Genomic DNA, 288,358 nt, shown 5'->3' on the forward strand with positions numbered 1-288,358 from the left:
AGAATAAGGGTCCCAAGAGCAGACAAAAAAGTCAGAGATACCCCCATTTCCAATGTGAGAAGTCCACAAAAATACCAAGGTAAGAACCATAGCTATATACAGAGGACCTATCAGAGGCTCATTCAGGCTCCGTGCTTCAAGCTCCATGAGCCCCTGTGAGCCATGCTTAGTTGAATCTATGGACTGTGTTCTCCCCTAGATACTACAGTTCTTCCTCTCCCTCTTCCACAAGGTTCCCTGAGCCCCAATGGAAGGGACACAATGAAGATTTTCCATCTGGGCTCTTTGTCACCTAATGTTTGGTTGTGGGTATGTACATTTGCTCCTATTAGCTGCCAGAGGAAGCCTCACTAATGATGATTGGGGTAGGCACCAATCTACAAGTGTAGCATAATATCATTTGGTCTCTTTGTTGTTATTGTTCTTGTTTATCTGTCCTAGGTCTCTGAGCGACCCATCCTCTGGTACCTGGCCATCCAGGAAGTGCTGGACATGTGCTTCCTCTGGTGGCATCGGCCTAAAATTAGACCAGTAATTGATTGTTCCCTCCCACATGTTCTGCACCTACTCTGTTGGCAACATAATACCTTGAAGGAAGAATAGATTGTAGGTGGAAGATATTGTGGTTGGGTTCCTTCACTAGTCCCACCACTGGAAAATGCCTGGTTATAGAAGATGGCCACTTCAGGCTCCATAGCCTCTATTACTATCAGCCCTTGCTAAGGTTACCCTGGGAATTTCTCCTGCACTAGGTTTCCACGTCGTCCTAATACCCTCCAATCCAGTCATCTCTCCCTGTGCTTTCTCCTTCCATTCTGCCACCTGATTGCTCCTGTTCCCATTTCCATCCACACCAGTCCACCCCCAAAATCATATTATCTGTGAATAGTGATATTTTGACTTCTTTCTTTCCAGCTTGTCTCCCTTTGATCTTTTTTAGTTGTTTTATCCATCTAATTAGAACTTCGAGTACTGTATTGAGGAGATACTGAGGAAGTGAATAGCTTTGTCTTGCTACCAGTTTTATGGAAACTTCCTTGAATTTCTATTTAAATTGAGGTTGGTTATAGACTTGCTGATATTGTCTTTATTATATTGAAGTATGTTCTTTGTATCCCTACTCTCTCTAAGATTTTTATCATGAAGGGGTTTTGATTTTGGCAAAAGGCTTTTATGCTTCTCATGAGATGATTTTGTGAGTTCTTTTTCTTTTGGTTTTTTTTTAATATGGTGGATTAAATTGATTGATTTGCCTACATTGAACCATCTCTGCAGCTCTAGGATGATGGGCGAAGATCTTTTTTATGTGTTCTTGGATTTGGTTTGCAAGCATTTTATTGAGATTTTTCATGTATATTCATAAGGAAAATTGGTCTGCAATTCTCTTTCTATCTAGAATTTTTGTGTGGTTTGGGAACCCGAGTGACTATAACCTTGCAAAAAAAAACAGGCAATGTTTCTTCAGTTTCTATTTTGTAGAATAATTTGAGTAGTACTATCACTATCTCTTCTTTAAAAGTCTGGAAGAATTCTGTCCTAAAATTGCTGGCCCTGTACTATTTTTGGTTGGAAGATTTTTTAATGACTACTTTTATTTCCTTGAGAGTTATTTTTTCATTGTTTATTGGATCTTAATTTAACTTTGGTAGTAGTTTACATCAGGAAAAGGGAAAATCTTCCTTTTTTATTTTTTTAAGATTTTTCCAATTCTGTGTACAGGTTTTTTAAAGTATGAACTAGTGATTCTTTGGAATTCTTCAATGGCTGCTGTTATGTACCCTCTTTTATGTTCAGGTGTTTTCTCTTTCTCTTTCACATTTGGATAAGTGTTTATCTATTCTGAGTTTTTTACCAAAGAACTAATTGTTTCATTGTTTCTTTTATTGTTCTCTTTCTATTTTATTGATTTGGCCCTCAGTTTGATTATTTCCTGAGGTTTACCCCTTTTAGGTATGTTTCCATCTTTTTCTTCTAAAGCTTTAAGGTATGTTGTTAAGTTCCTAGATCTCTCCCACCTCACACCCTTTTCAAATGTAAGCAATTAGTGTTATTACCTTCCCTTTTAGCACCACTGTCATTGTGTCTCATAGATTTTGTTAAGTTGTATGTTCATATTCAAGTTCTAGGAAGTCCTGCATTTCATTTCTGACTTGACCCAGTTTTCAATCAGTGGACAGTTGTTCAGTTTCCATGACTTTGTAGGCTTTCTGATGTTTCTGCTGTTAGGATCCAGCATTAATCCAGGATGGTCTGATGGGATAAAGAGGGTTATTTCAACTGACTTGTAGCTATTGAGACTTACTATGTGACAGAGTATGCGGTCAGTTTTCAAGCAAGTTCCATAAGGTGCTAAGAATAGAGTATACTTGTCTGTCTCAGTGTGTGTGTGTGTGTGTGTGTGTGTGTGTGTGTGTGTGTGTGTGTGTGTGAAATGTTCTGTAGATATCTGTTAAGTCAATTGATTCCTAACATCTGCTAGCTCCACTAGATCTTTGCTTAGTTTCAGTTTTTGTTTGGATGACCTGTATTGAAGTCTCCAGCTATCAATGAGTAAAAGCCAGTGCCTGATGTAAACAATAGTAATGCTTGTTTCACAAATGTGTGTGCTTGTGCATTAGGGACATAGATGTTAAGAGTGGAAACATCATCTTGGTGTGTTTTTTTTTTCCTTTGATGAGTAAGTATGAAGTGTTATTTCCTGTTTCTTTTGATTCATTTTGATTTGAAGACTACTTCATTCAATATTAACGTGGTTTGCTTCTTAGGTCTATTTGCTTCAAAAATCTTTTTTTATCCCTTTATGCTGAAGTAATGTCTGTCTTTGATGTTAAGGTGTGTTTCTTGTATGCAGCAGAAGAATGAATCTTTTTTGCATAGCCATCCTGTTATTCTGCCTGTTTTATTAAGGAAATAAGCCCATTGACATTGCAAGATATCAATAACCAATTATTGTAAATTCCTATTATTTTGTTGTTGATAATGATGATGGTTGTGTGTGTGTGTGTGTGTGTGTGTGTGTGTGTGTTTCTCTTGTTTTTGTTTTGCTGGTGTGAGAATATTTCCTGTGTTTTTGTGGGTGTAGTTTACCTCCTTGGGTTGAAGCTTTTCTTCTAGTATCTTCTATAGGGCTAGATTTGTAGATAGATGTGGTTTACATTTGTCTTCATCATGGAATATCTTGTTTGCTACATCTGTGGTAATAGAAAACTTTGCTGGGTATAGTAATATAAGGGGTATCTGTGTTCTCTGAGAATCTGCAGGACATATCTCAGGGGACTTCCTTCTTTTAGAGTCTCCACAGAGAAGTCAGTTATAATTGTAATTCATTTGCTTTTTTATGTTATTTAAACCTTTCCCTTATAGCTTTTAAAATTCTTTCTTCGTTCTATATATTTAATGTCCTGATTATTATGTGGCAAGTGGTCTTTCTTTTCTGGTCTCATGTATTTGGTGTTCTGTAAACCATATGTATATGGACATTTTTCTTTTATGATTTTGTTGAAGATATTTTCTGTTTCTTCTAAGTTTGGTCTTTCCATTGTGCTCCAGATGTCATGAATACTTTGTGTCAGGATTTTTTTTTTCTAGATTTAACTTTTTTTTCAATGAATTCCTTTCTATTGTATCTTTTGTGTCTGAGCTGTATTTTGTTGGTGATGATTAAATCTGTAGTTTTCATTCACTTTTATTGGTTTTTCATTTCCAGAATTTTCTTAGTCTGTGTTTTCTTTATTGCTTCTATTGTCATTTCACTGGGGGTTCAGTCTTAGCAGGACCCAGGGCTTCCCCTTCCACTGGTGCTCTTACTAGGATATTCATTGCTACCTATGGGGTCAGAGTCCAGGGTCAGTCCATGTATAGTCTTTAGGTAGTGGCTTAGTCCCTGGAAGCTCTGGTTGCTTGACATTGTTGTACATATGGGGTCTCGAGCCCCTTCAAGCTCTTCCAGTTCTTTCTCTGATTCCTTCAACGGGGGACCTATTCTCAGTTCAGTGGTTTGCTGCTGGCATTCGCCTCTGTATTTGCTGTATTCTGGCTGTGTCTCTCAGGAGCGATCTACATCCGGCTCCTGTCGGTCTGCACTTCTTTGCTTCATCCATCTTGTCTAATTGGGTGGCTGTATATGTATGGGCCACATGTGGGGCAGGCTCTGAATGGGTGTTCCTTCAGTCTCTGTTTTAATCTTTGCCTCTCCCTTCCCTGCCAAGGGTATTCTTTTTCCTCATTTAAAGAAGGAGTGAAGCATTCACATTTTGATCATCCGTCTTGAGTTTCGTTTGTTCTAGGGATCTAGGGTAATTCAAGCATTTGGGCTAATAGCCACTTATCAATGAGTGCATACCATGTATGTCTTTCTGTGATTGGGTTAGCTCACTCAGGATGATATTTTCCAGTTCCAACCATTTGCCTACGAATTTCATAAACTCGTTGTTTTTGATAGCTGAGTAATATTCCATTGTGTAGATGTACCACATTTTCTGTATCCATTCCTCTGTTGAAGGGCATCTGGGTTCTTTCCAGTTTCTGGCTATTATAAATAAGGCTGCAATGAACATAGTGGAGCACGTGTCTCTTTTATATGTTGAGGCATCTTTTGGGTATATGCCCAAGAGAGGTATAGCTGGATCCTCAGGCAGTTCAATGTCCAATTTTCTGAGGAACCTCCAGACTGATTTCCAGAATGGTTGTACCAGTCTGCAATCCCACCAACAATGGAGGAGTGTTCCTCTTTCTCCACATCCTCGCCAGCATCTGCTGTCACCTGAGTTTTTGATCTTAGCCATTCTCACTGGTGTGAAGTGAAATCTCAGGGTTGTTTTGATTTGCATTTCCCTTATGACTAAAGATGTTGAACATTTCTTTAGGTGTTTCTCAGCCATTCGGCATTCCTCAGCTGTGAATTCTTTGTTTAGCTCTGAACCCCATTTTTAATAGGGTTATTTGTTTCCCTGCGGTCTAACTTCTTGAGTTCTTTGTATATTTTGGATATAAGGCCTCTATCTGTTGTAGGATTGGTAAAGATCTTTTCCCAATCAGTTGGTTGCCGTTTTGTCCTAACCACAGTGTCCTTTGCCTTACAGAAGCTTTGCAGTTTTATGAGATCCCATTTGTCGATTCTTGATCTTAGAGCGTAAGCCATTGGTGTTTTGTTCAGGAAATTTTTTCCAGTGCCCATGTGTTCCAGATGCTTCCCTAGTTTTTCTTCTATTAGTTTGAGTGTGTCTGGTTTGATGTGGAGGTCCTTGATCCACTTGGACTTAAGCTTTGTACAGGGTGATAAGCATGGATCGATCTGCATTCTTCTACATGTTGCCCTCCAGTTGAACCAGCACCATTTGCTGAAAATGCTATCTTTTTTCCATTGGATGGTTTTGGCTCCTTTGTCAAAAATCAAGTGACCATAGGTGTGTGCGTTCATTTCTGGGTCTTCAATTCTATTCCATTGGTCTGTCTGTCTCTGTACCAATACCATGCAGTTTTTATCACTATTGCTCTGTAGTACTGCTTGAGTTCAGGGATAGTGATTCCCCCTGACGTCCTTTTATTGTTGAGGATAGCTTTAGCTATCCTGGGTATTTTGTTATTCCAGATGAATTTGCAAATTGTTCTGTCTAACTCTTTGAAGAATTGGATTGGTATTTTGATGGGGATTGCATTGAATCTGTAGATTGCTTTTGGTAAAATGGCCATTTTTACTATATTAATCCTGCCAATCCATGAGCATGGGAGATCTTTCCATCTTCTGAGGTCTTCTTCAATTTCTTTCCTCAGTGTCTTGAAGTTCTTATTGTACAGATCTTTTACTTGCTTGGTTAAAGTCACACCGAGGTACTTTATATTATTTGGGTCTATTATGAAGGGTGTCGTTTCCCTAATTTCTTTCTCGGCTTGTTTCTGGTTCTTTTGCCTCTGGGTTTGAGGTGATTATATAGCTAGGTATTTATTTCTGAACTTGTTCTGGTTGAAAGTATGTTTTATTCCTTTATTTTCTATTTCTTCTCAGGTCTTCTGACCAATAAGGCCTTCTCTTTTTCCTTAAATATTAATTTCAGTGTTGGAAAATAGAAGAAAATTTTGAAGTAAAGAAACTATTATTTATTTTATCTCTTTTCAAATATATACATATAATCTGTTTAAAAATATTCAAATAGATTCAAATACATGATAATTTTAATACAATTCTAGAGTATATATGAACAAAGAAAAGTCATAATAAGAACACTTGGAAAAGAATGTTTTATAACACAGTTGTGGAAATATTTAAAAAGGAGATATTGATGTGTTTTTATTCATTTCTAACTGAATTTTTTTTTCTAATTTGACTTTTCAGGAAATATGTTATGTTCCCATGGAGAAAGAATATGATTCAGCAGCAGCTTAGTTAGTTTTATTCAGGCTTTTGGATTTTTCAATTAAAACACCTTAAAATTAATTCCACGCAAAGCAGGCTTTATTATTTCTCCATTCCTTATTCCTAATACTTAATAGTAAAAGCAAGCTTGCAAGATATATTATGCTAAATGCAAAATAATTCATCAAATTAAAAAATTAAAATTGATCCTTAAAGCTAGTTATGAGGGTTCTTTCCTCAATGCAGCCTTGAGAAGGTGGAAACAGAAGGATCAGAAGTTCAAGACCTGCCTGGTCTACAAAACATCTTATCTTAAAAATTATCACATGGTTAAAAATCAAGGGTAGATTATTATATATTAATACTTGAACATTTCCCATACTTGAACATTTACCATGTGGATAAGGTGATGACATATACCTGGAAAATACCAAGATATAAACCTGACTTATAATGTCATAAAAGAATAGCAAGCATACAAATCATTTACTTTTAAAAACTCTCTTTACTCCTTAAGAAATTTTGACAATGTGTATGAGTTTTCTGAATGTCTATCTTCTATTTTAAGCATGCCATGAGTTTGACATTAATAGTTCTCTTCATATACATCAAACATGAACATAACTATTATTCTCAAAGCTAAATAATTTTGATTTCTATTTGTGTTCCACAAAATTTTGGAAAAAGCTTCATATTTTAGTGATATTCATTCATCAAGCAGTAACTATATGCAGTATTTACAAGGTGAGGAAATGTATGCAAGTTACCAAAATGACTTAAACAGGTAGTTTTTAATCTGTAGGTCATGACCTCTTTGAGAATCCCATATGGGATATTTACATAACTATTTATGACAATAGCATAAATATGGTTATGAAATAGTAACAGAATAATTTTATGGTTTGAGGTCATCACAGCATTTGCTGTGTATTAAATGTGTATTAAATGGTGGCAGCATTAGAAAGGTTATGAACCACTCACTACCTTAAACTGTCTACCAGCACAGAGAAATCTTATCTTGAGGGGAAAAACTGTTTCCACAAGTCAGAGGTATAAAAATTGGTATTCCTTTAGTATAGCTTACTAAATCTTGTCGAATTCCACGATTGGTGCCTCATGAGCTCTAGTTTGTGCACTAATGAGACTGTCAATAGCTTAGAGGTTTTTAACAGACACAAAATTAAAATTTATTTTAATCAATTAATAATTAAAACAGTATATTTTTCATTTATAATTTTTAAAACTATGAATATTCTGTCCTCTAGAAGCTTTCCTCAATGCCTCTATATATCTGATATCTTTGATCTGATTACACGTTGGATAAGATTTGCATCATGGTAACTTTCTAGCACTTTCCTCTTAAGTATTTGCACAGATAATTTTTTTTTCTCCATGGAAGAATGTTCACGTTTGTTAGACCCCCAACCTCATTTTCTTCCCACCATTATTAAGGATCCTTTGATCGTAGCTGTCTGTTGTCTAGAGATCTCTGCCTTTTACACATTCCTCATGGAAAGTATTGTCATCCTTAATCCTATGCCCTGGGCTACCATTTTGCATATCTCAGAGGAATGCTTTAGAAACATAGTCCTGAAGTAAGAGCTGAAAATGACTGGACAAGGGATCAAAGGCTAGTGTGGAAGGAACACCTTGACAGGTTCAGGCTGGGATGGCTGCTTTGCTTTTGTTGGGGCTTTAATTTGTGTGTTGCAGAGGGGCGTGTTTGGGGGACTATTTGCATTTGTTTAACTTCCAGTTGATATTCTAAAACATAAAAGCACCAGAACATCTTTCCATTTTAACAACGTTTCAATTTTTGTTCAAATTATCACAAGTGAGACTTACTACTTTTTGTTAGTAAATGCAAATTCCCTCGATGAGGCTGCTCTGTGTCACAGATGGTTGCATGTGCTATTGTTCAATGGTTATGGATACTAGTATGTGTTAATGACATAAATGCGGAGGAAGCAGAGCCTAAGGTAGTCCCCTGGATCCCTGTATGCACACATATTCAATCAGACACTACTTAGATACCCGTGTGAAGAATTTGAAAAGAAAATGAAAAGGCAAAGTCAGAACGTCACAGAGGAATAATCTAAACACTCATGTCACTTGATCTAGAGTGGGAGATGGGAACACAGAGATTAAACAAGGGAGGAGTTTGACAGTACAGTGCTGGGCCAGGGTGTCTCGAAGATGGAAGGAACAGGCTGGTGAGGTGTGTAATGTGAGCACTGCTTCCATCAAAACAAGATAGAAAGTGAGGCTTCAACTATAAAGCCACAGAGACCTAAGCTGTATCCATACCTTCTACCATATTGAGCACTATCGTACAGAAAGAAATACTAATGAACGCTGGGACCAGGATTTCAGCAGTTAAAGAGCTGACCATAGAACCTGCCCTGTGACACAGGTGTGAGGGTCTTAATCTACTGAAAAACTGTTTTTTTTTCAAAGTTTGTGATAACTTGACAACTGTAGAAATGAATAGTATAATGAGACTATATACTTATCTCATAAGTAGATATAAAATGAAATATCAGGAAACCATAGGAATTGTTTAAAATCAAATCACCATTCTAATGTGATTGATTTAACAAAGTTAATAAACAATTTGTACTAAGTTTGGCATGTTGGATATTAAGGAAGGGGAAGTCTTGACTGCTTTGCACTGGGTCCAAACAGTTTTCATGAGCCAATAAGGAAATTTAACTATATGCTGAGATAGAAATTTCTTTTTCCCTTGAGATTCAGTTGTGTCATGTGATGATTTCCTGGAAATGGTCTAATCAGAGGATGTGTTACTGAAACAGACAAGCCAGGGGATGTTTGGCTGAGAATAGACACACTGTGTCTTTCCGGAAGCTGTCTTGTGAAAGCATATGATGTTTTGCTGGAACAGACACTTGAGAGGCCATGCGACGTTTAGAAAGAACATAAGTATAATCCCACAGACAATGAGGAGATGTTCTTGCATTGGTGAGCCTTGCAACAGTTTGCAGGTCTTTATTGACACCACTCTCGCATCGGTATGCCTCATAATGCTTCACTGATCTTCACTTGTTGAAACATTGTAGAGAGAAAAGCACCAAAGACCTTCTCATAGTATCCCAAACGCATCTTGTCTTTCTTCTGTATTAAGCCACTGCTACTGGTTTGTTTGGTGTTTGATGATTGGACTTGATTGCCGCTACTGATTCATGTTTGGAATTGCCCCAAAGAATGTCTGCTAAACAGGTCCACATTCTCCTTGTCCAATTAAACATCTTTCTCCCACTACCTTTTGCCAATGGGCTGGAAGGGAGAAATTGTTTAAGGACCTTTGTTAAAATAGGTTTGAAAAATCTAAGCCTGCAGTGTGTACCATACAAATGTTGAGCATCAAATCAAAACAATTAACATCAAGTTTTGAAACATATCCTCATAAAACCAGAAGTCTGTCTGTAATTGGAAGATTAATTGGTTACAGAGTTGCAATGGAATGACTGTGGACACCAGATTGTTTCAAACATATAGAACATGTTGAATCCTGCTGGAGTCATTTTCTTTTCGTTGGTGAGCCTGTGCAATTTTGAAGTACGTCAGTGAGTCATGAATGTAAAAGTAAGTGTATGGCATTAGCATTACTGAATACATGTTTCTCTCAATGGTACTTTTACTCTCTGGGTCTCTTTGATAACCTTTCCTTGGATACTCATTGCAATGCAAAATTGTGTTTGCTTTCCAGAGTGTTTGGAAACTATTCAGATAACTTATGAAAAAGTCAATATGTCTTCATTCTGATAATTACACAGGTGTTTGGCTGGTTATTTTCAAAAATTCATTTTTTTCAATTATGACCTATTGGTCTTCAGAATGAATCTAACAGGATATTTCTTAAATTGCATCTATGACAACCCTGAAACTTAGTCCTGGAAGTACTTCATGTCTTTCATGATTTTCTTTAGATATTATCTCCTGAGAAAAGCTTTCCAAGACTTTGTGGAAACAAATCACTTGTGTATCTCACGTGTATTAATTAGTACCTAGTTCTTGAAGTCACGTAATGGCAGACTTCCAAGCTTGCCTCCTGCAGGCTGGGGCACATCTTCATTTAGAGCAGATACTGTGTGTGTTTGTTAAAAACAGAAGCTTTGGCAATTCAGATTGCCTGGAACATGAAGCAACTGATATAGTCACTCAAGCTTGACTTGTTAAAATATTGAAACAGTGGCTCTAAGTTTGTGAATCACAGTTTTTATAAAGGTGTTCAAATCATAAAATTATATACAAATCATTACATAGCCTTAATGTATGTGTGTCACACACACACAGTGGGGCGGGGGGGGGACGACAGTGGCTCTGACTTTCTGTGACTACCACCAAGGTCTATTGCATGACTCTCTATATGTAAGTGTCTAACACTGCTCTCTAGAGACTATATTCCTTGATCTGATACCCACTTTGTGGCACACGTTCCTCCACTGTGCACATTGTGTGCAGCACACACGTTATTTTGTTTATTTGCTTGTGTTTTAATATAGATATAACAAACTTTTTCCTCATTGGACATCTGAAGGCAAAGGGGGTCGTCAGCATCTTTTTCTGGAATCATATCAAAGATGTGTCTACTCCAACCTCCATGGTCTAATCTGAAAGTAAGGTCTGAATTTGTGCTATCAGTGTTTCTGTCAGTACACAGAGGTCATGGGCTTCATTAAGTTAGCCAAGACCATATAAATCAATGAAATTGATCATGCTAGTCTTTCATATAAAATCATTTTTAAAAATCCTTAAGACCTTCAGAAATAAAAAGAAAGAAAGAAAAGAGATAACAAACACCATCATTCAACTGGCATAACATATATGTATATGTATTATAAAAACATAGATGTACATATGCTAAATTTGTATATATTATTTGGAGTGTTCTATAAAGGAATATATACGACTGTTTCAATGTTTGAAGTGGCTGGGGTAAATGTCTGTTACTTAGAATTAAAATCAGACCTGCGTATGCAAGAGAAAGGTGCGCTACCTGAGTTTAAACCCTATCCTATGAAAAGAATTTTGAAGTATTACCAAACTTATAGTGACCCTCTCCCTATATATTATCTGCTCCATTCTATAAATAATAAAAAATATGCAGTTCACAGGATTCTGCTATAATATAATATAGAGAATTTTAAAATCTCAAATTTAAATTTGTGAGATACAATTAGATATAGATACAGATATAAATTAATATATCTATAGATGAGTCTGGGTGTATATCCAAATAGAGTAGTAATTATACACAAATTATTGAAATAAACAATAAATTTTAGTCTTCACAGTTTGTCTTTGAACTTCCAAGCTTTTATAATAATCACGTTCTATAGCTTCCAACCATAATATAACTGGATAGATATTTACATGTAGATAAATAGGTTGATACACATATTTATATGTGTATACCACTTATGTACACATTTATGCATTTGCACATACATTCTTTAATAAATAGGTTTCTACAGGGCACCATACATTATTTTGACAGAAAAAAAAAACCTGCAGAAGTCACTGAGTTAGTTGAGTGTAGAATGATGAATTACTTTCTTTGGCATATGCCATAAATTAGAGGTTTGATAATTCTATGAATTTTCAGTCACCATAGGACAGACGTGGTGTCTTAGAAGCTTTTTAAAAGCCATGTAACTGCTGGTAATTGGCTTTAGGGAAGAAAAGGATGCATTAAGCTTCAATTTCTTCATGTTTTACAACAAAATAGTCCATTGTAAAGCTCTTCAGTATGTTAGAATGGCTGTCCAAAGGCTGTCTGGAGTGTCCAGATGGCTGACTATATTTACCATCTACTGTTAGAATTGGTCCTCAAATGTCAAAAATAGTTGATACAATTGAGAACGACATCTGCCTCCAATAAACATGGATCTACTCCCCCACTTAGAAATACTACAGCTTTCCAGAATGTGTTACCGTGACTCTCCTACTCCAACTGCAAATTTCACTACAGCTCCAAATAAACCAACAAAAGGAAATTCTTGAAGCTAATATATCATATATCATACGATGAGAGCTTCCAACACTAGTGGCATTGCAGACACTGATAGCAAATGCGCACACACAGACACACACAGACACACACAGACACACAGACACACACACACACACACACACACACACACACACACACACACACTAAGGGCACCTCTGTGTCCTGGAGCTTTGATTATGAAAGTAGCTCAGCGTTTCACTGTGGCTCTGGCTTGCTGTGGCTGCCACCAAGGGCTATTGCACAATCCTCTCAGTGTAAGTATGATATTTCCTACCTCTTCCCTTTGGGTCCTATTTTTCTTGACCTGATCCCCAGTATTCAGTACATACTCCAGTGTTGTACAGATTATGTGCTATGCACACCTATCAGGGTTTTGTTGTTGTTTCACTATAGAAATAATAAACCTATCTTCATCCAGCTAGCAGAAGGAGAACATTTCACTTACTATCTAAAAATCTGCTCAGTTATTTGAAATGCTTTTATGGAAAAAAAAGTGTTTCTTACCAAAGAAGTGGGAGAGAGAAATTTGATTTTTTTAAAGTATAATCCATTTCCTAAAACAATTCTAGGACTTAGAGTTTATATATGCATTTGATTAAAATTGAACAAAATTTCCAGAATAAAAATGTATTACCTTCTTAAATCATTTTATATTTACATAAAAATGAAGGTCAATCAGAAAATTTAAATCAAGGGCTTTTATGCATATCAAGTTAAAAACTAAAAACTATTTTAATGTGTAATATTTATATTATATATTTAATAAGACTAAAAGGTATATCATTTGCATTTTTAATTTAATAGTTCTATTACACAAATATAATTCTTGATACCCTACAATGATGAGGATACATGATGGGCCAGGAACCTTTGGATGAATAAATAATATGTCTATATATTACATATATATGATGTATATGTAAATATATATATGCCTTTAGCCATACTCTTATTCTTATTTGAACAGTTCTCAAATAAAGATTTATCTTTTATTTAATTCATATGTAAGAAAATATTTTACTATTTTCTTCCTTCCATATTTGACTCCATGTTTTTCTCTTCTTGATGCAGGAATTTAAAAAAAATATTGTTACTACCCATGATAGGGACGTTCCAAGTTATGACATGGACAAAAGAAAGTATTGAGAGAGCCCTACACAGCATGAGATTGCCCAGCTGGGGTGTGGCTCGGTGATACGGTGGTGCGACATCCAGCGTCTCAGAAAGAAAACAATACAGGTTTGAGATGAGGTCCCTGATTACCATACTCTAAATGCATGAGCACTGTTGTCCATTGAAACCTAAAATATATGACAGGAGTGTAGGGAATGGCATCATTGCTGAGCTTTAAGGATGCTGTAGCTGCTAGCTTCCTTTCATTGAAACCTAATTTCTCCCGCGTCTTCTCTCAGCTGACTGCTGTTACACCCTAGAAATGACAGTGCAGGACGCTGCGGCCCGATGCTACTGAGCACTTGCAGTGAGGCTAGTGTGACTGAATGCTGAAGTTTTTATTGGGTTTAATTTTAAGTGATTTAAATTTACACTTAAAGATAGAAATAACATGATTTTGTGTATTTCTCCCTATTGCTACATGTTAAATTATTGTTAAATATCATTTGCTCTATAATAATTCTATATTATTAGCTTAAATAAAATATTTTATTGATATTCATGCCACCTGTATTTAAGATTCATTTTTACATCTCCCTCTTTCTCTTCCTGGTTATCCTGTTGCCATGGCTCCTCATAGTTTCCTTAAAAAAGAGATGGGTTTCTACTACTATATCTTCTTTGTTGGCTTGAATCATACAGTTGCTGTTGAACCAATCAGAGCCTTGGCAAAGGCAAAGGATTTAATTTATTTGCAGACAGTGATCACATGTTTACTGCAATGCTAACGAGTCCCAGAAGCACCATACCTCGGCAGATACCGGAAGAGCTTGCTTCTCCGAGAACTGTCTCAGAGATTCTCTGCAAGGAACAAGCAGTAATGGGCATGAAGGGTGCTGACACACACAGCTAACGCATTGGGAGTTCTTTGTCTCCATCTTCTTATGTTTCCTCGGGGTGTACAATGAAGCTAGATACTGTGCGCTAAGCACCGATGCAATCCTGAGTTCTGCGTTCATGCTTTGCTTTATTTCTGTCGTTGTTCAGAGGATGTTCTCAGCCCTTCCTACTGCACCGTACATAACTTACTCTTGCTTATATCTGCAGCACTTGTTTGCCAATGCTTTTACCAACCTGCGAGTTGATACCTAGATAGCATGCTTCACACCACATAGTGAACATTGCACCCTTTCTCTGACTGCAGCATCCTTTTCATCTTGATCCTCCTCGCCAGACACCCACATACTCTTTACTGGCTCTTTGGGTCTCAGTTAAGTGATTGCTTTCTATTAATTAGCACACACTCCCTAACCGTGCACCATTGTATTTCCCCCCAGACTGGATACTTTTTAATGTGTTAAGTTACATTGCCTTTTGATTGCATTCCAAGGTGACTATACATCCTGAATGAGGGCTCCTTGAAATAGTGCACTTAAAAGTAACAAGTTGGGGTACTCAGAGAAGGAGCTTAGAGTTATTGGGATGGTGAATAATCTACAAGATTGACAGAGCACCTGGAAGGTTGCCTAGCTAGATGGTCAATCCCATCTCAACCATGATCATCAAGGAAGGTCTATGCTATGGGAATCTAGACAGAGCCACAGTAAGGAATAGAAACAAACTAGAGACTGGTGGAGAAATCTAGTCATTTTTGAATATATGCCCTAGCAGTAATATAAAGATACAGGCACTCAAAATTCCTCTACAACCAATGCTTGTGTTTCCACTGGCCAAAGTCAGCCAGAAGGAAGAGGATAAGGCATCCTGCCTGGTAAGGTATGGAAAGTCAGCATCTGGCCAAAGAGAAGGATAATAAAGGGCACAATGACTATTCATGGATTCTGTACCCATTCCTTTGCGTTTTATAACTCCCTACAAAATTGCATATAAAAATATGAAGTAGATGAATGACTCTAAAAAATCTTTAGTATTACTTCAAACAGATTTAATTTTTTAATATTTATAATGTTTTAAAAAACAAATTGACAAGGCAGAATACAATTTGTCCAATTCTATGGCTGAAGTTAGGTTTGGACATTACTAGCAGCATACATATCAGGTTTCACCTCCTCTTGGCTCTGTATCCCTAGTCATCAAAGCATCCCAGTGCACTAGAGTTCTCATTTATAGTTTATGAATAAAGAAAAAATTGAGATCAGAGACAGTTGAGAATATCAGGCCAAGCCTTCCTTTTCAATTCTTTCACTTAATAAAAACAAAGCCAGAAAATATGTGAATGTTAAAATGTTAAAGCATTTTTTAGCAAGTTCAAAAAGAAATCTGTGAACCAGACTAGGATTCCAGGCAGATCCCACACCAGCTGCACTTTCGTGTGGGTTCGGATGATACAAACTGCTGTCCTCACACACATGGGACAAGTGCATTGTCCACTGGCTTCCCACTCCAAACCCTTCATGCTTTTAGGTGATATGAATAGACCTGTCCTGAAATATGGAGATTTTGCTTGTACATGAGATATGTGGGATTGGGGCCGAGGTCTAAACTCACTGTTCATTTACCTCTCACAGATCTCTTCTACACACATCCCTTATACCCATATCCTTTATAAGGACAACATCAAACAAATATTTTGACTGTGCTCTATTATATGAAGTCGGGAGTAGAATTTTTCACTCATAACACTATCTTAGTCCTCAGATAAGCGTCTCGTTCTTTAGCATTCCAGAATTTAGGTTCTCATAAAGAGATTCTTGATTTGCAGGAGAGAAGAGAGGAGAATGGAAAGAGAAAAGAAGTAGCAGAGGGAGAGAAATTTGCAATAGTAAATGAGGATTGAAACAATGGAGAACAAAGAATCTGTGTTCCTCTTCCAGACTACATAGAATTTCTTAGAGTATTTCGAACATCCTAAACATGAATGAGGATAATTGTTATTTTATTGCCTTGCTTTATCAAAATGTCATTTAAATGGAAATATCTCCCAATGTCAGTCGAAAATAAGGTATTTTCCTACATTGAGTTTATTATCATCAATTATTTTAATGCACCTTAAGATGCATAAAATTCATGAATATTATAAAGATTTGTATGTGTGCATGTGTGTGTGTGTGTGTGTGTGTGTGTGTGTGTGTGTGCCTGCGTGCGATTATGTATGCACAGACAGGTTTTTCCAAGAATGTTTTACCTGGAATATAGATGAAATTAAAAGATTTTATATATTTATTTTGATTATTTAAATTATGAATATGTATGCGTGCATGCACGTATGCACACGCTTGTGGGTACGTACACATGAGTATAGATGTTTGCAGACTGTAGAGGTGCCAGATCCAGGTTATCCAACACAGGTGCTGGGAATTAAACATGGGTCTTCTGTAAGAGCAGTACAGGCTCTTTAAAATAAGTCCCCTCTCTAATCACCTAGTTAAATTTTTATTGATTTATTTATTCCAAATTTAATTAAAATGCTATCAATAGCTCAGCAGTAATATGTTACACAGGGGTTTAATTGTAGTTCTCTGAAGAAGCCACGGTTCTTTAGAGAAGTAATTGACTTTAGGTCTGGGGAACAAAATATACAAAATTGGTTCAAGTATCTTGCCCCCGAGGGCAGGAATATTATCAAAGGATATTAGGGTTATCTCACAAGGCTCCATTTGTGAAGAAGAAAGCTCTCAAATTATGCAGAAATGATTAGCAGCATCAGAAGGGATGAGTACAACACGCTAATATCGAATGTCCTATTAACCCAATAAGAATCAGACAAACATCCAAGACACAAATGAGTGAGATCAGCAAGTGAGCAGTCTATGAAATGACCCCTGTGTGTATGAAACATATGCAAAGGTGTCTATAATGTAAAAATATGCTCTACTTCTATTTTGATTAGTAATGTAAACTAAAAGTTTTTAAGACACTGCTTCTTGACACAGAAGAGTAGCGACTCTATAAATGTTTCATTGCTAAATAATAGAAGCAGCATGGAATATCAAAAAATTAATGGCAATTTATACTTGTAAAGCCTTTCATTGGCTAGGTGGCTTAGTTACAGTTATATACAGATGGTTTAGTAATCCTATTTCCTATACTTGGCTGGGAGAAAGAAGAGAGGCCTTCGTGGTGCTTTTCCTGTCTCTGACACTGTTTTGAATTGTAAACTTCAGTCAATGAAGGAATTCCATATCTACATTAGTTCAAAGTATATCTTGCAAGGGTTGGGGACTCAATTGATAAAGTGCTTATCCTGCAAACCGGTTAGACTCAATACCCAGAGATAAGATCCCATGCACAAGGACATGAATGATCCTGTAATCCTAGCACTGTGGACCAAAGTCCCTGAAGCTTCCAGGCCAGCTACTCTAGTTTAATCAGTTAGCTTTAGCTTCAGGGAGAGCCCCTGTATCAAAAAATAGGGCAGAAAGATATTGAGTAAATCATACATTGGTAACTGATAGTCTCCATGTATGCATAGCTATACAAATGTGTTCACATATGAACACACAGACACACACACACACACACACACACATCTTAGAAATATCTTCAAATTAGGTTTTAAAATACATGAGAAAACATGCAGTGACATTTTAAATTACTTTAAGTAACCTCACAAAACAATTTAATTTGTTACATGTTACAAGTTTATAGATATAATTTTATAGGAAACAGGTAGCAGGGATCAAATATGCACATTGGATGACATAGGGTATGTTCTGAGTAGTACGGCTAAAAACAAGATATGCATATTCAGTTGATAAAATGGGCAGCTTACATCATGGGTAGCAAAGCAGTGTTGGAGAGAATTTGACTGGGCATTTTGTGCTTATGTTACACAACAATCCTTAAGAAAGTACTTTTTGTTTTGTAATCTTCCAGTAATAGTTTTAGGTGAACATTTAATCCCCTCCCCCCCTTACAAATGAGGAAATCGCACAGAAATAACCGTGTCGTACTTGATGAATAGTGGAAGCTGATTTTTTTATTTTATTCTCTTCCACATTACATGGGAACATTTAGGACTTTTTAATGTCAAGACTCCTTCAGGAAAACATGCATTTTGAAAAAAAAACAGATTAGGAATTCTTATCTTTAGTATTTTCTAATGCAAACTTCAAGTAGAAGCACGTTGACAATACCATGTGGTGAGACAATTCACCAGACTAAATTCTGGAAACGAGCAACATCTCATGTCTACATGGCCAAAAGTGCCTATGAGAAAACAAGAGAAGTTGATCCACTGTCCAGAGAGGTCGAGGAAGAAGCCCAGAATGGAAACCCAACTTCCAGGGAGAGGAAGTGGTCAGTAGAGGGCACGTGCTGAAAAGTGGTCGCAAAAGGGGCCTTTAATGTGTTTGCAGTTTGGTGACCAAGAGCTCATTTCCTGACTAGCAAGGACACTTGTCGAGTAAGAGGAAGCAAGAATTCAAATGCAGAAGGACAGTATGACATGAGTAAACCTAATAGTATTCCAGTTCCTCCAAACATTGACTGTGGCACTATAGGATGATAGAAAGTTTTGTGTGTGCATACCCCAAAGAACTGGAAGCAGAGACCCAAGCATATCCTTGCACAGCACTGTCTAGGTCAGCATCCTCCATAACAACCCACGGGAAAAAATAACCCAACTTTCCCCCGATGGATGAAAAAATGTGGCATATGTACACAGCAGAACTCTATCTAACCTTGAGAAAGGAAGATAACTTGGACATAGGCTAGATACTTATGAACATAAATGAAATAAACCAGACACAGGAGAGCAAAGGCCATGTGAGTCCATTTATGTATGGTACCTAGAATAGTCAAGTCCTAGAAATAGAATGGTGGTTGCTAGGGAGCACAGGGAAGGAGGAAGGGAGGGCAGGTTGTTGTTCAATGTCCATAGATGAGAAAGTTCCAAAGGCTGATAGCTGACGGTTCTACAATGTGAATGTACTTGATGGCTTCAAAATGCACACATAACATGCTGAGATGCTGAAATCGATGTTACATTTGACATAACCACAGAAGAAAGACATGAGGAAACAGTGTTGGCAATCACCACAGAAATTTCAGAGGAAGAAAAGGAAAGCAATAAGTTGGATTAGTTAGCTAGAGCAAAAGTTGGGAGGCTGGCAAAACCTCGAGCATAGTCACTAAAATAAGTACTTAGCATAGAAGCATAAATACTCACCTTTTAGACAAAGGGGACAGTCACTGATGACAGGAAAGAGACATGATTGCTGTGGTCCACCCAATATCTACAGTAAGATTTAGTTCAAGGTTTCCCCACAGTAGAAGCATGAGAGCAGCTGGCACCAAACCCTGCTTATGCCAATGTTTTCTGTGTCCTTGCCATGAACATTAATGATATCACTATGAGATCTATTTTCTTCTTAAACTGCCAAGAAGGTTCACCTTTTCCTTTGAAAGAGTCCTTCATGGCTTCTCTTGGGTACATCAGAGTGGGTAGAGCATCATTATTCTAGAATGTTGGGGCTATTATCAAGTAAAATACAGTTACTTGAGTACAGGTCCTAAGACAGTGTGATAGAGGTACTAAGAAACCAAATGTATAATAGTTAGCTGTGGGATTTCATCATGTACAGAATTCTGGCAATTTAATGTTATATATGTTTTAGTTGTTTTTTTTTTCTGTAAAGAGACACCATGACCATGACAACTCTTATAAAGGAAAACATTTAGTAGGGATGGGCTTACAGTTCATTGTCATGGTGGGAAGCATGGCGGCATGCACGTAGATGTGGTGCTGGAGAAGAAGCTGAGAGTTCTCTATCTTGATCCACAGGCAGCAGGAAGAGACCATGTGCCACACTGAGTGCAGCTTGAGCACAGAAAACGTCAAAGTCCACCCCGACAGTGACACACTTCCTGCAACAAGGCCACACTTCCTCCAACAAGGCCACACCTACTCATTGTACTATTCCCTATGGCCAAGCATTCAAGCACACAAGTTCATAAAAGCCATGCTTATTCAAATTATCACTATATCAGTTCTATAGCTTTCCACATAATGTCTGGATTGTGCTTAGACATTTGTAACTGAAACTTTAGACAGAGAAACTGTGGACAACCGGACACTACTATATCCACAGGTGCTGAGGAGGTAAGACTGGGCATTTACGGTTGTACAATTCTGGTGTTATACTCACGAAATCATGGTAAAAAAAAATCACCCAACTAACAATGAATTTCAACAGTAGCATTTCCTCCATGGACTATTCTCTCTGTATTTCACTAATGAATTCAAGTCCAATTTTATATGATGACACTTTTTTTATTACTGCTTTTTTTATTTTTTTGTGACATTTCACAACAGGAAAATTTGTTTTAGTTATTTTACTTCTTGCCAATTCACATTAAATATATGTGTGGGTAAAATGCAAAATATTTTCATTTTCAATTATTCACCAATGCTTCTGTCCTTCGATTACACCGTTAAGCACAAAGCTTAGAGTGTAGAATTAAGGCCTCTGGGCCTTTCCCCTCTTCAGTGTTAGCATATTTATTTTTGCCCTTGTTCTATTCATGCTTGGGCAGTCATATTGATGAGACTTCATGGGTGTAGCTTCTGACATTCCCAGGAGACAGCATCTCAGCAAACTCCCTGATCTTCTGTTTTACAATCTTTCTGGCTCTCATCTACAATGGCCCTGGGTGCAGAGTTTTATCGTAGGCTTAGCCGTTGCAGCTGTACACAAAGAACTCCAGGCAACTAAGGTAGCTTGACAGCTAAAGAAATAGTCCTCCTCAGGAAAGAATGCAAGGATTTGTTATCTAATACCAAATGGTCAGCCCTGAAAATGTACAAGTGATGCCATGCAGATAATACTGAGGTATTTATAAATATATATTAAATACATATATGTGCATATAAAAATTAATGGAAAGAAAGACCATAAACTTGATAAAGAGCAAGGAAGGGGTATGGGAGGGTTTGAAGGGAACAAGCAGAAGAGGGAAATGATGTAACTATAATCTACAATGAAAGAAAATTATTTTAGATATTTTTTTAAAAGAAAGAAAATTTAGTGTATTACCCTCAGGATGATGGTTTCTGAAGTCCAGAAAGTGGTTCTTGCAGTATATGAAGCTTTGCATAATTCTTGTGTTATTCTTGCAATCCACCCCCTCTCTTCCCCAATAAGCAAGTGAAGGTGGGAGGAAGTGCTACCAGTTGGCTACCCATTGGCTTTCATTATCTGTCAGACTAAACCGAAGAGAAATATGCATCAATGTATGTATATATGAAATATGCATGATTATCTGCAGAGAGGAATTTTTATTTCATGTTGTCCATAGTTTCCAATTTCATTAGCTCTGTGTAATGTAAACATTTTTTCAGCCCTCTTTCTTTAGATATTTCCATTTATACTTCTAACTGGTAAGAAAATTAGCCAGCTACATGTTTAGCCATACAAGATCCGGGCCTGTTTCTCACTCTTGTGGCTAAAGTCGTGAGAGATGGTGGGTAAGTAAGAGTTTCACTTTTGCAGTGCTTTATCTACAAGCAACAGCTCACTGCCATGAGAAGGGAAGTTTAAGACTTACAGGTAAAGAACCACTACCCCAATTCTGAGAAAACGTGCTAGCTTATTAAGCACTCTTTCCCTCCCTCCCCTTCTTCTTTCCTCAGTAGTCATGCTCCAATAACTTTAGATTAAGTAGATTTGTAAAAGTAACTTTATGCCCCACAGGTCAGTTCTACCATCTCCCCATGGAACAGAAAACTCTTTTCTGGTTCTGTTTTTTTTTTCTCTAAGTATTATTTAGGCACAAGGAACTATTTCCTTACACAAGCGAGCACTGCTTGACAGAGTTTACACATATCAATAACTGGTCTTCTCTAAATGTATGTAAATATGTGTATGTGTTAATTGTGTGTGAAGAGGTGCACAAATTACAGCTCAGTCTCCATGATTATGAGGGCCTTGTGAACCATTTGTCTTCTTTGCAGGATTTATGAAGCATAATGACTGGTATTTTGCAGCTTCCTCTTTTCATGCACTCTCCTTTTGCAGAGCAAAGCCCACATGTATTTGCCACTTGTAAAGAGAGTCTAGCAGGAAACAGAGCTGTCTGAGGTATCGCAACCAGCAATGGAGCAGGTCAACAGGCAGCTGTAAACGGGGCCCAGAGGTAAGAACAATGTGCCTTTTGTTACTTTTCAGCTTATTATTTGTATTCCTATTTCTATGCCAATAATTCAATGATATAATGCTGGCAGATTACAAACCAGCCTGTGTAATTCTCTCATGTAGATAGTAAATTTTTTAAATGACAAAAGTTGAACCAATTTGCCAAGCTTTAACCTTACATTTAAGCTTTTAATAAGCTGCAAAAAAATTTAAGTTCTTTTTGATCTGAAAGTTATTTTACCTGAAAAATGAAGTATTGTCTTCCTTATTTGTAGGTAACCCTTCACACAGCTAACTCTTGTACAACTGTTTGTACTATTAATACAATTGAATGTTTTTTTTCTTCCACAAGTTGATTTCTGACATTCATAAATCCTCTCACGGCTCTCTTATTCTTCTTATGCTTTATTTATTGAACATTTTTCCTTTAAAAATTCTATTTTTTACACACCATAAATATAATGTTATTGAACATGTAGCATTTAGGATTATTGTTTCATTTCATTTCATTACATTATGGTACTTTAATTTTTAAAAACTGATTTTCAATGTAATGTGCATGATCTTAAAATCTAAATAAGAAAATCTAACTTTCCTAATAAGAGTAGACTGCATTTAAAAGACTTAATAGAGCAAAAAAAAAAAGAAAGAAAGAAAGAAAATAAAGATAATTCATATTAGCAATTACAAATCAAACTACTCTGGTTTCATGAGTCAAGTTCTAAAATGCCACAAGTCCTATAAAATACTCTCTTCTAATTTGTGCAAGTCTGAGAAGCTGCTTGTGCACATTAACAATATTTAACTGTGTATTCAAGTATAGAAACTTAACAGTCTTTCTTGTAGCATCCTTTGGTTTCTTTAAGTTTTCTAAAATTACATTGAAGATAACAAATAGAATTTTAGAACAAACAATGGCGCTGAAAAGCACCGTTCAGTTACACATGTGGGTTTTGCATAGTTTGCCAGTGAAAAATCAGAAAACTTAACTTACGAAGATGACATACATCACATATTCACTGTTTGAGATTTGCTAAAGGAAACATCCAGACTCGCATATCTGAGCACATTTAATTTTACTCTTAAAGGAGATAGTCATGGCCTCCAGAAAAGGGAATCGACAACCTCTCATTTCTGCAGGAGCTTTTGTTCACAGTGCTAAACGGCAGTGATATCTTGCGTGTGCTGTACAGTTCCTGAGACCTACTGACCGTTTAAACCATCACCACACACTGGTCCTTGACCATAGTCATTGTCCTCTTATAATGGTTCAGGAAAGCAAATATTTAGTGTTATAAATTCAGAAAAGTAGGGGTTGAGGATTTAGCTCAGTGGTAGAGCGCTTGCCTAGGAAGCGCAAGGCCCTGGGTTCGGTCCCCAGTTCCGAAAAAAGAAAAAGAACCAAAAAAAAAATGAAAAAAAAAAGAAAAAAAATTCAGAAAAGTAGTTGATAATGAGAGTTAGACCATCTAACTAGAGTGTAGAATATGTTGTTAGTGAGTCCGATAACATGTTACCTTTAAGTATTGCATATTAACTCAACAATACTTCTATCTGAACTTGGTTATGTTAATTCAACAATTGTATTTCTAAAGTCTATCAATAACCACATTTTTGAATATCTATACTTTTAATCATGAGACCTTTTGGTATCATTAACTACTGATTATTGGGAGTGTGCTATATATTACATAGCATCACAGTTCATATTGAATAAGAACCATGAAAAAATTATAGAGTAAGTTGATCACCCCTTTAACTCAGGGCAGTAAAAGAAGGCCAAGGTTGTAGAGAACATGCTGTCTTCTTGGCAGGGCAGATTGGTTGTTGATGTGAATTATTATGTCTGATTTAGCAGCTTGCTTCTAGATTGTGGAAAATAAGTTTAGAATTTCTTCTTTGAAAACAATCTATTTACGGACAGGAAATATGAGCTCTTGACCGGTTGTTTCCAGGAGACATGTGAACGTTGAAGGGACATTTGCTCAATATTAGCGTTGTGTTTCTTCCTTCAGAAACTCATTTAAGCAGAGCACTTAGAGTCAGCACATGAATCAGAAATGTTTGAAGTTGAGTTGCAAAGAAGGCTGCAAGTTATATATGTCCGGAAAACAAATTTTGAATTTTGATACATAAATGTTTCACAAGATTACATTTCTTGACATAATTATAAGAATGACTGTTGAAACTGCATGTCTGCTTTATTACCAAATTTTAACAAGCCCCAGACGTTAAGAACACATGGGAGATAGGTCAAGGACATGTGAGATGATTGGAAGCCTCCTAGATACTAAGCTCAGAACAAGTGGGTGTCTCTCTCTCACTCTGGCCATCCCCAAATTGTCCACTATGAAAGAGAGTGACCTGCTTGTCATGAGTGTTATCCCTCCTAACCAGTAGCCAAGTGCACTTTTAAAAAATGATTTTTCTTGGAAATACTGATACTAATTTTGTATGTATATATCTAGTTCTAAAAGAATACCGCACATTATGTCTTTCTTTCTTTCTTTCTTTCCTCCTTCCTTACTTCCTTCCTTCCTTTCTTTCTTTCTTTCTTTCTCTCTTTCTTTCTTTCTTTCTTTCTTTCTTTCTTATTTTTTTCTTTTCTTTTTTCTATTTTGTTTATCCTTCATTCAGGCATTTTCCCATGTTCAATAAGAAGAAATTTAGTTGTCTGGTAGAATATGAAATGTATCCAAACTATGAAAATCTTCTGCTTTTAGAATAGTTGGATCTTCTAGCTTTTCAAAGTCAAATGTATGTCCTATACCTTGGATATTCTCGGCTCTTATTAGTGTAACTCAAAAGTAAGTACCAATTGTAGCATATTTAAAATATATATGGTCCTGAACATTTGGGGAAATAATTATATGTATAAAAATGTAGAGTGCAAGTAAGTGCAAAGAAAGAATGTGCATGTCAATTTATGAAATTATTTGTGTAAATATAAAGATATAAGCAAGCCTATTCTGCTATGGAATGTGTCTCTTTCCAACGTTAATGACGTACAGCTTCCATTTATACATCTGAGCTGTAGGGAAACAACTAAACGCATTATTTCCTGGCTTTCACATATTTAAACTATAAATTTTGGGGGGATGACTGTTATATTTTCTTCACTAGCCTGACATTAATGCTGTTGAGTTTTTGTTTACTTGTGTTATTGGTTTGCTTGTTTGTTCGCATTTAGTATTTTGCATGAACTAAAACCTGGGCCCTTAGATTCGATGCTGTCTGTATTCCTTTCACTTTTGTTTCCATCATTGTAAGCATGACTGAAAACAGTTTTACTTTTTTATTTTATATATTTTTACTTTTAATGTTATTGCAAAAACTACCTTTTATTCTTAAATCCTATCTTAAGAAGGAATGGCATTATAGTTGAATACTTAATTTCAGAATTGCAAAAAGTGACTGAGAATGAAGTTGGCCATTGTGTGGGTACCTGGACTGGAACTGGTTTCTTTCCTTACTGATATTTCACTTACAGATTGTTCATTGGGAGCCTTTACTTGTTCTACTCTGTTCTTAGCACATCCTCAAATTCTTTGTACCCTGGAAAGAAGTGCTGTCATGTGGTCCACGAAAGCATCATTACGGCTTGTTCTGATTCCGAATAAATAGTGTAAAATTTCATCAGACATCTTTTTCATTCAATTTGCCTTTGCACAGGAAAATAATTTTAAGCAAGTTATTCATCCTCTCCTTTCATGGCAGACATATCCGAGTGAGAAAAGCAACAAAAGCACTCTCCGTGATAACGCTGCCAAGTAAAGAAAATTTATCTCTTTCTCAGACTCACACGCAACTTTAACTAATTTTCCAAGTTATAATTTGAGTGTAGTGATTCACACCTGCACCCCCAGCAAGAAGGAGGCTGAAACAAAATAATTCGATTTTGTTTTGTTTTGAGGGTGGCCAGGCTATGTCATGAGTTCAGGGCCATATTTGGATTCAGAGTGATGCCTTTCCTTGAAAACTGATAAAATAAAAAATAATTCCAAACTCCACAGTGTCATGAAATACTTTAAAAGGCATCTGTGTATCTTACTCGGTTTCATAGCCGATCCCCCATCTTTCTTTCTCTCTGTAGTCATTCATTATGCTTTGATCTTTAGAGCACAAGACTCTTCCCTTCCATGTGCAATCGTACATACACCAGCAGATAGAAACAGCGCTCCATTCCACACGTCTTTACTGACAGTCCGTTTTCATGGAATCTCCGTCCCTATTTCACTTTTGCTGTTCAATAATATCCTTTATAATGTTATCCCTCCAGTAACCAATTCAATCTAGAGTTGATAATCACATTTAGTTGGTATTTCTCTTTTTTATTTTTAATTGACAAATAAAATCGTATATATTCATTCTGCACAACATATTGTTTTGAATTGCGTGCGAACTTTAATGGGTAATTGGAGATAATTAGCATATGTATTTCTCCACATATTTACTTTATTTTACTGTTGAAACACTCAAGAACTATTTCGTTGGCAGTTTTCACAGATACTACACGTTGTAACTGACAGTCACCGTGCCGAGTGCTTTGCCTTCCCACTCTTTAGGTTGGAATATTCTCATGCCTTTATCTTTGGCAAAACGGAAGGAATTAAAGTGTATAATCTTTTCACCAACACCTTTTCTACACATTTTAAATTTTTCATAAAATAAAGTTAGCTGATGTATAAAATTTGCATATAGTATGTGTTGATACAGAATAAATTGTAAAATTTTCAAACAGGGTATATATATATATATATATGTATATATATATATATATATATATATATATATATATATATATTTCAAATACTTATTAATACCTGGGGGAAAGTATCTCTTCTGATAGCTTTTTAAGAAATGGACATAACTGTTACCTGTAACATGCTTAATTTTGCTAGCATGTTTCTGTTTGCTGTCACTTTGGCTCGCCTCCTGTTTGGGGTAGTCAGACATTTTCTGGGGCAGTCTTGCAGGGGTGTTGCTTCCTCCGGTGCTACCATGTGGAAAGGCTCTTACACTCACTTGTCTTGCACCAGCAATGTCAGTTTTATTGCCTTTTTGAGGTATTGCCTGCAATTTCCCACTATATAACGACAACTTCCCAAACAAAAACTTTATCTTGGACATAATACTGATACTCTTGTCTAATGTAATCTTTATTGGGAAGTTTAACAAGCGCTTACCTTGCATAAACAGCAACTGTGGTACTTTCTTCATGCTCGCATGTTGTTTCCAAGCTACTACAGACCAAAGATCTTTTCTTCCACACTGGTTTATTTATGTCTTGATCTATGCTCCTGGGCTCAGGGAGCAAGCAGCTTTTTTCGTGACTTGTAATTGTTTATTACCTTGATGATTTACTGTCAGATTATACCCATTTGGCCATCAGAGCTCATTTATTCTGTTTTTCTATGTCCTTATGTTATTCAAAAACCATATTACTGATCTTTATATTACATTTGGCATGAAAAAGATATACTAAGCTGTCACAACATCCATTCAGTTCAAGAATCTTTTGCCCTGTCTTTTGTTGGTGGAACTAAAAATATGATCCCTGCCACTCAGATAATTTGCTTCATGACCCCAGAATACAGTAACGTATATGCACATGCACCAACACAAACACATAGCTATATATGCTTATATCAACATACATTTGTGAAAGTATTTATATCAATGCGTATATTTCTATATTTTCTGGGTATTCTTAACTCATTCTGATTTTCTCTAGGTGAAACCATCTTCATAGGCATTTTTTTACCCTCCCCTTTCCACATTTTTTCCTCTCCCAAGATGAGGTCCCTGTAGCCTGACAACTTGACATGCTTGTACACTGGCTCAGTTCCACACAGTGCAGCTAAAATAACATCAGAATTTCTCCTGAGAAGTGAGCCCAGGGATTCTGCGCACATGCTTTTCATCCTCCCCAATATCACCAAATAATTGTTTACACATTCCTTGGCTCGTTGTGTCCTTCCTACCTTCTGTTTCCTTCCCAAGCAGCGTGACTATACTATTAATTAAGCTTGCTTCCGTTCAGTGCTAGGTTCAGGATTTTTAACAATTATATTCTCAGTTTAATTTTATTTTTGGCTTCATTAATTTATTTTAAATGTCTTCTTTGTTTTCAAACTGTACATAAAAACTTGTGCCAGCCAGTTCTACTAATGACTCAATATATCCTGACTTAAATGTTGTGGATATAATCCAGAAACACCTGTTTGAGTTATATGTTGAACTTACGTTTTAAGTTAAATACATTAATTTTTTTCTTAGCTAAAATTATTATTTTGATATTGCAAAAATGAAAACTCCAAAATGTTGTATACTGAATATTTGTAGCTATACTTTACAGATTTATCATTCCACAGCTTATGTCTAATGTGCACATGGAATCTCATTTACAGAAAAACCATTAATGTAAGGAAGAAAAGCAGGAACCATGAATCTGCAGATTCTATGCATGGCAAAAATCTATCATCTGATATGTAATACAGACCATACCGTTATTACGACTTCCCTATAGTCTACTTATGAATTTGCAACTACAAGCATATCCTTACTGTTTGTGTTAGGAAGCCAAAATACATTTTCAATTTCTATTCATTTACTTACTGACTGTAGTCTTAAGTAAGTGACTTGCTTCTTCTTTTCAAATATCTAGCCTCAGTCTTCCCAAGCTCGTTGAGTCAGGGTTTTGGGGGGTTTATTGTTTTTTTTTATTTTGTTTTGTTTTATTGCACATGCTCATTTCTCTTTCTTTAACTTTCCATTGATTTGAAATAATAGAAAAACTACTCTTCCTGAACTGCCTGGCAGTCGACTTGGGTGTCAGAATGACTATTAACTGGTGCAGTCAGATACTAACAGAAGCCAAAATTTCAACATCCTTCTAGATGGAACCTTTCCCTTCCCACATCTCTCTGCCTCGCCCACTGTAATGATCACCAACCAGCACCCTTATCGCAGTTACGCAGTCACCCTCAGCTGTTTTCCACCTATCAGCAAGTTTATGAAGTAGGTCCAAAGCAAGTCTGGAAGGCTTCTCCTTCCACACCCTGTGGACAATATACCACATAGTGCTCTTTGCTCTTGTAGCCTCCTGAAAAACTCTTTTCACTCTTGTGGGCCTGTCAGCATGGCCAAATTACAAATTAAGCCCTATTACTCTCTGCTCAGAAATTCTCCAAATGTTTTCCATTTTAATTAAGAAGAGAACCCAAATCTTAGATATGGCTGTGCCTTGATCTCTACATGCATGTCCTTTCTCACACTGACTCTTTGTATCTCCTGGACTGACTCTTCATTTTTACCACAGCATGCTGCAAGCCCACGACTGACCCAGGTTTTTTCTTTCTTTTCCCCTCATACTCATTTCTCAATCTCTCTCATGCTCTTCCCATACATGGTGACACAATAGTTTATTCATATCTCAGCTCAAACATCCCCCCCCCCCAGGCATCGCCTCTCATTATCATCCACATGCTCAATTGCAGTAGACTGCCTAGTGGCTTTCTAACATTTTTTTTCCTTTTTTTTTAATTTTTGGTTTCCTTGAGACTGGGTCACAATGTGTAGCTCAAACTGGCATACAATTCATGCTACTCCTACCTCAGCTTCCCAACTGCTGCAAATATAGTTGTAGTGTGCATTCCACTGGAGCCTTCCTTCTCTTTCCATCCCTCCTCTCCCCCTCCCCTCCTCCCTCCTCCCTCTTCCCTGCCTCCCTCTGTCTCTTCCCCCTTCTTTACTTCCTTCCTCTTTACTATTTTAATAGCACATTTTTTAAAAAAATTGTTTTTGCTTTTGTTTTTCAGACAGTCTCATTAAGTAGGACTATCAGACTGCATCTCCCTATGTAGACCAGGCTGGGCTCAAATTCACCTGGCTTAGCCTCTTGAGTGTTGAGATTAAAGAGTGGAGCACCATGGCTGATGTTGATCTGTTTTTAAAAGTCTGCTCTTCCGTGTATGTTCTTCTTAACAGACTGCAAGCTCCTTAGTTGTTTGTGCCGTGCCCCTTGTTTTTACTACACTGCATAGTACATAATTCATGCTCAATAAGTAAATGATAGCCGAGTCCAACATTCCACCAATTCTGGGCTACATAGCTACACATCAAATCCACAAAATAAAAATAGCTGGATCTCATGGCTTCCAAAGAGAGGTCTTAGTTATGGCTGTACTACATGCAGTTGTCAGGTGGAGAAACTGTCAAAGGAACTGAAACCAAACTGTGGTCCCAGGAGACAGTAAATAGACCAAAATGTTCTTATTTTCTCCCCCCTCCCCTGCCTCTGTCATCCTGTGTTGGCTTTTTTCTACTGAGCTAAAAACAGTCAAGTTCGCAGTGTTTCCACTAGCATTTCAGAATTCTGAAGTTGGAGGTAATACTTTGTCTTGCTTTTCCCACTGTCTTCAATTCATTCCCCCACCCTACCACAGGCAAATCCATGTGATACTCGTCTTTGACAGTCAGAGGTCATGGCTGTCCATAAGTCTATCTCTGTCAGAATGCTTTTCTGATTAAGCATGCTGCTTTGTAAGACTTCCTGGATCTAGTTTTGATGTTGAGGTTGATTACAGAGCTACTCTAGGGAAACTGACTTTCTTGTGTATTCAGAATATAAAATAGAAAGATATAAACACATGCCTTGGCTCTTGAGATTATCAGACCCAAAATGCTGACAAGATGATGGTGATGATAAAGTACTGAACATTTTGGGGGCCATTATTCTTCAAGTGCTTTAACTTAACAGCCTCAACAATTCTGTAAAATCAGAACTACTCACATTTTTCATAAATAAGAAAAACATACAAATTCAGAGAGTGGATAGGTGGATAAAGTCATAAAAACTTGGTCCTGGTGTGTTTATTTCCAAGCTGGATCTTTGCTGACTTATGATACCACGTGTACTACTTACTATTTAATAAGGAAAGCAGGTCAACTTATGGCTTGGATGCAGGGAAGGATGTTCGTCTTTATGGTGTAGCTCTGACTTAGAAAAACTCTAAATAGGGGAGCACTGTGCACAGACTGCAGCAATGACGTACTAAAGGCTCTCTGGAGAATGACACTGGAAATAATATAATTGTGTTATAATCACAAGGACAATTCCTGATATCATTTAATGAGATGCAGAAAAATTTGATCTAGATAAGGTAATCAGTTAAGACCAGGTCAGAAAATTTCGGAGAAAGTTCAAAGAAGAGAGAAGCAACTCCAGAATTCCAGGACTTTGATATGGAGCCATATGGAGTCATTTTCACAAGCCGTATTCCTACCCAGAGAGGTGGGATGTGACACGAACTACTTTATGTGAAGACTTTAAATCTAGTGACAAGCTTTGGTTTTCATTTTGAAGTGAAATGCACTCTCCATGCACTTTTAGCACTGGTGTACGAAAGCCTGTGGTTTGAGCATTATTCTAAAGCCAGAGAGGCAGTGATAACTTAGGCCTCGAGGTTCTCACAGTCTAAATGAGAGAAGCACTGGATAAAAGAGTAAAGCCCTTTCTGGAGGGTCCTTATGATGGTGACTATGCCCAGGCCATTCAGCAGAGTTACATAACAGAGACAAAGGATAAGGGCTTTTCTCTTGTGTGGTTTCTCAAGGTTGCTTCTTTAAAGGGATGGTAGTTAAGGCAATAACAAGGCCAAAGGAGGGTCATTGTCAGGCCCAGGGCAGGACTGAACTGTACTTGACATATCAGAATGCAGAATGGAGTTTACATTTTAGTGTGTCACAGGAAAGAAGGGTCTTGTACTGATATTCAGAAATGGTTGGGTCATATAGATTGGAGGCCAAGAGACAAAGTTGTTCACTGTGAGCAAACATTGGCAATGATAAGCACATATGTGAACTGGGGGGGCAGAAATGCTCAGAGAGATCCATTATCTCTGATTAATACAGGGCAGAGAACACTGCTGGGTGAAAAGCAGTGGCAATTACTACCCAGGTCAGAAGTTTCCTTGGAGATAAATTATTATATTAGATGAATTGCAGATAAGACAGGCTTACATTCAGAGGTTAACTACACATTTTTGCCCTTTCATTTCTGTAATAGGTCAAGTTTGATAAAAGGTGTAAAGGGTTCAAAAATTATTTAAATTTGTTAGATTAAGATTTTTGAGAAATTGTTAAGGGATAATGGAGTATTTGTCCTAGCCATTTGAACATATGTATAACGGTATCCAGTGACAGCCATCATGACCCTTAATTTCTGTATGTAAATGAGGTAGAAAAGGCTATTTTCCAGCCCCGAGAGACAACCTCTCTCAGATACTCTCATTTGTTCTTTCCAGAGTATCAGTGACTGTTGAACCCTAGAAGTACCAGCATACTTTTTTCATAAGTAGTGATTATAAATTTCTCTGATAGTTAAAATTACCCCAAGAGATGTAAACAATCTAAATGGTCACCTTTAAGTCATCATTGGTTGGACCAAACTTCTGGGGACCATAGGTTCAGTGGTGTGAACTGCTAAGGAGCTATTGAATACATTACTGAAAAGTATGTTTTTCATTGGTTTAGCAGCCCCAGTGCCAGTTAGCAAGGGATCACAGAACAAATGCTCAGGCTGGGGAGCCATAGTGGATACAGGCAGTGCTGTGCGAGCTGGATCTGAGCTGGAGCCCAGAGCCAGGTGTAGTGGCTCACACCTACCTCTGCACTGGGCTGATGGAAGCAGGAGAATTGCTAGGACCCTACTGGACAGCCACTCTAGCCGGCTTAGCAAATTGCAGGCAAGTAGTAGACCCTGTGTAAAAAGACAAAATAAAAAAAGTAGATGGTGCCTGAAGAAGGACTCTGAGGTAGATCTCTGGCTTCCATAGACATGCACATGAAACTATGTCTACACATCCACACATATATCCACATCACAGTTGTATACATAGAAACACTTACATAACACACACACACACACACACACACACACACACACACACACACACGCACTGTCTTGCTCTCATACTCTAAAAGTTAATGACATGAAATATGACTCTTTTTATTCCTGGCTTACGTAAAAACCTGGCAATAAAATTTTACTAGCCGTTCTTGGACAAAAGTCTGTGCTAGAAGATTGACCATAACTGAACTAGGGAGTCACACTCTTTGCTTTCCCTAGGGTGAAAGACAAGCACAATGTAGGATTGTAAATTCCACTTCAAACTCTTCTGCCTCCCCCCTAAATAAAAGCATAAAACAGAACAAGCTTTTGCTGTGCTGGTTCTGCAGAGACATGATGGGCTTAGTAGCTAATGGATCCATGCATTTCATCCTACTATAACTCTCTTGGTCTGATGACTCACCATATTACAATACTTATTTTTGCCTAATATTAAATGCTATGTTATCCCAAGTGCATGTGTATGGAAGAATAAACTCATAATTATGTACACTGCGTATGAGAGAACATGATGATATTTAGGCTACTTCCTGGCTAGGGCAGAATAATACAAAAGCATGAGAGTTTGAGAACATTGGGTTTTCTGCAGTCGAAGTGGGATGTACTTTCTTCAGTCACGTATCTGTTGACAAGTGCTCAGGTTGACTCCATAACAACTATTTTAATTGTTGTAAAAATGAGCTCTGTAATCAGTCTTCTGTTTCTTCCAAATACTGACTTGTTTCCTTTGCATGTATATTAAATAGTGAGGTTGTTGGATCATATATAAATTTCATTTTCAGTTTTGTACGTATGCCAATTCACATTCTTACCAGCAGTGTAAAGGATTCCTTTATCAATCTTCACATCCTTAACAAAAAATGCTTATGTTTTTGTCTTTTGGGTAATAGCTGTTCTAACCAGAGTGAGGTGGTGCTTCATTTCTAAGAGAATTGATATTAAATGTACTCATCACATATGAAGACATGCTAACCATGCGAGGCCAAACATCTGCTAACAAAGCTAGTTGTTACAATTCTAGAAAGTGTAATGTCAGAAACTGTGTTGCGTGTGGAATAAATGCATGCAAATTTATCAGTCTGAAAGTAAAGCAGTTGAATAAAAAAGAGTAGCACAGGTGTGTCGAAATGAACTAGATTCTAGGAAGAGAATGTGGAAGGAGCACATGGCTGGAGGCCTAACAAGTTAGCTCAGGAGTCTCTACAAAAGGTGCCTTCCTGGAAGCCTCATTGCCTGTCTTGTTTTGCTTTGTTCCTCTAACTCTTTCGTTACTCACCATATAGTAGAAGGATACCTTTCATAGGTAACGTCTTTTTGGTGTGAGTCTATCCTTCCTGGGGCACAAGCATTTGGTATGGTTCTCAACAACACATAACCATGACTTATCCCCAGAGTTCTGAGCATCCCTTTGACTCATGTTACTCAAAAGACACAAGAAGATGACTGAATTTTCCACCTTGGACTGTTATTGGAGCATATACAAACAAACCATGCCATACAATAAGGCCCTTCTGACCCCAAAGACAGTGGTTCTCATGCAACTGTCTATTGCAGTCTTCTTAAAATTGGTAGATATTATTAATTTAGCTTGGTTTGTTTTCTCATATTCTTTCTTGTAAAGTAGTAAGGAATGTTGGATTTTTTAAAAAAGGTGTGCATTGGAAGACTAGGAGCAATGATGTCCTATTTCGCCCAATACTGTGGTTTGAGCTTGGCACTGTTGGTGTTGTGAGACAGGACTAAAGACTGATATTTCTCAGTTATCTTTCATTTAAGAAAATTTTGGAGGGTATTTTAAAGTTATATCTTACTGATCTATTAAAAGACCTCCAGTAGCATCTTTTTATGACCAGACTCTCTTATGATCCATAGCTGCATGTTTCTTACACTTTATAGTTTGAGTTCTCACATTCTGGACAAATGTGAAGCTTAATAGGTAGTGTTTTTAAAATGCTCTATTTTCTTTTAAAATTAATGATTACTTTCCACTTAAAGTAACAATAGTGACCATAGTATACCAAAGGTCTGATCCCGGAGTCGTGTCCGGTCATAATTTCATGCAGTAGAGGTTTATAACCATCTCTGGAAACTGCAACTTGAAGGGATTATTCGCATCTCATGCCTCTTTATTGTTCAGGAACCAATACCTTTGAAGGAATAGTACTTCCTTAAGTAACAAACCACTCTTTCTTGATCGGACTCTTCCAAAATTGTTGCTTCATACACAGGCAGGTCCATGTCCACCAGATTATGCCCTGTTGCCAGTGGAAGTCAAAGACTAAGTTAGCAGGCCAGGGAGCAGCCAAGAACAAACCTCAGGCACTAAGACTCTGACCAGTGGCAAGTGGTTCAGGTCCTGTATTCAACATGTGTCCACTTTGCTACAAGCTCCAAATGAGTTTTCTGCCTGAGTCACCACTTTGTTCAGCAGTAAACACAGTGATGTCTTTGGCTGCTTCTTTCTCAGTGAGGACAATTTTGGTTGTGTCACAAGCACATGTGCTTCTGTTTCATGATACTGTAGGCTACTATGCATGTATGAGTAGGATGTCAGACTCAAGGTGCCCTTTATTTAAACATGCTCAAGATTCACCTAGCAAAACGAATCTTCCTTTGCCTTCATGAGATACTTGGCGTTTGGGGACCCTGAAATTACTTTCAGTTTCTAGCAGACAGATTCACCAGAACTTTGCAAGACTACAGAAGATCTCCCAAGAGGGAAAGGCGTCCTGACTAAAATTCTAGTTTACATTATCTTTAGAAAGCTACACTCCATGAAGAGAGATGAGCAGTGGGTCCACCCTCTTTCATATCGTTAGCTTTTCCTTTATTTAATTGTAAAGAATGAATGACAAGCAGGAAAGTGATTTTGGTGGAGCGTGGGCGCTGGAAGCTGTGGGAGGAAGTTACACTCTACACAGCAGTAAGCTTGTGGGTGGCAGTTACAGACTAGTTGAGAATAATCATGCGTAAATGTCTCTACAGTGCTGCCTTGAAAAGATTCAATATGATTCTATTATAGGCACTTGATATATTATTTGAAATAAGCACGTATTAACTTATATCCAGGAACAGATAAATGGTAACTACAACAAGGACAAATAAGTTTTTAAAATCGCTTTTATCTGTGACAAAACAAAAGATAATATAAGTGGATTTTCAGTTTTTTTCAAACGTAATTTTAAAAGCTTGCATGTTATACGCCTTGAAAATATTAAAGCAATATTTGTCTGTTAATGTCACTACTTTAAAAGGTTCATTGTAGAAAATAAATGAAAGTAACACCAAAAGCCACAGCAAGGACCAGGGTGCAGTAGTAATAATAATCAGGCATAGATTTCTGATTCCTTGCCCTGAAGGACTGCTTCCCACTAAGAAGAAACAAAGTAACTATTTCATGCAACTAATAATAGAATTCTGTCCTTAGAAAAAGAGGATTTGATCATTCACGAGTCTATACGTCTACACATTTGAATCTGATGGTAAAAGAGAATGATGGTGATGATGATGATAAATGGGGAAGGAATAGTGAATCAGTGATTGAATGTTTACTGCCTTTGCTTAAAGAACCCAAGTGTGGTTCCCAGTGTTCACACAGCAGCTCATAAATACCTGTAACTCCAGTTCAAGAAGCCCCACCCTCTCTTCTGAGAGCTACTGCACATGCATGAGTACACGCATATTTACTCAGGCACATACACACACACACACACACACACACACACACTTGAATGTATAGTCTCAAAGAGATAAGTGTCTAATCAGGTTCATTAGTTTTACACATTTCTTTCCCATATTGACACATGTTACTGGTCATAACTTATGACTTCAAAACCACTGCCATTGCTAGTCTGCAGCCTTCAAGTTGCATAGCATCTACTCTTGTTCACCCTAGGGGAAGCTGGGATTATGCCAGCCATTCCACAACTTCTTATAGCCCAGATAGGAAAATTGATAGCAATAGTGTTTAACATGAAAGCACAGTGTTGTCTGGTGTCCTGGAAGCTAAGAACTGAAAGGTTTGGAAAGGGAAAAGAATGTTCTTCCTTGTCTAAGGATGTGTGGTACTGGGAAGCTGGAGTGTTAGTCTATTGCAGCTCTGCACTACTGACGCCATTTGTAGATACATGGGTGTTCAGGCCCATCCAGTTACAGCTGGTAGTCCATCTGGATTGAGAGCTCCAACTGTATATGTAGCAGACAATAGCCTTGTTGGGCACCAGTGGAATGGGACGCCCTTGGTCCTGCCAAGGCTGGACCCCCTGTGCAGGGGAATGTCTGTGGGAGATGGATGGGGGGAAAACAACCTTTTGGAGGATAGGAAGGTTATGGACAGGAAACCAGGAAAGGGAATAATATTTGAAATGTAAATAAAGAAAGACATCCAATAAAAAGCAAATAATAATAATAATAATAATAATAATAACAACAACTTGGATTTGGAACATGTATGAAAGTAAAGGAGTTGTGACTGAAATAGATATAATGATGTATGAAACTGCAACAGCTATAATGACCTCACAGCATCATGGAAAGTTCTGCTGTAAAATATACCGTGTCGTGTCCAATATAATTACTTCCTGTGGTCCTCTCATACTATTGACAATCATGAGTTTATTCTCAAAAGATTCAAAAAGTGGGTATAAAAATAAAAATTCAGTTTCCTGATGGCAATGTAAAAAAAAAAAGACTTGAAACAGAAACATCAACTGAAAATCAAGTGAGGCACTTCTTGTTAATATATATGTATGGTTTCCATGTGGAAGCATGTTAAAGGAACCTATAAAATGCAGTAGAATATACAAAATGGGATTTGGCTACTTCGTCTTTGAGTACACACAAGGGAAGTGCCAGAACACATTTCTTTCCTCTGATTCCTTGATGTCACCCTGGCAGGTTTTCTATGATCTGTTTTTGCAGTAGAGGTAAGGCGTGGAATCCAAAGCGACACCAACCCAAACATTTACAAAGCTGTGGGATCTCAGTGGCTTTAACACATGTGGACCACTAGTGCACACCTAAGGGAGTAACCCTGCTTTGTTTGCCTGAGAAGTACCTCGGCCAAGCTGCTGTGTGACTGAACGAGTTCTTCCCTCACCAAGGCTACTCTCCACAACCATGCTAGCCCCCCAATTTCTAGAAGCATATGAACACCAGTTTGCTCAAACCTAACTATTTTCCTACAGAATCTACTGTTTCTATTCAGTCAACTAAATTTTACCCATCCCAAGTAGAAACTGAGCAGATCAATGGATTGCTTCTAATCCCAAGTGACATCATTTCTGAATCATTAGCAGTCTCACACTGGAACCATTTAGAGGGTTTTATGATACCTGTATGCTGGGCCCATTCCCAGGAATCGATTCTGTTGGTCTAGGCTTTTGTCTATTGTTCCAAAACGTTGACAACCACAGGCCTGATTTCAGTCACTTCATTTCGAACAGCACCCTGTGTACCTCTGTGAGGTTCAAAGTCATGTTAGAGTCTGAGGATTCAGTAGCTTCTATTCTTCCTTTATTTCAGGAGGGAAATAAAAAGGTCAGGGAAAGTGTTGAGGAGTTTGCAGAGGAGAGGAGGTGGTATCCTTCCCCAGGGTGCTCAGAGCTATTCCAATTAGCGGTTCATTAGGGTTAACAAGCTGTCCTTTGTAGAAGCAAATACTCTCTGTTCTTGCCTAGGTGCAAATGACTTTAATGAGATAATCTCCTCTCACCTAGTGAAGATTTGTTACTATAGGTTTAAGAAAGCTAGGAGAAAAAGTTGGAAGGCCCCTGAGACTCACTGAGGTGTACTAGGGCCCAGCTGTTTGGCAGTCCAGCATCCGGGAAACAGGCATGAGAAATAGGTTTTCATAAGACAACACGATCACTCTGCCATCCAAACTTTTCCTTCATATTGCTGGGTGATGAGTGCGAAGTGTATGCACCTCATCAAATCATTTGTCTCTCTTGGTCCTTTGTGACTTTTCTCTGAAAAATTTCACCTCTGCCACGAAGCTGTTAACAATGTTGGATAATTTTACTACTTGTCAGCAGCTTAGATGGCCGTGAAGACCAAGGACTTGCCTAGCCCTGTCCTCCTTTCCACCTGTTTACATGGTAAATATGTCTGGCCTATTAGTCTTAATGGAATTGCTGCATTTACTACAAGCTTTCCAATTGGTATTCTCACCCAATCTATTCCTATCTTCAGACTAATGGAACACCCTGAGGAAGGTGGGGGGAATCACAGAATGATAGAAATGTAGAATAGTATAAAAAAACAGAAGAAAAGAATGTCAAGCATGAGTAGAGACCCATATAATATATTCTGGAGATAAAAAAAAATCAAGCCATCTGTTTAGCATATTTATAAGTGTGTCAGCTTTAAGAATTAATAAGGTAGTGGGCGGCACATCCTTCATAGAAAATAATCAGAGACTTTTACAATGAACAGTATTAATAATATATATGCTTAGAGTATGTGAGAGAACTAAATTATATATACTTTAATGTTTTTAGTGATAAGACCAACAAGTTACTTCTTTAAAAAGAATTGCCAGGAAATTCTGTATTAAGCAACACCACATCATGTTATGGTATAATAGAAAGTGTTTCACAACGTTGCTTATAATTACACAGCATAAGCAAAAACAGATAAAATGTCTACTTTAGACTCCCTGCCTCTTGTTTCATGGTTAATTTTGTGTGTTTTATTTACTAAAAGGCCATATTATATATTTTGTTTTTTTAATTAGTCCCCCGACCATGACAGACTTTTATCTTAGACACATTACGTTAGAAATCTGTCGTGTTACTATTACTTAATGCTTTTAGGAACTCCCTATGGAATTCTATAGGACAGAAGGCTTGACCTCATATGAGCTGTGAGACTTAAGTCAGAGGATCAACTCTGCAGCCTGATATTATGTGAAAGATGATGATTACAGTGATCAACACGAGGGATATCCTTTGTTCCATACAGTTGTGTTACAAACTAAAGTTGGGGCTGTGGAGATGACCCAGTGCTTAAAGTGCTTGCCTCATGTGCTGGTTAGCTTGAACTGTCAGCTTGACATAATCTAAGATCACCTGAGAGACTTAGTGAGGAATAGTCTTGATTGGGTGGCCTATGGGCATCTCTCTCTCTCTCTCTCTCTCTCTCTCTCTCTCTCTCTCTCTCTGTGTGTGTGTGTGTGTGTGTGTGTTGTCTTGATAGTTAATTGACATGGCAAAAAACTAGCCCACTATGGACCACATTGCACTGTAGTTAAGAACCCAGCCCTTATGAGAGAGGAGAGAGCTAGCTGAGTGTTAACAAGGATCTTTTCATTATTTCTGCTCTTGGCCATGAATTCAATGCTCCAAGCTCTTCCCCCTACTCTTTGTTTCATATTTTCTTTTGTATGATTATACTAATAAGCGTCCCTACAATAATGGACTATACGAAGTATAAGCCAAATCAACCCTTTCTTCCTCTTTTTATCAGGTTATGTCACAACAAAAGAAAGAAAACCAGCACACCTTGTAAACAGCAGGCATGAGGACTAGCATTCAGAATCCAAGAGCCCATGTAAATGCACACTGGGTCTAGCAAGCTGTCTGTAATTCTGGTACTGAGAAGCCAGGGACTCAGGATGTCTGGATCAAGCTGGTTGGCTAGTCCTGTTAGTGATCTCTGGTTTCAACTGGGAGGCACTGACTCCAAAAACGAAGTTGGAAAGTGGGTAAAGAAGACTCCCTATATCCCTTGTCTCCATGCATGCCCCCACACCTGGAAATGAGTCCAAAATATGTCTCCGGTAACTCTGAATTGTATTTGTAGTGTTGGTCCCAAGCAAGAGATTGGCCACACATAAAGATACCACATATTCCAATTGTCTCAAAGCCAGGGGGGTACTATTGCGTGTATATTCCTCAATTCTAGGGAACAAAATCACAATGCTTGCAGTACTATATTGCTAAATGTGTTTGACCCAATCCCTTTCTGTCGCTGCACTACCTGGCACTTGCTTCCATTCGACTTTCTTGACATCACTGCTCATTCTCAGCAGTGGCACACTTCCTGCCTTCCATTCTGAGACTAGACCATATCCACTGACAGTGGACAACAACCTGGTCATCTCATAAAGATAACTCCTAAAGGGGCCTCTGCCCCAGCCCACCTCTAATATAGTCAGACATACATGCTCTCCACTGAGCCAAACTGTTGTGGTCCTGGCTTTGCAGTTTGAGAGTGATCCGTGTAAGATTCGTGTTTCCTCCTAATTGATTATAAATCCTTGAGGTTAAGTATCCCATTTCTGTTTCTTTGCCCTACTGTGATCTTGGGCCTGTTCTTTCTCTAGGCAATCCTTGTGTTACTCAGGACATGACTGGCTCAGTCTGGATTTACCCCATGGAACACACAATTCCTCTCTCAATCTGCCTGGCTTTATTTAAAGTATTCATCTGCAAATATGTCTGTGCTGTTCTTTTTATACATTACTTACTTGTTGGCCACTGCTCCACCCAGAGAATAAAATCCTTTGTGGAAAGTGATTGTTCTGTGTTCACTTCCAAACACAGAACCTAGAATTGGTAACTGGTTAAGCTGATGCTCTCTAAAACCCTTGGGCAATGAATGGAGGCATTGTGGGCAGGGGTAGAGGGAGTGCTTTCTTTATGGAAAGAAGAGAAAAGGGGATAAAACAAAGAATGAAAGAGAGGAAAGAAGGAAGAATAGAGAAGTAATAGCATTCTTAGAAACCTAAAGCAGCTGATGCTCACATTAAATGGAGGAAACAGGCCTCCTTCATACTGTTTCCATTGTCTTAAATGCACAGGACAATGAGAATTAAGTATGACAGCACCAATGCGGTCCTGCTTTGCTTCAATGGTTTTGTCCTCCTGTTAAGACAGCAGGTCAACAGTCCCTAGCTTTCCATCCTTACTACCATTCCCTGCTTCTAAAATCTTCATTCTGATGTATCCCAAAGAGTTAATCACAATGCTTTTAGGTAACTTATAAAGTATATGATTAAATTAATACATAAAGTGTTTTAATTTTATAAACATTGAAAATATCTTGATTTTATATGAAATTAAGTTTTTGTAATTTTACAGTCAATGGTGTATGTTTCATGTTGTGTTATATAATATATAGTGTAAGATGTGTTACCTATATTTAGATAATGACCATTAAAAGAACTTACTTTGTGTGGAAAATGCATAATTATCCTTGAAGATAGACAAATAAATAGATTCATACAACTTTTCCGAGTATAGTTATTCAAGTGGTAAAGAAGTCTGGATTCAGGCTATGGGACTTACCTTTTTTCTTGTGTGAAAAGGTACAAGCACATAAGCTTAAAAGTGACTATTCTAGAAGCTTCTTCTTCTAGATATTTTTTTACTTACATATGGTAAGAAAGCAAAGGAAATGAGGCTGGGTTCTGGCTTTGATACTATCATACAATGCATTTAATCAGTATTATCTTATATATTATAGTGTTATTGCATAATATATGACTACATTTTTACAATTATTTTATCCTGGTATAATAAAAATTAATTATAGGCAAGTATCTCAAAGGGTTTCTATATTTCTATTTTTATAATTATCTTTCTTAGGTTTAGATGATATGGAAAGAAGAGGAAGAAAAGATGTTATAGAATGAGGCAGTGAGAATTCACTAAGCTGTGGATTCTGGTACAGAGAACAAAGAACATAGTTCATAATGCAAACACTCTTACGCAAGTTTTAAAGAATATATATATATATATACATATATATATATGTATATATATATATATATATCACTCTTTCTTTTATCTATATTATGGGAAAACCAGGAGCTAACATTATCTGCAAAAAATCATGTCTCCTGATTGTATTCCTCTTGGAGTCATTGGCAAAATCAAGACTTGAAAGAATTGAAGTATCTCAGGAAGCTGCTGTGAAAACCTTTTCCTTTACCTAAAATAAATAAATAAATAAATAAATAAATAAATAAATAAATAATGTAGCTTTATTTTATCTGAAATTGTTTTCTATAATTTCCTTTTTCTCCTGAGAATGGCCTCCCTTTTGTGCTTATGGATGTGTGCATTCATGAGTCTGCAGACTGTAACATCAACTCCCAGTATAAGAGAAACCTAAGTGGTCTCCTGGCACTGAAGAACCAGTAGATTCTAAATGGGGTAGCTATTAGCTTTTTATTACTATATAATGATTTTTTTACTAGTTTCCACAATTTGAAACATGACTATTGTTCTTGAAGACAACATGCTTTCAAATTTTAACATATGATTGGATATCTCTCCCACCCCCAGTGGTTCAAAATTTTAAATAGTAACAGGTTAGGCTTACTTGATGGCAACATTGTTTCAGGTCTGAATTTATTTTGGCTCCTGTCTGAGGTTTAGATTGGCTTGCTTGCCTTGTCACAGCATTCTTTTTCTCTTTATCTCTGAAAAATAACATTTTCCTTTGATTTGCTCTTTACTAGAACATTCTATTGTTTCTAACATTCAAGGGCCTTTCTTCTGTTTCTTTTTGTTATATGTGTTGGAGCAGAAAATTTGAGTCTGTTTCAATCCTCCACTCGTTTCTAGCAGTTCCCCGTCTGGCAGCGCTGGAGTTGATAGTTTCCCCTCGTGTACTATACATGGGTTCAAAGTCCTGTTTTTCACTCGGTTCAATTGCAAAGGGCAAATTTTCTAGCACATGGGGGATAAAATCATCAAATCTCTAACTCGGAAATGGTCTGAGCACAACTTTAAATGAATACTTCAAACAGGATTAGGTCCTGGCAGTTCCCTGGACTGTCTGAGCAGGGAGACAAGGAGGCTCTAATGTAGCAGCAGGTGCAAAGGTAGCCTGTGTTGTCAGGAAGTCAGGGCTCTGTTGGTAGAAAATGGGAAGCAACTGAAAACACTGAAAGGCTAATAGCAATGCAGTAGGCTAAGCTAGGGGCCTTGGGAGTTCCCAAGGCCCCTCCCTTCCTCCATCCTTGCATGAGTCAGTTTTCCAGTGTGTCTACACCCATTTACCCTTCCTTTGCCAACATCCCAAAATACATTCCCAGTAACCCTCCAAGCATTCGCCAAAGATCTTTCTAGAATGCAAGTCCAGACTCCACCCTTTCGCCCTGGTCCTGCGAACTAGTTCATAGTTTTCTGAATAACGTTGAAACTCTGGCTGTCTCTCCTGCCTACACGTTAATCTCCTCCTTTTACAGAAAGGGATAGAGCAGATGACTATATTGATTCTACATGGCATTGAAACAGATAGGTTTCTTGCCCGTGCTCTGCACTTTTCTCCACGGTCCCAGGGCCCACTTGTACCCAACTCCCTGTGCTGATGTAAATGAGCACGTGGAAGCCAGAGGTCCTCATCAAGTGTCTTCTGAAATTTACCTCCCATCTTATTATCTGCTTTTGAATGCCTCTCATTGAATCTGGAATTCAGTGGTGGCTAATGGACTATGAATATCTGGCATTCTCTACCTGATCCCAGCACTGTCAGTACAGACCCTTGCCTAAATGTTTTGAATCTGAACTCAGGTTCTCCAGCCTGAGCTCCAGCTTCTTTACAAATGAGCCATCTCCCTAGCCAGCTAGCTTCTCTAGTCAACTCTCCTTTGATCTTACTAACTTCTGCACATTTTAAGGTAGCACTTGCATCGATTCCTTCAGGGAGCCATCCCTCCTTTTCTCAAGGGCATTTTGTTATTTTGCCCGCCATCTTAGCACCAGCTCTCTGGTGCTCTTTCCTACCATGCTGCTCCACGAAGTACAGTCCTTGTAGTCCATTCTCCCTTACTTACCTCCATCCTACCTATACTTAATTAACACTTCTGCCATAGTTCACATTCCACCCCTTTGCTGGAATGAATGTGAGAGAAAGTCCCCAGGCGATTAGTGGTTACTAATTGTCAGTTAGAAACTCCCTGTCTCCATTCTCTGAGAAAATGTTAGTTTCATTCTACTTTGTTTCCATTGTTGGGGACTTGGGTACTTTTAATAATTAACACTGAGAAGTGGTAATAGTTAATTAGTTATTTCAGGAAGGGACCAGTAAGCAGCATTAAGTCGGTGTTTCATGAACCAGCAGAGGATCAAGAGCTTAGTCTGTTACTGGTACCTTTGCAAAGTACTTGAGTTAACACCTTCTGGACCTGGACATTTTTTTTTTATTCCGCCTAGGAAAGTATGCCTCACCCACTCAACACAAACACGTAGGGAGAAATCCAGCTACAGTTTGCCTTCGCTCACCGAATCTCCACGTATGTTCAAACCATGAAACAAACGTCTTTTAGTCAAAAATCATCCCTGACGAAGTTATCAGAATTCCTGAAATTCACCGGAAATCCCGTCCACAGATGTTCAAACTTTATCTCTTCTTAGGCACTCATAATTCTTTTCATTCAAAGCCAAGTTACAGGATAGCACCTCGTGAAATAGGGGCTGGTGTTTCATTTGCTCGGGCGGGCAGTTGCCCAGGGTTTGTTTGCGTGGGAGTACCTCTGCATAGCCTAAGATGTTATTTTATTTTAAAAGAGGAAGCTCTGCTTGCTTTCTGTACACCACCTGGCAGAGTTGGAAGTAAGGGAGCCTTTAAACTGCAAGTTTTATTTGCCGATGAGGCGGGAAGGTGGCCTGTGTTTGTGTTTGGGTGACGATCAGTTTTCTCGCAGAACTCCAAAACTGAGCGTTGATTGCTGAGAAAGATACCCACCAACACCCGTGCAGCTTCTTTCCCGCCCTTCGCCTTCCAGGTTCCAGGCGGTGCGGTTCTTCTGCCGCTGCAGGCCGGGCCGCTGACTCTAACCTTCCGTCTAACCTTGCGGGCCTCGCAGACTGGGCGCGGAGCCCCAGGAGCTGGAGCAGCGGTGAGCGGCGCGGGCCCGGGCGAGCGGGCGAGCGGGCGGGCGGGGGCCGGGGCTGCGCGTGGGAGCTCGGCGCGTCCGCGCGCCTTCCTGGCGGGGCTGGCGCGGGGGAGGGGCCGCGCAGCGGCGGAAACCGGCGCGCGGCGATAAGAGGCTGCACGGCGACATGCCACAGTCTCTCAACGCAGCCCGACGAGTCGGGGCGCTAGCCATGCTCCGGTGACCCGGACCCGGCCAGTTTCCTTTCCCGTGGCGGGCATCCCGGAGTAGCGATCCCACAATGCCCCGGGCAGTCGGGGCCCCGGCGGGCAGCCTGCACGGCCACGTGAGAGGTGAGTGGCGGGGCGGCCGCGCATTGTTCTGCGCTGCGGGCGGCGCTGCGGCGGCCTCCGGTGGCGCTCGGGGGTCCTCGGCCCGTACCGTGGCCGCGCGCTGAGGCTCCCGGCCCTGCTCCGCGCCTCTCTGCGGGCCCCCGCAGGGCGCCGCGGGGCAGGACCGGTGGCCCGGGAGCTGGGGCAGGTGCGTGACCGAGTGCTGTGAACTCGGTGACCTCTGCCAGGGTCGATGGGGACGGCCACGGGTCGCGCGGGTCCCGGCAGCGCCCGCATCCCTCTGCCGGGGCTGCCATCCAGCACCGGCTTCATGTGGGCCAAGTATGTGCACGCAGAGGTTAATGCTCTGCCTGCCACCCATAAATTACGCATGACATGTTTAGTTGGGCTGCCTTATATGGAGAGTGCTGTATTTCAGTCCAGTGTGCTTTTTGCCAAGTTTACAGGGCGGAAGACGCCCTGCTTGAGAGGGCTGCCGCTTTTCCTCCCTTTCTGGTCGGTTTGTAGTGCGTCACTCAAAAAACTGTAAGAAAAGTAAGTATAGAGCTTTTCAGGGTGGAGCCACAGAAGGCTGGAGGAATTGCTTTCATGAAAAGTAATCAGTATATGGACTGGTTTTTAAATAAAATCAAGACAGATATGTAGCCTTTCCTCAACCTTAAAGAAAAAGACGACCGACTCTAATATTGTTAGTAATGTGTCATATGATACTATTTTGATTTTAGAGCATGTAACATGAGATTTAAAGAAATTATATGTATATATAATTTATATATATATTATATATAATATATATGGAGCTGAAGCCTTCCTGGCTAGCCCACAGCATGTTACAACTACAGGGGTGTTGAGACAGGCCTATTAGGCTGCTAAAATGGGTTTATGTGCAGTATACATCCCCAGGATTAAAAACAAAGTTAGAAGCTCCCTGGAAGGTTATTGCTACGGTCTTAGGTTTCTGTGTTCACCAGCCCAAACACACACCATAGCAAGTGATTAATAAAGTCTGCCACACTCTGAGCTATTTCATAAACAAATTAATGCAAGGAGAGGGAAGTCATAATTATGGCCTGTGGATATGCCGGATTTCTGCAGCCTTTGAAATAGTACACTAGTGGACACTTTAGACCCCCTTCCTGGGTTTCAACACAGTGTTTACACAAAGAACTTACTTAGTCCATAACTTTCCACAGTAGGTCAGTGTCTCTGTCCACACTCTCTTCTATGCTTTACAGTGTTGATGTTGTTAACCTGGTCCTGTTTTTGACCTAAAATTCTGGTCCCCGAGACAAGTTAAAGTGAAGATTGAAGGGCTGCAGAATGCTGAAGGACTTAGTCAGTACGCAGGATGTGTTGAGTATGTAGTTGGTAGCCTGAAGATAATGCGTTATTTCACAGCGGGAGAAAGCACGTGGCTGTCACTTCCGTCTTCTCCACCTGAAAAGTTGGTGACAGCTAAACTAGCTTTCTAGAAACCCATCCTGTTCCAACTTCCTGCATTTGTACAGGGTTACCTTCTCTTTTTATCTCTGTTATGCTTCTTTCCTTATTCAAGATCTAGACATAGTTTTTTATGTTTCTTTGTTTAATGCAGAGTTTCCTCAGCCAGAGCTACTAAGTTGACTGTTGTGTTCATAGAACAGGTTGGGTCAGCCAGCCGCAGGAAACCTGTTCGTCTCTTTTAAAATTACACCCTCACCATAGACATCATATACATCATAGACACATTTTACTATTGGGAGAGACTTAAGCAGACCTCACATACACTTCATTGGATATTTTTCTCCTGAAATTGAGAGTGAATTTGAGCATAAGATATACATCTAGTATAGTATTCTGGCACATGCCAAAGGAGAAAGCAGTCTTACATGGCTTGGGATATCATTGCCTGTGTGCACACTTCCACATCTGAGGCAGACTCCAAGTGGAATTCATTAAATTTTGGTTCTAACATTCTGTTCTTGCTCAGGGCATAGAATTCCTGCGAAATGAAACACTTGGTTCTTTTCAGAGCAAGAAGAGATTATCTCAAGGTTTCTCCTTGGGGGTGGAGGAGGCGGGTAGAAACATGCAGTGATGGCTTTCCTTGAGGAAGAGTGTGCCATTCTTATATAATAGTTCCGATTTTTAGTGCAAGTAAGAAAATATTTTTACATATTGCCCCTCCCCCCACCATCGCTGTCACCTTAGGTTAGTCTTGTATTTGATCTACTTATGGAGGCTAAAAGGTTTGTTGCAGCTTCTGGCTTTCTGCTTGTTGATAGATAGGTGTGCAGAGTAGAGAGCTTCTGAGGTCCTGCTTGGAGGAAGCCCAAATGAGTAGGCAGTTGATGTTTCTTGTTGCTGTGTTTTTTTTCCCCCTCTCTAAAGGGCGTTAGAGAGACCTGTGTATGATGGTCAGGACAGTAGAGAAAATGAGCAAAATATATTCACTAACTGATTCTGTGTAGGTCTCTAACTGGATGCATTGGAAGGTTTTCGAGTGTCTGGATTTCCAGGAAGTTTAGAATGTGCTGTGAGGTACAGAAGCCACTAGCCACGTGCGCTGCTAGCACTGAGATGTTTTATGTAAAACACATGCTAGCCTATGAAATTTTGTACAAGGACTGTAAAATACTTGGTTATATCATATTAATTGTTTTAGAGGTAATGTATTAAGTATTGGTTTTGATAGGACATGTTGTTATATTTACTTCCCATTTTTTTTACTGTTTACTCCCCCGCCCCCAAACAACTAGAAAGTTTGATATAACAAATATGGCTTGTGTTCTGTGAGGTGGCAATGTTTTGGAATAATGCAGGGAAGTGGTATTCTGAGAAAAAGCTTAAATTAGAGTTCGCCAGTCAAAATATTCCAAAAGCGATTTTTATTTTTACAAGATAAAGATGCTTATTATACACACAAACAAAATGACTTGCCTTTCTCATCCATTGTAACAAAAATTTAGCAAAAATACTACCATACGTCTATTTTTATTTCTTCAAAACTGCTATTTAGCTTAGAGAGTTAATGATGAGGTGGTGCTAACAGAGAGAGACTTATAATTAGGAGGATGAGCTTAACACCTCTCAGATGCCAGAATAGGGCATGATTGCTACTCTGAGACGCTTAGAAACACTGTACTTAGCATTGTCCTGGACTTACCAAACAGGAGCAAGCCAGTGAAATTTATTTTAAAATAGTGTTCCGTAAACAGCAATTATCTTCAGGTGCCTAATATGTATTTTCCTTTGTTATGACAGCCCTTCCTTAGACAATAAAGACAGCAAACAAAGCCAAACAACTTACAGGAAAGAAAGATTTTCACCTGTGTGGGGTGGGCATTGCTTTGTGTGTAAGCAGAGGCGAAGTTACGCTTCTGTTTTGTTGTTGTGTGTTGTGCCTGCTCTGAGGCAGGCATTCCCAGGCTTTGAGACATAGTCTTTATTCCCGAGAAAACATCTGCCTCTAAACAAAGCACACTCACATTGTCCTGGGCACATTCCTCTCAGATATTTTCATAACCGAAGTACACTTTGCCTTGCATAGTGAGTGCTATGCCAAACAATGTGATTCTTTTTCCAGCCATGTAAAGTTATGTTTGCCCATATTTCCTTCAAGGATATCAAAGGCATACACATTATTCTCCCCCCCCCCCCCCAGTCCCTCATTCCCTCTCTCTCTCTCTGATGGTGGAGCCTTATCTCAAATGGAGCCTCAGGGAGAATTCATCCCAATTTGGCAGCATGGTGACTCTGCCATCTGTGGAAACAGGCATATTTCATGTTAGTGTAAACAACTGTGCTGCACAGAAAGGACAGAGAAGATCCCTGTTGACTTGTGTTCATATCTGATGAGTCATAAAGCAAGTTAGGTAGAGAATTCATTAATCAAAAAGCAGCTGGATGGAAAGGATCAATTGAGATACATATACCATGTCTATAGACATTTTTGAGAATTGAGGTAGGGAAACTGATGTTTATATAGTGTTATCATATTTATATATTTGTATAAGCACTGCAGTGATATTCTTGGGAGAAATAAAAGGCCTGACATATCCATGGTCATGGTTTGGTACATATTATTAAATTAAAAAAAAGCATGACAGACTGCTATCTCTGTTCTCTATGACACAATGTTAGAAAGGTGCTTGTCACATGTGCCTGTGTGACCCAATAGTCTTTGAGAGACTTTTTTTTTTAAAGTGAGACTGTTAGGGCTTTTTTTTAAATATATATATTTTCCTCACTTGTCAAAGGCTCTTTCTCTCTAGGTTTCTGTGATTATTCTTAGTTAAGCAGTACAAGATACATTATTTGAAGACTAGGGGAAGCCATAATAGCATCAAATAGGTAATTATTTGTCTCTATATATAGTTTGAAAAAGGGGAAGATATAATTTAAAATGATATAGTGGAATTTCATGAGAGTAAGATGATACAGAAGGGTTTTTGTTTGCCTGGTACAGCGGATTACATCTCATTGCTAATCTACTGCTTGAGTAAGCTGTTATCCCCAGCCTGGTATAGAACTTGTCACAAGACAGAGAAAAGTCCTGATGCAGTTCTGCCTAAGGGCATCTCCAGATAAATAAGGAACTGGAAGCCCAAAGTGTTCTTTTAGTTTTCCAGCTTTACCATAATATACCTTTTAAAGCATTCATTACATTCATCCAGTAATGTTTCTCTTTGTTTATACGTAACATTTACACAGAGGATTTCGCTATATACATTGTATTTTTCCAAATGACCTAAACTAGAAAGTTGGTAGCATTGTTTATTAGCATCAGTAGACACTCAATGAAACAGGACAACTTCTGCAGTATAGGTGCAAATGTCAGGAAAACCAAAATGGCAGCTGTGGTGAATAAATCATATAGAGAATTTGTAGAAGAGAAAGCAAGATTGAGATTTAGGAGACATTTCTACCAAGGATTTGATGATAGCTTTATTATATACCACAAACATTCCAAGTTCATCATACCAAGGGGTTTTGTTAGGGAAAATGAAACTTCAGATACAGAATAAGCAGGCAAGGAGAAGCACATATGAGTAAAGAGGTTTATATATACAGTTACAATCTCTAACTTCTCAGGACTCAAATGAAAGAAATAGGAAAGTCAAAGAGTATCTGATGATTTTGGACTGACTAGGGAGTAATATTTTGTGGATTCAAAAACAGCAATATTGCTGCCATTTTAAGAAGCAGTCTGGGGAAGGTTTGGTAAAGTCTGATTTCTTTTAGGACTCTGGTACTGACATCTGTCCACAGCAAAAGATATGAGAGGTAAGGAAACACTTTAAAAGACATTTTACAAAAGTTACAGGTCGGTGCATATCCTAAGCACGAACTGTATGGAAGGATGCCAAAGCACTGTGTAAAGCAGGAATACACAGGTGTTAACATTATCATTGAGGACATTTTCTAATCTTGATTTAGTATTAGAATTCCAGACTATTTACAACTGTCCATTTTCACATTCTACCCAACAGTAAAAATGAGATGTCAGCATCTTGTCTGATCATAGAAGGAAGCTGTCTGCTTAGTAGTTCCTTTACTCATTATACTAGAGAGAAAGCAGGGAGGTGGTCAAGTGAGGCAGCTCATTGATCTACTTGCTGTTGGGAGGTTGGTGTGAAGCCCACAGTGTTGGCTATACTGAGTACACTCATCTTCCTCAAAAGGCCGATTCACTCTTATTTGGTTATATGCTTAACCAAATTTTTACTTAAAAGCTAAGTTTGAAAGGATGTAAAAACTCCTGAGAAATACCATATCTAAGTTTCTTTTGAAAGTTCTCTTTTTAATACACTAAAGGTAGAATAATAAAGACTTCCCTGGCTATGATTTCTTTTGTCTGATGCCAACACTATAATTTTATCTTATGTACTTATTGCATTTTATCAATTTCCTGACAAGAACAATAGGTTTAAGAGAACTATTTTCCATCCCATAGTCGATGACATAATTGAATAAGTAACAATTTATAAATTAGTAGAAGTTGCTACTTGTATATCGCTTTATACAATCTCCTTAAGTATTCTCTAGAGCTGTAGCATAGATCTTAGGACTTTTGTCTTAAGGGGTAATCAGAATGATTAGGAGCTTTGGTGATTTCCAGAACCAGAAGACGATTTTTTTTTTCTTCAGTAGACACATTTTAACCCTTTAATGCTTTGTCTTGTCCCCAATGTTAAAGAACTGAGATGTGAATATAAGTGCGGATAATACTAGCACTGTGGAGAATGACTTCTGAATGTACAGTGAGGATTTAAAGTAATGCACACATTCCTCAGCAGAGCTTTATGAGGTAGCACTGCTAATGTCTTGGTTTTGGAGATTGGGAAACTGGGTCAGAGATATTTCAAGTTTATTGCACAAGATTACTTAGTTACTAAGTAGCCCAGAGAGCACTTGAGCCACGGCCCTTCAGTTTTAGAATATCTGCACTCATGTAAAAGAATAAAGACAAGTGAAGTATGTGTTTTGGGGGTTGCCAGGTTATTTAAGATATCAAAGATTTGAGATACTTTTTACAAGGGTCATGCAGAGCACATGGAGAAATGTGTAGAGGAAGGGTAAATGGTGGAGGGTAAATAAAAAAGAGACGGAAGGAGGGTAGTACAGGAGAGGAACATAAGGGGTGGAAAAGGGGGTCTGGGGACATCGTGCAACACATGCAGGTGTGTGATGGTGGAGAGCACAGGAGGCTGTTTGCCTAGGGAAGTCACCTCTGGCAGGAAGTTGTACTGCAGGGCCTTCATGAGCAGAGGTACAGATTGGTTGGGAGTATGTGAAGGGCTGAGGTAGGAAATGCTTTGTGCTGGAAATACAGCTTTTGGCTCTGAAGTGCATACAAATGATTGGATATGTGCAGGAAGAAGATACATTTTTTTTTATAGTGACTATTAAGAGGAATTTTAAATTTTACTTAGAACTAAAACACTATCAATAAAATGTTCTTATTTAAAACTTTATCATTGTTCTAATCACACCGATGCATATGAGCACCGTTACAGTGGAGAGTCAGAGTCAGCCAGGCATGTTAGTGCACGCCTCCAATCCCAGTGCTCAGGAAGCTGAAGTTGGGAGATCTGGTGTCCCACTAGGTCATCTAGCAAACTCCTGCTTAAAAACTAAATGCAAAACAACAACAACAACAACAACAACAACAACAACAACAACAACAAGATTGTCTCTTAAAATACCAATTAGAGAGAAGCACAATTATTGCTTTCTTGAATAATTCAATTAAGAAGTGTCAGATTCTTAAAGCATGCCATTTTTGTCTAGTTAGCTTGAAAGCACAGGGTTTGAGGACCACTGAAAACTTTATTCTACATTTGTAATTCTACAGTAAACAAACTTGAATCTTTATGGATTTGTTGTTATTTGCTAAAAAATGTCTTAATATTAATTAGGAATTTCGGTCCCTTAATTTGGTTCACATAGAAGTTCTGTGTATCCTATCCTCAATGATAAACAAGGTGGCAGAGAGTCATGATAGAATGAGTTTGCAATGTGCTCAATGTGGCTGACATTTAGACTCCTCTGAAGTTGCTATTTAGGGACGGTATCAGTGTGACTGTGGTATTTTTTTTCTCCTGGAAATAAAAATCCTTAATGATCAGTCACTCTTAGAAACTAATAGTTGATTCTTATATAGGCCAAAAAGAAAGTGCATTTGCATTGACTTTTATTGGGGGTTAGTAGAAGACCCATGCTTGAAGTAGAAGGCCTTACATGTAAGATCCTTTATTATACATTACAAATAAACTGCCTGATATTGTTTCACATAGAATGAAATAAATAGTAGATTATATTTTATTTAATATTTGTAGAGAGATATCTTCATAAAAGCAAGAGAGTTTTCAGAAAGATTCTATTTATAGGAACTGGGGAGATGTTCCTGGGTCAAGTGTTTGCTGTACAAGTGTGAGGACCTGAGGTCAGATCCCATAACCTCTATTAAAAAGATTAAGGTGGCAGACACCTGCATCCTAGCACTGGGAGGTGGAGGGAGGAGGACCCGGCCAGCCCACTTAGGGAATTGTTAAGCTCAGGGTCAGATACTGTACTTCAAAAGATGAAGGAGAAACAGGTTTAGAGGAAGATGATCTAACCTCTGCCCCCACACACTTAGGACCATGTACATGTGCTGTGTTGTACATAGAACACTCTATCTGTAACTACTTTATGGTTACTACTTCAGTAGATTCTATTCCATAAAATGGCTATAGAATTGGCACTGTTAATACTTTCAGACTATTTATGCAGAACAAGAGAATAAGTTTGCCTTTTTTATGTCTTGTGGCTATTATGAAAAGAGCACCTTGATTATATACCCTTTTTTCTTGCTATTCAATTCTTTCTTACCTAGCTTCTGCATTGTGCTGTAGAGATACAATGACAGTGTGTGCTAAGCTTGGAAAGTGTGCCCCGTTAACTAAGACTCACTAAAAGCACACATGAGTATCCCCATGTTGCTCCCTCTGTGATTTTATCATGCAGATTTGAACTAGACAGATTTGCCCTAAATGATTTTGAGCCAACCTTTGAACTCAAGTACTATAACATTCAGGAAAAACCACCTTGTTAAGGTAGCAGCACGGACATGAGGCTTTAGTATCAGACGTTCACCATGAAGATTTCGTGAGTGTCGCTAACGAGAGCAGGGACTTTCAGAATACCCATGACCCGGGTATCGATTCTCTCTGAGGTATTGTATGACCTTCCCCAAAGCATAATTGGAAAATGCTTGAGACTACTGAAAAATGTATACCTGAAACTTTATTCAGCATGATGCTTTCAATGGGGCCATATTTGCTGAACACCGTTTAAGGGAACTTGCTACCTCAGAGGAGTATAGCTCTGAAGCCTCCTCCCTTTAAAATGCAAACATTGTATCTTCAAGCAAACATTAGGAAGAAGACTGTTACATTGTCTCAGTTATAGATCAAAGCTTAATAAATACTGTTTCCTTTAAATCTTTGCCACTTTGAGCAATAAGAACAGCAATGAGTCTTATCTGTTAAAATGCTCATAAATGAATGCATCGGGGCACCTTTTACAGAATCATCTTTGTGGACCGTGGGTGGTAGCTATAAACACAGAGCTCTCATGTTGGAACATGGGCTTTGTGTGAAAGCTACACTGTTTAAAAAAAAACCCTGGGATGGGAAAAACAGCCTAATAGTGCTGAGTAGATAAGAGCTGGAGGCAGAGCTCATCTTCCTGATATTGATAGGCTGCTGAGAATTGCCTAGATTCAAACAGCTCATCAGTAGCCAACCAAATGGAAGTCAGGTCACTTCTCATGGTACCCTCCTTATTTATGTGATGTGATGGGAATAAGTATGGCATTTATACGATAATTTTTAAATCTTTATTTTATTTTATTTTAACTTAGGGACTCATTCTGAGCAACATTCTGCAGTGTAGTTTTTCTCTCCTGACTTCCTGAGAGTTGAGAAAGAGACACAGGGCACTGTGCCTGGTCAAAAAGATAAAGATTAAGTAAAAATAAAACAAAAGAAAAACACAAAACAAGGAAACAGGACGAAACAAAAACCGTCTTGCTTCAGCATTAGACTGCAAATTCTATAGAGCTCAAAAAGTGCTCAGTCTTGTTTTGTTTTCTTTTGTAAAACCTAAAATCCTTAGATGCTCCCGCTGTCAGCCAGCATGAGAAGGGCTCACCCTGTGTGGCTTGTCTCTGCACTTGACTGTAGGCACATCAGTTTAGGCTTCTGTTAGAGAGAGCTTTGTGAAGTTCAAATGTGCTCCTCAGGATCCATGTTCACTGTTCTGGGAACTGCCCCACCCCCCACCTATGGATGGCCAAGCCCATGGGTACTCCAGGTACTCAGCAAAATTGCACATGCATGTACTCCTATATTTTAAACTAGCTCTAGATTCCTATGATAAGTAATACCATACAATATACACATTATTTTCTAAGCATCCTCAGTTCAGGCATAGTTTGGTCTACCAATGCAGAAACCATCAACATATCTACCGTATTTCTCCAGCAATAATATGCTACCACGGTATTTTCACTAAGAAGTGATACATGTAAGTATAATACATATCCTGACTTCATGGTTCATTCTCACATTGTTAGTATATGCTCGCTCATTATACCAGTGTGCCCTGTGATTGTCCCTGTGGCACAGCCGTGGCTTTAATGGATACTTTTACATTGAAGACTCACTCTGTAGGGGATCTATCACTTTGCTAACAAATGCCTCTTTCATGAGCTATTAGAACATATAGCAAGTAAACATTTTTAAGAGAAGGAGAATAGTGTTGTCTTTATCTTGATTTTGGTTTCCAAACAAGTGTTTTTCTTTAGCAAATACTGTTGAGTGCACTGACCATTTGTGGCCTGTCAGGATCATCTTTTGTAGATAGGGATGAGCAAGATGTTGTTTCTCAGTGCCGATTTTCAGTGCCACAATAGCAATACTGACAAATAACAATGGTACAAAGCAATGTGGGCACAGAAAAGGTTCTAGATAGTGTAAAATTTGCATAAATCTATTCAGAAAGACAAAACATTTTTAAGGAAACATGACTCATTTAATGAAAGACAAAGCCAATTTATAATTTGTTAAAATGATGTGACTAAGTATTTAAACTATTTCTTTTGAAGTCCTTCATAAATGAGCATGACCAATCACAGTATCATCTGGCTATGTGGAATTTAATCCAGTTGTTTCTCACTAAATTCTTTAAATTAGCTGTTAATCAACAGACTGAGCAGGCTTTATTATGTGTGGGTGTATGTGTGTGTCACACACATATACATACATATATGAATGTAATAATAGTTGATGAAAAAGGGGTCATGAATTTGAAGAACAAGGAGGGATATAGGGAGGGTTTGGAGGAAGGAAAGGGAAAGAAGAATTTGATATTATAATCTCAAAAAATATAAGAAATAACTAAAACAAAAATTCTTTGAGTATTGACCGACAAGTCTCAGAGCCTATAAGTTTTGTGTTAAGAGGAGAGGAAAAGCCTTAAGTGACAATTGAGCTGTTTTTAAGTTTATTAACCTAGGGTTCAGATATACAGAATTGGCTTTTTTTTCCTACCATTTCTTTGTGTGTAGGAAACAGCATTTTTTTTCCTCCTTTTCTATCTGCTTTGGCAGGCTTGTTTCTGAGCTCTGGGACGGTGACAGTGCAAGTGTGCACTTCTGTAAGACCCCATTCGCCTCTCAAGTGTTTGCTCTTTGTTCTGAGGATCCAATCTGCGTTCTAGGTTGGAAAACCCAGCCCTCTATTTTATTGCTTATCATTGCTCAGTTTAAGTAGTAAATATTTGTTTCAGGACCACTGCACCAGAAGTTTATTGTAGGATTTTGACTGACGTTGGAAACATGGTTTCTGATTTTGTAAAGTGTGTGGCCTATTGTAAGTGAAATAATGAAGAAAAGCCAACCTCCTGCAGTTCTGCTCTCTCTCTCTCTCTCTCTCTTTTTTTTCTTTTTTCTTTTTTTCAGAGCTGGGGACTGAACCCAGGGCCTTGTGCTTGCTAGGCAAGTGCTCTACCACTGAGCTAAATCCCCAACCCCTGCAGTTCTGCTCTTAATGTACTCCTTTCTTGCCCTTGATATGGTCTAGATTAAGATAAAACACATACACACACTCACACACACACACAAATTCAAGGCCTATTACAAGTTAATTATGGGGAGTTAATGAAGAGGTAAGTTGTGAAGAGGTTTTTAAAAAAGTTTTATGGATGTAAAACTAGCAGGAGATGGAATGGACATTTTAGTGCCTTGGCTTTGAAATGAGGGCTCTGTGAGATTGCCTACTCTGCCCTGTCATCTGCACCTTGCTTGTCCTCAGTCTAATACCTTTGCCCCAGCATTTGCCAAGACCAGCAAAATCCAATTTTAGACTCAAAACCATCACCCCGGCTTTCTTCCACTTCTATTAAATTTTAACCTATTTACTCATCATTTGTTACTGATATTAATGGACTCAAAAATATTTCCCTTTATTTATTAACAATTTCAAAGATAGCTGCATTTATATAGGTGTTTCTGACCTCACTTGTGACAGATACTCGTCCAGTAGCTGTGGTGGCTGGATTGCCTAGTGACCCATTTGAAGAAATGTCTTTAGCCCAATAAGGATGGAGCAAGTACCCTGATTGCCTGCTCAACTATATTATTGGGAATTAATTTAATTTCTCTCATCATAAAAGAGACATGTTTTTATCATTAAAATAATACAAAATCAAATACTTCTGCAATTCGTAGAGGTTTCTGAATGTTTTACTTCCTTCCCTATTTTCCTTCATGCCCATGTGTTTGAGGTGTGTACTCAGTTTTGTGTTACACCCACATGTCCATGTGTAGTCTACAAATGATGACAAAGTATCACAGGAACTAAAGATAAAATGGTACAGGATGAATGTGTCAAAGGGATTGGTTTTCCCACAAATGGGTTAGTTTATAGTCTTGTATTGAAATGTTAAGCCATTTTTTAAGTTTGTATTACTAATGAAAGTTTATGACAATATGACTATTTCTTCTCTATATAGAAGGAAATAGAAATATTCTAATATGTGCATGTATGTGTAACTACATAACTATGCTCTGATTGTGAAGGATTGACATCATAGTTGATCTCTCCTGTTACTCAGAGCCTTATTAAGATGCCTTAATGACTTAAATTCACTTGCATTTTCTTCCACTTACATTTAATTTTAACCAGTTTACTCATATTTTCATTATTGATATTAATGAACTCAAAGATTTCCCTTCATGTATCAACAATTTCAAAGATGACTGCATAGCTGTATCTACATTGGAAAAGATGCTTAGGTTTGGAAATTCCACACTGATGCAGTGTTTAGCAAGGGAATTAAACAGCGGTGTTCCTGTTTAAAGTATCAGAGGGAAGTGAAATAAATTAAGTATGCAGCTGTTGCTGTATTTACTGACATTGCCCCCCCCCATATTCTTGATATTGTCCTGGACCTTGAATGCATTTTAGTCCATGTGGATAGTAAGTATATTGTAAAATACAGACATTTTTAAAATTTGAAAGTGACCATTATAGAAATACTGACACTTAGTAGGTACATTAAATGTTTCTAATGTCCCAGCAATTTCAAAATTATAATTTACAGGTGGAAATTAAAGTTTATTTAAATTGTGTGCTGATAAAAGATTTACTATGTGTGCCTAAAAGAATATATTTCTTTTCATGTAAAGAGAAATGAGATTTGTGCTTAGAATCAGTACCCCACAATTATCCAAGAGGAACGGCTTCATAAAACTACGCAGAAAGAGAAAATCCAGCTTTGAGTGGCAGCAACATCTCATGAGTTTAAAAGGTCAGGAGGGTGCAGAAGGTGCCAGCTTTGCCACTCAGTGTCATGCAGAACTTTATGACAGCCAGGCTGATACAGCTGAAAATATCTGCAGCCTTGGAAGCCTTGGAAGTTTCAGAAGGTCATTTTGGCATCAGAGTAGCAGTGCTGATTCACAAGGAAGGTCAAACTAGACAGCTGGGTGAAAACAGGTTACTGAACCCAGGGACTGTAGCCTACAGAGCAATTGCCAATTTCAGTAACTGGGTATTGTGTACTAATTGGTTATGACTCTCATTGAAATATTTATAGAGTAATGAGATTTACTTAACTTCTAAATACTCTTATCTTTTCAAAGTTTGCTATGCATCTCCAGTTTTATAAACAGGACAAAGGTTGCTTTAGTGTTATTTATATATGATGTACTTCATCAAAACCAAAACTTACTACAGGAAAGTGTGCATCAAACACAATTGTAAACGAACAACTGGTTAGAAGGGAAGCTATGAATAGTGCCATTGAAATGAAATCGAGCATTAAGTTTATCTCCACTCTACTGCAACTAAGGCAAGATTCTTAGGAAGTTCAGACAAGAATTCCACTTATTTATAAGATTGTTTTCCCCCTACCCTGCCTTGGGTTTTGATTTTAACCCTTAGATACTCAGTGAGATAGCTCTCTCTGCCCTTGGGTTAGATGTTGGAAAGGATAACTTCTCTGCAGTCAGGAAGCGCACACTGACTTCTTCAGCTCAGACCCTTCCAGACTTGATCTCAGTCCAGAGAGCTGTAGCCAAGCCCACTGCATGTAGTGACTTCATAGAGGCCGGTCGGTGGACTCCATGGCCATGGCCGCACAGGCCCGACTTTGTTGGCTACTCTTTGTCTTGTTGTCTTTTCCTTGCCAGATGAAACAGTCCTTGTTCCTGTACTAGTGCTGCCGCCCAGTGACAGAGCACCTGACTAGCACGTGCAGGATGTGGGTTCAGCCCCTGGCACTGACTCTCAAAAGCAAAACAACAGCCCTCCCCCGCCCCCAACCAAAACCATTCTTTCACATCAACCCTAGATCCCTTGTCCATTTCAAAGCCACCTCTGACCTCTTTAACTCCTTAGCCGGCTGTGTACTTCTAACCTTTTATAATTTAGACCTTAGTTTGTGTCCTTGACTGAGCAGCAGATCCCTTCAGGGCCAGATCTGTTGTCCCTGTGCGTCTCTAGGGCAATGGAAGACAAAGCAGTGCACATGACAATTCTATTCTCAGTTTTTTGTTTATTCATTCAACATGGTCACTGGGAGTTGAATGTGCTTTTTTGTTGTTTTGGGTTTTTTTTTTGGGATTTTTTGTTTTATTTATTTTTTTAAGGGAAAAAAAAGAAACCTCTCTTCTAGTAAGAGAAAGAAGTCCGACCATGTGGCAAAGTTAGAGGAATATCTCTTGAGCTCCTGCGGGCTTTTTGCAAAGAGATATTTGGGACTTGAGAACCAGAGTTTTTAATTTTTGTGTTTGTTTTGACTTTCTGTTTTCATGTTATAGACCAATTTGCTGTTTATCATTTCTTTTTGTCAACAGGGAATTAGTGTGGTGTGGATTTAGAAAACATTAAGTATGCCTTTCAAACACTTACCGCTTCCTCCCTAGACTACTTTCCTATGGCTTTATCAGCTGTTAAAATTAATGTGAAATGGCTGATTTAAACTGTCCCATCTTCTTGACTGCTCTGTAAACTGTGTTTTGTGGCTCACTCAGATCAGCACTCCTGTATCTCCTGACTTCCCTGTGTTCCAAACAACGTTTTGCATTGTCCCTGCACACTTTCTCTGCTCACAGTGTTAAATTTCTCTGATGAGAGCAGGATGGGCGGTCAGGCTCCAGGTGTTGAGTGTTGAGTAACAATGTTATACTCAAAGAGTTCATTTCAGTGGTCCCCTGTCAGTCACCTGCTGGGTACCTAAAACTCTGTTCTGCTCAAAACGGAGTAAATGCTACAGTAGAGGAAGAATGAATGAATGTGGTGCTGTGGGAATATTCTTATTCTGTGTACCTGATGGGCATCTGGTTTCTGCTGTATGGCTAGAGAAGGTGAGCATCTCAACTGTGCAAAAGAGTTCCCTCCCTTCCTCTCTCCCTTCCTCCTTCCCTTTCTGACTCCCTCCCTCCTTGGCTCCCTCCTTCCCTCCTTCCCTGGCTCCCTCTCTCCCTCTTGCTGTAGTGGTGGGCTCTTCAAGTTACCTACTGCACTCACCACTCTCTTCTTGCTCTTTTGCCTTGCTATCACTGTCATTTCTGAGTTTAATATGAAATTGGCAGTGTGTTTTTAATAAAGTCTTGTACTGGAAAACACACGACCTGATTTCGAGTTCATGTTCTTCCATTTGGTTACCTAAGGAGAGTTCAGTGAATCAGTCACTTAGCTATGCACATGTCAGCTGCTTGTTCACAAGTAAGGAAGATAATGAATTTAGCTATCTTTTATATGCATGGAAAACAAGCGGCACATTTTGAAAATAAAAATACCAGTATCAAGTATTATTTGACATTATAGAACATGGTGTATTTTATTTTGATTAATAGAAGTAAAAAATTTATTATAAGAAGATCAAAGGATTCTTTAAAAAGAACCTAAGCATTTCTCTTATATGTATTCCTTTAATTATTTATGAGACAATCACATGGTAGGAAAATAGGACAAGTTCTGGCATTGCTATCAGACTATTGTTTTAATCTGTCCCATGTTGTCATTTAGATAGGCCTTTAAAAATCAGGTTAAGTTTTCTTCTTGCCCACTTCCTTGGAGGGGATTGTTGGAAAAGACTAAAAAGTAACTGGAGGCATAATGAACTGTATTATATAGCATCCAGTGTATTTTAGTACCCTGAAGGTTAACGTTTGGATAGTTACAGTTTAAAATGCACTAGCTTTCTGGAGCAGATGGCAGAATGTAGCCAAAGACCATGACACAGTCTTTAACACCACTACCCCACTATATGTTCTAAGTTTTGAGGAAACTACCAAGTAGCAACACAGTAACAGTGACTGTTGAAAGTAGCCTTTCAGATTTTGGATAATTACAGTTGCAGAAATTTTAAGTGAGAAAGACTAGCCCTAAGATGGTGTACCCATAGGGTTCTAGTCTTCAGCTTCAGCACACATATATGTCCCAGGAATACATACTTTTGATAGTAATGCCTTAATGTAGCCCAAGATTGTTCCGATGCAGCCATATCCCAGAAGAGTAAGTGTTGGAACTAATAAGCCATTGGCAGTTAAGTTTATCGTTAACTATGGTTGTGTTCTGATTTGCCACAGGAAGGTGGTCATTGGTTTTTAAGAGCATATGATGCTGGTAGAAATTTCATGGAGCTTTAATCACTGTCTCATTAACAGGGTGTAGTCTGCTCTTCATGTTTCTTCATGTGTTACAGCTTCTCCAGAATGCACAGAACCTTATGTGCAATTAAAATAATTAGGGGAGAGTAGTTCTCTTTAGCAAAGGGATCGGATTTCAAGCTGCCCTGCTAATTTGGTTAATATGTACTTCTTTTAGAAAGTACCGAGTTCTGATAAATTCTTTGATATTTATCTCCTGAGAACATGGCTTTATTTCTACCTTGACAGCAGCATAAAATCTTGTTATCACAACAAGAATGGAAGCAGTAGAAATGCTCATGTTCTGCCGCCTGACTGTTTCCCGCCTTAAAGGTCCCTCTTCCAATACTTCCTCATATCAATTATTTTATTAGTAACTGAATCCGTGAAGGGGCAGAGCGAGGGGAGGGTGCTTTTATTTCTACCGAGACAGATGTGCACAGGAAGCCTCTTCTGTGAACACATTCTCCCTACTGTGCTAGTGTAACTGGAAATGCAAGCAAGCTGCTTCCTGAGGAGCCTGCTGCACACTCAGAAGGGATTGGAGGAAGACCCTTATGGTACATTTGTTTAGGTTAACATTGGTTTTCCACATTCCGTTGTGCTGTTATAACAGTTTGTGTTGCTTATGGAAGTTGTTAGAAATATTACCTTTGGTCAGTCTCTGATGAAGAAGGGGGAACAAGACATTTTTTACATTTATAGATATAGTGTATAATACAAAATTTCTTTAATCATGACACGATAGTGCTGGAAAGTCTTCATATGTAATGTTCCTGTAGATACTTCCCACTGCTTATCTACTGTTAATAAGAAGCAAACGTATTGTCCATTCCCACGATTGTCAATGCAGATGTTTAGTCAAGTTTCTAGACTTGCCTTTCTCACAAATAATTATAAAATTAAAGAAACGAACATATTTATTTTACCCTTTTATCTTTTGAGCAATGCGGTACTTTATTTTGAGTTAGTGAGAGCTGGAAACTGAAGTTAAAATGCCCCATTGGTTGGCTGTAAGAAGAGCAATATTGAACAGATATTGGAGATACAAAGAACTTAGTTTCTCTTTGTGGGAGAAAGCCATTTCATGCTTCTCTACATGTCCCCACAAGAGAGCATCACAGTGGAGATTGAGGGTTAATGTCTTCTTAAATTACCAGAAACATATCCAAGACTATGCTTTATTGTTGACAAAAAGGTCTGGTCATTGCTTCCTTGGAAGCACCGGCTTGTTCAGACTTAGTCATCCAAGGATTTGTGTGAGTAAAGAGATGCAAGCCAACGTAAGAGCAGTCTTTCTATGTGCATGTGCAGTCTTGCTGCGAAGTCAAAGCCCAACATTGATTTAGGTCACCACTCACAAGGGAAGGGGTACCAAGTGAAGGAAACCCTTTCTTTTGACATAGATCCTTAAAACACATATAGTAATATTAATTCAGCTGTTTATCTATTTTGTATTGGAATAACAACATTTGTTGCCATTTAGCATCTTGGGCCTAGGTATATTGTTAATTTAGTTGAAGCCAGCCCCTATTTACAGTACATTGAAGCACCATAGTGAGAATGTGAGTTGCTGGTGTGTCTTTGTTTTCTGACATTTCTTACTGTAAGCAACTGTATGTGAGCTTATGACTTAAAAAAATAAAGCTCAATTTATGTAATATTCTAATGTATTAATATTTGAAAGAATTAATATACGAAATCCAGGTTGTTATTAAGGTCAAATCTATTTATCAGTACAAATATTTTCAAGATTGAAATGATGAATTCTGCAGCCATGTGGTTTGTTTTTATGACTTTGGAATAAGAAATGTTTTGGCGAATCAATAGGAGGAGAAGCCCTTGGTCCTTTAAGCCTCTTCCCCAGGGTGTTGAGGTGGGAGTGCGTGGGTGGGAGCGGGAACATCCTCATAGAAGCAGGGGGAGGGGAAAACCTGGAAAGGGGATAACATTTGAAATGTAAATACATAAACTATACAATAAAAATACTTCATTGATTTTATGGAAAGAAGAAAATATTTATGTATGATATTTCCTTATGAGAAGTATACTTATTCATTTGTTAGAATATTATCAAATAATATATAAAATAACATATACAGATAAATTATGCAAATAGTTATATAGTAAATACTTTTATATGTCATGGTTTCCTTGATTGCATTATGATGAAAAATTATTATGGATATTTAATTATAAACAATGTCTTCATACTTTTCCCCTAATGATTAATAATGGAGCAACATATTTAGGGTAATTTTTCAATAGACAGAGTTCAGAAACTTTTTTCTGAACTAGAAGAACTCCCTGTTGAAAAATCACAATGTTGGTACCCAGATGTAGTTGACAGTAGTAAGACCAATTGTTACAATTTCAAAAATTTCATAAAACACAGGGTAGATTAAGTCTGGTGCTTACAGAGATGAAATTATATTTTGGGTGGATTTTAAACTATATCTGCCATTTCTTCACATGCCACTTTTATGATTTATGGCACTTGAGTCTGCTAAAATGAAATATGCGTGTTTAATTGCGGAGATTGTAGGGCTAGTAGAAGGGAAGCCAGAGTAGCATAGTGAAGGGGCTCAGCTGCAGATGCCCCTGAAACACCAAGTTCCCTGCAGAACTTATTCTTTTAGTTTTCCTGTTGATCAACTTCATGCTTTGAGTTGTGTGGTGACAGTGATGCCATTGCCACTCACCTGTAGCAATGAAGATAATCATCTTTTAAGCCTTTACATAGAAGGATCACCAACTATTATATTTGCTGCTAGTTACTCCTTTGCGCATGGTTTACAGTCACAGTCTGGGACCAGAGTATTGCTGGGCCCTGACAGCACCACTGTGCACCAGGGTCTGGTTAGCTCATTTCACAAGGATAAACTCTGGGGTTTTCAGTGTACTTTTTTTTTTCCTGAAAATTCCAGGGAGGTGATTTTCCTGATTTCTTTTTGAAGATTTGATAGCGTTAACTTTATTGTTGCCTGTGTCCTTGTTTCTATTTATCACTTTGAAGTAGTAAATGACAGATGAGATATGCTGGGATAAGGTCTGTGTACTTGAGTGAAGGGTTAGAGTTTCCTCATGAAGAACAGTAAAGGAGTGTGCAGTTCTGTCTCCTATCTTCTTGGATAACAGAGAGAAATGCTGCACTGCTGGCTGAGTGTCGTAAGAAAATGCAAAGGAATTATACTTTATATTAAAACGAATCTTTTAACGTCACAATCAAGGAGGCATTTACATGTGGTTCTGTTGTAGCTTTGCTGCCTCCTTGTCTCTTGCCCGTCGGTATTGCTTTCACTTAATTAGAAAGATGAAATTGCCAGTGTTTCACGCTGTGTATCTGGAGCCCACGCAGTGTAACTTGTTGAATGTAGTTTGAGACTGGTATTTTTGTGTGCTAATCCGCCTGTATCATCCATGTCTGTCCCTATCTCTGTCTGTTGCTATCTTCTCCCTGTCCCTTAGTCACATGGATATCTAGCTACTATCTGTCTACCCCCTATGTGCAGTCTTGTCACAGTGATGATTTGTTTCCTCTGGGCCAGCGGAGTTTTGCTACTGATTATAGGGAAAAACTAGCCTGTGCTCATGGGACTTCTGTGCCCAGAAGCAGTCAATGAGATTCATGTCTATTTTCCTTCTCTGCTTCTTCTTCCTTTCCTTACCTCCACTCGATGATATATGGTGTGATATCATGGTCTTCTCTTACAGAAAGCCCAGACTGCTCTGGGGAAGGGGAGAGGTTGACCACTTTTGGTAAAGGCAGACAGTGGACTGTTTACTACCAAGCTAGTGACTAGTATGTGAGGCACAGCCACCATTAGGATAAGTACCTTCTCTGGATGTTAATACTTTAAAACTTCTTTTCTTATAGAGATAAATTCAACATCAACTTTTTTAAAACAACTTTTTTTTTTATAATTTAGTCGTTGTCCCCCTCCTGGTCTACCCTCCCACAGTGCCACACCCCCCATCCCCAGTCTCTAAGAGGGTGTCCCCCGCTACCCCCCACCAAGCCTCCCCACTCCCTGGGGCCTCAAGTCTCTTTGAGGGTTAGGTGCATCTTCCCGCACTGATGCCAGACCGACAGACCTGGCAGTCCTCTGCTGTATTTTGCTGTGTATGTGTTGGGGACCTCGGCCAGCTGGTATATGCAACGTCCACTTTTAAATCACTGCCTGCATTTAAATGCATATTATTTTGTTTAAAAATCATTTTCTAAGTTGAATACAGTTCTGTAATTCTACTCTTCAACAATGGTGTAGTAAGTAACTCCTTCACTGTATGTCCTACCACACTCTGTTTGAATGAGGATTCTAAAAGATTGTGTTGACCGACCTCAGGTTCCTAACTCGAGTTAGTAAGCATAACGTTTTCTCGACTTCAACTTCTCTGTACTGTGTTAGACCAGGAGGCCACATTGTCAGTCTCTGCCATCCAAGAGGATGTGTGATTGAAGGTTATCCTTTTCCTTAGCAGTTCTTCATAACTTCAATCATTTGCATGTCCCTGTGATTTCATTGCCAACACATTAGCTTGGACTTATTCTTCTGAATATTTTAACTAAAGATTTGTGTCTCTGTCAGTCATCATATGACATGTAACAGGCTGGACAACCCAGAGTCAGCACTCTGGGCACCTATTAAAATGCCTCAGTGTGCATCTCCTTGCCATGCTCACTGACACCCTGACAAGCCCTGAGTTCAGCAGCTCTGCTCTAAGCAGAGCAATACTTCTGAAGGCTACACCTCCCCTTTCCAACCAGCTTCCATGTCAGAAAGCACAGCTTGTGACTTTAAGCTGGGACAGTATGGCTGCAGAGCCCCCAGAAACACCTAGGATTATTTTCCCCCTGAAGTCTGTTAATATTTGGGACAAGTGCTGAGAACAATCATTGTGTGAGCTCTCAGTCTTGTTGATACTGGCAACCAGGAAAAACTGTTTTGGACAAAGGCCTCCTTTTTATCACCTCCAAACTTACACAGTGTAATAATTCATAATTTCAGGCTAAAACTATCTTGGTAAGTCAAAATTGTAATGAGACCTCACACAATTCATTTCCTCAATACAAAACATTTCTTAATATCAAAGTATTAGAAAAACATCCATCAGATTTCTTACTGACTACCCTGGGATGTAATTGGAATGACCTAAGTTTGTCTTACAGCTGAAAGGACCAGTAAATGCAGGCGCCTAAGACATTAAGGTCTTCCCTCGAGGCTGCTTAGTTCACTGAAAGAGAATTCCACCTCATACCTGGCAGGCACACGTTTACCTTGTCGTGCACACTGTGTGAGGTTAAATTGATACGCACTCTCCCTAGTGTCAGATGCCTTCAACTTACTAGAACAAAAGCAAGAACAACTGTTAGTGCTTCCTCATGTCTTGCCTTCCCTTCGGCATTTTCAACACTTTATTCTTTATTTTTTCTTTATTATTTTTCTTCTCTTTTCTCTCTTTTTTTGTAACGTTTAGTGTCTTGGTTATTTCGTGCTGTTACCTATTTCCGTTTTTATGTCTACACTACCATAGTATGTGCACATGATTGCACTTTAGGTGAAATTGGTTGTTGTGGCAGAATACATTTGGCTCTAGGGTATGCCATGTGATTCAAGGAAAGGGGTGGTTGGAAATTGATCAGCGAGTCACAGAGAATTGTCCTATAAATATCAGAAAGTTTGAATCTTGTTCCAAAACCTTTAAATTTCCCAAACGAGCATTTCGTTGTTAAGGTAACTTTATTTATTTATAGTATATTGAAATAGAGTCAGAAACATCACAGAGACAATTTAGCTATTATTAAACATCTTAGAAGTAGATTAATTTCATTTAATAATTATTTTAAAAACAAAAGTCTTAGTTCCAGAGAAAAATGTTTTAAAAAATTCTTATAGTTTGTGTATCACCCACCCATACATATAGTTTTCTTTTCTGTCTTTCTGTTCTCTTTTTCTTCTTTGTTTCTTCACCCATCCTTTTCTTCCTCCTCTCCCCTCCTCCCTTTTTGAGACAGTTTTCGTTATGTACCTCAGGCTGGCTTGGAATTCACCCTGTAGCTCAACCTGACCTCAAACTCTGGGAAGACCTCTTACCTTAGTCCCCTATGTCTTAGGGCCCATACAGTGTGAAATATTATCTCTGACCGTCTCTGTCTGTAGGGCCAAACACTGTTACTTGTCAAAGTTAGATTTTGAGAATTCAATGTTGATCCCAATCCTTTGCAATATTACTTTAAACCGAGCAGTTTCATGAAATTAAATGTATACAGATTGATGTCCATTCTCCTTATCCACTCTCTTACCGGGCTAATTATAAGCATGCTGATTATCACTTCTGCCTGTGTTCTAATATGATCAGTTTACAAGCATGTTTACAAATTTTAGTTGCAACTTTTGAATATTATCTCTTATATGGATTGAAAATAAAATAGACAAAACTATGAACTGTAGGCACAATTTTAATTAATATATACTTCATACCTAAGTGTAACTAAGCCTGTGGCATGCTAGGTAGGAAAAATAACCAAGACAAGAAATCAGCTTTATATTATTTTATATTCTTAGCCACCAAAGAATATGGATATTTATAATGGTGGCCAATCCTTCTATCTTATGTTGCTTGGATCTTGTCCTTTAAAATTAAATATTCCCTAAGGACTTGGTATATGGTTGCCTAAACATATCTGGTTTTTATTAATATGAATAACATTTATACATCTATTAAACATTTAATAATATCTGTTGTGTTTTAGGATCTGGGGTTTAGGGGAAATTGATAATATACTTTGCTGTCAGGGAGATGGTAATTTTAGACAGAAAAACCTAAAGTCATTCCAAACATATTATGGGATGGAATTACGGTGGTTTCTGTTGTTGTTGCTCATAGTTGGTCCAGCTTTATAGAGAAGATGGTATTTGAATAGCGATATAAACAAGAATGTATTTGCTGGGTTGCAGGGCTGTGGGGTGTTCAGACAGATGGAATGATAGTGTGTAGTATGTTAGTGGGGTTCCAGTAGTCTGTTTTGGGCAGAATCTGTGAGAGCTCTTCTCTGTAAAGATATAGGGTGTGGAATCAGAAGCTAAAGAGTGGTGTGTGTTAGTTCATACATGGGAAAATCCCAAGGTAGCACTGAGGTTAAAATGTTTTAGCATTTGTTTTGTACAGGTAGTTTGTCAGTTTTTGTTAAGCAGTAAAGTGACGAGTGTATTGACATGGATTCAGAAGTGAATGATACAGAAGACACAGAAAAGCAACATGTGTAGATGTACTTGGAGCCTTTGGTTGGAGAAGACCTACGGGAAGCAGGATCAAGCACAGATACACAGCCAGGCAAGAGTTTAGTCCTCCTCACAGTGGCCTCTTCAACACTTGTGAGGACTGAGAACCAACTGCTGTTTAATAGAGAATGGGTACCTTTAGGTCTAGAAAAGGAAAGGGTTCTAAAAGTGGAAACTTGAAGAAGTTTCATGCTGGGGAGAACTGCAACATAAGATACAGACAGATAAACAGGAAGTCCAGGGAGAACTCTTACCCAAGGGTGACATTTGAACAAAGAAACAGATGTGATACATGAGACTACCAACCAATGAGAGTAAGGGAAACGTGGAGGAGAAGAGAAATGAAGTGGAGAAGACTTGGGGGTTGCTGTGTAAGAGTGGGAACGGTTCAGTGCTTGCCCAGAGACTGCTAGGCAGAGGAGGGTCTGCATGACCCTGGGATTTGATATGTAGTATGTATTTGATTCCAATCACATGTGTTTACATGGATATAGGGATGTACGTGTGTATGTTACTTTTGCGTCCTCAGATAATCTGAGCCCTGCTGTAGTAAACAAAAGTTGCTTTTGGGACGCCAACTCCCTATCTCTTTTTTTTTAAATCATATTCTCAGGTTGCTGAGATGACAGATGTTGTTTCTGCCCCTGGAAACGTGGTTTAGTGACTTCAGTAAGGAGATAAACGTGCAGGACAGGGACTGCTGTGTAGAGTCAATGCAGAGATGGTGGTATTAATGTGTAAGTGAACGAGATGACTGTGTCACCTTCTCTGTCTCTCTGGGTGGTGCATGGTGACTGATGAAAGCAGTAGGGACTGAAGAGGTGGTGACCACATGTGCTCTGTGTTCACATCCTGGGGGCCCAAAACCTTGTGAGTGCCTAGTAAAAGCGGGTTAGTGGATAGAGTATAGAGCTGGACAGAACTGGACAGAACTGGTCTTACTTTGACAGAGGACATGAGGACTTTTGAAAACAACCTTATTTTGAACACTGTGGTTAGGTACTTCTGGAGTCCGTATCACAAATTGTAGTTTGCCCTATAGTGTTTTCTAAATATAAGTACTTTTGCTAAGTAGCTTATTTCTTTTCTAAACAGTATTAGTATTATATTATTATATTAGTATTATATTATTAGTATTATAAATACTAATATTAATCTTAAAGGTTGAATTCTACTAGATATTCATGCTTTTAGCATAGGTGTCTTCATATCCTGTATTCTAATTTCCAGAATTATAAAGCTACCATTTACAATCAGCTCCTTTAAAAAAGGAGACTAATCGCTATGTGTCGGTGGTGGTTTGAAATGCTCAAGTTAGAAAGCCTTACTTCACTGACAGCATTCAAAATGAAAACAAACCAAAAACATACATGCTTTTATTTTCGCAACCAGTTAGTTTTTCTGAGATTTTCTTTTTGTCTTGATTGCAAGAGAAAGTGAGCTTTTAAGTGAAACTGCCGTGTTCTACAAAGTGGTCTCCTGAGTTAAGAGACGGTAACTGCCTCAGCCCCTACTCTCCAGTATGTGGGGCTGAGCCCCTGAAGTGCATCAGACTGCCCAAATCACATTGCCCACTTAATAATTAATGTTCCTGCAATGGGATCGCTTTCTCCCTGGAGATTGGCTTTCAGATTTACCAGACATCTGACAACACTGCACTCCTTATTCTCGACACAAGACCTCAGCTTCTGCTTTAAAAACGTCTGAATAAAGGATGCTTTTGTTCATACCTCGACTGCCTGTGATGTAGTGATAAAGTGTCTGATGGCTGAATGGAATAGTTTTACAGTATGAGTGCTGCTTTCAGCAGAGGGGCAGGACTTGGGCTTTAGGAGGAAGTGAATTGGATAGGTCAGGAGAATGTACCATTTGTAAACACCCCTTTCCTTTTTTATTCACGTGTCAGGACAGCACGGCAGGCTGCTGAGTGTCCACCCCTGCACAGAACCAGAGGGAAAGCAGTTGGACTTCAGCTGTAGTTTTTAAACATTGCTTTTGATTACCCGGCCGTGATTGTCAAGTCCTTGTACTTGCATTAGAAGCTGTTTGGAAACTAACATGGTTTAGTCCACTAACTGCATGTTGGGTAAATTCAAAACCCACATGCTCGTCCTCTTGCAGTGGAATAAGTCACATCTGATGGACATTTTCTGTGCTTATAGCATAGTAATGAACATCTGACAGGCGCGACCTTTCATAAGACAACCCACACTATTGGCTTTCTGCCCAGAATATTGCTGCAACACTATCTGTGATTGGTTATCTCTCTATCATGCATTGCTTCACAAGGGGAAACGGCCCCCTTTTTAATAAATCTACGATGGCTGGCTGCAATATGCCTCACTGTAAGTATTTTGTGTGTGTGTGTGTGTGTGTGTGTGTGTGTGTGTGTGTTTGTGAGAGAGAGAGAGAGAGAGAGAGAGAGAGAGAGAGAGAGAGAGAACACGAGAGAGAGAACACGAGAGAGAATATGAGGCTGACTTTGAGTTGCTTAGTCTGGTATCACATGGCAAGGTTGTGCTGCTATAGGACATCAGTGAATGCTACTTAGTAAATCTTAACCTATCTCTTTTCTCTACAGGTTGGTACTAAGAAGTGCCTTTCCTGACGTCTCTGCTGCTTGGAACCGCTTCTAGAGCAGCCTCTGCTTTTGCCTTGCTTGCTGCCAGCTAGACTGTGACGACAGCACATCCGCCCTCCACCTCTAGCCCAGACACCCCCATTTCTACTTCTAATCAGGAGAAAAGCTCTGAGTATCTGCCATTGCCCTAGGCTGCTTTAGTTTAGAAGAAAAGTTTGCTGAAAAAGTAAGATACCTTCTGCCAGGAAATCAAGGAGGAAAAAAAAATCATTTTCTCGATTTTGCTCTAAACTGCTGCATCTGTCTATGCCAAACTAATCAATACCGATTGCACCACCAAACTCCATCGCAAATCAGCTGTGAGGAGATCCCCTGTCAGACAACTTTGCTGAGAGCAGCTTGGAAATTCGGTGTCAAAGGGTCTGCCACGTTTTCATGCTTGCATTTTGGGCTCCAAATTGGCACTGGGAAGGGGTTACGAGCACAAGGCTGATTCCAGGCCCTCCTTTAAACACCCATCTACTTACAACCGTGGTATTTCTCTAAAAACCAAAACCTCTTTGAATTAACAGTTTCATGCTGTGAATTTCTAGCGGAGGTCTTTCCCTTGATATTGAAGTCACACTTTTCCATGTGCCGTTAAAGCGGGGACTGGGGAAGCAGCCTTTCGGACATTTTCACAGTCATCTCACACTTCTGAGTTTTATCAGTTCCTATTTTGTTTAGTTTTTGTCTTTTGTTTTGGGTTGCTGATTTTTTTCTTTTCTTTTCTTTTTTCCTTTTTTTTTTTTTTTTTTTTTTGAGAGGGATTGGGTTTGTTGGTTTCATTGAACATTTAACTACCTGTAAAATATAAACATGGCTGTTAGTGTCACACCAATTCGGGACACAAAATGGCTAACACTGGAAGTATGTAGAGAGTTTCAAAGGGGGACTTGCTCACGACCAGACACGGAATGTAAATTTGCACATCCTTCGAAAAGCTGCCAAGTTGAAAATGGACGAGTAATCGCCTGCTTTGATTCACTGAAAGTGAGTAAATATTACCTCCTTTTAAGGATATGCAATAATTGATTAACGGTTACGGGTACATGGTTCTCTAAATTTGGGATTGTGGTTTGTTTTGTTAACACTTTAGTTACTCAGCACGTTCTGGTTCATGAGGCTGAGCTGGGGCACCCATGAGACTTACAGAATCAAGTCCAGGCAAACTTTGTTGTAAATAACTTTATCAGTCCTTTAACTCCTAATTCCATGACTTTTTTCCCCTTTCTTCTTTTTTTCCCCTAAGTAGAAACTGTTACATGTTGACGTAGTTGTGACTTAGTGATAGCAAGTCAGAGTCTTTGTTCAGCAATGGTGAATGTTTATGTTCAAGACTTTCATATCTAACAAGGCCAAGATTGAATGAATATATGTTGTATTCCTTTGTTGGTAAACTTTGTCAAGCTGTTATAAATGAGTGGAAAATTCTATGTCAGCTGATCATAGGTTATATTTTTACTCTTTTAAAGATTATCTTTTTTTATGAGATGATTTTAATAGCTAAAGCCAAGTACTTTTGGGAAAACATGACTAGAAGTGAGGTTTTTCTCTCTCTTTTTTTTCCTTTCCAGTTGCTCTAGTATCCTATACAAACCACAGACTATTTTGAATGTAGACTTTGTAAATAGATACAAACGCCTATGTCCTGTTGTTCATGGGGCTTTTCATCTTGAGGTAATACAGATGTTCATGTTCTGTGAGACTCTTGCCAGTTGTTACTTACACTGTTCTACATCAGAAATGTTAGAATTTAGCCTTGTGCGCTTGATAAGAAGAAATGATTTGTTTATGTTGTCATTTTTTTGACATTCAAAAAACTGTCATTGGATTTGTAAACCAGAGTACTAGTTGAGATGAATAAGAAGGTAGAAATTACTACTTTCCCTCAGCAACACATTTATAAGGGAACAAATTTGAAATGGGTTTTGCAAAGATAGCACACATGTCTTTGTTTTGATAAAAGGTCAAGACTAGAAATGTGTTCTGGGGTGCTTTAACCTATTTGATTTAATCAGATTAATTTTTGAATACTAAATGCCTTCAGTTAATTCTTTGAGTCTTCCAAGATGGGTCACCATCATATGGAAGTCTGTGAAGAAGTCTCAGAGGTCCAGCATGTCTGTTTAAAATCAAACCATACAGTAATCCAAGTGCTTTCTTACATCACATCAGGGTGAGTTAGAAGTTAACCGTTTCAGCTGTTTGTTTGTAGTTCGCTTGTGATGTTCCCTCTGATAAAGTTTTTGCCAAATGTTTAAGATTCAATCTTCACAGTAGGATATGAGGAGGTGTGTGTTAGAAACCACAGACCTGTGTTGAAATGTCAGGCTATATAGGCAGAGTACTAGTTGAGATGGATAAGAAGAAGGTAGAAATTACTACTTTCCCTCAGCAACACATTTGTAAGGGAACAGTGTTGATACATTTGTGAACATCAGTCCTGAATTAATGCCCACCAATTCAGGTGTAATGAGACAGGGGTCCATGGCATGAGGAGCAAAGGACTAATTGCTTTTGTCTGTAAACAGCTGTGACCATAAGTAACTCCTTTTGACCCAATTCCTAGTAAATCCAGTTTTTAATCCTGTAGATAATTGGTGGTAAACTCCTAGCACGATAACGAAGGACGTTAAATTTGGCCATGACATTGAATGGTTTTACAGAAAACCTGCCAGGCACAGAGTTTGGAAACATTTTGAAACATTAGTATTCAGTTGCTATTTTTCCAGCTCCAAATATTTTTTTAGTTACCGTTCACTTGTGGTCAGAGAACAGTTCCTCTTTGAGTAAAGCAGTAGTCCTGCTTACAGTCACCCTGTGTCCCTAACGGGATTCAACCCCCACAGCAAGAACTTTAAAACAAACAAACAAAGAAAACCACAACAGGAAATAAAAAAAAACAACAGCAAATAAATTATGCTAAGATTTAAAAATTATTTGTGGAATGAATTTATTATACCAGCAAATCACAGCAAACATCATTCTTTTCTTTTGTTTTTCTAAGAAAAGCTGAAATTTTTAGTTTTAAAATTTGGCAAAACACTTTTTGAGTAGAAGGAAAATTTAACACAAATTTATTTGTGATAGAGCTTCATACCCAGACAATACCTCCAGAGATGTTAGGGAAATAACTGCTAAGAATCAATCAACAGAGTTTGGATATGCAGTTAAGTATTTGTTGGAATTCCACCTTTTAGGTAGTCCTATGCTGTTCAGTTTTGTGGTTAAAATAGATCCAGCACACATCTTAAAACACTTAAAGTATCTGCATGACTCATGCCTGAAGTTCTGAAGTTTGGGAGCATTCTGAGGCTTGCCAGCTAGCAACCAACAGATCATCTCCATTGTTTCAGTAAACGGAAGGAATTTACAAAACTTAGAATATCCTGACTTCTTCAATGAAATGTGCCTTCTACATTACTTTTCATTTCTGTTCCAGCCTCTTTTGAGTTCTTGAGCCATGGGATGGAAGTAGCTTGTGTAATCTACTATTTTTAGAAAGTTAGGAAAGCAAACCAAATACTCTCAGAGAGGACCCTGTGAAATGGCTGTACCCTTCAGCCATGCTGTTTCAGGCTTTGGCTGCACTCCCAGGGGACTTAGGTTTATAGCTGACTTCTGGTTAGAAGAAGAGAATTCCTCTCTCTCTCTCTCTCTCTCTCTCTCTCTCTCTCACACACACACACACACACACACACACACAAACACACAGAGAGAGAGAGAGAGAGAGAGAGAAAGAAAACAAGTTGAGCAAAAGAAAACTTTTTATTTAAAACAAATCAGTATACATAATACAGTAATTTTAAATTTAAGATTGGATAAGACAGTCCAAGTTCATAATAAACGTGTTACAATATGGACTGTGATAAGTGGGAGTATATGTGTATGTTTGGCCTTTCCAAATGCAAATAATGAAAACACAAGACGAGTAATAGGTCAAGTGTGTAAATTAAAGAGAATTTAAGCACTTTATTAACTTAATTTTTATTTTGCTCTTGTACTTTAAATTCATAGTAGTCTAAGAGTAAATTCTAGCCATGACTTGAAGGTCTGGGGACAGTAGGCACTTCAGATACTCGGAATAATTGATCAAGTGCATTATTCTGTTCTGAAGAGGATTTTTTTTTTCTTTTATGGCTTGTGAATGGTGCTCCAAAAGAGGGGGGGTGGTGGAGATTAAAGGAGAAGACTCTAGCACTGCGAGCTGCCAGTAGAATGATGCCATGCTTCAGAAATGGTGTTTCACATAGTGCAGTGTAGTGCCATTCTCTCCTGATCTCTTCTTCACAGTTCTGAGTCTAGTGGAACAGAGTGGATGGCATGTGTTTTCACGGGATGCTGAATCTATTACAGTCTCAGAAAATAAGTGTTCACTATATCATCTGTAGCAATAAACCTGTGTTAACATCTGGATTACATGGCCTGACTGACTTGATGAGGTGCTCACAAAGTGATCACAGTTAATTTCAGAATACCTTCCATGATTACCACAGCCTATTTCCCCCAGAGAAATGGTTAGCATCTTTGTTGTTCTTGCAAAGGCACCATCATGGTCTTCTCGTCATGTGTTCAAAGCAGTTTTAATTGATGATCCTGAAAACTGAGACACATGAGATCCTCAAGTCCTGGGTACACCAAATTCACCTGCATAACTGTTGGTGAGGATCTGCTGCCTTTTCCTGATGCCGTCTCACAGACGACGCTGCTGACAGCTTTGAAGGGTTCTCACCTCCTGTGTTCCACCCAGACTCGTGCACACATGTACTGATTGTGTCCTTTAGCAACAGGTTGACACAGCAGAGTCTTCTCTACACTCGTGTCTTCAGATAAGGACTAATGTAAGACACAACTTGTAGAACAGCCTGGATGGATTGCCTGTTCCTGTTGTATGCAGTAAGCAGAAAGTTCACAACTCTGAGAACTTGTTCCTGTGCCTGTGAAGGCAAAATCACCAATCCTGACAGCAGCATTTCCTTATCAAAATGCTTAGTAATTATAGCTCCCTTAGCAGCACTGTAGTAACTTCAGACACGTGCTGTTCATGTTCTTAGATTCTTAAATGCCTGGTTTTATTAATTTTTCTTTTTTAGATTATAATATATTTTTCCTTCCTTTTTTCTCCCTCCAAACCCTCCCATATACTCCTTCTTATATTCTTTCAAGTCCATGGCCTTGTTTTTCACTACTTGTTATGTGCATATGTGGACATGTACACACACACACACACACACACACACGCACACACACACACACACACATTTTTATTTTTCCCTTAAATGCATAAGTGCCACATACTCAATCTGTATAATGTAATTTGTATGTATGTTTTAGGGGCTGACATTTTGGTATTGGATAACCAAATGGTGTGTTCTTTCTCGGAGAGACAGTTTCTCCCACTCTGAGCATTCCTGTGTTGCCTGTGGGTTTTATGGAGGGTCAAGGCTCCCTGGTATTTCCCCTTTGCTATGTCTACTTTGGCGTGGTGATTGTTGTTGTCCTTGGTTGGCTTATAGTTAAATAGTCATATTGATTACTGATATTACTAGGGGACACAGTCTCACAGCAAACTCCCTGATCTGGCACTTACCAATCTCTCTAACCCCTCTTTAGTGTTTCCTGAGCTTGGGTGCAGGGCGGTTCTGTAGATGTATCCATTTCAACCGGGTTCCACAACTCTGCTTTTTTTGTTTGTTTTTCGGTTGTGGTTTAAAAAAGACAATATTTTGACTGAATGAATGTTTTTAAAATGTCAGGCAAACATTGTTAAGGTATAGATTCTTGCTGTTTTGCATTCTTTTGTAAGATTTTAATATACTACTCCTTTTTCCTCATTTAGTCTTACTTCACTGTGCTAGCATGGTCAACCTAGAAACCTATCTAAACCCAAAACAGTGTGGAGTGTAAACAGGTTCAAAGTTTATCTGCATGTTGGCTATCTAAAACACTTAAATTCTGATTCTAGTCCATAGCCTCATATCAGTTCTGTGTATGAGGCTTTAAGTCTCTGTGATGTGTAGGGCAAACATGCTTGCTGAGCATGGCTCACACAAACTTCAAAATCCAGAATGCTCCTCAGCCCCCAAGGACACCCAGGGCCTTGGATTGGGCTGCCTATCCTATCGTTTTCTTTGCTAAGGGTAAGTGGAGAGTTTGAACTGCCAGCATTGCCAATCCATTCCGTTGTATGCTGAGCCGTGTCTCTGCTTCCCTAGAGCTAGACAAAGCCCTTTATTTTCTTATAAAGAGGTTCTAATGAGGAAATTACCCCCACCTACCCCTTTAACCTTTGCAGATACACATTCTGTGCTCTTAGATAAGGGGATAATTTTCCATGCTATTACTTAGGTCAGAATTTCTGAGAGTCAGTAGGAATGGGTAACTAAATAGATGACCTTTGACTGTACTGCTGACAGAGATTAGTGTGTAGGAACTCGGGTAAAAGTGACTGGAAAGACTGGGCTGGGAATACTTCGTTGTATTATATAGCATATTGTATATTAGTGCAGTAATTTGTCGTGAGTTCCACTGACGCAGTAACACTAAACAGTATTCACTCTGGTAAGCATGGAATTTAGCTTCATTTACAGTATGCTAACCAACTAAAGAATTTTGTACCTAGTGTATTTCTTGTAAAGTTATCACCAAATATGGTCTGGCATTGATATTTGTTGATAATTTTAAATTTTGATTTATGTTTGATTTGTTAGAAGATTGTGTTAGAAGCTCTCTTTTTCTTTTTTCTCTCTTGAGAATTTAGTGACAGTTTCCAAACTGTAGAACCCATTATATACTGCACCCTTACTGGCAGACTGGCTTTAGGGTATCTTTGGACCTGGTCCTTGTGACACATACTTCTCTCTCATCCTGGTAACTGCCAACACAGTTAGTCATTTTGCCTTCCACTTCACCTGACAACTGACCTCAGTCCTTATTTAGGGAAGAGTTAAGCAAACTGTGTGGTTCTAGAACTGTTGGATGTGATCTTTATGATTCCCAGAGATGTATCAGGCCCAAATAATTTTGTATGGCAGCAGATTCTGCTATTCCTCTAACTTTTATTTGTACTTCCTTCACAAATACATTTTTCACTTCTTTTGTTTAGAATAAAATGAACAAATAGTTACTGAATTGCTCTGTGTTGATCATTGTTTTCCTTTTATGATTAGATTGGTCTATAGAACAACTCTGATACTAGTATCAAATTTGACAGATAGGCCCAGTGAAGTACAGAGAAACCAGGTGCTGCTCAACTGGGCCAACGAGTAAGCCATGGAACTGATGCCTGGTAGCCTCATTTCAGTTTCCATATGCAGTCACATCATACCAAACACTGCTTTTTAATTTACATATCCATGCACTGAGGAATCAACCAAGAAGTCATACACCAGTGCTTGAGCATAAGTAAATGATGATTCAAGGTAAATTGGAGGCATAAGGCCAATAACAGTAAATACATATAATTATATTATGCTTTGAATTAACAGGTAGATCAAGAAGGGAAGCCAAGGTAGCAGGAAGATTGTGGCATTAGACACAAAGGTTATGAGTCTGTCCTAAAAGATAAGAAAATGAGTTTAAGTTTACTACCTCAAACAGTGACAATATATCAGCTAGATAGCTGCCTTAGTATCTAGGAGGGGCTGAAGAGATGGCTCAGTGCTTAAGAGCACTGGCTGTCCTTCCAGAGAACCCAAGTTTAGTTTCCAGGTCCCATCAGCATTTTATCTGTAACTCTAGTTCCAGAGGATTCTGTGCCTTTTTCTAAACCATGGTTACGAGCCATGCATGTGGTATTTATACATGCTTGTAGACAACATACTCATGCATCAAAAATAAGATCAATATGGGAGAAGAAAAATGGCCCAATGTCTTCATTGTTTAGAACCAACATTGTTAAAGCACTAGGCCTGCTCTGAGAAGCCAAAGCAACCAACTATAGGGTTCTTGAGTTCTGCTTTAAAACCCTGGCTGTGAATTAAACCAGGGAGACTCCCCAAACACACTGTGAACTCCATTCAGATTTTATGTATGGTTGGAGTCACAGACATTAACTATCATCGATGTTTCAAGAAGAAAGTTTGGGTCTTTGGAAATTTAGCTGGGAGTAGTGTCAGGGAATGGACTTCCTAGATTCTTGGGACACTGCAAGGTGGATTTGAGTGGTGCTTGTTTCTGCTGAGGTCTTTGACAGCAGAGTTGAGAGCAGTGAACACATCTTGTAGGCATCACCTCCAAGGTAGGATGGCTTCATTGTCAAAATGCCTTCTAAAAAGCTTCGTGTGCTGGTCTGGATGAACTTTGGAATTTCTCAGCTCTTCCCCTCTGTCTTCCTGTAGCTTCATGAGGTGCTTGCAGTGCTAATCACAGACAGTACGGGTGAGCAAGCTCAGAGTCAGATGTGAAGAACAAACATTTGGGTGCTGACAAGATATAAGGATTTAATAATTTAAAGAGGACAACAAGTATATTCGGACTTTGGTTAGGCAGATGTTAAAAATGCTGTCCTCATGGTGCTGATTGTTCGTAGGGAGACCTGTGTTAGGAGGAGGTGGGGTGAGATTAGAAGGGAAACTTTCAACAGTAATGGGAAGGTCAGTGTGAGCTCAACTTGAAGAAGGGGAGAGAAATGTCTTTAGTGGTTTAGTTTGACTTTCCTCCACAACTTCTGACTCTGAAACCACAAATGGGAACCAGCGAGTACCAAAAAGAAAGAAGTTAAAAGTCGCAGGCTTAGGCCTCAGTCTTGGATGACCTTGCTCAGAGGGAAACTCCATTTTAACCTGAGGTCTTAGGTTCAGGGCTAGAAGAATGCTACAGCTATCTGAGTTTATCTACTGATGCATGTGTTGTATTTTGGGTTATGATAAGTTAACTGTCGGCTTCCCAAACCTTGTTGCTTCAAAGGGCATACGACTCCAGTATGCTTTTAGACTTATCTCTCTGCCTCCAATACAGACTTAGAGTGGTTGATATCTAGGTCTAGGCTGTTCGCACTTGAGACAGGAAGCATCTGCAGTTAATAGTTGACAGTAAATTGCACAAAATAAAACATGGAAAATTTAAGTTAGCAAAACTGGGGAATTTTTCTATCATTTTCAATTTCTCTACAGATACAGACATAATTAGTGTTTAGGATCACTTGTGATGGATAAATTACATCTGTAATTCATTCTTGCCATGTTACTACATTCAGAGAATAATTTGCTTTCAGAAATCATTGCTCATCTAATATTCTAAAATCGTTCTTAGATTGAAAACAAGTTGAGTAGCATGTCCCTATCGAGTAAGCTCTTTTATCCATCACTTTCAGCCTAGAAAGTATTGGAGAGCAGCAACCAAATTCCCCTCTGCTAGATGACGTTGTTCCCCAAAAGACTACTCTCCTTAAGGGGAGGCAGCACAAAAGAAAGGTGAAGAAGGAAGAACCACGAAGAAATACTTGAAGAATTAATTTTTAAATGAACAATCCTGTTAAGAAAGATTTGTGTTCTGAATGTAATATGGCCGCATTATCTCCTGTTTCTTCATGGCTGTGTGATGACTAATGAGATCTATGTCTAGCCACGAGAGGCCATGAAACCAGATTATCATCATGGTCTTATTTATTGGACTTTTTTCTCTGAAGAACATTTATTACTAGACTTCGCTTCCCATGAATTTTAGCAGAGTTAAAAAACAAGAGGAAATGTCCTTGAAAGAACTCAAATATATTTGCAAGTAAAAATCAAAATAAGCAAATTTCCAAACACCACCAAATCTTAAAACTAGAACAAAATCCCCCCAACAACCCTTAGTTTAGCCTCTGATGAGCTATAAATCATTATCCATATTTAAGCAAAGTCATTTACATCGCAAATATTTTTACAGTGGGGTCTACTTAAATAACTTCTATAATACTTGAAATCTATGGTTGAAGATTAGCTTAAAAATTCACTCTTGACTACAAAGGCTTCAATAGGCAGAGCAATATATGCAGAGTGGTTTTAGTGTCTCTATTACTAGCTACTGTCTCTGCCATTCCTGCCAAGGATGAATAATAACAGAAGTGATTTTCATGAGAAATATTTATCTTGAGAACTTAAGAGGGTTCAAGATGGATTCAGTGGGTCATAGCACAAGCTGTATGTGTGAAGGCTGGAATCCAAGCTCCATATTGGGGGACAGAGAAAAGCAGACAGTAGAAGCCACCTGGCAGCCAAGCCTAGGTGAAAAGGCAGACTGGTGTTTCAGTGAGAGACACTGTGTAAGGGCCTCCAGGTGGAGCTTTGCCTACCCTCATGGTCACCAGGAGAACCCAATTATGTGCTGCTTCCACAGCCTACGTGCAACAGCAGGCGTTGTGCTTCTTGACTGTTTACTTGCTGTGCCAGATAGATATTTGTGAAATCTTGATGGCTTCTTTGGTTGTTGATAGACTAGTGGCTATTATAAGATCATAAAATAATAAAAGTTTGACTTCAATCTGATTTTTTTTTTCTGAAACACCGGAAACAGTCTGTGCAGGAGTTGCTGAATAATTGGCGTGTTTTTATTAGAATGGTCACTGCTGCCTTACTGTGGCAGGACAATTAGCTAACCTCACCATCAGAGTCTGTCATTCTGTGACACAAACTAGAGCCATGTCGAATTTTAGGCAACACGTGTAGACATTCTTAAGTTTTCTCTGCTGATCTGTTCACTATCTACCTATTATACAGAGTGAGAGAGTTCAGAGCAGTTAAGTTACTTTTCCAAGGTCACACTGAGAGGCAGCTTCCTGGGGTTTAACACAGTCTGCCTTCATAGCTTATACTTTTAGATAATCTGCTGTGGAATTTGTTTATAAACTATTAATACTGGAGAACCTTATAGCAGGATCTTGTGCATACAGCCTGCATTTAATTATGGAGTAGTTTCTCTCTGACACTGTTGGGCAAGTATTGGTTCAGTTACAGCAGTTGCCTGAGTTTAAGATGAGGGTACTTTAAAAACCTCTTTCAGTGTTTTCTTAACAGTCTCTGAACCATTGCTAGTAAGGGATTCTCATTCAAAGTTAGAAGCATGCCCCTTTGAGCCAGCAGTCTTTTAGAGTATAGACTGTGGTCTGGTTACATTTGCATAGTCTCACACCCTGCAGAGAACAAAGGAGGTAGAACATCAGAAAACAGTTCCTGCTAGAAAGTGAAGAACGGACACACCCATGTTCCTGCCTGCCAGTGCTGTGAAAGGGCAGTCGATAAGGATGCCTCTCAGTTAATTACTGTCCTTAGAGCTTTTGGGTAAAATGGAATCTCTTTTTATTCACTGATGTGTAAGTCCATACAACTGTTGCTATCATTCTGAACGAGACCATAAGTTCATCTTATTTTGTAGTTCTTCTAGGAATTATAATATTGGAAGCAAAATATGTTCTTCAGCAAAATACGTACTTCAAAATCTTTGTTAAATCTTCCATGTATATAACATGACGTTAGAATTTAGATGAAACAACTGAAATCTTTATTTCCTGAAACATCTTCCTGTCATGGGTTTTATTTATATATTTATGACTCTAATAGGATATTTCAGAAATTATCTAGGACTAAAGTTTTTATTCTATGTGTAGCTTCAATACTTAATCACTATACTATTCATGCCAAAGTAATTTTCATATAATATAAATAATTTCATTAAATATCTTAAAACAGTATATATATACATATATATATTTCTTTAAGATTTTTGTACCATGGTTAAATATAATAAAAATAACTATATATAAAAGAATTGATTCCATTTTTATACAAGATGTGGCAGAAAGAGTATGTTGTGCTAAAAGCTCTGGGTTTTAGAATATGAAATAAATTCTTATGCTTCTTAGAGATTTAATGAACACTGTAATCCTGACCTCTTATTGAAGATATATTGATCAAATATTAGTGCTGTTGTTGAACAGTATGATGACACACGAGTCTTCCCAGAGCAGTTCATTTCCGCAGTACGAGTTGGTGGGACAAGAGCCTTGCAAGCCTCAGAGGACCAGCAGCTCATCTCTGTTAGCCAGTTTCCACAAATAGCCAATTAGAGATGTTTGTGCATGCAATGGGAAGTCGCATAGAATTGAGGATTCTGATATGCCAAACTGACTTTCTCTCTAGAGCTCTACTTAGATTATAGGGAAACGTGTGCGATATTCTTTGTCCTTGGATTTCATTTTGCTGGATTGTCTGTTTCCTTTATTAATTTGCTATAGATTGAGTTTTGCTTGTGTTGTTCCCTTTGGCGTTTTCTGAGTGTCTAGATTGGACTTCTTTCTGTTTTTCTTGGAATGAATTTTTTTTCTGAAAACTCTATTATTGCCAATAAATATTGATGCCAAGAGCAATGAGAAAGTGGACACCAGTGGTCCACACTTAGACGCTCCTGATGCCTCTGGAATCCTAGTAAAATGTGGATCCTCAAAATGACTTCACAAAGCCATATGCCATATGTTAGAAACAAAACAAACAACAAAACCTGGTTTCTATGGCACAGACAAGACCTTGTAAATAGCTCAGACAGTAGATCCAGCCAGGCCTTTTATTGCAAAGAAGTTCCTGTGACTTCAGACTTTTTATTGTCTCATACTATTTTTTTTTCTCATTTAGAACATGAATTTGATGCTTCAAAGGATTGAGAAGATTCGATAAAAATCTATTATATCATATAAATCACTAGATATATGGATATACTATACATAAGAGGCATTCATATTATTCTTGTCTGAATGTTGGTAGTCAGTCTGAATTATCATTTTCCTTTGTATGAGGAACCTTGAATACATGTGACTGTTTCGAATATTGTACTGTATGTAGATTACTGTGCATTGTTTAATTATGAAATCTAAAATGTCCTCTATGAGATCAGAAGAAATGTGTACTCTTACATAGTAGCTTATTTACTTACCCTTCATGAGCAGGAAACAATCCTCAAACTGAGCGTATGTACGACTTCACATTAATGTGGCAGTATTAGTGTAATAAATTCTATCTGTTCCTAAAATCCATTTAATAAATGTAGTTATCTATGAATGGAAAACAGTTATAATCATCTGTCCTTACTTTAATCCTATTGAATATAAATGCCTCTTAGGTCTGTGCTGTTATACAATAATTAATTCATGTTTTACATTTTAAATGCAATATGTGGATTTCATCCTAAAAGACTCATGTGTTTGAAAGATTTTATTTTTAATTACATAAGTATGTATATGTATACACACATATTTTTACATACACACACATACATATACATGTGTGTGTGTGTGTGTGTGTGTGTGTGTATGTGTGATGCATTTGGTTATGGACATGTGTGAGTACAGGTATTCATAGAGACCAGAGGTATTTATTAGATCTCCAGAGTTGGAGCTTCAGATGACTGTGCATCTTGCAGTGTAGCTGCTAGAAGCACAGTTTGGGTCCTTTCAACAGTGGGATGGGCTCTTAACCACGAAGTCATCTCCCAAACCCCATAATCCATAATTGTTAATGTAAAATATATGTTTATTCAGCAAAGTTCCTGCACAAAACAGCATCAACTTCAAGTCTTCCTTTCGTATTTTATTATCTTCCTTTTTTGCCCCTTTTATTGGGTATACCTCAAACTGTAGATTCCGTCAGGATTTCATTAGATTCCAAAGGGTTTCTGATAATGTGGGGTATAAACCTTAGATCTGTCTACACTCCCTCTTTCATGGTCTAAAGGTAGTACCCCAAGCTATTCTGATTGCTCCAACCTCATTTTTTCCTTTTGTACTTGCTTGTAATTGCCAGGGAAGTGGTGCTAGGTACTAATATAACCCAAGGTATCCAAAGGTTTTAACCTAACTCATAAGTTTATGGTGTGACTTGGGTAAGAGAAGAATACATAAATTTATTTATTGTTTATTTACTTATTTTGTCAGCATTATATGTAAAAGTTACAATGGCATCCTAAGTATGAGGTGTTCACTGCGTTCTTGGTAAGAATATTACTGGTTATTGCCCATGCTGCAGTGTTTTGTATTGATTTTGTGTATAGCAATGAGTTAACTTCATTATTTAATGTGAAAGGGGGTTCAGATATATATTCAATGGATTTTCCTGTAGACTTTTAATTAAATAAGCTATTTGGGATGTTTAGTGTGTGGAGAGACTATTAGGAAAAAAGCAGAGGAGTACCTCTAAGGGCAGGAAAAATAAAATTTGTTTTCAATTCTCTGGTTGCTCAAACCTGCCAGGAGGCCTGTAATCAATTTGTTTTTAGTTAGCAGATGCATAAAATTTGAAATCTCCCTTCCATGTTTCTTATAAAAGTCAATGGTCTAAGCACCATGACATGTTCAGTTCTTTTCCTTGAGGAAATCTCACTTGTCTTTAAGAGTAGTTTCACGGTAAAACTGTGGTATAGGATCTATAGTAGGAAGGAAGTTGAGGTGCGCAAGTGTGTTAATGTTTGAGGTGTAGAAATAGAAAACTAAGCTAAGGGTTAAGTTGGGGATCAGACGAGATATTTTATTTACTTACTGGATTGTTTCCTGTTTCGTAAGTTTTTTAAAAAATGAAACAGGTAGGACTAATTTTTACTTATTTTCTTTGACCTTGGTAATCTGATTTTCCAAACTTTTTCTTTGCATGTGTTTGTCTGCTTGTGTGTGCAGGTGCATGTGTACAGTGTGCAAAGCCACAGTTATGGAGGCCAGTTTTATACTTGTGTGTCACTCTCCATTTGTTTACTGAGGAATGGTCTGTCACTGAACCTAGAACTTTCTGATTTGGTTTCCACATCTAGCAGACATGTCCCAGATTGCTCATCTATGTCTCATGAGTGCATCTCAAGTATAGACACATAGTCCCCTTGACTGAGCCATCTCCATACCTCCCAAACTTTAGGTAATTCAACTCTCTTTATATAGGAAGGCTACCTTAGAAGGTCACTATGGTCACTTGTGTCTGCTAATGAGCATCACTTTTTATTCTAACAATTCACTTGGCTCCAATTCATGGAAAAGTTTGTTCATCCCATCAGCTCCTAGGTATGAAGCAAAGCAGTGTTAAGAAAACATTTTCAGAAGCCAGGTTTCTCTAGATAAAATCAGTAGTAGATGTGCATATGGTTGTGCTTACACTCCCTCCCTTGTCTTCTCTCTGAATAAAGGCATGCTTTGTTAATCCTAAGTGACAGTATGGTCCCAGGTTTTTCTTTGATGTTTTTGAGATTAATTTGCTTTGGTTGAACTGAGGCAGAACACTTACATGTACCAGGGCATTCTGACCCACAGCCTTTTGCTGCCCCTGACTTGTTTGCTAACTGTATAAATTTTGAAAAGTGACCAAATTTTTGAAATGACTATTAAATATTGGCCTGAGTTGCCCTTCTAGGAATTTTAGCAGGAGTTTTGGGATAGCATATCTTAAAGGTAGAGAGAATAGGAGGGATGCTATGGGCCAGACAACTTCCAAATGCCTTGGAGAGTCACCTCCCAAGGATGTCATGTTTATAAGGAGTTGAGAAAGTATTTCTCTTAGTAACTGTTCCAGAGAAAAGCAGATTCGCATTGGGGTAAAAGGAAAAAATCTCCAACTACATGAACTTTGAGCTCAATTTTAGCAGTAAAATGTATTTATCTTGAAAACGTTCCCGTAAGGATCCTGTTTAATGCCTTTAAAATTGATGAATAGGTCATGAAACCCAGCAGGTAGTTCTGTAATACCATTCATTACTAGTTTTAGTTAGGTTGTCATGTTGGAACTATGGTAATTTTATTTCATGAAGTGTGTATTACATTCTAATAACATAAATAAAGCCATATCAGCATAAGTAGAAAGATAAAGTGTTTTAGCTGTATAAAGTTATTGTAAATTTCTTCCACTGTCTGGTTCAATACTGCATTTGAATTAAAATAGTGCTTGATTGATTGGATGTCATTTGCTTGTGAGTTTACAGATCTTATCCTCAGTAGGTTTAAAGATGCATTGTCCAGCAGAGGCTATTCGGCCACACTAGTGCTCTGCGTGAGCTTGATGGATTTAGACCCCAGGTTGATCATTAGTGCTTAGGTCTGGGAAAGGAAAAGCTGCTATCTCAGTTCTGAGCTGTGACCCGCTATTAAGCCAATTTGAGAAATAGCAATAAATCAATACAGATTCAGAAAATAAAAGATTACAGTGAGCTGTTAAATTATAAGAAGCTTGTTAGCTTTTTGTAATTATTGTATTTTTCAGTATCCGGTCAGGACTTCACATGTGTTACATAGCCTGCCCTACTATTTTACTAGAGAAGAGACTAGTAAGATTTTGGAGTAACCTAGAAGGAAAAGTAGATTCCACTGGCTGCATGAAGCCCTTATTAGAGTAACTAATAGAAAATTAAGTAATCAGACGTTAACATAATTAAAGTGTAAAAAATAAACCTTAGGATTGAAAACTTAGGCGATAGAAAAGAATCTAAGCTTTTTTGGTTTATGCTTAAGGTTTGCTATTCCTTGCATTTAGGTTATTCATGTGATTTTTAAGAGTTTTGCTTAGTATCTACAGATGAGTTTTTCCTTTGCCACTTTCAGCATTAAATTCAAGTGAACCGCAGACTGCTGCCATTATAATTAGAAGAGACTTAAGGAATGAGGCCATGTGACACACCCACTTTATATGTTAGCCTAGCAAGGAGTGAAAAGGGACAGGCTTAATTATGTTCATAAAGTTGTCAAGGTCACCAGGACCTCGAAACATGCATACTTGCCAAGTCAAATAAAAAACCTGATGACACTGTCTTCATTTTATGACAATAGCATCATCAACACTTAATAGCTGAAAGTCACTCTTAGGTCCAGTCTAGCTGAGAATTTTTTTAAATAGTCTCATGCCTTGTGTGAATCAAAATTCATCCCATATTTTTTCTTAACAAATTCTCCAAACAAATGTATGCATACATATAGACACATACATATCTGTCTATCCATCTATGTATCTATTATCTATACATGTGAACATTAGAAGTTTTTAATATCAGCTTGTGGTATCTAGAACGTTGAATTCTATGTGACCAGTACATTCTTAAGGAATGCCATTTTGATTTTTGTCAAACTCTTAGGACAGCAATTCACTTGAATAACCTTCAGTGTCCTCCTCCTCACAAAGCCCCCACATTGTGATAGCTACCAATTGTGACTGCTTCTTAAAGTGGATATTTCTTTCTTCCACATTCCTTAAATATTATGTGTTATAGAAGAGGCTACACTGTGTTGAATTTTATCGTCAATCTGCCTATTTTTTCTCATAAGCTCTTAAGGCCTTGAAGACTACCAAATTTCCCTTAATAACCTTTGTATATGCGGTTCCCGGGATATCCTATACACTCATTGAATTGATAGTAACATTTTTTTCTTAATCATGGCCAATAATTTTTAGCTGATCATAAATTATTTTAAATTCAGCTTTAGGGAATTTATTGTTGTGCAGCTTTCGATCTCTTCTCTAAGGAGGGTAGCCCCTGTTGTGGAGGAGTTTTCTCCTATAGCATACATATGTCATTCTCTGCAAGCTTTCACACATCTCCAACTGGTTCTAGCGGAGTGGAGGATCCTTTTTGTTCTGTGAAGGAATTGCTGGATCACAACCCCTCTTAGGTGCATGCTATTGTTTATGTGATCTTGCACTGAGGGGGTGCTCGTAGAGTTCTACCATGTCGCCTGTCTTTACACCTCAGGTCTCTGTGGAGTGATAAATTGTTTGTTGTAGTGCATGACCCACATTTGGGTAAGAATATTAGCACCTGCTCATGGATGTGTTGTTGGAGGAACTGTGGGGCTTTCATACAGAATGGTGTTTCTCCTCTGACAGCTGCACATGGGGAAATGGTAGCATTATCAGGGTTCACTTTCTTTGGTTTCTATGTTGAGAACATAGTGAACACCTTTAATAGTTTTGTTACATTATGTGAATAACATCCAGACTACAATTATATCACTGTTGCCTTTAATACAGAATAGAAGGGGAATATGATTCTTAACGGAGATTCACATATCTATGCTACACATAAAATTCTCCATATTGTAATAATAGAAAAAAAGTTTTATCTTCTATGTCCAGACATTTTATTGTTTCAAGTTATTTTTTTATTATTTTTTTTATTTAAAGTTGAAGAGGAAATCTAAAGACATAGAATGTGTTCAGGGCCTGCTAGGTGCTTACTTGCTTCTGTCCTTAACATGCTCACAGCCCTTAAGGGACATATGATAGAACCCATGCTGTGTACATCACGACCATTTCTAGAGTAGAACCACTCCAGATGAGTATTGGTGCCAGCGGTTCTGCACTTAGGCATCTGCTGCTGGAGCATCTACATTTATCCACTTTGAAAAACGATCATCAAGATGGATTAAAAATTTAGCACTTGAGGCTTATTAAGGGTTAGAGTGGAATAATTGTGTATGTAGCTGGACGTACTGCAGTCCTCACCAGAACACTGTGGTATGTTGGGCACTTCCCGCCTCTCGTGAAGGACCCTCACCGTTTTTATCTCCCTAAGAGTACATCTTCCTGTTCCTTGACTGTCCATGCTTCCTGCTTACTTACTGTGTATGTTATCTGAGGAGATAAATCTTACTGAAATCCTTCGAACATACAGCTTTATAAGCCGTCTCTCCTTGTTGTGAGGTAGTTGTCTACCTCAGAACAATGAGCCCTTGTTCCTTGTGTGCTCAAAGGGGATGAGTGTGGGCAAGGCCTTCATACTACATCGATTTCAGTTGCTGCTAATTATGGAGCCAGTCATATTTTTTCTAGTCTTGAAAGTTGAAAAATAAAAGGTAGTGGCGGATCCTGGAATGCTCCTCTTCACCGGCCTGTGAGATGCTTTGTATTGTGACTGTAGTTGTGAGGTTTGGCAAGGGAGTGTATTAACTGTAACAGAAAATTCAGTCAAATATACTTTTAAGTTCTTGAGGATTTTTGTTTTTTTCTTTTCTTTTCTTTTCTTTTTTCGGAGCTGGGGACCGAACCCAGGGCCTTGCGCTTGCTAGGCAAGCGCTCTACCACTGACCTAAATCCCCAACCCCTTGTTTTTTCTTTTAAAAATCTGGATATTTCAATTTCTTCCTAAGAGACCCTTTTAGTCCCTAGTCTGAAGTTTATTCATTCACAGTTTTGAAGATCCAGGTAGTATTGCTACACTCTAGAAATATTTGTAATATCTTAATATTATATTTTAGATATAGTCATATGACTGTCCCCTACCTCTTCCTTTCTCCAAACCTGCTCATGTACCCCCTCCCTTTGTAAACTTGTGGGCTCTTTCTTTTTATTGTTGTGCTTCTGTGTGTGTTTCTTAATTTATAAATATGATCTGTGTAGTCTGTATAATGTTTTACACACACAGACACACACACACACACACACACACACACACACACACACACACACACACACACATACACACACACAGGTCTGTTGAGAGCAGGAAAAATAATCTACCCCAGGGGAAAAGGTACCAATTGGTAATGTAATACCAAATGGTCAACCCTGAAAACAATATCAATAAGATATTTAAGTAGGTTGGAGTAGCACAATGTTAAAAATCATATATGTGCTTTCTGTTCTCAATCTGAACTGTCGGACTGGAAAATACATTGATTTAACTAATGAGATAGGCTGAATTATTTTATAGCCTAGACAGCAACATTATGGATTGATTTTTTTTCTCTTTAATCACATTTGTGAGTTTTTATCCCTAATGCAGAAAACTGAAAACATAACTTTTACCTTGCCATTTATAAGCATTAGGAGTGTAAATCAATAATTAAATTAACCCCATAAAGTTTTAGGGTAATACTATTGAGAATTAAAAACAAAAACAAAGAAATGTCGTACATAACAGACAATTAATGAAGCTCAGAGGCACCATTTCATATAAATGTAATAAGCGTATCAGTATTGATTAATCACATTTGTTCTTAGTTCCAGGCTGAACAGAGGATTCTGTTAGATCAGTTGTGGGTTTTTAAAAAACAGATTTAGTAATAAGTCAGCAACGGATTTGCCATATGCCCAAAGGGGAACATGCTAGTCTCACTTCACCTTGCTAATCTCTAGTTGGTTTCTTTTAGTATCATATTCAGTTGTGTGTGTGTGTGTGTGTGTGTGTGTGTGTGTGTGTGTGTGTTTTACACAGGTCAGCCTCTAACAAATATTTTATATTTCATTTGAATGTTGAAGCTAGAGTAACAATTCTTGCTTCCTGTTTTCCCCATGTGCCCTAATTTGCTAAAGAATTCAAGCCTCTGTCCTGTAAAATGTCTAAAATTATAAATGCAACAGTTTCTATATAGTGTTTATATTCTTTACTGTTTGCATACTAGAAATTGAATCCACAGTTGAGTTTGCTTTTAATGTCATTTGCTTTTGTGAGATAATCCTTTCTACAAGGTCCTGTATACTTGTGATTTCATCATAGCCAAAGGTATAATTTCAATTATCTCCACTGAGGATACTGAAATCCATCATTTCTTCTTGACCCTTGGGTCAAGACCAAGGGTTGGTTGGACCCAGTGTTTTTACTTCATTGTTGATCATGCTCTAGAACCATGATATGTCTTAAGGAGTACGAAGGGATGGCTTTTGATTATGCAATTCCTCCTACATTATTACTAGAAAATTTCTAAACAAGTGCTTTTCTTTACTTTTATGATAATGCACTGTGCAATGTAATTTGTATTACATTGGGGATATGCATGAATTTTATCAACTTTTAAATCAAATATAATCTTATAATAAAAGATCTACACAAATTTCACGTAAATTCAAATTACTCTAGGTTATGGTGTTTCTTAGTGGCTAATAGGCTATCCTGCTAACCTCGGGCCTGGCATCCCAGGCACTGCAGAAATAGAGCTGGGGGATCAGGCTGGAAGCTTATGCTAACTCTATGGAGTCTAGGCTCCATTAAATTGTTCTAATACATTTCAAGACTTGTCTTTTGGGAAAACATCTTTGAATTGCTTCTCCTAATCTTTTCTTTGAAAATCTATTTTGGTAGCATTACTTTCCCATGGCATCAGGAGTCCTCTGACATTTCACTTCTGTTTAGCACACATGTATTCCTTAGGATTTGACTCCATTTGGGTTTGTTTTGTGTTCAGGATGAAAATGAAAAACATTAGACAAATGCAAAAAAATTCCATATGTAAATCTGGTTTTCCTTATTCTAGTATTTGGTGACATAGATATTTAAACTTAAGACTGTTTTTAGCTGACTTCAGATTCCTTGGCCATATTGTCTAGTATCATGAGTAACTGCCACTGAACGAGAGAAACAGAAATGATTATTTAAGGCCTGTGTTACTGTAAAGGAAGTTTCATTTAAACTAATAATTTTGAAGAAGTAAAATTAGAGTCAAGAGTACTGGAAATCCCCCTCAGACTATGCAAATGGGAAGAGCCCATGAGGTCTCCATGTGGTGACATCAGAGCTTCAGTTGGCTTCTAGCTTTAGGAAATAAGGAAGAAATATTAGTGGCTTTGTTATCTCTTATAATGTGTATTTTGTACATATTAAAGAGAAGTTTGGGGTTCTTAAGATAATTGTTGGATAGTAAACATGTAGTGTGCTATGGAAATCTGGGATTACCATTTATGATTCTGTTTTATTAGAAATGTAGTTGTCTAAGAACTTACTCATTTATTATTACTGTTTTAGGTGATGCGTGTGCAGTTGGTTATACCGAGGTGTGCCTGTGTGGAATAGAGAGCTAGTTTATAGGGTTAGCTCTCTTCCCCAGTGTTCTGGAGACTAGACCCCAGCAAATGCTGGCACTAGGCTCCTTAGACACGTACTTCTACCAGCAGCTGTCTCAGCAGCCCCAGGATGTAACTGTTCTGTCGATTTTAGCATGCACTAAACAGTGATGGCATTCTTGATATCTGCTACAGTCCAGAAGTAGTTCCTACACATATGTTTAGGTACCATAATCCAGCCGTTACAATCACGGTTAAAATAGAGTGTAATTTCTTGGCATAAGTTTATTTCTCAATAGGAATGTAGACAATGTAGACACATCACATTGAATTTTTTATCGTATGTACACATGTTTTATGATATTACAGAGAAATATTGGGAAGAGATATTTTAAATCAGATGGTATTTGTACCCTTTGCTGACTTGCCTTTTCTGGACCTTTTAAAAGAGGGGGAAACACAGAAAACTGGGTGTGGTCTCTGCTAACACCAAGCATTAGCTGAATTTAACTTTAAGGGTCTACAAATGGATATCTATGTCCTTCAAATAGTAGTTTTGACTGGGAGAAATATTTTCATATGAGTAGCACACACGTTGATGACAAAGTTCACTAAGTCATAAGTCAGGACAGTTTCAGACTGTCGAAATGCAAGGCTAGTCCCAGGGAGACAGGAGTTCCAAAAAGAACTGGCAAAAGTAAATGTTATATAACACAGAAAAAATGCTAGGAGAACTGACAGAGCACAACAGGAAGATTAGTCACTTCTAGAAGGAAAAGTGGCAGGGGGCAGGGTGGAGGAAGAGTAGTTCTAGCAGGGTGTTGTCTAATGTGCAGATGCGAACTGAACCCCTTGGGAGCCACACTGGAAAAACAGGTAATGCCAGTAACACCAAAGACACAATTATAAAGTTTTCAAGAGCAGTGAGTAGATCAAAAGTAGGAAAATGTTAGGTTTGAGTTTAAAGACATTTAAAATAAAAGGCCGCTGCTGGTGGTCCTCAGCAGAGCTGACTGGCTTAGCTCAGGCTGCTGTGTTGGTTATCAGTGGGGAAAAAGCCTGTCTTCCACCACAAGCTGAGGCTCTGTCCATTCAGATGTACATTGCATGTGAATAGAAGTGCTCTGGGTGGCTTGTTTGTGAGTGCTCTTTGAAATAACTTTTGCTTATACAGAAAAAAATTAAGAAACACTGGTCCTTAAATATTTCAAGAATTATTTCTGTGAGCTCTTAAAAGTATTAGTAGTTGTTACCTGGATGTTTTATAAAACGGTACTTCAGACTATACAACTGGAAATCAGAAAGTAAACTCTGTGTGTGTGTGTGTGTGTGTGTGTACGTGCATGCATTTTATTGAAGTTCTATTAATTTTCCATTCATAGTAAAAGGAGTAGAGCTATTCCAGAATCTGAATTTGTTGAGTCCTCTAATGTGAATAATAAGGTACCTGCCTCAAAAACAGGCAACAATAATGGACTGACCTGGATGCGGGATATAAAACTCACATGACATGCTGGTTTTTTTATTAGTAAACTCCTTAGCCAAGTATGGCCCAACTGGCTTAAATGACATATGTCTCCCTTACAAGAAAGATGGATATTGGCCAGGGACACTCTTCCTTATTCCAGTTGGTGAGGTCATTGGTTGTGTTACATATATATCCATATTTAATAGACATGTGATTCATACTTGTCCATCTCTTAGTAATTCTTATAAATTATGTCAAAAACTTGTAAAATTAGATACCAGGGCACAATCTGCACTACTTGGGAAGACATACCTTTTTCAGTTAAAAGTAAAAACAAGTAGTCCATATTTGGATCAGATAGAAAAGTGAATTTAGAGATTTTCGGTTTCATTTTATTCAGTATAGCTATATGGAATATATATAATTTTGTATCATTGTACTCAGGGAACTGCAGAATGCAGTGAGCCATTCTGATCTGCTGGCTTTTTTTTTTTTAACAATTACAATACTTCCATTGTTCATGTGAACTAAATTTGCTTAGGTAAGTCCTAACCTCTAACAAAATAACCAGGTAATGCAAACACTAAAAGTACACCAAAGAGCTAAGTCTTCCTGTTCCCCTGCCCCGTGCATAATAGAAAGGGAAATGCTCATTTTCTAACCTGGAGCAGACAAATGCTCTCTCAGCCACTAAAGTCTTCCCTTGTCCTGGTGTGGACACAGGAAGCCATCCTAAGTCACTTGAGGATTGTAGCCAGTTCTATTTAAAGCATAAAATTGTGAGGACAAATGACTCAGGGGTCTATGTTACATGGTTACACATTCTCACTGTCAGGTTACCGATGCTCCCACAATTTGCTCCGTATTAAATATTGGGGGAATCTTTGTTTATCTATTGTGGAAGTGTGTTATGATAAATATTAAAAAACTGCAACCTTTTATCTCACTTCAGTACAGGCTCCCGTAGAGTCACATGGCACTGTGGGGCACCTCTATCCACACTGTCCCCAAGTACTCTCTGACCACAACAGAAGTGCATGAAAAACTCACCTGCTGTGACTCCTGTGCTCTTTACTTGTTCTAATTGTCATTAATACATTTGTTTTCATAGGAAGCCTACTTAAGGAATTGAGTAGCAGGAATGGGTCCAGTAATAGCTGATGAATCTCAGAGGTTAGCTTATTTGTCTACAGCTGCTGACTTTTCTCAATTTCCCTTTCTTCCTTCCTTCCTTCCTTTCTTTCTTTCTTTCTTTCTTTCTTTCTTTGTTTCTTTCTTTGTTTCTTTCTTTCTTTCTTTCTTTCTTTGTTTCTTTCTTTCCTTCTTTCTGTTTTGTGAAATATTACATGACTAGGCTTGAATCTTAACACCTCCACTGCCTTGCCCCTACTATCAGCAAGAAATAACTATATATTATATGACAGATTGAACAAGTTCTGGATATGCTGAAAAAATATATATATATGAGAGAGAGACAGCATAAATAACTGATGGGTTCTTCTAGTTATCACTTCACTGATGCCAAGATAATAAAATCATTTGTTCATGGATATGAATCTCAAAAGTTCAAGATCAACCTGGTCCTCATCATGAGATGTGTCTTATAGAATAAATCCTTTATCTATCTTATGCAAGAAATCTATGCAGTTAGTTTATTTCCCTCACCAACAATATGAAAGAATATACTCTCTAGCATATGTTTTTTGTTAAATTTGGTGTTCCAAGTAGAGGCTGGAACAGATTTAAATTTGTTATTAGCTGGTGAGTAAATCAAGCTCATTTTATGTGATATCAACACCATTATCCAGGGTTTCTGCAGAGAACAGTTGATGAGAGAACTCTCTACCTCCTTTATTTTGATTTCAGAAATAATTGAGAATAAGTAAACTCTACATTGTATGTCACTTGAAGGGAGTCCACATAGGCATCTAAATAAACTGTTGATAGATGCTGCCTGGGGGCTGTATTTCTTAATGCTTATGACTAAATTATAACCAAGGGAAAGTTCATCAAAAGAATACATTCCTAAAGTTTTCATAGATTCTTCTGCTTAGTTTTACCTAAACAAGCAATAACTAGCCCAAAATAGCCTTAGTTAGGCTTACAGCCATTGAAAGAAACAGGTTGACTTCTGTGTTAATTTTGTTAACATTAGGGACCTGGCCACATGGTTTGAACTGTCTGGTCTGGTAGTCATTTGTCTGCAGCAGCTCATTCAAGGAAGGTCCTTTCAGCTCCTGAATATTCAGGGAAGCCCTTGGTCAAAGTTGGTTTCAGCTCATATCTCATGAGATTGGCCCTTTAATTTCTTAAGCTCTGTCTGAATGCATTGTCTCAAATTTGCATTTAGTCAAATCCGTGGGCTGAGCTGGGAATGCATGTAAGAATGACTGCAGCAATGGTGGTTCTCCAGCAGAGCAGGCACTGCCCATAACAATGCTTTAGTCCTGCGGGGCCACAAAGATAGGATCTATTTTGAAACATGTGACCACTAGATACATTCTTGACATCCTAACATCTGACAATCATAAAACATGTGAGAGAAATATGTTCACCTGTATAGATTTATATTCATATTTGTATGTTTCTGAAAGGAAGTGGACCTTAGCAGATCCTCTTTCCGCAGTGGTTCTGACTAGATATAGTATTTATTACTCCCACTCTGAAGAGCTCTAGTACTCAGTTTTTAAGAGTCTATAGAGGATGGAAGAAGGATTCAGTGTTGCAGGTGCATCCAAAGTCTACATTTTTTTTGATTTTCCAGGATTATGACATTAGGTGACACTTCTTACATCTAGCATTCACCTTGCTGTGTTGAGAAACATGCCAAGAGCCTTGGTTCACAAATTTGCAGTTTCACCAATAAGACCAGTTTTCTATTATGCAGAGAATTCATGCATTAGTGTTCATAATTCTCTAATAAGTCTGTGACTGGCATATATTAATCTTTTTTCATTTCCTCTTGAAGTTTTTAAATTCCTAAGAAATAAATCTAGTTATCTTTTCTATGTCTAGAATTGGATTTCTAGTAAATCATCTAAATACTTTGCTAATGCTTGTACATGCCATTGTCCCATAATATTCTAGTGAAAAGAAAGGATCAATAAAGGATCAAATAAAATATAGAAATAGAGAAGCATTGCTCATTCTGTAAAAGTTACAAGAACTGATGTCTCCCCATGTAGTCAAGAGTGTTGTATAATGAAAATAGTAACCTTTGAAAACTGTTTCTATGCCAGAAGGGAGATAAGAGTAGTATTTTAAAATTGAGCAAAATCTCTGAGTAGCAATTATTTTACGAGCTAAGTTTTTTTTCAGTAACAGGTTTTACGGCAGTTAATTTGTGTACTAGGAATGAGGAGGAATAAAAAAATTATAAAAGGTCTAGTGAGGTTGCCATAATATAAACATTTGAGAGGCATTTTCTGTATAGAATTGGAAACTGAGTATCTCATAGTAACAGTGTTTGTATCACTTCCTTGGAGAGCAGATTTACGTATGATCACAGGAAGGCACCTGTCCTGACACTTGGTGTGGGATAAGTGCAAACACATGGGCAGTCTATGTGGGTGTGGAATCAACAAGAATGTTTTTGCTAGCACCCTGCTGGGTGTGGATCTGACAGTGTACTCCAGCTACTCTGCCACCCACTGCTGCAGATACTGAGGAGTGGAAGCATGGCTGACCAGCAGACCCCTAACTCTCAGTTCCATAGCTGTTACACAAGAAGTTTTGGTTAAGGGACCCATCTTGGATCCTTTACGTGCCACCTTGGCAAGGAGAAAAGGTATATTATCTATTAATGATGAAGCATGGAGTTGTCTGAGAGTGGATGCTGTGGAGTGAATGAGGCAAATTGGAAGCCAATTAACTAAGCTAATGTGAGGCAGGCCAGCTTTGCGGGATTCCTTGGGAAGAGAGCTTCTGAGGCAGTGTTCTTTGGGAGCACGTTCCACACTCTAGTGCCCTGATCTGTAGCCTGCTTATACTTCATAAATACAGCTGGCATTTACTCACACATAAGGCTGCTTCTCAAACTGATTGACAGTTCTGCAAATGGGATATAGTTCTCATAGAATGTATTAGTCTCTACTTCATCTGTCCTTTACTTAAGACAGAGTTATGCTTCCTTAGATGAAAGTAATTGTTTTCATTTTTAATGTACTCCTGCTTTATTCATCCTAGTTGAGTGTAGATTTTAAATGAAATTGTTTGATATGCATGATTTTTGCCAGAAAGGTTATTTTCAAACAGAGATAATTATGTAAGAAGATTAGTATAATATATGCTTATATGAATCAGATAGCTGTACAGGCTGTTTCTTACTGTCGTATTTATGCATTAATACTCTGAGTGAGCTAGTATTTTCTGTCTTCAAAATAGAGTTCATTTTGATATAAAGGTATATTTACCATAATTCATCTCAGATGCTAATAAGCTACCCATTACCCCTGTATTTCATTAGTTGGAAGAAATACTAATTTTAAATATTTACAAGTCTATAGACTGCAAAATTTCCTAGAATAATCATCTTACATTAATAGATGTTTAAGGCATATTCTCTAAAAACTGTATCAATTACATTTGAGAACTTAAATAGTAAAGGTTCTGGCAAGTAACATAGGAAGAAACATGCTTAAATTTTTTTTCAGTATTAGCAAGGTTGGCCCTTCAGCATTTACAAGCTGGCACCCGCACCTCACCATTAGCATTCTCTGCCTCCTTATGGTTTGTGTAGGTGGTGCTGGGATATAGGTTTTAATGCATTTGCTAGGAGTATTTAGTGCATAACATTTATTCAAACATCTCCTGTTTTAACTTATTTACTAGCACATTTTATTTATACAAAACAACTACTCTTTGTTTCTACTGAATGACAAACATGGACTAAAAAGGTTTATAAATAAATACATTAATTTTCCCATGTTAGATCACCACTTGCTTCAACAAGTTATTGTTATTGCTTTATTTAGATGGGATTGTAAAATGTATGTGCAGTAATGCAAAGTAAAATTGATTTGTTAAATTTAATGTCAGGTGACCACATTATGGTAGAGATCGCCCTCCCTCCTGTTCATGTCAGGGTTCATCCACTGTTTCTTAAGCCTACCTCAGTGGTACAATGTCTGGAAATGTTAAGACTACATTCAAGTCAGTGTACTGAAGCAGAGTTGTTATGGGGAAACATTGAGGCTTTGCACAGTATCTTTGTGTACAAAAGATATTTACTCTACAAACCTGGAGATTCATTCCCAGAACTTACAAACAAGTGGAAGGACAGATTTCACATATAAATCCTCTGCCCTCCTTGTATATACCATGGCACATGTGGATGTGGCTCCACATGCCATGGACACACCACACACATACTCATACACACACACACACACACACACACACACACACACACACACACACACACGGTAACAATTTTCTAAAAACAGTAATTGAGATTATTTATCATCCCCCTTTATAAAAGTCCCAATTTCTTCCAGACTAACATGTTAGTTGCTCAATGAGAGTTGACTATATTATAGTATTGGTTTATTTTATAACAATAGCTGGTTTTTGTTGACTTACCAGACATAGATAGACTTTCTCTCAAATAAAGGGGTTCATTTCATATATTATTAACTGTGTGTATTAGAAACGAGAAAGGGAATTAACTTCTGTTTTTAAAAGATTATTAAATCATCACTAAATTATTGGGTTTTTATATACTGACTAAATGAAACAGTATTAGATTTTAGTTGCTCTGAATTTGAAGTTGATACGGAAGTGAAGAGTTACTCACATGTAACTGCTGTTACATAGTAGGGTCCTTTCACACCTATGTCCAAATGTCCAAAACAAGTCTAAAATACTCTGCATAGTTAACTTGCCTCTAATTTTAAAAAGTCAGAATGCCTTAACTATCTCAGTCATTTTCCTTTGCTGTATATTAGATATAATTAACAGCTTCTCGTGCTTATACTTAACGTCTAAGTTTCACCTAGCTTACCATAGCAGAGTTACCCTGACATCTGTCTCCTGCCTGGTCTAGCTCTCCTGGTTCATAGTAAGCAGCTCAGTGTAAGTCCCTCAAGGCTGTGGGAATTGAAGAGCCATGCTTCCTAGGTATCAAGTTCTCTGCACCTTCATGGAAAGTGCAGTGTTGTGAGGCACTGGCCGTCTACAGAGTCTTGTACATTAGAGCTTCAGGCCACTGAACTGACACACTCGCCCTCCCCTCTGTTTCCTTTCCCCTTTCTTAGTTCCAGCTCTTGCTCTTCTCTGTCTTGAACACTCCTGAGATACCTGCCTCTTTTCTATCAAATTCTTATCTTCATCAAACTCCCCATTCACCCTCATCTGGCCCTGGTTGAAAGTGATGCACTTGATGAAATATGTGTTGAACAATTAGAACGTAATTTTTTTTCTCAAGATTTAAAAAAAAAAAAACTAATTGAGTTTAATATCTGTGTCTTCCTATTTTCTCTTCCAATTCCAGACAGCTTTACCTTTCTACCTCTTGCCTGTGGACCAGCTTCCTGGGATTCTTTTTCTTTTTCTTTTTTTTTTTTTCCTTTTTTTTTTACATTTATAAATTAATGTAATATAAAGGTTGCAATGACAGGGCATAGTAATCTCATGCGACTTTTGAAATTTTAATGTCACTACAGCAGGCATGCTATAACATGTGTCCCTCACTTTTCTTTCTAGAACTTCATCCATGTTTTGGCTTTTTGTGGGATGCGTGAATGGCTGCCCCTATGTATTTTGTTGCACTTCTCCATTGCTTCTTGTGTTCTGGTGGGAACCTTGGTGATTCTTCTCAATTGCTACCTGAGCTGTGTCTGTGCTGGTTGCTGCTCATCTCCCAGGGCCTTGTGCTGGCTGGTCATGTCTCTACCTCCTTGGCACTGCCCCTTGGCAGAACCGTGGTCCCTGGTTGGCTGCCTCTAAACCCTTGTGAGGGTGGGGAATATTCCTCCCCCTGCTGCTACAATTGAGCTCTGTGCTGGGTACCACAGAGCCCTCTACACCTGCTTTCAGTTGCTAAGGCATCCCGAGCTTTGGCTGTGGCTCCGTGGTCCTGCTGTCCAAACCCTAAAACTTTCCTAGCCTCGACACTCAGTGGTAGCAGCAGGTGTTGGGATTTCTCCAACTTCTAAGGCCTGGGAGGAAGAGAGTGGCTGTTGACATAGACCTCAAGGATTTTCAGAGTACACCAGGAAACTTCTCCAGAAGATATGTAAAGGTAAGATTCTGATTTCTCTAGGGAGCAGTTTCAGAAGCATAGAAAACAAAACCTCTAGGCATGGGTTAATGTAAATGGATTTTAGGAGATGATAACAGACAAAACTTGTCCTGCATTGGGCTACTACTTACTGCAAACACTTCCTGGAGGTGGGGGGGTTCTGGGTGAGCTTTACATTTCTATTCTATTTTACTCTTAAATTTTGGTATTGGACAGATCGTAAAGTCTTGTACTCTGTGATTTGAGCTGAAATTTTGAAGCATTTTGTTTTTCCATGTTTCAGTCGTCACTGTGTATTTAGTAAGATTGGTTGTGCGATTTAAAATAGTAAAACGTAAGGTAGCAATCTTTCATTTTACAAAGGTGCCTGTGTTGTAGTTACCTTGCTGTTAATATTCAAAACTAAAAAAAATAATAATTAAATGAGTGTTTTCTCATACTCTGACTGCACCAGCCTTTTCCTTTTTAGAGCTTTGTCTTCTCTCCCTCTCTCTCCTCCCTCCTCTCCCCTTTCTCTTCTCCCATCCCTTTTTTTTAAGGTGGTCTTGTAGTGCAGCCAAAGCTGTTCTGAAATTTATTCTTACAGTCCAGCCAGCCCCAAAACTTAGTCTCCCAGTCTGCAGTGCTGGGATTACAAGTGGGAGCCACCATGTGGGCCTGTTTACAGTGTTCTTCATGGAAAACACACCAGTGACTGGGTAAAGAATCCATATGAGGTGCTAGTCTTCTCTGTTTCTTGGTTGTGGGAAGGCAGCAGTGCAAACCGTATGTGCAGAAGCAAAAAGCCAGCACCTCACTTTCTTCTAATTGAGGCCTCACCCCGCACTTCCCAGGCACTCACCTGTGAGCTGACTTTCTGATTTCACCCTTACCATCAACTCATGGCATTTTTTTTAACCTTCTTTGATTTTTAAAAATATGAACTTAATATTTTAATCAATTCTCTGTATTTGAAATTAAGGTTCTTATTTCCAAAACCAACCTAAATTTGGTACTAAAATTAAAATATTTGCTTTCCAATAACTTTGGAAACTGAAAATATATTGAATAGTATTTATTTCTATTTTGCCCTATGTTATAGTCCTTCCAGATTGCAAAGAATAAATAATGTTTTGAAGCCTTCATTGTGAATTAAGATTCATATTTGGTTTCTTATGCAAATAACACAAGAGTGGCATTTTATTGTTCTTATTCCTAATAGTTATAATTAGCTTTCAGTTAAAAAGTGCAACTCATTTAGTTATTTAAAAAAGTGGCTTGATATGAAGTCCAAGGCTAGGAATTTGCTTTATGGTTAAATGTGCCTTGAGTACACTTCACTTATATTTCTCCAGAAATCTTATTGTCCCTTAAGATGAGAAATCAGATGAAATAAGAATGTGAACTCTTAAAAATAATGAAAAAAAAACTTACAAATGATAATTATTTCAGAAGGAATGTGGTTTTCTTGTTCATAGTAAGTCTAAAATGGTGCACGTGCCTGTTCTCAGAATAGGACTCGGAACCCAGTCAAGTTTCTGCGTAACTAAGATCAGCTTGAAACTTGTGCATCCCTGTTCCCTCTTCTTCTGTGCAGCAGAGACCTCCAAACAGAGGGGGGCAGGCAGAATATTTACAGTACATGCTGAATTAAGCAAATATAAGGTTTTTATTATTTAAGGTTTTTTTTTAATGTAATAAGGAAGTCGAAGTGTGTAACCTTCATTAGACATGCCCAGTAGAAAAATAAAAAAAAAAAAGGAACATACCTGTGTTTTATCAAAGCAACTGAATGGAGAGATGAATATGGGACTGTGACCAGCTGCTGACATTTTTGCTTCTTTATAGAGTTTTGCTGCTCAAAAGCAAAGTGTTCCTATTTATTATCCATTTTATGTAAAATTGAAAGCTTATTGGTTAGTTATACAGAATTAAAATGATCTTTTAGTTAATTTTCATATTTACTAATTGTTTACCTTAGAATCATATTCTTTTTGTCTGGAAGACTCGAGGTAGGGATGAGAGGGAGAAGAGAAGAGTGTCAGGGAGTGTGATGAGAGCTCATTTCATACCCATAAGACATTTTCAGTTTAAGTTAACCAATACAACAGAAGGCACTCAGGGTACTGTTAGTGCACTACACCATGGGGATGAGGAAATTGAGGCTTTCTGAAGTGGGCTTGCTGACACCTGAAAGCATAGATGCAGAAGCTCTTGGCTGAATCCCTCCTCTTTGACCATTCTGGGGTCCAGTGCCCCCTTCTCACCTCATCCTTTGCATAGCTCGGGGCCATCAAGGAGAATCGACACAGCCCCCACCCAGGTCAGGCCAGGCTCTTATTCCTTATCTGGCTTTGTGACCTTGGGATGTTTACATACAGTGTTCTCTAAGCTGTAGTCTCACCCTTTCTAATATACGAATAACATTATCTCCCTGTCAGAGTTTTTTATGAAGATATAATTTAATGAAACAGCTTGTGTCAGTATTTAGCACAGTGGCTAGCATACAGAAAATGGCGAAAGTGTGGATGTTACTGTGTAATTTTCCCAAGGTCACACTGCTAGAAAAGGATTGAGTCACAACTGAAACCCAAGTCTCTCTGAATAAAATACTAACTAAAGTGGGAGAAGATGCAGGCACGCGCGCACACACAGCATGCTATAGAAAGTTCAAAACAAAGATCATGCTCTTTCTGGACTCTAGTGTTCTCTTCCAACTGATCACAGACATCAGCTGATACACATGAAAATCATAGGCTCAGATAGCTATTGGCTTTTATTAACAGTTGACTGAGATATAAACACCGCTCTAAAAGTAGAGTGTCTTTATCAGATTGACAGACCTGGTTAGTCAAAACCATTTACAGATGGATAGGTCTTCCACTTTCCAGTTGTGTCATGACATAGACTGCCAATGGGAAGGGAGGGAAATGTCAAAGAATGTCGCGAATAATTGGAGAGGGGAAGAAGTTCTTTTCATCTTGCCTGATGTTTGTAACACTGGGCTATCCCAGGTAGTGAGAGTAATGCCAGTTGTACAGATGATAGAATATTCTTTTGATCTTTATTCTCTGAACCAGAACACAAACTAGCAGTGTGGGCTTATCCCGAGAGAGACTCATCATAACTGAAATGTCAGGGTTTAGCTTTGAACACAAGGTAGCCATGGTATGGATTCATGGAGTGCATTTCTTTTTTTTTTTTTTTTTTTTTTCCCAGTGAAGTTCTTGCTGCTCTTTGATGTTCCTTACTAGACTTCGAAAAGCATGTGACCAAGAATGTTTATGTATCAGTTTATAATCTCAGCATGATGTCTAGGAAAGAAAAGGACATTCAATATATATTTAATTAAGTTAAAGGAAATATATTGCAGAACTGAGTAAGAAGACTAACTTCAGAGTCTAATGGAACCAAAGAGATTAAAAAACAAGGTCCTGGTGTAGATGTGGGGACTCAAGACTATGTCCAAATAAAGGGGCAAATTAGGGCAGATGCTGCAGGGTGGGGGAGCTGTGTGTTTGTATTTTCTGATAACTGGCCAAGTATTAGCACAGAAGTAAAGTGTTCAACATTGCTCATGAGCAAAAGACATACTTGGAGAATGGAAAGGTAAAGGAACTGACTTATAATTTGCTTACATTTTTCATATCGAAAAGTATTTCTGGCATTAGAAACTAAATTTGGTGCCAGATATGGAAGGAGAAACAATTAGAAATATATCATTGGTATATATCTCCATTAAGAAACTTTCAAAATATGTTTTAAATGTGCAATATTGCAAAATTGTAGCTTGCAATGCATAAAGTAATGGAGTTATGTGGATGGCAGAGATAGAATGTAATTCTAAAAGCTGAAATACTTGTGGAGAATTATTGGAATAACATTGATGTTTGTCTCGCAATAAAGCTCCCTCTGATCTTTTGATGTTTATTCAGATATAGTGAGGGAAAGGCGTCTCTTAACCTTATGGAAACAAGAACACTTAAAAGAACAAAGAAAAAATGCTTCATTTTAAATCAAATACTTTGTGTTGATACAACTAAAACCTCAAGGCAAAAACTAATGCTCCTTTGGGCTGCTCCCCTTCCCAGGAGGCTGTAAGCACACACTTCATGATTAGTTTTTGTGGCCATACAAAGGGGTAAGAACCAGCACCATTCACTGGCTGCTACCAAAGGGATTTCAGTTGCACATAAGAGGCACTTGAATGTCTAGGCTACATGCAGTCAGTCCTTGTATCCAAATCCTAGGGAGTATATGCTGTCACCCAAAAAGAGCATGTTTAGAAAATATCAGATGAGAGTAAAAATCAAACCACTCGAGCAAATGTTCCAGGAACATTTGTATCTTAATTTGAAAAGACCATATGTTGCAGCAGTACTCCAGTAAGATTAAGATAGTGCTGAACTTTCCAGAATATCATCAGCACAAACTTAAATTGACTGCACACTTCAAAATATTTTACTATACAAACATACATGGATGTGAAGGTAAATATAGGATTGAGTGTGAATGGAGCAAACTTAGAACTAACACATGTACCTCATTTTATAAATGTGGGGGTCATCTGGACCATTATTATTGTTACAGACATGACTGTATATGGCCCTCTCCATTTTGTTTTCCTTATTTCTCTGTTTGAATTACATAGTTTCAATGTGGAGGCAAGCCTGTTTTTCTTCACTTAACCCATGGTGTGTTTTTCTCACTTTCTTGTGTCTGTTTTTAGTTTTTGTTGGCAGCTTGCTATTTGTGTTTTAATTAGGCTGTAATTTGGGTATATTACTGAAGTACTACCTATTAGCTAATAAAAATGAAACCCATCATAAAATCTTTCTCATGTGAAAGATACAAGCTTCCCCCTCTTAATTCTTTGTCATAGAATGGGTTCATGACAGTTTAATTTGCTTTATTTCTTCCCTGTTATGTTAAGATAGCAAGATCAGTGAGGTCTCTCACTAAGGAACATTTTGTCATGAGAAGGAAAAGTTTCCGAGCTAAGGGTCAAATTATTATCAAGTGAATATAACATTTACAGTATATGAGCTATAAATTACAGAAACTTTGTGCTGCTTCTAACAGTTAGAAGTGTTCTAGTTTAGCCTTGTGATTAAGAATATCCGTTCCAGAGCCGGGAAAGCCTGGAAACTCTGGATTTACCATGTAATGGTTGTACTGCCTTGGGAAATTACTTGATTGTGTCACACTGGGAAACACCAGAGTTTTAGTCTTTGTACTGAGTATGATAATACATGATAGGATTCTTTGAGGGTTAGATAGCAATTTGAATCAAGCCATGCCTGGAATACACCAAATTTTGAGTAAGCTGTTGTCTTGTTTAACTTCTTTTTAATAAGAGAGAACTGAAGGAAATGAGTCTGAAATAAAAAACTGGACATAGTAAGAACGCATCTTGTCTAGAAGTCAAAGGTGTCAGACCTGAACTGTAGCATGAGGTCACCATCAGGGAGGAGAGAGCTAAGCTAGAGACAGAAATCATGCCATGCCCTGCAGTGGTTGTCACTGTTTCAGTCAAGCCCTGCTGTGGTTGTCACTGTTTCAGTCAAGCCCTGCAGTGGTTGTCACTGTTTCAGTCAAGCCCTGCAGTGGTTGTCACTGTTTCAGTCAAGCCCTGCAGTGGTTGTCACTGTTTCAGTCAAGCCCTGCAGTGGTTGTCACTGTTTCAGTCAAGCCCTGCAGTGGTTGCTACTGTTTCAGTAGTGCCCCTTGGAAAGATTATCATCCCCAACTGAACCTACTCAAGGTCAGCCCTGCATGTTCCCATCACATACCTTGGTGATCTTATAACCCTGAATATTCAGTTACTTCGTCTATCACAATCCAGGTGCATTCATTTTGGAACAATCTTCAGTTATTTAATCTACATTTTCCTCGATTTTTCTGTGAAGGGTTCACTTACTACTTATACAGGAACACCACTATTTTTCATGCAGTAACTTGAGTGTTAGTTTCTTTCTTTTCTTTTTTTCGGAGCTGGGGACCGAACCCAGGGCCTTGCACTTGCTACGCAAGCGCTCTACTGCTGAGCTAAATCCCCAACCCCGAGTGTTAGTTTCTTATTAAACCTCTTGATGGCTATTTTCAGGTTAGGAAAGTGTGGCTCTGCAGTAATATTTTGAAGCTTGCCTAGGCTATTTGAAGCAAACATTATCATGGACTTCAAAAAGTGTAGGCAGCCCGGAAAGGAGGTCATACAATCTCCACTGAAAACACTGACATAGTGTAAGCTTCCCAAACTGCCAAAGCCCTCACGCCAACTAAGTGCAGTGGGTGGTACATCTTGAAAAAATGGGATTTTATTTTGCATTTCAAAGTTAGATGTAAGATTATGCTTGTTTCTCATTTATCAGAATAACTTTGTAGCTATTCTAACATGTTCGAAAATGCAAAAGTAAAGCACTGTTAACTTTACTCATGTATTGTTAAGATTGCATTATAGACACATGTTCCTTGAAAAGGGCATCACAACAGACATAGTTGATTTAGAACCATTCTAGAAAGAAAAAAAATAATGTGTTTACTGAGGTCAAAGTAACATTTAAAACAAAGAACAAAAATTTGAAGCTGGGCTTAGTAGCACAGTCCTGTAATTCCAACTATGTGGGAGATTGAGGCAGGGTAGAAAGTTCAATGCTTACTTGAACATTGAACTGGCTACAGAGCAGATTCTCCAGCATGATCAACTTAGCCAAAGGCTTTGTCTCAAAATTAAAAGAAAATAATTTTTTAAGTGTTGAGGTTAGACAATGATATAGCAGTTGCCTAACATATACAAGCCCTACATACAATACCTAGAACCCCTACACACAAATATAACAACAACAACAACAACAACAAAGAAAGAAAATAATAACAAACAATATTTTATAGTTCCTTAAATTGGATTGGAATTATCCTAGTAATATTTAAATTATAGTTTTCCATTTTAAAGTTAGATTGCATTTAGGTTTCATATTTTTCAATAGTTTTTTTTCTCCTACGAGTTCATATATGCTGATTAATTTGATGACAGTTAGTTTCTACTGAAGGTTTTTAATATACTTGGAGTTTTCAAAGGAATCCAAGAGCCTTACAGTGAAGGAGACTAGAAGTCAAGTATAAGGACAGGAAGCTAACCCTGGACTGGGAGTGGGTTACCTTACTTTCTAAGGGAGTTTGGGTCCTTCACAGTTCCCTAAATGGCTGTGTCATCTGGAGCCTACCCAACTTGCTTCCCCAAGGTAAATGGAGGTTTAGAAGAGGGTTCAAGCTAGGCTTTTTTTTTTAATCATTTTTTTTACCATTTCTTGGGAATATTAAAATGAAAAGATAATTATTTTTAGAATTGGTAGTGTAAATTTTTCACCTGATTAGAATAAGGAGAAGAGTTCCAACTCTGTTTTCCATTTAGCTAAATCATATATGTTTAAAAGAAAAGACAGGTGATATTTAAAATTTCGTCTTAAAGAATTTCACACATACTTTCTAAGTGAGAAAGTAATGTAATGGGAGGAAGATAGGGTGTAGAACACAGAGCCATCTGCCCTGATGAAGAAACTGTATTTTTAGCTAACACTAGAGAATGTAGGATGTAGTTTCCTGAAATGGCTGGATACACCAAATGTGTGTTAATGAATGAATGAATAGGCAAGTAAAAATGTATCTGGGTGGACAAATGAATGATTATATTTATTAGTTGTGTGTTCTTATGCTTCTTTATGATTTTTTTAGGAAGAATATTCAGCTTCAAGTGCTACAAAATTTATTGAAAAACTTTAAATGGGATTCCTCGTTTCTGTGTGGGAGTTGCTGGTTACTGCCACAGGGCCAGAGCTGTTTGATTGATATTGCTTCTGTAGGTTGAATTATCCTGCACATGTGGAGGTTTTAGAATAGGGTGAGAAAGCACAGATCCTAAGTGAGGTGGCTATTTTGAGAAAAGTAAATACTAGTTCAAGTGATCACATCCTAAAAATAACCTGTAGAAGAGGTTAATAAGATTACACTGGTTTAAAAGGTATTAATGTGTTGTGCCCCATTTCATTTGGTGTTGGTGGCAATTGTTAGTAAAGGAATACCAAGAGCAATGCCTTTTTAGCAAAGGTTGAGGTTACAGATTACACATTGTTGTTAGGAGAGTTGGGCTTGTTGAACATCTTAGGACATTGTTGAACTAAGAAGAGTCACTGCAGAAAGGAACCAAGGTTGACTGTTGAGAAAGAGATTCTGCTGAGTGTGCACCAGAAGCGTAGTGTAGGTATGGTTCTTTTCTTTTCTTTTCTTTTCTTTTCTTTTCTTTTCTTTTCTTTTCTTTTTTTTTTTTCTTTTCTTCGGAGCTGGGGACCGAACCCAGGGCCTTGCGCTCGCTAGGCAAGCGCTCTACCGCTGAGCTAAATCCCCAACCCCAGGTATGGTTCTTTTAAGTGGAGCATATAGCTAGAGCACTCTGGGAACACTTAACACACCTAAATAACACTTCTTCACTGATTACCATGCAGGTACTTCAAGCGATTGCCTTTACTTAGCTTGGTATAGAATTAGGTATTAGTCAGTGCAGTTTCTTGATTCATAGCTGAATACAATACTTTGTATTGAAACAGAATACAGGAATCACTTCAGTAACTAGAGTAATTGAAAGTTTATTTCTGATTATTCTAAATTAGTAACTTAATGTAGCATTTCACTGTAAAATGAAAAAGAAAAAGATGCTTCGGACAGGCAGCTTATTAAGGTCCTAGCTTTGTGTTTATCTGTGTTGTACTTTGTTCTGGGAAGAACTGAAGGACAGAGGCTGGCTGTCATTTCTTACACGTCCTAATAACATGCGACTATTTCATAGTCCTCAGAACGGAGTCACACAGTTCACTCATATGTGTATCAGGAAAGCAGACAGTGCTTTAAAACCTTGTAAAAGTAGGTGTAGTAAACATTCTGTATTGCTTACTATTGTTACTTCTTTTTCTCTATGGTGGTAAGAAAAATACCATGCAATAACCCCAAGGATTCAAATGTTGATAATTAGGCTTGGGGCATTGTCTTTGTTAAGATAAGAAACATTCATTAAAAAATTATTGAGAATGTAATACATGACTATAGTATTGATAGCATTTCCCTTCCAATTTTTCTCATCTCTCTCCCACTCTTCAAATTCATGATCTCTTGTTTTTTAATTATAATTGGTGGGTGGGTGGTGGTGGTGGTGGGTGATCATTTAGTGTTGCTCTATGTGTTTAGGGTCCTCATCCCTGGAGAAGACTGAGTCTCACCTCTTTAGCAACTTAATTCTCTGTAGATCTTCCGGCCTTGGAGCCTTATAAGGTTTTCTCCCTTGCATTGCCATGTGACCTTGATGGTCTCATTTCTTAGACGTTGTTCAGGAATAGAAGTGAATGCCAGCTGCAAATGCAGCACTGCGGAGAAAGCTGTTGGAGAAAGAACAGTGGGATCATGGATTCTTTTTCCCACTAAGTGAGGCCACAGGCATCAGTGGAGAACAGAGCATGAAAGTCTGCAACTAGAGCAAGTGGGTGGAGTCGGAGAGCAAGTGGGTGGAGTCGGAGCCAATAAGAGCAGGGAGTCCTGGGATTTGAATTTGAAGATAAACAAGATACTCATTTAGGGAAACCGTGAAGGAGACTCTGGGCAGTAAGACTGTTTTTCTTACAATATCAATTCAAAAGTGTCAGGGTCTGTGTCCTTGTCTGTGTGATCTACTGCCTCTGTCAAAGCTTTATTAATATATCGCCTTAAGTCTTTTTACCTCTTTGTTTCCTTTATGTAGCCTCACCTTGACATAATGTTGTGAGACAGAGGGCCTGACCTGTCCATAGACACACTGGCTGAACCTCTCCATCCATGGGTTCTTATGGATTTCAGAAGCTGGGTGGGAGTTGACTATCTGGAGATGAACCTTGCAGGCCTGTCCCACAACCACAGTGCAAGGCTTGGAGCCCACTTACCTAAGCGAACTTTCGTAGCACTTACCAAATCAAATCCTTAATTTCTAATGAATAAGACAGATTATTATATCAGACATTTTTGATCTTGCTAAGAAAATTACAGTATATCAAAACAGGACTGAGCCCAGAAGTAGATAGTACAAAAGCACATAATTCATTGTAGAAAATGGAAACACTTGACTAAAATAGAAAATAGATAAGACTAAAATTTGTAAAGCAAATAGTTGCTGAATGCTATTTCTAGCAGTCAGAAAATTCCTGAATTGTCATTGTCTTTGGTCTGCATCCAGGAAGGCACAGACCTTCAGTAGAATATTTAAATTTATAAGTTAGGTTACCATATGGCAAAAGTTAAAAACTGAAAGTCAGACTTGCCTTAATTTTTTTTCAAGAATTAAAAACTTGTTAATATTTCATTACACTGTAATTTCAAAGCTATATTTCTGTTATCTTAGGAACTCCTTTGTTAATATTTATGTATATTATAGTGATATTTAAAATTCTACTCTTATGTGTAAATGCATAGGGGGGAGTCTGATATGGCTGGCATAAAGGCACACTGGTGATATGTAAGCTTGCTGTGTTTTCACACATTATTATAGATGATAGTTTGTACCAACTGTAATTCAGGGCTATATAAAATGGTATTTGAAATGATTTTTAAGAAATTTATAGATGGTGCAGCATGCAAAGCATCCACACTGGTCTCCCATGTGGAAAAGCATCCTTACAGGTTATTACTGCTACATATTGGATCCTATTTTGAGTCTATTTTTGATACCCTCAAGCATTACTCTGAACTTCTACTTCATTTCTACTGGTGCATACTGTTTTTTGTTATGAAAAATGTTTCTAGGCATAGACTCTACTATGTTCACGTTTTTTGATTCAACATTATATTTAAAATGGAAAGTATCGATATTATAATTTCTAAATTATAGATTTTAATGTTAGACACTTGTTTTTATTTTTCATGCAAACTTTGCTCTATTTCTCTTCAGAATAGTAAAGAAGGAAAGGTAGGAAGGGAAGAGAAAACATCTAGTGTGAGTAAATAAACCTGGCTATATTCACATACTCGTCCATGTGCACATGTTGCTATAGATTATAGTGACTTAAAATACTGATTGATCGTCACTGCTGTGCCATTGATGAATATAGTTCCTTTCAGATGCTCCTGAGAGAGCATAAGAACAAAGGACCATTTCCTGCCCTGGGCAGTGAGACATTTTATAAAGTGAAACCCATCTTTGCCCCTGCTTACCTCTCTCAGTCTTTCAACCACTCTCTTGACTGTCCTCCTGCCTCCCTGGAGTGTTAAAAGGCATTTCTCTCACATTCCCGCTTCCACATTCTGTTTTATCTCTTCATAAAACCTTTTCTGAATGAGGATCACAGTCAGCTCCTCTGAGCCTCTGCTGCTCCCTTGCTCAGACACCGAGGGATGTTTCCACATCATCCCACGTTGGTCCTAGTGTAAGCACTTACCTGAGGTGCAGATAGAACTGACACTTTATGGTACTGGAATGCCTCTATTCTGGAATAGCTGCTTAGTTTTGACATTAAAATATATTTTATGCTTATGTGGGATATACATGGACGGAAATGTTTTGGGTTATGTTCTATGATAATAAGTCAGTGTAAGTCAGCTTTATGAGTACCAACTTAGGACAGTGTAGAAGTAAGCCTTGTAATAAAGCACAGACCTCACATGTGAATGTTGTGTCAGATACAGCACACTGTAATCCTCATCCTAGCATGAGTGCTTGGCTCTGAACAGTGCATGTCTTTGAGCAGTTTTGGAGCAGTCAGAGGCCTCCTAGATCTGAACTTGTCCTTCCTCTATTGAACATGAAATTTTGGGAATGGCTGAGACCTTGAGAGTTGGGAGAGGAACACTGGCTTCTGTGTATCTGCTCAGAAGCGAAGCCCCCATTTCTCTTCAGGTTGTCTGAGCTAGAATTATCCTGTGCCAACTTAATGCAGCAGAGACTGGGGGAGGATGTCTTTTGCATGCAGAGATATAGGGAAAACGCCAAGAACTGGATACAGGCACTGCATCTTGTTTTCTCCTCTTTTCCAGTTTTCTTTAGAAGGGTCCATGATTGCAAGGGGGTGTTATGAAGCAAATGCTACTTGGCCAACTCAAGTGAGAAGCATTAATTCTCTGGAAATGTATTGAATTCTTGTCATAATTTAGCCATATTAATCACAGCAGAGTCTATAGATTCTAGCTTTTTGGGATAATAGTAATTTGAAAATTGAAATGTAGCAAAATACAGGGTTCACCTCAGGAATCTCCACAACAATATGTATCAGTTAGAGCAATGGTTCTCAACCTGTGGTTTGTGACCCTCAAAGACTATAGGAAGACACAGATATTTACACTACCATCATAATAGTAGGAAGATTACAAGTATGAAGTAGCAACAAAAATAATTTCATGGTAGAGGGTCCCCATAACATGAGGAACTCCATTAAAGGATTTAGAAGGTTGAGAGGCAGTGAATTAGAGCTTGGGGCCATACTCCATCCAGTCACAAAGAACAGGAAAAGTGGAGAGGCTGTTTCTTAGAACATGTTTCCTCAGTTTGAGTGGAAGAAGGCCGGTGTACTGCTGTCTAGATAGGAACTAGTGGAGGATGAGAGATGGAGACAAGATTACTGATGCATGCATAATCAGAGGCCAGCTGTGCATGCTCTCAGTGTCTGTCCTCTGTGAGGCTGTAATAATCAAAGGGTTCGACTTCTCGTTCTTAGGGCTGTATTGCAGACATGGCTGTGATCTGTTAATACTTCACATGTTTAAGTTTGTGGATCATAGAGATTAATGACAGCACCACAAAAACGTTACCACAGCTTATTTGTACATTCGGGGTTTCCTTATTTTCGCAATTATAAGGCAAATATCTTTTATTGCAGTATAATTCTCTTGATTGAAGCAATATGGGTACAAGTGAAAGTATAAAGGGACAAAAGAGAGGTGTGTGTGTGTGTGTGTGTGTGTGTGTGTGAGAGAGAGAGAGAGAGAGAGAGAGAGAGAGAGAGAGATAGATTTGGAGCATTTTTACTTCAGTACAAGTACAAACTGGATCCCTGTTTCTGTATGGAGGTCAGAGGTCTAGGATCAAACTCAGCATTTACGCCATGAGCCTCAGCCCACCAAACTTAACACACCATTCAGTCCTTAATTACCAACCTTGCTTTGATATCCTTCTTCACTGCTAGTAGATGTGACTATAGTGAGCCCCAAGGCTCGCCCCATTAGGATCTGGAGTCATGGTAGCTATTGTCAGTGATGCTATTTGGGACCAATCTTTAGAAGTCCACGATTATAGTCAAGTCCACCCCTGCTCATTAATTATAGACTCCTTGATTAGCCACTTCACATCTTAGAGTTCATTTCCTTACCTCTAAAATAAAGGAGCATCTCCCTTAATTAGTTTCAATGACTGTTGTGACATATATAGAAAAGAAAATAATAGTGTGCAGTGTTACCAAACAGTTGTGGCTTTCTCAGTACCACATTCTCACTCCTAAGAGGTAGGGCTCTCATGAGCAAGAATTTCAGCCAGACAGTTGTGTGGGAAGGCACTGTGAACATGGTTTCCAGTGGTTGAAGTTCTAGGTGTATGGGGAGGGGAGGGTTAACAGGAAGAAAGTGTGGAAGTATAACATAAGGAAAGGTATGTAGGAAAACTATCCAAGGAATGGAAGCTCAGTGGTAGGCCATCCAGTTTTCTCACCTACTCTCCGCTTCTCCAAAACTATGTCTGGAGACCTCCATATGAGGGATCAAAGTGCTTGACTAAGCTTCAGTGAGAGGAGAAAAGAGGATTGTATCCTAGCTGCAAAGGGTTAGAAATAGGTTGGAGATCTGGTGTCACTATATAGCCTAGCAGAGAGAGGGATAAAGTCACATTGAAATGCAAACTGCATATGTAGCAGAGGATGGCATTGTCTGGCATCAGTAGGAGGAGAGGCCCTTGGTCCTGTGAAGGCTCTATATCCCAGGAGAATGCGGGGGTGGGAGGTGGGGGTGGGGGGGTGGATGGGAGGAGGAGCATCCTCATAGAAGCATGGGGAGGGGAATGGGATAGGGGTTTCTGGGGAAACCAGGGAAGGGGATAACATTTGAAATGTAAATAAATAAAGTATCCAATAAAAAAATAAATAAGTGGGAAAAAGAGAAATGCAAAACCTGGGAACTAAGGGATATGTGGAGCAGAAAAAGGAATAAGGATTCTTATAGGTCATTTTTAAGGAAAAGCTTTAGAATTCCGAATTTTATGTGTCCAGATATCTTCTGGTCAGCTATGAAAAGTCAACTATGAATAAAACAGTCATCAAACTTGTACTCAAAAGATGTAAAGAGTTGTAAGACATTTACAAGTTTCTTCACTCCTTATGTCATTATCTATGAACACAAGTCTTATTGAAGGTTGGATTTTGCTACTATTCAAACAATTGTTAATGAAGATAATGCTAGTTTGTTAAATCACTGACTTCCTATGTATTGTATAGCAGTGATTGATGAACTAAAAATAAACGAGAAATAATTAAAGAGATAAATTAGAGTGAATATTAATTTTTATATTTAAAGTTCCCATTAAGTCAAATGATAGAAAAGAGGGCAAAGTAAATTTGGAAACATTACATTTTATTCACTTTTAAATATACAGCTTGAATGTGTTTTCTTTATAACTGTGTCTATCTTTTTGAAGTGAAAATTAATTGAGATGACTGTAGGAGTATTAACGACTTTTCCTTTTATTCATAATTATTAAACAGTTTTAGATTCTTTTCTGGTTATGGATTGAATAAAAATAAGCACAACTATGTCTTTTCTATCAAAGGATCTAATAAAATTGTAGAAGTGCCATTTGCTAAAATCACACTAATGAATGTGTTTGACTAATTCCCTTGGAAAAGAAAACAACATGACTCATTGAAAAGCTAGATTCATTCTCATAAACAATGACTAAAATCACCCTGGAGATTAAAACTTCATATACCCGGCTAACACAGTTTAAGCTTCTACACCTGTTCTGTCATTTGACCGAAACTACATGTATAAGCAAGAAAGGGTTTTGGCTTTCGTCTTTGCTGACCTCACAGAAACTATATATATATTTTGACCTAGTCAGTTGGGCAGGACAAATTACATTGCAGATATCAAAGAGGCATCCAAACTGACTGCCTTGCCAAAGGCGGTTGAACTAAATTTCAATAAGTAAAAAATAAGTACAATCTAAGTTTCTCACAGTTTCCGGTCAGTTTTATTTCGTGACTGATTGTCACTTTGGTTCGTGATTGTTGTGTAGGGACAGACACAGTGGTACAATGATTAGCAGCTTCCTCTGGGGAGAGAGCAGTGCTTTGCTTAGTCAGCTGATTACTGTGGTGTGAATGGCTCACTTTGTTACTGATTTCATGCTACTTCCAAAGTGAAGTGACTGGATCTAGAGTCAAGCAGGGATGCCTAGTAAGCTGCGGAGTCCTGCGGGCTGGCCCTAGCATAGCACTGGAAGGGCAAACATCCCAAGAGGATATTGGAGCTAACGTGTGGCTGTAGATACTTCCAAAGGTATCGTTGCAGTGGTTCACAACCTTCCTAATGCTGTGACCCTTTGGTACAGTTTTTAATGTTGTGGCGACCCTCAAACATAAAATTATGTCACTGCTATTGCATAACTCTTAAGTTTGCTGCTGTTAGGTATCATCATGTAAATATCAGATGTGTATGATATCTGACATGAGACCCCTGTGAAAGTGCTGTTTGGCCATTAAAGGGGTCACAACTCACAGGTTGAGAACCACCGTATTATTGGCTGTGATCACTGTGTTCCAATGGGAAGTTTCCCAGATATGACCATGATTTAGAAAGCTTGAGGAGAGTCTAGTCATTGAGTAAATCATCCCTGGCTTATAGTTCCTAACTACCATTTCTGCAGTTAGACCAATTTTTTGGTATAAACTTCTGAGAATAATTTTTTTCCTAGGTTCAGCTTAGGATCCATCTTTTGTGTGGCTCCTCTAATTAGGTGCTTCTGTTTCCCAGACCTAATTAGGGATTCCTCTTCTGTTTCTCCAGTGGTTCCCACTATGTTCTATTAATGTGTCATTTTCTCATTTATTATTTTAACTATTGGCTATTTTTTCCTAAATGTTACTTTGGAAAATTTCAAACTTGTTCAAAAATTGCCACATTAATAGAATGAACGGCATTAGAATAGCATTCAGGTGAATTTCTAATTGTTAACATTATGCCACTTTTCTTTTTTTAATCTTTAATACGTGTGTGTGTGTGTGTGTGTGTGTGTGTGTATTATGGGTACATATATGTGTGTGGTGTATATATGTCATGCCATTTGTGTGAGATTAGAGGACAGATTGCAGGAGTCATTTCTCCTTTTGCAGTGTGTGGGTTCCAGGGATTGAACTCAGGTTGCAAGACTTGGCACCAAGCACCCTCCATTTGACACAGCTCATCAGCCATATTTTGAAAGAACAAAGTGGTTTACACCCACTCCTTTTGTTAGTTAACTTTACCCAGATGCTACTTTGTTTTACTTAGTTATACTTCACTGCTTTTGAAGGTTTCTTTTTGATTCATTTATTTGTCTGTCAATTAGAGCTATAATTAGCAGGAACTGAGGCTAAGCCGTGAAGTAAACAGCCTGACTACAAGCAGAGAGAGAGAGAGAGAGAGAGAGAGAGAGAGAGAGAGAGAGAGAGAGAGAGAATATTTATGCTTCTGTTGTAAGGATATGTTACCTTTGAATGCAGTTAGAGGAGCCCATATGTTCTTCTCTGTCATTTATCCATTCACTGATTCTTTTATTCAGTCACCAACCCTTTTCATCTAAGTGTAACAGGCTCTATATGCACTGCTTAAAGTCCTTGACTCTTAAGAGCACAATCTGTGTCCAAGAGCAGAGTGAATATTTATTTCTGGGGGATCCTGGGTACTATAGAAAGGGAGACAAGATTTGCCCCTCAGTGTTGCAGACAGCAATTTGTAGTAAGGAGGAATGAACTAAGCAGATAAGGAAAACACCATTATTCTCCAAGCCAAAGAGGCATGAAGCGTTCAGAATATTCTAAGAGCCCAGGGCAGCTTTATGCAGACTGGCATTTGCTGGGGAGCTGTCTTCAGAAAAGAAAAAGCTGCAGCTTGGCTGGGGTGGGGCAGAGATTTCCCAGGCCCAGCCTAAGTGTGCAGAGCAGCACTGAATGAGCCATGATGTGGAGTAGATCTGTATTTCCACAATCTTACCTTGCAAACATCCGAGAAAAGGGCTGATTTTTAATTCTAGGAGCTTAAGCCTGTTTAGTAGCAGCTAACTCTGATATTACCCAGTTCTGTTACGTTAACAAATTATGTCCTTTTACCCTCTCCTGAGGATCTGTTTCTAGTTGTAGCTGCTGCAGGAGGGCGAGTCATTCTTCCTTGAGCATGTGGCCTCTGCTGGCTTTCCAGTGTTTCAGCACATCACCCTACACCTTGCACATATTGGCCATCCTAATTAGATGGAACTAGTGGGTGTTTTTGTTTTTGTTGTTGTTTTAGTTTTCTGTTTTTTATAAGAGAGCACGAACTTGGGAGAGGGGGCTAAGTCGAAATTGAGAGGCTGTGGAAGAAATTGGAGGGAATACATGGAAACTGTGGGTGCATAAGGTAATGCTTACTCTCAGAGAACAAAAACGAAGTTTGCTTCACACCTACAATAAGAAGACGTGATGAACAGTTTACAGTTCCTGCCCTTGAAAAGCAAACCGTGCATTTCTCAAGCACATGAGACTGTCCTGGGTTTCTCAGCCTCTGCACTGTCAGTGTGGTATTCCTAATGAGCATTTCTGTAGGGCCAGTCCTTGCTTTAGAGGGCTTGGCAGCATCCCTGGGTGGCCTCTCCCTACTGCATGCCAATATGCCAGCAGTCCTTTCCTCAAACCTCCAGCTGTGATGCCAAACATGTAAAGATGTCCTTGATTAAAAGCTAGGCACTTAATTAAAAAACAAGAAGAAAGTAGTTTAATTACCTTCCTGTGGTCTCTCTCTCTCTCTCTCTCTCTCTCTCTTGTGTGTGTCTATGTGTGTATGGATGTGTGTGTTTATGTGTGTGTGGATGTGTGTTGTTCAGGTATATATTTTTGAGTATATGACATTGTCCAATAAGTATTGTGAAGCTTTCATAGATTTCCAGAACACAATAGTACGGAAATCAAATAAAGCATGTGATCCTCTATAACAGCTCTACACGTTCACAGAGCAGGAGCAGAAACCAGGAAGAATAAGGTCAAAAAATAGTCCTGGCCAATCAGGTATACCATACTGGGATCAGACATTTCTTTGAAAATTGCATTTTTATTGATAAACTTAGTATTTTTGTTTGTATTTTGAAAATTATTAATAGGATCAATAGGATCTGCAAATTGTATTGAGGGATATGAACTGAAGTTCTTAGGCAGACCTTGCATACTGAGAGCCCATTCTTTTCTTTTTTTTAATTTTATTTTTCTCGGATATTTTATGTATTTATATTTCAAATGTTATCCCCTTTCCCCCCTCCCATGCCTGCTCCCCACTCCCCCAGCTTCTGAGTATGCTCCCACTCCCACCCACCCATTCCCACCTCCATGCCCTGGCACTCCCCTACATTGGCCTTCACAGGACCAAGGGCTTCTCCCACTGATGCCAGACAATACCATCCTCTGCTACATATGCAGCTGGAGTCATGGGTCCCTCCATGTGTGGTTTAGTCCCTGGGAGCTCTGGTGGTGTCTGGTTGGTTGATATTGTTGTTCTTCCTATGGTGGTACAAACTCTAAAGTGTTAACTTGTTAAATTCATGGATCCAGAAGACCTTGGAAGTCAGTGATTCTTAACCTTCCTAATGCCGTGCTGCTTTAACCCAGTTCCTCAGCTGTCATGACTCTAACTCTAAAATCTTTCCATTGCTACTTCTTAACTGTAGTTTTGCTACTACATTTTACTTTAGCCCAGTGTTAAGCTGTTTTGCATCCTTTTTCCCTTCTTCCCTTCCCTCCTCTTCCCCCCTTCCTCTCTAGGCCCCACTCTCTGAACCAAGCACACCAGGCAGCCCTCTTACACTGAGTCACACCTGACCAGATACTCATTATTTGAAGATCACTCAAGGATGGCCTACCAGGCTTCTTGTGCTAAGGAAATGTCCCTTTTGTTTCCAAACCAGTTTGAACATGTGATAAATTTGTTGTACAACAAATAGTCCAGGAAATACAGCTTTTATAGAGATGATAACCATATTCTATCCAAACCCTTTTTTCTAAAATTGGTATTAGACAAGATTTTTTTTTAATCACAGGATATAGTTTTAAGATTTCTTTACTTTCCATGTATAATTCTTCAAACAGAATTCTCCCTTCTTTTCCTTCTCCATCTAAGCCAGTGCTTCTCAACCTGGGTGTCGTTTTGGTCCTGTTTATCAGATATTTACATTATAACATAACAGAAGCAAAATTACAGTTAGGTGGCAAGGAAATCATTTTATGTTTGGGAGTACCACACATGCGAAGCTTTATTTCGAGCTCTCAGCATTAGGAAGGTTGAGAACTTGTGTGAGGAGTATAGCCTGCAATGTAGTATTCCGCTTTAGCATTGCCTGCTCTGTTATTTAATATTAGTATTAGTATTAGTATTAGTATTATTTAAATTAGGGAATACAAGGGTTACACGTACAGAGTGCAGCTCTAGTGTGCCTTATGAGAACTTTGTGTCTTTATTATCTCAGAGATCCCTTGCAAGGACACAGTACAGCCTTTGTGACGACTGTTCAATCCCTGCAGTTTTACAGGTAGAGTGACGTGAGGTTTGGAAGGACACATTCATTAGATGCTGTGTAGCAGGAACTGACCCATGTCAGAACACAGGAGGAAGTTGTGACCAACCTGCCATCCCAGCTGCTGGAGTGTCCTTCCCAGCTGAGGGTGCTTAAAGGATACTTGATTTGACGATCCACACATATTTAAGGCGTTTGCTGTGGAATATTTTTCCGTGAGCTTGTTTTCTGAACTCAGTCCTTCAGCTTTTTGAACTGGCTGCATTGGGTTTTGACAAAAATCCTTTGACCTGAGAGGTCAGAGGGTGGTATCAGACAGAGTGAGTGACGGGCTGCCGAAGAATAGAGAGGAAGCCTGTGCTAGCCTGGAAAGGAGTCCAGTTTCCAGTCCTCTGTCCTTCCGCTTGTGGGCCGTAAGAACTTGGAGTTTGTGTGGTGATGCAGAGCTGGCAGTGTTGGGACTCTTGGGCTCCGCTCAGTACCCCGCCACACTGAGTGCAGGCTTTCAGAATTGGTCTTTTCTTGGGGGGACTTCTGATAATTTTTACAAAGAAAAATGGCTTCTGATAATGTTTTACTACTTGTCACCCATTTCATCCCTTAATGAGTGAGAAGCTGCTACACGATGTAACTGTTCCTCAGGTGTCAGCAGAGAGCCACATGTTTAACTCACTACTGATGGTTTGTTTGTTTTGTTTTGTTTTTGCATTCTGGACATGATGACAGACTGACAGACTGGCTTGATGCTGTCATTCTCTTTGTTCAGGGTTATTTTAGCCCTTGCATTCTCAAAGCTTGATACCTCAAATTCCAGATATAAGCCTTTAAATCAAGTTCATCTTTTCTGATTAACAGAGAAGTAACTAAACATGTATCCATGGTAACTTGGCACATTCTCAATGAAGTTTTCTGGGTTTTTTGTTCTTTTGGTTTTTTTGAAAACTATGAATTCTGAAAGTGGAAAGGAGAAACCTTTTCCTAACTTCACTTTTCATCCTGAAACCTGTTTTTGAACAACTAATATAACTAGGACATCAGTACCAATGACATTGTGATATTTTAACTGTGTGTGTCTGTTAAGCATATTTTCTTTTTTATTTTATTACAGTTCTAATTTTTTCCTTTTGTATTAAAATACTCAAAGTTATGCAAAAATATAAACTAGTAACTGCCACAATTCTCAGTGTTTAGGTTCAAGAGTTTTTGGTATCTGTTCATTGAATTTTGAGTCAGTGTGACATACATCGTATTACCTATCATTTGATTCACAAATACTTCCAAACTTGGCAGAAAAAATGCTATCATTATACATTCATGTATACATAATGTATAAATACCATTTGTGCATTAACACTTCATCTTTTGAAAGCTTAAAATGGCTTAAAATTTTCAACATGTTCATGTCCTTCTTTTAATCAGATTTTTTTAAAGATTTATTTATTTATGTATATGAATACACTATTGCTCTCTTCAGACACACTAGAAGAGGGTGTCAGATCCCACTACAGATGGTTGTGAGCCACCATGTAGTTGCTGGGAATTGAATTCAGGACCTCTGGAAGAGCATTCAGTGCTGTTAACCACTGAGCCATTTCCCCAGATCTTAATCAGATTTTTGATCAGCTCAAATGAGATTGTGTGTGTGTGTAATGTTGAATTCAGAATGGAAACTCTCAAAGACATAAACAAAACAATCTGTGTCAAGAAAGACAGGTAAAGAATTGCCAAGACTACACAAACCTTCAGTTCTTGATCAACAAACTGAAATGGTTGCCTCATGCAAACCTTTTATTAACTCTTAAGAGCCCACACACACACCACACACACACACACACACACACACACACACACACACACACACACACATACACACACGGAGGGAGGAAGGGAAGGAGGGAGGGAGGGAGGGAGGGAGAGAGAGAGAGAGAGAGAGAGAGAGAGAGAGAGAATCTTTAATGATTGCAATGAGGCTAAGAGACAGGTGGATCTGAGTTTGAGACTAGCCTGGTTTACAGAGAGAGTCCAGGACAGGCAGGGCCACACAGAGAAATCCTTTCTCGAAAAAACAAAGAAACAAACAAAAAACAAAACAAAACAAAACAAAACAAAACAAAAATGCTAAATAGGCTGGTAATCTTAACAATCAAAGCCATTTGATTCCGGAGTTACAATATTATAACCTTCAGTTTAGTTACCATCAGATGTGTCTGATTCCAAGACAGTGTGTCTCTGATTTCAATGGCTTTTAGAGCAGGTACACAGCTTTCATCATGTGGGTTTTACAAGTTGATCTTTATACCACTTAATTTTATTCCATTTTAATCCATTTTTATTTTGCTGTGTGAGTCATCTTAGTTCTTCAGATTATAATACATTAGCCTTAGCACCTAATAAGAAGGCAGATAATTTTCTATACCTGAATTAAACTAATGCCTTGCTTCATTTTAAATGCTTTGTTGGAGGATGAATAAAGCCTTTTTTATTCATTGTTAAATTTTGGAAATGAATCAGGTTGATGTTGTGGGGAGGTTGCCTACATTATAACAGATACAGACTGCAGTTTAAATACATAGGCACACCAAAGAGGCGAACAGCGCATCCAATTAGGAAGCTGAGCCTCGAATGTCATTGACATCTTTTGTTATTGTTTGTTCACTAAGAAAATGAGAGTCATCAGAGTAATTGCTTCCTGCTGTCAGTTATCTGAATGGTGAGCAAAGAGCTTCTTTACATACCATTGCATTCATTTGCCCAGCTCATTACTGAGGCTGTAATAGACCACTGTGGGGAAGGAATACTTTGCCAAATATTAGATTAATTACCTTATGTAGAAAAGAGAATAAATTGATATAGTATTCATAATGTACAGATGGAATTGAAGATGTATTATCTTTACTCAAAATGACCAAAGTATATAATTCCAAAGTAAAAGTGCATTAAACACTGTTTATATTGGTCTCATAAGTGATTTTATTAACTTAGGAAAAATGTTGATCTTCCAGTGGAAAGAAAACTTATAAATTGGTTTTCTAGTAAAAATAAAGTAATATTAAAATTAAGGCTCAGTGAATACTGCAAATGACCATGAAACAGTGTTGACAGCTTTTCCTGTCTTTGCACTCAGGGCTTTTCCATGCCTTCTTCCTTTGGTTCAGCAGGTAGGCTGTTGAAGTTCATGCAAAGTGCTGAGTCATTTATAGCGTAAGCATTGTAACTGGCTTTTGCACACAGACTTTGTTAGAATGAGCACCTCCTTTATCTTTTTCATTTATACACCTTTAATTTAAAATAATTATAAATTATAATTAAAATTTAATACCCAAAGACTATATACACGCTCGTTTCTATTTTGAATTACTGTTTGGTGTTGCAAATTGTATTTTTAAAATTTCAGTGGAAGACTTCACTTTGGGGTGATTTGGATGGCGAAGGGATTTTTTTTTCTTTTCATCTCTTTTTTCTTTTCAATAATGGACAGTGGCAGTGATCCAATGCAAACAGCATGCTCAGAGCGTCCTCAGCTGAGCCATCAGCATCCTTCCTGCAGTCAGTGTCAGCCTCCAGCATCTCCCCGCAGCTCTGCAGTCATTCACCAGTACTGCTGCAGATCACTGCTGTAGTGTCATCCCACAGCTTGTCTACATGTCCTGGCATTTTCTTTCTGTGCCAGACAACCCAAACTAGGGTATCAGGTTGGAATTGAAGGAAGTAGACTGGAAAATGGGTACACTGATTCTCAGGGAAGTGAAGTGGATGTGCAACTCATGAATAAAATAGGGAAATTCTACTGGCATGTCAATGTTTTCAGTGTGGACCTGAGCGTGCAAAAGCAGTAAGAAGAGAACTTAACATACGGTGCCCTTAACAGACCATAGGGCCATACACCTCTCTCCTGTCCACAGCTCCCAACTCAGAACAGGGATTGGGATGCCAGAGTAATTAATTGTTTTGTCCTTGGACAAAGACAATTGGCATCCATTGTGATATAAAAAGAAGAGCACTTCTAAGACAAAAACATGTGCATTACAAGGTGTTGGGTTGTTAAGCTTCCTTAAAGAACTGCTCTCTACTCTGTAGTATTATGTCCTCCTGGCATAAAGCGTTGATACTAAAAGACTCCTTGTCAACCAGCTTACAATGTTTGCACAATAGAGTGCAGAGGGCTGAAGCGAATTCCCTGAAATCATAATGTGCTGCAGTCAGTAGATCATCAGTCAGACCAGAAAAGCACCGCGATTACCCACTGAATAATGCATACACAAATATTTGCAATCTCCTGAGTAATTAACTCATAAAAATAAATAATTACCATAATGGAGATTGAGTGAATTTCCATATATTTTCCACTCCTAAAAGAGGATATTACCCAGCTGTTTGATACTGTTATATTTCTTAATGAGAAATATTTGTGATAGTGTTCGCCACATGTATTTTTTCCTGGCTTTAGAAAAACCTCAAAATTTTAAATGTAAGGTTTTTCCTGAGGAAGATTACTTTCTATTAAATTTTTCAGAATTCAGTCAAGTAGGAATTTGACTCTAATATCTGAGAAAAATACACATTTTGTAGTCAGATAAATAAGTTAAATTGTATTTTATCCCTACTGTGTTTATCTTTTGCAAAATATAGTGATATCATTTTGTATATGTAGTTAAAGTCCTGTAAATTAAAAGTTTCATTATAAGTGATAATGTTATTTTGCTGTACACCTGAAAGCTAAGTCTGCTTCAGAAGCAAAGTGAAATGTTTACACGAGATTCAACTTGCTGACTCATAGTAGCTGGAACCTTTCCAATTGCAAGATAATTATGTAGACAACTCTGTTCCCTATATTTGATCTACCGGAAAGGAGAGCCAAACCCTTTGGAATATAGAAGACTGTTTTGTTACCTATTCCTGGGTTTTCAGGAATAAAAGCTGCTACTGTGAAGGATCCGGAGGCTACAAGTCATGAGGCCACACCCACCTGCTGGCAGATGGTCCGAGGGGTGCTCTGTGCATTGTCTTAGGGAACTTTGGTTTTTGCTCCGCTTGCTCCCCATCTTTTTATATGTCCCATCTTTTCTCACTTCTTCTTTCCTCTTCCCCTTCCCTGTTTTTTCCTCTGTACTTAACAGTGTGATTCAGAGTAGGATTCGTGGTGGGTGATTCACATGCTTACTTCCTGTTCCCTTAAAACACAACTCAGGTCCCCAGTAGTAGGGGTCATGAAGCCTTACCAGTGAAGCTATCCCCAAGTAATTGAAACATCAAAGTAGTGAGAAGCAATTAATAAAGAGTGTAACAGATCTTTGAAAAGGTTTTCATTTTGTAACATGTATAAAATTGTGCTATGGTATAATATTCATTTCGCTGGATTAGCCTTGCCTTTTGTGCTTATGTACGCCTTTGAGTCAGGGCTGATTTAAACTACCTACTCCTTGTTTTCTGTGTGGGCCACAGAGACTTGAACTAGGGTTAACACAGTGTCCTGAACCCATGGAGTGGAGATAGAATCCAATTCAGCCCTGATATGTCCACATAGCCATAGAGCATTGGCAATTCAGGCTGTTTTCATTTGAAGTCTGTCTTCCTTTGGGCTTCTGTTATTTGTGGATAGAAATTATGCCTCCTGAGAACCGTGAAGTCTTCAGTGAGCTAATGTGTGTGCAGCATGTAGAGCCATGCTCAGCACGTTATGTGATTGTAAATATATGTGGTAATTATGTGTCCCAAAATAAATTGTTGGTAAATTGGAAACCTGTGTTGTGGCACATATCTTTGTATTTGGAGATCAAATGCATGACTCTAAATCCTTGGCATTTAATCCTTTAGATTTATCTAACATTGCACACCCTACATGTTTCTGTGATCAGATCTGTCACATTAATCAGCTGGGTATTGTATAAAATGTACAGTTGTCAAAGCATAGGCATGAAAACAAATCACTAAAAGTATTTCATGCATGTTTTATCTATCAAAAAGATGCTATATCATATTTACATATAGTACATATGTTATATATAGGTAGGTACTATAGTATATATAGTGTATATAGTATAACAATATACCATTCTTACAATTCTGAGTTGCCATTTTGTTTTTGATACTTAAATTTATACTTAATTACAACATACTACAAACTGGTCTGCATTGCTAGTACTGTTCTGAATGCATTTGCATGCTCAGTAGTATATATTTGACTTTTATGTGATAACGAGGCAGACACTTAAAGATACCTCAGGTGTGTGTATGTCTTTTCTTCACTTTTTTTTTTTTTTTTGCCACGGAAAAAATTTCTTTAAATCCTTCCCTGATTTTTTAAAATAACTCAAATAATATCATGAAATCCTTCTTAACATGCTGTGTTAGGGCTGGAGAGATGGCTCAGTGGTTAAGAGCACTGACTGCTCTTCCAGAGATCCTGAGTTCAAATCCCAGCAACCACGTGGTGGCTCACAAGCATCTGTAATGAGATCTGATGCCCTCTTCTGGTGTGTCTGAAGATAGTGACAGTGTGCTCATATACATAAAATAAAACAAGCAAGCAAGCAGACACATGCTGTGTTAATCCACTACTAGGAGTTATAATGATAATGTGTGTGCAATAGAGTGAACACTCTTAGCAGTTACATTTCTAATTGTAAAATGTTTATGCTATTTGTTTAACATGTAGTGAACAATTTCAAATTAGGTTGGGAACAATGGAAGTTAAGTATAAAAACTTGTGGTATAAAGTGGTACTGACATTCTGGATAGCTTTTGACTGTTTTGTGGATGGATATAGCACAGCGATGAGGGGAACTGAAGCAGCAGTTGCTATGATTAGCTCTCTGCTCTCAGGGCAACTGTCTCACAGGGTTTCAGCTAGGCAGTGAGCATTAATACTGAGCAATTGTTACTGTAACATCTGTCTTGCAATAGATGTTTCCTATGAAGACACAGTGATTTTTCTGGTAGTTCCAAACTTAAAGCCAATTTTAGCTTCTTTCAAACTGTTGTTTTGATTTTAGTTTATATTTTTGGCAAGGTGTAGTTTGTTTTCCTGGAAGCATTTCAAATTGCTCACAAATTACCATTATTAAATTTATTTGAACATGGATTTTCTAAATTACATTTACATTTAATAATTACTGCAAATAGGCGCTGAAGAATGGTGACTCTGGTTGGGAAACCCTGCAGATAATCATTGATGACCACATGTCGGCCCCTAAGGAGGGCCTAAGAGGCATTTGGTGCTTTTACCTCTTTGCTCCTCAGCCAGAGCACTAGGATAAGTGAGATTTAAGTACCTGTATGGATTACATCAAGTCTTTCTTCTGGGTATTACCACGTTTTCACATGATGTGTTTTAGTTCAAATTTCACACATTTTTCTGTGTTAAGTCTTTTCTTAGTTATTTTTATTCATGTACATGGAACATTTTGTAAGTCCCAATTTACTATTTTTCCTCTTATAATACTGATCGGCCTTAATTAATTGCTAAATAGAAATACTGGATAAACAAACTATGTGTAAATTTTCAAGTGAATTTTGTATTTGTGCTTGGCTTAGCTTCCAGTAGTTATAGAGAATATACGGTAGCCATAATTGGGGGTTTGCTTGCTACAGGTAAACTTTGCTTGCTTTGAGAAATGCTAATGGCAATGTATGCATCTTTCCCAAAAGTGGAGGCTCTTAAGCTCATCTGTATCATATAGAGGAGAGTCTGGGTTCCAGCTACATCCCAAGTTGTTGTAAAAAGCCTGGACTGAAAATACTACTTGTGCCTTTGGAGCAGTTGTTACCTGTGAAGGAGCAGGTCAGAGACCTCTCTGTTACATGGGTGTCTGTGCACTTAAGGTGAGGGCTGCAAAGACCAGGGTTTCCTTTCCCATGATGGAATCTGTGAAAAGTTTGTTATCTCTTGTCAAGAAGTTGTTGAGTCAGCTCATTACTTCAGTCTCTTCTTTTGATATTCTAAACTGGTTCTGTGCAGGGAGCAGAACATGGTGTAATTTGCTAATTGACTAGGAAACCACTTTGGTTATCTGAAGTATTTGGTGTAACGTAGCCCTGCCTTGCTACAAGGAAAGTAGATGCAGACATGTTTAGTGAGCAGAAGTGATGTTAACCAAGTCAGCAAGCCTGTGCACGGAGTCCTGCAGCTTTCACCGTACCTGACAATCAGGGAGGGCCTCCTTCCATTTTCTCTCTCTCAGCTCTTCAGGTGAATGGTGAGAGAGGAGAGGAGCTAGCTTTCCACTTGCCTCACCCCATATATAAATTAAATGTGCTCAAAAATGTATAAAGCCAAAGGAAACTTCTCTTTGCCAAAATCCTGATAAGTAAAACTATCCAAAAGCATACATTTTACATACAGTACTTGTTGCTTGTTTGATGTCAGGTCATGTAGCATCAAAGGAGACAACAGCTAGAGAAAGCACATTGTTCTGGGTAGAATAATGAAAGATAAAATAAAGCCAGGGTTTCTCTGCCTTTAGATCTTCAAATAATCTCAAGTATAGAAAAGAAAAGAAAACGTCAAAAATCTAACACAGATGAGGCTCATTTTAACTTTATAGTACTTCCCACACCACACGTTACACTCCCAGTGCTCCGGCATTGATCTCAGTGTCTGTTTGAAAGTATTTGTCTTCCATGGCCAGAAGGAGAGTGGCACCGGCCGATTCTGTTCTGATATTTCTCCTTGCTGCATCAGTGCTCGAGCAAGGGCTCTTCTTCCCCTGGTGCTTCCTTATCTCTTAAAGTCAGCTCTCCTTATCTTTTAGCATTGTATCCAGTTCCACTTTATTGCTGCTTTGTGACCTGACAAGGAAACAGGACTTCCCCTCAAGGTTCACTCCATATTTACAAGATAGTCACAACTCCTCTTGCCTTGTCCTAGAGGACAGTTTCTCAGTCCCACGGATTCTAAAAGGGTAGAATTTTGTCCCAACTGAAAGCTGGGATTCTTAGAAATGCTCCAAGCCCTTGGTGAAGAGAAAGCTATGGTTGAAAGGTGTTCAGGGTCTCCACCTTCTGTGGTATCACATTTCATTTGTCTTTTTTTTTTTCCACCGCATATCTTTTTTTCATTTACATTTCAAATATGATTCCCTTTCCCTTGTCTTAAGAGTGACACCAGATATAGAGGTTTACTTCAGAACTGTTAATAAGTCCTTTGCAGAGCCAGATAATATTCTGAAAGTAAAAGAAATCTGTAAAGTTTTCCCATGGATAATTACTGTTTCATGAGTAGGGGATACGCTGTGTTACATTAGATGAGCTCCTCTGAAGGATCTATTGTAACCAGATCAACAGAGATTTCTCATCTCTCTGGAAGAGCTGCCGCCATGGAACAAGCAGCCGAGCAACGCCGCCAGCCCTGTTTAGTCATCCTAAAGGCAGCCGTTTGGTGTGTGCTGTTGTGTAGAGAGGTGCCTGTGTTCTAGGATACAGGCACGCCATGAAGAGTTTCAGACCTTTTTCTTTTAAAGTTGGTGACAATTTCCAGTTTTTTTTTCTTTTTTGGTAGAGGATAATATAGTATGTTCTGAATTCCACATGCAGCAATTAAATCAAGCAAGTTAGTCTGAGCATCCCCTCAATTATTGCTCACTACCCAAAGACTGTACACCGTGTCTCTGTCTAGCACTTCTTGCCATGGTCTATGCTAGTAAAACAGTAATAAAAATGACAGAGCAGTTCACCATATCACATCCTGGGGCTGGTCATGGTCATCTGGTTGCAGCCTGCCCCATGTTAATCCCTTGAGTCAACAGTCAGGAACATTCAGTGATATACTCAAAATATTTTTAACATGTGGTATTTAGAATGTTTAGAATGTCAAAGAATCCTTTGTAGTGATCTTTCCCTTGGTGGGGTTCTAAAGGTCTACTATCTGGAGACTTTTATAAAGTGGTTTGGAAGAAAAAGGGCTCATTTTTAGGGGGAAATGCACTTCACTGGAATATTCCATACACTTCAGTGGTATATTAGTCAATTAACCTCCAAGAGATTCAAGGAACAGTACACCACTCATTTTTTGGTTGTTTTTCTATGAATAAGAGAATGTGTTTGATCCCCCCCCCAGGGAGCTACACCTTTCTCTGTGGTTGTATTTTTCATATTTTATGATCAAATGTAAATGATGGAAGAGATAGCGTAACCTGTTCATATTTGTCTTAGACTATATTGAATTCAGTTTCTATGGCAACAGTTTTTAATTGGTAAATCCTATTCTGTTAGTACTCTCAAGCCTATTTTTTCTTGGGTACATGGAATTGTCAGAAATGCTTCACACGTAAAAGTTAGACTTAACTGTTCTATGACTGGAAATATGTCCGTGGGCAAGGATTTATTTCATTCATTAATTATCTGAACTGTGTTTGTCTGGTTGGTTGCTGTGGCTATTCGACACACTGCCTGTGTCAAGAAGTCAGTGACGATTGGAATTTTTGTCTAGGCTTACAAGTAGGTGACAGCCTTTCTTACCCGAAGAAAGAAAAAAAAGAAAGAAAGAAAGAAAGAAAGAAAGAAAGAAAGGAAGAAAGAGAGAGAGAAAGAAAGGGAGAAAGGGAGAAAGAAAGAAAGAGAAAGAATAGAAAAGGAAACGAAAGAATGAAAAAATAAATAAAACAGTGTTAGAAAAATCCCCCAAATCCATTTAAGCAGGGTTCTGGGTGATTCTTGACTGTAGTAGAAAAGCTAGACTGACATATGAGATTCACGGTTTTCTTTGCTCATCTCCCGCACTCCGTCTCCTCAGTCAGTGTGGTGCAGAATGTTGAAGCAGGTATTTGGTGAGTTGGACTTGGCTACTGCAGTGTTATAAAAATAGATTTGAGTAAACAGACACAGCAGGCCAGTGCAGCTTGGATTCTGAGTCCTCCTGAGACTTAGTATAGCTTTAATAGGCTGTAGTTCTACAGAGAACTATGAATCTCTAGGGTGATTTCAACATTATATAATGAAGGAGGAGCTGTTTTATAGCAAAGAATCGGGTGTTATATCTTTTAAAATAATTTCAGCGAGGTTTATCTGAAAGCTTCAGTTTTTAAGCTATTCTGAGCTATTGTGGACTTCTTTATTTTTTGCCTTGGCTATTTTTAGAGCCCTGCAATAGCATAACCCTGCACCACACAGGGCAGCACGGCAGTTGGTGTTGGATGTAAAATCGCTATTAGACGAAAGCTAACAAAGCAAATCCTTGGAAAGAAGGAACCTGCCTGTATTAAAGACTTTCAACATTTAAAGTTGTGATGTAAAAATTAGAATACACACAGATCAACAACTACTTCTGTCTAAGAAGTCGTGACTGTGTTTAGTAGAGAGCCAGAGTGACTGTGGTCGCTTACTACTCCGTGCCACTGCAGACGTTCTGAAATGGTGTTCCTTTCTGAAAATTGGTCCATGGCAGTTTTGGATGGTTTTCCCTTTTCTCAGAAGTCATAGACAACGTTTATAGCTGAGTATTTCAATTTTGCTCCAATCAGGTTTCATTATATACTTCTAATCCACATGCTTTCTGAATAATTATGGCACCAGCATGTGTATGTTTGTATGTGTTTAGATATCCACATTTTATGGGTTGATCAGACTTATGCATTTATCTCCAGTAGTCTAAGAAAAAGAATGTGTTATCAACTACTTAAGTGTTGAAGCCTCTCAAAAGACCATTCTACAGAGAATTCAGTACTTAGTGGAATGAGGTGGTCGGGTAACTTCTGCAGAGTGAACTGTACTCAGAGCCACAGGCCTTGAGCATTATCCTGTGATCAGAATTCTTTTAGATTGTTGATTTTTTTATAGTTTAGCTTTTTGGTTTTAAATATTCAAAACAATACCAAAGAGTCATGACACATAATTCACTGTGTTGGTGCTTGAGAGGAAATTTAAAGGCTCTCTGAGTTGGCCTCATGTACCTACTTTTCTGTCTGCCTCAGAGTGTCTTTGTTGACTGTTAAGTAGACAGCAGGACTGCTGAAGTGGAGGTTTGTCCGTTTGGGGATGTTTAGAGGTCTGCCAGGCAAACAGTACTTGAGACGTTAGTGCAGAGTGGTTAGTAGCTGTAGTAGCCTCATTCTGCGGTCTGTAGAATTCTGATTATTGGCTTTTTAACCCTCATTAACCCCATCTGATTGTTGAGAGTAGCAATATAGCGACCTGCCTGCTGTATTCTCCAGCAGTTCCATGCCAAGAGCAGATTTCTTAGTTTGGGAAAGTGTCAGATTTCCTGTTGTTATATCTCCATCCAGGCCAGTCTGACTTTGGGCATTACTGCCTTCAAATACTGTAGGGAAAGGATGGAGAACAGTGTCCCCAAAATGGGCAGGGTTATAGCTCCAGACGCAGCAGGCTGGACAGCTGTACATCTGGACCCTTTACTGATGGTCTCATCAGGTGCATGTGAAGTACATGTGCTGACCTACAATTCTGTGACAGATAAATGAGCCGGGTTACTAATGAGTTCTCTTCATCATCCAGCATGTTCTAGATGAATGACAAGGAATGAAGATGGTCAGGCAATGAGTTTCCAAGTGTCTAGAAACAGGAGTGTGGTATAAAGTGTAATGTTACACTTTTTCTTGTTGCAGTCTAATTTACTTGCTTTCATGTTTGCCCAAATTGATATGAAACATAACGTATTTTTTCATATCTTTAGGCCTTTCGTATTTTTTCATATTTTAGGTGCTCATCTCCATACACAGCCTATCATGTCATGATATACTATGTCCCTCCTCTGTACACACAAGCCCTGGTGCACATATGCACACACACATAGGCTCACCTGTAACATTTAGGTATTTAGGGTGAAATCAAGTGTTTGGAGATGAAACGAAGTTTTATAATCAAGAAGCATAGCCAAGCATCAACAACACTGTTCTCAGATTGCAGTCCTTTATGCAGGGAGAGAGTCTTAGGGCAGGACCAAGATGCCCTTGTCTAGACCTTCAGAGTGGAATAGAAGCCTGTGCTTTGTGTAAAGTTCCAGTGGAGGCAGAGCCACCTGGAGGTTTCTAGACTAATCTGAGTGAGACTGACAGCGTCTAACAAACAGATAAACCTGCTGTACACACCAGCTTCCTGGCATTCTCTGATTGCTGTGCATGAAACCAAGGACTGACAACAGAATTCCACTTAAATGCACCCTGTCACCCTAGCACGTGGATAATATAGTTATTACCATTTTGTTGATTAGGAAATCAAGGGGCAGAAGACTAAGAAATAAGTGCAATGAAGTCACAGGTAGGAAAATGCAGGGTTAGGTTTTTAATCTCTGTACCTAGTTTTGCTTCTTTGAACACCACTATTAAACTTTATCCTCATATCAGTTTTAAGGAAACTTGCACTGGAGCATAGCACATCAAAACTAAGGAAGAGCATTCGGTGTTTGAAGACTGTTGTTTTCGTGGAAGTGCATGCCGTGTCACTGTTTCCGTTCAATCCCTGCCGTTCTCCTTCATTTCCCTTTCTTCTTCTAGCTTTCCATGCCAATAAGCGTTCCTACCTTCAGCCTTGTCATTGTGTTACAACACTGGGTCCTTTGGACTTCCGAGTATCAGCAAGGGAGCATAACTTTTCTTCTAGCTCCAGAAGACTAGAAGAGTGGACCACCTCTGAGGACTCACTGCTGTTAGCTCGTGTCTGATAGGCATGGGCCAGGCATCAGCACCGTGACAGTTTCCAGGGAACACCCTTACTGACTTCAGGCTGTTACAGAGGATATGTGAGAGCCAGAAAAGCAAATCGACCCACCAGTCATAATGGGAAGCATTGAGGAATAGCACACAGTTGCCTGAGGCAGGCTGAATGTCTGTCCCTTCCCACCCTACCTCAGAGGCTCATAGCAAATCACAGTTTGAAAATTCTGAGAAATCCATTCCAGTTCTATTTTGGTGGGCAAGGCAAATTTAGAAAATTGGTAATAAAGTGTTGCCAGTCTCTACTGTCATCTCAATGAACCGCAAACCTAAGCTTCTTTTACTGAGCATGGATTACAAATACAGGGAAAATCATCGAGTCCTGGAATTTTGTTTTTAAAAATTTATCTGCCCATAGTAGAGAGAATTGAACTTATATGTGGCAGAGTCACTTCTCTTTCGAGTATCTGGTTCTAGGAAACTCCACTCTGCCAAATTCTGGCACTCAGCCCCTCTACCAAAGGAGCCATTTCCTATCAATGCTAGAAGGGATAAATGGCCAAGTGTGGTGACTCTCAGCCAACCAAAACCAGTGCTGGCCTTCATGATCTCGAAGTGCAGTGTCACAATTATGTGTGCCTCCTCAGCTCCTCTGATTCCAGGTCCTCTCCAAACTCCTCCATCTCCTGGGCTCCCCTCTTCCCCACCCCTGCCCTCCCTTCTCCCCTCCCCTTGTAGCCTGGACTCATTCAGATGCTTCTGGCTGTGCGCTTCCTCATATCTGCAATTAAAACTTTCCCATCAACAACACTTCGGAGTGGTCATGTCCTTAGTTCACACATCTAGTGCCTAAACCCTCAGCTTATACATCTGGTGCTGAAATCTCTGTGTGGGGGCAGACGTGGATCCCTTTCAAGGGGCCTTGCCTTTCTATGTAAAACAGGCTGCTGACTTGACTCTCCTAAAAGATAAGTGTATCTTTTTTTTTTAACTCCAAATTCTAAAGTCTCCTTCTTCCCCTGCCTCTTTTCTCCCCTGCTGTACCTTTCCAGTGTTATTAAGGGCAGCACTCTGGCTCCTGGAGCCTGCTTTCCCCTCCTGGGTGCCCTTCACAAATGCAGGCTCTCTCTCCCTCCACCTCCTCCCTCCTCTTCTGTTGAGTAAGTTTAACCACCAAACTTTTGCTTTGTCTCTGTTGGCTTTCAGGAGCTTACTATTACTATAAAAGCCAGTCTTCTCAATCTACTGGGCCCCCAAAATATAGAAAACGGACACCTCTCTCTGTGACTTGAGATATTTCTCTCTGATAAGTCTTTCAGTCCATGTGGGGATGCTCCAGATTGACTTTCTTCTCACCAGAACACTTACCCTCTCTCTCAGCCTTTTCTCCTTCCCTGCATGTTCTCAGCTCCCTCCTGAGCTTCCTCTTCTCTGCTAGAAGCTGCCTGCTCTCAGTCTCTCCCTAGCTTGCTGCAGCCTGCTGCTTCTTCCTTTTACCACCCTCACCCCCACCTCTGCCCAGGCCTCCATGATACAGCAATCCTCACTGGGGTGGAGTTCCTGTTTGCAACCCTGTCCCTCCCGCCTTTCAGCTTCTTCCTTACTAGAACCTTCCTTCTGGTGGAGTTCCTGGTTTTGCCCTTTTCCCTTTTGCTCTTTGGACCCAGAGATTGTATGAAGTAAAAGGCTTGACCTTAGTTTAGCTCAATAGCCCCAAACTGATTTGCAAATTCCTACATGTTGTAAAACATTTGCCATCATACAAATAATCTCGAAAAGTCTCCTCTCTCTAAAGCTTTTGCTACTTTCCACTCTTGAAAACACTTGATCTCTATGTTTTTTTCTCTCTGATCTCAAAAATTCTCTTAAAACTATTAAGTAAACTCTGTAACAAAAGCTAGCTTAAAACTTGTAACCAAAAGCTAATAATTAAAAAAACAAAAAAAAAATACAAAAGACAAAATTACACCTAGGTAATCCTAATTTTCTACATAGCACTATGTAGACATGTTTAGAAAAACAGATGTTACAGCATAATATATATGTGTGGTGTGTGTGTGTGTGGTGTGTGTGTGTGTGTGTGTGTGTGTGTGTGTCTGTGTACAATATACAACTCTTGTTAGTACAAACTAACTAAGGCAGCACCCATAAAACATCTTAGACCTCCTGAGCCCCAAGATTGTCATAGTGTCTCTTTTTACACTAAGGAGGCAGCTGCAGGTCTCAAAGACATTTTGGATTAGGATGGCTCTTCATATGATGGTGGAGAGAGTTAAAATTTATAAATGGCAGTGTTAGCAAAATGACTTTTCTTTGCCTTACACAGTACATTAGAAACAGTAAACTCTAAGCTAAGGACTTTAAGACGAGCCTAAAGCAACAGCAATATCAACCAACCAAACCCTGCCAGAGCTCCCAGGGTCTAAACCACCAACCAATGAGTACACATTGAGGGACCCATGACTCCTGCCACATATGTGGCAGAGAATGCTGTTGTCCAGCATCAATGGGAGGAAAAGCCCTTGGTCCTGTGAAGGCTTGTTTCCCCAATGTTGGGTATTGCCTGGGGGTTGAGGTTGGAGTGGGTGGATGGGAGTGGGAGCATCCTCATAGAAGCAGGGGGAGGAGGGGTTATGGGAGTGGGGGAAAACAAGATGTGCCTAAAGCAATGCTCTGCTTTAGAGAAGAAAGGGGAAAGGGGGGTAGAGAGAAGGAGAGGTAGGTGGATATGGTTAGTTTTTACTGCTATGTGACTTATGAAATAAAATTTCATGCATCTTTCTAAGACAAAAATATAGAATATAATTGAAAATGTACAGAGTAATATTAATGGGATACAAAGTTCAATCACGTGAGCCTTTGTACATATTTACGTTTTACTTCAAGTACTGCTTGTAACAACTCTAAAGAGTGGTTGGGGATGAGTGGAATTCTTTTGAAAGTCAGCATGCTTGCCCTACCTCTGCCCGTGAATAAACAACTATCCTAGAATTTGCTCCTTTGCAACCACAAAAGGACAGAACACCCAATGTTAGTCATTAGTTTTTGAGTAATAGACGTCTGATTTAACTTTTCTTAGCCACTTTCTATTTTAGTATGCCCTGGCAAATTATGTAAGAGTCATAATTGGGCAGGGAACTCACTTGAGAAGAAGGCAGATATGTTACAAAAGCAGAGGCTCGGAACATCTCAGTGTTCTGCCAGTACTGTGATGTTCCTATGAAAAACAGCTGCTCCAGCTTGTTATAGTAATGTAAGAAAAGCTCCTAGAAAATGCAGATATATTCCCGAGGGTCCACATTTCTGTTTGTGGCTTTTTTATATCATATTTAAGACATGGGTGGCTACAGTTTTCCTTCTTCATGGGGTATTATGATTTTGAAGTTTTGATTTGTGCAGGTGCAGGCCTGTTTCATTATTCACCAAAGAATAATCCTGGTAGTTTCTTATATTAATAATTTGAGTGTTTTTCTGGTGTGTATGGTGTGGGATGGCTTTTGTGTGCTCCCTTGGCCTACTTCACTTGATCAGTTTCAGCAGCTGTTTTGCCTTAGGTCATTAGGTAGTAAATAAGCATACAAAGTAAGTCTTGGATTTATTTAATGAGTGCAGTCCTTTTACACCCTTAGGCCATCATGCCTGGTCTGTGTTCCTGACATCTAAACAGGCAGCTGCAAAGACAACGAGCAAAGGATTAATCTCTGCTTATATACATGTCCTGTCCTGACACTTGAGTTAGGCCTGCAATACTCTCCCTTCACTCTCAGACCTGGCTTCCCTGCACAAAGCCCTCTCCCTAGCCTGGTTGTTTTACCCATAAGTCAGCTGACTCTGCTGAAAGTTCTACTCTGTCTGTCTTACTGTGAAGGCCTCCTGGATCTTTGTTCTTTCGAGAAGTCAGTGTGGCTAAAGGAAAATACAGTTGCAGAATGAGATTCAGACAGATTTGAGAACTAAATGTTTTAGCCTTTTCTGATTTGGGCAAGTTATTTGCTGTCTGTCTGACTTTTTTGTTGTTTGTTTTGGTTTTGGTTTTGTAATTAAGCATTTAGTCCTGGGTGAGTTATGTTGCTAATCTTCTATTTTATGAAATAATATTGGTCTCTATCTTTGTCATCTCTACCTCACCCCCTTGTCCCAGTTTCTTCCCTTGTTCCTTCTTTTCACTTCCATTTTTTTTTCTTTCATCCTTCTATCCTTGTGTGTTCCCTTGCCTGCTACCTTTTGGAGTAGTTCATTAGATATGAGAAAAATGACTAAATTTCTCAGGAAGTTTGAGAATCATTTATTGTATTAATTCATATGTTCATTTAAGTCTGCAAAGTAACTCAAGGAAATGAAGTAGGAGAAAATGTCTGTGTGTTAAAAATGACTTTACTTAAAGATCCTGTGGAATATACATATATATGATTCACTTTTAATTTATTTATTGACTGATTTTCTTGCATGGACATGTACATTCCTAAGAAGCAAAAATCTGAACCCAGGTTTTCCACAAGAGGAAAAATTGGTCTTAACCCCTGAGCCATTCCACCCCCTCCCCGAAGAAAGATCAGGTTTTTTAAAGGTTGTGGGATGGAGCATGTTTTAAGTGTCATATTGGAAACATAACACTAGGAAAAATGGAAGTATGGTGAGCTGTCAGGCTAATTCACAGTGATAACACAAGGTGGTGTTTTGAAACCCAAAGTACAACGACATTATGTAAGTCTTATTTTAATGTTTCACTACAATTTTTGTTTGTTTTGTTTTTTTGAGACAGGGTTTCTTTGTAGAGCCTTGGCTATCCTAGAAATCTCTGTAGATCAGACTGGCCTAGCACTCAGAGAAATCAGCTTGTCTCTGCCTCTAGAATAATGGGATTAAATACATGTGCCACCATTATCTAGCCCTTAAAAAATCTTTAAGAAAAAGTAGGATAAGTAAGTTGTATTTTGCCATTTTGAGATCTCTTTCTTAATAACTGAATAGACTGTGTTTTAAAGATGAATATTAGAACTATGATGCTTTGTATACTTTTATTTAAAATTTAAGGCATTTTTGATACTTTCATACTAAAAAATTAAATGTGTGAACCTAATGGACAGGTTCAATGCTGTAATATAACCAGGCATTGAATATAGCTGGAAGAACTCTTAACAAAGACTTAAAAATGTCTGGGAGGAGATGACATTTAACCAGGTCTTTAACTCTACTGAAGAGTTAACCAAGAAGTGGCAGGGGGATGGATACAAGAGCAGTTTATGTCTGGGTATACATGGATACAGATATGTCTTGTGCAAGGGCTTAAACATAGTTTAATGTGGGCTGTAGATAGTGCATGTGCTGTGCTTCTAGTTAGATCTGCTAAATAATGTTATAGATTTAATGTATTCATAATGATTTCAAGACACACACACACACACACACACACACACACATATATATATATGTTCATTTCCTCTCAAATAGCAAAAGCAAGTTTTACCTAATCAGTAAACACAAACTAAAAATTATTTTAATCCCTCAAATAGGCTACCTGAATCCATTGGTGAGAAATATGATGGCCCCAACACGCCCAGCCCCTCTAATGTCATAATTTAAATTTTCATGGGCTTGTGGGAAATTTAACTGTTGGAACTTTATTTATTCATTTGCAGTATGAGATTAATAAGAGGTATCTCACAGAATTGTCATAAAGTTAACAGTAGGTCTTATAAGAATAAAGAGACACTGTACTATCGAATGGAATGCCTGTAGTTATTAAATGAAAGTCAAAAGGTATTCTACTCATTTGTCTTCCAAAGAATGTTACATTGATCTTAAGACTTCATTTCTGTATCCTTGAAAATTTATATGTCAATGTACTTTTATGAACAATTACTGAAACTAGGAAAAATTTTTGCTAAACTTACATATGTTGTAATTGAGCTTGAAAAATCAGTATTGGCTAGTAGTTAAAACATGAATTACCAGAGATGTGAGTGACTGCCTAAGTTATGTAGGATTTATTTATTTACTTATTTATTTATTATTTGATTTATTGCTTTCCTAAATTTCTTTTAGAATTTTTTTACTTCATCTGAGCAAAGTATTCTGAAATAATTTCTAATCGTATAGCTGTTCTTAACATTTGTCCGGGATCTTATATCTAAAGGAGCTACAGGCAACAGATCTATCTTGCAATTCGTTGTGAAGAAGTCTTTCTCCTATTTCTCCCACTCAAAGAGCTCATAAATACCTTCAAAACAAAAGTGGCAGTTACTTGAAAGATTATAATAAATCTTGAAGACCCTGACAGAAATTAGTCTGAAAAGAACTCTGCGAGATGAACTCATTGCAAGCCAACGATAGCCTTCACATGTATCTGAAGCGCAGTCAAAGCTAGATGAATCAGAATTTCTGGGAGCAGAGAATGGGTATTGGTGTACTTTTAACAGTTTTACTTAAAGGGTTGTAGGTGGGGACCATTGATTTGGGTCTTGTAGTTTTCTCTAGATCACACATTACCTGAAGTAGGCAAAATGTTTCTTAGCAACAGTTGTGAAGATGTATGTGTTAATGAGACTCTGTTAGTTCTAGCATCATCAGGAAGTTTATGCACATGCTGGTATGAATTACCTCTCATCTGAGTTAAAAGCTACTGAAGTCAATACTATCTGTGTATTCTCCCTGACCAAAAAAGTGAAGAAATGGAAAAAAAGCCACAAAAAGTGACTTGTGAAGATAGCCACTTGTCATAAATAAGTGTGTAAACAATTCATTTTATTGTCACCCAACTTTTCAAGACCGGTGCCCAGATTCTTAACATAAAAGAAGTGAACATGAATTTATTCCTCCTTTGGATGCTAGGTATGCTCCCTCCCCCCACCCCCACACACCTGGATGCAGCATCCCAGGCAGAGGGTACCATTTGCTCCAGAGTCTGAGTGCCTCAGTGAGCCATCACTGAGGAGTGTCAAATCAGCCTCACAGTGAACAGTGTTCGCCTTGGCTCTGGGGAATTTTCGTTCCACTAGAGTCTAGATTTGGCATCTGAAGTCACTAGAGACATAGTACATGCTGTCTCATTAAAAGAGACTCTAACTTTGTGAGGATCTGAACTGCTGAAGGAAGAGGAGAGAAAGATGCTTTAAATAAAACATTTCTTTAGAAAGAGGCCCAGGTGATGGAAAGCAAGGCTTGCAAGGCTCCAGTGATGGGGTGAATGTACTAGCAAACGACTAGGATCCAGTCACCTCCATTCATTGTCCAGACCACAGATGAAGTTGGTAGTCATAGGGGAGGAAGTTACACTCACACAGAACCCCTAGTAGATGTCAAAGGTGAAAGGTGAACAGAAAGCTTTCTATCACCCTGGTGCTTTCCCTCTTTCATATCTACTGTAGGAACCACGTGGCTCTAAGGTCATTGTGGGTCTGAGCTCTTTATAGCTCTAGGACAGGACTGTATCCATTGAGTGGATTCTACCTGCGGGCTATCAGGGCTATGCTTGGCCAGCAGTGGTTAGTTACAGAAGGAAAGGGAACATAGGGTTGGAAATTAGAACAGAAAGCAACTTCATTCAAATGGAAAGGTTTGTAAAAAGATGGGAGCCGGTGGAAATCCTGGAGAAGATACAGAAAAGAAAATCCGAGACTATCTTTTTCATCAAAATGTCCTTTGTGAATGGATCCACTGTGAATCGACTTTTTTGATGCTTTCTTCTCAGACTCCACAAACTGCTAAACTGTGAAAATAAATTTTTAGTATTTGAAACTCAACTTAAGATAATTGGTTGTGGTCCAAAGAGAATAAATACTGTGATATAAAATTAATGGATTTTAAAACAAGCTCCATTATTAACAAATCCTTTCTGAAAAGTCTTGGACTTGGTGACTTTGGTCAGCTGACTTAGGCTGTGGATACAAGAGCTCTGAGGCATCATTACTCCTCTCTGGAAAGCTTTTGCTTGGGGAGGAAGATGGGTAAACAGTATACAGGATGAGGAGAATGTTGCTCAAAGGAAAAGAAAAACAATCTTTCTATTAAGTCCACCTGCTTCTGTGAAAGATGAGTTGCAGGAATGGCGAACATGCTACCTGGTACACAGCAGATCAGCCTGAATATTGTTGATGACTAGAAGAAGAGCATTGTGTGACAACTGCATGTACCATTTCTTTTTCATTCACATTTTAGTGCATTGCAAAAACGGTGTTGTGTGTCTGCTCTTGTGAGGATCCACAGCTCTATCCTAATGACTTAGAACACACTCTGCAGCTTCAGGTTGCCATTTAGAGGACAGCGCCTTGAGAGAAGCATGCTTTTTTGAGATCTCATGCTCACAGGATGATTCCAGTATCAAACTCATCTATAGTGGTTTTCTATTTCTTTTTGTGGTTTGTATTAATTGATAATATCCCCACACACCCAAAATATGAAATGCGTCTACTGCTTTATTCTTGAGATAAACTCCAGGTAGAATTTGTTAGGTGTTACTTCTTTAGATATTTGAAGGGCTTCTCTGGGATGCCAGTGGGAGACTTGGGGGTGAGGAAGGTACACAGAGCAAGAGACAGAGCAAGAGACAGACTCACATAACTTTGTGTTGTGATACTGTTTTTCGCTTTAAGATCTTTCCCACCCTAATTGCTTATGCTGCTGCAGCCAGCACCCAATGGAGCTGTGTTCTGGGTTCATGAAATCATTTTCTTTCTCTTCATTGCAGTCTCCAGTCAGAGCTGATAGCTGTGCGCAATTTTAGTCGATTGCCATGGGGGTGTGGTGAGGAGTGTATTTTCCTCAGAGGAACAGAACCAGTGTTAGTAAGCACATTTCGTTCAGCTACACGGTGGGTCTGTCAGGGAGAGATGCTAGTGAAGCATCCTGAACACAGCCACCTCACCTTCCTTCCCTTCCATCTCCGTCAGTGTCACCTGCACAAAGCAGTAACATTCCATCCCGTACTTGAATGGCATTTAGGAACACAGAAAGGGTCAGGGTATTTTCAGCTAGGGAATCCCATAGGCTTGAAAAGACTGCCACTGGACTGTTAGGGAGGAGCGGAAGAATCTCATAGTTGGCAAAGTTAATGATGTATATAAAGCCTGGAGAGGAGGGCGGTGAAGTGATTTTAGTGAGTAAAAGCAGTTAAAACTATTCACATAGTGTAAGAATTGTTTAAGCACCAACTCCATACGTCAGATATGTTATCACAGCTAGTAGATTTTGAAGATTTAGAGTAAAAATATTAATATTTGGTGAAACTATAACATACTTTGAAAATTGCTATGACTAAATTATGGGTATCACTTTAATATGTGAAAATTTTACTTAAAATTTTTTAAAGCAAAGAATTACTTTATTATATTTGTAAGCTTATTAGGATCTAGCAGTAATAAATACTTTGTTGTATCAATATAAGCAGAGTTTACCATTCTCATTTCTTTTTTAGTTTCTTTTATGTCCATGAATAAAAACACAAACCCCCTAAAGCTCACCATGGTTTAATTCTCTCTAGATGCTCTACTGTATGTGTATGTACATATATGTATGTGTATAACATTTATATAAATTCTAATGTATAGAAACCAAACAGGTCCACAAAACACCTCTTACCACTCAGAGTCTCTGATTGAAACAGAGCATGGAGTATTACTTTAACTCATTTGGTGGTCCTCCGTTCTCTGCAGTTCACTGTCAGTGCTGTGGAAGGGCCAAACATAACAGATAAGCTGACATTCAGAAGCACATTTAATGTTTTTTATTATAGTTTGGAATACTATGTGGACTAACCTCCAAAATCAGTACCTTACATATTGGAATATTTTTTTTCCTTTGACACCTCACAGTAGTGGTTTAGTTTGGACCTGTTCTTGCTAGAGCCACTTGTAGTTTTATTTTGAGAGGTCAGTGATTAGGTACTCATAGGTAAAGATGACCAAACCTAATGCAGTTTGTATGAATGTGTATCCTAGTACAGTGGCTAGGAGTAGACTAGGATCTGCTGGGTTCACTGATGTACTTAGGAGCAGTCAGTATATACCTTTGATTCAGCAAAGTAAGGGAAACTAGAATAACTGATGCTGGAGCATTGAGTCATCAGCATCTGTAATGTGCTTAGCATAGTGCTTAACACAGAAGCCGCATGTAAGCTGTATTAGTCCTTTATCGTAATAAGATGCATCTTTTGGTTTTAAATCAATGCTGTATGGAGGGGAGGATACAAGATAGAGGTTTTCTGAGTAAGTGGACCAGGAGCTAGCATGTCTATACAAACAGCTACGTTAGTAATTCTAAGAGCGGGATATGAGAAACATGTGTATGTTTCACCTAAGTTTACCTCCTTCTTATTTCTGTCACATTATCATCCATGTTATAATATCACAGTGATGAGTTGTGCACTGTCTGTAAGACACTTTCCATTCTTCAGCTGAAAAACATGTCCTACAAATATACCACTGAAGGTTATTGTGTAAACACTGGGCCTTTTGATTGTTAGCTGGTTTGATTTGGAATCCCTAAAACATCACAAATGGTTTGGCCATAGTTTAGAAGTCTAATAGTCAGTGTGCTGAAAAATAATTGAAGCAATTTGGAAAAAAATACATATATACATACATATGCATACATATACGAATACATACAGACATATATACACATATACATATACATTCATATACATTCATATATATGTATATAAAACATATACATATACATATATATATATAAAACAATGATCTGGCATTTCCAGTTTTATGATGCTATAAAAAAGCAGAAAGCAGCCAGGACATGTTGGACTGTCTAATGGTACTGGCACCTACCAAATGTCACTGGACTTCACAAGGTCATAGAAACTCCACTTTGGTTCGGGGGTACAGACTGTATCCATCTCTGGAGCCCACAGTGTGTATAGAACCAGGGATGTTCATGGTGCTGGTAAAGCTTCCACAGCATTAGTGTTTATATATTGTTAGGATTCCGTGCCATAGAGGCCACATGTATAAGTAAAAAGCGAGACTGTTTCTATGTGTGCCATCCCATCAGAGGCATCTCTAAATAGATCTGGATTTCTGGTGATGACTCTGCAGATGCAACCTGCTGTCACAGCTGCATGTGTATGTGATCTCTCATAAGCAAAAGCTGCTGGAGGGAGACACGATATATTTGTCACAAGAATGTCTGTGATGTGCTGCCTTTCACTTCCTCCCCCTTCCCCCAAGCTACCTACCCAAGGCGCATGCATTCAGAACACCAAGCAGAGGTATAGAGTTTCACTTTTTGTCATTTCCAAGATGATTAATGGAGTTGTGCAATACGAGCTCCTGAGCACTTTGGGAAAGTCACAGTATCCCAGTGAGGTAGAGTGCCTTGATACTGCGTCAGCAAGGAGGGTATTTTGGGATATTGTAAATGTCACTATTGGTTTTAATATACAAGAATCTTCATCATCAAACCTTAGGAATGTTCTACAAAATCCTGCCTAGAATAGCTATTGAGTTCTGTAAATGGCTCTTTAAATAGCTAAAAACTGTTACCTAAAATCTCCCATTTGTGACCAAGTTAAATGTTGATGAAGACAAAGTTTAGTGCATATTAAATGTAACCAGTATCCCTTCAGGTAACCAGTATCCCTTCAAGTAACCAGTATCCCTTCAGGTAACCAGTATCCCTTCAAGTAACAAGTATCCCTTCAAGTAGTGATAAATTACAAAGTCAACAGGCTGTGAGTGAGTATGGAGTGTGTGTGTGTGTGTGTGTGTGTGTGTGTGTGTGTGTGTGTGTAATAAGAGCTTGTCATGGGACCAGAAAAGAGGATTCTCAGTGCATTCTATTTCAGCTAAATACTTATTTTATATCTATGATAAACTAACTGTAAGTTGAGATATGATTTATCTCTCACTATCCTCTACTAAATATTTTAACTTTTAGAATATTTACAGAAATATACAAGAAAAATAAGTAAATATTGAAACTCATACTTTCAAGGTTTTTAAAGTTTGCAGCTGTTAGTAATTGACTAAGTTAGAAGTAATAACTCGTCAGCCATATGCTCCTTTTCCTTTGAGTTTCTCAGTATACATTTAGTACTTTATGTTTGAGGAAATTTCCAGAATAAACCCTCCATTTAAAATAGTGAAATGTTTAGAGTACATTGAGCTCTCTTCAGAATGTCAGCTATTGTTAGTCATACATGTCTCTGTCCATGAAGAATCAATGGACTGAAGTCTTCATATCAGGGTAGGTGCGTAAATGAGGTTCTTAAGATTAGAACTAAGATTCACGATGGCCCAAAGACTAGAACGATAATCTAATAGATTGGCGTACTGACAAGAAGAATTACAGGTGAGCTTAGAGAGAATCTCTGCCTACCTCCCCCCATTCCCCTTTCGCCTTCACTTCTTCCCTTTCTCTCTCTTTCCTTCTGTTTCTCTGCTCACTAAGAGAGTCAATATGGAACCAAAGACAGAGGAACTCATGAGGATAGTTCTGACTGAAAACTGGAGAGAATAAGACCTTCATCTTGGGTTTTGAGCTTCTAAAACTAGAAAATTTATTTCTGTTTACATGACCCAGTCTGTAGCATTTTTCTTATGGCATCCCTAGCTGACTCATAAAGCCTTTGTTATATTTCACTGGGTAATAATCAATGTTTGTCTTTCACTGGTGATTGTTCTAATGATGGCCAAGGTTGTTCCAAGCTGGGCATGATTGTTTTAGGGGGATGTGGTACAGTCCAAACATCCTGTAGTACTACAACCCACCCAACATTTGTATGTGGTGCTAATTGTCAATAATGCTGATGTTAAGAAAGCTAGTATGTCTTTTTAGGGTGCAGCAAACTTATAAAAACCCTCCATGGGAGCAAGGAAGCTATAAAGGAATACTTACTTATGAACTTCAATGCAATCTGTTTTAGTTGCATTGATTTTTTTCCTCTACATTTGGAAAATCTCATAAAATGATTCCTAATGTTAATTGAATGCACATTCATCTTAAAAAAGAAATTGAAGGATTTATATATGGATGTTGGAAGGGTTTTGGATAAAATATATTTTTCTTACAGTAAATTATATAGACTGTTCTAAATCTCCTACCAGTAAATGGTAGAACTTAAAATTATCATACACATTATGGGCTGTAGCAGTGGCTCAGCGGTTAAAAACAAATCTGTGCTTTCTGATGGCCTAGGTTCAGTTCTCAGTAACCAAATGGTGACTCAGAGTCATCTATCATCTGTAATTCCAGTTCCAGAGGAGATGATACCCTTTGAGCCTTCATGGCCCCAAACACACAGTAACCATATGTACATGAAGTCAATTAAAAATAAAAATTAAGCTATATTAATATCACATAATATCTTATGAGTATCATGAAATGAATAACGAAACAATAAGGTAGATTCATAAGAAAACATTCCTTGGAAGTGAGAAGCTACATGTTTTGATGAGCAGTGACATTAATAATCTTATTTTGGGAAAATATATATCAGCTGGGGAAAAAGAAAGCTGTTAAGTGTCAATTGGAAGCTGCCCATTTCACAGTCAGATTTTCTGGCTAAGAAAGTGCTTCAGAAACATGCCTGTCTCTGCTGTCCCAAAGGAAATACTAGTTTTGTTTTAACCACTGAAATAAATGGTTCTAGTTTGAGGAGCCTTTCTAGAAATCCAGTGGTGCCAAAGGAAGCTGGGACAGGCCTCTAGGGTGGCACCCCTATAATTTAGAGTCCACCAAGATATGACTGGGCAGTGTCTTCCTACTCGTTGTTACCACTTAGCAATATGATAGTACGTCATTTCAGATTCTGACTATACAAGTCATAGTCATCCTTTTATTTCAGGTTAAGAAAAAACATTGAAAACTTAATATTGACCTCTTTGTACTATTAAACTTACCTGCCTTCTAACTAATGTACTGTTTTATTTTCAATCATTGGTAGGTTTTTAAAATAAATATTAAAAATATCTCAGAAACAGCATTTCCGTTTTCCTCAGCTCCTGTCCCTTGACTCACTCGGCCGTATCTCTCTGTTTTGTTGGCTGCTTGGCCCTTACCATATCCTTTATTTTCCCTCTTCATGTGCTTCTCTCATGGGCCACACCCATTCGTTTTCCCCATGTAGTCACTACGTGTGCACATTCATAGAATTGTTTTAAAATGTATTTTCCTAAATCCTAAGGTTGAACAATGAACCACAGATTTGTTTTGAAGACTAAACCCGAAGCTCAAATGTAAAATTTTACTTGTTTAAGTAAAAAAGTTTGTTGTAATATTCATAGCTAAATGAGCTTATCCTTACATTCAGAAACATAAAAACATTAATATGAAAACTAGAGTGTGTTCTCTGTCACTGCTGTTGGTTTCAGTTGTTGAACAGTTACCTTAAAATAAGTTTGCATCAGAATCAACACATGCAAAGCACAAAACTCCCATGCTAATAGAAGGATTAACGTGGAGTTTTCCTTTGGTGGGTGTTGATTAAAGAAGCAACAATGCCTTCATCATTCCTCCATGATCACTGGCATGCTTTGTCCCTGGGCGCTGTCCTGTATTATTTTCAGTACTTTTTAAAGGCACAGTGCTTAATTGAACTGTTTTGATTATTCTTATTTTAAAACTTCAAGGAAAGAGAAAATAATCAGAGTTATTGAGTGCCCACTATGCCAGTTACCATGTATAAAGCCGACCTGAGCTCTTCTAGGCTTCCGTTACCACAGTGGCAGCGTCTGCTATAGTTATTCTGTAAAGAAGATGTGGCCCCATAGAGTTCACTGATTTCCATGAAGTCACACAAGCAAGTAGCAAAGCCACTCAAAAGCAGTCTTTGTACTGTTCCAATGTATGTGCAACTACATGTGCCTGTAAAACCAAACAAAAATATATTTTGCAGGCTGGGAACTTGGCTCACAGGGACTGCAGGGCAGGCATGAGGATCTGTGTCTGAAACACCGGCTCCGCATGAGGAGCTAGGCATGGCTGTGCTTACATGTAATGGCAGGATTGGGAGGGAGGAATAGAGAATCCCTGTAGCTGCCTGGCCAGCCAGCCAGTGTCCTCCAGGTGCAGTGAGACACTGTCTCAAAAGACAAGGTAAAAAGCAAGTGATATAAAGACATTGGACACTTGCGCACACACACACCCCCTCACACACACACACACACACACACTCTCACACAAAATGTCTTTTATGTTTTCATGTTTTTAAATCCTGTATCCCAATTCAATTTGTGCTGAGGTGACATATCCAAATGATTGAAAAGAACAACTCCTACAGATTTGACTTTGGGCTTGTGTTTTAATGCCTTTTTCTACATATTATGGTGCCAAATACAAACACAATGAATGTGTACATGGATCTCCTGGCCTTCACAACCTGCCTTCTACTGTGTGTGTGTGTGTGTGTGTGTGTGTGTGTGGTGTGTGTGTGTATGCGCGTGTATGCCCACTCGTGTGCAGACATACACATGCCTGAGTGCATATGTGAGTGCACATGTATGTCCGTGCTTAAAGGCATGTGATGAAATTAAATTATTGTCTGAAAAAAGCATTATTCTTAGTCCAGCATAGTATAAAATACAGACTGGGTGTTAAGTTTAGTTTGTAATCTATGTTCCTTAGCACTAGAATGAAGGTAGAGTACAATTCACCTTTGGACGTGTTATTAGGAACCATATCCACTCTCTGTGCAGCTGCTTCCTGGGCGATGGGTCGGGCATCGGGCGGGTGCTGCTGGGGAGATGGATGGGGATGACACTGACTGTGCCTTTATCAGAATTCTCAAAGGAACTCATACTGCTGGTTGGAGGTTTTCATTCTTTTGTGTTTCTAGATTTGTGAGTACTACTCTAGAACGGGATGTTTATTCTGATTTATTTGTGATCTTTCTGTTTGTGGAGCCACAATCATTTATCAGTGCTGTCAACCTCAAACCTGTTTCAAACTCCCTAATAATGGAGTTTATGAAATGTCCCTTACATGGGTCACTGTTACTTTCCCTGTGCATATCAATGCAAATTCCTGTGACTTTGCGCAGAAAGTCTTCTGTAGTGTTTTCTACTATGCCAGAACTACCTAACTCCTTGAAAAAACTCACATCCCTGGCCCTAACTTGTGGGCACCAACACTGTAAGGTAACCCTCACTCATCCTCATGTACGAAACCCCCATAAATACATTGATTTGACAGTTTTAACTCTGGTGGAATTGTTACTTTAATCTGACATTTCTTTATGAGTAGATATTTGTTCAAGTGTCCCCAGGAAATGTCACAGAACAGTGGATGTCCTGTCCAAAACATATTTACAGCTTTATTTTGAAATCAAGGACTCATGACAATAAAACTAAGCCAGGTAAATAGAGTCAGGTGATACCTCTCCCCGCTGAGTAAATGCACAATGGCAGCCATATGTCTAAGCTTCTAAGACGGATGGGCCTGCAAAATAGCACAGCCGGTAAAGGTGCTTGCTGTCGAGTCTAACAGCCTGCACACACGTGATGCAGGGAGAGCACTGACCCCCATAAGTTGTTCTTTGACATCCATAAGAATGCTCTGGCATATAATAAATAAATGTTAAAAACAAAATCCAGAAGTTAGAAAGGATGCACTGGTGCTGAATTTATAGGCAGCACATAAAATCCCTTTCCGTTATTCTAGTCCCAGCTGTGTTCCTAGGTAGAGGGTCTGGGTGCTATGTGGTCAGGAAGTACTGAGAGGGACACTGAGGAAAACAACTGTTCGCGTCCATCCAGTCCATGCTATGCCTCTGCTGTTTGTGGAGCTAAGCTAATTATGACTAAACCATTGGGTCAACTCACCTTCTCATCTGCACCCCAATCCAGTTTTGTGAAAAATCTGAGGTGAAAGTATTGAGAACCAAAAGTTGTGTTAGAACTGTGGTTCTCAACCTCCTCACCCTTCAGTCCTTTAAGATGCTTTCTCATGTTGCAGTGACCATCCCCCCTAACCATAACTTCATAACTGTAATTTGCCTCCTGTTAAGAATCATAATGTAAACATCTGTGTTTTCCAGTGGTCTTAGGTGACCTGCAAAGGGATCATGACCTACAAACTGCGAACCACTGTGCTACAGTCCAATTCTCTTTTATATTGAAATAGGCCTTATGTCTCCGGGAGAACTCGGCCCGGGAGCTCTGTAAACAGAATGTGTGGCCCTTGGGAGCTTATTTACTTCATCCAGTCATGACTTCAGATTGATTTGTGTGTGCTTCATCATGGGGGGCCTAGTTGTTTCTGAGGTTGTTTTTCACTGAGATGCTTTTAAGCTAACAGTGTTCCTATGAGCACAACATATATCAAGCATGGTTATTTGATTGGAACGAGCCACTTTATGAAGCACGGGTCTATCAAAATCTGTACCTAGCACATAAAGTAGAAATCATATCCTGCCAGCGTTGCCTTCTCCTTCCCTTGGATATGCATTTAAGCTGTGGAGGGGACGGGTTTATTGATGTTAGTGGTTTATGCAGTTGGCACAGCTAATGGCTTATAAACTGGAGGTTAGACATGCCCACTCTGGGCTATGATTGAGGGGAAAGCTTTTATAGTAGATATAAGAGAGGGTACAGCTAGAGGCATCCGGAAGTGTCCAGAGCAAGGAGACAGAGTAGTAGTAGAATGAACATGGCCTGAAGACTGGAGTTGTCAGTGAGTTGGGTCAGGAGCCAGAGAGGAGAGCAAACAGAGTGGATAAAGAACACCAAGAGAGGAAAACAAGAGAGAGACAAAAGGCAGAGGGCAGAGAGGCCAGAATGGTAGGATCATAGGGGAAAGCAGCTGGAGCAAGGGACACTGTGGTCTGGGGAAGTTTAGGTTGGGGACTGGAGTCAGTGAAGCTTTAAAAGGACGCAGGTACTTGTGCTACTGAGAGCCCAGAGGCCAGCACTTGTGTGCTCCTAGACGCCACAGATACATGTATGCCTCTGACAGTGGTGAGGAATGGCTCCATTGGTAGAGGGAAACGGGCCAGAATCTGGGGAATGGGGTTTCCTTTGGATATGCAGATGAGGAAAGAAGCTATAGATGGCTGACAGTCCTAACCTCACAGCAGTGCTCTTATTAACACAGTCTAGAGAGCTGTCCTAAAACATCTTACAGTGTGAGAACCTAAATAGAGCCTTTGGCCTAGAATAGTTAGTTTTTATTGTAAGCATCAGTTTTCCAATTTATTCAAAGTAAAATTAAACAAAGTAAAATTTACTTTTCTATAGAAAAAAAAAGTAAAATAGGTTATGGAGAGCTTAATCCGTGGTATCCTGTGAAGGAACAAGCAGTTCCACCCTAGATTCTCTGGTGAAAATCTTTTCAATGTAGTTGTTGAGATTGCCAAACAGTATGTTAGTATGAATGAAGCAGTTCCCACGGTCTGACACATTATAGACTGTAATAAGTGCTTCTGATGAGCCATCCAGGAAGACACAAACTTATTATATGCACACAGTTATTATTCGTTAGGGACTTATCTGTTTCTACCTTTCTTGTTGTCAGTTCTTTGCATAGTATGTCATTTTCACAGTTTGGGGTCATAGGACAATATTTGAAAGGCTCAGATCTAACCAGTATTTGACTATCCTTTAAACCTCTTTGCCGTGAGAATAAGGTAGCTCTCTTTTAGCCATGGACTCTCCAATGTCTGGGACTTTGTAACAGTTCTCATTTAATTTGCTCTGGGGTCCCTTTGGAGTCGTATTTCCTGGAGGAACAATGTTCTGTGAGTCCTCTAAGCTAGTTTGTTCGAACTCAGTAGAGATAAAACACCAATGATGAGCTTTCATGATTCTTTTCATGACTTCATGATGTCAGTGAAGATGTAGCCAGCTTAAGGTTCTTTACTTGACTTTTGTGTTTTAGGCTCACTTTTAAATCAGTAAACTTTTAAACTGGAAAGAGTGACACTGAAATTATTAAACTGAAGAAACTTCATTGAGCTTTTAAACTTTTCAGATGTCTTAAATCTTCATTTTAATAATACCTGTGCAGTCGAATTCATTACTTTCTCTTAATGTGTAAAAATGCTGTGAATGATAAATTGTGGGGAAAACTCATAGATTTGAATGACTTGTTTGCATGTCATTCCTACAGTTTACTCATTTGATGTTATTTAACAATGGTTCTTGCTTCTTTTATCTTTTAGGGTCGTTGCTCCAGAGAAAACTGCAAATATCTTCATCCACCCCCTCATTTAAAAACACAATTGGAGATAAATGGGCGGAATAACTTGATTCAGCAGAAGAACATGGCCATGCTGGCCCAGCAAATGCAGTTAGCCAACGCCATGATGCCCGGTGCCCCACTGCAGCCCGTGGTGAGCTCACTTTCCACCCACCCCTGTCTGTGTGGTCAAGTGTTCCGTGTCTGTCCTGAAGCAGTGACTGTATGCAGAGGTAGTGGTGGTGGTGGCAGTTAACTTGCAGCATGAACCTGGTGTTTATTAAAGTAGCCATCAAACTTGGTTTAGTTAAAATACATTCCAAATTTCCTTTAAAGATGATAATGATATTTTTCTTAAAAACGAAAGAAAGAAAACTGATAAATGATAAATATGTCTTTAATTTTGAGACTATTCCTTCCTTGTTCCTTTCCTTGAAGAGAATCCCGGTTGTTTTCTTTCTCAAAAAGGAGACTGTGGAAAACTTAACTTGAAATTACTCCGTGGTCAAAAATGGTAGGCAGTTTTTCACAGCGACGAGTCATAAGCATGGCTTGGAAGTCTCATCAGAAGAAAACTAATCAAAATGACAGAACCCAAGGGCCTTTGAAAAGTAGCTATGACTGATCATAGGCACTTAATGTTTTCCTAGCCATGTGTGTTGGTAACTTGTTTATGAATACACATACCTATTTAAATGTTTAGATTTTTGATGTGCATGTGGTTAATGACTTTAATAATCTTATCTATGTAATAGTTAATGTTTGGTTAAAATGGTGTTTATGCTAATATTATACAGAAATCCTGTTACATATGTGATAAAAGTTATAGTGATCACAATATGTCTGGTTAATTTATCGCTAACATATTATGAACTTATAAGGTCATGAGAACACATGTTTTTCTAGTTTGTTAATTGTAGCATGTGTGCTAACTGATTTTTTTTCCTAATACATTTTAACACCTAAACTCAATGTAATTATCATTCTCTCTTAGAACTTAATGCAACAATCATTCCAAAAAAGAGGGGGGGATTGCATTTCGAGGTGGGAGGGATCCCCATATTACACCGGCAGTGATACCAATTATCAATACTGTACAGTCGAGGTGAGAGAATATTATAATTAATTCTCTATCATGTTAATCTGACTTTTATTTTATGACATTATTGGGGGCTCAGTTAAAATGTGATATCTTTATTTTTATGGCATCTCCTTATTTTATATATCTTTACGGTGATATCATAAATATTTTCATTTGGTTAAGAATGTTTTGTATAATCATTTTTTCTTACAGAAAATTCAGTTCTAAATATCTCTTTTGCATTTGGCCCTCATGTATGGTTTCAAAGATCTAGAACAGTTTCTACTTTAGTACATAAGGTTACCTCTCCTTGAAGTGAGGTCCTTTTTTCCACTTAAACCTCTAAATCATACTTACTGGCGTTCTGTGCTCTCTGTGACCCAGAGCACCTCTGAATCAGGCCAGTGTGGGTCTGGAATGGAGGAGACCAGTCTCCGATGCAGCCCTGAGAAGTTAGTTCTCCGTGAAGGCTTGGCCCATTTCCTGACCTTGTCCTTAAATCCTGCTATCATGGCTCATCCAAGGTCATATATGCTTAGCTCTGAAACAAACTGTCAAAGATCTTGATTCTCTTTGAAATGCTAATGACTTGTGTGTTTATATAGTCACTAAATCATAGATCTCTGAAGCCATCCGTATGTAGATTCCTGGTATTTCTGTTAATTTTTTTCTGCATAGACAAAGTAATTATCTGTTTTAGTTATGAGCACAGGCATTATGTTCATTTCTCCCTCACACCATTACAGTTCAATAGGAATTGCCCTCTACAAGGTACTGTGGAACCACAGAGGAAAAGTCTCTATTCAGGATGACGTTTTTGTAATAAGTATTGAAATCACTTCAATTATTCAGACCTAAAGCATTTTTTTTACTGTGATGACTATAAGGAAGGCTTTAATCTGGGGAATTTGTCCTCAAAAACCCCACCTGAGACTTTCTGATCCTCTTTAGAGTCAGCCTGGTTTTGATGGGGATGACAAAGGGATCCAGAAGTAAATGGGATGGCCATAGCCATCTGCTTTCTGGGAATTCAGTTGGAGCTGCCAGTAGGAAATACAAGTGAGCCATGAGCTGCCCTGTCACCAGCATAAGGAGGACTCTGAACACACACAGGCCTGTTGGAGGGCATGGTACAGCATGGACACAGATCAGGCAGGACTGGTGTGAGTGTGGCTTTCTGTGAGCAGATCCACAGTGTGAGAGCATATGAGGAGACAAAGATTGCAGGCGTCAACCAATTTAGCACCAGACATACATGGAGGACAGAAGATGAAGCAGAGTGAGAGCAAACTAAACTTATACATCCAGTATTATGTGCCTGTCTATAGAAGAGGTTCATAACTCACAGACAGAAAAAGAAGGAAGGAAGGAGTTGCCCAGACATCCCTAAACCAGACAGATTCATAGTGGTCTCTCTGCCTTGTGGATGGAACCAGGGCACAAGCCAGAGCTTCACTGCCTCTACAGTGGGCTACAGTAGTCGGCTGTTGTCAACAGTGTTTCCAAGGCAAGTGAGGGGATTGTTAACAGTCACTGTACCACCAGACCATGACATGGAGCAAGCTTGGTTAATGGAGAAATTCATAGGAGACCTTTGTGCTTTCATTAGGTTATCACGCAGTATGCCAATTAAGAAGGAGTACCAGTTTTGAGACAATAAAACAGTTCGCAGCATCTGTTTTACTCAGCAAGTTCTGTATACGCCATTCTCACAACTTTCCTGTGAGCTGGGAAATGTTATGTCGGGTTTAGGATTAAGGCCCAGAGGTTCAGAGTTTAACTCTGTGGCTTAGGTTACACAGCTCATTTTAATCCAGCCAGCCAGATGGAGAGCTCATATGGTAAAAACATACAGTAAACAGGCTCTCTAACTACCTCGGACCTTTGGCTGATTGTTTAAGCTCTTCAATTTTCCACATGGAAATAAAATACAAAATATATTGTCTAGAAAGTCTTTGTAATTATATAAACATCATTTCCATTTCACAAGGTTAATAAAGAAGGAATTGGCTATAGGAAATTTCTTTATATGTCTAATTCATGAAAGTTCACAAAATAAACAGATTTTTAATATTAACTTCTTGGCATTAAGATTTCTAATTAAAATATAAGTGAATTTTTTATCTTTTTATCATATATGATCTTTGAGAATAAGTGAGATTATGATTTGTTTTCAAAATTAAAGAAAACTTTCTGCATTCTTTCATGTTGCTACATCATGATAATGAGAAATTTACATACATTGTAACTCACCCTGAACTGCATCTTCTGGATGACAGCCTAGAAGTTCCTGGTGTACTTCTTTAATCCCCAGGATGCTGTTCTTTAGAAACCAAACCGTATTGCTCCAAGCTCTCTGCATTGCCCTGTGTGGTCAGGGGTTACCGAGGACTCAGCATGAGCTCAGGAGTTCCGTTAGTGTGCCGTTTCCTGGTTACTTGGGACCTGGGTTAGCAGTGACTTACAGAGTTCCTAGAGCAGCTGCTCCTCAGGTGCACACAAGCCCTGGAGACATATAACCTATGTAGAAATCCCAGGTATTTAGTGAATCTGGTGTGTGTGTGTGTGTGTCTGTGTGTGTGTGTGTGTGTGTGTGTCTGTGTGTGTGTGTGCGGCTGTTCAGAGTTCAAGAGCAGTTTAGTTCCTCTTGTCACCTTGACTTTGCCAATCTTTCATATTCTCAGGGTTTCTTGGCAGTGGATGAAGAATGCTTTGAAGTTATCGTTTGTCAGACTCCCAGACCACCTAGAATTTGCCAGAACTTTCTATGCTTATTGTCTTGTTATCCACCTCATGACAATAAGGCCAGTCCACTCTATAGTGTCTCTAGAAAAATATTTTTCATCAGCCGCATTGGCTTGTTCATCTGTTTTGCCATGTATCAGTGATTCTGAATTTCCAAGCAGTCTGTGATCAGTCCCTGAGCTGTAAGAATAGACCTGGGTCCATTTGAAGCCTTTATACTGAGAGGATCTTAAATGAGACTCACTATTTAAATGTTTGTTTCAATAAAACTGGATCATAGGATAAAGTGAAGCAGAGTAAAGAGTGTATTCATTCCTTCCTCTTCCCATTCACAAGCTGTGAGTAGAGTCCACAACACCCTTTACTCTGTTCCAGCCAAATGCTACATCATTCTTAGACAAAAACCTGAATGTGGATTTATTGACGATTCCAGTTAGCTCTGAATGCTATGTTCAAAACAATGGCTCACTAAAACTATTTCTGTGTGTTTACAAAATGGTGCTTGCAAAGAAACAGTTGCCTATATTTGGGACATCCTACTATTTTAAGAGCTTGACTTTTTATTGCTTACAAGTTTGACTGCAGCATGTATGTATATACATGTGCAAACATTCTACTAAGCATACATGTATACACATGTGCATTCTACCAAGCATACACTTGTACACATGCACAAATGTACTACTAAATATACATGTGTACATATGTACACATTTAACTAAGCATACACACATATGCATGCACATATTCCACTGATCATACACATGTATACATAGTCACATTTTACTAAGCATATATGTGAACACATGAACACACTCTAGGAAAATCTGACTTGTAAAGTTTCTGTTCCATAAATTTCAAAATGATAAATTTAGAATCATATATATGTATGTATATCTGAACTTTCTGTTTTATAAAAAACACAATTTTTACCATTTTAAAATAAACAACCTTGTGATAGTGACTGTGTTACAGAATAATAGTTAAAATACTTAAGATGTAATGTTAATATAAAAGTTAGAAAAATAAGCTTGTATATATTCATTATAAAGTAAAAACTAAATTCTAAGGTGGAAAAAAGATTATATGATTAATTCTCTTTACCATCTAGATATCTGTGCTAGAAATATGTATTTGCTAGTTTTGCTGGCAAAGGAGAATCAGCTAGCAGATCTGTAACTAGTCTGTTATGCAGTAATTACAGAGGTGGGTACGATGCCAGTTGCCAGGTAGTGGGAACAGAGGAAACATGAATGGCGTCGGAATGGCTACGATCAATGAGGGTGAGCTTTATGAGACAGAGGGTGGTGGCGTGGTTCCACTGTAAACGTCAAGCGGTAGTGTTCTGGTTCCTGAAGCTTATGTAGGAGTTAGATGGGTAGACTGAGAGCAGTCAGTGTGGACAGAAACTCATAAATATTCATAAAAAGAGAACCCACTAAGAAACTTGTCTCCTTAGAAACCTTATGTCCAGTCAGAAAGAAACTTATTTCTTTAAGTACATGGAAATGGAATAAGCCTGAAGCTTTGAAAAATACTGCCACCTATAAAGCTTCCCTGGGAATTCAGACAAGAGGAGTGGAAATCACATTTTAAAACACCTCTAGGTAATTTTAATTCCCACCTGGTGATTATGTGGGAACCAGACTTCAAACCAGATTGGAATCATACTCAAATGTGCCCAATCCCTGACCTTCCATTCATTCATTTATAATGATGAGTGAGCTTCTTATTTAGACACTTAACGTAATCATATCTTCTGACAAAGCTCATTCATTGAATGCCTGCTGTGGGCCAGGCATTGTTTTGTGTGGTAGGAACCTAGAAGGGAACTAAGAGATACCTTCTTCTCTCCTGACACCTCCCCTCCCAAAGAGGTCAAAGGAAGGAAACCCTTGTAGTAGAAAATTAAATATAACATCAGTAAAGCACTTATCACAGTGTGTCATGCCAGTGATAGGGAATTACTACTAATAATCATGTTCGTATAGTTAACTAGGATGATAACGTGAAATTGAATAATATATTCAGTTATAATGAAGCCTGATAATTCTGTAATGTAACCAGAATGCCTCATCTAAAACAAACAAGTGATAGTCAAACAGCCCCAAAATTAGTAACTGGAATACGTCCTTGGAACGGCAATTCTAAGCCAACCTTCGTTATGCTTTTTTTGGAACAAAGGTATCTATAAGTGACTGCTGCAAGGATGCACTCAGTATCAAATTTACCAGCTACTTAGACATTTTCCAGTCCCTGCTTCAGACCAACTAAGGGCTACTTCAAATGCCCGTGCATCCATTCCTATCTTATGAGCCCTCTGCAGGTCAGCTCCGGTAATGCAGGAGTGGCCACAGTCACTGGCTTTCCTAAGGGTTAGGATCCACTCTGAGTGGTAAACTTCCACCAACACAAGGTGCTCATAATTTGTGACAGCTGCATTCTATCCACATGTAGGTTTTCACTGTATTTTATTTGATGAGACTAATTGAGATCGAGTTTTATTGGCATACTGTCATTATTGTGTCAAGTCGGAGAACAATTTCTTCATCCTGAATGCCTTTATGAATGCAATAGCCTTAAGTAATTACTATAGTATACAGTGACATAAACATATCAGTAACTTCCTAAAGTAAGCACCAAATGGCCTTCTGGAAACTCATTTTAATTTACAGCAATGAATGCAAAGAGGAAGGATATAACTAACTTTCAATCGTTTAGAACTCTGCTAAATTTATAACAATTCTTCTATCTGCTCTGGGATTCCATGCCCTGTATCTGACTGTGTGCAACAGAATACAAATTTGACTAGAATATTCTTGGAGAGAAGTTGAAGTTTAATGTATGATCACCATGTAGGACTGCCCCTGTCATGGCCCTGCCCTGGCCTCTAGCGCACAAAGAGAAAGCCTGAAATCAGATGCTGTTTGGAGTTTTGCTGAGAGACAGATGCCACTGGGCCCAGTTTTACATGTGGATCCAGGTTGTTATTAGTGTGACACAGGGTGCTTTTTATTGCCTGAGGGCAGCTGCTTTGCATTGGTATAGGTTTGGAGTTTGGAGGCAAAAGACTTACTCTAGGATACTTCATTAGACAAGCGTCACAGAGCTGTCAGAGTAACTAAGCATGGCATTCACATATCAGTGTGAGCTATGCTGTTAGCAATTCTTCCCAGTGAGTCGGTGTTTGTATTAAACAGTCACACTCTTCTTACTAGAAACTTGTACACACGCAGAGCTGTCACGTAGGCTGCATGCTCAACTATGGCATAGTCCTTTAGGACCTTAAACTTTCATATTAAACAATGTCATTTACACATAGTAGATCCCTGGATTCTCTCCATCGAATGCAGTAGCACCACCCCAGTCCTGCCTGCTGACAGCCCATCCCATGTTGCCGGGCATAGTTAATTTTAATAATTCTGTGGCATTTCCTGAGACATATTCTGTCTGTCTTCACATTCCAGCCTTTTTCTGGGGAAGGTTAATTTCCATTGCTCAGCGCCTCACAAGCATGGGATGGGCTTGTAGAGCATTGAACCTTTCTTCTGAGAAACCCACATCAAGTGACGAGGCCAAATGCTGTCTCTTCTGTGCTCGAAAGACAATGTAATCATCACCTCTCACAACCCACAAGATCTGATAAATGCTCTGGCTGTAGCACTCAGTGATCCCCGGGGACTTCTGTGTCTGCTCGGATGATAGGCCCTTATAGTCTGTTAACACTTGAGAACAAACGTTTCGAGCGTACATGACACAGCAGTTACACAGTGTGTGTCTCAGACAGTTTTCTAGGATTGAGTCACAAAGGTGGAGACTGAGTGACCACAAACAATTGTCTGTACTGAGATATTTAAGACGTTAAACCGCAAGTATTCTAGATGCCAAACTTTGAAAACCCTCTGGAGGTGTTAATGCATAGTCTGCCTGCTAGATTTTGGGAAAAACAATGACCTAGCACATGTCTGTATACTAAAATCTTCTTAGACTAAATTAAAGACAGAATTAAATAGAAATAAAGGAAGAAATGAATGATAAATGAAGAATAAATGATAGTTGTGTAAGTATCAATTTGGAATTGAGGCTTGCCATTAAAATTTGCTTTTTGTTTTAATTTCCAGCCAATGTTTTCAGTTGCACCAAGCTTAGCCACCAATGCATCAGCAGCCTTTAATCCCTACCTGGGGCCTGTTTCCCCAAGCCTGGTTCCAGCAGAGATCTTGCCGACTGCACCAATGTTGGTCACGGGGAATCCTGGAGTTCCGGTGCCAGCAGCTGCTGCAGCTGCTGCACAGAAGTTAATGCGGACAGACAGACTGGAGGTAGGCTGAAGAGTTGGCCCTTCATGGTTTCCATTACAGTTCTTAAAGTGTTTATGGCCAGAATGGCTTTGAAACTGAAAGGACATGACCTGGTCCAGTATTTGTACTATTTTGTTAGGATATAGTTATGCTGTTTTGGTTAATATAACAGTTACAAAAACCAACAGCATCGTGTTTAGGTTCTTAGATGAGGACTAGGAACTGGGATCAGGGTGTCTCTTATTTCACTTTGTCTCAGTATCCTTAAAATCTTGCACATGGTGCTAATTCTCATACATCAAAGATTTAGGAAAAATATTTGGCACAGTTGTTTCTGGATGTTTATTGTAGAGATCAATACAATACAATGTTTATGGCCGTGAACAAACGGTTGAAGTGCAGAGCATCTCATAAACATGGAAGACAGTGGCTAGTGTGCAGGAGCGATTCTAAAACTCTCTGAAGATGTTGTCATAAGCTCCGAGTCCTTTCATTGAGACAGGCGCTTTTGTGAAATATGCCCTGATAAAAACACGTTTTAGTAGACCGTCACTTGATTGTCATAGTCTTGGAGTTGAGGATGAGTGCATGCTTTATGGTTGCTGACTGAAAAGGAAATTAGAGATATGGTTCTAGTTTGAAATTACTGTTCAGAATTTTAGCATGGCATGCATTAACAGGCTTGATAAACAGTTTCTGTAGGAAAATGGCCTATTAAGTAAAACCCCACACTGAATGGCCTCTCCTGTCTGTCTGCTTAGGAAGGGCCTGGGGCTGAGATGGCCTGCGTGTACTAATTATGGGGAAAGCAAAGTAGAGTGTACTTGAAGGGTGCCCAGTCTAATAACTTTCTAGGTTATCAGAAATATAATAAAATATTTATTCATTAAAGTTTATTGAAAGAATTAGAAAGGGTATCATATTGCAGCTTTTTTGTCAGGATGTGCCAGATGTAGCCATCACATCTCCTGCACTTAGAAACAACCTGACAGGAAAGATGCTGTCATTACCATTGTGTTACAGAGGAGTCATGGCAGAGAAAGGAATGGCAGGTAGCCTGTCCTTGCCATAAAGATACAATCTGCTGTTTGGCTTCTCCTTATTCAAATATAGTAATTCTCTAACAAAAGCTGTCTGCAAATGAAATAGGGTGGCGTTTGAAACAAATTTCTTCCTCTGAATCTCCCAAAGAAAAATCGGGATTCTTGTTGTTGTTGTTTTTTTTTTTTTTTTTTTTTTTTTTGTTCTTTTTTTCGGAGCTGGGGACCGAACCCAGGGCCTTGCGCTTCCTAGGCAAGGGCTCTACCACTGAGCTAAATCCCCAACCCCTAAAACTCGGGATTCTTAATGCATGACTGTTAATTGATTAATGGGACTCAAATAGTCTGAGAGTAATGTCCACATATTAATTATTAATAGGTAATAATATTAAAAACATTAAGAGAATGGACTTAAAGCTGCATGCTCAAAACTCTGTTCATTCCCTTGAATGTTTTGGTAGATTTCTAGTAGCTGTATTTTGTGATTTTGTTTTCCTTCCCATGAAGAGCTGTTTGTATGTTTTGTCATTTGCCTTTACTACTGCTAGAACAATTTCTCCTGCATTATATGCATTCCTGATTGCAGTGGGCATGCCCTTGCTTCTGTTGACAGAATCTGAGTCATTGTCACAGTCACAGTTGGGGCCTGAAATGGAAACATGCTTGTGTCTCTTTCTGCTCTGCAGTGAGATTCCAGAGCTTAAACACACACACACACACACACACACACACACACACACACACACACACACACACAGAGACATACACACACAGACAGACATACACACACAGACATACACACTCACACACACACAGACACACACATACACACACACATACATACACACATGCACACACACACAGACACACACAGATACACACACACAGACATACACACACACACACAGACATACACACACACACAGACATACACACACACACACACACACACACACACACACACACAGACATACACACACACGAGAAAACTAAAAATCCTGGTGCTCCTTAGAGCACTGGAGGGTGAAAGGAGTGCCCACAATTCTTTTCTCAAGGTTAACATTCTGGTTATTTAGATATTAAAGCCACGTTCCACCTTAAATTGAATTTTCATTTTCTTCTGAGGTAAAATTGATCTAAATCAGCTAGGATCTTGGCTTTGTTCTCTTGTTACATATTTTCCTCCATTTCTACAATTTGTCACACAATAAAGAGATTTCAAATGCTTCTGAATAAGTGTATATAATCACTTAGAAGAACTAGCACTGACAGTGCCAAAAGGAATACAAAGGTTTGAAGCTGGAAAATAGGAACCCAGGAGACACTGCTTGTGAGGCAGCTAACTACATGAGCTTGGTTCGTCAGACCAGCTTCACGCAGCCTATATGTAATATTTGAGGATTTGCCTGATTTATGTTTAATGTCATAGAGCACTTAAATCATGCACTGGTTTTTAACAGCAGTTGCAATAGGTGTCAAAACACTTACTTCTTAAATGTGTGTGTATAGAAAGTGCACGTCACAGACGCACAGCTTCTGTACCAGTATGCTCATCCACTCATTGTTGGATATTCTTAGGAAGATTGTATGTTCTGTACTATCAAGCTCAGATTGGTTTTCTCTGAAAGTGAGGCCAATCCGTTAGTCACTATTAATTTAATGCTCAAGAGCATCATAAGAAATTATTACAGTGTTTACAAATATTAGAAATTGCTGATCTTTAGGTCGTGCCTGTGCTTCATTACAAAGCATTGGTAGCAGTAGAAATCATTGACTTATTGTAAAGAATCACAGCCATTTTCTCATGGTGCAAAATAACCGCATGAACGTGTCTGTTCTGCGATCTCTAGTAGAGAAGTATACTGCACGTCCTTCAAGTTAATGGTACTGTGGATGTCCGTGAAGCCTTTTACGTGTTGTCTATTACCAAGGACAAAAAGTGTTCTCCTAAGAATAAAACTGAACTCATAACTGCTGCCCTGTAACTTTAAATGTCAACCCATCAACCTGCTAATAAATTAACTAGTCACAAAAAGGTGCATTCCTGAACTGAGATTTTAGGGTAAGATCATGACGTAAGTCATAACAATCTAGAAGAATAGTTTAAACATTTGTTAGCATTCCTCTTGGGGACATGGTGCAGGATAGTCTAGACTCGTGGGCACTGGGATCACTTGGGGTAGTAGTACAAGTGTAGGACCTCATCCATATAGACTTTGTAGGTCAGTGGTGTGGCTCTCGGGAATTATTTTCACTTATTAGACAAGTGACTATAAAGGCTTCTAGGCACTTGCTGTGTAACTCCCAACTTCTCACCACTTCTTCAAGCACAGTTATGAGTGACTGAACTGAAAACATACTTCTGTTACAGCACCTACTTTTGCACAGATTTCTAAATTGGTGAAGGAATTTAGATACTGTGACACTTATTAAAGTAGTTCATACTGCCTGGAGTAACCAAACACTCCTTAGTGACTGCATATTTCAGAGACTTACTAAGACATTAGATAGCTATTTGGTTAATTGAATGCACCATTTCATGTCATCACCCTTTGTGAGAAGAACATGCTAAATTTCAAGCAAGCTGTGCAAACTTCTTGCCTCCTCCTGTTTTCAGGTGGGGCTTCTTATGAAATAAACAACTCTTTTTCTGTGAAAGCATTGTTTTTTTTTTAAGTAATCGTAATACAAGTTTTTACTGAAACACAAGCAGCTGCTAATTCTTTACGTATAGGCAAAATTTAATCTCATTCCTATAACTTGGACAAAGAGTAGCATTTGAAAGCCAAGTAGAAGAAACGAGAATATCTAGATTTGTGTGTTAGTGAGCTTGATGAACTTAGTATTATATTAAAACAAAAGTTTCCCCAGATATTAATGGTTCTTCAGTTAAGCTTTTATTGTTCTTCCAGAGACTAGATTTTGGTTCCAGCGATGGCTGGCGATGTGCGATGGCTCACAGCTGCCTGCAAGTCCACGGCCAAGGGGCTCTGATACCCTTTTACACTCCCTGTGGGCACCACATTCATGTGCACAAACCCACACACAGACAGCTAGTTATAAATAAAAAGCTTTATATTCACTAAAGATTAAAAAAGCAGCAACTCTTTGTGTGTGTGTGTGTGTGTGTGTGTGTTCTAGAATCGAACAAATGCTTTTAACAGGAAAAGTTTATTGGTCAATTCCTTTCAATTTGTATTTCTGTAGAGGATACATTGCTCCTGCCTGTCTAATACATTACCATCACTAACACTTTAAAGAAATTTTAAAAGTGTACAATTTTTAAATCATCGATAAACTATGTAATATCTCTCCAAAGTATGCTCATGCCTCTTTTAAACATCTAATAATATTTTCCTGGCACTTACTAATTTTTATAATTAATTTGTTTGCCCAAAAGGTTTTTAACTTGTAATTTACTTTAATATCAGGTAATTACTAACTTTGGCCTGCCTGCTCATTTCCTACTCTTTTGCTAACTTTTCATTTAAATGAATATTTAAATTTCTCTTTATTTACAGTTATTTTGAAAGAGCAATGAAACATCTCTGGAGTTGTAGACTTTAACGTGTTGATGGCTTCGATGCTGTGCCTGTGTTCTTGTTCTTTTGGATTTGTGCAGCCTTTCCTGGAGTGACCTGAAATGGACTTAATACTTATTTTGCTGGTCATTCCTTCATACTCATAGTTAATTTTGAAGGCATGTAGTTAAATGACATATTTATACATGTATACAATATAATGGTGTGTACTGCACACACAGTATGATGATATTATAGGTATGTTGTGCCTTCTGGACTAAAAGATGATGATGCCCACATTATAAATTAAAAAATAAAATGCCTATGGGATTTTAACAGAAATCCTGCAAGATATTTAAATAATAGAGTTTTTGTTTGTTTTAGAAAAATGAATCAAAATTTATCCATTAGATAGTCAACTGAAACTAGCTTAAGAAGATAATTATAAACATTCCTATGATTGAACCATGTGGTTCACCAGAACTTTAAATTTGGAGAACTTAATTCATTTATTGAAAATACAAGCAGTTTCTTTTTTTTCTTATATTCTTTTTACAATAAAAATCAGAGTCATACTCAAATACTGATTATCAAGAATTACTTCAAGTGTTACTTTTTTCTGTTTTTTTTTTTTTTTTGCCGTGGTTTCACTGGAACTCAGAATGTAAACCTGGTAGGTTTTTCACTGAGAGACTCCCCTATCCCAAGGTGTAATGGTTAGAGGTGTGTGACAGCTCAGAGATTTCACCACCAGGAATGCCTTTTAAAGTTAAGGTGATCATGAGCTTAATAGAAGTGAAGTTCTTGGGACTTGGTCCCAAAACATTAAGGTCAACCAAGTCCCTGGCCACCATTATGATTATTTTCCCATTTCTGCTTTTCAGTGTTATTTTCTCAATATTGCTGAGTTTATTGCACAGATGTGACGAAAACAAACATGTGCCCTCTAAAGGGTCTCTTCTGAAAGGCTGTGCAGTCACTGTCCAGCTTTAAAGAGTTCTATCATTGGCATGACTTTCCTCAGGCCCCCCAGCTGTCACCATCTAATGAGACATGGAAATCTTACTATTGTTTTAAAATATGTTTGTTACATATTTTAGAATGAAGACTAAACTGTGTAACTGCTTATATTAGATAGATTTGAATGCTGTGTACAAGCTCTTTTCCTTACACTAATTAGTACTTATGTTTTAATTGCTGTTGATACTGTTTTCATTTTCTGAAAGTGGTTTTATTTTGAATCTATAATCAGTAAAAATAACATGAAACAATTCCAAAGTAGCAAACTCCATCCGCTTTGTGCTTTGTCACTACTATCCTGTTTATTTAACCAAAATATTTAGCATTCTGTATTCATATTTTTTTTTGGAAATTGGCAGCTTTTTTGTATTGACTATTTAATGTTTATAATTGTCCTACAAAAGTTTTATGAGAAATAGTATTTATAATGTTTTGGTGAATATTGCAGGGGAAATGCTACATTTTATATTAAAGGCAACTTTTGTCCATTTCCCATTACAGTGTATGATTAACCTATTTAATGTTAACAGGCAGCGTAAGATTCACATTGTTCTTTTTTGATTGAATCTGATTTTGCTTGTGGCTCAGTCTGATCGTCTCTATTGAGGGTTAAGAAATCAAACTACAGGAAATACTTAAAATTTTTGATCCACAAATTTTATTTCTACATATTTACATTAAAAAGTCATCCAAAATGCTTATTATTATATTTCCTTTGCAAAATTATTGGTAATATGAAAAGAATGGGAATAATCTCGGGTTCCATTTAAGAGTCACCCATGCTATGGCCAACGTTTGGTATCTGAGGTGAAATCAGAAATGATGACTGTGACCTCATATAGAAAATGTTGAAACTGCTAAGGCATTGCTTTCTACAAAAGGAAACCAAGTTGTCCTGTGATCACAGCCATGTAAAAATTTGTGTAGACAGAAAACTGCACTAAAGGAAAATAGATGGAGAATATTGCTTGGATTATTTTTTTTTTAATTTTGTCCATTTGGTGGTAAGTTTCTTAAGTTCTCATCCAGTTTTAAATTATGAGATTAAGTACATTGAAATTTTTTAAAAAATTAATTTACCAATGTAAACTACATCAAAAACGTTTGTCCTGTCTTAATGAGGTTGGTAAACCCAGACTAAAATTTCCTCAGTGTTTTCAGAAAATGAAACAGAGCATGTCTATATTTAGCAGTCAGCAAATAAACCCCATTCCACTGGTGGTGACTGTTAGGAGAAACTGTGATTTAAAGTTGGCTTCGTTCAGTCTTCAGCATTCCAGAGTCCATCTACCATCTGCCAGACTTGCCCTGCAGCCTCTCACTCGTTAAACTTCTGCAAGAAACTTTCTCCTACACTATTTTCCTAAACTCAAAAACTGCAGCAAAAATGACCAATGGACCTAAAAATCTTAGGAGAGCCTGTTTCCCCAGTGCACTCTCGGCGGATTCCTGGTTATCAACTCCAATTAACTCTTTGTACAACACACCCTGTGTGCATTCCACCAAAGAGTGACGTGTAAATTGTAGTCCAGCAGTCCTTAAACCACAGAAACCATACGTGCACAAACAGAGCTCACCAATGCACCCTCTTTAGGCCATAGGGCTTCCTGCCGGTGTGGCAAGAGCGACACATAGTGTTAAGTCTTCGGCTGTCGGCCCATCTTCCTCAGATTTAGGAAAGGGGATTACTACTGACACAATAGAGAGCACACCCGGGCCTGCCTGAGCCTCATGTTGGATAAAGCTGCAAAGACAGATTGGCTTAAGCAGGAAGGTGACCTTTCTGTTTACAGCATGTCATAGATTTAGCACAAATTGTATTCTATGGAGACGCACACTCACTGCACAGTAATGTATTATTATTCAGGGTATCTGTTTTCCTGGCCCCAGTGATTAGGTCATAGTTTTGAACAGGCTCCTGGAACCTGTGTTTGGAAGGTCGCAGAACTTCCTTTGGTACTAGCTAGGGGGAGTTATTCTGAACTACAACTTGGTCACATTTGCTTTCTGACTTTTGAGCTGTTAGTTACACATGAGTTTTATTTGTCCCATTCAGGAAAATGAATAATATATTAATAAAACAGTCATTTGTAACTTTCTTAATTATCTGTATAGTTAGTTATTCAGTATACTTTAAAATTGAATAAACTAAGTAAGGCCCTTGCTGTGCTGTGGAATGCAGGTCTTTAGGTAGGTGAAGGTTTCCTGTATTAATTTACAACATGTTTTTTAATATGTAGCCAAACACGAGTTCATATAATATGAACCACTTTCTATAATAATAGGATATTAATAATATAGTAGGGGCTAGGTTTAAATGTGGTCATTTTACTTTTAAAATCATAGCATCTTGTTCTTGCTTAACTAAGAAACAGATGTCCAGTGTTTGCATTTTCCTTGTTTGGCGGGGAGGGTATCCATAAAGTATAAAAACTGTGTCTTTGAAGTATGTGTTGTAAAAATTTGAGATTTGAAGCTTGAGTACAAAGGTATTAAGGTCATTCAGTGTTTTAGATTGCCCTCTGGTGGTCAAAAGATCTAACTCCCAAGTGGATAGACTTGGAAACTTCAATACAACACAAACAGCAAATGAATGGGGAAGAATCCATTTTACCTCTTCCCAGGGATCCCCACAGTGAAATTAACAGATATAATCAAGTACAGAGTAACATAAATGAGTGTCTTTCTCCATCTGCTTTCTACAGCTACCAAGGGAATTTATAGTGCCTAAAAGTGACTCCCGGAGATATTTTGTTTAGAAATGATTTCAAGCTAAATGGTTTTGTTTTTTACTTGGAACTATTTTGTCTTATCTAAAAGTTACAAGTATATAACTTCAGTACTACTTATAAGTCCAGACATTTAACTTCCATTTACTATAAATTAAATGATCTATGTACCTGAATCAGATTTCATTTACATTTTATTATATTTATTCTTCATTTGTCCATGTGTCCGGTCACATGCATGCATGCCCCAGAGTGTATGTTGAGATCAAAGGATGGTTTACAGGAGTAAGTTCTGTCCTCCAGCTGTGTGGTTTCAGGAATCAAGCTCAGGATGTCAGGTGACACAGTATCTCATGGACCCCTGCAGCTGATGTAAGCAGCTGTCCTACCAGCATCCCTTCTCCAGCTCCATGATCTCTAGTCCAGGACAGTGACTTAATCTCTGTGTCTGCAATGGCTGTTGCACTTTGAAAGAATGTTTGATTGTTTTATAAAATGCTTCCTATTTAGTTTGTCTGATATTTCTCAGTTTTAACAATAGGGAGTGAAACAAATACCATCGTGTGGTGAGTTCGTTTTGGATCACATCAACAGAGTAGTGTCCCTATGTCTCATTCTCTGTGTGTCTACTTGGTGAGAATGGTGACTGCTGGCTCTCCTCACTATAAAGTCCAAACTTTCCCCTCTCTGATTAATGAGTACACTGACACAATACTTTTATCAGATGCTTTCCATTTGCCCTGAACATTCCACTGGAAAGGTGCTAATATTCTAATACTAAGCACTGCTGAATGATGCCTCTGAATTACTCTAGCTTGCCCTTGCCCTCCATATACGCCCTTGGTCACCAATTTGGATATTTGGGTTACTGTTTTCAGAAAGGACCTGCCTGTTCATGTTGACTGAATCCCCTGCGTTTAATGACCCCATAGGTGTGCCGAGAGTACCAGCGTGGCAATTGCAACCGAGGAGAAAATGACTGTCGATTTGCTCATCCTGCTGACAGCACAATGATTGATACCAATGACAACACAGTCACTGTCTGCATGGATTACATCAAGGGGAGATGCTCTCGGGAAAAGTGCAAATACTTCCATCCCCCCGCACACCTGCAAGCCAAGATCAAGGCTGCTCAATACCAGGTCAACCAGGCTGCAGCAGCGCAGGCTGCAGCTACTGCAGCTGCCATGGTGAGTGGAGACAGCAGTGCCCTCCTGTCAGCAGTCAGAAAAAGACAGTAAACAATTTCTCTACTGCAAGCTATTCATCTATTAACCTCTTTCTTACGTTTTGCTGAAGATATGTTTGTTCAGGTATCCCACACAATAAATAAAGAAGCCACCATTCACAGGAGTGAGGATAACTCCTCAAATGGTTCAGCTTGCTCCTCCTCTTAGCCTAACCCCCTAAGACTTGTCTCATTCTGGATGTAGGTTCTGAAATTCCTGCTTCATAAAGCACCACTGTCTCCTTTCTGATTTAACAACACTGCCATCTCCAGTCTCTGATTTCCGTATACCATCGAGTCGGCCATTGTGCTCCTTGAGTGTGTTCTTCCCCACACCAAGACTCTCCTTTACATTTATCTTGCCTTTAATAACACAGTCTGAAACTATTTAGGGGAACAGCTTCAACAAAATTGTTTCTAAATTAGCCGCAACAATTTGAATGGTCTACTCTCTAGATAGTGTGAAGTCCGACTGTGGCATAAACATGATCTTAAAGTGCCATGGCTTGACCAAGCCATTATACAGAGAAGAGAAAAGCTGCAGCACTCAAGGAGTGTTGTTTAAAGAAAATAAGGATCATTTAGGATAGATGCTAAGTGGTTTTCTTAAGATAAACTTCAATGTGACCTAGTAGCTGAGTTTAAGGAGCCATTTTTTCTTGGCTTAGCTCTTTTAACGCTGTCCATTTTTATATAAATATATAGCTTATCCTTAAATATTCATACAAAAATCATTGTCATGGCACAGTAAAATGGTCATGAGAGAGGTCTTTTCTGTGTTTGTTTATGGATACTTGAGCAAAAATACAGAAGGCAGACTCTCTCCTTTTCTCTTTCTTTCACCACCCCCTCTTTTTTTTTCCTTTAGAGTATTGTTTGAAATTAACTACAAAGAGGAATTATCCTCCAATAACAACTCAATAGTGCCTTTATTGTGCATGCTTAGTCTTGTTATTCGTTGTATATGGCATTCCGATGATTTGTTTTTTTATTTGTTTTTTCTCACCTACCCAAAATGCACTGCTGCCCCCATGATGCACCTCTGCTTGCTGTTTATGTTAATGCGCTTGAACCCCACTGGCCCATTGCCATCATGTGCTCGCTGCCTGCTAATTAAGACTCAGTCGGCTGTCAAATCACTGAAGCGACCCCTCGAGGCAACCTTTGACCTGGTACTATGACCTTTCACCTTTTAGCTTGGCATGTAGCTTTATTGTAGATACAGGTTTTTTTGTTTTTGTTTTTATTTTGTTTTTGTTTTTTGTTTTTTGTTTTTGTTCTTTTAAACCGGTTAAATATATATAATCCTTTTCCTGTTTAAAGTGGTTAAGTACAATGAAAAATTGAGTGTGGTTTCCTGATAAATGAGCAGAAAGACCTAAAATGCGTACATAGATGGATATGGTACAGTGAACGACTGGACTCCCAGCAGCCCACATTCAGTTTAACTACATTGTAAAGCGTTCTAATGAAATTCTTGGAGGACAATAAAGTGTGGTTTTCACTCTATATTCATGTACCTGTGTGGTTAGCATGGCTTTAGTGATAGACTTCTTTTCTTTTTAACATATACAGTGCAATATTTAAGAAAAGTTTGCATGCTCTGGGACATTTGCATGTGTCAGCAGATTGGGGAGGGCAGAGCTGGCAGGACACAGCCAGTCACTGTACAGTTCACTATTAACAGTGCTTCTACTCCGCAGTCCTCTGGGGCTTGCACTGCAGCCTTCCTTCTTTCCCAAATAGATGGCTTCTCACAGGAAGCCTGAAGCATTATGGGACATAAAACACCTTACTCATTGTAACATGTGCTCTCTCGTTATTAGTGGGCTTTTGTTGTGGACAAAATAATGCTTCCTTTAAAGCTTTTATCTTGCTTAATTTCTTTAATTGGTTTTATCAACTGGATTTTTTTCCCGTGGGTAGTTGAGTGTCCTGCTGCTTGCTTGCTCGTGCTCCCTAACAGTTCTAGCCTACAACTGATTTTTCTTTTTTTCTTTTTCTCTTTTTACTGGTATTTGTTTTTATACTATTCACTGAACAGGGAATTCCTCAAGCTGTACTTCCCCCATTGCCAAAGAGGCCTGCTCTTGAAAAAACCAACGGTGCCACCGCAGTCTTTAACACGGGTATTTTCCAATACCAACAGGCTCTAGCCAACATGCAGTTACAGCAGCATACAGCGTTCCTCCCACCAGGTAAGGGCGTGGGCTTGCTCCTGGATGCATCTGTTATGATCTACACAGGTTCAGCTGTTAGCGCAGGTAGTACCTGCAGTGCAGGTTAGCTGTTAATCAGAGAGAGGGTGCATGCTAAGGTAGTCGACCGGGAAGACACATTCAGTTCTCTTATGTGGCTTTCCTTTAAAAATGAAAATTGCAGCTTACTGAGACAGACATGCTTTATATATTTTTGGTGTTTATGCTATTTGGAATTGAAATATTCTCTTTTTTTTCTCTTTCCTCAACACTGTTGTATGTTTGTCAAGCTGTGTTATGATGCTCTCCTGCTGTAAGACCCCTTTGCCTTCAAGATTTCACAATTTTATGAAATGACTCAATTTTGACATTTTCAACCTTTAGTTTGCAAAGTAGACAGTAAAAATTTATTTATTCTAGAGCTCTTAAAATGTGCTCTTCGTATTAATTATGCATAGCTAAAATTATTCTTGTTCCTGTGCTGAAGCTGAAGTAGCCCTAAGTTCCCTTGGTGTTTTAATTTGCTGCTTAGTCATCCCCTGGTATTCCTGTTTTATGCTGAGTCATGCAGCCATGATTCAGTTAATTTTCAGTTCGGTCACATACATATACTCCATACTAAAAGCTCACTTAGTTGGCTAGAAATTTACTATTTAAATATTCTTAATTTATTTCATAAGTCTTTAAACCTTTTTTTACCTTATGCTTTGAAATAAATCACCAGACACACTAATCTGTTTTTCTTTCTTATACAGTTTTATTTTGAGAACACTGGAAAAAAATATATATATATATATTTGATAAAAATAATTTGTTAATAGGTTAGTAATGAATGGCTAGTTGTGTGCATCAGGAATCTAGCATGTTGGACTCTGGTCACAGTTTTAGACAGTCTCAGTTCTGTGATATTATAGAATGAGATAGTTTATTTTAGACTTATTAGCAAATTAATACATAATGATCATATTAGATGTTACTGGAAAACAAAGCTTTTTGTATAGTTTATTTCTGAAAACTGGCCATTTACACATAGAATCAGCTATATCACATACATTAGCTAGATGAAATATTTCATTAAAATGTTCCAGGATTAAATGATAGGCATACTCTCAAAATACATTGTTCAGACTGCCTGATAGGGGTACCTAAGGCTTCATGCAGCTCGATGGCCATCCTATTGTGTTTGTAGATAGGAATGCTTGGGTCGATGCTTCCTAGGGTTGCACAGACAGACACAGCACAAACTTCTGTGTCTAGTGGTTTTTGTTCAGGTTTTGGGGACATTTGTGTACTTATTTACAAATTCTTTGGCTTGAAAAATGTTGGTAATTTTATCTTCAAATCCTTTTAGAACTAAAGGAAGTCAATCTTGCCATAGGTTCAAATATAATCACATGTGTAGTATCTTGGACAAAAATAGGCTCATTTCCCAACATCTACCATTTTATATTTATATTAATTTAATATTATATATATAATATAGGATTATAGATAAGTGAAATAGTCTATTAACTACAATGTAATTTAGAAGATACACTGCAGTTTTCACAGCTGAGATTTTTAGAGCTCTGAGGTCTGTGCTTCAACAGTAACTGTAGATCTGCGTGTTTAATTGAAAGCACAGTGAAGCACAGTTTGCTAACTCTGCACAACAGGCGGCCACAGCGAGTCAGGGGTGAGAGTGAAACTAACCATCCAGCTAAAAGAAAACAAAACAAACAAGCCCACATATTTAAGAAAAGAATTAGACGGACATAGCATCTGTTCATGTGATCTACCATTCACAACTCTATCCATCCATGTGTCTGTCCATCAGCTCCCTGACCTCTCTTTCCCTCCCTCCTTCCCTTGTCTTTGTGTCTGTCTTGCCTTTGACTTCTTGCTCAGCACACATGATTACATGCCCTGTAGGGTGCTGCTATTTACACTAGAGATGCCAGGCTCCTGACCACCTGGGGGATGTCCAGAAGCAGGTAGAGAGCACATGCTCCCTAGCCCCACAGGACTCCTTGGTTTTCCATAGTCATTCCAAAGAGCCACGTTTGGCTCAGTGCTGTGCTTGCCAAACACTTTTTAGACGTCTTCCTCTTTTTTTCTCCAACCCAAAGTTTGGCTTGAGTGTTCCCAGTGAGAAACATGGGATCTAGTGAAGTGTAACAGTTTGTCACTAAGTTACATGGCTTTTGAGATTCTTAGCAGAACTTTAAGGGAACTGGGCTTGTGTCTCAGTATCTGTGAGTCTGTTATATAACTACACTAAAAGGAACTTCAGAAAACAGCCCTTACAAACACCAAGCTCCACACCTCTTTTATACCCTTTATCTTATTTAAAATATAATAAATATAACTATTTTATTAAGTTCAGTGCCGTTTATTGCTTGTTTGATTGATCTTTCAGTTTTAGCTACACAGCTTCTTGTTTTATATTACTCTTCAGAATTAAGTTGATCATTAACACAGACCAGGTATAATCTAGGGCCTCTTTATGCCATAAAAAATGATTTCACCCTTTAGATATGCCAGAAGTAAGATTTTCAGTGACACTGATTTTATTTTATTTTATTTTTGCCTTAAATATAAATGAAGGCAAGTTCTAATTTCACTGGACCTGAAGGAAGTAAAGTACATCCCTGAGAGAATTTTGAGGCCATCCTCTGGTATCTGTCCTCCTCTGTTTCCTCCCTTGTGTAGCCCAAGTTCTGAGATGTTCTTCTTTTTACGTTCCATCCCCATGTCTTACTGTAACCATTACACGTTTGCAAGATCTTGAATACAAGTATCCTGGACTGAACTCATGAGCTCCTATGTAGCCTGTGCCTTAAGAATCTGCCCATGGCAAAGTGATGGGAAAGAATGGGCCTCGAGTCTAACAACTCCTGGCTCCACAGACTTCTGTGTCCTCCAGCTTGAGTTTTCCGTAATGTTTTTCCTTCCTTGGAAATATATCACTTCTCTCTACCTACCATATTTCTCTCAACCAATGTTGGCAGACACTTTTTGAAAGAGGTAAACCAGTTTACTTAAAGCAACCTCTCTGTTGGCTCACGTTACCGCACTACAAGAAATAAAAGAAAAGGGCAGGAAGGTGATAGATGGTGCTGTAGGTGTTTGGACCAGAGAGGCAGAGAAATCTTTAGCCTGTTGCTTTTGTTATAATCAATATAAGTATAAACATTTATAGTTTTTTATTTATATTTAAAATATTTATAGATAATAAAAATAAGGAAACTATCAGCATATTTGAATATCAGTTTTAATATTTTAATTGACTAATTTTAAGTAATAAAACCATATTTATTATTTTTAGAATACCTCAAATTATCTTTATAGTCCTTTCTATAAACTTAAATAAGCAAAAATTATCATATAGACATTCCAATTAGATCCCTGACTATAACATTTTCTATCTTCTGTTTATTTTTTCTCCTTAACGTATTAGTAATTATACTTTTAATTTGCTTATAAATTATCATCCTATTTTTTTATCTTCACACAGATAATTAAAATTTGAACTTAAAAGGTAATGTAATTACAGTGACACATATCTCAGAACCACACCATTCTGCTGTGCAAACATCTTTCTAGGAGAAATTGGCAGTTGATCAAATTCGCAAAAACTTTTGTTATACGGAAACCGAGGGAAATTTTAAATTGACCATTTGTGCATCATTAGTAAATTAACCCATTGGAAATAGAAATGAATATTATGGTCATTTCAAAAAATGGCTTTTGGTTTTGGTAAAAGGGTCCTACAGCACCGTGTCCATATTTGTGAGTTACTGCACCCCAGCCAGTACTTTCCTCGCTGCCTTGTGTTTATTTGCTATGAGTCCCTTCTGAAGCTGCGTGCATTGGTTACGATGATAACGAGGCTGATAACCCAAACTAAAATTCAATCAGGGAGAGTTAAGGTTTTAGAGGCTTTAACTGTATAAGGCCAGCTCACCTCCAGCATGCGCGGGCTCAATTGTGCATGAGGGGATGGAATACGGTAGGCAAACTGTAGCATCGTACTCAATTCAAAACCTATCACTTGGATAATTGTTCAATGGCTTCAGTGTCCCTTAAAGCAGCACACTCTACTGCTTCATTTTCCTTCGCCATTTCTTGTCCCGCCCTCCTGCCCTGGGAGGTAGTGCTCATTCAGAATCTAGACCCAGCGTTTAGTTGTGCTTGCTCTGTTGTCTCAAATTATATTCTGTCATTGGTCTCTTCTGTTGTTCTTGTTGCCCTTTCCCAGGTCTTTATACAGGAGTAGTAGCAAATTACAAATCTACTCAAGTGTCTTAACATGCTGTGTCCCCACAGAATATTAGCTTGCTTCCCTAGATGCAGTATTCAGTTTAATCTGGCCTCCCTGCCCATAGTCAGACATCAATAGCAGAGGAACTGCAGATGTAACTACAATGCCAGTTGAGCGATCTGCACTCCAGCTATGTTTCTCAATGGCAGTTGGGTGTGTAAAACCGCCTCTGACAGGATCAGTTGGCAGATACTTTTCTAACAAATGTTCATCACAGATGTGCTAGTATTTAAACAGGGTATGCCAAGATTCAGAGATTTAGATCGAAATATAAAACCATTTTATATTTTAAAACTTAGACATCTAAAATAATCTTGTAGCGCGAACATGTTCTCCGTATGTGAGTGCAGCATGTACTTGGTAAAATAGGCAGGTTTTCAGTGCTTGCGTGCCAGAGAACATGAGTGTTTGTACTTAGTTCCCACGTTCCGACCACCGGGGCTAATGCCTCACTTGCGACCTGCGCATCCTCATTATCTCCCACTCAGGGTCTTATGGAAGTCTAATTAGCAAATTCTTGCCTTTGAGTTTTTGTAAATATTGGCTAATCCAAGAAGTCTTGTTGGTCTAGCAGTGAAAAGCAGTCTCTTTTGCCAGATACCAACAGATAAACTAGTTTGAGATTCCGAAGAAAATATGCTTCCCCACAATACATTTTCTGCATTTGAGTTCTAAACTGAAGAAATGAATTTTCACTTTTTTGCATACTGTTTGTTTATTGCTTCGTAGCTCTCTAAATAAAGCTTCTGTCTAGATGGTTACAGCTTTGTGTGTGTCTGTATGCTTGCTGCTACAGTGAGCAGAGGAACAAAGCCCAGGAGTTAAAATGAGTTTCTGTTCACTCCATTGTCCAGCCAGTTTTGTGCATTGAAGTTTTTAGCATTTTAATAGTAAATGTTATTTCTAATTATTCAGTTTATTTAGTCTAGAGAAAACATTAATGTATTCTTGTGTCACATTTGGAAGTAGCATAGCAGTGAGAGAGCTAGCAGCTGGGTCAAAACCAAAGCATTACAGAATTTCTTCTAAAGAATTAAATAGGTGTAAATTTTCTTGAGAGTGCTCTATTTGTAGGCAGCAGTTAAGAGAAACAAAGTATACCAGCACACAGTGAACTGGCTTTCACTCTTCCCTCGGGACTAGTTCTAACCGACCACTGTGCTACTGTGTGATTTGATCGTGCTGACATGTACATGCCACTGTTCCCAGAATAACAATTTTTCTTCTTTGTTCAAATGAATTTTCTAATTACACGTGTGATGGGATGTTTTAATTCTTTTCCCTTTTCAAATCCACCTTCCTGTTGCAATGCATGATGGGCAGGCTCAATATTGTGCATGACACCCGCTACAAGTGTTGGTAGGTGCCAGCTTTGTTTCTTGATTATCTTAAACCTATGGTGCATCTCACAGCCCCTCAAAATCCACTGCTAAGTTTAACTTTTATCTATTGGGCAAGTCCATTTCCTTTTTACTAACACTTGTCAATTAAATGACATTTTCTATTTAATTGACATGGTCCCACATAAATGTTTTCTTTCCACACAAGTTTCCTTTAGTCACTATTAGTGGATTTTGATTGGACTATGAGTTCTGGTATATAAAAACAAGTCTATCTCATAAAAGTAATGATTGTATATTTTCATAATAGTGAATAATAAAAAATAACTTATTCAAATGGATAACTGTTCAAAGTAAATACCTATATTTTATTTTATACTCTAATGTCTATAAACACTATATAAAATTCTTGTTTTTTAACTTAGCAAATTAAGCCTGTTTGTGTCAATTTTCTTGATTTAATGGTAACAAGCTTTTTCCCCCCCTTTTTTTTTCTCTTTCATCCCTCCCTTCCCTTCTCTCCTTGGAATGTTGTCCTGCTTTGCGCTGTGATTGCATGTCACTCGCTGGTGATGATGTCCTGTCACATGGCTTCTTGCTATGATAAATACCATGCCCAATGATCTCCTCCATGTTGCCATGGTTTCCATATTGCTACACTCTTCTGTATGTTTGCTTATATGATTTTCCCTCCGAAAGTTCCCATGGTGCACGGTGCTACGCCAGCCACTGTGTCCGCAGCAACAACATCTGCCACAAGTGTTCCCTTCGCTGCAACAGCCACAGCCAACCAGGTTTGCTAATTTACAGCTTTGTTTCTTAAAAACCAACTCTTAAGAGGGCCAGTTCAACAGCTTTGACGTTAGCACATGCATCTCCCTTTATGCTCAGTGGGAGTCGTGTGTATGGGAGAGCTGTAGAGGGTGCTTTCATGAGCATGGGTTTTCAAAGATACCTCTTGTTGGCCTACACATTCTCTTTATGACTAGCAGCAGATTCCTTTTACGCCATTTGTAAATGCTCCAAAGTTTTCGCAGCTCTTTTTCTGAAGCTACTAAACTGATATTTACACAAGCAATTCTCATTTTTCTTAACTAATCTGTATTTTGGCCAACCAAAATGAAAGCAATTATGATATTATTAAAGCATCTGAAATATATATTTTTAGTTCTTTCCTAAATACTTTATAAAAAAGAAAATATATAAATGTATTTCTATGCCACAAATGACCACTCTTGTAAATAGTTATTTTTATATAATTTTAATAAGCAAATTGCTTTCTAAAATTAATTACTTTTATATATAGCATCTTTCAGCTATGATTCTTGCTGTTTTAAATGAAAAATGAAATTAAGGTCTCTCATTTCTACAATTAACCTGCATAAATGTTGGAGGTATAGAAAAGATAAAGAAATTATGTATGATAAGTAAGTTACCCTATAATCAGTTAAAGTGTGGAGGAAAAGAACATGCAGATATCACCTATATAAATTTAAGTTACATGGGAAAGAATGGACTATTTAAAGTAAAATGGTCATTTAAGGTATTTAAAATTCAAAAATGGCATTACTTCCACCAGCATTCTCTGAATTTTCTTTAAAGAAAATATTTTCTAGATCTGAACTAATTAAGCTCACATTTTAGAATAAATCTACCCTCAACTATGCAGATGTACATGTTCATAGTTCAGTAGGGTTGGTGATGTATGAAGGGCATTAAAACAGGTTACACATGGCCCAGTGACTGAGGTTACATGGAACCTGGTGAGAGTAAAGAGAGTCCTTGTCAGATGGACTTAGTGTAGCGCCCCTGGGACAAGCGCACCAACTGTGGTTACTATGAGGAACAGACAACTTTTCATTTGTTCAATATATCATATTTGATGAATTTTCAGCTATTAATATAGTCATTAATAACTTTTAAGAACATAATTCCAAATGGATTTAATTATCAGTTTCAGACAAGCCTTGAATACTTCTTTGAAAAAAGTAGTTTTTCAGACGTACCAAAATACACTTGGATTTATACAAACACCTAAGATTCATTTATAAGAACACGAGTGTGTGCATATGTGGCATGATAGTTGGCTTAGCAACAAAATATAGATGGACTCAGTATAGTCCATTTATGGTGCACATGTGTGTCATATATGACTATAGAATTGCTGGTGTAAGCACAACTATAGCAAAGCAAATTCAACATGCCCTTGGCCACTTGGGTTGTAAGGGACACTTTACTTCTTGCATTGTGCTGTGATCATTTCATGCATAATTCTTGGGTCTTCGTACTATTACTATTTTACAAGCAAAGAAAAGAAAATGGATATATATATATACACACATATATTATATCTACATATACATACATATGTATATGCCTACAGTATATTAGCAAGGCTGGAAATAGCTCATGTCACGAAATTCAGCCTGCATGCATGCAGAAGTTTCTAGCTGGCCCTTCCATCTGCATTGGGTGGTGTTGAAGGTCCTGGTATGTTCCGACAGCCCCATCCTTGATGCTTCTACACTGTTGGGTACAACATCCCGTCCTGCCGCAGCAGGAACAATGGTATGAGAGCTTCATTATGCTTGCAGCACATTTCTGTGCCATTTGCCAGTACTGTAAAACTGTAAAATGTCAGCTAAGAAACAATTAAAAGGCACCTAATGAAGTATAGTTTTTAGTAGATCGAGATAGTTGAGGATATTAAAATTAAAACAACAAAAGCCTTCAGGAATGTGAGTTCATTGTTCCCCCAACAGACTTTCTGAAGTGGTCTTAGTATCTTTGTACAGAATAAGTTTAAACACACTCACCACTTGCTTTGCTCAGGTTCACACAGCCAGAAACAAATCAGTGTTGGTAAAACCAGTGTCCTCAGTCCTCTGCTACACTCAAGCTGTGGGGTTACCTCTCCCATTTACCAGTCTTTAATTGGAGCTTGAAGGAGAATCAAATCACAAGTTCAATTTCCTGGCTCTTGTGTATTGGAAAAAGTAACCTCTGTACTGGTTTCTTTTTGTGTTTTTCTCCGGCTGTCTGACTACTTGCCTATTTCAAATGCAATGAAATGTATAGTAATGCTGAAGTCTGCTCAGGAGAAAACCCGTTCTCTTTCCAAGTTATTTTTTAATTGCTATTTTGTAATTCACACCTGGTATTTTTAATTTGAGGCAAAAGTTAAACACTGATCTGAATGAAGTGTTAGAAATTTGCTTTCACAAAATTAGGCAAGACATTTTTTATTCTTGATCTCAGTATTTTTGCTAAGAATTTGAAACTACGGGGTGTATGCGTGCGAGTGTGCGTGTGTAGGCCAACAAAAAGGGCTTCTTTTAACAACTGCTCTGCATGAAGTTTTGATAGCTGAACTTCTCTTAACTTCCTAAGTACTGGTAACATTTGTAGAATAGTGTTTAACATGAAGACTACAAGCAGTGAGTTACTTCTCTGGCATTTGCATTTACATTAACTTAATGTCATATTGACCAGATGAGGGCTGTCACTTCACAGCTGAATCTCACTGTTTTTATAAGTTTAATATTAAGATGTTTTCACCTCTTGGTGGTTGGCTTGCTTGCATGGATCATTCATTAAACAATTTTTTATTTGCTAGATACCCATAATATCTGCCGAACATCTGACTAGCCACAAGTATGTTACCCAGATGTAGAGCTGTCGTCACAAAACAGTAAGTTTATTATGCAATGTAACCACTCTATATTTGTGGTTAGAATATGTTAATATTTAAAATACAAAATATTGAAAGACAATGTATTTTGAGTTTTTATTTCATATTACAAATAAATATAATCACAAATAAAATATAGCAAAGGTAATTAGAAGACATGAGTTAAGGCTTCATGAGCTTATACCTTAAAGGTGCCTTAAAGCCACAGACCAGGATTTTGGGCTATATGGGAATTCATTTTCTGCTGCAGTCCTCCCACACTGGTGTGAAAACGGTGAATATATAAATAAGTGGATGTGACTGTACCTCAAGGAAATGCTTGTTTTCAAAATAGACAGTGGACTGGATTTGGCTCAATAGGCAGTTATTTGGAGACTTGGCATAAGCTATTATTTTATTTTAACGATTATTTCACTCATTCCTATATAAGAGTATATACCCACCTCATCTCATGTATGACTGTATACAATACAGTATACAGTAGAGAACAATACTCCATCCATGTCTTTATTTGGAGCTCGAATCAACTATTTATCATTTGAATATTTAGTGCTTCAAGACAGCTAGTCTGATGACTAGAGTTCAGAAGATACTGCTGTTCCTCTCAAGGGCATAGGGACTTCTGCTTGCTCTCCATAGCATTGTTTCCAGTACCTGCAAAGTTGCCTAATTTCCATCCATAGAGCACAGATGTATTCAACATATACAAACTGTAGTTAGATCATGCAGTTAGAAGCATGACAAGAACTTACATTTTTCCATGTACAAAGAGCCAGTTAAAACTCAGTCCTGTCGGTGGGCAGATGATGGTTCTTTGTTGCCTCCTTTTATTTGCTTGATGACATATTTGCAAGTAAGGTTTGGCACTGCTCTGTGTTAGTTTCCATGTTAGTGTTTTAATGATGTGAATGATCTCACAACAATCGGAGCACTCGGAATGAGCTTTCTTTGAGGCAGAGGTGCGAGAGCTTCTCTTCTCAGTAGTTATGAAAGAAGGCATTTGGATAGTGAAGGCTTGTGTAAGACACCCTGACGTGGGGACAGAACACAGGTCAGGTCTGCAGAAGTAGTAAAAAACAAGGGAGGAGAATCCATAGCAAGAGCCAGACACATAGATTCCAGAGGAAAGAGAAAGGAGGCCAGAGAGTGAGAGGCATTTACAGAAGAAATGAGCCACAAGTGAGGAGCCCTGCCAAAGATATATTGCAGTTGACAGTATTTAAGTAAACCCTTGTCCATTTTGAAAGCTCTCTCAGAGTAGTTCTGGTCAGGCACGATGGTACATACCTTTCATCCCAGCATGTGGTAAGCAAAAGTGAATGGATTTCTGTGAATTTAAGGACAGCCTGGTCTACATAACAAGCACCAGACTAGGCAGGATATACAGTAAGACCCTGTCTCAAAAAAAGAGGAGAGGGATAAAAAACAGTTCCTTCATAGTTGGTCAAGCACACACAAGTTGGAATAAGCACACTACTTTGTTGGTTACAAAGTTTAGAAGGAATTTTGGTCAGCATGTTGTCAGCATATGTATCACAATGTGTGTGTGTGTGTGTGTGTGTGTGCATGCATGTATGTGGTATATGTATATTACTATATATTGAAAAATGTTTTAAGTAATTATATTTTCTAACAAACTGTCTCTTTTCCTATTCTAGATCATACAAAGAGGAAAGGACAGTGTGCTTGATTAGAGTAAGGACGACGTCATTAGCCATATTGTATATACCGTCAAGCAACACACACAAAAATCCCTCAGCCACAAGACATCCACATATTGCATGTTAACCAGAAGAAAAGACAACATGGGAACCTGCTGCACACTGTTGCCTACACACTTTGTACATCCAATTGGTATTTGTGCTGAGGTGATATTCCTATCTAAAACAACAACATTGTCTTTCTTTTGTAGCACAGAGTTATGCATTAAAATATGCATACATAATTAGTTTCCTATATATTCATGCCATCTTGAAAAGACAGACTGTGGTGTAACCATGATTCTATTATGTATTGGTACGTCTGTAGACCAAGATATAATTTTTTAAAAATAAGTTTATTTCTTTCAAGGTTTACAAGTAACAAAGGTGCACCTTGTATTTAAAATCGCCATTAGAGCTGAGAGCGCGCATGCACAGTCATTTTTGTTTAAGAGTAATATTTTTACTGTAATAGATTGTAAGACATGGTGAGGGAGGGATCTGACAGAGATGAATGTGCCAAGCAAAACCACAACTGTGTATATTTTAAAGCACATCATGGCTTTAAGTACCATGTTGTTAAGGATTCTCATGAAGTGCCATAGACTGTACATCAGATTAGAGTATTATTTCTTCAGTGTTATTGTTTTCGGAGCCACATTCTGTTGCTTATTTGCTAGAACTAATCAATCAAAGGGCACCATTCTTTTCTTTTTTTTTTTTGTTTTTGAAACCAAAGCTGTCTCAGAAATGGCCAATTTAACTCTACAGTAACAATAGACAGCACAACACAAACTCAATACAGATAACCTTTCACATACTGGAGATATATATAATAGATATATGAAATTATTTTAATGCATTGTAGTGTAATATTTATGCATACTCTACTATATAACATGTTATTCAAAAGGGATATGCCATTTCTGAGACACAATAACAAAAAATGTTTGAGGAAATTATTTTGCTTCTATTTATAGCCTCTGTCAAAAGTCAAAAGACTATAAATGCTTTGCAGAAATGGGTTCACGTTTGCGTAAATGCTTCATCACAGTCACATTCAAAATAGTGACTCTAAACCAAGAGAACAGCACTGTCATCAGATGCATGATAAACCAAAATATGAAAATGGGAAATGTTTAATTAACCTAGTAATTGGGTGGGTTAAGTACATGGGTGAATTTTATATGTGATTCTTTTGTTCAGATTAACTGCTTATAGCCTTAGAAAGCCTTTTAAAAATTTTAAAATAGATGTGCATTCAGTTTTTAAGAATGGATTCATCCAAAGGAATTCCCCTTTTTGTGGTTTGGATGTTACAGCTAGTAAAGGATATTTTTGCTCTGCTCAGCAGTTCTAGAAATCGCTGAGTAGGGGCCAGGTCACTGGCAGTGCTAGTGTGGGATGGGAGAGGTGAGAGTTCTGTTATAGAACTTTCCATACTCCCAAGTTTACTGCAAGTTTTTACGCTTGAGAGAGACGCTTTCTAATATAAGACTGATGTGTTGATTTTACTGATTGTACTGTACATCTATTAAAGCCTTAGATTATTACATTACGGGTTGGAACCCATACCAATGTAATTTCAATCGTGTTAAGAGAGTAATGGTGACTTCACATGTTATTGTAGTTAGTTACATTATAGAATATTACTTATTTTTCTTGTTAAAATGTAGTTTTTCATTTCCTACATTTCTTAGATTTTCATTTTCTATTAACAGTTGAATACCATTTCAGTTTTTAGATTATTGTTTTATTAGATTTTACCAATGAATTTTTCAAAATACAAAAAAATTAAAGTAGTTTTTCTTCATAACATAATCAGTTTTAAATTACATGTAGTGTCATATGAATATCCATATTATTGTCAACTAAATGATTTATATTTTACTGATTTAATATTACAGTGTAAGAATGTCAGTCATTGTTCTTGTCTAGTTTTCATTAAAAGAACAAAGATCTTTTATATGGATATCTTATAAATATATAATCATTGCTAAGTAAGAAGTTAAGTTGTTGCTATGGCAACAATCCTGGCAGACAATTGAGTAATATTTTGATGATTTATTTTGTTTGTAATTAGTTATTATGAGAAGATCTAGATCCTAGATATTAGAATAAAATTTATTTTCTACTGTATCCATTTCAAATGTTAAAGTATTGTTTAATATTTTTGAAATCCCTGAATATCAGGCCTTGTTATAAATAAGCTGCATAATCAATAAATAGAACAAGGGACGTTTTGTTGATAATCCAAATACTCAAAGTTTACGTGAGGAGAATTTTAGCGTGTGTGCAAACTCTTGAGGGTTGATGATGCTGCAATTTAGCATGTTGGGAAGTCTAGAGAGAAGGTTGACTTTTTGCACTTCTGTATATAGTCAAAAGAGAGAAACCTGTATAATAGCAAGATCTTATTTTGAATAAAAACGTCTATAATTACCAGGAGTTTTGTTAAGGCTAATGAAATGACAGACTGAGCAAAATTGCTTGCAAAAGTGGCACAGAGTTAGCACTCCATACCCTTCAAACACGTTGCTTTGCTTTTGTGGACAGCTTGTAGTTTGCCAGGATTTTCCAGCTGGAAAGATTTGCCATCCTTCCGAGATCTCATGACTGACAAAACTCCATTGGGCCAAATCTGCCTGAAGATCATTACCAAAAAATAGCAGGTACTTCAGTCACTAAGATGAAATCGTGGATCAGATATTCCTTACATTGTTTTCAAATCTACTGCATGTTTAAAACTTCAACAAAAAGAGAGAAAGAACTATGCTAAGGACATATATTATTCAGATCGATATCTACCAATTTCAATGGTTTAATGTTCACAAAATGAAATCTTCAAAACAACTATTGACTTTCACAAAATGTAAACCATAAGCAGGCAGACCAGACAGCACACCTGTAGTCCTTCTGTGGTTGTTTTAACCGCTTTAGAGCTTGTTCTTTCCGCAGGTGAAAACAAACTCCAAATTTCACAGTTTTAATTTCCAACTCAGAGCACTCAAAAGAGCAAAATGTGACAATGGCCACTTGTTTAATGACCTGGTTGCCCAGCTGCCCCTCCAGCTGGCTACTGATGTTGCACTTACCAGCAACCCACACTTTCATCTGCTGAAAGGACAATGTGCTCGGCTTTACTATTATGTAATCACAACTTACTTTGCTTGTAGTTGCTTACAATTATGTATTCTGTCTAGGGCTGCGATTTGTTTTATGCTTACTTTATTATTACTGCAGTAGTTGACTTTGCTGTATGGAAAAATAAAGTGAAATTGCCCTAATAAAACTTCTCTTTCTTAAGTATATTTGTGTATGTGAGATTGAGTAGTAAGTTATTTCTGTACATTGCACATCATTTTGTACATCTTTATGAACATAGCCATGTATAAATTTTCTGGTTTTAAAGGATTGCAACAAAGGCAGTGAATACTTTTTGGGCAGTCATCTCTGGGTGCTGAGACACTAAACTGACTGTATCACTGATATTTGACCAGTGCTTTCTAAGAAAGCTCAGCTCTCTTCTCCACTAATGCTCTAGTACTTTAAGTGGTATGTGAGAAGTGTGTGTGTGTGTGTGTGTATGTGTGTGTGTGTGTGTGTGTGTGTGTGTGTGTGTGTGTGATCATGTGACTCATTGTATTTGAATGACCTATAATTTGAAGTCATAATAGCTGGTGATACCTGGTATCCTGTACCTGGTAGCTATGAAGAACAAAGTTTTAATGTAAAGAAATGTGTATTCCTTCATTTAGTTTTATTATGTGTTCACTCTGACCCTTAGATACTTATGGATGGGACAATTTTTTCAAACTGACTGCTCACATGAAAATTGATTCCTTTTAATTTCCAAACTTATTACAAAGAATAATGATGATGATGAATGTGTTGTCATTGATGTGAGTTATAGATGATAGTTCTACTACTTGTTTGAGTTCTCTCAGACATTTATGTTATTCTTAACATATGCAACTACTGTGCATGGCATTCATCAAAAGGAGAAAGCTTTACAGTTTTTTTGAATACCATAAAGAACTGGTTCTCCAGTTCATCTTTCTGGTATCTTTAGATTTTTGTTAAAAATTTACTTTATTCTTTTACTTTCGTACATGTTTTTCTAACTGTATAAGTATATGCCACATGTGTGTGGATGCCTGTGAGAGCCAGAAGACGATGCCAGATCTGTTGTAGCTGTAGTTGCAGGCAGTTGTGGGTACTGGGAGCTGCACTCAGGCCCTCCTAACCATTGAGCCCATCTATCCAGGCTCTATTTCAGGGGTCTTTTAATTGATGAAAATACTACCACAAAAATCCACTGTAATATTGACATTACCCCACATGAAGCAACAACAGTTGAACACACCTGAAAAATACTACATGTAATATTTTTCCTTTTAAACACATCACTCAGAAGGAATTATTACTAGAGAAGTCCTCAGCTCATGGGATGGGACCCTCTGCAAGGTACCAACTCTTTCTTACATGGGAAAAGTAAACTCATTTGCTTTGTCCATTGCTTCACCACCCACCCAAAGGGTTTAGTGTGTGCTTTGGACTGGCCCTGCTACTCAGCAGTGTATAACTGTGCATAATCTTTCTCAGACACTGAAATGGTAGCTTCCTTCATACAGCTAGGCCTCTGCACAGGAAAAGGGAGCCTGCATAACAACACAGTGTTATTTTTCTGTTTGATATAACTCCATTCACGGAAGCATCTCAGGAGCAATCACTCTAGCACTTGAGGTGGTCCACTATACGTTTGGGGACATATCTGTGTTATAGTGGTGCTTAAGAATTTAAAAATATTTGAAAGCTTATGAAATAATCATTTTAAATTCAATCTGTGTGCGTCAAGATGTCTCATTGAAATGACTTTATTATGGCCTTTATTGAGGATGGTCTTTACCATCCTCATCACCCTCTGGCACTGTTTCCACAATGGATTCTAGTGCCAGAAGCAGTGAAAGTGTTCGTTACCAGGACATGTTTGCCCAGGGCCACACTGAATCACAGCCCCGCACCTCAGTTCTCAGGAGGCGGCCAGCAGCTATCCCAGGCCTGTGTTTGGGACACCAAGAAGGCTGTGTCCACGTGTGGGCTGGTGCTCAGTATCTCTTATTCCAAAGCCTGCTGTCAAACTCCCTTGTGAATGGAGAGATGGGAATGAGCCAATGAGGCTATGCTTATCTTATCAAAGACTGATAAGAATTGAACCACAGTAGGATGGTGTCATAAGAGGTTTGCTGCTAAGTTGGGCACTGACAACTTTCTTTGGCTACAAACTAAAGCCACACTACAGTGGTTAAAATGAGGAGCTCGCAACAGGAACATCTGAGCTTACTTCATGATGCTTTAAGGTTTTGATTGAGATAAATTTATTCAACTTTCTATGACAGTTTCCACTTTATGAATTTAGGAGCAAGGGTACAAACATTGCAGGAGGGTTTAGTAGTTTCTAGATGTTTCTCAGGAATTATTTCCAGGATCTCTAAAGCACAGCTTCCCCAGACACTTGCTTTGATAGGGAAACAATTCTTAGGATAACATCTAAAATGCTCTAGTGGGTGCCTAGCATAGAGCAAGTAATGAAAATGTTAACAGGTAATTTTACTGCATCTGTTTTGCAAAGCCCTCCCCTACTTGATCTTTAACTTTCCATTCTACTTCTGGTGTCACCCATTCTAAAAAGAACATGAGCCAGGTATACACACACTGCCTCCATCTGCTGTGCAGTGTGTACTTCTGTCCTTGTGCAGTGCCGAAGCATTATGACTGTCATTAGCACCATGGCACAACAGACTTCTTGTGGTACTTCCCTTCCAGTGAGTGTTTTTAAAAACACAATTAAGGTAATTTCCTCCAGTTATCTTTGAAAGTATAAATTCCATTCTATCTCGAAATGTTTACAGACCTAACCTTGCCCTGAAAGAAACCACTCAGAAACATGGACACTTGGCTATTTTATCCTTTAGATCTTTAATATCTAAATAATAAATAAATGTATCATCATGGAAATTGTGTTGTTTATTATATATATAATATTATATATATATATATATATATGCATCTAAGTGGCACTAATACACTTTGATATATGTTTTATATGTGTGTGCTCAGATTGAATCCAGGGCCTGGTCAATGCTAGGCAAGTGTTCTTGAGTGTTCCTGATTTTAAACTCTACCCCCTACATATTTTGTTGTAAGTTTCTTATACATGCTTAAATTAGTAATTACTTAGTACAAGAAGTATGTTATCTGAGGGCATGCTTATGCACTGCAATATATTCTTACATACTAGGGCAGATGATAAAGACATGACTAATGCAAGGTAAATAGACTGTATTCTCTCTGACTACACAATGATCCTGTTTTCCCATTTCAAAAAACAGACTCAGTCTTGTTGACTTTACTACAAGGTAACTTGAATAAGATTAAGTAACAACTACCCTCCCTTCTTCAGTGGAATATCAATATCCTTAGAAACTCCTCACTCATAAAAAAATTTTCCAAATTTAATACCTACGCACAATACAATCATTATTGCACACACTTGTTATCCCAGCACTCAGGATGAGATGAGTGAATTTGAGACTACATGCCAACAGAAAGGAAAAGAAATACTACTGCAGATTTTAAATCAGTTTTTCAATTGACATATACAGACTAGTGCATATTCTATGAGGGTACTGATATTTTAATGTGTATATTTTACAGCAAAAAGAAACAAACTTAAACATGTATTCCCTCAAACATTGTTCAGTATTTTTACTTAGAAAACATGTTCACAATGCTTTCTAATATCTTGCTAGTTGTAGCATTTTTGTTAAAGAAAAGAAAGCAGGAATAGTGTTCTTTTCTGTAATTAGGAATTTTTGAGCATTTCTTATTCATGAAGCATTTTTAATTACTCATTAACATAAAAGAGCAATTTTAAGGTAAGATGATAAGACCTTAATTTTACAAGCTTTCAATTTTTGCCATTTATTTTCTTTGTAGTAATCAAGTTTTAAAATAAAACTTTTAGTATACCTTTGTTGCAGTAAAAATAAGGGTTTCTTTTATCCTGTGCTAGCGACATCATATGACTCAACATGGCGTGGGGCCTCTCTTACTTAGAAAATAAAACTTTCTCAGGATGAAAAACTTCAATTTTTAGTAGATTCTTGTCCCACTTTGGGTGCCAATTGTTGCGGTAAAAATAAAAAACCGGTTTCTTTTATTCCACGCTAGTACCGGCACAGTAGGGCCACATAGCATCTGTGGGACATTTTCATCTCGGCAAAGTGTCTCACGCGCTAAGCTGCATCCAATCTCACACTGCTGACTGCTATTCTCTGAACCCAGCAACAATCTCTCTACCCATCTTGTTACCATGGTTAGTCACTGCCACACCAGTTTCATACACATCCCAGCTCTGTGGCAGGCCCCGTGCATCCCACCACCACACTCTCTTGACCTCAATTAAGTTGCCACTCAAAAGAACACACCACATAATAACTTCTGATCTAATTGATAAGATATAATTTGCCCATTTAGACAGCAGAATACCCTTACACACCCATCCCTTAAAAGTAGTCATAAGAGCCTGTATCTATGTGCAGAGAAGAATCTTAACATCTGCCGCCATGTTCTCCCAGCTCCACTCCTCACTCTGGCTTTCTCCCTCCTCTTCTCCCTCCCTTCTAAAACCTCTCTGTTCCTGCCTCCCTCCCTTCTTGTCCAATGACAGGCCTCATTTTATCTTGTGTGCCTTCTCCTGCAATATGACATCAACCCACCTTGCTTTTTGTTGAAATCTTTTGTTATTCTTTTACTTTTTTCCTTTGAATTTATCTTTTTGCTTTCTTAGAACATCCTCCCATTTAAATAAGTCAGTTCTTTAAATTTCAATATTTTAAAATAAATAATAAAACATAGCTTTATTTAATGTTGAGAAGGGACCCAGAATGTACTAAATCAGTAAAATTTTATGTTGATTTAATGCTAGAGAGAGAAAGAGAGAGAGAGAGAGGGAGAGAGAGAGAGAGAGAGAGAGAGAGAGAGAGAGAGAGAGAGAGAGAGAAGAAAAGCCCTTCTTAACCAGTGGTCTAAATTATGATTGTGATAGGTTTCCTTGTTACTGCCATCCCTGGTTCATGAATATGAACTAGTTTAAATTTCTATTGTAATTTGGTACATTAAATTATTTATGCATATCTCTTTGTCCTTCTACCTTACCCTTCTCAAAAAGATGCCTTCAATCATCAGACTTAACCATATCTACTGACAATAATTTTAACAAAAAGTCAAGTATGCTAAACAGCTTGGGCAGATTTGCTAGCAGGTAAGTATGACATAACTGGGGGCACAAGAGCTAGTGCTCTCAGCAGTGACATTGAGCAGAGACTTGAATGAAGTGAAATGGACATAATGTGACCATGACATCATACTCTATGTGACATCTTTGTGTGGAATGCTGACTCATCTCCCTGTCAATATTAAGTGCCACAGAACCCAGGAGCATTCCCCTCACTTCTGATGAAACATGGTAGAAAAGCAGAAAATTAAGGGTCAGAGAAGAGAGGAGACAATACCTATAGGATCTCCCTGGCTGAGATTTGAGAGAGTGCAAACATCTTCTTCAAGTGAAATCAACTATAAAGACTGCCTTCATAGAGATGTTAGTGCTTTTTGTTTTTCAAACATAATGTTAAAACCTCTAGCAACTCATGCCTAGGGTCATGACCACACTCCAGTTCCATTTTTAAACCTAGGCACTACATCATAAACAACCTTGTACTTTCAGGCACCAACGGAATGTCTTTAAGATTTAAGATGAGAAATATATACAAATCAACTCATTTATTTAACTTAAACTTCGTTTAAACATTAATCCTGGTTGTAAATTATATCTTTTGAGCCATGTGAATTCAAAAGCCACAGAGTGACTTGTTAACAGAGTAACACTGTCAATCCACAGTACCATAAAAGCCAAACCAAATAAACAAAAAACCAGACAAAATGCAAATAAAGCATACTGTTTCTTGGTACATTGCAAGTCTTTGTGATCAGTTATTCTGGAATTCATCAGTAAAAATAAAAATTCTGAACTCAGGAGATAACACAGTAGATGAAATGACTGGCATACAAACATTATGGAGTTTGGATCCCTAGAATACATAAATATTCAGGAAGTGTTGAAAGACATAGAACCCCACCACTGGTCACACTCTGTGGTTAAGAAGGTCAGTAAGACAGGACCTAAACTTTAGTCACCCTCTGAGGTCAGGGAAAGCACTAAGACTAAAACACTACCACCAGCACTCACCCCATGAAGTCAAGGAGTATACCAAGAATCATGTCCAAAGTCAATGTCCACACAAGGCTATATTGTTCTTTGTCTTCTGTAGCTATTCCTTATCTACAGTCTATTCAAGATCAGTGTAGCATGGTGCCTGAGCCCTTCCTACCCTTTCTCTTCCTTGTTACCCTTTCACCTCTTTCAAATCGCACAGCTTTTCTCATGAACAGTGATCTTCTTTATCTGAATGTATGTTACTTCTTTTTCCAGTTTACAGTAACCCAAACATCACACAGTATTTTGTTGCTCTTGCATCTACCCCTCCCATTTTATGAACATCACCTCCTTGACTTCCTACAGAGTAGCATAATAGTCACTAATCCCAAGAAGCTTTCCTGTTTCCTTTATTTTCTACACTATACCAAAAATCAATAAACCAATGCTCACAGTACTATCAGTGTTTTTTCTCTCCCTAAAACAACTGATAGTTAAGGAGTAGTTAAATTTTATTAAACTACTACGCTGCTTTATGGCTAATGCAGATATGTCTCAACTCTTAGGGAGGTATGGAGTATAGCCTGGTGTTCTGAACATCAGTATATATAAAAAAAAACATTCAATAGTACTATACCTTACCTTTCTAGTATCTCAATAATTGGAAATAACTCCCCGAAAGGAGAAAGAAGACTGAAATTTAAAAAGAAAAGAAAAATAAATTAGTCAATGATGTAATTCCAGATAACCTCAGATGGGCAAATGCCTCACAGGAAACCTAAACAACACCACATATCTCCTCCAATAGTTAAAAGTTCCATAGCAACTCCCTGTGCTCCCTGTGAGAGTTTTAAATGAACCTCTAGAGACACAAATCAAAAGAACAATTATAAATGTGTTGAAAGATGTCAGAGAAGACATGAATGAAGTTAATGAATCCCAGGAGAATAGAAGCAGCTGAATGAATTAAGGATACAGAAATAGAATTTAATAAAGGGAAGTGATGAAGGAAAGCAAAAGTAAAATAAGGTGAAATAGAATGAAAATGGGAAGTCAGTCAAATCAAACACTCGGCCGAAAGCCTTCCCAAGGGCATGGACCACTGTAGAGGACAACATTGTCAGAGCTTGAAGACAAGGCTAAGGAATCAGGTCATTTGGTGACAATAAATACAAAGTATATATTTCATTATATATATTATATATATATATATATATATATATATATATATATATATATATATATATATATATAGTGGCCTGTAAGTCAGTACTCAGTAGGTGAAGGCAAGGGGATCAGACATTCTGGGTAATTCTCAGCTATATGATGAGTCTTAAGAAGAACCTAGACTATATAATAAAACTGTCTCAAAAACAACAAATGAGAAAATATTAAATGAAAGATGTATAAACAGAACATGCAAGATCTTTGGAATATCATGAAAAGAGAAATTATGGGATTATACATGGGGAAGAATTTAAGGCAAAAGCCACAAAAATTTTTTTCAATGATTTCATAGAAGAAAACTTTCATAATTTAGGAAAAGAAATTCATCTACATAAAACACACACACACAGAGAGAGAGAGAGAGAGAGAGAGAGAACCAGAAAAGCAACTTCATATGTTATTTGATAGTTATATGTTATTGTTAAATTATAAAAATAAAATGCACTTTTATCCCCCACTAGTTCTGGCACCACAGTGCCCCAAGATATCTACTTGATATCTTAGTCTTGGTCAGCAAAGCCTCTCTCCTGCTTTGCTCCATCCCATATCCCACTGCTGAAGGCCTCTCTCTGAGCCTGGCAGCAATCTCTCTACCTATCTAGTTCCCAAGGCAGGATTCAAATTTCAAAGAAAGAAGTCAAAGTATTTCTGCATGTGAATGATTGTATACACAAAGGATCTTCAAGACCTGAGAAAACTTGCAGAGTTGATAACTCATACGGTTCACAAACCACCAGTGTCCAAACTTAACATATACAAGTTAGTAACCTTCAATATACCTGTGACAAACACTGTGAGAGAAACCAGGGAGACCATCTTATTTACAATAGCCTCAGGAACCATCTTCGGATTAACCTAACCAAGGAAATGAAAGACCCCCGCGATGAACACATGGAAGAAAGAAATTGAGGAAGATACTAGAAAATGAAGACTCATCTCTCTCCTGGGTAGCCAGGATTAAGATCATAAAAATAAATATCTTATCAAACTGTTTTATTTTAGGTGAATGAAGAGATGGCTCAGCAGTTAAGAACACTTCTTTCAGAGGACCAGGATGTGGTTCTTAGAACCCACACAGTAGCTCACAACCATTTGTAACCCTACTTCTAGGAGATCCAATCCTTCTTCTGACTTTCACAGGTACTAGAAATGCCCATGGCATAAATACATGCACGCATTCTAAACACTCAAACATAAAAATAAGTTAATATTTTAAAGTGATTTATAAATTCAGTGAAATTTCTATCAAAATTCTAGCATCACCATTTTCAGAGATGTGGAAGACAATATTAAAATTCTGAGCAAAAAGAATACTGCCAGAAACATCACTATCACTGATTTAACTTATACTCTAGTGTTAACTTTTATCTACCTGTGCACATACATGCCTGCTAGACCTAGGATCTGAGGACTTGAAAGAATGGGCAAGTTGTCTAATGAATTAGACAATTTTAGTTCAGAGTCAATGTACTTTTTTATACCCATATGTAACAAAGAAAGCCATGATCCAAGGAGGGTTGTTTTGAGTTCAGAGAAACCTGGAAAGAAAATGTGATCAGAAAAAGATGTAAATGAATTTCAGCAAGCACATACTAAATATTTACAGAGCAGCCCTTTCCCAGAACTTTCTCAGGACAACTAATTTAAACACACATGCCTGGCACATACTATAGATTATATCTGGGAAAGCACAAAAACAAGGCAGAAGGTCTTATCCAGATTCAGGGTACAGTGAGAACAGCATTCAGCATCTTCTTACTGAATTAGATTCTATAGCTATGTTTTGACATTTAACAAGCATAAACATATCTTAAATTGAATGCACATATTTTTCACAGGAAGCATGAAATAAAGAACAATTCTGGGAACAAAATACACTCGAGGGAAAAGGCCTTATTTCCTGGAGCCTATCTCATGGTTCCCAAAGCATTATTCTTTTGACCATGTTTGCCCACTCTAGAAAGCTTGGTAATAAAAACAATATGGTAATAGCAGGAAAGCAGACATGTAGAACAATGAATAGAAAAAGAACCGAGATATAAATGTGAGCAGCAACGGTCACCTGAACTTTTACAAAGATGCAAAAACTAGTTCAGTGAAGAAATGGTGGCATCATCAACAAATGGGAAGAGGAAAGTTGGATACCTACATTAGACAAATGGAGATCTTTATCTCTCACCCTCTAAATGGATCAAAGACCTAGTGGGAGACCTGAAACTCTGAACCTACTAGAAGAAAATGTAGGGAGTGCTCATCAAGATACGGTCATGGATAAGTACTTTCTGAACTGACTGTGGTTGCTCAGGGCATAAGACCAACAACTGACAGATGAGAGCTTGTGAAATTAAAGTGTTCCATTAGAAAAACAAACTTAGTCAAGTGAAGGGACAGCCTATAGGACTGGAGACAGTTCTTGACAATTATACATCTAATAGAGGTTTACTATCAATAATAAAAGCAACTCGGAAAACTAAATACTAAGAAAAGAAATAACTGAAAGTTAAAAAATGGGCTATGGAACTGAGTGATCTCAAATGAAGAAGCAGAAATACATAATAAATATTTTAAAGTGCTCAATAGGTTCAGCCCTAAGGGAAATGTGAATCAAATCTGCTTTGAAATTCTATCTCACCACAATCAGAATGGCTGCTACAGGGGGGAAAATAGCAATAAATACTATGTAACCCAAGTATATAACTCCTGGTAATATACCTAAGAGATTCTTCATCCTACTATAGAGATAATTTTGCTCACATAGTATCATTTCTGCTCTACTCAAAATCACCAGATTAGATGTCTATCAGCTGATAAATTGATAATAAAATGAAAGCACACAAACACAATAAAATTTTATTCCTTCAAAATGAAAAGTTATGTGATTTACAGAAAAGCAGAAGGAATTTGAGAAAATTATACTGAAGAAAGAGATTTGGGCCAGGATAGACAAATACCACATGCTCTTTCTTGTTCATGTACGGACCTTAGTTTATAATCCTTGCAGCATTGTGTTTACACTGGAGTGCCTGCAAAGGCCAGGAAGGTAGAAAGTCACCATTAGAGGGAGGAGTTAAAATAGAGACCTTAGGAAAGGATAGTAGAATACACAGGTATGAAAATGAGGGAGGACAATACTGACTTAACTGCTGATGGCGCCATGGAATAGGAGAGAAGAAAGGAGTATTAGCTAACAACAAGGATACGTGAAAAAGTCATGTGGAAACCTACTATGTCATAAGTTTACAAAAATGATCCTTAAAAAGTAATTGGAATGGAGGCACCGTGCATGGGGTGATATTATTTCTGTAAGAAGGTTAGAACTATTAAATGAAAATGTAATGTTCTTCAGAGGGCTCACAAACACAGGCTTCTAATGTTGATGCCTTTGGATGCCCACCAACTAGATCTTGAGTACATATTGTTAAAGATGCCACACACTTGAGAGGGGGAGGGGCAGGACATTGAGAGACCAAGCTGCCTCTGAGGCAGAAATTTTCTTTTCTGCCGAACTTTTACTCTGCCGGAAGGAGACAGATAATCAGCTGAGGGAGAAACATTATCAGCAGCCCTACCCAGATATGGACCTAAGGAGCTACCCTAATGACTCGTTTTATATATATATATATTTATATATATGTGTGTGTGTGTGTGTGTGTGTGTGTGTGTGTGTGTGTATATGTATATATGTGTGTGTGTATATGTATATATGTGTGTGTGTTTGTGTGTGTGTAGATATATAGATATAGATATATAGATCGATTGATTGATTGATTGATTGAAAAATGGTATAACTATTATAGGGTGACCAATACATTTCTGAATGAATCTGAAGCCCATTACATAGGAAGAACATTATGCTTATTTCTGTGAATCTGCTGAAGAGCCATGGTTAAGAAGGCCATGGGCCCTAGGGTAGAGCCTGTTACTGTTGTTTTGCTGAATGGACATTTTGTTAAACTGCTTTCTCAATATTCATTTTTATATCTATTAATTAATGCTGCTTTCAGCCTTCAATAGAGATGCTTCTTCTTGTAGCAGGTGGTAGTTAATGTAAAGCCGACAGTTGATCAAAGTGTAGAGAATAAATGTCAACCAAATGTGTGCCCTTAAGGAAACCATCTATTTTACCACTTTCCAAGGCTCAGGGGACATTACTGAAGTATGAATAGAAAGATATAGCCATTTCACTCATAGAATCACTGTAGTTATTGTTACCTGCTCAAGAACTTCAGAAGATCAGGCCTCTTACTATTTGATTATGTATGAGGAAAGGGTCCGTGTGGCCCTGCCCATCACTGGGGAACTATGGACCATTGACTAGCACTGGTCCAGAGGGTATAATTTTTTTCAGTGGCATGGCCATTGAAAAAGTTATATATCAATAAGAAACTCTCATTCATTCTCATGCAGGCAACAGTAATTAAACTTGGCGTGTCAAAATATAAGAAAAAAATGACATGAAAGTAAGAAGAACTTCTTTGGAAGAATAAAGTGTAGTAGGAAAGGGGGTGATAAGAGTGTAATGAGGTAATAACTTGAACTCTGGTCTCATAACACACATACAATGTGCATACAAACAAGCACACATATAATATTTCTTGATTCAAATTCGTGAATAAGAATAGGTGTTTAAGAAAATGCATTCATCCTCTGAAACTTCAGATCTACTCCCTCTGCTTTACCCCCAGCTCTGTAACAATCTTCCCTTTGAGCTCCCTATATGCCCTGTGGCTCCCACAGTCACTCCCCTCTTAAATGTGCTCTTCCTGCCCATTGTTTTATCCCAGCCCCCAAGTCTAGTAGGTGCACCCCAGTAACCCAAAGGCCACTCCTGCCTGGGAAACAGGCAGGTGAATTGCAGATCTTCACATCTGTTTCTCTTCCAGTCACAAAACCCCCACTCTCATCTCCAGCCCTGTAGCAGAAAACCTGCTGCAGTCTCGATTTCTCCACTGACCCTGTCCCCAGTGGATCACAAAAATCTACTCCACCATCTTTCCTTCCCCCAACTCACTCCATTATCTGTCTTCAACACCAGCAGGAATTCTGATGGAACATACCTGCTGAGCAGTCCACAGAAACAGATCGAGTGCCAGAGTCTCAGCCCCAACACTATAAGAGACTCTGAGGGGTAACCAACTTCTCTTCACTGTCTAGCCCTATTCCAAGTAGACTACGTAAGCAGAGTCTGGTTAAACGCTCTCCTCTATCCCCTTTTGTTGCTCTCTTCACAACCATAGACTATTTCTATTCCTAAATGTCAGCTCCCAATACTCAGAAATGTATTTTACTGGGAACTGCTAGTGGCCACAGAAAATTTTCTATTAGGAATCACAGAGCATCACACTCTCCTAAAATCCAGAGAGGAAACAGAAACACTTACCCAACAAAACCAGAATATAGCACCTAGACATACAACAATCCCAAATCCCAGAGGCCAGCATAAAAATGCAATCAATAACAGCCAGGTCCACTGCTCTGTTCATAATAGCCAGAAACTGGGAACAACTTAGATAGTCCTTAACAAATGAGTAGATAAAGAAAATTTGGTACATTTACACAATGGGGTATAACACATCATGAAATTTGCAGGCAAATGGATGAAACTAGAAAAAAAATCATATTGAAGTAACCCAGAACCCAAAGGATAAATATGGTATATATGTATTTGCATATATGTGGCTATAGCCATTAACTAAAATGATAGCCATCCTAGAATCTGTTTCTAGAAAAGTCAGGTACTAAGGAAGGGACTGGACCAGGGCACGTGGATGTCCCTTGGGAATGGAATAGGATAGATCTTTGGGTGGACTATGGACAAGGGATGGGAATGAGAAAGAAAGGATCAAGTGGGGAGGATGAAGGATGATGAAATTAAGGGAAGGAATGTGGGGAGAGAAAGAAATGAGGGGCATTTGGGGAGTGGTATAGAAATTTAGTATAATGGAAATTCCCTAAAATATACGAAGGCAATGCTAATGAAATAAAGAGAGTCCCAACTGGCTGTCTCTTGCCACCAAAGCTTCTAGTACAGGGACTTGGTTGCATCTAATTGAATTATTGACCAAACTGTCCCGTGGAAATCCCCAAACCCACACTATTGCCAAAATAATAAATAGGTTGCTTTCTGCAAATGGACAGAAAGGCCCCATTACTGAAAACTCCATCCACACAACTTTTTGAACATGGAGAAGTAGAGTTGGTGCCAGCATAGAGCCTTCACTCCTATGTTCTCCTATGTTGGTATGGGGAGGTATTCTGCAGGCTACCAACAGGGAAATGTAAACACAAACCCAGTTACAAAACCTTTTATCTACACCCTGTCCTGCTGCAAAAGATACTAGAACAATGAGAGTAACCTAGCAATGACAGTTTTGACTTAAGGCTGACTGCATGAGATGAAACCCATATCTAGCGCTGCTTGGGTGACTAAGAACAAAAGACTAGATGGCACAGAGACATGGGGTAAAACTGGACTAAAAAGGGGGTGACATTAAAAGGACCCCTAATGACATTCTGCTATACTCATCATAGATCAGGGCTTTCTTCAGCCATCATCAGAGAGGCTTCCTTCTGTATCAGATGGGAACAAACACAGAGACCCACCTACAGTCTTTATTCAGAAGGAGAGAGAGAGAGAGAGAGAGAGAGAGAGAGAGAGAGAGAGAGAGAGAGAGAGAGAGAGAGAGAGAGAGCGCTTGAGCAAAGAGTTCTAATTAGGATGTCTCCAATGTCTCCATCAAATCCCTCCCCTCAAAGTTTAGGGAACCTCATGGAAGAGGAAGTGGAAGGAGTATGGTAACCAGAGGGGATAGAGGAGACCAGAAGAACAAGATCTAAATCAAGTGAGCAGAGTTCACATGAGCTCACAGAGACTGAAGCAGCAAGCACAGGCCTGCATGAGTCTGCACCAGATCCTCTGAATACATATTATGGCTTTCAGTTTAGTATTTTTATGTGATTCCTAAGTGTGTGAACAAGAGGGGTTCTGATTCCTGTGCCTTCTCATTAAGCTCTTTTCCTTATGTTGGTTTGCCTTATCCAACTTTGATGTGACATTTTTGCTTTATCTGATTATATTTTATTTTGTTGTGTTTTGCTGTTACCTGTTAGAAGTCTGTTCTTTCAAATGAGATATGAAAAAGACAGGGATCCCAGATGAGAGAGGAGATGGGGAGGAACTGGGAGGAGTAGAGGGAAGGGGAAATTAATCTGGATATATTATTTGAGAAAAGAATCTATTTTTAATAAAAGGAGAAAAGCAAGAAAAAAAGAAAAGAGGGTAAATATTGCTGCTATGCTCTCTCCCAAGATGTCAACATCAGTTGTCACTGCCTCTTTTTTTTTTTTACCCTCTATTTTGTCCCAATGTTTTGCTGCTTTCCCTTCAGTTCCAATTTTCATTTTGTCACATGGTATTACATCTTTGCTCTTTACAGCTGGGACTCTCTTCAAGACAGATACTTTCTTGCTACTATTACTTATCCCTCAGTAGCACCACATTTTACAATTACTGGTTGGTTGTTTACTTAAATTGTAATTAACTCCGTTCCCACACTTGATGAAAAATTTAGATTAGAATCATTCTGTCAAACTCTGCTTTTCAGACTGTGAAATGTGTCCATGGAGCATCTAGAAGTGCTGAAAGGGTCACCGTGCCTTCCAGTTTTGAGAAAATCATTTGTGAAAAATGAAGTGGTTACCTCCTAGCATATGATACTCTGAATTCTCGAACTATTCCCACTAAACAAAATAACCTAAAATACAGTTTTTAATTGCATTAAAACATTTCTCCTTTTGCAACAGAAACGTTTGCTTATCTAACTGGCTATTAGTGGAGAGGAGGAATCTGAATTGTAATTTTCTGAAATATGTTGGAAAGAATATGAAGATCCACTTGTTTTAAAATCTATGCAAAAGGGAGGAAAAACCACCACAGTCCTTTCATCCTTCAGAACAGTGTTGACTCTGAACTTGAAGCTTTGGTACTGTGTGCAAAAGCAGTTCTGTGCCACCTGCTAAAATATTTTCATTTTGGTATTTTTTTTTGGCCAGGCATAACAAGCCTGCATCAAGCTTATCTTAATTAGCATCAACAGCAGAGCATAGGAGGAACATAAGGCTTGGGAACAGATTATAGCTATAACAGGGTATATTGATTTTGGAGAACATATCATTTACAGCCTGGGTACTTTTGAGCATTAACTTATTTTAGTTAGTCTTTATTCCTCCATTTAATATAATCTCAGAAGTCTCTAGGCTTCGATGGGTACTTTAGGCTGTCTTGGCTCCTAGAAGAATTCTTGTTTTAAAAGAAGGACTGAATAATTCATTTGTTACTGGCTTTATGAAGCTACCCCACTCTCTTCCATTCATCTCTCCTTCATCTTCATCTTTTTATTTGTTTTTCCTTAAAGATATACAAAATTCTAATCTGTATCATGGACTGTCAGAGAAATTAAAGACGACATTCTCCTGGTGTAATTGTCTCGGAGTATCACTGCCTCCATCTTCTAAACTGGCCTAGTCCTGGAAGCTTCTAGCTTCTGTACAATCTACTCTAGGCCTAGAGTGTTTCAGCCTCTGAGACGTGAAGCTGAATAATCTCACCCTGTCTAGTTCTTTCTGAACTCTAACTGGCTGGTTATATTTATGCTCAATTTAGTTCTTCAGACTCAAACTCCTCTCCAAGAGGACTGATACGATCTGGCTTCTCTCTGCTTCTCATGAATTACTCTGTATGGCCTCAAACTAACTCTGGGAATCTGTTCTAATCTTCTGGCTCCTTCTCATTCTCTGATTCATTCTGTCTTCACCTCCGTTCTCTCTGCAACTTTTCTCTGTATACCTGCCTCCCTCTCTCTTCATTAGCCCCAAGATGCTTCCCCTTCCTCTCTCTTCTTGAGAGGGTTGAGCATATCTTGTTCTGTCAAGTCTTTCTCTGATTTATCATTTTGTCTGCCACTTAATTAGATATCACTTTGAAATATGGGATATCCTTCTACAAACTAACTTTGCCTACATTGTTTTGGATCAAAGGTGTGTTTGTATTCCAGCTTGAGGGATTAAAAATTCGTGTTAAGGTTTGAGCCACACCACAACTAGAAAGGTATTTTTTTTTCTTTTTAGTGAATGACACAATCTCAGGGCTTCATAGTGTGACCAAGTATCCAGCAACATACCATAATAGATCAAAACAAACATCTAAAATTCCATAGAAGAGAGCTCCAGATAACATGCTAAGAAGTAGTTTAATCAAAGAGTGAGAACTTTATACTAAAATTTATTGAAAAGTGTCTAAGGCAGTGATCCTCAACCTGGGTCATGACTCCTTTGACAGATCTATACCTCCAATATTATATTTATACAACAACTCATCACAGTCACAAAAAGTAGAAAAATAATAATAATGTTATGGTTGGGGATTACCACAATATGAGGAACTGTATTAAAGGGCTGGGGCATTAGGAAGGTTAAGATGAAGTAGTCTAGGAAAAGGGTTAGATTTAAGTTTTAATTCTGAACCTAGTACAACCTGGGAATCTCAAGATGAGAGAACCTCAATGAGGGATTTTCCCCATTGGGCTAGCCTATGCTCACGTCTGTAAAGAATTGTCTTAATTGTTAATTTATGTAGAAAAGACCAATCTACTGTGGGCAGCACCATAGTGAGGCTTTGTGTCTTGGGCAGTCTAGAGAGAGCTATCGACTCACGCAGGTACACTTATTTGTCTCCTGAACTGTATAAGAGTAGACAAAAGTAGCTGGATAGTAGGCAACCTTCATTTCTCTCTACTCTTAACTGTGGAAGTGATGTGACCAACTGATTGACAGCATCCCAATGAACTGTATCCTAAACTGTGAGCTAAAAGAAACCTTCCTCCTTCAAGTTGTTTCTGGTCATGGTATTTTATCACAACAATAAAAATGAAAGCAGCATGAATTACCCAAGATGCAATTCATAGACCACAGGAAGCTCAAGAAGAAGGATGACCAAAATGCAGATGCTCCCACTCCTTAAAAGGGGAAAATATCCATAGGAGGGGATATGGAGGCAAAGTTTAGAGCAATGACTGAAGGAACGGCCATTCAGAGCTTGCCCCACATGTGGCCTATATATATAGGATATATATATATCCATTGAAACACTGAAACTAGATAAGATTGATGAAGCTAAAAAGTGCATGCTGAAAGGGACCGGATATAGATATCTCCTGAGAGACACATCCAGAGCATGTCCAGTACAGAGGTCAATGCTAGCAGCAAACTACTGAACTGAGAACAGGACCCCCTTGGGGGAATTAGAGGAAGGATTGAAAGAGTTGAAGGGACTTGCAACCCTATAAGAACAAAAATGTCAACCAACCAGAGCTCTAAACCACTACCAAAAGACCAACCCAGGGCTACAACTGCATATGTAACAGAGAAGAGCCTTGTTGGGGCACCAGTGGAAGGGGAAACCCTTGGTCCAGCCAAGGCTGGACCCCCAGTACAGGAGAATGTGGGGGGGGTGGTAACGGGGTGGATGGGGGGACAACTGTATGGGGGAGGGGATGGGGGTTTATGGACAGGAAACTGGGAAAGGGAATAACATTTGATATGTAAATAAAGAAATATATCTAATAAAAAATGAAAACAGGAAAGCAATGATAGAGAGGAGCCATCGATTTCAAGAGAACTAAAGAAGAGCTTGCAGATGCGTCTATCACTGTTAGAACACTGTTTCATCAATGTCACTGTTTCTTGGTGGTCTTCACATTTCCTATAACTCCATGAACATGGTCATGTTCACAAAATCAAGGAGAACACTGCTATACTTTTTCCAAAATTGTACAGTACCTAGGCCTGAAATTTGTCAAGTCAGAATATGATTATCACCTACACTCTGACCCTACAAACTTTGATGATTTTTTTACCTTGATTTGGTTGGATTTTTTGAGGATATTATGTTAAATTCCTGCATTTGTTACTATCAAATGCATATTTACTACTACATGTGGAAATAATTATTTGTAAATGCATATAAGAATTTTGCTGATTTACCTCTTCGTATCTTTCTCAAAAATTAGAATACTAAATTATTAATTTTCCAGTCTTATTTCAAATATAAATTATTAGAATTGCTTAATATACCTACTATCTAGGAAATTCACATTTCATCTTAACCTATATACTATCATCATTCGTGTTTTCTCCAGTGTTGTTGTGAATAAAGGATGGGTTATTCTTATCTAATATTGATTTTTTCTTCTGCTTTTAGACAATCATTCCTGAAAGTAACCTGCCCTCCAAAGACTTAAACTTATTTGAGCAAGTTAATTATTTTTGAGAGTTCCTAAAGATAGCAATTAGACTTCGCAACATCAGAACCCAATTCTTCCACTACACGTCCTGGATAATCCAATTCACCTATAAAGCAAGATTCAGATCTAAATTCTCATTTCAGGAAAGTGATTGAGGACTTTAAGAAGAGCATAAATAACTCCCTTAAAGAAATACAAGAGAACACAAGTAAACAAGGAAAAGCCCTTAAAAAGGAAATACATAAATCCCTTAAAGGAATATAGGAGAACACAATCAAACAGGTGAAGGAATAAAACAAAACCATCCAGGATCTAAAAATGGAAATAGAAACAATAAAGAAAACATAAAGGGAGACAATCTCGGTGATGGAAAATCTAGGAATGAGAACAGGAGTCACAGATGCAAGCATCGCCAGCAGAATACACGAGATATTAGAGAGAATCTTAGCAGCAGAAGATACCATAGAAGGCATCCACACAACAATCAAGCTAAATACAAAAAGCAAAAATGGGACAAAATGAAAAGACCAAACCTAAGAATAATAGGTATAGAAGAGACTGAAAATTCCCAACTCAAATGACCAGCAAATATCTTCAACAAAATTATAGAAGAAAACTTCCCTAACCTAAGAAAGAAATGCCCATAAACATACAAGAAGAGAACACCAAACAGATGGGACGAGAAAAGAAAGTCCTCCCATCACATAATAATGCAAACCAATAACACCAAATGCACAGAAGAAAGAAAGAATATTGAAAGCAGTAAGGGAAAGGGTCAAGTAACATATAAAGGCAGACGTATCAGAATTACACCAGGCTTCTGAACAGAGACTGTAAAAGGCAGAAGATCCTAGGCAGATGTTATACAGACCCTAAGAGAACAAAGATGCCAGCCCAGCCTACTATACCCAGCAAAACTTGCAATTACCATAGATAGAGAAAACAACGTTTTCCAAGACAAAAACAAATTTAAACAATGTTTTTCCACAAATCTAGCCCTGCAAAGAATAATAGAAGAAAAACTCAAACACAAGGTGGGTAACTATATCCTAGAAAAAGCAAGAGTCGGTCGCAGGACCCAGGGGTTGAAGATGTCAGGAAGCTTGGCTGAAGAGGAAATAAAAACAGAACAGGAGGTGGTAGAGGGGATGGACATCTCTACTCGCTTCAAAGATCCTGGCTCTACAGAGAAAGGCCCAGAAATGGAAGGTCCCCAGCCTTTCACATCCCTCCAATGGCCATTCTCCCCAGGACTCATCCACAAGCCCCATTAAAAAGAAAAAGAAACCCGGCTTACTGAACAGTAGCAATAAGCAACAGTCAGAGCTAAAATATGGTCCGTTTTACTATATGAAGCAGCCACTCACCACAGACCCTGTTGATGTTGAACCCCAGGATAGATGGAATGACTTCTATTGCTGGGTTTGTCACCGGGAAGGACGAGCCCTTTGCTGTGACCTCTGTCCCCAGGTTTATCACGCTAAGTGTCTGAGACTAACATCAGAACCAGAGGGGGACAGGTTTTGTCCTGAATGTGAGAAGATTACGATAGCAGAATGCACCAAGATGCAGAGCAAAGCCATGACCATCCATGCTGACCATCGAACAGCTGGCCCACCTGCTCAAGTTTGTTATTCAGAAAATGAAGCAGCCTGGAACGGACACATTCCAGAAGCCCGTTCCATTGGAGAAGCACCCCGACTATTCAGAGTATATTGTCCATCTTATGGATCTTTGCATGTTGGAAAAGAATGCAAAAAAAGATGTACGGCTGTACGGAAGCCTTCCTGGCTGATGCCAAGTGGATCCTGCACAACTGCATTATTTATAATGGGGGAAACCACAAGTTGACGCAAATAGCAAAGGTTGTCATCAACATCTGTGAGCATGAGATGAATGAAATTGAAGTATGTCCAGAATGTTATATCTCAGCTTGCCAGAAATGAGACAACTGGTTCTGTGAGCCCTGTAGCAATCTATACCCTTTGGTCTGGGCAAAACTTAAAGCATTCACATTCTGGCCAGCGAAAGCTCTGAGGGACAAAGATGGACAGGTTGATGCCCGTTTCTTTGGACAACGTGACAGAGCCTGGAACAATCCACACGGGCGATCCTTGTGAACACAGATGCCTTCTCTCGGGGAGACCCCTGCTCTTGGCTGAGTTTTTTCCCATAAGCACTCATACAGATTTTTCAAAGATGTGTTTCTCAGAAGCAAGGACTCTAAAGGCAAGATGCACGACGAGGCCACCTGAGCCCGGGGTTGGAGCATGTATGTATTATTTATATGCCGGAGTTCTATGTTTTTATATAAGCATGAAACACAGGCAGTGAGAAAGAGCCAGGACCCGACATGCTGTCTGTTAATGCTAGGTCTGCTGTAGTTCCATTTTGTATGTTGTGTAAAACAAGCATCGATCAAAGCAAAAGGTGATGTGTGTATATCAGAAAACATTAACTGTATATCATTCCAGTACATTCCATTGTACATTTTAGTCTCTGTTTACTTTCTCTTCATTGTTAATAAGAGAACGCAAGCTGTGCCTTGTCCAGCTAGTTTAACCCCTACTAGAAAAGAAAGGAAGAAATGCTAGAAGAAAACAGGAGGGAGAGAAAATTTGTGAATTGCGGTCATCAAAAAACAAAACAAAACAAAACAAAACAATCAATCTAGTCTAGCTGGACTTATGTGGGAAGTGTAACTGCTTTTAGCATATGGGAGTATTTTTCACATTTTCTTTGTATAAAATTTGTATTAAACTTAAATATCTTTTTTGAAAAAAAAAGAAAAAAGAAAAAACAAGAAAGTAATTTTTTTCACAATAAACCCAAAAGAAGAGAAACACACAAACATAATTTTACCTCTAAAAACAAAAATAACAGGAAGCAACAATCATTGGCGCCTAATATCTCTCAACATCAATGGACTCAATTCCCCAATGAAAAGATATAGACTAACAGACTGGATATGTAAAGAGGGCCTAGCATATTGCTGCATACAGGAAACACACCTCAGTGACAAAGACAGACACTACCTCAAAGTAAATGGATGGGAAAATTTTTTCCAAGCAAATTGTCCCAAGAAACAAGCTGGAATAACAATTCTAATATCAAATAAAATAGACTTTTAACCAAAAGTTATCAAAAAAAGATGGGGAAGGATACTACATACTCATCAAAGAAAAAATTCATCAAGATGAACTCTAAATTTTTAATATCTACACCCCAAATGCACCCACATTTGTAAAAGCAGCATTACTAAAGCTCAAAGCACACATTGAACTTTACACAATAATGGTATATTTCAATGCCTTACTCTTACCAATGAACAGATCATGGGAACAGACACAAGAGACACTGAGAAACTAAAAGAAGTTATGAAAAACCTGGATTTAACTCATATCTATAGAACATTTCACTACACGCACGCACACACACACACACACACACACACACACACACACACACACACACACCTTCTCAGCACCTCATGGTACCTTCTCAAAAATCAACTATATACTTGGACACAAAACAAATCTCAACAGATACAAGAACATTGAATAAATCCCATGTATTCTATTGGACCACCATGGACTAAGGCTTGTCTTCAATAGCAACAAAAACAACAGAAAGCCCACATATACATGGAAGCTGAACAGCTATCTACTCAATGATCACTTGGACAGGGAAAAAGAAAAAGAAAGAAATTAAAGACCTTTTAGAATTCAATGATAATGGAGGCACAGCATATACAAACTTATGGGACACAATGAAAGCAGTGCTAAGAGGAAGACTCATAGATTTGAGGGCCTCCATAAAGAAATTGGAGAGATCATACACTAGAAGCTGAACACTTCATCTGAACACTCTAGAACAAAAAGAAGTAAATACACCCAAGAGGAATAGATGGCAGGAAACAACCAAATTCATGGTTGAAATCAACCAAGTAGAAACAAAAGGAACTGTACACAGAATCAACAAAACTAAGAGATAGTTGTTTGAGAAAATGAACAAGATAGATACACCATTAGCCAGACTAACCAGAGGGCACAGAGACAGTATACAAAATAACAAAATCAGGAATGAAAAGGGAGACATAACAACAGAAACGGAGGAAATTTAAAAAAAAAATCAGATCTTCCTACAAAAGTCTATACTCAGCAAAACTGGAAAACCTGGATAAAATGGAATGATTTCCTAGACAGATACCAGGTACAAAGTAAAATCAGAATCAGATAAACCGTCTAACCAACCCCAAAACCTCCAAGGAACTAGAAGTAGTCATTAGAAGTCTCCCAAGCCAAAAAAAAAAAAAAAAAAAAAAAAAAAAAAAAAAAACTCAAGGGCCAGATGGTTTTAGTGCAGAATTCTATCAGACCTTCAAAGAACATCTAATAACAATATTACTCAAAATATTCCATAAAATAGAAACAGAAGAAACACTGTCCTTTTCTTTCTATGAAGCCACAGTTATACTGATACCTAAACCACAAAAAGATTCAACAAAAGAAGAGAACTATAGAGCAATTTCCCTTATATCTATGCAAAAATAATAAAATTCTCATGAACCAAATCCAAGAATGCATCAAAACTATTATCCACCATGATCAAGTAAGATTCATCCCATGAAATATACAGAAATCCATCAATGTAACCCTCTATATAAACAAACTCAAAGAAAAACACCTACATGATCATCTCATTAGATGCTGAGAATGCCTTTGACAAAATGCAACACCAATTCATGCTAAAAGTGTCTGGAAATCAAGGTTCCTACCCAAATATAATAAAAGCAACATACAGCAAACCAACAGCTAAGCATCAAGCTAAATGGAGAGAAATTCAACACAATCCCATTAAAATCAGGGACAAGACAAGGTTGCCCACTCTCCCCCTATCTATTCAATACAGTACTTGAAGTTAATACTAGCAGTTAGGCAACAAAAGGAGAGTAAAGGGATACAAATTGGAAAGGAGGAAATCAAGATATCACTATTTGCAGATGATATGATTGTATGCATGAGTGACCCAAAAAAGTCCACACAAGAACTCCTACAGGTAATAAACAACTTCAGCAAAGTGTCTGGACATAAAATTAACTCAAACAAATCAGTAGCCTTCCTCTACTCAAAGTATAAATAGGCTGAGAAAGAAACCAGGGAAATGGGGTTGGGGATTTAGCTCAGTGGTAGAGCGCTTGCCTAGCAAGCACAAGGCCCTGGGTTCGGTCCCCAGCTCTGAAAAAAAAAAGAAACCAGGGAAATGATACCTTTTCATGATAGTCACAAATATTATAAAATATCTTGGCGTGAATCTAATCAAGCAAATGAAATGTCTATATGGCAACAACTTCAAATCCCTGAAGAAAGAAATCAAAGAAGACCTCAGAAAATGGAAAGATTGCCCATGCTCATGGATTGGCAGTATTAATATAGTAAAAATGGCCATTTTACCAACAGTAATCAACAGATTCAATGCAGTCACCATCAAAATTCTAACTCAAGTCCTTATAGAGTTAGAAAGAGTAAGTCTCAAAATCATTTCAAATAACAAAAACCCTAGGATAGTAAAAAACTATTCTCAACAATAAAAGAACTTCTTGGGGAATCACCATCCCTGACCTCAAGCTATACTGTAAAGAAATAGTGGTATGGGAAAGTAAACATGGCATTGGTACAGAGACAGGCAGGTAGATCAATAGAATAAAATCAAAGGCCCAGAAACTAATCCACACACCTATGGCCACTTGATCTTTGACAAAGAAGCTAAAACCATCCAGTGGAAAAAAGACAGCATTTTCAACAAATGGTGCTGGTACAACTGGCATCTGCATGTAGAAGAATGCAAATTGATCCATTCTTATCTCCTTGTACAAAGCTCAAGTCAGAGTGGATCAAAGACCTCCACATAAAACCAGATATGCTGAATCTAATAGAAGAAAAAGTGGAGAAGAGCCTGAAATACTTGGGGACAGGGGAAAACTTCTTGCACAGAACACCAATCACTTATGCTTTAAGAGCAACAATTAACAAATGGGACCTCATAAAATTGAAAAGTTTCTGTAAAGCAAAGGACACTGTCCATAAGACAAAATGGCAATTCACAAATTGGGAAGAGATCTTTATCAACTTGATATCCAATAGAGGGCTTTCCAAATATCCAAAATATACAAAGAACTCAAGAAGGTAGATTCTAGAGAACCAAGTAACCCTATTAAAAAAATGGAGTACAGAACTAAATAGAGAATTCTTAACCAAGGAATCTCAAATGTCTCAGAACTACTTAAAGAAATGACATCCTGAGTCATCAGAGAAATGCAAATCAAAACAACCCTGAGATTTTACCTCATACCAGTCAGAATTGCTAAGATCAAAAACTTAGGTCACAGCAGATGTTGGCAAGGATGTGGAGAAAGAGGAACATTCCTCCATTGCTGGTAGGACTGTAAGCTGTTACAACCACTTTGGAAATCAGTCTGGTGATTCCTGTGAAAATTGGAAATAGTTCTACCTGAGGACCCAGCTATACCACTCCTGGGCATATACCCAAAAGATGCTTCAACATATAACAAGTTTACACGCCTCATAATTTTTGTAGCAGCCTTATTTATAATAACCTGAACCTGGAACCACCCCAGATGTTCCTTAACAGAAGAATGGATACAGAAAAATGTGGTGCATATACACAATGGAGTATTAGGCAGTGATTAAAAACAATGACTTCATGAAATTTGCCGACAAATGGATGGAACTAGAAAATATCCTGAATTAGGTAACCCAATCACAGAAGAACAAACATGATATACACTCACTGATAAATGGTTATTAGCCCAAAAGCTCACAATGCCCATGATACAACCCACAGAACACAAAACAAAAGAAGACCAGGGTGTGAATCCTCAGTCCTGCATTACGGAGGGAACAGGATGATTGTGAAAAGGTGGAGGGAGAAGGGGACTGGGGAGGGATAAAGGAGTGTGATGAAATAAGGGTGGCAGTATCTTGAACTGGAGTAGATGTGAGAGAGGTACAGAAGGTCAGGAAATTGAACAAAACTATGTTGCAGGGAGAATGAGGAACTGGGAATAGCCACTGGAGGGTCCCAGACACCAGGAAAAAGTGAGGCTCCCAGGCATCAATGGGGATGACTTTAGGAGAAATGCACAGAGAAGGGAGAGTTAGAAACTGTTAAGACCACCTCCAGTAGATAGGCACAGACCCTGGTCAAGGGATGGGGCCACCCACCCATCTCAAAGTTTTTAATTCAGAAATGTTTCTGTTCAAAGGAAGAACAGGGACAAAAAATGGAACAAAGACTGAAGGAAGGGCATCTGCGGATTGCCTCACTTAGGGACCCATCATGTCTGTAGTCATCAAACCCAACTCTGCTGCCATGGTCAAGAGGAGCTTGCTGACAGGAACCTAGTGCGGTGGTTCCTGAAGAGGTTTGGCCAGCAACTGACCAATGCAGATGTGGATGTTTGGAGCCAACCATCAGACTGAGCTCAGGGAACCTGGTGGGGGAGCTGGCAGAAGGACTGGAGGAGAGGAGAGGGATTGCAACCCCATTGGAAGAACAACACAGGTTGAGCACCCAGTTCCCCCAGAGTCCAGACCACCAATCGAGGAGTATACTTGGAGGGCTCCAGATATATATGAAGCAGAGGATGGTCTTGCCTAACAGCAATGGGAGGGAAGGCCCTTGGTCCTGGGGGACATTTGATGCCGCAGTGTAGGGAGATGCTGGAGCAGTCAGGCAGGAGAGTGTGGGTGGGTTGGGGAGCACTCTATTCAGGCAAAGAGAAGGAGAGGACGGCAGACGTAGAATGGGGTACGGGTGGAGGGGTAACTGGGAAGTGGGGTATTATTTCAGATGTAAATTAACAGAATGATTAATAATGATAATGATAATAATAACAGCAATAATAGTAAACTTAATCAAACTAAAGAACTTATGAAATAAAGTAAAATTAAGTACATCTTAACTTGGAAGATTTATGTCAGGCAGTTAGGATTCACCTTTTCTACAAAATAAAAAAAAATTTATGTACGCACATGTTTTTTTCCTGAAAAAACTAAACAAAATAATTTCTTGTTTCACATAAAAGTAAATTTAGAAATATTTTGTATCTGATTTTTAAAATGTACATATAAACAAGTTAAAGAAGGTGCAGTCTTCATTTAGGCTGTTTCCCAAACATCTAATTCCCGTCACATGTAAAAGAGCAGAAAGAACACTCATGAAAAGTGGGCAATAAACTGATACAACTGACAGGTGAAAAGAGAGAACTGATTGTTTAAGGTTGGTCTTTGAAATTTACATGTTGTCTTAGTCAGGGTTCTCTAGAGTCACAGAACTTATGGGTAGTCTCTATATAGTAAGAAAATTGGTTGATGACTTACAGTCTGTAGTCCAACTCCCCAACAATGATCAACAGCAGCTGTGGATGGAAGTCCAAGGATCTAGCAGTGGCTCAGTCCCACTCTTACTCTTCCAATGTCCTTGTGTAAGTCTCCAGAAGAAGGTGTTGCCCAAATTAAAGGTGTTTACCATTATGCCTGGATCTGGAACTTGCTTTGCTCCAGGTGACCTTGAACTCAGAGATCTCCTTGCCTTAAGCTCCTGGGATTCATAGCCACTTTGCCTCAAGATCTCCATACCAAGATCCAGGTCAGAAACTTGTATCTCCCAGCCTCAAGATCAGGATCAAAGCTGAACCTTCGAATTCTAGATTGTAGTTCATTCCAGATATAGTCAAGTTGACAACCAGGAATAGCCACTACAAATGTGTACACATTCACAATAATGATGATGATGATGATGATGATGATGATGATGATGATACATTCATAAATTAAAATATATCAAATCCATTTTTGGAACCATACTTGAGGTTGCTCATAGATATTTATCAGCATAAATATGTAATTAAATATATCTACACACAATGTTTTAAAAATAGTACACTCAATAGAATAAACACCCAATATTATTCAATTGTATCATTCTTTCATCTGGGTTATAAAGGTTGTTTGTAGGTATTTTTAAAACATATTGTTTCTGTATATTCTTCTTTCTTTCTTTTTAACCATAGGAGCGATGGGCAGTAGGCATTTCCAGCAGGTGTCAGTGTTTGCATTAGATGGAATTGTCTTCTGTGTGGGGCCCTTACCTTAGGGGGAAAAAGAGTGTGTGAAACCCATAATCATTAGGGAGCATGAAAAGAATGCACTGTGAAGGATTCTGTCATTTCAGGCAACATTTCTCACAGCTATGGTTTCACCATTGTGTGTGTGTGTGTGTGTGTGTGTGTGTGTGTGTGATATAAATGTATCAAAATAAGTAAGCATCCCCAGAAGAATATTCAGAGTAACATGCTAAGAAGTAGTCCAAACACAGTGAAAACTTACACTAAAATACTATGAGGACTGTCTAGGAAAAGCTGTATATTTAAGCTTAATTATGAACCAAACACAACCTGGAATCCTCTAGGGGAAGAGAGTCTCCACTGGGTTGACTTGCAGGCATTTCTGTAAAGTAGCAAAATGCTATTACCATTAGCAGAAGAATGCAAAAGTCTTTTCTGGAGTGTTGTTAATCTTGAATGGTTCTGAATTCACAGTGGTTACTAGTGAAGGATCTTATTGGCACAGAACACAACAACTTCTATTTCCTACTGTGGCCCTTTTTTCTTTTATAAATTATGTAGTGGATTATATGAAGACGTTTAGGTTCCCTGTGGAAGGGCTAGCAGTTTCATTAAAATGGGAAATCAAAACAGAACAAAACAAAACAAAACAAAAATTTGACATTTTTCTCCAGGGAAATGTATTTGGTTCTTTGGCTGGAAGACAAGGCCAAAGGACAAAAGCCTTTTAGGTTGGGTACTTAAGTATTGGGCTGAATCCGAACTCAAGTTCTTGATTATTTCATTATATAGTTTCTAGCATCTGCAGGCATTGGAGACATTTGGTGCCCATATATACATGAAGATAAAATATTCATATACAAGAGTAGGAAAATAAGTAAATAAAAAATTAAATTGTATACAATATATTTTGATCATATTTTCTACCTCTCTTAAGCCTTTCCAGATCTCCCCTACCTCCCAACATTCCAAGTTCATGTTCTATTTCTGTCTCTCTTTCTCCTTCTCTCTCTGAATAAAAGAACACAAAAATTAAAACTAATTTAAACCAGTGAAACAAAGGTATCAACGCAAAACAAAAGAGATCAAATATCACTCAACCTCATCATAGAAACTTCTTTTTTTTTTCACAAGACAACAAAAAGATACTTATTTATTTTAAGGTTTTTGATACCTAGTTCTAAAATTAATGGCTTTTTTTCTTTACTTACTTGAGTATTTCTTATTTACATTTCGATTGTTATTCCATTTCCTGGTTTCCAGGCCACGCTAACCCCTCCCCCTCCTTTTCTATTTGGGTGTTCCCCTCCCCATCCTTCCCCCATTACCGCCCTCCCCCCAAAAATCATGTTGGGGTTCAGTCTTTAGCAGGACCAAGGGCTTCCCCTTCCACTGGTGCTCAGGGTCAGTCAATGTATAGTCTTTGGGTAGTGGCTTAGTCCCTCGAAGCTCTGGTTGGTTGGGATTGTTGTTCATATGGGGTCTCGATCCTCTTCAAGCTCTTCCAGTCCTTTCTCCGATTCCTTCAACGGGAGTCCCGTTCTCAGTTTAGTGGTTTGCTGCTGGCATTCACCTATGTATTTGCTGTATTCTGGCTGTGACTCTCAAGAGAAATCTACATCCTGTTCCTGTCGGCCTGCACTTCTTTGCTTCATCCATCTTGTCTAATTAGGTGACTGTATGTGTATGGGCCACATGTGGGGCAGGCTCTGAATGGGTGTTCCTTCTGCCTCTGTTTTAATCTTTGCCTCCCTATTCCCTGCCAAGGGTATTCTTGTTCCCCTTTTAAAGAGAGAGTGAAGCATTCGCATTTTGATCATCTGTCTTGAGTTTCATGTGTTCTGTGCATCTAGGGCAATTCAAGCATTTGGGCTAATAGCCACTTACCAATGAGTACATACCATGTGTGTTTTTCTGTGATTGGGTTACCTCACTCAGGATATTTTCCAGTTCCCTCCATTTGCCTATGAATTTCATAAAGGCATTGATTTTGATAGCTGAGTAATATTCCATTGTGTAGATGTACCCCACTTTCTGTATCCATTCCTCTGTTGAAGGGCATCTGGGTTCTTTCCAGCTTCTGGCTATTATAAATAAGGCTGCTAAGAACATAGTGGAGCACGTGTCTTTGTTATATGTTGGGACATCTTTTGGGTATTTGCCCAAGAGAGGTATAGCCTGGTCCTCAGGCAGTTCAATGTCCAATTTTCTGAGGAACCTCCAGACTGATTCCCAGAATGGTTGTACCAGTCTGCAATCCCACCAACAATGGAGGAGTATACCTCTTTCTCCACATCCTTGCCAGCATTTGCTGTCACTGGAGTTTTTGATCTTAACCATTCTGATTGGTGTGAGGTGAAATCTCAGTGTTGTTTTGATTTGCATTTCCCTTATGAATAAAGATGTTGAACAATTCTTTAGGTGTCTCTCAGCCATTCGGCATTCCTCAGCTGTGAATTCTTTGTTTAGCTCTGAACCCCATTTTTAATAGGGTTATTTGTCTCCCTGCTGTCTAACTTCTTGAGTTCTTTGTATATTTTGGATATAAGCCTTCTATCTGTTGTAGGATTGGTAACGATCTTTTCCCAATCTATTGGTTGCCGTTTTGTCCTAACAACAGTGTCCTTTGCCTTACTGAAGCTTTGCAGTTTTATGAGATTCCATTTGTCAATTCTTGATCTTAGAGCATAGGCCATTGGTGTTTTGTTCAGGAACTTTTCTCCAATGCCCACGTGTTCGAGATGCTTCCCCACTTTTTCTTCTATTAGTTTGAGTGTATCTGGTTTGATGTGGAGGTCCTTGATCCACTTGAACTTAAGTTTTGTACAGGATGATAAGCATGGATTGATCTGCATTCTTCTACATGTTGACCTCCAGTTGAACCAGCACCATTTGCTGAAAATGCTATCTTTTTTCCATTGGATGGTTTTGGCTCCTTTGTCAAAAATTAAGTGACCATAGGTGTGTAGGTTCATTTCTGGGTCTTCAATTCTATTCCATTGGTCTATCTGTCTGTCTCTTTACCAATACCATGCAGTTTTTATCACTATTGCTCTGTAATACTGCTTGAGTTCAGGGATACTGATTCGCCCAGAAGTCCTTTTATTGTTAGGGATAGTTTTAGCTATCTTGGGATTTTTGTTATTCCACACGAATTTGCAAATTGTTCTGTAACACTATTGTTCTGTAATACTGCTTGAGTTCAGGGATAGTGATTCCCCCAGAAGTCCTTTTATTGTTGGGGATAGTTTTAGCTATCCTGGGTATTTTGTTATTCCAGATGAATTTGCAAATTGTTCTGTCTAACTCTTTGAAGAATTGGATTGGTATTTTGATGGGGATTGCATTGAATCTGTAGATTGCTTTTGGTAAAATGGCCATTTTTACTATATTAATCCTGCCATTCCATGAGCATGAGAGATCTTTCCATCTTCTGAGGTCTTCTTCAATTTCTTTCTTCAGAGGCTTGAAGTTCTTATTGTACAGATCTTTTACTTGGTTGGTTAAAGTCACACTGAGGTACTTTATATTATTTGGGACTATTATGAAGGGTGTCGTTTCCCTAATTTCTTTCTCGGCTTGTTTCTCCTTTGTGTAGAGGAAGGCTACTGATTTATTTGAGTTAATTTTATACCCAGCCACTTTGCTGAAGTTGTTTATCAGCTTTAGTAATTCTCTGGTGGAACTTTGGAATCACTTAAATATACTATCATATCATCTGCAGATAGTGATATTTTGACTTCTTTTCCCATCTGTATCCCCTTTATCTCCTTTTGTTGTCTGATTGCTCTGGCTAGAACTTCAAGAACTATATTGAATAAGAAGGGAGAGAGTGGGCAGCCTTGTCTAGTCCCTGATTTTAGTGGGATTGCTTCAAGTTTCTCTCCATTTAGTTTAATGTTAGCAACTGTGATGTATATGGCTTTTACTATGTTTAGGTATGGGCCTTGAATTCCTATTCTTTCCAGGACTTTATCATGAACGGGTGTTGAATTTTGTCAAATGCTTTCTCAGCATCTAATACAATTATCATGTGGTTTTGTTCTTTCAGTTTGTTTATATAATAGATCACATTGATGGTTTTTCGTATATTAAACCATCCCTGCATGCCTGGGATGAAGCCTACTTGATCATGGTGGATGATTGTTTTTGTGTGCTCTTGGATTCCGTTTGCCAGAATTTTATTGAATATTTTTGCGTCGATATTATAGAAACTTCTTCTTACAATAGTTTGCAACTAACACAGAGGCCATGACTGGACAGTGTGCACGGAGTGAGAGACTTCGGAGCAGTCAGTCCTAAATGAGATGTCTTTATCTATCCCTTCCCCTCAAGGATCAGGGAACTATGGGCAGAGGAAACAATGATTGTCAAAAACATAAGACAAGGCAGATTCCACGGAAACAGCATCATCCAGACATAGCAAAGCTGATGCACACATGAACTCATGAGACCATGACAGTACCCCTTATACCTGTACATGTTCGAATCAGACAGAATCACTATGCTGAGAAGGGCAAGTCGACACTTCTAAAGAGGAAGACATTTGCAATTCATACGTTCTGGGAAAGGGAAACCAGTTTTCTATAGTGGAGTGTCTCTGGGTAAAACAGCCACATTCCAGGGCAGGCTGCACACTCAGGAGTAGTTAACGAAAATAAATTTACCTTAAAACAAAACAAGCAAACAACGACAACAAAAATTTACATAAGGAGCCGATTGGGGGTTTTGTAAGCTCTCTGTCCAAAGAAATGGACACAGAGGCTATTTTCCCAGAAACAGTATTATATTTAATTTTTATTTAATTTTTTGGAGGAAATGGTTTATTTCAGTTGATGGCTTACAAGCCATCACTGAGACAAGTCAGGGTTAAAACTGAAGCAGGACCTTATAGATAGGCCTACCTGCAATTCCACATAGGATTACTTCTGATCAAGGAACTCATACAACGGCCAAAGAAATATAGCATGAGTCACGGACAATTCTGCATTGTGACTGCAGAATAGACACACCTCTATTCTTCTACATACAGTTCATGACCACTGACTGTACACAGTGGGCTGGGTCATCCTATAGAAATTACCAAGCAAGACAGACGCCCCAAGCCAGACAAGTCCACAGGTCAATCTAACCTGCAAAATTCCTCAACTGAAGCTCTCTATTCAGGTTATCTTTAGGTTGTGTTAAGTTGACAGTTAAAGCTAATCAAGACTAATCATTGCTAAATATATTCTGGAGTATCAAGTACATTCATAGTGTAATACAATGATTACCATTATCTGTAACTAGATACAGCCCACTATCCCAACAGTTCTATTTTATGGTAGTTTCATTATTTTTGAAACAGGGTGTCCTATAGCTGAGGATAGCCTGGACTGTAATATGTAGCTAAGGAGAACAAATGCTGCAATCCTAGTCTTTGGAAGATGGAGGCAAGAAGAACAAGCAGAAATATTATGTGCTAACACAGACTCATCATAATAATCTCCCAAAGGCTGAATCCTAAATTCAATTGGGTTATGCCTTTTATTTATTTTTGACTTCTTTGTGTCTGGTATGTAGTGATATGTAATCAAATTGGATTTATTTTTTTAATTACTTACTGGGCATGGCTATTTTATAACTAGAATTTGAAGGGATGATTAGGAAGGTGCTTGTAACAGGTACATGTCAAAGCTGCATGCCCATGCAAGGACACTGACTTGAACTCATGATATTGATTGTTTCTTCCTCCTTTTGCCATGGGGAAGGAGGCCTCTTTATGATAACAGTCCCTGGTAATGTTGTAGCTTAGAACAAAACCAGTAATCATCAATCAGCTGCCTTGTTTTAAACTAGGAACAAGCAAACGCCTTGTTTTATTTTTTCCTGTAGGAAGAGGGAGAAAAAAAGCAGGAGACAGAGCATTAAAAGGCGTTTGATTTGGTCAGGAAAAATAATGTCACTCTATTGGGAGCATGAAAGATCTCATGCTTGGTTTGTGATTAGAAAAATCAGAAGTTAGAACAGGGCATGTTCCAGAACACTTGAGTCAATAGTCATCAGGGTGCCATTTATTCTTGTACTGTAAAGAGAAGTTAGAGATCTTCCAATGACTCACAAGGTATATGTTTTTCTCTGGGTCTTCAAGGGAAACTTAGTTGGAGATCACTGGTTTTATATTGGAGACATGAAGCTAACTTTCATCTCCTATCAGTTTGACAGGCATAATGGTTCTCAGAATGACCTGGTAAATTCCCTTCACCAAGTACCTGACTATTTTGTGGCTTCTTCCCACAACACTAAAAGAATCCAGATCCTCATGTCTGTTAATAAAAAAAATATTCATAAAACTGCTGCTTTATTAGAACTTAGAATTTGGGGCAACCCAAATCTGTGTTTCTGGGCACTCATATGCAGCTACAAAATAAACTACCCCTCAGACCCTGTTGGGTAGGAGCTGTGTGTTTGTGATGACAAAGCAAAATGTAAGGACTAAGTAGCTCACTGTCTCTATGTAAATGAATGTTTAGAGCCTGCCATCACCTGACCAAAGTGCTTCAGCAGAAAAAGATATCAGGAGCCAGAGACATATATCTCACAGGCATTCTTATTGCAGTAAGGTGGTCTTGATATTGCGAATTGACCCTGTTGTACACTGAAAATAGGGAGAGTCCTTCTATTGCCAGGTTTCTGCATCCTGATACATCAGAGAATGCCTTACAGCTTGCACATGAAGCAGGTGGGCCTTCAATTTGTTTTTCTATGTCTGACACTTTTTCATGGTGATCCCTTGGTAAATGAATATGAACCATAGTCTCAAGGGCATTGGGGATGGGGTATGTTTCTATCCTCTCCTCTTCTTCCATTGACCTCTGTCATATCTGTGTGTGTGTGTGTGTGTGTGTGTGTGTGTGTGTGTGTGTGTGTGTGTGCATGCTCTGAGTTAAAGAATTTGTGAGGACAAAACTTTTGTTTTGCTATTAATTTTTTTCTTATCGAAGTGAGAAAACAAATTAAATAATTGATCATAAAGATATATTGATGAGTCATTTTAATGGAGGAGAAACAAAGGAATCTGTTCTGGTTTGCTTTCTGCTACTGGAATAGAACATTTACATTAAAAGCAACTTAGGGGAGGAAAGAGTTCATTGGACCTACATTTCCAGATTACATTCTGTAACTGGGGGAATCAGGGAAAGAACGTAAATGGGAACTTGAAGCAAAAGCTACAGAGGGATGCTGCTTGCTGGTTTGCCCTGTGAATAATCAATGCCAGGCTCATGATAGTGAGCTTTCCAGGACAGTTGGCTCAAGCAATGCAGGCACCCACAGTGGTCTGTACCCTCCTATATAAATTAATAACTAAGACAATATCCTTCAGACACTCCACAAACCAGTCTGACTTGAATAATCCTCTCAATTGACTTTACGCAGTGTCATGTTAATGACCCTGGACACCATTAAAATGCATATGAATTCAAAGTAATATTTTGTCTTTTATATTTAATGCACAAAAAATATGTATTTGTGACTACTTTTTTCTATAATTTAATCTCCTAATACTTTGCTAACCTTGAAAGAGACAACACACCTTAATATTGAGACTATTCAAGTGTTGAGTTTCTTGCTCTATGGGGCTCCTTCATTATATTAATTTTCTCCCATAAAAGTTTGACAGACTGTTTCTAAAGCCATATGTTCTGTGCCAGGAGGGAGCCTTGACGTTAGTATTTAGTTATCCAAATTATTTATAATGTAACTAAGGCAAAGCTCAAGCAGGTGCGTTTATCAGCTTGGCTTGCTCAGTGGGAATCTTGCTGGATATCAGATCAGAGAAGAGGGCAGCAGACAGCTTCCACACTCCGTTTCTGGGAAATGCTCAGCATGTCACCATGAGGGGATTCAAGCTTGAGGTTGATGAATAAATTGTACCTGTGATGCCAAATGAAGCTATAGTTATGATAATTTACTTCTCAGTCCCAAATTACACTAAGCCAATTAAGAGATAAATAGTTGCCTTACCAAAACAAGTCTGTGAATAGCTATGTTACTGGAATGAACAGTAGTAACTCTGGGTTTTGCCCCTGAGATATATTTTTTGAAGGGAAATAAAGGGTATAGTAAAAGAAATACATTTAGCTACTGTAAGGATCTCATATTTGGGGGTTCAAAGGAGTCTGCAGGATGATTGTCTTTTTGAATAAAGGGCTCATTAGGAAAGTTATAATGCCATGGAAAGACAGGTGAAGTGAGCTCGGAGGAGCAAGGAGAACATAGTTTCACAAGGCAATGTCTCTCTTACAAATTTCAGGGGCAAGAGAGATGCCCCAATTAATGTAGTTGATGACTGGCTGATGGTACAGCTTGTAGGCAAGTTGTCTCCAAATCCTTGGTTTGAGGGAAGATGGCAAGGCTTGGCTCACTACACAATATGCTTCCATCATATGGGATGTGACCCTGCAGCCTCACTCAATGTGCTTGTGGTTGAGAGGCCCACAGACTTACAAGCACACTCTCATTTCTCTTTGGTAGTGGGGAGTATACAGGTACCTGAGGGTGGAGAGGAAGGTGGTGCTTTAGGAAGCAAGGCCTAAGAAACCACTAGGTCAAGCTAATCAATAATTTGAGGACAATTCTGTTTTGAATTTTCGGCAAAGGGTTCATTTTAACTATTACAGATTTAAGAGATCTTTGTGTGTGTGTGTGTGTGTGTGTGTGTGTGTGTTTGTTTGTTTGTTTACTTTCAGCTTCATTTTCCAGGTAAACCATGAGCTTCTTAGTCTCGCCTGAAACAAAATTGTGAAACATCTCACTTCACATAAAGCATGCAAACAAGGCCAGAATTGCTCGCATGAGCATTTGGCTGCATGTAATGTGTATGTGTTTCTTAAATTATTTATGTTTAGAATATCATGTGTGATCAAAGGGTGCCCAGAAAAAAACCTGGCTATTTGTATTCCTCTTTATGTTAGCATATCTGCCTGGTAAGAGGGATAGCAAATTCCCCCCAACAGTATCAGTAACCTTTTTAAGATCACTCTCTTCCCCTGAATTATCTACTTTTAGAATAACAGGTCAGAAACTTAAGTGGATTTTCCAAGCACAATATTTTTATTTCAGTTTTTATTTCTGTTAGGAATTTTGCATCACTCTAAATGCAAATATCCAATCTTAGGACATGGTATACAAATGAGAATCACCAGGGAACAGGAGGAGCAGGATTCATCAACTGAGGGCAACAGAGTAACCCACAGTCTAATGATGCATAGAAATCTCATGGGTACACATGGTACAGGAGGCCTCATGGGCCGATGGGTATATTCAAGTGTATGCTATATGTTTATTTAGGCATTGTACAATAAGAGTCTGGTCTCATTTGTTGATATTTGTTGATGGGTATGCCTTTCTTTCCCTTTCCTTCTTTTGTTTAACATCTGAGCAAGCTGAAGAGAAAAAAAGCCAGTTCTTCCAGCCTTTGATACCATAAGGGAATGCATTCTGTATACAGGAATGTAACCTCATTCCCATCATTAAAACTGAAATCTATATTTTCCTCCCTCTCTTTAAAATCACTTTTGCACCTGTGTAGAAGACATCTTATATTCTCCAAGATAGATGTATTGTGGGAGTAATGAAATTTTTTCATATCCTTTGGCATAGCAATATTCAAACTAAGATGTGATTATTGTTCAGTTCCTGTGGTAGAATGACTAAAATGAGTCTATAAAGACATTCCAGTATATCCATAGTACATTCACAGAGAGAGAGAGAGAGAGAGAGAGAAATACAGACTCTCTCTCTCTCTCTCTCTCTTACACACACACACACACTCACTCACACACACACAGATTTAAGTTGAACTTATAGTACAAAGGCTTACTTAAACTTCACTACCAGAAAGCAAAAGACACACTATTATTCATAATCTATAAGAGGAAAATAACTTGTAGAATGAGTATATATTAAAAGGATATTAATTAGATTGGTTTAAAAGATATATTCTGGGTAATAAAGTAATGACAGTCCTTCACATTGGAGCATCTTAGAATCTGATAGCTTCCCAATCAGTAAGGCTGGCCTCAGCGGTCCCAATTTGGTAATGAAGGCAAGGATGATTCTGGATAGCTTCAGTCTATGCTCTGATATCAGTTTTGCTATCACATTTTAGTATCAGTGAAGCAATGATGCAGTAGCAGCAATAATGATAGGGTAAATGAACTTGCCAGCACAAAGGCAAGAAGGCAAAAAGCAACTTTCTCCAAGACTCCTTTTGGTCTGGATGTCAGAAGTTGTTACACACATTTATGTAAGTCTTCACACTACAAATAATATCATCATTAAAATTCCTTACAGGTGTGTTCAGCTATATCTTAGCTGATTTAGATCCAGTGAAATTGTAAACCAAGATTGATACCTCTCTCTCTCTCTCTCTCTCTCTCTCTCTCTCTCTCTCTCTCTCTCTCTCTCTTCCCCCTCTATCTAATTTTTTGGGGAATTTCCAAGCATCTGAAAAGGCATTTTGGAAGTTATAACTATTTCTGATAAAAGTAGATAACCGCACCATACTTGAGTATGTAACATTCTTTGATTTTTATAGGAGGCCAAGACATGGATCACTACTTCCTTATACCTACAGGGCTCTCATCCCCATCATACCAAGAACACAGACAGATGTGATAAACAGTGATGAGGTCCATACATGAACTTAACTCTGCAACAGTTGAAAGCACTAGGAGCATCTGTGAGGATTGGTGTGTGCAGTTAAGGGCAGAGTACTGTAACAATACGTGTATAAGGCATTTATCACCTGATGCCCATGGGAAGAGGCATTTGGGAAGTTTGTGAGGTGGCAGAGAAGTTACATGCAGAGAATTTCATCCTTCAAGAGAGAATATTCCAGACATTTCTGTGTCAGCAACATCCCATGCAATCTTTTTAGACTTGATAAATTCTAAGGTGGCCACCATAGTAGCCTTTCTGGCTCACTGCCATTGGAGAGAAGTGTCTGAGATTTAGATCCTCAGATAAACCATCCAATTTAAGCCGTGGTCTCTCAGAGAAATAATTCTAAACCATATTAAAACACATCCAACTCCCTCAGGCATTATTAACATCTTGTCACTGTATAAATGTTAAGCAGAAGCAGAAGGAAAATTTCATCCTTGGAATCAGTGTGACAAATTATAGTTTGAGGTCTTAGTAAAGGTCATAAAGAGAATTAGAATTCCTTTATCCACATGATTTATCCATTACTGTAGGACTAGCTATACCAAACAGCTACAATACAAATGAGAATTTCCATTTTAATTACATGAGGACCAGATTGCTGAAACCCAGGCAATTTTAATTAATACCCAATAGAGATACTCCATAGTGGTTTTAAATAATAAAATCTTCATGTGATTCAAAAGTAGATAGAATTACATATTTCTGCTTAATACATCTCTTCTACTTACGTGAAATGATTTCTACCCTATCTAAGTGAATGACCAAGGCATTCTAGTTTCTAAATGTGACTTTTGGGTACTATATTGTCTTTGGAGACAACAAATATAGTAACGTTAGTTATATGAATAGAATTGGGGTAAAATCAGGCAGCCAGATAGACATGTATTCCATTGAGCATCTTTTAAAAACCACGAAATCATAAACCTACAAATAAATTACTTCCAAAGAAGGCTTGATAGAACCGCAATAGAATCAAAACTAATATTCCATTATCCCTAGTTACTTTTGAGAAAATAGCTATAGATAATGAACAGAATCAAAGTCAAGATTAACATGATTTTGTTAAAACAAAAGAAAGCACTTTCCAGAGAGATAATTGGGCTCTTGAGAGTCAAAATCCAATCTTTTAAACAGTATGAGCTCTCTGTCTTTTTCCTCAATCAATTATTTAAGCCCACTTCAGGAATTTACACAATGAATGTTGCCAAGGTACAGAGATTTTGGAGGACATTGAAATGAAGGACTGAGCACAATTTAGTCTACACTGGAAAAGGCCCCTCCCAACATGTGAGTATTTGCTATAAGGGATATAAGGGATTACTTTCTCCAAATTAAAGTTTGGGAAACAATTAAGTACTTAGTAACTCCCAGTTTGATAAAGCCCAGTTACTTTAATGAAAGCATATTCAGCTATATGACCACATTAATTTATCCTCTCTCTACTTCTCTTCATTTCTCTCTGTGATGGTTAACCTACAGAATTTTGATGAAGCATTGACTTTAATTAAGACTTTAACAGCATTGGCAGAGGAAATTGTGTGAGTTGGTAAAGTAAGTGGAGAAACTCTACTCTCAATGAGAATGGATATCATCTGACCAGCTGGGGACAAAGATAAAAAGAAATGAGCAAAGTTAAGTTGGTCTCTCTTCCTGGAACATGGACATTCTTCTATGACTCTTCACCGTCTGAACACTGTTCTTTCTGGGCTTTGAGCAAGACTAACACCAGTGGCTCCCCAGCTTCTTAATCCTTCCATCTCAGGTTGAGTTGCCTGGTATTTCCTTGGTTCTGAAACACCCAGATGTAAATTACATCATGTTATCAGCTTCTTTGTTTCTATAACCTACATGTATCATGAAACTTCTCAGCCTCCATAATAATGTGAATAATACCCTCTTACATGTTCATACCTGATTTTCTGTCATCTATTTTTTACTTGTTAATCTATTTGTCTATTTATATCTATTCTCTATCTACCTTAGTCTCTATCTCTATATTTTATTCTTTTGAAGAACAGTTATATTAACTGTTACATGATCATTATTCAGCTATATGACCACATTAATTTATCCTCTCTCTACTTCTCTGCATTCATGTCCCAGTTGCTAAGACTACTAGTGGTATCTATTTCATCCAGCTAAGAAAAAATTAAGTAGAAGTATATGAAAACTTGCTCTCTATACAAACATTGTTCCTCATAAATATCTGTAGAAAGGTGGTAGCTGTAGGTAAAGGCAGCCTTACTGAAATAAAACAAGAGCCTAAACAAGATGCTCCCTTGAGTTGAAGGTAAGAAGGCAGACTAGAAACTGACTATTTGTGACCTAGTGCAGGGAAAGAATAAGAAAAAACCCCAGACTATTTCAAAGATAGAAAGAACTGTAGAAAGTCATAAAGGAAGCAAGAATATATAAAGAAGCAGATCTGTTACAGATCCAGCCATATGAGTCCCTGCTAGGGAGAGGGGAAGCAAAGTCTTCCAAAATGTAAACCAGGCAGCATTGGTGAGATGAAAAACCAAGGCAAGCCCATAGCACTCAGAAGAAGATCTATAACTCAGAAAAACATTAAGAAATAGAGAAAATGTATACACATGTATGGGTGTATATGTGTGTGAGGGGGGTGTGTACAGGCATGTGTGTGCCTGTGAATGTGGAAGCCTGAATTTAATGTTTGATGTATTTGTTGATAGCTTTGTACATTTTCAAATTTTTGGAGCCACGGTCTCTCATTGAAACCAAAGTTTAGTCTAGCCCTAGAGAACCCTGATATTAATGTCCCCAGTCCTGGGATTACACGCAGCAGTCATACATGCTCAGCTTAAAAATAATGCAATGATTATTTGATAATTTCTTAATGTACTTAATATGTTTTGATCATATTCGCAACCAATTCTCTCTCTCTAATTGCTCTCCTAATTTTATATCTTTTAAAAAGTCAATAACATGTGGAATTTGCTTAGGGCTGCATGCATGAACATGAGATGACATTATTAAAAGAATCATGTGTCGCCTACCATTGACTGCACACTAAAAGAAAAATTGTTCCTCATCCCTCAACAGCTATTGATGGTCAATAGCTCCTCATCTAGGAATGGGACCTCATGGACCTCTCCCTCATCAGTGATGGACGATAGACTAGCTTGCTCTTATATAATTCTCACAATGTAACCACATTTCACTGTAGTTCTTCCCATGCTCCAGCTCTTGAATGTTTTTCTGTACTGTCTTCTATGCTATTTATCAAACCTTGAGAGGTTTATAGAGTTCTGTGGTTAGTACTGAACACTCAATGTTCACTCCTAGTAGCACTTTGACCAGTTATGATTCTCCATATTAAGTACTATGCAACACATGAAGCTTCTCTGGGTAAGAATTATAAGAGCCAATGAATGGTGGATAACGCTAAGGAAGCAGTGTCTTCCAGGCACAAGAAGACTGATAGACATATACAAGCACAGAAATGAATCCACAGTCTCACCCCTAAACAAGAAGCTATTTTCAATTGATACCTGTAGGTAAAAGAAAAATCAGTTTCCACCAGTGGAGTATTACTTGTTTATCAACTATACTCCAGGGCAGTCTCCATGCCAAGAAAGAGTTGACTAACCGAAAAGGAACTCCATGGTTTTTTGTAGGCTTTTTGTTTTGTTTTGGCAACTTTTTGTCCCATTATTTTGTTTGTTTTGACTTTAATTGTGTGTGTGTGTGTGTGTGTGTGTGTGTGTGTGTGTTTGCATGTGTGAATTTTGATAAGTAGAAGGTATGGAGAACCTGGAAGCTGGGGAAGAGGAAACATGACAAAAATGTGAAAAATAAATATTTAAATAATAAAGAGAAGCAATAATTTAGATACATAAACAAAATATTGAGGAGGCATTCTGGTGATGTGACCATATGTGGCTCTATTTTTGGGAGATATGAAAAAACATTAACTTACCCCAGATAGAGAAGTTATGTCAGGTCAAAGTACAAATGTCACCACAGTCCAATTTGGTGAACCAATGGCTTTTACTAAACTTATTTTCAGGGGAAAGAAATGACTTGAAAACATATATATTGCCAAAATCCACCTCAGCATGGGTGGCAGCCCACAAAGTAGAGAGACTCAAGCATGCCGTACAATGTGCAGACAGCTCTACAGACTGTAGAGTGTCCTTTCCTGGTGATTCAACCAGTCGGATGCTCTTCTGGACAGCTCAGTTGATCTTTGTTTCAGTTGATCTTTTAGGCAGTTCATCTTGTCTCTGCTTTTTCCAGGCTATTTGGTTGGTCTGAGTCTCTTCTAGGTAGCTTGGCTTGTCAGAGAGTGACTTCCATCAGTCTTGTCTGTTTACGAACTCTCAGGTAGGGAGGAACCTAGTGAATCTAGCCAGTCTTAAGGACTTCTTAGTGTTTTCTTGAGTTGTTTACCCACACGTTTAAGGAGTTTCCCTGTGAGGTAGAGTGTTTTACCTCTCCTTTAACATCTGCTGTCTCACCTCATTTTAAGTGCCCTATCCCTTAATGAATATTCCTCCAAGATGGACGCTTCCAACATTGGAGGAGACATCTACACAATACCATTTAGCAAAACATTTGTAGGGTCCCATGTAGGGTCTATAATCTCCTCACCCATGTTAAGATCATGTTTATAGAACAATTTTGGGCCTCAAATCCAACCAGAAAGCAGGTGACTACCACATATAGTACTCATGTCACTATGGACACATCCTGTCTGAAAGATTGGTATTGCACCCTACAGTGTTCACAACTGGGATAGATCATTTAGGACGTTCTTCCAGTAGAAGCTTTCATAGATATGTCTAGCACTGTGAAAGCTAGCTAGAATAGTCCATGTCAGTACCACTTTGATTTCTCAAGGTTGTGCATGAAAAATGTCTGGAGTCTTCAGGAATAGGGTCTTAAGGGTTTTGGTGAACAACCAGGAGCAATTCCAGTAGCCTATCTTGTTTTCAGGGACAATGAGTCCTCTCTGGGTGATTAACAGGGGTGTGTTTCACACATGGTACGGAGATTTCATTGAGTAACTCATGACTCCTAGGGGTAGCATTATCCACATCAGAATACTTCCGTTCAAAATCTTTTGTGTATCTTTAGTGTTGATTAACCTCCCCTACCATCTCTTGTCTTCCTATTCGCCTATTCTTACCACCAACTCCTATTCTCACTTAAACATTTTATCCTAGTCCATGCTTTATCTACCTTCCTGTCAAGTGTGTTTTACTATCATTTCTCCCTCTGTGGCTTCTTCTGGTTATTTTTTATTCTTGTTTCCTTTTCAAGCTTCCAGACTTACATGGACATTTCAAACACATTTGAAACACTCAAAATTAACATTCAAATTTAATATTTGATATGATTGAACAAATGTAGGAGTTGTATTTCTGAACTCAGGTTATCTCATTCAATGTGATACTTTTCCAATTCCATCCACTCTCCTGTGAAATTCATAACTTCATTTTTCTTTATAGGTGAGTAAATTTTATGGTATATATGTGTCATAATTTCCTTAGCCATTCATCCATTGATCAGCATCTAGGAATGTTCTCTTGCCTAGTGGTTATTAATAGAGCAGCTATAAAACATGGAGGTTCAAGTTTATCTCTGGTAGGCTAAGTATCCTGTTTGTATATGCCCAAAAGTATATAACTGGGTTACATAGTCACATTTGTAAACCTCTGTGAAACCTTTGATATGATTTCTATAGCTGCTATATCAGTTTGCCTCCCCACCAACAGTATAGAACTATTCTCCAGTTCTGACATTGGCACCAGAATTTGTTGTCATTTATTTTTGGGGAGATAGCCACTGCCACTGGAGTGACATGGAATCTCAATATGTTTTTAATTTGCATTTCTATGGTTGATAAGGATATTGAATATTCACTCAAAAGTTTAGTAACCTTTTATATTCTCCACTTTTGAGAACTTTGCTTGATTCCATAGTCCATTTTTTTCTTGATACTTAGTTTCTTTAGTTCCTTGTATCTTCTAGATATGAATCCTCTATTACATGAATAACTGATAAAGATTTTTGTTGCAATATTTTTCACCCCCAATAGGCCTTTATAAAAACACACACCCCAGTTATTATATTTATAAGATAGATTGGGCAGTTCTAACACCACACGAACTTATCCCCCGCTATGATACCTCTGCTACTTGCAATTTCTCTGAGCATGTGGTACTGCTCCATCTTCTCTTCCTCCTCTCCTCCTCCTCCTCTTCCTTCTCTCCTTCTCTTCCTCTTCCTCTCTTCTTCTCTTTTAGACCTCCTGTCCCACCTTTTTTTTCATCCCCTGCCCAATGCCAGGCTCTAGCCATTATTTGACCAGTCAAAATGGGCAAAAGACACACATGATATCACCTGTGTGTGTGAACAACAGTTCACTGGAGGACAGCCCCTCCTGAGGAAGCAAAATTAACATCAGAAAACAGCATCGGGGCAACCGACAAAAGATTTTCACCAATTCTGACTAGAAAAAAAGCTTCTTGAGTGAGGTATATCAGGTCCAGAAAGATAAATATGGTGTATATCCACTTACATGTGCACATTAGCTGCTAAATAAATGACAACCAAGCTACAATGTAGAGACTCAGAGAGCTTAGGCATAGTGGGAGTAGGGGAGAATGCACAGATTTCCCTGGAAGGGTAAAATAGAATAGATTTTGTGGGTGGACTGGGGCAGCAAGCGGGAAGTAACGGGATGATCAGGTAGGGAATAGGGAGGGAGATGGGATTTAGAAATAGAATACATGGAGAAACAACTAAAATTGAAGGACATGTGAGGGTAGTAGGGAAACCTAGTGCAGTGAAAATTTCCCAAAATATATGAAGATAATGCTAATAAAGTCTCCAAATAATGGAGGAGACAGAATCCCAACTGTCCAACTCTTGTCACCACTGAGTTACCTACAATTGAGTTGTTGGCCTAAAGGGTCCCATGGAAATCCCCAAACAACCCAGGCTATTGACAGTATACTAGATCGATTTCCATACACTGACAGCAATACCCTATTGCTAAAGACAACAGCTACACAACTTACTGAATGTAGAGGAAGAACTGGTGCCTATATAGAGCCTTCACCCCTATGCTAGTGTCTTTGGTATGGGAAGGTAGCCTGCAGGCTACCAAAAGAGAAAGAAGCCAACAACCCACTCACAAAACCTTTGATCTATAAAACTGTCCTGCCTGCAAAATAGTTTAGGGCAATGGTGACACAAAGCATGTGGGAATATCCAATCAATTTCTGATTTGACTTAAGGCCTGTTCAATGAGATGGAACCCATACAAGACATGACCAAGAACTAAAGACTAGATAGCACAGAGAACTAGAGTAAAGCTAAATACTGCTTGTCAGTTGTGTCGATCTGTAAAGATCTTGAATACTGGACTAGAATCTGAAGACCTGAAAGAATGGGGTGGGCTTCAGTCTAATGCTGTAGACAAACTTTAGTTCCAGTATACTTTTATACATGAATGTAACAAAAAAAAAAAGCGATGCTCCAAGAAAGGTTGTTTGGGTTCAGAAACACATGGTCAGAAAAATATATAAATAAATGTCAACAAGCACATACTAAATATTAGCAGAGCAGCCCTTCCACAGAACTTTCTCAGGACAGACCAATTTAAATATAACTGCCTGGAGCATACTGTAGATTATATGTTGAAAAGCATGAAAGCAAGGCAAAAGGCTCTATCTAGACTCAGGGTACACTGAACTTGTTTTTATAGATATGATCTTACATACAACACAAAATAAACATATCTTATAAATTGAATGTAAATGTTTGTCACAGGAGCCTCAGGGGCCTTTCTTTCCCTGTCCAGTTAGGCATATTCATTGGCGTCATCTTTGTTCAGCTCCTGTGTGAGCACTTGTGTTCCTGAGACTTTACGATGGAGCTTCCACCTTCACTAGGAGACATTCTCACAGGAAACTCATTGATCTTCTGACATTCCATCCCCTCTCTGCAGTGTTCCCTGAGCTTTAAGTGTGAATGTGCCCCTTTAGACTGGGCTCTACAATGTTCTGTATGTCTGGGCTCTGTATGTTGATTGGCTGTGGTTTTCTGTAATGATCTCTATCTGTTGCAAAGAGAAATTTCCTTGATTGGGTATGAATGTCTACAGAATATTCTGTGTTGAAGATTTTGGTTTATCTGGGGTCTCTTGAGATTCCATATGAATTTTAGGATTTTTTCAATGTCTACACACTGTGGCCCTGGAGTTTCTATTGGAATGGCATTTAGCCTGTGCATCATTTTTGGTAGGAGGTTCCATAATGTCAATTACTGTAATCCATGCATGAGCACAGTGCTCTTTTCATCTTTTAGTAATTCCTCAACCTTATTCTTATGTCTTTTAAATGTTTCATTATAGAAGATTTGGTTTTCTTGTCTAAATTTACCCAAAGTGTATTTTTAGGTGATCGTGAATGAATTTATACCCCTGATTTCTTTCTCAGTGTGTTTTTTCATCTGTATGTTGGAAGGCTATTGATTTCTGTATGGATTTTGTGCCTTACCACTTTGATGAAAGTGTTTTATCAGTTTAGGAGTTTTCTGATGACATCTTTAGAGACCTCTTCTATTCAGAATCAAATCACATGCTAGATTGCCATATATTGTGTTATTTCTGTCTAATGCTCTTTTTTTCCACCTTGAGGCCCCAAATGCCCTTAAAGATCTTTCATTCTAATAACCACTGTACCTGAAAGGAATAATGAAATATATGTTGACTTCTTTTCTGGGCAAAAGTTGATGTTATCTCCCATTGCCTTTAACACTATTATCTGCCCTTTGCTTAGAAAATTAAGATAATTAGCATCACTGCCATTTTGATTTTTCAGTGTCTTGTTTTGCATGCTTTGGTTTTCTTAACTATTTGCATGAAGGTTATTCTTTCCTATGAATTCATGGATAGATTTGTTTTTCTCTTTAATTTTATCCCCAGTTCTCCTACCATCTTTCCTAAAGACATCTCCTCAGACTTAATATGTTTATTTATAGATATTTTCTCCTTTAAAATTTTTTCCACTGAGTTTTAGTAGTAAGAATTCTATCTGATCTGCTATGTCACTTAGAGTTCCTCAGTGCTTTTGAGGGACAGAGTCTGTCTCTCTGTCTCTCTGTCTCTCTGTCTCTCTGTCTCTCTGTCTCTCTGTCTCTGTCTCTGTCTCTCTCTCTCTCTCTCTCTCTCTCTGTGTGTGTGTGTGTGTGTGTGTGTGTGTGTGTGATGGAGATTAAATGTACCATTAAAACTCCATGCTCAAACAAAAACATTGATTGTTTGAAAAGCTAACCAGTTAACCAGTTGAACTATCCAAAATAAGGAGAGAAAGACTTAATATAAGATGAAAATGGGAGAAATGGGAGGTTACAGTACATTTCAAAGATATTCATAGAAGCATAAAGATTGCCATAGTGCTTACAATGTTCTATTGATTGGATGAAAATCCCAAGATAATTCTAATTACATTATTCAGAGAACTAAAAGATGTCTTTCATATGTATATAATATCATACACATGAGGGACACACACACACACACACACACACACACACACACACACACGCCAATAACCAATGGAATACAAAGCACAAAGAACAATGCAAGGAACAACACCTGATCTCAAACTATACTTCCAACTCATAACGAAAGCGTCATCTTGGCACAAATGCAGACATATAAAACCACAGAATAGACTAAAGTCTCAGAATTCAAACAATTACAGCCACATGATTTTTATAAAGATGTCAAAATATACATTGGGGAAGGAAGACTTTTCAACAAATGCTGCTAAGTCTTTAAAATGAGAGAGAAGTGGTTCATGAAAATGAGCTGATATGACAATCTTTCAGAATGAGCCTCATCAGGAGAGACAGCATCATGATTATGGCCTTGGAATTTGGGGCACTCTGAAAGAATGTAGTGTGTCATATTCAAAGCAGCATGAAGGGAAAGGGGTTTCCATTCAAATTCAGAGGACAAAGGGTAGTCATATGTCTACTGAAGTCATAGACTTTCAGTGGGTAGAAGATGCCACACTGTGCCACCTAATCTGGCCTAGTTTGCTGAAGAAGAGAAGCACTGAGGACTAATTTCAAAGATGCCTCGGTCTGGGGCAGGTGGGAAGAGACTTTTTTCCCCTCCCAAGCCTGAGTGCTCTAATTTGGGCCCCCTGATTTCTTTGTGACTTCTGGGATAGTGAAAACAGCACCTAGAGAGTCTTTGGTCCAACACGAAGGAAACTGTAGAAAGATGAAACTAGATGTATATCTCTTACTCTGCACAAAGTCATCTTAAAATGGGTCAGCGTTCTGAGTAAGTGGCTGGAGAGACAGCTACTAGAGAGAAAGATAAAACAATACAGCCACAGACAAGCCTTTGTTAGTACTTCATCAGCACAGGAGGTAGAGCAAGGACACAGGCAAGTAATTAAATTAACAAATGAACACAAGAAACTAAAAGACACTTTCATAGAAGAAATACAAATGGACAGTAAATGCTTTGAAAATGGTTTATGTACCTTCAATAGTCATCATGGAAATGTGAGCTCAAATTGTTTTAGCTTCCATTTCTCTGCAGTCAGAATGATTGATTATCAATGTTGGTGAGGAGGTGGTAAAAGAGAAACCCGTATGCACTGTGGGTGAGAGTCAAACTAGTGCAGCTGGGCAAATCATTGTGAAGATCCCTCAAAAATTAAAGGTAGAACTTCTATATGATGAAGCTACACCACTCCCCAACACTCAGTTGTCATCTCTCGGAGATTAGATATGTTCACAGCCATGGCTTTTGTTGCACTGTTCACAATAGTTAAGAAATTGAATGGCTTAGCTGTCTATAAACAGATCAAAGGATAAAACATTTTCACATGCACAAAGGATTTGTATTTAACCATAAGAAAAAGCAAAGTTGTGACATTTATAGAAATATAGTCTGACTAGAGACATATATAAAGCAAAGGACATTATTATTTTGTATTTTCATTTCTAAATATGCAAGTGTTTGATATCATCACAAAAAACTGAATAAAAGAGGAGGCAGATGGTGAACAAAATAATGATTTATTCTCATTGTGATAGAAATGTAGAAAAGCCACAGCAGCCTCTTTACCATGCATGCAGTCAAATACTCTGGATAAACAGAAAACTACCACAATAAACAGCTATGGGAGACTCTGAAAAGTAAAAGTACTAAATATATAGATGAAAAAGACCAAATTTGAGAATAATACTTATCGAGTTTCAAGTTACTTTCACCTCCTCCTGTTTCATTTCATTTTTTATTTCAAGGACAGCACCAGCCTGAAGCTGTGCCGTTATTGCTAGAAGTAAATTCAGAGAGGAATTGTTTTTGGCCAGAAGAAGAGATAACGTCAGCAATGGTGGTTAAACATGCATATGCGTGCACGCGCGCACACACACACACACACACACACACACACACACACACACAGAGACGTGAGGGGGGAGGGAGGGAGGGAGGGAGGGAGGGAGGGAGGGAGGGAGGGAGGGGGGAGGGAAGAAGAGGGAGAGAGAAACACAAAGTCTTTTAAGCTAGAGGCTTAGGCAAAGAGAGCCTCATGGATTGCAGAATGTAGGGATTGATCTGTCCTAGAATAGTTCTTAGATATGCGAGATGTGCATATTTAAGAACACAGATGAGAAGGAGCAGCAGCATAGATTCACCAGCCCTTGAACAGAGGGCAAAACTGAAAGACGGGTAAAACTATGGGAAAATGGGGAAAACTTGGGACAGGAAAGATGATCTTTGTCCCAGAACCTGGTCTCTTTCTGCTAATAAAGACAGGAAATGTCAGATGTCTCTGACAAGACCCAGATTGTTCAGGAAGGCAATACATGTTTTCCAAAAGACAGCTGTCAAAAAACAATAAAGTGTGCTTAACTGGGGCCAGAATCATGCATGTTTTTCTTAATAATACCTCAATCAAGAATGTTAAAGGGAGGTTCGGAGGATCTGGGAGGAGTTGGTAGAGGAAGAGATTAAGAAAAAATATATTGTATGAAAAGAATTAAATATACAGAAAGAAAGGAGGCCATAAATTTGGTTATTTAGAGACTGACCTCATAGTGTAGTCCAGGGTGGCCAGCTTCAGCTTCACAAGCACTGTGGTTGCACCTGAAGCCCATGCAGGTCTGCACCACCACCATTTCTGCCTCTTTCTGGTTTTGATGATAATTTTTGGAAGAAGACTTTTCCCTTTGTCTTCTGACTTCTTTTTATGATGTATAAATACCAGTTAGGCCCTCTTTACATCATTTTTCTATTCCATTTGTTGTTTTAGTTTTGAGTAGTTTAATTCCTCTGATGCATACACCCTCATCTCTTCTCGAGATCCTTCTGGGAATTCCAAATGGTATAATAACTGTAGGCCCTTTCCATTGCTAGCAAAAAAATCTTGTCATTTCTTTTGTTGGTCACCATGTGAGGGAAGGTATATACATCATAAAACAACAGTGAACTCACAAACCCTCCTGGTGAAACTCTCAGAGCAGTCTCTGTTCTCTGCACGCACACCTGTAAGTGTGTGATCAGTTGGGAATTTATACAAAACTTCATATGCACATATTTTTCTCACCGTTTCTACATGTACTTTACAAGATGGAACTACTTGTCCGTGCCTCTTGAACAGAATGCTTTTTTCTGTATCCTTGGAATATTGTAGCCTGTGAGTTTTTCCTTCTTTCTATCAACCAAAGGTCTTTGGGAGAATATTCTGCTTTATCATCTTTTGGTTCAACTTTCTTCTTTTGGTGCACTGGCTTTTATTTGGACTTGAATACTTTATGTTTTTTATTTGCCCCCTTGGTGTCTTAGTCAGGGTTTGTATTCCTGCACGAAACATCATGACCAAGAAGCAAGTTGGGGAGGAAAGGGTTTACTTAACTTATATTTCTACATTGCTGTTCATCACCCAAGGAAGTCAGGACAGGGCAGGTACTTGGAGGCGGGAGCTGATGCTGAGGCCATAGAGGGGTGCTGCTTATCAGTTGCTTCCCCTGGTATGCTCAGCTTGCTTTCTTATAGAACCCAGGTCTACCAGCACAGGGATGGCACTACCCGCAATGAGCTTGCCCACTGTTGATCATTAATTGAGAAAATGCCTTACAGCTAAATCTCATGGAGGCATCAAAGCAGGCTCCTTTTTCTGTGATAACTCCAGCTATGTCAAGTTGACACCCAAAACCAGCCAGTACACTTGCTTTGTTGGTTTTTAAGATGTAGCATGTGTGTGAGTGTGTATGTGTGTGTGAGTACCTCATGTGCGTCTCTAGTATTGTCAATGGCCTGAGAAGGCATCAAATTCCTTGTAACTGTGGTTACAGGTGATTGTGAGACACCTGGCATGAATGTTTGATACCAAACCTAGATTCTCTGCCAGACGATGATATATGCTCTTAACGGCTGGGCTGTGACTCCAGCCTCTTTGCTGATTTGTTTCATTCATGTCCAAATTCTGTAATTTCCCTTCCGGAAGGTTCCGAGACCATCACTTTTTCAGTATTATCAGAATCCATGCATCACCCACCCAAACCATCTGTACTCCTGTCTTAGTCAGGGGTTTCTACTCCTGCACAAACATTATGATCAAGAAGCAAGTTGGCCAGGAAAGGGTTTATTCAGCTTACACTTCCAAGTTGCTGTTCATCACCGAAGGAAGTCAGGACTGGAACTCAAGTAGGTCAGGAAGCAGGACTGATGCAGAGGCCATGGAGGGATGTTACTGGCTTGCTTCCCCTGACTTGTTCAGCTTACTCTTTTATAGAACCCAAGACTACCAGCTCAGGGACAGCACCACCCACAGTGAGCTGGGTCCTCCTACCTTGATCACAGCCAGATCTCATGGAGGCATCAAGAGAGGCTCCTTTATCTGGGATAACTCCAGCTTGTGTCAAGTTGACACACAAAACCAGCCAGTACGACTCCCTTCCAGGTCCAGTTACTGACCACGGATACTCTGCCACTGACAACAATGAAGCTTGTCATCTAAATAACTAATTCAGAAGGATTCCTCTGTTAAGTTAACCTTGGAAAGTGCATCTCACCAATGGACTGGATTCTAGTTTAATTCAACTAACAAATTACTCGTCTTTGTATCATAGTATTCTTAACAAAAATTTAAGAAATCGCATGAGATATATGGCCATTTCTGTATTATTTACCGCCACCATCACCCCTGACCCTATTCAAGCCAGAACCAAAGTCTGCACTAATTGTAAGCACAGGAGCCTTCTCCTTCTATTTCCCTCCCCCCAGAAGAGAAGCTTCTTGCCAATAGCAATTTTGTCAGGGGCCGATTTTATCCATTTCTCTGTGGCTTTGTACATCCTGTTTTCAATTTCAAAGCCAAAGTGGTCAATAAGCACATTACTTCAAGGTGAATTTTGCAATGTTCTCAAATTTCCCAGCCAGAGGGCCTTGTTTTCTCTCTGTGATTTGCTGGCAATTGTGTCTTTCTCTTCATGTCTTTGCTATCACTCAAGTCTAATTTCCAATTCCTTCTCAGGATTTCTATATCAAGCCTCATTGTTCATAAAGAAAAGAAAAACTACCCATTGCCTGTCTTGGCCCAAATGATCTTTACTCTGAACAATTTAAAAGATGGATGCCGAGCTATATATTCTCTGCTGAATGACAAACTCAACTAAATAAGATACAAGTCAAGAGAATGATGTAAGCAAGAAATGGATGGGAAGAATTCTGCCACAAATACAGCCTCAATCTAAAAAAGCTGTATTCATGCTTGATATTTTCTCTGTCATGACATTTGTGAAATGCTACATCTTCTCAACCTTATTTTCCTTTCCTAATGGGCCTTTGCTGCCTGACCTACTCTGATACATTCTACTTAGGACTGGCTTGTTTATACCATATCTGTTCCTTGTTTCACAGAAACCGAGTTTCTTCTCTGCTGAGGTTTTTTCCTCTGTGATTTTTAACTTCTCATCCATGTTATTGACTTCCCATCCATATTAGTGACTTTTATGTCTATGTTTTGAGTGATTTTTCTCACTTTGGAGTTCAAAGCTGATTATGAGGTAAGAATCAATTTTAAGTGACCTTTTAAGGGTCTGTCAGAATTCTGAAGATGGACTTAGGGGCCGTGGGACTTCTTCAACTGGTATTTTACCACCTTGTGACCATATTAAATCTTCTTTATCTTGTTGGGGTCTGGGACGCACCACACAAACCACTCAAACACCAATCTAATCCAATAGGGATGATTTATCGGATGCCACATCCCAAGAATCATTGATCAGGGCCATGTTCAAGGCTCAGGACCTGAACTGTGACCTCGAGTTAAGATCCTACAGTATTTTAAGCCTAAAATTCACAAACATTTGTGTCAAGTTATTTCACTGATCAGGATTTAGGGATAGGGGATTTCCTGAGGAAAATCTAGCATGTCTTTGCTGTACACTTGTGGCAGGAGATTTGCGTTGTCTAGCCATCATGTCTTCATGATTGCTCAGGATAGGACTTGTCTAACATTCATGTCTTAACTTGCCAACCAGTATGTCAGTTACCCACATACATGTCTCTTTCTACCTTGTAAGATGTCAGTTCCCAGGGAGATCTTAGGAACTTAAACTTTACTTGACATCTATTCAAAATGTAAGTTTGTTCCAAATAGTTTCTTATATTGGTGCAAATGTCTCTCTTATGTTGGGGTCCATCTCAGGGGCATCTTATAAAATCAAATACCATTAAAGTTTATATACAGGTGCAGAAAGTGCTGCTGGGTGGTTGGTTCAAGTCCAAGTTTATTGTGGGTAACCCTACAAAGCAGTTCTACTGACTTCAGTTGTGATTGGCTTCCAAGAGCACAGAACATAATAGAATATGTAATCAACTGGTGTATGAGAAAGTTTCTGAGTAACAGCAGAAACAACATATGAGAAAGTTTCTTCATAATATTAGTAACAGCACAAATGGCAGTCTAGCCCGATAATAATTACCTAGGTCTTAACATTTTTTTCTAGACCTTAACATTCCATCTTGTCCTTAAAACCTTACCTAGGCTGCAACAATCTGCCTTTCAATGTTACTTCTCTGTTTCTCTTTTATTTTTTTTAATATGTGTATGCACTTGTATGAATGTTGTCTGCATATATGTGGATGTCTGTGGAGGGTACCAGGTACTCTAGAACAGGAGTTACATATCTGTGGTTTTGAGCTTCCTGAATTGCGTTATGTGAAGAAAATTCAGGTCTTCGGGCAGGACAGGAAGTGCTTTAACCACTGAGCAATTCTTCTAGTTCCTACTCTTTATCTCTTTAATTAGCATATCATAGATGGGTGACTGAACCTACCTTCTTAGGGCTCTCAGTGCTCAAGCTTTGATCTTCAAACCTCTATAAAACTGAAGATCCTTTAGTGTTTCAGACACTCAAATGCATACGTGGGATTTGAGGGCAGGAGAAATATCAAAAAGTTTAGTTCTCAGATCCCCTAAGCTATACTCTTACTCCAAGTGAGCATCCCAAGACAAAATGTATTACCAAATATAGCACATTCCACATCTAAACTGAAATTCCATGCTCTCAACCTGAAATTATTTTTTAGTATTCCTTTATTAAATTTATACAAAATAAATTTTGATCATGTTTTCCTCTCTCTAAATTCTTCCAAGATCCTCCCTACCTTCCCAATCATAAGAGTGTGAAGTTTGTGCCTCTTAAAAAAAGTAATAAAACAAGAAACCAAACCAAACCAAAAGTATTGCTCTTCTCCCTGTCTAAGTTAGGGTTTTACTTATGTGAATAGATACCATGACCAAGACAAGTCTTATAAATGACAATATTTAATTGGGGCTGGCTTACAGGTTCAGAGGTTCAGTCCATTATCATCAAGGTAAAAGCATGGCAGCATCCAGGCAGTCGTGGTGCAGGGGTTGCTGAGCGTTCTACATCTTCATCTGAAGGAGGCCAGGAACAGACTGGGCATCCTCAGGCAGCTAGGAGGAAGACCTCCAAGTCCAACCCCTCAGTGATCTTCTTCCTCCAACAAGGCTACACCTTCTAATAGTGCCATTCCCTGGGACAAGCATATGAAAAACATCACACACACCTCAAAAAATCATACACACACAAAAATAAAAATTGAAACAACCAAAAAAGGTCAATAAGAAAAAAAATGCACAAAAAGTAAAATGAAACAAAAGTTCACAAAAATACCACTGATCTCATTTTGTGTTAGTCAACTGCTCCCGAACTTGGGGTCCACCTTTGAGTACATTTGATAAAGCCAATGAGGCTCCATTGGAAAAAAAATAATTGATTTTCTCTTTGTCAACTAATATTGTTGCAGACATCTTGCTTCTTGGTTAGTGGTGGGAGCCTACGTTCCATTTACTTTTTTTGGCTCTGAGATACTCTCTGACTTGGTTGTATAAAGTTCTTGTGTTTACTGCCAGTTTCTGTGAATTTATATGTACATCAGTCCTGTAGCATCCGGCAGACAACAACTTCAAGAAAAGTTTTGAAGTTACCTATCATGTCTGGCTCTTACAATCTTTTTACCTCCTATTCTGCAAAAGAATAGATGAAAGAAAGGAAAACAGTACAAAAGGCTTAGGGAGAAATATTGTAGGTAAGAAGACAAGCCCAATTATTGTAATAGCTTTAGCTTGAGGAAATGATACATTTATTCAGGAAGATAACAACCTGCCAGCTCAGAGAGACTTCAGGCTAAAGAGATCATCTTGAAGGAATACATTTTATCAGAAACTGTAGGGAACCATGACACTCAAGGTTGCCCTCTGTGGGGCTCTAAAATAGAAGGGTCTGTCCTCCTGCAAAAAGATAAATGACTTTAAGATATGATGTTCCACCCTCCAAAGTGAGAATGGACCATCTGCTCCAATGATGGCTATTTTTAAAAATTCTGCCTAAGGCTCCCTAGTAAAAGTTCCACCTTCAGATAACCATCAAGTGCCTCAGGTAATTCTTGATTCTTACAGGTAAAAATGGTACCTTCTCCATATGAAGGTGCTAAAGACAGTAATACAGTAGCCACAGAGTTGGCAGTGGTGGGGGACGCTGACTGGCTTCACAGGCACTGAGGCATGACTTAAATGGATAAACAGGACATTTATTGAGAGGTATACTTTTATAGGTGAAATCTTCAGGCTCCTGATGAGAGGGCAGGATTGTGTGTAAAACAGAATTTCTTTGGAGAACAAATGCAAGACATACTTTAATGCATTTTTTCTTAGATGGTGCGTAATTTAATGTAATATATAGTCTAATTACAAGGTAAATAGCTCCAGGGAATTGGAGGTTGACCACAGTTCAGTCAAATACTGCAGAGATAAAGGAAAGACTACAGTTTTCCATCTTTCTTGATCTCTTCTAGGGATCTGGGCTTCAGAGGGATGTATGACAAGGTCTCCTGTATCTTTGATTTGGGTTCGTGCCTCACACAGTTCCCATGGGACCTCCCCTATGTACTTATTCTTCCCAATAGGTCATGGAAGCTCTAGGACAGAGCTCAGCTCAATCCTTCACAGTACAGTCCTATAAACAAACAGAAATTTTGTTTCTGCCTCAATCTGTACCCCAGAACGGTGTTTTAAGCATCAACAGATGTCACTTACCTTTGGAAATTTGGGTTTAATGATAACTTTAAAAGAGTCTAGCTAATATAAGCTGGATGCTTTTAGCTTGCATCAACATTCTGAAGCTACTGACCTGATGTGGATCTAAACTCTCATCCCTACAAATTAAATGTGAGACCATTTTATGTAGGAACTGGAAATATGGGCCACTGAGTAAACACAGGAGTAATAAATACACTAAGATTGTGTTGTCTTAACAGAGTAAACAAGTGTTGAGAGATTCTGTGGCTGTACCACCTGCAGATATTAACTGTTTCAGTTGCTTGTGTCTTTGAGGAAATAGATTATAAACTTGGCAATAAGAAAAAAATGTCTTAAGTTGCCTGTCCTTTGTAATAAACAGAGAGGTGGAACTAAGCCTCCATCCTCACCTTAACCTCATACAACGAACAACTACATTTTAAGAAAAGGAATAACAAACATTCCCTTTTCAAGGATGTATACATTTTCTGAGTTCTGCTGCTAGCACCTCCCCAGGATGAATAAAAGCCTTCCTTACCCCAACTAAAAGAACTCAAAATATTTCTCTCTTTTGAGTCTCCATGATATCAAGTAAATGCTGAAGACCAGGCTGTTTATTCCTCTGAATGGTCAAAAGACAAAATTATCTTTAAACAAAAAAGATGTCTATTTAAATAAAAAAATCCCTTTAAGTATAAATTTGCATTATCAGTATGTAATCCTCAACGTTTTTTCCAGTCATGGTATATAATGGGCATATTATAAAAATCTGGAGACTTTTAATATTCTGAAAACACAAAGAGAATATTTTAAAAGTGACCAAATTAGAGGTGAAATCCCCTATGAAGGAAGAAGAATGTCTGAGATGCAGTTAGAGGTTATACATAATGAAGCTGCAAATCACTAACAGAATAATCACAGAAGTAACATTTGAAAGGCCTACCCTGTGCTGAATGGGACATGCTCAGGATGGCTAACATATAAAGATGCTCAAATAGAGGGCTGTGCTCAAGTGTGTGAGTGTGCCTGTGCTTTGGAAACTGTAGACTATTTGCTTACAAAACACAGTTTATGGAACTTCACAGATTTAAAAGTCTCTCCTATTGGTTGGGAAGAGCTATTAGCAAGTTGAGAAGTATAATGGCAGGATTACATTTGTATATCATGAAAGTTCTCTTGATATAGCAAACCAAAACAGCTATCATATATTCCAGCTGGGAACACTGGCCTAGAAATTTCATGAAGTTCATTTTGCTCAAGTTATACCTGGGACTGGAATACAAAAGCTGTTTATACAAATAAAAAATGTAGCCTACTTAAGTGACTATAGAGGTAAAATATATATTTATGTATTATACAGTTATTATATATGTGATATTATGATGTTGCTTATAATAAAGCATTGAAGAAAATTAGCTGAGGCTAGAAAAAGACAACTAGTTAGGGGGTTTCAGTATCTACTGGGCTAGGATTGACTTAACAGTCTCTTCAGAAATATAAAAAAAGGATTTGCTTTCAAAGACTGTCCAATTTTTGTTGCTCATAGGTCAAGATCAGGGCATATGGATTCCCATAGGCCAAGGTCAGCATTAGTGCCTAATTCTTTCTCAGAGGAAGAAGCATCTCGTTTCATAATCTCACCAAAAGAAACTTCATGTTCCACAAAAAAGAGAGATAATGTTATATACGACAATGGCTGTTAGCCAGGTAATTATGACAGATAAATAACACTTATTGTTGCTATGGCTTTCATTTTTATTGTGAAATGCAATATAATACAGAGCAATTTCACTGGGCACAATATATCACACATCATAGAATTTCCATAAGTAATTTGGATACATGTATTCAAATTGAAAGCACGATGGCTTAAGTGTGGTTGAAATGCATTTCTCTCACATGCAAAAAAGTACCCAGGTCTTTTGACAGTCTAGTGGGCCTCCCTCTTCATATTCTCTTCAAGGTGGTTTCTAGAACAGCATCCATCAAGTCTAATATTGAGAAAGTCTAAGGAGGAAGGGAAAAGACAAAAGAACATGCTTTCCAGCAAAATTAACTTCTGCAAAACAGCCTCCTGAGAGTCCTTCACGTCACTTGAAGTTAAACCCTTCTCCAAAACTTTGTCATCTAGCTACAATGTATTCCATTGCTAGTTTGATTGGTTTTCGTCAGTTGGGGAGACAGTGGACACTTCTCTGTCCTACTCAAGAATTAACTCTAATCTTCAGGGTACGGGATAAGTTCATGTAACTGAAACAACCTGGGAGTTTTAAGTCACTCATTTCCTCTACCACTAAATCAAGCCATTATGTCTAAGTTTTCATTTTTTCTTGCCAATCATTTGTACACCCTCCCATAATTGGATGCTATTTTCAATCAAGTACATTTGCCCTAAAGTAAAGTTAGAGTTACATTCCACTGATTAGACTTATTTTCTAATGATTAATGAGACAGCTTGAGGTTCACACTGTGCTTGTTTGTAAATTGATAGCATCACTCTGTAACAAAATTTCAAGAGATACCTTTTATTTCTCATTGCCATGCTTCTAAGCAAGTGCTCGTATACATAAAGAATGCTTCAAGATAGATTTGTCTTTTGACTTGTTTACAATATTGACCTTACTGGAAAACCCTGAATATATTGGGGTAGATTGTCTCATCAGATCTGGACACAAATTGCAAGAATTGTTAAGGCAGTAAAATTTTATCACCTTTAAATTTAAAATTATATGAACTGGGTTCTGTGAGCTTTTGTGATTCCTTCTATGTGCTTCCTAATTAGATGCCATAAATCTAACCATCAGTGGGTGTGTCTCTGGCATCTTGAAGTTGACCTTTAGAAATTGAAAATATTTCTTGTCAATACTTTCCAGGTTGCCCTATTGTTGGAACACTACTGCATGGAGACAAACCACATTTACCTTCTGATCATCATAGGCAACTTTATCTTTTCTGTCATATGTGCTGGATATTTATTTTTGACAAGGTTAATTGCCATCAAATTGGACAGCCCTATGAAAATGAAATTTAGAGGTGCAGAAATTGACTCCAGATTTAGGGAACCTCTTGCTTTTCTAGATAACCAAAGTTCAGTTTCCAGCACCATGTCAAGTGGCTTATGGCCTCCTATAACTCCAGCTCCATATTTGAAACCCTCCTCTGGCTCCCACAGGCCCTAGTACTCATGTGCATAACCCCTCACCTGCGTACACATACAACCTAAAGAATAAAGTTTAATTTCAAAAAAGGATAGTAACAATCACTTAGAAAAAGTAGGTTAGAGACAGATGTTAACATTGTAGAGGGTTGGGGTTCTGACTAGACAGCTGAGGAAAATAAGGGATATATACATATTTATATCTAACTATTTACCCAGTTAGAGAAAAGAGAATGGTTTAGAGAGAGTTTAGTGTGGTGGACGAGTATTCCCAGAGAGGGAATCAAGGGAAAATTATAGATGGTTAAAGTAGAGAGGCAGTCTAAACTTCGTATGGGAATTTGAGGCTTTTGTTCAGTTTTGAGCAAAGAAAAGATGCGAAGTATCTTAGATTAAAAAGACCCATTCTGTCTAATATTCTGAGATTACAGTGCAAGGCAAGGGGAAGCAGAGAGAGGACTTGTGAAGATAGAAACTGGGCAGAACCCCAAAGCGCAGTCCTAAGACTTCCTTCTTCAAGGCCAGGAATTCCAAAAGAATACACAGGCTCTGTTTTTCTGTCTTCTGCCAAGTTAGCACCTCTGCCTAGATGCTGCTTGGAAGAGGCTGCATGAGTAAACTGAAAAGAGGCATCTGGTGGTCTAGTTGGGAAAACTGGGCTGAGCAGTTCATCCCCCTTCCCGTTTCTCACCACAATTTCTGTATGAACAACTTGATAGTAACTTATTGCCTGGGAATTGTTTTTGCTGCACAGAAAATCAGTTCTCTAGCTCTGTCTCTGTCCCCTCTCTCCTTTCTCAAACAGAATTATTACTCTACAATAAACTCTCTAGAACCGATTCTCTATGATTTATGAATTTTATTTCTACAGTTTGTTAGACACGAATTTGAAAATCCTTGGATTGAATGAAAATCCTCGGAAAAGGGATTGAGTTTCTGAGTCCCTATGTTCCTGAGAAAGGCTTCATCATTCTCAAAGATACTTGAAAATTCAGTTTGAATAATGTCCTAGTTAGGGTTTTTACTGCTGTGAACAGACACCATGAAGAAGGCAAGTCTTTTATGGACAGCATTTAATTGGGGCTGGCTTACAGGTTCAGAGATTCAGTCCACTATCATCAAGGCACGAGCATGACAGCATCAAGATAGGCCTGGTGCAGGAAGAGCTGAGAGTTCTACATCTTCATCTGAAAGGCTGCTGAGAGAAGAATGACTACCAGGCAGCTAGCATGACCACTTTGCATGACCTCTTCAATCCTGGGCCATCAACAGCAACTGAGGCTGCAACTTCATCAATGGCCTTTCTATAACCTTTCCTTGCCTCTCACAGTGCCCACACCAAGAGTGACACACCTACTCTCACCAGACCACACCTACTCCAACAAGGCCTCATTTCCTAATAGTGACCCTCCCTGGGCCAAGCATATACAAACCATCACAAACAGTATGTAAGTGTTTATGGTGATAATTTTTTTAAGTCTATCATCACCAGTGAATTTTATGTATAGAAAGAAAGAGAGAAAGAAAGAAAGAAAGAAAAAATATAGCTAATAAGATGATTTGATCTCAACAACTAGAATAATGACTATACATGCCACTCAGTGAAATGGAGGATCTTGGGAGAGTGGGGCATGTATGCAGTAAAAAAATGAAAATTTTGGTATTTATTATAAGAATTTTATATGGGAATTATGAGTTAGAGAGTTTAAATTATAATTCAGATGTACTATGGCTGGAGAGATGGCTCAGCAGTTAAGAGCATGTTCTGATCTTGCAAAGGACCTGAATTCAGTTCCCAGCACCCATGCTTGGTGTCTCCCAGCCACCAGTAATTCTAGCCTCAGAGGATCTAGCACCCTCTTCCAGCCTCTTCAGGAACTACCCTCACTGCACCTATCATAAGCACAAATGTATACATATAATTAAAACAAAATATTGTTTAAAATTACCTTAAGAATTTGGGTGAAAGTCATTAGTCCATATTATACTTAAAGCTGTTTAATTTATAGGGTATCAGTTATGGATATAAGGTATTCCTTCCTCGCGATCTTCAGAATTAATGAGGTGGGCTTGATTATAGACATTGTTTATAGGCATAAATTATGATATTAATGCAATCAAGGTCATAATAACGGGGTGTGCTGGAAGATAGATTTTGATGAAAGTTATTCTTGATACTGTGGTATACAATCATCCTAAAGTGGAAGAACTCATGTCCTTTGCCTCTAGGTGGTAGTAAGTAAGATCACAGATGTAATGTGGACCTCTGTTCTTGCCATGTAACCTGATGACGGGTCAGCATGGGAAGTGTATGGTAAGACCAAGCTCTTTGCTTCAGTTTGAGAATATACTCTTAAGAATGCATCATATGTCAGCTTCTTTCTCTGTTTAATTCCCTTCATTAACTCCTTAGAGACACTTCTAAGATCTTCTTGCTATGCACAAACACCTTTACATCACAGGATGTGTTCAGTAGAGAGATCGACTTGAGGCAAACCGGTTCTAAAAATGTCAGCATTCCTAAATGAAAGGTTGTAAGAAATATTAGTAATACAACTGTAGTTGTTATTATTACATTATTTATTGTAACCATATAAGAGTACTGATGAGAGTATTCAACTGAGCTACATCACTTTAAAGTATACTACCTTAAGTAGATATTAATTATTACAGAATGATTATTACTTACATCTGGAAATAATTATTAGGAATAATATAGTTTCTTATTCCTAGTAAAACTATTGTATGTGATGGATGTTCATGCACAAATAATCAGTGTCTTATGTAAATATGAATTTTTGCATTATATTCTACTTTTACTGTTTAATTATAGTATAAAAGAAAGACTATTTCACTTAACGAAAATTGTAGCCAATGTGTATTTTAAAAGCATAAAAAGTAAAGCAAGTGTGTGTGAGGGTTGATAATCACTGACACTTTAATGTGAATCTAGGGCTCAGAACACACATGTGAAGGATTATCAAGGGCTAGGTTAGCTTTTAGGCATATCTGAGGTGTATGTGTGTGTGGCGGGGGGTGGGGGGGAATCTTGATTGTGTTAATTGAAGTAGGAAAACCCATCCACTCTGGGTGAGTTCCCTGGCTGAGATCCCAGATTATATACAAATTGAAAGAAGGTGTTAGGTAGCAACATGCATTTGTCTCTCACTGCTTCTTGATACAAAGTGAGGCAAGCTTTAGTGCGTATTTTAATTTGTCATTAGATGCTTTCTCTGAAAATATTGTTCTTCACCATTCCAAGAAGCTGACATTTCTGCAATTCAGATTGTCTTATTTAAAAGTTCTTCACTCTAACATTCTATGTTTTTTTTGTACTTTTTCAATGTTAATAAGTGATCTTCATCTGTTCGACTTCGTGTAAATCAGCAAACTTTCCAAACCTAAAGGAATATACTATTAACTCTTAAAGCATTTTAATACATAATTTTTAATACATAGTTAATACATCCTTAATACATAATTCTTAAATGTATTGAGTGAATATTCTTAGCTTTCATTTTGTAATTTCTAATGCAGATTTAAAAGCTTCTGGAACTGTGGGAAGAAGAGCATGGCCAACAAACGGAACACACATGAGAAGACTCATTGCTTAATTCTGTTTGAAGCAGTGTCTGTCAACACAGGTACAAATGTTGGCCAGTTTCTGCAATCATTTCATCTCCAATATTCTGTTTCGTTTTTGTTGGGGTTTGAGAGTTGCCCCACGAACCACACAAATACCGATCTCAGTCACACAGGGATAATTTATTGAATTCACACGCTAAGATAGATCAATCAGTGACATAGCTCAGACTTTGGGAGCTGAAAGCTATGACCTGACTATTTTCCAGGGCCAGCTTATGAAGGCTAAAACTGCAAAACCCCCGTGAGCTCATACACAGGTAGTGGAAGTACTCTTTGGTGGTTGGCCCTGACTCAAGCTATTTTAGACATAACAGTTCATATTGACCTTTAATTTGATGGGTCCTAAGTGAAGCTTATGGTTGTGAACTTTCTTAAGATTAACAAACCTTGTTGTACTTTTGGGGTCTCGAGCCCCTTCAAGCTCTTCCAGTTCTTTCTCTGATTCCTTCAATAGGGGACCTATTCTCAGTTCAGTGGTTTGCTGCTGGCATTCGCCTCTATATTTGCTGTATTCTGGCTGTGTCTCTCAGGAGCGATCTACATCCGGCTCCTGTCGGTCTGCACTCCTTTGCTTCATCCATCTTGTCTAATTGGGTGGCTGTATATGTATGGGCCACATGTGGGGCAGGCTCTGAATGGGTGTTCCTTCAGTCTCTGTTTTAATCTTTGCCTCTCCCTTCCCTGCAACAATGCCAAGCAACCAGAGCTTCCAGGGACTAAGCCACTACCTAAAGACTATGCATGGACTGACCCTGGACTCTGACCTCATAGGTAGCAATGAATATCCTAGTAAGAGCACCAGTGGAAGGGGAAGCCCTGGGTCCTGCTAAGACTGAACCCCCAGTGAACTAGTCTATGGGGGGAGGGCGGCAATGGGGGGAGGGTTGGGAGGGGAACACCCATAAGGAAGGGGAGGGGGGAGGGGGATGTTTGCCCGGAAACCGGGAAAGGGAATAACACTCGAAATGTATATAAGAAATACTCAAGTTAATAAAAAAAAAAAAAGAAAAAAAAAGAAAAAAAAGAAAAAGATTAACAAAACTTATAGCACATAGAACATAAGAGGGATGTGGTCAGCATGACCCTACTCTGAGTCAAGTTATTGTTCTGTGTCAGTGACTGGTAGGCATGTTACAGCAACAATATGAAATAGCTGATAGGCATGGGATAAGATGGCTACAGTTATGCTAGGGGAGCAGGCCTCGACAGTTTATTTGTTTAATTTTTAAATTTTATTTTTCTTGGATATTTTATATTTACATTTCAAATGTTATCCCCTTCCTCCCCTCTCCTGTACCCCATTTTCCTCCCCCTGCTTTTTTGAGGATTAGCAACCTTAGCACCTTGGCATTTCCCTTCACTAGGGAAATGAACCTTCACAGTCCAAGGGCTTTTTCTCCTATTGATGCTAGAAAATGACATTTTCTGCTACATATGTGGCTGGAGCTCTCCATGTGTATTCATTGGTTAGTGGTTCAGTCCCTGGGAGCTCTGGTACAGTCTGGTTAGTTGATATTGTTCTTCCTATGGAGTTGCAAACCATTTTAAAAAGGAATTTTAATTCTGAATTTCTTTCTTTTGCTTGATAAAATAAAATTTTACTTTAATAAAATATGAGAAGGGCTGGAAAGATATCTCAGTGGTTAAAAGTCTGGATGCTCTTACAGAAGATCTGGGTTCAATTCCCAGCACCCACATGGCAGGTCACAACTGTCTGTACCTTCAATTCTAGGTGATTTGGCACCTTCAAACATATATGCAGGCAAAACCGCAATCTGCATAAAATAAAAATAATAAATATTGTTTTTTAAAGAACATGGGAAATGCCATCCAGATGAGTTTAAAGGGAAATAGTGTAATTTCAATTTGTGTTTCATGAAAAGAAGTTTTAAACAATTACAGTTTACAAACCTCAGTGAGAAGTAACTTATAGCTCCTTGTTATACATATCTATTAGTCATTAGCATTGTAGAGTGGGTTATAGCACTGAACAGGGCAACTGAGATCTCATTCAAAGTCTGAAATTCTCTAAGTTAAAGTGATAGCTTTCATAGTGTGTTCTGAGACCAGAGCCTCATGTAGCCCAGGGCAGCCTTGAATTCATTATCCCCCTGCCTTTACCTCCCAAGTGTAAGGATTCTATGCCTGCACCATCATTCCTGACTCAATAGCCTTTGTCAATAGTCCAATTATATTTAAAATTATAAATGCTTCAACGTTATATTGGATATATTTAATAGCGAGGCTGTACATACTGTTTGCTAATTTTATTCCTCTCAGTGCTCCAAAAGCTACTCCCAGATTTTAATATGCCATGTCCAAGCTAGGCTACTGACAGATATGAATTATCCCTGAATTTAACTTCACTGAGCTTGTCCAAATCAATAAACCTTTGCATCTCTCTGGGGATGAGACACATTAGGATTTCACAGTGATTTTTTTTTTTGGTTACCCTATGGGGCTTACCCTTCTAGTACTAGGCAAATATTCCAAACTTTGCCACATGTGGTGTGTTAAATCATTACTTCTCAGAGGTTTTCTTATCTTGGAAGCTATTCAGGACAAAAAGCCTTCTGCAGATGTGAGTTACATAATGACCTTGAGTTAAGATTATCTGATTTAGCCCTATTTAATCCTGACCCTTGCATGCTATCTAAGTGCTCTACCACTAGGCAAGGGTCCTTGAGTTCAATCACAGCATTGCAAGAAAGAAACAGGGAGATTATACATGGACTGACCCTGTGCTCCAACTGCATAGGTAGCAATGAATAGCCTAGTAAGAGCACCAGTGGAAGGGGAAGCTTTTGGTCCTGCCAAGACTGAACCTCCAGTGAAAGTGATTGTTGTGGGGAGGGCGGCAATGGGGGGAAGATGGGGAGGGGAACACCCATATAGAAGGGAAGGGAGAGGGGTTATGGGGATCTTGTCCAGGAAACCGGGAAAGGGAATAACAATTGAAATGTAAATAAGAAATACCCAAGTTAATAAAGATGGAGGAAAAAAAAGAAACAGGGAGTGGGGTACTTAGAGAACATTTTCTAATTATTGCCAATGACGGGCATGAGGTCACAAAGACAGAAGGCCAGACAGAGTGTTGTAAAGCCATCATGGTCCCATGAACTAAGGAAGGTGGGTAACTCTGGAAGCTAGAGAAGATAAGGATCGATCCCTACAGAGACTTGGCAAACAAAGGGGCTTTGTCTTGGTTTTAGCCCTTGAGACCTTTGTAAGACTTCGGGCATACAGAACTACATTTGTTTTGCTTTGCTGTAGTTATTAATTTAAAAGTCAAGAGAAGCCAAAATATCACTCTTCACAGCTATTTGCTGTCACTTCTGTTAAAAAGGTTCATGCGCAGGACTGGTAGCGACACAAACCCAAGTCCAGTATCATATATTCTTGCAGAAAATAGGAGGAGGATTCCTCACCATCCTGTTGAACGGGCTATAACTCTAAACGGCCCAACTTTGTGACCAGAAGATAGCTGCCGAATTTCTAAAGGCGGTTCTGATGAATAGCAAAACTCAAAAGTCTTCTCTAGTTTGATGTTTTAAGTTAATACACTCAACATGCTTCTTACCTAACATACACAGTACTTGAATTACTGTTATTTTTCTCAGTCAACATCTAGAAAGCATTCTAGCAATCTGTTGCTTAATGAACCACATGCTGTCCAGTGGATTGATCTGCTTCAGTCAAGAGGACCTCGGAATCATTAACATAGAGAAATAATTATACATTTATACCTTTGATGATCTGTTTCTTATTGTCAGGATCAGTCGCACTGCTCACCTCTGGGGCCTGTCACTATATATGGGAAATTTTCTATTCTTTCCTATTTACCCCATTTTTGTGATAAACAGCTAATATTTCAGAATACTTATGATAGCAGAATGGAAACCATCAAATTATAAAGCTCAGAAGGGGTGGAAGTCTAGTAGTATAGAGGGTAACTAACACTGTGTGAGCTAAGTACTCACTGGTGCAGTGTGATCTGTAATATAAGTATTCCCTAGTCCAGCCTGAGAGTAGATAAGCTGTGCACAACTTCAGTTAGGAGAACTAGTAAGTACTTACAACTTTAGAAAAGATGACTTTTTTTAACAGCCTATTTCCACTGTGCAATTCTCCAGCACAAACTGAATATCTACCAGAATTCACAACATGGCACTGAGGGTCAATTCCTTGTTGTCAACTACTGACTGAAGTACAGACTTTGCCACTGGTTAATTATGATCACTGTCATAATGTAATCTCAACTTTCTCCTTGGTGAAATAGGATAAATATCTCTTGACACTGACGTGAACTTACAGGTCAAGCAACCAGCATACTCTACAGAATAGAGGAAAGGCTTAGGGACACTGACACTTATTTGCTATTTTAGGCTCTAGGAGCTGTAGGGTAAGAAGCCAGTGGAAAATCACTCCACCTCTGACCTGTCCCTGAGTTTTGAGACTTGGAAATCCCTACCCTGTGACTCAGCATTAAAATTCAGCATGACTCAGGCCAAACAACATTTTGGAGTTAATGGCCAAGCAATACTTCTGGATGTAGTGTACTTTGCCACTAGCTCAGTGAGCATGCTCCCAAAACCAATAAAAGCCCAGTCCTCTGCCCAGTCCACTGCTGTTGCTCCTGTACAGAGGCAGCAGTCAGTTTGTGTGTTTCTTCCCAATATATCTCTTGTGTGAGATTTGTAGTGTGGTGTGACTTTGTGGTGTTGCTTGGCTCCTAATTGCCAAGACACCCTGGTGTCAGGACTAAAGGATTCAGCAGAACACTGTTTTAAGGTGCAGAAAAACAAAACTATTTACCTCTAGATGTCCACAGTTCTCTTCCATTTCCACACTCTTCATGCCTGTAGCAGATACCAGCAAAGCAATAGATCTCACTTTTAGCAGTTACCCTGTACCAACCTGGGATTTTACAAATGTATTTTATGCTCAAAAACAATAAACAAAACTCTTTCTATTTATTCATTGATATTGTGGATTGCCTTAAAATTTTTACTGTTTAATGAAGGCTCAATATATATGAGCAAATTAATCTTTGATAGGGTATTTTCTTTTCATTGTAATGCATTTAAGAAACAAATGGAAGAAGTCACTGAGCAAAGATTATCTTCAAAAATCATTTCAGAGATTGATGGGAACAGAGTGGGGAAAGGAGCCAAAGTCTTGCATTATATGCATGCATAGCTTCACCAGATTCCTTGTCTGTCCAGGACACCACTGTCACCAGAGGGATAGAGCCCGGTGAAGATGAGAAATCTTGGACTGGCCTGGACAGAATTGTGTGGTGTCATAAAACCACTATTGGCTTGTAGACTGAAAGAAAGGAAATCAAACATATATAAAGAAACAAAACCAAGTTTCACAAAAAGATAAAATAAGGCCTGAACTGTAAATCAATGGACAGACAGACAGACAGACAGATAGATATTTTTTAAAAGGTTCCATAAAAGAAAAACGGTGATGTTTTTCATAAGTTAGGTTTAGGGGAAATCTTGATCATAATAAAAGCCTGTTTTCTTAAGAGATGCTGTTGGGAAGAATAACTCAGTCATAGCCATAACTGACAAGCAGCAGGGGCTGCTCTTCTGCATCATGTACCCATTTCTCCTCCTGGGCACCAGCTTCAATAAGTTTCTGTATTTTGAGGCAGGAGGAAATAGAAATGTTGGTTCCTCATTCCTACAATATCATAAGGGATTGTGTGGCCCAGCTTACTCCGCGCTCTGTAATACTGAAGGAAACACTGAGGCTGTGTAGAGAAATTGAGAACTGACATGAAATCTTTCTAAGAAGGCCACAGAACACCACCTCTCTTCACATATAACCATACTGAATTTTCCATCATTGTGAATTAGTATTCATTGTTACACTGAATACTTGAATAGCCTGTAAAAGCCAAGTACGATCCGATTAGTTATACTGCCAATACTTCTATGAGTAAAAATTAAGTTCTTCAGCGACATGAAAGAATAAATCTATTAGAATATGTATTTTCTGCTGAGGAAAAGCCATGAACACTTGTATATTGAATGTATGTTAGGACAAATTATTCTGTAGCTATCATAAATTTTATGTAATATGCTCAGAATGAGGCTATCCACTTAAAAGTGATACAAGCTAATTAAGAAGGCATGTGTCACATAGTATATGCTCAATGAAAATTGGCAGTTATTTGTAAAATGCATTAGGTATTATTACTACGTTCTAAAACTTAATAGCTTAAAAGTTAAGTAACTTTTCTTATGCACAATGGAGTGCAGAGGTCACCTTAGACTGGCTCTATCCCACTTTCATTTTTTTCTGCATAAATCTATAGAAATTTACATCTTCAAAACCAAGTCATTGTGTCCGAATATTTTTGGTCGAAATTCAATTCCCTTTTTATTTAAAATAATATTTAGCATGTTAAACCTTTGACTTTAGGTAGGAAAACAAGCAGTTTCTGCGACTTTTCTTAATGATGGTTATGGTTATTTGAAGTTCTTCTTTCATAACTATAGTATTCTACTTAAGCAGTGTATTAAAGCCTGTTTGTACCAGCTTTCAAGAGCCAGCTTGGAAATATTTGGTAATTTTCCAAGCCAAAAATTAAATACAGATAATAGTTAGTATTAAATAAAATTAACTTCATTAAATAAATATTAGAAATAAAAGTAGTGAATAGTTAAAGCAAATTACTTTCTAAACACTTCACTTCACTTTTCTCTTCAGTGTTCATATGTATTGTATTTGTAAGTAAAAAAGACTATAGGACAGAAATGGAAACTGACTTTATTGCATTTATTTATCAATACACAAATGTCTATATATCATATATTACACATATAATATATAACAAATAATTATGTGATAGACATGTATATAATTGTGTCCCCTGCATATTTTGCATTCAATGGGATAGCTTAAAACCAATCATATAGATCGATGCCATGGAAGCTAACATTAAAATGAAGGCTCCTCCAGGCAGAATAGGCATCATATATTTATTATCGTGTTTTTGCTTTCTAATGTTTACAGATACATTTTTAATCATTTTATGCATCAGCAAAGGTCAATAAATAAATCATGGTTGGGGCAATACATACATTTTCCTAACATAATAATTGCATCCAGAATGTGAACCAATGAATACTGTCAAACACAGATTCAGTGGTTCTTCTCTATTAAGTTTTATAGCATCTATCACTGGGCTACCAGTATGCCCCAGACATTGAGTACATAGTAGGTAATTAAGTTCTGACTTGAAGAGATTTTTTTTAGTGTGTCCAATATCTTGAGGAGATCAGAGAATTCTTCAGGAGGTAGTCAAGAGAAGGAACTTCTATACGTTCTTCTTAAGGACAAATATATTTATTTACCCTCTGTTGAGCTTGAGGCACTCAGTAAAGGAAAAATTAACAAGAAAAGAAAATTCTTCTTCACTGCCACACACTTTTTGGAGAGTCAAAACAAAAGAAGCTAATTAGGGGAAAGTATGTCAAACTAAACAGAAAAGAAGCTAGACATTTCTCATATAGTGAAATCATTTTTTTTATAGATTCTGTCTGTAACCCTTTCTTTCTTTTTTCTTTTCTTTTATTGGATTTTTTATTTACATTTCAAATGTTATTCAGGTTCCTGGTTTCCCCTCCAGAAACCCTCTATCCCATCCCCCCTACCCCTGCTGTTATGAGAGTGATCTCCCACCCACCCACCTACTCCCTCCCGCCCCCCTGCTCTGGCATTCCCCTACACTGGAGTACCAAGAGCATTCACAGCACCAAGGGTTTCTCCTCCCACTGATGCCCCACGGCCTTATTTATAATAGCCAGAAGCTGGAAAGAACCCAGATGCCCTTCAACAGAGGAATGGATACAGAAAATGTGGTACATTTACACAATGAAGTACTACACAGCTATTAAAAACAATGACCTCATGAAATTCTTAGGCAGATGGATGGAACTAGAAAACATGATCCTGAGTGAGGTAACCCAGTCACAAAAGAACACACATGGTATGTACTCACTGATAAGTGGATATTAGCCCAAAAACTCAGAATACCCAAAATACAATTCACAGACCACATGAAGCTCAAGAAGAAGGACAAACAAAGCATGGATGCTTCATTCCTTCTTAGAACGGGGAACAAAATACTCACAGGAGGAAATACAAAGTGTGGAACAGAGATTGAAGGAAAGGCCATCAAGAGACTGCCCTCCTTGGGGATCCATCCCATATACAGCGTCCAAACCCAGACACTGTTGTGGATGGCAAGAAGTGCTTGCTGACAGGAGCTTGATATAGCTGTCTACTGAGAGGCTCTGCCAAAGTTTGACAAATAAAGAGGTGGATGCTTACAGTCAACCATCGGACTGAGCACAGGGACCTCAGTGGAGGAGTTAGAGAAAGGACTAAAGGAGCTGAAGGGGTTTGCAACCCCATAGGAAAAACAATAATACCAACCAACCAGACCCACCAAAGCTCCCAGGAACTAAACCACCAACCAAAGAGTGCACATGGAGTGACTCATGGCTCCAGCCACATATGTAGTGGAATCATTTTTAAAGATACAATGTAACCCTTCTTGTAATGTTTGCAGAAATCCTCACGTATTTAAGATAAATTTATTCTTTTTTTCATTTTGATTACTACCATAGTGTGCAAAACCTCTTTCTGGAACACCCATAGCTTAAAGAGGGCTGGATAGATCTGTAAGAGAAAGCAGTGTGACTTGGGAGGTCGGTAGAAATCCCACCTCCAAACTGAAGCCAGAAGGCAAGGCTAAGTGTCAACTCTTTGGGGGTACAAAATCAGTAGAGAAGTTGAACAAGGGATCTAAGTGACAAATAAAGGTAGTAACAAGCAAATAAGTCATTCAAAACAAAATACCAGCGGAGAATGGAAGGGTAGCAGCTCACATCTAACATGCATGTGCACATCCATACATGTGCATGTGTTTATTCAGTAGGTCCACATGTCTTCTATATATAGGCTCCTATATTTTTATCTTCATTTCAGGCAAGAACCACTAGCTCATATCTTGCCAGCATCAAACTTAACTTTTCAACATATTCAATTGCTTAAATATAGCCCAAGCTAACATATCTTTAGCTATTTAAATACCTTCATTTTATGCTACCTAAAAACTTATAGAACACTTATTAAATATGTGCCATAGCTTCTTTTCCTGTTTTGTAAAAAAATATCTTGACAAAAGCAACTTAGGAGAGGATGGTTTTATTTACCTCACAGTTCTAGGCTATTGTCCATTATCACAGAGAAGTTACATCATCAGGAACTCCAGAGGATAGATTACATCACATCCACAGTCAAGACTAGAAAGTAGTAAGTTACAGTATATATTTATATACTCAGCTCACTTCCTTTCTTTTAAACGCAGTTTGGGATCCAATCCCAGAAAATGGTGTTGTCTGTTCACATTTGGGCTGAACTTTCCACGTTAATGTATGTATTCAAGACAAATCCCCACAGACAACCTGCTCTAGACTCACTTCCAGGTGACTGTCTATTGTGTCAAGTGGACAACCAAAACTAACCATCATAATCACGTATCAGGTAAGCAATAGATTGCAAAATGACTCATGTCCTGCTGTTCTGTACAACTCTGGCTCAACAATTATGCCTTTGCTGGTGACCAACTTCATCTGGCCACTTAAGACCCCATCTAGGACAGGGATCATCTCCCCTCTTTCTGGTCAGTTTTGTTTGGAATGATGGCGGAGAAGGGCTTCACTTCCCATGCAACCTGTCACACAGCACTGTTCACTAGAGCACCCGGTGCTACTGCCTCTTAGTGGTCGTAATTTTTTTCCTCCATCATCCTCAAAAGCTCTCATCACAGTGAGTTCACAAATGGGTAGCTAAATTAATACAAGTGAGTATCTGACTTTAAAGTAACTGTTCGTAACCAATTCCATTTTTTGTTTAGATGCATCACAGTTATATTATCAAGGATGGTCTCCACCTCCTGGTCTCAAAAGGTCCTCCCATCTCTGTCTCTGAAGTTGGCAGAATTATATACACACATCACTCCAGGTAGCTCATGTACTCCTTAAAATAAACTGAAGGGAGAGGTTCTGCTACTGTTAATGAAAAGTTAAATGCCTTTTCCAAAGTCTGAAGGACATGATCTTAAGTCATGTCCAAACCACAGGCCTCTGACTTCAAAGCCTAATTCTTCCTTGGTGCCATTAAAGATTCTTTGTTACTATTAATTGCCTTGTTTCTCTAACCCTCCATCATTGCCTAATGAATAGTGTTTATAATTTTGTCTTTGGTCTAAAAGGGGACAAGATGGTGATGTTCTTAAAAATTAAAGCATCATATTATACTTGAAGGGTTACCGTGTTCTTGAAGAAAAGCCTAAATATATTCTAGTTATATTATATAACCATTGGATTAAAAATAAGAACTTTCACTCAATATATAATACTTTATATACTTCATAAAAATATAATATACTTTATAAAATGCAAATATTGACTCATAAGATGGAAGAAACCTCTAAGAAATGAGAAGTAAACAAAATGTCATAACACTTAGAAAACATCCTATTGACTCTGTCTTCGAGTCTTGATATTTCAAAGGCTTAGGAATTTGGTGGGACACTCAGAACAAAGATTTGGAATTGATCCATTCTCGGAGAATGATAGACAGAAAAACTGCTCACTAGCATAAAAGGCAGTAAGACGCCTTATCAGATGTTGTGGACGCCTTGTATGAAAAATAATTTTTTAAACTTCTTTTCTTGTTTTCTGGGATCCTAAAATTGACAAGCAGACCAAACTATAGGGTAGTAACAGAAAACAATAACAGAGATAGGCATGGATAAGCACTTTCTTGAGAGATGACAGTCATGAGGTCACATTACAAATTTAACCAACTGATTTAAGTTCACAATCCAAACATTGCAGCCATATGAGTAATAGGAGTGAGAATCAGAAAAAGTAAGAGGAAACCAAAATTGACTTATCCAAACTGTTGGATGTGGAGTTTTATATGTGTATGAAGATAGACACATATGAATAGAAGAACTATGATGTGAATTGAAGGTTTCCTTATTGTTTTATGCTGAGTATGACAAAAAGTTGCTATAGAAGAGATAGCAGTCAAGGTTTTTTTTTATTACACACAACACTGTTATTTAATTGAATTTTTGCATTTTATTTTATTTTTTAATATTTTATTAGATATAATTCTTTACTTACATTTCAAATATTATTCCCCTTCCCAGTTTCCTGTCTATAAGTCCCCCTCCCCTCCTCTCCCCATCGCCCATACAGGTATTCCCCTCATAAACCTCCCTTGCTGTCCCCCCACATATTCCCCTGCACTCTGGGTCCAACCTTGGCAGGACCAAGGGCTTCCCCTTCCACTGGTGCCTCCACAAGGCTATTCTCTGCTACATATGCAGTCGGAGCCCTGGGTCAGTCCATGTATAGTCTTTCAGTCGTGGTTTAGTCCCTGGAAGCTCTGGTTGGGTGGCATTATTGATCTTATGGGTCTGCAAGCTCCTTCAGCTCTTTCATTCCATCCTCTATTCCCCCCAAGGGGGTCCTGCTCTCAGTTCAGTGGTTTGCTGCTAGCATTCACCTCTGTATTTGACATGCTCTGGATGTGTCTCTCAGGAGAGATCTATGTCTGGTCCCTTTCAGCATGCATTTTTTAGCTTCATCAATCTTACATAGTTTTGGTGGCTGTATATATATGGGTCAAATGTGGGGCAGGCGCTGAATGGCCATTCCTTCAGTCGATACTCTAAACAATGCTTCCATATCTCCTCCGATGGATATTTTTTCCCCTTTTAAGAAGGAGTGGGAGCATTCACATTTTGGTCATCCTTCTTCTTGAGCTTCCTTTGTGATGTGGATTGCATCTTGGGTAATTCAAGCTTTTTGGCTAATATCCACTTATCAATGAATGCATACCAAGAGTGTTTTTTTGTGATTGAGTTACCTCACTCAGGATGATATTTTCTAGTTCATTCCATTTGCCTATGAATTTCATGAAGTCATTGTTTTTGATAGCTGAATAGTACTCCATTGTGTAGATGTACCACAATTTTTGAATCCATTCCTCTGTTGAAGGGCATCTGGGTTCTTTCCAGCTTCTGGCTATTATAAATAAGGCTATTATGAACATAGTGGAGCATATGTCTATGTTGTATGTTGGAGCATCTTTTGGGTATATGACCAGGAGAGGTATAGCTGGGTACTCAGGTAGTTCAATTTCGAATTTTCTGAGGAAGCTCCAGACTGATTTCCAGAATGGTTGTACCAGTATGCAATTCCACCAACAATGGACGAGTGTTCCTCTTTCTCCACACGTTTGCCAGCATCTGCTGTCACCTGAGTTTTTTTATCTTAGCAATTCTGACTGGTGTGAGGTGAAATCTCAGGGTTGTTTTGATTTGCATTTCCCTTATGACTAAAGATGTTGAACATTTCTTTAGGTGTTTCTCATCCATTTGATAACCCTCAGCTGAAAATGTTTGGTTTAGCTCTGTACCCCATGTTTTAATGGTGTTATTTGGCTCTCTGAAGTCTAACTTTTTGAGTTCTTTGTATATTTTGGATATTAGCCCTCTATCAGATGTAAGATTGGTAAAGATCTTTTGCCAATCTGTTGGTTGTTGTTTTGTCCTAATGACAATGTCTTTTGCCTTACAAAAGCTTGGCAGTTTTATGAGGTCCCATTTATTGATTCTTGGTCTTAGAGCATTAGTCATTGGTGTTGTGTTCAAAAAATTTTCCCCAGTGCCCATGTGTTCAAGACTCTTACCTACTTTTTCTTCTATTAGTTTGAGTGTATCTGGTAATGATGTGGAGGTCCTTGATCCACTTGGACTTAAGCTTTGTACAGGGTGATAAGCATGGATCGATTTGCATTCTTCTACATGCTGGCCTCCAGTTGAACCAGCACCATTTGTTGAAAATGCTATCTTTCTTCCATTGGATGGTTTAAGCTCCTTTGTCAAAGATCAAGTGGCCATTGGTGTGTGGGTTCTTTTCTAGCATTTCAATTCTGTTCCACTGATCTATCTGCCTGTCTCTGTAACAATACCATACAGATTTTATGACTATTGTTCTGTAATACTGCTTGAAGTCAGGGATGGTGATTTCCCCAGAAGTTCTTTTATTGTTGAGTATAGTTTTCGCTATCCTGGGTTTTTTTTATTTCAAATGAATTTGCAAATTGTTCTTTCTATCTCTATAAAGAATTGAGTAGGAATTTTGATGGGGATTGCATTGAATCTGTAGATTGCTTTTGGCAAAATGGCCACCTTTACTATGTTAATCCTGCCAATCCATGAACATGTAAGATCTTTCCATCTTCTGAGATCTTCCTCAATTTCTTTCTTCAGAGACTTGAAGTTCTTATCATACAGATCTTTCCTTCACTTGCTTGGTTAAAGTCACACCAAGATATTTTATATTATTTGGGACTTTTGGGAACAGTGTCATTTCCTTAATTTCTTTCTCAGCCTGTTTATCCTTTGAGTAGAGTAAGGCTACTGATTTGTTTGAGTTAATTTTACACCCTACACTTTGCTGAAGTTGTTTATTAGGTTAAGTAGTTCTCTGGTGGAACTTCTGGGGGTCACTTAAGTACACTATCATATCATCTGCAAATAGTGATATTTTGATTTCTTCTTTTCCAATTTGTATCCCCTTGACCTCCTTTAGCTGTCTGATTGCTTTGGCGAGGAGTTTGAGTACTATATTGACTAAGTATGGAGAGAGTGGGTAGCCTTGTCTAGTCCCTGATTTTAGTGGGATTGCTTCAAGTTTCTCTCCATTTAGTTTGATGCTAGCTTCTGGTTTGCTGTATATTGCTTTACTATGTTTAGATATGAGCCTTGAATTCCTGATCTTTCCCGGACTTTTATCATGAAGGGGTGTTGAATTTTGTCCAATGCTTACTCAGCATCTAATGAAATGATCATGTGATTCTTACATTTGAATTTGTTTATATAGTGGATCACATTAATGGATTTTCATATACTTAACCATCCCTGCATCCCTGGGATGAAGCGTACTTGATCATGATGGATGATCATTTTGATGTGTTCTTGGATTCGGTTTGCAAGAATTTTGATGAGTGTTTTTGCATCAATATTCATAAGGGAAATTGATCTGAAGTTCTCTTTCTTTGTTGGGGCTTTGTATGGTTTCGGTATAAGAGTACTTGTGCCTTCATAGAAAGAATTTGGTAGAGATCTGTCTGTTTGAATTTTGTGGAATAGTTTGGATAGTATTGTTGTGAGGTCTTCTATGAAAGCCTGATAGAATTCTGCACTGAACCCATCTGGACCTATGCTGTTTTTGTTGGGACACTTTTAATGACAGCTACTATTTCTTTAGGAGTTATGGGGTTGTTTAGATGGTTTATTCGTTTCTGATTTAACTTTGGTACCTGGTACCTGTCTAGAAAATTGTTCATTTCCTCCGGATTTTCCAGTTTTGTTGAATATAGGCTTTTGTAATAGGATCTGATGATGTTTTTTTAATTTCTTCAGATTCTGTTGTTATGTCTCCATTTTCATTTCTGGTTTTGTTAATTTGAGTACATTCTCTGTGACCTCTGATTAGTCTGGCTACGGATGTATCTATCTTGTTGATTTTCTCAAAGAACCAGCTCCTGGTTTTGGTGATTCTTTGTGTAGTCCTTTGTGTTTCTACTTGGTTGATTTCAGTCCTGACTTTGATTATATCCTGCCTTCTACTCCTATTTGATTTATTTATTTATTTTTGTTCTAGAGCTTCTAGGTGTGCTGTCAGGTTGCTGACATATTCTCTCTCCTGTTTCTTTTTGCAGGCATTCAGAACTATGAGTTTTCCTCTTAGTACCTCTTTCATTATATCCCACAAGAATGGGAATGTTGTATCTTCATTTTCATTAAATTCTAAGAAGTCTTAATTTCTTTCTTTATTTCTTCCTTGACCAAGTTGTCATTGAGTAGAGCATTGCTCAATTTCCATGTATATGTGGGCTTTCTATCATTATTGTTGTTATTCAAGACCAGTCTTAGTGAATGGTGATCTGATAGGATGCATGTGATTATTTCTATCTGTCTGTATCTGTTGAGGCCTGTTTTATGACTGATTATAGGATCAATTTTGGAGAAGGTTCCATGAGGTGCTGAGAAGAAGGAATATCCTTTTGACTTAGGATAGAATGTTCTATAAATATCTGTTAAATCCATTTGGTTCATAACTTCTGTTAGTTTCTCTATGTCTCTGTTTAATTTCTGTTTCCATGATCTGTCCATTCATGAGAGTGGGGTGTCGAAATCTCCAAGTAATATCGTGTGAGGTACAATGTGTGCTTTGAGCTTTAGGTAAGGTTTCTTTTATGAATGTAGGTTCCCTTGCATTTAGAGCATAGATAATTAACATTAAGAGTTCATCTTGGTGGCTTTTATCTTTGATGAATATGAAGTGTCCTTCCTTATCTTTTTACATGACTTTTGGTTGAAAGTTAATTTTATTTGATATTAGAATGGCAACTCCAGCTAGTTTTTTTGGGCCATTTGCTTGGAAAGTAGTTTTCCAGCTATTTACTCTGAAGTAGTGTCTGTCTTTGTCTCTGAGGTGTGTTTCCTGCATGCAGCAAAATGCTGGGTCCTCTTTATATATTCAGTCTGTTAGTCTATGTCTTTTTATTGGGGAATTGAGTCCGTTGATGTTGAGAGATATTAAGGAATAATGATTGCCGCTTCCTGTTATTTTCATTGTTAGAGGTCAAATTATGCTTGTTTGTCTCTCTTTTGGTTTCCTTGCAAGGGAATTATATTCTTGCTTTCTATATGGTGTAGTTTCTTTCCTTGTGTTGGAGTTTTCCATCTATTATCTTTTGTACAGATGGATTCGTAGAAAGATACTGTATAAATTTGGTTTTGTCATGGAATATCTCTGTTTTTCCATCTATGTTAATTGAGATTTTTGCTGGATACAGTAACTTGGGCTGGCATTTGTGTTCTCTTAGGGTCTGTATGACATCTGTACAGGATCTTCTGGCTTTCATAGTCTCTGGTAAGAAGTCTGGTATAATTCTTATAGGTCTACCTTTATATGTCACTTGACCTTTTTCCCTTACTGCTTTTAGTATTTTTTGGTTTGTGCATTTGGTGTTTTAACTATTATGTGACAGGAGAAATCTCTCTTCTGGTCCAATCTATTTAGAGTTCTGTAGGCTTCTTGTATGTTTATGGATATCTCTTTATTTTAGGGAAGTTTTCTTCTATAATGTTGAATATATTTATTGGCCCTTTAAGTTGAGAGTCTTCACTTTCTTTTATACCTATTATCCTTAGGTTTGATCTTCTCATTTTGTCCTGGATTTCTGTATGTTTTGGGCTGGGAGCTTTTTGTGTTTTACATTATCTTTGACAGTTGTGTCGATGTTTTCTATGATATCTTCTGCGCCTGAGATTCTCTCTTCTATCTCTTGTATTCTGTTGGTAATTCTTGTACCTACAGCTCCTTGTCTCTTCCTTAAGTTTTCTATATTCATGGTTGTCTCCCTTCGTGCTTTCTTTATCTTTTGTATTTCCATTTTCAATTTATTTACCTGTTTGGTTGTGTTTTCCTGTAATTGTTTCAGGGATTTTTGTGTTTCCTCTCTAAGGGTTTCTACTTGTTTACTTGTGTTTTCCTGCATTTCTTTAAGGGAGTTCTTTATGTCTTTCTTAAAGTCCTCCATCATTATCAAATAACGTGATTTTAAATCTAAATCTTGTTTTGTTTTGTGTGTGTGTGTGTGTGTGTGTGTGTGTGTGTGTGTGTGTGTGTTTGGATATCCAGTGTTTTCTTTGGTGGGAGAACTGGACTCTTGCTTACGTTCCTGAGCTTGCCTCTAACCATTGGGTTTTCTCTGGTGTTTGCTTGTCTTGGTGTTTCTGGGAGTGACTTGACCCTGCTGTAGGCCTCTGTGTCAGCACTCCTGTAGAACTCTTTTCCTGTTTTCTTTCAGCCTTTCCTGAGAACAGGTGCTCTGATTTCAGGTGTGTCAGTGTTCCAATTGACTGTCTTCCAGCTCCAGGCCCAGGCAGGAATCAAAGGGTCCTGCCCTGATTGCTCATAGGTCCTTGCACCCAGCAGTCCCAGTTGATGCTATGTGATTCCCTCCTGGGTCTGGACTGTGGGCAGAGGGTAGTCTCCTCTGAATTCTCAGGAGTATCCACACTTCTGAGGGTCCATGGGACCCCACGGGACTTGGGTACAGCGAGCTGTTTGGCTACTTCAGTTTGGTCCTCGGCGCAGACCATAACTGTGGGTACCGGCAGCTGTCTGTTCCTATATCGCTGTGTCCAGAGGCTCTGTGCAGTTTCTCCTGGGACCAGGGATGTGGGCAGAGGTATGCAGAGGTGGCAGTCTTTCCTGCAGTCTCAGGATATCTGCACTCCTGTTTGGTCAGCTCTCTTTCCCATGGGATTTGTGTCAAGTTTTGCATTTTAAAGCATCTATGGGAAGAATTGGAGATGAAAAATGTTTACAGAAGCATTGGAAATTGGAAATTAAAGTTCCAACTCCCAATACAGTTTTAATTTGAAAATTATCAGTGTTTTAGTTGGTCTCCAGCTTGCTTTGTCTTACTGCCTCCGTCTGTAAAACAAAAGTTTTACAGCAAACTATATGAGAAAGAGAATGCTGGTTTCCTCTTATGATATTGACAACTTGAGAAAGAAAGTCTTGTTATTTCTGAAAAGTAGATTTTTTAGTAGTAAATATAAAATCATGAAATATAGATAAATTCATATTTGCTACGTTAATATGGAACAATCTCCAAAATATATTGCTAAGCAAAAATACAAAAATTGAAAGCAGTGTTTAAATGATCAGTTGTGTACCAAAGAATATCTCATAAATATATTTCTATATAAATACACAATTTTGGCTGGAGAGATGGTTCAGTGGTTAAGAGCAATGATTACTCTTCTAGAAATTCTGAGTTCCATTCCCAGAAACCACATGGTGGCTCACAACCATCCGTAATTGGATCTGATGCCCTCTTCTGGTGTGTCTGAAGATAACAACAGTATACTCATATTGACGTGTTTATAAAAAGATAGAGGATATGTCCCAGGTTTTGGCACCAATGTTGTGTTTATTGAAAGATAAATTGAGGGAGAGGGATATGTTCTATGGAGGTGTGGTGAGGTATGGTGAAAGGGGATGCCTCAGCGGACCCATGATGAAACATCCCTTCCCCCTAAGAGACCAGCCACACAGGACAATATAGTATAGAATAGAGTTTATTCAGGGTATGGGGAGTGGAGTTAGGAGGGTAGTAGGGCAGAAAAAGGTGGAGAGAGAGAGGGAAATCGAAGAGTAGAGAAGGAGAGAAGAGGAGGAGTAGAGGAGTGGAGTAGAGGTTGGCCATGAGCATGTGAAGAGAAGGGGAGAAGGGAATGAAGAGAAAGGAGACAAATGGGGAAGAGCATAAGAGCAAGAGAGCAAGAGAGAACAGGAGAGCAAGAGAGTGAGGAGGGGGCAAGCACTCCCTTTTATGTCAGGCATACCTGGCTTTTGCCAGGTAACTGTGGGGGTGGAGCGTAGACAGAATGCTAACACACATAACTAAAATAAATCTTAAAACAAAGCAAAGATTTAAAAAAACCAATTTTGCAGAAATTTGGAAAAATATGAAGGTATTTATTTTAATTTTGAAGTGATAGTCTAACATGGCAGGAAGTCAAGGCAGCAGAAGGCTGAATGTGGGCATACCACATTGACAGTTAGAAACAGCCCACAAATGCAAGCTTGCTGCTAACTTCACTTTCTCTACTTGCATAGGGTGGGGGGAGGGTCTTCCCTCCTTTACTCATGCAATCAAGTTTCTCACACATGCTCAGAGGTCCACTTCCCAGGTGAGCGAGTCTCTATTCTGTCAAGATTACAGTACTAACCATGACAATATTACTTTGGTGATATTGTAAAACTTAACATTTTAAACTTCATGACTGTATTAATTACTTTTTTAGAAATCTAATTAACTATACAATAAATTCTTGCGTTGTCTTAGTTTTGCTGCATACTTGCGCTCTGCAGTATTCATCATGGATAGACGTGATGTACATGTCAGTTGGACCATATATAAATCATGACTCCACAGATTATCAGCTGCATAAATTTGGAAAAATTCTATGTATTAGACTTTTTTTCTTCTTATGTAATGACCATAATAATAGGTTGAATTTAGAAGTTAAATGATATAATCAATTTAAATGTTTTCTACAGTACAGACACAGAGTGGTGGAGGTGGGGTTTTAGAATGAGAGACAGGTCTCTGCTCATTTTAAATTTTAATCTTATCACTTTTAAAAGTTCCTATATTTTAAAAATATGAATGTACTAGAAAATGCAAATTAAAATAATTGCTAATTAAAGAGGAAAGTTTTAATATAGTGCTTGATTTTGCACTTAAAAATATTTATTTTTTTGCTTTTGCTAGGTATATTTTGAAATAATGTGAAACCCATGCAGAACCATCAGAACACTACCAATAGTGTTTGTTGACTGGTGGAATATTGTCCCTTGGGAAAATATCTGACCAAAACCTTTCCAGAAATATTGTATCTTACCACTCACTGAATATTTCATGTGACTGTTAGGAGGGGAAGTGAAAATAAAATATATACCTCGCTTATGAAATAAGTTCTGACTTCATTTGAAATCACAATTATCTGAAAAATCTTAGTATCAGTTAGAAAAGGTCTGGCTTCCAGAGAATTCCAGACTAGTCTTTTTCAATGAGAAATATAATTCATAATCAAACAGAAATCCCAGACATTATTGATACCTATAATTATCACCCCAGGGGACTGATTGATATTTGAAGCCACATTACAGCAGGATGTTGTAAAATGCATTGCCGTGATCCAGAGCAGGGAGATTTTTCAGCTGTGTTATTATTACTCTCCTAGGTGTATGATATTTTCTAATTTATCCATTCACTGGTCACCAAGGATCAAATTTCAGTCTAGACATTTTCTTCCTGTTTTAGCCTTTGGCTTTAATTTAGAAGAGATGCTTTTGTATAGGGTGACATCTACATGCTACCTCACAAACTTCTTACCAGTACCTTCAATAGGTGGTGGTTTTAATCATATAGAGATCTCACAACTATCCTTGCTTGTGTTACTTGTGCAGTTTCTATGAGTGGAGACTTTGGTTTCGCTTTAGACTCAGAGATATTCTCTTTGAACTTGCTAGTTCTTGTCAGGATTCCATTTCTTCTTTCAGGATTGAAGTCCAAAGCTCCTAAGGGTCCACTATTCCTAATATTTTACCCCATAAAATGGTATATTGTCACTGCAATGCATCAGAAGAGCATATGCCCCTGATTGAAACTACTTTCTACCATCTGTCATGACAAATATAAAGGTTTCAGCCAATATAACTTAATCATAACAAGGGATGTCTCACTTGCTATTCATAGGTGCCTTCCACCGTCATGGAGAATAGGTCTCTGTACTGGAATGGAAATCACAGGGGTCAGTTTAGAATCATGTCTGTTCCTTACTGGTTATGAAGGTAAGAAGTGAGCAGGGGATATTTAGCTCCATGTGTGGATTCATTGAAGGGAGACTATCTTTCTAACTGTAGACAGCTATGCTTGCCCTCAAATAAACTACACAAGAGCTAGATTTGCAGAGCCAGTACTGAAGATGTGAATTTAATGTGGGGCACAAGGCAAGGTGGATATGCTCAAAGATCATGATGACTTGGGACTGGACTCACTAGTGTCCACGTGCCTCCATACGCTCTTTTTTTTAATTAATAAAATTTGATCTTTGCCAGTTTCATGTTTCTGTATAACGCATTGTCCCTCCTCCAATTCACTTCTATGTTACTGTACCTCACAGCCCTCCTTCCTTACAAATCACTATCCTACATTGGTTCTTCATGTTTTGTTCAACATGCCAATAGATCACATATATGTGACAGTGCTCATTAGCCCACTATTCATTCATTTCTAACTGTTGAGCAGTCACATATGTTGTGAGTTCATGATTGGCATGATCATATCATGCCTAGATGATAACATTTGAGGCCCCTCTCCCCATTTGCTGTCTATCGTGTTCTGTTTCCTCTTCTGAAACATTTCTTGAGCCTTAGGAAGAAGTGTAAAAGTTTTGTTTCGTGCTGATCCATCTACTGTTCTTTATTCTCAGCACCTTGTGAAACCATAGATCTTTGGATTCATGAAGGAAAAGATGCTCTGAATAGGACTGAGAATAACCTGTGGAAGATGGTTTTTTGCTCAGGCAGTTCAGTTAAGCAGCAGGCCCTTAGATCTCTACAGTCATGGGTTTTGGATTAGGTTTTCTGTATTAGCTGTAGATGGTTACTTGTAGAGTTGGGTTCAAGTTTAATCATGGAACATATCTACCTTTTATGCAGCATGACAGTATTTTACTAATGGGACATATTGTACCTGGCAGGTTAGTATTATAATTCAAAGGGTTCTTACCTAATTAAGAACACCAATGATTTAATGACCTGAAGTTGTAGCCTGCATAGCATCTTGTAGCACCAGAAGTACTTGTCACCAAAAACGAAGTCTAGAGTTTAGTTTCAGCTTGATTTCTCTAGACCTTCCATGGAAGGTACATACGTTCTTTCCTCTAGCCTTGACTATGAGGAAATGAAATCTCAATGTTAACAAAGAATAAATGCTGAAGGTTTAAAATTAAGTAAAGTCATCATATTGCTTAATGTCCACAGTGAATATGTATCTCAGCCAGGATTATAAATCTAGTTCTGAATTTCAGAACATATTCTCTATACCTTCATTACTGGAAAAATGGGAGTCTCCTATGTATCTCCTATGTATCTCATCCCCAGCATTCACTGGGTATCTGCCACACGCCAGGCAGTGTTCTAACACCCTCAGGAAATATAATGTTGAATGTGGTGGTTTCCGCTTCTCAGAACAAAGGCTCAAGTTTCTGCCAATGTCTGAGATATGAATTTCCTACACAAATAGGAAATACCTATACCTATAGGTTTGTGCTAATAATATTATAAATAATGCTGATTAATAATATCAGCCACACAATTTCATATTAACATAGCCATACTTAGATTTTTCTATATTCATGGTGAATTTAAACAATTTATTTTTCTTAATAGCATCAGAAAACCATGACATCTTATTAGTTACTCTGTTTTTACTTCAGAAGCCATTAAATAAAAATGTAGCCTGTAACAGTCCACAAAATGTGTGTGTGTGTGCTCACATGCACACATTGATTCAGAAAAAAAGCTCATTTTGTGTAAAAATATAATCAACCACCACAGAATTGAAAATTACTACTCCTTGAAATGTAAATTTGAATTGGTATTGCACAGTGTTTGTCTTTGGTCTTGAATAGGCTGCCTAGTTGCCAGAAGAATGTGTGAGGAATATAAAAAAAAAGCAATAAACACAATAACAAATAAATGCATGTAATATGTAAAGGTAAAACATTGAACAATAGGCTGAGTTAAAAAATTAAATTTATCCAGAATGTTACAATCCATGACTTTTTTTCCAGCATTTTTATGCCTTTTGAGTGAGGACCTCATGTAGCCCAGACTGGCCCAGAGCTCTGATCCTTGCACTTTCAACTCAATAGCCGAGATGCCAGGAAGATACCGTGATGCCAATCTAAGGATTTGTTTTTAGTGTTCTGTAAGTGTATAATCAAGTGAACCATGATAATTTCACTATTCTAGGTATCTAAAATTCTTAACCCCTTCTGTATATTTTAGAGCAACTATTTAACAACTGTCACTGTGTGGGACATCATTCAAAGAAAAGATTTTTATCCAGACACAATAGAACATAACTCTAATGCCAGCCCTTGGGAGGAGAGGCAAGCAGACCAATCTTATATTCAAGGCCAGCCTGGGATTTATACAAAAACCCACTGTCAGACAAAAGAAAAGCTGAAATAAACAAATAAAAATAAATATGCACTCTTGTGGACTGATGGATGCCAGGTTTACTTTTGTGAATAACAGAGACAGTATTGCCACCTAATGGTAAAACTACACACTGAAAAAAGTTCTTCTCACAGCAAATTCTCTGATCCTATCATTTTTACAATCTCTCTGTCCCCATTCCTGAATTGTTCTCTGAACATTAGGTGTAGAAATGTTCTGCAGCTATATCCACTGGGACTGTGATCCACAACTCTGCATTTTAATTAATTGTGCTTTTCTTTAGTAGGAGTCTCTGTCTTATGAAGAGGAGTTTCACTAATGACAGGTGAAGACTACACTGACCTGAAGGGACGAATAACGATAGACTGCTCTTAAAGAGTATGTAGCTTAGCAAATTAATTATAGGTTCTTCTTTAATATCCATGATTATTTCACTAGAACTGAGTAATTAGCTAGGTTTACAGGGTCAGCCATGGTTTCCATATATATTCAGAATATATATATTCAGAAAAATAATATATTTATATGAATACAGAAACAATTGGTGAAAAAAAGATGCCTTGAATTTGAAGGAGAATTGGGAGGGGTAAAGGAAGGGTTAAAGGAGAAAGTGGAGACACATGTATATGTAATCTTAAGAAATTTAAAAACCTTCTTTTACTAGATATCTTCAATTTTTATAGCACATTAGGCTAAGTAAAAATGACATCCCCTTTGTTAGGAACATGGCAGGAAACTGCACCCATGGAAGGTCAACAACATGTTTATTAAACAAGGTTTATGTAAAGACACCAGTTGACATACCAGTGTAGATGGGGGAGATTTCACATGGCCCTAGCCCTAGATAATGAATAGCTACTAAGAGAAAAAAAAGAATTAGTTTTCTCTACAAATGAGACCTCCTCATATGTTATTCAATCTGAAATGATCAGGACTAAATTCATGTATAAACAAGTAACACTACATAAATGCAGTACCATATATAAAATAATTAAATGGAAGGGAGTTTGGGAAGACACTGGAGGATTAAGGAGGGAAGCAGAGATTGAAATGATATAAATACATTGCCTATATATGAAAGTCTAAACAAAAATAGATTAAAATGGCATCAAATTTATATGCAAATGGAACTCAAATAAAGTGACTTAATGAAAATGTGTCAATATATGTATCAATATGTTGTTATATAGATAGATATACATACATATGTGTGTATATGTACACACACATACACACACACACACACACATATATATATATATATATATATATATGTATGTATTCCATTGATAGTTAAATTTAAGATTTCCTAGGCAGAGTCCTTCCCACTGTCTGTGTCTTGATGCAGATGATAGTTTCTTTAAAGTGTAAACTAACTTAAATTGCTTCTTGCCAGGTAGTTGGGCAGAGCAATGAAACTGTAACTATTATAGTTGATCTCATACTGTTTACCAAGTCAGTAATTACTCTATATGTCTTGGTTTACTTATGTGTACAGAAAATGTAAAAACATTTGACTAGACATAAACATCGATAGGGCATGTCACAGCCTTACTTCTATGAGTTAGACTATCAGTAACTTGTACATTACCACAATGAGCAATCTAATTACATTCTATTGTCTTAGGTGAAGCCACAACGGAAGAATGACATGGGATGGAGAGAAGTTTTAGTTTTTTTAGGTGGGAACTTGTTGAATAGATGAAAATGTGGTTGTTATCACATATAAGTTGGCACCTGCTTCTCAGGATAACTAAGACTGTATATAGTAAACTGGAAAGTCTTGTAGTCTATGCTTTTCTATTTTGTTTTTGTTTGTTTATTTTTTTGTTTTGTTTTTTGTCCCACCAACATTCTCTTGGGCAAGCTCATATCTATTTGAATTTTGATGCACCTTGGCAATCTTGTGTATTTTTGCTCCCTATATATTGCTGTAGTTGTATGTTAATTGTATTTGAGCACCTGAACAGTGCGATTTCAATTTCCCATTTCAAACTAGAAAGTGCTTGCTTTTCTATGGGTAACTGTGGAGCCACAATAATGTGCTAAGTTCCCACGAATTTTACTTATACTTGGGTCATGTTACTTGTATCTTGCAAAATATAGATTTCATGTGTTTATATATTTGTTGTACAATTCATAAAGATATGAACATCCAATGAAAGAGAGCATGTAAAATTCCAAAAATGCATAGATATAAGGGACAGAAGCTATAATGTATTTGGTCATTCTTTCTTCATGGTCTTATTATGAATGAGCAAGATAGATTTGGAGGAAAGGTCTCATAGATTTTTATAAAATTTATTTATATTAAGTGGAATTTTACAGTGTTGTAAATGGAGTCTTTTCCATTTACTTCTTGATTATAGGAAAAGTATTGTACTCTCTATATTGATTTTCTAAGCAACCCAATAGAAGTTTAATCTGTTGGTAATATTTCTACACTAATTGTCTAATATATATTTAAGCATAAAATAAGTGTATCAGGGAGAAAAATTAATCTCATGCTTTTGATTTTTATGCTTCCCATCTTTCAATGATATAATTTGTTCACTGATTTCTCTAAGTCTTAATTTTTACCATAGAAGCTGTTTTGACTTTAAGAGAATGTTTACAATTTGCAGTTGTAAACACAATCTTGGAATTTGGCCTGCCATATTACATAACTTCATAGATATATAAGGAGTTTCATAAAACTATTTCCTGAGAAGATGAGAAGGAATATCTGATCACTTCAGATAGGAAACTGATGGCACACCAAAGTAATGTTGCCACAAAAGTTCAACTCTGTTAATCATTGAGTTTGTTGGGGCTACTTGCAGAGTATGGTTGAGGGGTTACTTCCTGAAACAGAACTGACTCAAAGACATCTGCAATCACCAAAACCCCACAACCGCATGGGTCACAACTCATGAAAGCTTGGATCCTGAAACTCATTCCACAACTTTCCGGCAGCTTGACGGACTCTTGAATGTCTCTTCTGGGCAGATCGGTTGGTACAAGTCTCTTTCAATCAACTTGGCTGTTGTGTTTCTTCTAGGCCACCTTGACTGAGAGGACTCTTGTAGGCAATTCAGAGTATCATGTTGTCACTCCGTACAGTTCATGTGAACTTGTGGACGGAAGAGCCTAAACACCTAGACATTTTCAAGGAATTTCTGCAGATTCTGATGTTTTTTTTTTCTCTGAGTTTTAAGAAGCTTAAGTTCCCCAGTCTAAAAGAGACAGCATATATATTCTGTCTTCCCTAAAAGATAGAATGCTTAGCTTTCTTTATATTCAGCATCTTAAGAAACTTCCCTCCACTATGGAACATTTTATCTCATAGGACATTTCTAAACAACAGGTGCAAGGAGGCAAGAAGTCCACCAGACTTCTTATGTATGTACATTAAATATATACACTGTAAGTATATTGTCTCTATAAGTATAAGCATGTGATATTTACATTTTCTTATCTGCAGTCTTTACAATTCTTTCAAGTCACATTGAATTTTCTAATTTAATCTAAAGATAAAAAGTTATCTTTCAATATTGTTATTTTATTTTTATATACTTTGATAAATTATAGAATATATTTCTTAGAAATTAATAAATTCTACTTATATAATAAAATGTTAACAACCAAGGACATTATTTTTATATCGGATTTAGTATTTAAGTTGATCTTAGTTTTTCCATTTTAGTGGTGTTTTGCTAAAATTTAAGATAAATGCTCTTCTAGATTTCTGTAAGTAATTTAAAAGTATTATTTATTGTTTATGTTACAAACTTTTTTGTCATACTGAAGTTTTCTTTCAGGTATTATTTCTTTACCTTATTCTTTCTTGATGTATATTAATATTATTTAAAGATTATGAATTTGACTTTAAATGTCTTATATGGATTCTAAAATTATAGTAATTTTGCAAAACTTTTTCTACTTTTTTTGAGACAAATTCTTGCTATATTTTTTCCTGTGGCTGGCCTAGAACTTGCTATCTAGTCTAGGCTGGCTTCAACCTCACAGAATCCACTTATCTGTGCCTCCCTGTGCTAGGATTAAAGTTATGAACTACTAGGCTTTTTCTCCTTACTTTTCTATTTTTCACTAACATATTTTATATAGTAAGTTAATCTTACACATAATCATATACTAAATGTAGATTTATAAATTATAAATAGGTACTTGATATGGTAAAGAGGTTCCTACATTTTAAAATGCTTTGAACCATTTATCATTAGAACACTTTCTTAATAATTTTGTTGGTTCAACTGGAGGTCAACATGTAGAAGAATGCAGATCGATCTATGCTTATCACCCTGTACAAAGCTTAAGTCCAAGTGGATCAAGGACCTCCACATCAAACCAGATACACTCAAACTAATAGAAGAAAAACTAGGGAAGCATCTGGAACACATGGGCACTGGAAAAAATTCCCTGAACAAAACACCAATGGCTTATGCTCTAAGATCAAGAATCGACAAATGGGATCTCATAAAACTGCAAAGCTTCTGTAAGGCAAACGACACTGTGGTTAGGACAAAACGGCAACCAATAGATTGGGAAAAAATCTTTACCAATCCTACAACAGATAGAGGCCTTATATCCAAAATATACAAAGAATTCAAGAAGTTAGACTGCAGGGAGACAAATAACCCTATTAAAAATGGGGTTCAGAGCTAAACAAAGAATTCACAGCTGAGGAATGCCGAATGGCCGAGAAACACCTAAAGAAATGTTCAACATCTTTAGTCATAAGGGAAATGCAAATCAAAACAACCCTGAGATTTCACCTCACACCAGTCAGAATGCCTAAGATCAAAAACTCAGGTGACAGCAGATGCTGGCGAGGATGCAGAGAAAGAGGAACACTCCTCCATTGTTGGTGGGATTGCAGACTGGTACAACCATTCTGGAAATCAGTCTGGAGGTTCCTCAGAAAATTGGAAATTGAACTGCCTGAGGATCCAGCTATACCTCTCTTGGGCATATACCCAAAAGATGCCCCAACATATAAAAAAGACACGTGCTCCACTATGTTCATAGCAGCCTTATTTATAATAGCCAGAAGCTGGAAAGAACCCAGATGCCGTTCAACAGAGGAATAGATACAGAAAATGTGGTACATCTACACAGTGGAGTATTACTCAGCTATCAAAAACAACGGCTTTATGAAATTCGTAGGCAAATGGTTGGAACTGGAAAATATCATCCTGAGTGAGCTAACCCAATCACAGAAAGACATACATGGTATGCACTCACTGATAAGTGGCTATTAGCCCAAATGCTTGAATTACCCTAGATGCCTAGAACAAATGAAACTCAAGACGGATGATCAAAATGTGAATGCTTCACTCCTTCTTTAAAAGGGGAACAAGAATATCCTTGGCAGGGAAGAGAGAGGCAAAGATTAAAACAGAGACTGAAGGAACACCCATTCAGAGCCTGCCCCACCTGTGGCCCATACATATACAACCACCCAATTAGACAAGATGGATGAAGCAAAGAAGTGCAGGCTGACAGGAGCCGGATGTAGTTCTCTCCCGAGAGACACAGCCAGAATACAGCAAACACAGAGGCGTATGCCAGCAGCAAACTACTGAATTGAGAATATGATCCCCGTTGAAGGAATCAGAGAAAGAACTGGAAGAGCTTGAAGGGGCTCGAGACCCCATATGTACAACAATGCCAAGCAACCAGAGCTTCCAGGGACTAAGCCACTACCTAAAGACTATACATGGACTGACCCTGGACTCTGACCTCATAGGTAGCAATTAATATCCTAGTAAGAGCACCAGTGGAAGGGGAAGCCCTGGGTCCTGCTAAGACTGAACCCCCAGTGAACTAGATTGTTGGGGGGAGGGTGGCAAGGCGGGGAGGATGGGGAGGGGAACACCCATAAAGAAGGGGAGGGGGGAGGGGGATGTTTGCCCGGAAACCGGGAAAGGGAATAACACTCGAAATGTATATAAGAAATACTCAAGTTAATAATAATAATAAAAAAAAGAAAGAGAGATATAGAAAAAAAATAATTTTGTTTTGTGGTGGTTTGTATAGATTTGGTCCCCATAGACTAGACTCATGTTTGAATGTTTGGTCCACATGGAGTAGTAGCACTATTAGAAGGTGTGGCCTTGTTAGAGTACATATGGCCTTGTTGGAGGAAGTGTGTCACTGTGGCTGCCAACTTTGAGGTCTTCTATGCTAAAGTTCTACCCACTGTGGTACACAGTCTCCTCCTCCTGCCTTTGAATCAAGATGTAGATCTATGAGCTCCTTAGTCAGCAGCATGCCTGTCTGTACTCTGCCCATGTTTCCAGCCATGCTGATAATGGACTAATCCTCTGAACTGTAACCTATCCCCAGTTAAATGTTTACCTCTATAACAGTACTTTGCTCATGGTGTCTATTCAAAGCAATAAAATCCAAACTAAGACATATAACAATAAACATTTTTTACAGAAAATTGACGATATCATCAAAATTATAGTTTTTATAAAAGTATTTGGTATACTAAGAAAACTTAATTTAAAAAGTTAAGTTGCTTGCTGCTCTCTTTGAAGTTGGTCGAGTTTATCCTAACACCTTGATCATGCAACCCAAATTCCCTACCAATGAGCTACATCCAGCCATTGTTTTCCTTTTGATGTGATACATATTCTAATTAAATATATCAATTGTTTAGATAAAACCCAAACACTCCAATTCATCCTTTAAGCTGCTAAAAATGCCTTCAAAGATTTTACAGTTAGAGCTGTGAGCATTGTTCAATTTGGACTGAATTTTAATTCTTTTTTGATAAAAATTGATCTTTCCATCAAAGTCAGTGGTTCTCAACTTATGGGTCATGAACTCCTTCAGCTCAAATATCAAATATCCTGCATGGCATATATTTACATCACACTTCATAAAGTAGCCAAATTCCAGTTATAAAGTAGCAATGAAAATAATTATATGGTTAGGGCTCACTGTATCTTGAGGAACTGTATAAAATGGTCACAGCACTGAGAAGGTCAGGAACTGCTGATCTAAGCAGTGTAACTTCACCTTGGATCATATCACACTAACACTCATGCTCAAAAATTCCACAAGAAAATCAAGATCATAACGCAAAGATAGTAATTAGAGCTACTTCTTATTTTCAAGTTTACCATGCCATGATGGTTGTGAGGTTTTTTTCCAGTATTAACACTTAGGTCAAAATGGTTAATTTGGTTGGAAAGAAATGTCTTCAGAGAATAGTGTACACTTCTGAGAATGTGTGAAAGGACTGACCAAACTAAGGAGAGCTGCCTGAACATGCATGTCATCACATACAGGATACTACTGTGAAGCAGGAAAAGGACAAACAGGTAGAAGCCCAGTTTGGCAACCCTCTCTGTTTCCTGGCTGCCATCTGTACTGATTTCTTCCGGTCAGCCCCTGATGCCTACTATGCAGCCTATGAAACCGAGAGCCCAAACAGTTCTTTCTTCTTTTTAAATCGTTTCTTTTGGCATTTTCTTAACATGGGGAATGGTTCCTTTATTTTGTTTTTGTATAAAGCAATCAAGGTATCTTTATACTTGGATCTTAATTTGTTTCATACAGTGGGTCCTGTTTGTTTTGTACTATGGATCCTGACAGGAGCTGAAGTGGGGCTGAGGCTTTAGCTAGAGCCTCAGTAGGGATCACTGCTCATCCTCAGATAAGTACTTATATTTTTTTTGTGTGTGTAAAGCATTGACTCCTTGTTAACATGATGGTATGTAGTCAGCATGAACAGGATAGGGATCAAACGGAATTTGATATAATATGAACATCTTTGTTTCTTAGTAATTGAGTGAAATGATCAATTTAATTTAAGGATTTTTCAATCAAGTATCTGTACAACATAAGTTTAAATAGTGAAAGTAGAAGAAAGACGTCCATGAGTTTGATAGAATAAAAAAACAAAGCATTACTAATCACTATATCAATCAGTTAAAAATTCCGTAAAAAATTAATATTTTACAAAGTGGGTGTTTGGGTTGGCTTGCATGATAGCAACTAAGAGGTCCAACACTACTACTATTACTAGAGACTTAGAATTTTATCGCGGCTCACTACACACATCTGGATGACTCTCCAGGGCCATTCTGGCACTGAATATCTGGAGGACTCCCTGAAACCTTCTATTCTTCTCCAGTGTTGGAAGGCTGATGTTCTGATGCCTATGAAGCATGGTAGCTTTGGCAGCATGAGGGTAGATGCCCTCAAGATGGCAGACTGCAAAGGTAGCATCTGATTTCCTTCCCATCTCTTTATTTCTAGGCTGCTACAGGGAGGTACTGCCTAACACAAGAGTCCCTCAGTTAATCCTTTCTGGAAATACCTGCATAGACACATCCAGGGGTGAGTCTCTTAGTTGATTCCACATCCAGTCAATGTGACAATCAAGTAGTAAGAAAAACATGACCTGAGAAGTCGTGGCAGGAAAAGATGGCAGGACTTGAAAAGCTTTGGACTATCCCATGATTATGGCACCAAGAACCATCTAGAGTGTGAGAAAGGACCGCCCAGACCTGAAGGGACCCAGTCAACAGTTCTCTGCACCCAAATCCTATGGGAGGGAGAGCTAAACCTTCAGAGGGGCAGACACACCTGGGAAGCCAGAAGAGACTACACTCTGCCCACATTTCTGACTCTAGAGGAAAACACCTAAGGCCATCTGGGACCCTGGTGCCCGGGGGCTCCCGGAAAAGGCTGTGCAGGTCCTCCTGGTTGCCGCCCTTAGGGAGAGCTCAAAAGCAGACTCCCACGAGCAACTTGAGCCACGGAACCACAGGTCAGACCAACTTTTCTGCTCCAAGCGACTTGCCTGGTGGACTCAGGACACAGGCCCAGAGGAACAGCTGAAGACCAGTAGACAGGAAAGACTACAGGCCCGAAAGCAGAACACTGTGTTCCCATAACTGGCTGAAAGAAAACAGGAAAACAGGTCTACAGCACTCCTGACACACAGGCCTATAGGACGGTCTACCCACTGTCAGAAATAGCAGAACAAGGTAACACCAGAGAAAACCTGATGGCGAGAGGCAAGCGCAGGAACCCAAGCAAGAGAAACCAAGACTACATGGCATCATGGGACGCCAATTCTTCCACCAAAGGAAACACTGAATATCCAAACACACCAGAAAACCAAGATCTAATTTCAAAATCATATTTGATCATGATGCTGGAGGACTTCAAGAAAGACGTGAAGAACCCCCTTAGAGAACAAGTAGAAGCCTACAGAGAGGAATCGCAAAAATCCCTGAAAGAAATCCAGGAAAACATAAATAAACAGGTGAAGGAATTAAAAATGGAAATAGAAGCAATAAAGAAAGCACAAAGGGAAACAACCCTGGATATAGAGTGTGAGAAAGACCTTCCTCTTTGATTTAAGAGGTGGGTGCCCCAATATTCAGCAGAAGTTTTCCTCAAGTCGATTTCATTCGGGCCCTTTAGTGTGGAATGTAACAGTAAAGACGGGGAGTCTTTGGAAAATGGGGACCTACTCATCAATGGCAGTTGATCTCGACATGGCAGAGGACAGCCTGGAGTTTTACGAATGAGCAGGAGCTGAAGACGTTCCTTCTATTCAAAGAGCAAGTGACAAAGTGATTGGTAGCATCATATCAAGATATCCACGAGCCATAACACGCACTCTTGAAAGTCTTTCAAAACTGTGGGATCTGTGGAGAGAGATTATGGCATCAGACCTTGAAATTGTAAATATTTTGGAGTGTTCTCCTGAATCCTTCTTTCGGTCTAATAACAACCTAAACTTAGAGAATAACATAAAGTTCCTCTGCTCTGTTGGGTTGACTCATAAGTGCCTCTGCCGACTGTTGACCAGTGCTCCCAGGACCTTCTCCAACAGTCTGAATTTGAATAAACAAATGGTTGAAGATTTGCAGGAGACCAGCATATCCTTACGCCACAACATTCCCACAAATTTTTGTCAGGAAGGTAATTTGTAAAAATCCTTCCATCTTAATTCAGAGCACCAAACGTGTGAAAATTAACATTGAATTTTTACAGACACCGTTCAACTTAGACAAAGAGGACCTGCTGCTTCTGGTATGTGGTCCAGGAGCTAGAATCTTACCTTTCCTAGGACTGTACCAAAAGAAACTACACAAACATCAAAAAGAGGCTGCTCTCTCTCGGATGCCCTGAGGAGGAGGTACAGAAGTTTGTCCTAAGCTATCTGAATATGATCTTCTTGTCAGAGAAAAAGTTCAATGATAAAATAGACTGCCTCCTAGAAGAGAAAATCAGTACTTCACAAATACTTGAAAATCCAAGGGTATTAGACTCGAGTATACATACTTTAAAAACTCGCATCAGAGAGTTGGCACATGCTGGATATGACGTGAGCACCTCAAGCATTGCTCTGCTGTCCTGGAGTCAGAGACGATATGAAGCTAAACTGAAGAGATTAAGTGAATAGGCCAGTGCAGGTGGAGTCCCAAGGAATCTGACAAGTAGAGTGCTGGTTCCAGTTTGGACTTTTCAAACAGGAGAGATTAATTTTTTAAATAAATATTTAAAAATATATAAGACTAAAAAAAAAAGAAAAACATGACCTGATAATATGAAGATAATACATCTTCTGTCAAGTAAGCACTACAATAGATATAGCAAAATGTAATCATGCCGCAAAGGAGAAAATTTCATTGTAGTTATAAGTTCAAAATTGCTTAAACCTTTTTGATAAATGAAACATGATATCAACAATTGAATTTAAGTTAAATACAGAATTTTGGGTAAACTGAGCATTACACAAAATGGTTGATATGTTTGATGTTTTTGGTATCATGTAAACTTAGCAGCATACTTAGAATATCCATAATCAAGAATTCAACTAAAATTGGTTTGTAAGATTTGCAACTCTACTAAATTAATTTTTACTTGTACTACTCTTCAATACATTTTCACAGTTTAAATTACATTTAGTCTAATTCATGAAAACCCCAATTCTGCATTGTTTCTAGTATGGATATGTCTTAAGAGAATACACTAATGAAAACATGTTTTAATATTTTCTTTATTCTTGATAAATTCATACATATATACAATAAAATATGTTTATTTTAGCCTCCATTTCTCCCCTCCAGCTCTCAGAACAAGCTCCCAAGCCTCCCACTCCCTATTTCATGAATTTTTTTTATAACCCACTCCAGCAAGTGCTGCCTATGTGTGCCTTTAATAACACATGTGTGGAGATCAGAAAAAAACTTTCAGGAGTTTCTTCTCTCCTTCAAT

The 288,358-nt window shown here is 38.3% G+C and overlaps 1 protein-coding gene and 2 pseudogenes across 51 annotated transcripts; all 3 read left to right on the forward strand.

Annotated features, from left to right (window-relative positions):
- Positions 1-22,497: 22,497 nt before the first annotated feature.
- Positions 22,498-190,389, forward strand: Mbnl1 (muscleblind-like splicing regulator 1). 50 transcript variants are annotated; one of them, XM_087616795.1, is made up of 12 exons: positions 22,498-22,595; positions 46,246-46,359; positions 156,165-156,335; positions 157,176-157,286; positions 164,129-164,329; positions 173,551-173,808; positions 174,965-175,018; positions 175,891-176,044; positions 181,671-181,706; positions 182,387-182,481; positions 185,304-185,378; positions 187,037-190,387. In XM_087616795.1, exons 3-11 carry the CDS (start codon positions 156,267-156,269, stop codon positions 185,358-185,360), a joined length of 1,035 nt encoding a protein of 344 aa, XP_087472921.1. In that variant the 5' UTR covers positions 22,498-22,595; positions 46,246-46,359; positions 156,165-156,266; the 3' UTR covers positions 185,361-185,378; positions 187,037-190,387.
- Positions 190,390-207,170: 16,781 nt separating this feature from the next.
- On the forward strand, positions 207,171-211,137 carry LOC148006691 (MYND-type zinc finger-containing chromatin reader ZMYND8 pseudogene; annotated as a pseudogene). Its single transcript, XR_015674830.1, has one exon. The product of XR_015674830.1 is annotated as an MYND-type zinc finger-containing chromatin reader ZMYND8 pseudogene (transcript).
- Positions 211,138-284,825: 73,688 nt separating this feature from the next.
- Positions 284,826-287,543, forward strand: Mterf1-ps3 (mitochondrial transcription termination factor 1, pseudogene 3; annotated as a pseudogene).
- The last annotated feature ends 815 nt before the right edge of the window (positions 287,544-288,358 follow it).

This window comes from Rattus norvegicus, chromosome 2, assembly GCF_021556685.1.
Source record: "Rattus norvegicus strain SHRSP/BbbUtx chromosome 2, alternate assembly SHRSP_T2T, whole genome shotgun sequence".
Lineage (NCBI taxonomy): Eukaryota > Metazoa > Chordata > Mammalia > Rodentia > Muridae > Rattus > Rattus norvegicus.

What these genes read in the sequence shown, in the direction of transcription:
- Mbnl1 (XM_087616740.1), top strand. Translation starts at nt 74,095, where the DNA reads ATGGCTGTTAGTGTCACACCAATTCGGGACACAAAATGGCTAACACTG. An exon ending in GTGCCCCACTGCAGCCCGTG is followed by an intron (nt 156,336 to 157,175) that starts GTGAGCTCACTT and finishes ATTCTCTCTTAG; the next exon opens with AACTTAATGCAACAATCATT. An exon ending in CAACAGCCACAGCCAACCAG is followed by an intron (nt 182,482 to 185,303) that starts GTTTGCTAATTT and finishes TTTATTTGCTAG; the next exon opens with ATACCCATAATATCTGCCGA.